This window comes from Aquarana catesbeiana, linkage group LG05, assembly GCF_042186555.1.
Source record: "Aquarana catesbeiana isolate 2022-GZ linkage group LG05, ASM4218655v1, whole genome shotgun sequence".
Classification (NCBI taxonomy): Eukaryota; Metazoa; Chordata; class Amphibia; order Anura; family Ranidae; genus Aquarana; species Aquarana catesbeiana.
In genome coordinates this window covers 548,620,733-548,909,090 of record NC_133328.1, presented here as the reverse complement: position 1 = coordinate 548,909,090, position 288,358 = coordinate 548,620,733, and the positions used below count along the sequence as shown (strand labels likewise).

The following is a 288,358-nucleotide window of genomic DNA, read 5'->3' as shown; positions in this document are numbered from 1 at the left end:
AAATATTTGGAGAGCCAGGTCCCGCCAACCAGAAAGGGTTAAATACCCCATATACAAACATTTGGAACTTTACATATTGCTATAATTTATCATTTCTGCAAAGTGCTGGCCGTAAATCTGAGGCCACATTGAACAGATGGTAAACATGAATGTTGAAATAGCCTATGAAATCTGAAGTTGATATGTGTAATTATAAAAAACATCCCATTCGTGGTTCAAATAATGCAGTAGTCCAGTATGTAAAGTAGAAATTCAATAAACTTCCCTTCAGCATATCCACCACCATGGCCAGAACAACAGAGAAAAAAAGATTTGGAGGTGTTTATTTCAGATGCATCACCAGGGGCAGCCCGTCCATTAGGGGTGCCTGGGCGCCACCCCCTCTCTCCTCACCACCCCCTATAGGCAATGGACGGATTTACAAGAACATTTCAGGGCACCGGGTGCATGAATTACAGCAGCCAGGTTTTTTTTTTGAAGCACCTGATTAGAGCGATAGGCTCTAATAGGCTCCAAAATAGGGTGGGCTCGGGACGCTGAGGATGCGCCCTGAGCCCACCCAGGTGAGTTTCAACAGCGAATAAGTATTCACTGTTGCAACACTTATCCTCCTCCCGGGAAGCGGGTCTAATACTCATCACCCGATTGGCTGAAAGGACAGGCGATCCTATTGGACACCTAGGAGGAGGGGAGGAGACGCACCGCGGAAGCGAGCTGGATAAGAGCCATCTGGTCCCTGCTGATGCCTGGATGCCCGCTCCCTGCCGCCGCTCCATGGATACCTGATCCCCGCTGCTGCTCCATGGATGCCCGTTCCCCGCCGCCTAGATAGGGTAAGTGTCGGTGGACCGACCGCCAGGGGGGGTGTTGTTGGGGTTTGAGTTGCCACAGGGGGGTTCAGTTGTTTTCTGCCCCCACAACGAAAAACCACCAGCTGCCACCGTGCATCACTAGAGGGTTCACCATCAGAAAGAGGAAATCTCTAGTTAGACCCCAATTATAATACTGTTTCCTGTTCTGAGGACCTCACAAAAACTATTGATAAGGTAGAACCAGTCTAGAGATGAGAAAAAACAAAACTAAGCAGGGCAATAACTTTGCAACAGGATATAACAACTTTACATTAGGACCTACTTAAAATAGTAGGGAGGCCTGTCATACTAGAGATTCGGTTCACCATGGAAAAATGTAAAGCAATGCGCTTGGGGGTGAAAAATATGAATGCACGTTACACGTTAGAGGGAGATAAAATTATAATTCTACCACTTTACAAAACCCTGGTTCAGCCATTCAGTATGCTATCCAGTTTTGATTACCAATCTTCAGGAAGGGTGTCCTCAAACTGGAAAGAGTCCAGAGAAGGGCAACAAAGCTATTATGGTGGCTAGAGGACTTCAGTTACCAGAAATTACTGCAAAAAAATTAAGAGGTGCCTAAAGTGATACTAAAGCTTTGTTTTTTTAAAATAACAAACATATCATACTTACCTCCACTGTGCAGCTGGTTTTACACAGAGTGGCCCCGAACATCCTCTTCTGGGGTCCATCGGCGGCTCTCGCGGCTCCTCCCCACATTAAATAAACCCCTAGGAGAAGCGCTCTCCCGAGGGGGTTACCTTGCGTTCGCTCTCCTGAGTCATTCATTTGGCATCCATAGAAGTGTATGTATGTATGACTCGGCCCCGCCCCCCGGGTCATTGGATTTGATTGGCAGCAGCGGGAGCCAATGGCTGCGCTGCTATCAATCCATCCAATCAGGACCCGAGACACCAGCTTTTGCTGGTGTGCTCATCCCGGGGACGAGATAGAGGGGGGTACAGGTAAGTGAAACAGGGGCGCGGGGGGGGGGGGCTGCAGCATTACAGGAGTTTTTTCACCTCAATGCATAGAATGCATTGAGGTGAAAAAACTCGAAGGTTTACAACCCCTTTAGGAGAGGATATTATCCCAATATACAAATCGTGAAATGGTGACTGTATCATTTGAGAAAACTATTTAATCTTAGGTCTTTAACCACTTGCTGACCACCCTATAGCACATTTACTGCTACAGGGCGGCCGCGCTACGCAGGATCACATATATATACGTGATGCTGCACTTCCGGGATTTGGGCGCGAGTGCGCACTGCCGCCGCTAGCTCGCTCCCACTATGAATCTACACAGCGGGAGCTTATCGGTGGGTCCTGCAAACCTGATGTTTGCCAGCACCTGCTGATTGTTTTGTACATGGGCAGAATGGCGATCTGCCTATGTAAACAATGCAGATTGCCGTTCTGTAAGTACAGAAGGCATGGATCGTGTTCTTGTAAAGCAGGTACACCATTCCACTAGTAAAAGCACCTCCCCCTATACTGTAGCACCAGCTAGGCACACCATTAACCCTTTGATCGCCCCTGATGTTAACCCTTTCCCAGCCAGTGTCATTTGTACAGAGACAGTGCAACATCCAAGTGAAAGATATAACACCATGTCAGAATTTGTTTAAAAAAAAAAATCAAAAATAGAATCACTGAGATGGAAAAAGAATCAGCCCCTCATAAAAATGACTTGTAAACTCAATCAGGTGTAGCTGATCACCTTCTAATTGGCACACAAAGCCATTTCACTTTCAACTGTGATCGGCTGTGATTACTTTGATTAGCTCATCATGAAAATAGCTTTCTGGAACATTTCAGTCAATGATAGTGCAACTAAAGCAAACAATCAACTATGGGTGGCAAGGAACTTTCAAAAGATCTCTGAGATAAAGTTGTGGACAGACACAAGTCAGGAGATGGATACAAAAAAATGTCAAAGGCTTTATCAATGCCTAGAAGCACAATGAAGTACAATGCAGCCTTATCAGTGCCCATCAGTGCAGCCTCATCAGTGTCCATCAATGCAGCCTCGTCAGTGTCCATCAATGCAGCCTCATCAGTGCCCATCAGTGCAGCCTCATCAGTGTCCATGTCCATCAATGCAGCCTCGTCAGTGTCCATCAATGCAGCCTCATCAGTGCCCATCAGTGCAGCCTCATCAGTGTCCATCAATGCAGCCTCATCAGTATCCATCAATGCAGCCTCGTCAGTGTCCATCAGTGCAGCCTCATCAGTGTCCATTAATGCAGCCTCATCAGTGCACATCAGTAAAGAGGAAAAAGAAAAAATGAAGGAAATGTTTTTTTTTTCAAGATTTTTTGTCTTTTTTTGTTTGTTTAGCAAAAAATAAAAACCCCAGTGGCAATTAAATACCACCAAAAGAAAGCTAAAAAATATGATAAAAAAAATGAATTTGTGTGTAGTGTGGCCATGCAAATGCCATTCAAAGTGCAACAGCTCTGAAAGCTAAAAATTGGCCTGGGCAGGAAGAGGGTGAAAGTGCCCTGTATTGAAGTGGTTAAAAAACATTTTCTATGTATAATTGGTAACTGGTAATTACAGTATAAGTGTTCATGAGGGCAGCAATATTTGGCCATTTGCATTTGCCAACACTGCTTCATGCTGTTGCTTGCAATGCATGTCTATGACTTGACTGATTCATTCAAAACAATGCACTCTCTATGTCGCTATCTTATCTCTGCAATTGTTAAGAGAGAGGAAAACATGTTAAAGTAACATAAAACAAATGTTAATAGTAAACACTTAGAGGTTAAATACATATATATATCTATATCTATATCTATATATATATATATATATATATATATATATATATATATATATATATATATAACATATAGCAAATTAAAAATATATATATATACCATTTACAAATTGCTACACAGGCCATGTTGTAATTTAGTTTTCTTGAAAACTACCTTTCCTTTTCAGTCTGCAGCGGCATACATTTTCTGTAAAAACCAATGCAATTTGGTAGCCTGGAGGCATTTTGTACACAGTCATTGTACAGAACACCTCCAGAAAGTTCATGTCATGCTTGTATGATTGGCTCACTGATTTTCCCAGAAGTCTGCACTAATATACAAGCCACATTTAGGCACCTGCTGCAATATGAAATTTAAATTTGGTGAGATGCTCCTCAAAGGTTACATACTTTGCAAGGCATGCAGACCCTACATAATTTCTTATTAAAACAATGAGAGTACACCTGTTGATTATAATGAACCATGCTCTCCTATTCAGAATCAGTATTTAAAGGACATAGTGAAGCAAGCAGCTATTTCTTCAAAGCAACAAAAGGTAGGAATCTGCTACAAAATTTGTTAAAATCCTTGTAATGTACACTGATCCCCAGAGGGGATTTTTTTTCTCAACAAATGTTACTCTTTAAATCCTTGCACTAACATATAATACTTCATTTTTCTTTAACATAAAATGAGCCCTTAAAATGGTTCTAAAGACTCCAGGTTTTTTTACCTTTGTGCATTCTATGCATAAAAGTAAAAAAAACCTTCTCTTTGTAGCAGCCCCCTAATACTTAAATGATCCCCATCTCAATCCGGTAATATGAATGAGAACCTCGGCTCTCTGAGCACTCTCTTATTGGCTTCTGCTGCTGTCAATCACAGCCAGTGAGCCAATGGGGGGAGGACTGAGCCACGGCTCCAATCACACACAGAGCCGCGGCTCGGGAACGAGAGCTTGCTTGGGTTCCCCCATTGCAAGCTGTTTGCTCTGGGGGCACTTGGCAGGATAGAGGGGCCAAGAGCACCAGCGAGGGACCAGAGAAGAAGAGAATCAAGGGCTGCTCTGTACAAAAGCAACTGCACAGAGTAGGTGTGTATGACATGTTTGTTATTTAACCGGTTCCCGACCGGTTTACATCTATATACGGGGGCAGAATGGCTCCACTGCGCAAAACCTTGTACGGGTACAAGGTTCCTTTAAGAGCCGACAGAGCATGGCGGGGGACCCGATGCACATGGCACTGGGATTTGTGTGTGTGTGAACACACAAAATCCCTGTGCTGTCAGAGGAGAGGAGACATGTCGTTTGTTCCTACTATGTAGGAACAGCAATATGTCTCCTCTCCTACTCAGTCCTATCCCCTCACAGTTAGAACACACTGAGGGAACACACATTTAACCCCTTGATCGCCCCCTGGTGTTAACCCCTTCCCTACCAGTGACATTTACACAGTAATCAGTGCATTTTTATAGCTATGATCTCTGTATAAATGTCAATGGTCCCAAAATCGTGTCAAAAGTGTTTGATCTGTCCATCGCAATACCGCTAAAAATCACAGACCATTACTAGTAAAAAAAAAATAAAATAATAAAAATCCCTTAAAAATGCCATAAATCTTTCCCATAGTTTGTAGATGCTATAACTTTTGCGCAAACCAATATACACTTATAGAAGAATATATTGGCCTAAACTGATGAAGAAATTTGTTTTTTAAAAACAATTTTGGGGATATTTATTATAGCAAAAAGTAAAAAAAATTGTATTTTTTTTTTTAATTGTAGCTTGTGTATAGCGCAAAAAATAAAAAAATGCAGAGATGATCAAAATAGCACCAAAAGAAAGCTCTATTTGTGGTAAAAAAAGGACGCAAATTTCGTTTGGGTACAGCATTGCATGACCGCGCAATTACCAATTAAAGCGACGCAGTGACAAATTGTAAAAAGTGCTCTGGTCAGGAAGGGGGTAAAACCTTCCGGGGCTGAAGTGGTTAATAAAAAGAAAGCCTTTAATATCACTTTAAAGCTAAAATTGAGGCAGACATAATAGGCACAAATAAATGCAGCTCTATAATCCTTATAGTCTAAATTTTAATGCAGTCATTTTAAACACCTTAGTTGACTTAGTATTAGCATCTTGCAGTCTTCCTTACAGTCTGTACTGCAGCATTCAAAGAGGAGGAGAGAGAAGCAGCACAAAGAGCCAGTCAGGTGTGCTGTAGTTTGAGGAGCCATGTTGATAGTAGAAGAGAGCAGAGAGGCAGAGATATGAGCTCATTAGTGTACTGTTTCTCCTTTCACTGTCCAGTCACAGGGTGGAGGGTGGTGAGGAGATATGTGAGTAAAACGGTAGTAGACACAAATTAGGCTCCCTTCCCCACTGGACAGGGCTGTACTGTGGTGCAGAGCAGTGTAAAACTCAGGGATGGATTGGCAGAAATACAAATGATCTGTCCAGTAAGGCAGCCCATATTCAGTTTGTGTATATATTAAACTTAAAACCAAAAATGCATTATAATGCAGCTTTTTAGGCATTTTCCTTCTGTTTTCACCTGGTGATCTGGCCAATAACACACTTCTTGTATTAGAGTGCCACCACTCTGGATGATTGAGCACAGCAGACAGCAAAATTGTCAGTCTGGGGGGAGGGGAGTGTTAGATGTACTAGCAGATTTACATAGATTAACAAATTGAAGCCAAATTCCAGCTAACACTTTGTAGTCAGTTACAACAGAGTTTTGTTTACCTTTTAGGATTAAGGTTTTACATAAATAAATAAAAAGTGGTCATTTTAAACAGCTCTGTCAGTGGTAAATGGTTTGTCTCATCCCTGTAACTGCAAGAGAAAAACAGCAGACTTACTAGCTGGATCATCAGATTAAAATAGAAGAAACAAAGCCTAAAAATGGAAACAAATGCAGCCATCACATCTAAGAATCGGTAAGCTACTATATAATAAAAGTTTGCATTTGAGTTTAATACTACTTTAATACTTAAGCGTCCAAAGTTTACCAAGACTTTTTTTTTTTTATATATTCTTTATTTTATTTTATAGTAATACATAAAAAGTAGCAATGTATATATTTCCCTTCAGGGGAACATTAAACACATTATAGACCAAGGAAAATACATTATCCTATCCCTCCCACCCCTAGCCCCAAAGAAAAAAAACCCTAAGACCCCCCCCCAACAAAACCCCCATCCCCCCCATCCCCCAAACTCCCTCTCCCTTTCCTCATATCTTCTCTGCCTCTATGACTCCGCCAGCAACAAGAGACACTCCTCCATTTTCCTGAAATCAAGCCATTTCTGCCATGTCTTAAGATATTTCTCTCGTGTACTTTCTATTAGGTGTATTGACTCCTCTAAGGATCTTACCCACTCCACTCGTATTATCCAATCCTTCACATTTGGGGCTTCCGGAACTTTCCAGAAGCGAGGTATTAAAGCTTTCGCAGCATTCAAAAGAAACGCTACTAATAACCTACAATATTGGGGTACTTCCTTATCTACATCGTGGAACAAGCATGTCCAGGGTTTTTTTTTAATCTGTTCTCCTGCTATCTGTGTGATTTTACCTGTGATTTTTTCCCAGAAGGGGTAGATTTTGGGGCAGTCCCACCATATATGCGCAAAAGTACCCACCTCCCCGCACCCCCTCCAACAGGTTGGGGGACTTTCTATCCTATAATCATGCGCCCTTTGGGGGGGTCACATACCACCTTGCTAATAATTTATAGCTCATTTCGTATGTCTGCGTATCTCTTGCCGGTGCGTACTCCATTTTAAGTATCTCAAGCTTATGTTCCTCATCTCTCAAGGGTCTTATTTCTCTTTCCCACTTATCCAGGTAGGCAGGCAGCCTCTTGTTTGCTTCATCTCTCAATATTTTATAGATTTTAGATATAGTGCCCATTTTACTTGGGGGGGGGGGGTGCTTAATACTTTTTCTATTGGTCTTAGTTGACCTTTTCCCCTCAGTGGTTGTGGAAGAGAATTTGTGAAGTGCTGTAGCTGTGCATATCTCCATTTATCCAAGGGTTTACTCCCCCATTCCCTCATGATTTCTGTGTATGTGTAGAGTCTGTTACCCCTCATCACATCCTGTAATTGAATTACCTCTTTTTTTGCCCACCTTGTGAAATATAGATATTCCTCCTTTCTTGGCTTAAAATAATTTGTGTTGGTGAGTGCTATGAGTGGTGAGTTATAATCCCATTTAAATCTCTTACTTACCCTATCCCAAATCCTAAATGTGTTTTCGTCAAAATATTTGTGTGTCGCCCTAACTCACGAAACTGTGGCAGAATCCATACCATTTTTTTAAAATCTACCAATCATTGTGCTCTTACTATATCCACCCAACTTTTCCCTTTTCTATCGTGGAACCAATCTACAATCCTAGCAATTGAGATGGCTTCATAATATTTTTTAAAATCCGGAGTACCCAATCCTCCCTGTCTTTTGTTCCTGGTCATAGTGTCATATGATATCCTAGGGCATTTGCTTGCCCAATTATATCTCAGTACCATAGATTGTAGTTTTCTAAAGAAGTCAGGGCGCAATTGGAATCATTGAGAAGGAGTAAATTAGCATTGGGAGGATAAACATCTTTACAGCATTTATCCTGCCAATCCATGACAAAAAACGATGCTTCATCGAGTTCAATTGATCCTTAATCTTATTGAGCAAGGGGATATAGTTGGCTTTAAACAGATCCTTTGGATCTGATGTCAGTTTTATGCCCAGATATCCCAACTCCCTCCTCCGCCAAGTAAAGGGAAACTTAGACTGGATTGCTCTCTGCTCTCCCATCTGAAGTGTTATATTCAAGAGTTCAGATTTACCCATATTTATTTTAAAATTCGTAAATTCCCCGTATCGTTTAATCTCCTCGAGAAGTATAGGAATTGTTGTTCTAGGGCTGGAGATAAAGCAGAGCAGGTCATCGCCACCTTGTATTCCCTTTCACCCGCCCAGATTCCCTTGATATCTGGATTTTTACGAATTGCTGCTAATAGGGGTTCCAAGGTTAATATAAACAGGATTGGGGAAATAGGACATCCCTGTCTTGTCCCATTAAATAATTAAAGGGGAGAAGACAGGGTTCCATTCACTCTGATTCTAGCTCTTGGGTGGTGTTAAAGAGAGGTAATCCACTTCATCATCCTCTCACCTACTCCCAGATACTGTAGCGTTTCAAACATAAACCCAGTCCACTCTGTCGAAGGCCTTTTCGGCGTCTATTGACATGAGTACTCCCGGAAGGCCTCTCCTACTTATCTCCTGAATCAAAAAAATAGATTTCAGGGAATTATCCCTCCCCTCCCTGCCCGGCACGAACCCCACCTGGTCATTTTGCACCCACCTAGGTATCCAGCCCTTTAGCCTTTCTGCTAATATTTTAGCAAATATTTTTATATCAGTATTTAATAGCGAGATAGGCCTATAGCTAACTGGGGATGCAGGGTCTTTACTTTCCTTTAAGATGAGAGTGATGTGGGCCAGGAGGGACTCCTCTCGAAGCGTCTCTCCCTCTCCCAGAGCATTTAAATAATTACAGAGTTTGGGTGCTAGGAATTTCAAAAATTTTTTATAATATAAGATGGAGTATCTGTCGGGGCCCGGGCTCTTCCCAAGGGCAATATTACTTATTGCTTTTTCTACCTCCTCCTGCGAAATTGGGGCCTCGAGGAGTTCTGCCTCTTCCTTCTCTGCCCTGGGAAGGTCTAGGCCCCGCAAGTACTCCCGAATATCCTCCTTCCTCCTCTTTCCTTCTACTTTCCTTCCCACCTTGTATAGGGCACTATAATAGGAGTGGAATACTTCTGCTATTTTAGGAGAGGAGAATACTAACCCACCTCCTTCATTTCTAATCTTAGGTATGAATATCTTGTTCTTTTTTTCCTTAACTAGTATGGGGTTCCCGTTGCTTCTTGGTCTTGTTGTTTTACCTTCTAGCCCTTTCCCCTTTTTATTCTCCTCTTCTGTCAGTTTTTGTTTATTTGCTCCTAAGCGTGTTGGGGCACCCATCTTAGGGCTACTTTATGATTCTTCCAGAATGCTAGCATCTACAGACAAATAGCGCTGTATACTCCCGGGGCTTAACACAGTTGTGGCCCCTTTATTCACTTTAGTTGACTTCCCCCTCATTACTTTATTTTGTGTCTCCACTAGGGTCCCTATGTACCTTTAGTACAGTCTTAATACAACAGAGAAGCAGTTTTATATGCGAGTTTCTTCCAGCAATCAATAAGAACACATATAATCGGGAGAGCTATCGGGGAGGAAACCAGGGAAGAGCAAGAAAAGGGGTTGGGCAGATGCCCCAAGTCCTCCTCCCATCTGTTGTTAATATAGATTCTCGTCCAGTGTGCCACACATCCCCCTAAACACAGTAAAGTCTCTCCAATATCCTAGGATAGTATGGGGATTTGAGCATTTAATAACCCTGTGCAGGGGGCATGACGGAAGGTTCTTACACCAAATACAGGGAACTGTCAAAGTGTCAGCATCCACCTCTCCTTCAGGCCTCTTTACTGTCCCAATCTATGTCAGTCTATCACAGGGGGATCACATGAATACAGGGGCAATCTCACCTCCTCCTTCGCCATCTGTCATTAGAATCATATGATGAGGCTCCCCCTTCCCGCTGCAGCGCTGCATCCATCCAGCCCGACTATGAAGAATCCTCCTCCCTTCGCCGCCGTGGTGTGGCGGGGTGCCTGGTCTCCTGGTTCAGAGGTAGAAGCAGGGGTGAAGGTGGGTGGTATTAGCTGGTGGAGGAGAGCAGACCCGGTCTCTCAATCCAGCAGTGAGAGCACGGCAGCTTGTCAGGCATGAGCCGACTCCGTCTCTCCACGCTGCTGGCGTCTCTTTATCCGACCACTGACAGAGCGGTTGTACGGGGAGGGCCGAGGGTCTGGGCTACGCTCGAGGTGTGCCTACGTGCTGGTGCTCCCAAGTTTAACAAGACTTAACGAATTTGTTAACCTAAAAAAAAAAAGAAAAAAAGATCCTGTTCCTTTAAAGCATTTTATACAGGACAGTGCTTGTGCTGTGTAATTTGGTCCACTGTAACACTTGAAATACCTGGCTGATCCTGCCTGGTTCTGCCCTCCTCTTTGTAAACTGACCATGGTTTATCATGGCTGCTGATCTGTGTTGCGTTTGTTAAAAATATGATTTTTTTATATTATTCAGACATAAGATAAACGGGACAATATTACAATAGTGAGTTGGTCAGATTACTGTCAGTTTTTTGGCTTGAGTAGATTTCTCAAACAAATGCTGTTTTATACATGGGGGTAGATATCATTGTTGTATTCAATTGACAGTTCAATTAAAAGGCTATTTTCTCTATAGCTACAGTAAACAAGTAAGACATTACTTGTTTGAGATTCTTTCAGCTTTCAAACTGAAAGAATGACGGTTAAATTACTGTCTTGGTTTGAGTAGACAATGGTACGTAGATACCATTTTTGTATTCAATTGACAGTTTTCAACAGTCCATTGTTTCTACAGCTACAGTAAACAGGTATGTTTTCTGTTGTTTGGTAACTATGGTAAACAGCCTGACACATAAAAGGGGTGAGTAGAGACACACACCATCATGCTGTAACATCTGACGCCACTCATGATAGAAGAAACTTGCCTGATGCTCCAGGAGAATCGTTGCCAATGGAGATCACGAACATACAGTAACAGAAGATAAGTAATCTTTAAATGTATTTGTACTATTATAGACCATAGGCTGTTCAGTTTGCTATGCATTTTGCTTGTTATAGATATCTGTCAATCTTGTATTGTATTTCTAATATTGTAATAGTTTTTGTAGTACAGCATCTTTTTATAGTAAAGCACATTTACACACTGCAGAAATCTCAGCTTCCTTGCTTATACCACAGAGTAACCTTGCTAGATAGATGCAAGCAAAACATTTGGGGGCTCGTCTGGGATCTGTGCTATAATTCAACTGAAGCAGACCTGTTTTTCTGTAGTGTGTTGTGTAGCTTGTGCTAGGTAAAATGCTGCATAAGCTGTTTAGGAAAAGCAAGGCTGCGGAGGGTTCTGGTGGCCAGAAGGAAGTGTGCAGCTTACCTATCTGGGCCAGAGACAATGAGTGGGAGCCTCTTGCTAAAGAATTTGTGAAATATGCTTCTCCCTTGAAGCTGACTTGGGGTGATAAAGTCTCATATCATTTTGTAGATTTTAGCCTTAAGGGGTTGGATTTAAGTAAAAAAAGAGAAGAGGACAGTGTCCACAGTGGGCTGGTATTTCCTTAATGCTATTTACACTGAATCACAGAGAAGGGAGAAGGCAGAAGCAGAAGTTAAGGTATTAAAAGACCAGCTAGCAGTTGCTTCAGAGTGTGTGCGTTCAACTGCTAGTCGGGCTGATGATTTGCAAGAGCGGTGTGCAGCCCTCATGACCAAATCAATTAATGCCTTAAGGAAAAGGAAGGGCCGTAAACCTGTTAGTAAAGCCAGGGTACGTGCCATTGTCACATCCCAAAATTGGGATTGTGAGGATGTTCTCTCCTCAAATGATCGTGAGGATGAGGAGATAGAGTTTGATACTTCGCATGATGATCTGCTAGTGCGAAAGAAAAAGTATGCAAGACCTCTCATTACTAAGCATAGGAAAAGGCAACATGATAGAGAGGATATGGCAGATGGGGAGGTGCATTATCGCAACCCCAGAGATGTTGAATTTGAAGAAGTACGGGAGTTTACGCAAACTGAACTCCATGAGCTGGCAAAACAATACAAACAAAGGTCTGGGGAGCCCCTATTGACCTGGCTCCTATGCTTATGGGAAGAAGGGGCGGACAGTGTTGTTTTGTCAGGTAAGGAAGCAGTGACTATGGGAGTGTTAACCCATGATCCACAATTGCGTCAGGCAATGCGAAAAGCCGTGAGAAATGGAAAATACCTACTCATGGAGAGCAATAGGAGAGGGTATTTCCAGGTTACGTGAGATGGGTTGTATAACCGGATTAAATAAGTTTCCAGAATGGATGGGTCCAGATATGGAACCCTTTATGTCTGCTCTGCGCTCTAAGCTGATGAAGTCTGCGCCATTTAATCTCAGGGGTCCATTATTGTCCTTGTTAGGAGGCTTGGGATTAAACAGCAAGATTCATGAAGCCACAACCCTTTTAAGCCAGTTGGGGGAGCTAGAGGAGACTAAAACAAAACCTGTCAGGGCAGTAGATAAGGTCAATGCCAGACAGGAAGAATACAAGCAGTAAAGAACAGAGAAGGAAGGGAATAGGGTAGAGAAAACAGGAGGTGAAGAGAAAACCAGGCTAGTTATTTCTAGGAAACAAATGTGGGTGGACCTATTAAAGGCAGGAGTACCTAAAGATGAGATACATGGCATTTCTACTGCAGAAATGCTGAAGAGGTGGAAACATTTAGTAGGGAAAACTGTCAGGGTTAGAAACACTACTCCTAGTGAAGATAACATCAGCCTTGACTTAGAGAAAATAGAACAGACCCCTCCTGTTAGCCCCAAACCAAGTCCCAAAACTGAACATGAACCCAAATCCCTTTATCCTGGGGAGGAGTTAGAGAGAATCAGAAAAGGGGATTGGGAGGTTCCTTATCCTTTATGAAGGGAAGGTGAGTCTCCTGTAATAGCCGTGAGGGCAGTGACAGCAGGAGACCGACGCCCATATGCACCTGTCACTGTATGATGGGGGAAGTCATCTTCTCCTACACATGTAATGGCTTTAGTTGATAGCGGAGCTGAAGTTACACTTTTGGTAATCCTTTCCATCACAAAGGAGAATTGATTTATGTAGAAGGTTTGGGAGGGCAAACCACACCAGCAGTTAGGATACGGGTGAAATTGGCTATTGGCAAGGGATCAGGATTTATGACAAATGTTTTGGTATCAAAGTTACCCGAAAATATTCTTGGGATGGATGTACTTCAAGGTCAGTCAATTCAGACTGAAAGAGGTACATTCACATTCGGGTATCCTGATAAAGCGTATCTGGTTAGGGCGGTGAAGGCTGTGGTCAGAGGTCATGCGAAATGGACCCCTGTCTACATTCCTCCACCAGAGAAGCCAGTCTGTCTCAAGCAGTACAGACCTCCTGGAGGCCACAAAGAAATTGGGGAGACTATTCAAGAACTGTTGAGAGTAGGGATCCTTAGACCTGCTGTAAGTCCTTTCTCGTCTCCGGTGTTCCCAGTAAAAAAAACCTCATGGGACATATAGAATGACTGTGGATTACAGTGGTCTAAACAAAGTGGCACCTCCATTCAAGTCAGCTGTACCAGATATGATCTCAATTGTTGAGAAAATTGCTAAAAATGCAGGAGAATATCATGCTGTGATAGACCTGGCTAATGCTTTCTTTTTGATTTTAATAGACCCAGAGTGTCAAGACCAGTTTGCTATGGTGTAGGACGGCCGCCAGTACACTTTCACTGTCATTCTCCAACGATTTGTCATGGACTGATTGCTCGAGATTTAAGTACCCTGAATTTGAAAGTCGCTGTGTTTCACTACATTGATGACATCATGATCTCTGGGACAAAAGAAGATGTAACTGAAGCACTGCACCTGCTGATAGAGCACTTGGAGAACAGAGGGTGGGCTATCAACAGAGACAAAGTCCAAGGACCTGCCACAGAAGTGAAATTCCTGGGAATGATGTAGACTGGGCCACAGAGGAAAATTCCAGAGACAGTTGTGCAAACTATCCAGGCGCTGTCGCCCCCTACTATCAAAAAGGAGGCACAGAAGTTCATTGGAGTTGTGGGGTTCTGGAGATCATTCATCCCACATCTTGGACTAATTCTGAGGCCTATATATAATGTCACCAGAAAAAGTTCTCATGGGGTTCAGAGCAGCGGACTGCATTCCTGGCTGCTAAAGACGCTATTTTGCAGCATCAGGGATTAGGACCCGTGAGACAAGAAGTACCATTTCAGCTGGATTTAGTGGAGCAGAATGGTACCATATCTTGGAGTCTGTGGCAGCCAAATGAAAAGAATGGACTGAGAGCAATACCCATTGGATTTTGGTCCAAACAACTGACAGGGGCACAGAAGAGATACACGCCCCTAGAGAAGTACCTGTTTGGGGCCTACACAGCACTTCAACATGTAGAGACCATTACAGCAAAGTACACAGTCACCATCCATACTGCATTGCCAATAGCAGGATGGGTGAGAGATAATGGACTGACCACTAGGGCAGCTGTAGCCCAGAACCAAACACTGATGAAATGGAAGTGGTACCTTCAAGAAAGAGGGGGATGTTAGAGACATTTCAAAACAGTTGGCTGGGCTTGTCACTTTTAGCAGCACCCGGCCAGAAGAAGATATTCCTGTGCTGCAGTCATCCCCCATTCAAGAGGCTCCACCCTTTGAGTCTCTGTCAGAAGACATGAAGGAGTCAGCGTGGTTCACTGATGGTTCAGCCATGGTCACCTCGTCTGTACGTAAATGGACAGCAGCAACCTACAACCCAAGTACAGACACAGTCCTGCAGGAGACTGGAATTGGAGGGTCCAGTCAGTATGCAGAGTTGAAAGCTGTGGTGATGACTCTTCAGGAGGATCCTTCTTCCCATGTCACTATCTACACTGACAGCTGGGCGGTTTTTAAAGGACTGACAACTTGGATGCCCACGTGGAAGTCCAATGAATGGATGATTCATGGAAAGGTGGTGTGGGGAGGCAAGGAAGTCTGGGACTACATCTGGAAGGAAGCTCACTCCCGCACCATAAAAGTGGGGCATGTTGATGCACATGTGCCTCTAGTCTCAGACTTTGAGAACTATAACAGGGTTGTAGATGAAATCGCCAAAGTGAAGGCAGTTGTGCCAATTGATCCTGTCTTGATGAACTCGGTCAACTGGGCCCACAAGCAATCTGGACATTTGGGGCAGAAAGCAACATATGAATGGGCGCAGCAGAGAGCATTGCCTATATCCATGGACATGATAAAGACTGTAATAGGGAACTGTACAGTGTGTGGAGAAGTGCGACAATGGCCATTGCAAAAGTACTCCACTGGGTTGATTAAGAGGGGTGAGATGCCTGCAGAGATCTGGCAGATCAATTTCATCGGTCCCCTGCCCTGGGGAAATAATGGACTGAGATATTGTTGCACTGCAGTGGACACCTATTCAGGACTTATGCTTGTTCATCCCTGCAAATGTGCAGATCAAGCCGCAACGCTTCAACTGCTCCAGAAACTTGTTGCTTATGGTTGTCCCAAACAAGTCCAAAGTGATAACGGCTCACGCTTCACTGGATCAACAGTACAGCAGTGGGCCAAAGATTCTGGAGTGTACTGGTTGTGTCACATCCCATACCATCCACAGGCAGCTGGTTTGATTGAAAGATACAACGGGCTATTGAAGGACCAGATACGCAAACTTACACCCAAACATACACTAAGGGGGTGAAATCGGGTCCTCACACAGGCAGTCATGTTGTTAAATTCTAGGCCAATAGCCAAAAGCACACCATATGAGAGGATGGTAGGGGCTAGGGCACAGATTCCACAGCTGGAGTGCAGAGTTCAGTATTTATGTAAGGTTCCTGAAAGAACAGGGCTTAACAGATACCATGTTACTGCTTCCCATGACATAGGGACCAAACGTGACGTATCTGAAGCTGAAGCCTATCTAGGAATGTGAGGGAATCTGGCAGGAAGGTTTAAAGTTACATTTGCATTGACAGATGAGCTTCAGGACAGTGGCTGTGACTGGTTAGTGGATACTTCTCAGCAAGAGTGGAAAGTGAGGCTACATAACAGCAAACTTTCCAAAATAAACAGCAGTGATCTTCTGGGAAATATCAGTATATTTCCTCTCCTCCCTATTGATGTTCTATGGGAGGGTCAGAAATGGGTACAGGCAGGTGGCAAAGTGTTAGTCAGATATCCAGGCAAGAAGCCATTTAGAGGAGAGATTGTAGCTGAAGGGCCACAGGCTGTCTCCGATTTGATCCATAGGACATGATGGAAAGAATGACAGAAGATCGCAAGAGCTGTGGAGAGCAAGGTCTTTGATGTATTAAAAGCCTGGACTTGTTTCTACTTTAGAATGGACTTTCTAATGAACTTTTAAAGACTGAAACACCTTCTCAATGACAGAAATATGGGAGGTGTTGCATTCAAGGAAAATGAATGTTTAAAATGAGTTTTAATAGTAATGAAGTCATTTTCCGTATGGAGTCTGAAAGAAAAAAAAAATCTAGGGCGGAATATGTTGCGTTTGTTAAAAATATGATTTTTTTTATATTATTCGGACATAAGATAAATGGGACAATATTACAATAGTGAGTTGGTCAGATTACTGTCAGTTTTTTGGCTTGAGTAGATTTCTCAAACAAATGCTGTTTTATACAATGGGGGTAGATATCATTGTTGTGTTCAATTGACAGTTCAATTAACATGCTATTGTCTCTATAGCTACAGTAAACAAGTAAGACATTACTTGTTTGAGATTCTTTCAGCTTTAAAACTGAAAGAATGACTGTTAAATTACTGTCTTGGTTTGAGTAGACACACACACACCATCATGCTGTAACATCTGACGCCACTCATGATAGAAGAAACTTTCCTGATGCTCCAGGAGAATCGTTGCCAGTGGAGATCACGAACATACAGTAACAGAAGATAAGTAACCTTTAAGTGTATTTGTACTATTATAGACCATAGGCTGTTCAGTTTGCTAGGCATTTTGCTTGTTATAGATATCTGTCAGTCTTGTATTGTAATAGTTTTTGTATGTACAGCATCTTTGTATAGTAAAGCACATTTACACACTGCAGAAATCTCAGCTTCCTTGCTTATACCACAGAGTAACCTTGCTAGATAGACACAAGCAAAACATGATCCCTGACACCATGGTCAGTTTCCGTGCCTCTGGCATTTGCAGCCCTGCTCTATCCTTCTCTGTGCCCTCCTCTGTCCTCTCCCCCTCCCCTCCCTGCCTGTCAGCTCAGTGTCCGTACCCACCCCCTCTCTCCTTCTGACTGACGTCAGCAGGGGATCCTCGGCCACCCCCTCAGCAGCTGTCAGATCAGGAGAGGAGAGAGCCAGCGGGTCACGTGAGCACCAATCAGTGCTCTGTAAACAGGTATATAGCTGCATTATTTTATAAAGCCCAGTCACAGGGGGACATTACATGAATCAACCGAGAGGATAATGTAAATTTAACCCTGTGGGTTAACAACCACTTTAACAATAACTGTATTGGATGCCATGAGCAGCCATGCCAAATCCTCTGGTAAAATATAACAGCTCCATGGACACATCATTAAATTCAGTGTAAAAGATCACCTTGTAAAAAAAACCAACCCATTCAGTTTAAAATAGAAATAAAAGGCAAAACATTTTTGTGTAGATAGAAAAAAATACATTATAAATACCTATTTCCCTTATTTATAAGTGATCACATTCCCTCTTTTCTCAGCTGCTTAAGAGCTGGGGGGGAGGAGAAGCAGCAGTGGGGGCATGTCAGGACAAGTTTGACCATTGGAGGAAAGTCCATTGAGTTCCCAGCATAACTAAAGAACTTACCATGGTGTGCTCTCCTGCTTAATGTGGTCAGTTTTTAATAGGAAAGCAGGAGGACTAGCAGAAACACCAGGGATTCCACACAAAAAAAGCAATACATAGAGAACAGGTGACTTTCTCATACAAGTACATGGTACAGCAGGTACGTATCAGGAATATGAAGTGTTGGGGTAACAAATGCTTTAAGCACTTATGATCCAAATATCATCACACTCATGAAGATTCAATCAGTCTGTTGATCTCTGCTGAGCCGGCGGATGACAGGTCCCTCTCTGCTCACTGAGCAGGGAGGGGCTTGTCAGGCGCCGCTGCCGCCTATGGGGGGATAGGATGAAAATGGACAGCATGTCCGTTTTCATCAGATCTCACCCGATCCGATAGTGACGGATCTGGACGTAGAGCCATCCGTCTGCTTTTTGCGGGTCAGATGTCAGCGGACATGTCTCTGCTGACATCCATCGCTCCATAGGCTAACATGGAGCGCCCATTCAGGTCCGCCGTCAAAACTGACAGGCGGACCTGAGCTGTCCAATCGTGTGAAAGGGGCCTTAGTACAGCCAAAAGTTTGTAAGTATAATGTAGAAACACTGAATCGTTTGCCTTGTAAAGTTCAAAGATAAGTCGTAATATTTCAAAAATAACTTTTCCACAATAAAATAGAAATGATCTAACCAGCCCAGTAAAGAGGAGTCATACACTTCACATCTTACTGCTTATAAATAATTCTCTTACGTGCCAGCCTATGAATACGAATTATTATGTGATAACTGGTATTTGCACATGCAAATAATGTTTTGTACTGTTTTTAGAAACATTCATACAATTAAATCTGCTATTCATTTCTCCAATAGTATTTTAAATTGCCATATGCAATAGCACTGACTATTCATCATCTGCATTATTATTATTATTCAATACAGGAGGAATCAGAGGGCCCTGCTCATTAGAGCTTAAAATCTAAGAGGGAGAGTCAAGTGATCCAAATGTAATAGCTGCGGGGGATGAGCTGATGGAGGCAATACAAGTACAGTTGTTAGGTGGAGGCAGGATAGCTTCTCTAAAGAGAAGGATTTTCAGTAGGAGTGGGAGATACTTGGACATATTGGGGTAGGGAATTCCAGAGGATGGGAGCAGCTCGGAAGAAGTTGTGGAAGCGAGCATGGGAGGAGGTGACAAGGGAGCTAAAGAGCAGATCTTGGCAAGAAAGAAGAGGACGTTTTGGATGGTATTTTGAGACAAGCGTTTATAGGGAGAGGTGGCCACCAGCATCCTTAACAACTAATTGGTTGTCAAGAAGGGGCTCTGGTATGAATTTCGAGAGGAACCCCACTCAAAATGGAAAAAAAAAATGTCATGGGGTCCCTCCCCCAAAATCCATACCAAACCTTTGGCGGCAGAGCTGTCAGATGGCAGGAGCCAGCTTAGGGTCCGCCTCTTTTTTTTTCTTTCGGGTCGGCGGCAGCGTTCATCGTGATTGACGCTGGATTTACTTTGGGGACATTGTTTTTGTTTTTTTAAAAAAAGGACTTGTCAAGAACTATCTCTGTGTTTTTATTGATTTTTGACAGTTTTTTTGATGAATGGGTAGGGGTACCTCCGCATCAAAAAGCATTGTGAAAAAAAATGAAAAAATAAATAAAAAATGTAATTGTAAAAAATAATAAAAAAATATAATTGTAAATAAAAAAATTTAAAAAAACCTACTGACACCATCCACTGCCCCCCCCCTCAAAAAAAAAAAAAAAAAAAGGATTTTGAAAAAAATGTAAAAAAAAAAAAAAAAATGCTACATATAGAAAAATTAAAAATTAATTAAAAAATGTAAAAAGTAATGTAAAAAAAAATCGGGAGTCATTCACAGGGGTTCTCTTGTGCATACTGTGCAAATGAGTGGTTTGTCTGCGTAGCTGGAGCCACCACCAGTTACTCTATGGGGATGCAGTGGCTGTACAAACACAGCCGCAGTTCCTAATTTGATAGGTGTGTGTGAGTGGTCCCAAATGCACACTGTGCATCCACACGCCTCGCAAATTAAGACTTGCGGCTGTGTTCATACAATTGTTGGGCCCTCATAGCATAACATAAGCGGCCTATGCATTTTCATTTTATTTTCATAAAAAGGTCCACCAAAATCCTCCTTCCACCAGACCCGTGATGCTCTTAATCTGGCCCTGGCTGTGAGATTACTCTATTATTTATTTCATCATTCATTTACTTTATTTAGCTCTTCTTCCAGCTGAAAATGTAAACCAGTTAAATGTGCTGCCTATTCACACTACAGCATGAGAGGGAAGTTGCGGTATGCTTAGACAGCAGTCTGCAGATGCATTCAGAAGTACATGAGTAGGAAATGCTGAATCACTTATAAACATATATAAATTAAGACAGGAACTAAGCCAGTGGACCGCCAAATGTGAGGAGGAATGTCTAATGCCTTCTCAGGTTTTAATTGTCCCTTCGTGGTCCCAAAAATGATGCAGACAATGGGCAGTGGCCACTATGGAGCATACATACCCCCATAGCGTGCGTTCCAACACCTGGATATGACATCAAATCGTGTGAAAGTACAATGTGATGAACAGGTATAAGTTCCCCTGATCAACAGATGACCACGGAGAAGGTAAAACAAAACAATGGTGGTAATGAATAGTTCATCCACTTGCCACACTGATGCCATGTGTCACACGTATGGCCCCCAAAAGCAAACCAGACAGATTTGTCTATATTAACAAGTAAATGTCAGCATCTGTTCAAATTTTTTCTCACTTGTCTATGTTGTTAAGTACAAGTAAATATGTTGTTAGTTAGGCAAATATACAAACTATTTATCAATCAGTTGAAATTTACAAAATGCCTCAGAGAATTTTTGGCATGTTGGTATGCAGTTTTAGAGCTGTATTGCTATGATCTTGCTTTTTTCTTGTCAAAAGATTTTATTGTACATACAATGCGGTATTTGACATTACAGGGAGTACAAGTTATGCAATAAAGGAAATGAAGCTCAGAAATACATATTTAAACAATGTAGATTATATATTGCATTATAAGTTCTTATGGTATTAATAATACATACAAATGGTGCTGGTTGTAAGAGGAGTTGTGTTCTATGGTTAGTATGAGCTTCCAAATAAAACAAAAAAAGAATAAGTAGAGAAGAAAGGAGAGATAGAAAGAGGAAGTACAAGAAAGAATAGAGGGAAGAGTCCGTAGGGTTGAGTCGAGGCGAGGTCCATCACAGTCACTAAAGACTATATAATGCATTGGTTCACTGGGTCAGTTATCATGGTAGTAAAACTTCTTTGTTAAAAGTTGAAGGCAAGTAGTTGCTAATCCATGGTTGCCATATTTTATCAAATTTGACAAACGAGTCATTGTCAATGGCTACCATTTTAGCTTGAGTCATGGTTATGTTCATTCAATTTACTACCTCTTCCACTATCAATGAAGGAGGTCTCCAGGCTTTTGCCAGTGTTTGTTTCGCCGCTGTAAATAGTTGGATGAGTAATTTAAATTGGTTATGTGTTAAAAATTCTGGTTTTCGGTTAATGAGAGCCATTGCAGGATCAGGGGTGATGGATATTCCTAACATTTTAGATGCAATAGTAAAGATAGCCTTCCAAAAGATTTGTGCTTTGGGGCATGACCACCAAATATGAAAGTGAGTACCTGGGTCAGAGCATCCACGATAACACTCTGTCGAGTAGTTATGCACATATTTCGCTATTCTAACTGGTACAAGGTACCATCGTATTAAAACTTTATAATTAGCATCTATTGCTAGTATGTTTGGGGAAGCCGATTTGGTTGTTAACCAAATTTGATTCCATGCTGTTGTTTCCAGTGTTCGTTCTAAATCTCCCTCCCATTTCTGTACATACGATGGTTTCTCCGTTTCGGGTTGGTTTACTAATTGAGCATAAAGGATCGAAATCATGCCTTTAGCATGAGGATTATCTTTACAAAATTTTTCAAATGCAGTGAATTGAGTCAGTGGAGATTTTGTGGTTAAGAGAGGCATAAAGAAATTTTTAATCTGAAGATATCTAAATAACTCCGATTGAGGTAATCCATATTTGTCGCAGAGGGTTGGGAAGGGAATAAAGGATGAGGAATTTACAAATTTGTGCATGTTTAGTACATCATGAGTAATCCACGCTTTGAAAGATCTAGGTGAGACCCATGCTGGGTAGAATGCCGGGTTTTTATAGAAAGATAAGAGAGGGTTATGTAAAGATTGTAATTGATTTCTGAGTTTGTATTTGTCCCACATGGAGATAAAATGTTTGGTAATTGGGTTACCTAACCCTCTACGATCTCTTGGCGAAAGCCAGAGCAGATTTGCGATTGATAAGGGATCGCAGTCAGCTGCTTCAATTGACACCCAAAGAGGGGATTCGTGTTGTGTATGGTATTTAGTTAAAGTTGCTATATGAGCCGCTCTATAGTAAGAGGCAAAATTGGGACATCCTAGACCACCATTCAACTTAGGGAGATATAATGTATGCAGTTTCGTACGAGGTTTAGAGGAGCCCCAAATAAATGAATTTGCTTTTCTTTGTATAATTCTTAAGTAATAGGCAGGAATTGGGATAGGTAAAACTCTGAATAAATATAATAATTTGGGTAAGATTGTCATTTTTATTGTGTTAATTTTTCCAAACCATGATAGAGGGAGGTGATTCCAGGATTTCAGCATATTTGTTATATTTTTAACCATTGGAGGGTAGTTAGCTGAAAAAAGATCCAAATAGGATGCAGTGAGATGTATTCCTAGATAAGGGATAGATTTATCTGCCCAAGTAAATGGGAGACCGTTTTTAGCTGAATTTAATTCCAATGTTGAGAGGGATATGTTTAATGCTATACATTTTTTAGAATTAATGAAAAGACCCGAAAAGGCAGCAAAGTCATCAAGTATTGGCATCAAATTGGGGCCTGATATTTGCGGTGATGAAAGAAACAAGAGGATGTCATCCGCAAATAGACATAGTTTGTGATGAAATCCTCCTATCTCAATTCCAGTTATGGTTGGTTCTGATCTAATTCGTTGGGCAAGAGGTTCTATGAGGAGTGCAAACAACAGGGGCGAAAGCGGGCACCCCTGTCTAGTGCCCCTCTCAATGTTAAAGGCCTCAGATTTATACCCTGCGTATTTAACGTATGCTTTGGGTTTATTATATAAAGCTTTGATCCAGTTTATAAAATTCGGGCCAAAACCCCATTTTTGTAACATATAATGCAAGTATGGCCAAGATATGGAATCAAAGGCTTTTTGAATATCAAGTGAAAGAAAACAGGAGGGAATGCGTCGGGTCTTGGCAATTTGTGCTAAAAGAACCGCTCGTCGTACATTATCGCCTGCTTGGCGAGTTGGCATAAAGCCAACCTGATCACGATTTATAAGAGTGCCAATGAAATCACCAAGACGGGACGCTAAAATTTTTGCCAGAATTTTGATGTCTATATTAAGCATCGAGATAGGACAGTAGTTAGTACAGGATGTGTCATCTGCATGAGGCTTAGGAATCATGCATATGATCGCCGTTAAGGATTCCTGTCTAAATGAATTGTTTTCAAGTAGTGCATTAAATGTTTCTGTTAATATGGGGGAAATAAAGTCTGAAAAGGTACGATAATATAATGCTGAATAACCATCAGGTCCTGGTCTTTTATTAATTTTTAATTCTTTGATGATTTTTGCTACATCTTCTACCTTGATGGGTTCCTCTAATTGCGCTTTTTGTGAATCAGATAATTCAGGTAAATTAATTCTTGAGAAAAAGGAATCTGCTTTGTTTAAATTAAATGAATTTGACTCCATGTATAGTGTTTTTAGGTGGAAACGAAATTTATGGACAATTTTAAGGGGATTACTAGTGTATATATTTTTAGATATCTTCAGCTTAACTGGTTTAAAAGATTTATTAGTTGTTTTGAGTGCACGTGCCAAGTATGTGCCTGGTTTATTCGATTTCATATAAAAGGCATGCCTGGAACAACGTAATATTTTATCAGTTGATTCTGTTAGAAAAAGATCATATTCCAGGTGTGCCTGGAATTCACTTTTAGTAATTGGGTTAGGATTGTTTTGAAAGGCTAAGAAGTGGGAATTAAATTGTGTTTCTAATTTTCGTGCAAGATTTCTACGTTCTCTTTTGAGTATACCAATCTGTTGCTGAAATATCCCTCTCAACACCGGTTTATGAGCTTCCCAAAGTGTCATTGGAGAGATTTCTGGGCTTTTGTTGAGAATGAAATACTCTTTCAATGCATGTTCAATTTTATTTCTATATATAGGTTGTTTGAGTAATATTTCTGGTAGATACCATGTTTTATCTTGAGTTTTAGGTATAGTGGATGTAATGGTGGTTAGGACTGCGTTGTGATCAGACCATGGGATGGGGATTATGTTTGATGGTAGAATTTCTGGTATCATCCCTGTGGTAAGAAAAATATGATCTATACGACTGAATGTTTGATGGGGGTGTGAAAAATATGTGTAGTTTCTTTTTGTTGGGTTACTCTCCTTCCATGAATCCACTAGATTGTGTTTCGAGAGAAGTTGAGAGAGGGATATTTTAGATTGGTTTCGAGGTGACGTATATGGAGTTTTGTCCAGAAATGGGAGGAGAACCTGGTTGGAATCACCACATACTATAATTGTTCCCATTTTATGTGCATTAACTACTTGCAAGAGATGTGTTAAAAATGGAATTGGTTGTTTGTTTGGAGCATAATAGGAGACCACAGTTACTTCTGTATCTAAAATGTTTCCCGTCAGGATTAAATAACGTCCTTCTGGGTCTTTAATTTCCGAGTGGACTGTGATTGGGGTGGAGCGGTGGAATGCCACTAAAATTCCGCGTTTTTTGGTATTGGCCGAGGCAGTAAATACTTGTGGATAGGATGAACTAAAAAATTTAGTTGTTGAGTTTATTGTAAAATGCGTCTCCTGAATACACACAATGTGTGCCTTTTGTGTTTGGAATGATCTAAACGCTTTAGTACATTTCTGTGGCACATTGAGTCCCTGCACATTGAGGGATAAGATGTTTAAAGGAGCCATGGTAACTGAGTCAGTAGGCAGCACTTACCAATTATTCTGGTTTGGAGAACGCTGGACTCAACACATACGGACTTGAAAAGGGGAAAGAGAAAAAAGAATCTTGTGTGATCTGGTTTAGGGAAGAAGAAGAAAACAGGTAAGATTTCATTACATAAGCTTAAGAATAAAATACTAAGGTGTTCAGAATTTTCCCGTGGTGAGGGGTGAAACCACTCAACAGGGGGTCGAAGGCCGCCTTCGTCAGGTCTCCCCATATTAAGCGGGGGGGGATCCGAGGAAGACTAGGTGAGGCGCACGGAACTTCCGTGAGCAGGAGAACCACTTTGTAAAAATGTAAAAAGGAAAAATAACATCACTAGGATGTAAACTTGTAGCCCTTAAGGCTTGAAACGAAACATCTCTATATTATCTAATGTTTTGAAGAAAAACTTAACACTTATGAAATAAAGATTGTTTAAATTCTCTGTTATTTAAGTAGAATAAACTATCCAGTCTGGAAAAAGAGGAGAAAAAAAAAAATAATATATATATATAAAAAAATATGTTTTGTGGTTAGTGTTTAGGTTTACTACTAAACTTTGTTTCAGTATTTTACCTAAAAGTATCACTTATAGAAGTAAATTTGTATCATTTCAGTCATGACTAGGTCTTCTTTTGATAATAATAGTGTTTAACTCAAAGTTGCAACTGATAAATAGGAAAGGTATTTTAACCAATCTGGTTAGGGAAAAAGAAAAAGCTACTTAGTTTCAAAATATGAAGTAAGTATGGAACTTATAGGAATGGTGTTCTCGTATGATAAAATTCAACAAACTCAGATGACATCTGAGTAAAGAGTTAATCTAGTCCATCTTATATTTCATTTTTAGAATAATAGTATGGGCTATAGCTTCTGGATAAAAAACCTTTTTTTTTTTTTTTTGTAAAAAAAACTATGTGTATATAATCTATATAACAATATATCTAAGAAATAAAATTATAATTCTCCTGATATGACTGAGCTTCCTTATTTATTTGATTATAGTAGTGTGGAACTCAATGCTGCATACAATAAATAAGGAGAGCTACTTTAAACCATTCCATTTATAAAAAAAGAAAAGAGAACAACAAAAAAACAAAAAAAACAAAAATCAAACCTGGTTTCATGTTTTGGGAATAAATATGGGACTAAAAAGATCTATGCTCTCAGATGATTATGTTAAGCATATATAATTGTTACTTGAATCTGGGATTTATCCTTGTCCATATTGTATTCTATTTATTAGAATACAAGTATGGGATGTAAATTTATGTAAGAATTGCATTGTGAATGCATCCAATATGCTGTGTATTCATTGAGAGCATATCTTTTTAGCTAATTTTATATTTTATGTTTAAATTCATGTTCCTGGAAAAATAGTCTTTCAGTCCATTGGATCTACTTCTTGTTCTTGTGGAGGGGATACATAGCGGCCTCTCTTGTGGACATGCTGGTTGCCGTTTTTTTCTATAGCAGGGGATGAAGTTGGTAGTGAAGAAGCGGATGCTGTTCGTCTTCGTGAGGTATTGATTGCAGATGTTCCATTGATCAAGTTAAGATCTTGTAGAGCTTGTTGTAGTTCGTTCGGAGATCTACAAATGTGCCTGTTTCCTTGGTAGGTAAAACGTATGGAGAATGGAAAACCCCATTGGTACGTGATATTGTTTCTTTGCAGTTCCAGCAGATGTATTTTCATAGCACGTCTTTTAGAGATAGTAACTTGAGAGAGATCTGCGAAAATCTGAAAATTGTGACCTTGAAAGGTTAAGTTTTTTTTTTCTCTGGCCGCAAATAAAAGTTGTTCTTTTGTTCGGTAAAAATGGAACTTTGCTATGATGTCTCGAGGGGGTCCATCTGTTTTTTTAGGCATGAGGGCTCTGTGTACCCTATCCATTTCCAACCTTTCGATCAGTATTCCTGGTTGTAATTCTTGGCATAAAGCTGTTATTGTAGAAGATAGGTCAACGATCGATTCAGGAATGCCTCTGAAATGCAAATTTGACCTTCTTGCGCGATTTTCATAATCTTCCAATTTGTTTTGTAAGATTATATTTTCTTCTTTAAGAAGATCTATTTCAGTCATAAATTCCTGTGTTGTGTTTTCTAGTTCTTCAGTTTTAATTTCCAGCGCTGCTGTACGGTTCCCCAATTCTCTGATTTCTTTAGTAAGATTATTGGTTATTTGTTCTGAGGTAATCTTTAATGCTTTGTGTAGCATTTTCTCAAATTGTTTGATAAGGTTTGGAGTTACTGCTGGTTCTTGTGAAGATTTTTGTGACAGAAATAATTCTGTGTCAGATTCATCTGAGGAGATTTGCTGTGACAGCTTTGTCTTTCTCCTGCTCTCTGAGGTGATTATGCCTGAGGCTGAGGAGACTGAGGGGACTGGCGCCAATTTCACTGCAGTCTTAGCCTGTGTGCCTCCGCTGGGGGCATTTTTATATTTATTCCGGTTTCCCCCTAGTACCATTTTGCTTTCAAAGTTTTCTCTCACCTCTCAGGAGTATAATGTCTCGTTTTTTGAATGAAAAACGACGGCGGGCTGCCTTTATACAGCGGTTCTCCCTTTTCACGGAGCGGAGCTCTAGCAGGACATGTCCACTGCGCTAGACTCCGCGCATGCGCCATGATCTTGCTTTTTTAGTGTAATTCTATGTAATTTTGCATGATGAGTCATTACTGCAACTGTGTTTAGAGCATGAATACTGTTCAAATATAATACCTTTTAAAAGGGAGTTTATCCAGAGTGGGCTTTCTATATATTGTTGTGCTCAACGAATGATCTAATTGAACACAAGTTTCAATATTTAAGAATATATTTTAGAAGTTTCTTGATTATTTAGTACATTTTCTTATGGTCCTGCATATCATTACAATTTTGATATAGTTTCTTCACATCCTTTAGGAGGAGTTCCAGCATTGGGAAAAAAAAATGAAAAGCCAACAGCCACAAGTACCATAGCTGCTGACTTTGAATAACACAGCTTTACCAGTCCAGAAATACAGCGCTATCATCACCTGGGCTGGTTCTTTGTCAGTCTTTGGGTCCTCAATGCCACCCTCCTGCTTGTGGGAGGCCAGTTGTGGCTGTATCCTCCTAGATTGTAAGCTCTAACGAGCAGGGCCCTCTGATTCCTCCTGTATTGAATTGTATTGTAGCTTTACTGTCTGCCCTCTTGTAAAGCTCTGTTCAAACTGTTGGCGCTATATAAATCATGTATAATAATAAAATTAATAATGTGGTTTCACATTCAGCTCCCCACTGCACATGTGAGAGTCGCACTGTTCTTTCTGAATGGACCACAGCCTCCTGGGACATGCAACATGTCCCAGGAGATTGCAGGAAATCAAAGTATTAGCTGAGTACTGTGTAAAGGATAAGCACAAGCACATCTGTCACATCACTTCATATGTACACACAATTGTTGATTGAACACCATGGGACTTTTAAGGCAGACAATAAAGTCATAAACAGATGACTAAAATGTACAAAACTTTATTTAAAGACAGTAAAGAAAGGACCCAACAGGGGGGTCACAATATCAAAGTCTTATATTAATAAAAAAAACACTTTTTGGACAATATACATTACAGTAACAAGATACCCTATTTTCTCATAACGCCGGAGCACAGGATTGGCCCTCCGGAAAGGTGGCCAAATCATAAAAGGTGTTCACATAGGCAATCCCAACGCGTTTCGGAATATCTAACGATTCCTTCTTCAGGGAAAAAGTAGGGTTCAGATAATCCACAAATGTAGTTGGAAAATGTATAAATATATATACCTTTACAAATTAGGTACACATGGTGTAGATTACAGGTACAAAAAGATATAGGCTAACATATATTTACAATGTATAGTCTCAACAGTAATTTGGGCAATTGCCCATTGGGTGTGCCCCGCCAATCCTCTTAGGCCATTAGTGGTAACTACAGAAGGGGGACAAAAGAATGGGGGGGAGGAAAAGGATGATACCACCCTGCCGCAGCTATGTCACCAGCAAAGACTGCTAGGTGGAAGAGGCCGGTCCAACCCCGGGTAAGAGCACAATCAAATGTAAGTAAGCAGGAGTGGAGAGAAACAAAAAAAAATAAAATAAAAAGAGGGGGAGGGGAAGGGGTGATTGGAGATTCCAATCCCATATAGGGGTTCCCCTGGGAGAGGAATCCAATCAGAGCTCCATAAGTAAGCCAGTCAGGTGCAAGGGGATTGAAGGGAGGGAGAGCTGAAATTCTGATGCCAAACTGGCCCCTACCAGAAATAGGTACCCACTCCCAGAAAAAAAAGTCCAATAGTAGTACAGGAGGAAGGAGGACGAATAGTGGAACTTCACTTTTTAGGTGAAGTTCCACTTTAATTAAACGTTACTTACCAGGCATCGGAACTAACTTCAAACCACAACCCCACATTGCCCAATCCCCCCCCCACCATCCCCCTAGTATTTCCACAATATTCCAAATATTGACTTCAGGTATGTTTGGTAAAAATTGACTAGGGTCAGGACAGCACTGGAGCACATCAATAGGAAGCAAAAAGCATTAGATAGAGCAGGGTTCCAATGAAAATGAGAGTGTATTATCTAAAAGACAATAGCCACAAATATTGTACAGTGTCTGGACAGTATATAAGCAATTTGGTTAGACAGCACTGTAGGAGGGAGAGACAAGGATGGTTTTAACTTGAAATAAACACTGGAGTGTACTTTTGAGAGACAATAGCCATACATATTGTAGCAAGACTCTGTAGCTCCATATAGCAGTGGACATTAGTTGCCTTCTGCAGCTGAAAAAAGCTACAATATAACCACCCCCAAGTCTGGGGGTCTGAGCCCCACGATGTCCAAGGTCTTTGCTCTGTAACCCCTCCCCTATATAATCTAGTAGTACATTCCTGGCTTTACTTATGTTTTTCATGTGTATTTATATTTTGTTTTTGTATTTTTTTTTTTGGTATTGGTGCAATACTTGGATTGCACATTGCAAAGATAGATATGTCTGAAATTCCTCTGGTTTTCCAGAATCTTTTATTTCCTTGCTTGGATTCCTAGATGAAGTCAATTGGGGCCAAACACGTTGAAGTGGAGCTTGGCAATGCAAACATCATGTGCAGCCTCTGTCATTCTGGAATAGCACCACAGGTACAGCACACAGGATCAACGCAGTGACAAGCTGTGGGAAGCCAGCAGGGAAAATAGTTTAACACTTACTCATTCTGACAATTCCATATAGTGTTATTATGCACTAAAATAATTTTTTTACTGATCTGTTTATTACATTTATTGGGATTTTACACTATATGCAATTTCTTTACTTCTTATCATGTGATGGCTAATATGAGTGCCAGGAGGAGATGTTTAGTGTAGCAAATATCATTTGAGTGTACTGTAATGGGGTATCTGAAACAATGAAGAGGAGAGTGTATGCAACCTGGAAGATCGCGATCTAAAGCGCTATTTCCTTTATATAGCTAGAAAAGCAAAAAAAGCATGCAAGTGCATTTTCAATTTTTGGTGGAGGAATTCATGGTTTTCTTGATGGAGTAGAGAAAAATGTATAATGCTTTGCTAGAGGACTTGTGGTTTGAGAAGAGTGAATCACATCTTGCTTCTGAAGAGACTTTACTTTTTTTTTTTTTTGGTATTTAAGGCATGGGGCTTGATTTTATTTTTTATTCAAATTCACATAGTTCACGGGGATTGTGTATATTAGAGTACTACATAACTTATACAACACATTATTTATGTGCTCTGCCTCTCTCTACTGTAATATCTTGCCTGTAAATCACCCTGTCACATGCTCTTCTAAAGGAATGTATAAGCTTCTGTGCTATTGTACATTGCACAAGCATATTCCACTGTTATCACCATTTATAGCTGACCTTCCATGAAAATAGAAGATCCGCTCTATTGAAAACACCCCACCCCCAAAAGTCATATCCCCTGCAAAGGTGATTTAAAAATAACGCTGTTGCTGTAGCCCTTATGTCACCATGCCTTACTGCTGCTAGGTGCTGAAAATCCTGTGTAGATACACAGCTGCATGGATTGGAAGGCATTACAAGGGTTTTACTAGGCTTTGCTATCGCAAGAGATAGGGGTGAGGCACTGTGATGTCATCAACACCTCTGGGAAACACTGGAAGCTGGAGCCAAGCATAAGTTTTTTTTTTTTCCTTTTTCTTTTAGCAACAGCTTTAATTTTGAATTGTCTTTGCAGACGATTTGACTTTGGGGGTGGGGGCTTTCAATGTTCATGGAAGGTCTGCTTTAAAAAAGGCCTTTGAAAAAGATTATTGCAGCTAGTAACAATTAGGAAATCATTTGCAATAAAAAACACATGCAGCCTGTTATCACTGCAGTGCATGTGGACAGAAACAGACTGTAGTGGGGCTGCAGGACATCAGCTCAGCAGCATTAAAATGTAACAAAGGATGAAAAACCATTGCAGGCCTTTACCCCCAACCCCTCCACTTCTATCAAATTCTTCAAGATACACTGAATTTTGCTACCTTCATAAAATTCAGTAAAGGTTTACATCTACTTTAACAGAACTGCCAGTGCCTACAAGCTATAACACTCCCTATGCTTTCCCTATCACAGCTAAAGCACAATATCAGTATTGCTGCAACCTCACACGCATATGGTGAGGTGGCTGGCTTATACAAAAGCCCCCTTTGAGGCCCTTCTAAGGCAGCTGACTTAAGTTGAAAGGCCAAGCAGTACTCCCACATTATGCGATTTCCATTGTCATGCGATACCGTGCGACTCAAGTTGCATCTGAAATCACACTGGTGTGAACGGAACCTTAGTGGTTAACCTGATCATAACTCCATAACTAATTTGCCTACCTAAATAATTCACAGTGAGTTTTAATGACCTGTGCAGCTTTTATTTGGCAAACCCCATTTTATAAATTTCCTGCATAGGTTTAGTGGACATGCATTTGATGTGTAAAGGCTTATGGTATTTTTTTTACTTTCCTATTAACCCATTTATGCCTCAGGGTGATTTTTTTTTTTTATTTGCGCATAAAATTCATGTCACCTAGAGCAGTTGGCTATAAATAACTCCCACATTCCCACATCACTACTGTTCCAATATTGGAACAAGAGGCATTAATGGGTTAATGTAATACTTTTTTTGTCTAACTTCTACATAAAAAGCCCCACCCAGCTGTCAATTTGCCTCACTATATGCGATACAAAATGACAGCTGAACTGGCAGGTTTGTTTTGTACAAACCCTTGTGAGCACTGTGATTGGCTGTCATAGAGATCATATGATCAGGAACGGTTCTAAAATATTTTCTGTTTAAGACATTGTGGTGTTATTTTTAGGTTCTGAAAAAATTGCATGCTGTATTAGCCAACTTGCTTGCGTTTTAGATCAGACATCTTAACGTTTTACTGTAGAATTTCCTGATATGTCTCGGAATACCTTTTATTACTGAACACACTGAGAAATATATGGAGGATGGCATTACCAAAACATCTTCTGAAAATGCCATGTGCCTGGCAATCTCTGACCTTCAAACTTCCAAAGTCACTGTCTTTGGTCCCTCAAAAATGTCACGCTGTTCATTCTATGAGGCAGGAGAGTGGCCCTACGCCATTACGTTACTCTTTTATTTATTATAATTTTTCAGTTAAATTAAGGTTATTAAATAATGTCTATCATATTACAAACAGGCTTGCAATATGTCTATTTTGAAAGTTGATGGGCAAAAGAAGGAATTATTTAGGTGACTTTTGAGCTCAACTCCAGCCATGCATTTTTAGTTTCAGATAGAGAGGGGAGCGGATTAGAACATCTATTGGGTTTTTAATGATGTCTGTTGGGGGCATTGTTCCTCACCTCCTGTTTTGCCTGCCCATTACCTGGATAAGAAAATCTGACTGAGAAAACAGCATTATTTAATGGCAAGTGAAAACTATGGATACACGGTTGTTAATGATTGTAAATCCATGCTGCTATTTTGTGCCACCCCACCTCCCCCGAGTGTAGACACCCCCATCTTAATTTTCTCTTTCCTTTTCTTTCTACCTAGCCTAATTCTATATTTGTAGAACTTACCCTAACTATACAAGAAACATGTGTTCTTCCGTATAGTTGCACTAATATGGCAAACCAGGATGAAGTTGTAACACCATTGCATCCCAATCTCTGTACAGGAACGAGAAGTGGTCACACATTTGCTGATAAGATATATATCTTGATAATTTGCTACCCTACAAATGGGAATTTGGGCTCAGCAATTTTTGTTTATTGGTTTATGAACAAACTTTATTACAAATTTTGAAAAACAAAATCAATCTAACAATTTCTAAATGTACATAAAGCCCAACTGAGCGCTCACTATTTCGTAATAGATTGCAGTCAAGCTGGATATATAGTAATACATATGCTGGACTTTTTCTTTTTTTTTTTTTTTTTTTTGTACACACCAAGTGCTACATCAAGAGTCAAAATGGCAGCATGTTGGAGAGTCAGACTACTGCAATCACAACAACCCAGGGGCCTGGCTTCTTAAATATGAGATCAGTAGTCAGTGCTTCCCTTTTGTGTTACTCAGAGCTTAGGCTTAAGCTGTGTACACACGATCGGACTTTCGGAAGGGAAATGTTCGATGACAGGCTGTTGGCGGAAAATCCTTCCATGTGTATGCTCCATCGGACAATTGTTGTCGGACTTTCTGCGGACAAATGTTGTCTAGCAGGTTTTAAAATTTTCCCGCGGACAAATGTGTGTTGTCGGATTTTCCGAGCGTGTGTACACAAGTCCGTTGGACAAAAGTCCAAAGTACAAACACGCATGCTCGGAAGCAAGGAAGAGCCGGAAGCGGTCATTCTTGTAAACTAGCGTTCGTAATGGAGAAATAACATTCGTGACGTGGCAAATTATGAAATCTAGAAATGCAGCGCACATTCTCTTCTTCTTTAATGGGATAATAATGAAGCTGCTTTGCTGGTGATACTGATGGAGTTATTGCAAACGAATTTTCAAAGGCTTTTTTTTTCTAGTGATATCAAGAATAATATTATTATGCTTTTTTTTTTTTATTTTGGCAAGTTACCACAACACCATTATTCTGTAGTTTTTAAGATCAAAGATACAACTATGTCGGTGTCCCTTGTCAATTTTACATTGTATTATTTAAATGTAATGGCCTACTCCCAAACTGTCATTTGAAGTAAAACACATAGCCAAGTATTATCTCCACAATTTTTTTTATTGTGCATTAAAAAAAGAAAACAAACAAAACTAGACATGCTATCTGCCAATAGAGCATCCAAAAAATATAGAAAATATACCAAAGCAAATCATTATTCAACCAAAAAAATAATGTCAAAGCAATAACTCCAAGGCCAATAATAAATAGCACGTCATCTCCTCCGATTCCTGCAACATGTCTGGTTGATGAACGGCCGTTCAGAAACGAACTGAAAAGCGCGAACCGAAAGTGCGAAATGAAAAGTGTGAATCAACACTCACCAAACTTCTACTAACATGAAATTAGCAGAAGGAGCCCAAAGGGTGGCGCTAAAGAGCTGTAAAACAACGTAGCACATCACTACATTCGTATTTGTTGGCCAACAATCATGTGGCCGTGTGTATGCAAGAGAAGTTTGGGCCAACGCCCTTCGGAGAAAAGTCCACGGTTTTGTTGGTCAACAATACGATCATGTGTACAAGGCTTAAGACTCCAAGATCTCTGGAGGTTGGTTAATACCATTAGGAAGCAGAGTCTGTATATATAATCAGCAAATATGGCCACCCCTATGTATGTAAGCATATGTAAACTATACATGGAGACAAGGGGTAGTATACAGTGGTTCAAATCTGTGATTCAGTGTAATAAATGCCTTGTGTGACTGAAATACTCTATGTGCAGTCTTTTGACAGATGAAACAATTGCTTTATGTATTCTTCAGCGGTGTATTTTAGGAGATCCCCTCTAAGAATTGAATTGAAAAAATAAACTGTACACCACATTAGAAAGCATGAAATACACAACTCAATTTTCTACAATAACTTGCAGGAGCTGATTCATGCAGAAACAGAGCAGTGGCATTTAATCTAAGACCTAGAGACTAAGATCAATGCAGATAAATACAGTACTTTCCTTCAGTAAAACACGTAGATGAGCCTTAACCTTTTTGCCCCAGAGAAATCTGTAAAATAATTTTCAGGTCTATGGGAATCCTTACTAAAAACCAATTTATTGGAATGAATTGGATTCAATAGGAAAAATGCCCCTATATTGGTGGTTAGTAGGAAGAATGCAGCCCTTACAGTGGTGGTCAGAACGCCATTCTAAAGGCCCATACACACAATAGGACTTTTTGACAACAAACATGCAAATTAGCTGTCTTAAGGCAACATCCTACCGTATGTACGCTCCATCGGACAAACTTTTTCGGTTTTCATCGGACAAATGTTGGCTGTGCAAACAGACAAACTTGCCGGCAACAAAAGTCCTATGGTGCTAAATCCTATCGTGTGTACACAAGTCCATAGGACTTTAGTCCAAAGTACAAACACGCATGCTCAGAACCAATGCAAAAGATCAGACAACAACGCAGAAGTTGACCAAAGGGTGGCGGTAAAGAGCTGAAAAACCATGTGATTTGGTGAAAGTTGGCTGAAAAAGTCCTGCAGTGTGTATGCTTAATTAGTTTACGGCCAACGCCCTTTGTACAAAAATCCAAGGGAAAGTTTGTACAAAGTCTGATCGTGTGTATGAGGCTTTATAGACATCTAAAAAGACCATTGGTGTCATGCTGCTGGCTTTGCCAAGTAGTAAGCTCAAAGAACTCCTTGCAAAAGCTGGAGGAACTCTGGTTGAGAATGACTTGTGTAGACCACTCAGTATAAAGATTATCCAAATTCCCATAGATATCAGTCAATGTATAAAGAAAGAATGAGCAGAGAAGAGGAGCTGAATCCTATGGGGTTGATTTACTAAAGGCAAATTGGCTGGAATTTTCACTTTGCATGTGTTTTTTTTTACCTAACTTAATCAATGTGGTAAAAATGTACTTTGCAAAAATACAAATAAAAACAGCATTTTTGCTTGCACACGACTGGATGATGGAAGTCAACTGGGCTTCACCTCATACATTAAACAAAGAGAAATTTCCCTTTTAAAGTGAGTGGCCTGTTTGTCTTTAGCAAATCAACCCAATATCCTGGTATGAGGTATGCTATTTTCTCCATCCCAAATCAACCAGGCCACACCAGTGCTTAAAACCACACTGTTGCCAGTAATTTGTTGTTCTAAGAACGCCTATTGCTTTTATACGAGTGTTCAGTATAGCCACATATTCAAAGTGAGGTGAAGTGACTTTATAGGTTCATTATTAGCCTGAGGGAGCATGTGAAACTGCACAGCACATGATCAAATTATGAGAAGTTACAATCCACCCCACAGCAGTATCAAGGGAAACTCAGCACTTAGGTGCAATGAGAACAAGCAGCCATCACTAAAGCCTTATGCCGTGTACCCACGAGAGGACTTTCGACGGACTGAACTCCAAAGGACTTTTTGACGGAGTTCCGACGCAACAGACTTGACTACACTCAATCACACCAAAGTCCGACTGATTCGAACGTGATGACGTACGACCGGACTAGAATAGGGAAGTTCATAGCCAGTAGCCAATAGCTGTCCTTGTGTCGTTGTTTGTCCGTTGGACTAGCATACCGACTAACTGATTTTTCGTCCGGACTCGAGTCCATTGGAAAGATTTGAAACATGTTCTATTTCTAAAGTCCGTCTGATTTTTCGACAGCAAAGGTCCGATGAAGCCCACACACGATCGAATTGTTCGGCGGATTTGTTCCGTCGGACCTTTGCTGTCGAAAAGTCCGGTCGTGTGTACACGGCATAATACACACTAGTGTTTTTTTTTTTTAACCAAGCAGGGCTGAACGAAAAAAAAAAAAATCTGGGATGTTAGCACAGCGATCTCCCCTGCTGTGCGGGATGCCCCCCCGCCAAAACACTCAGGGCAGCAGACCTTTTCGGTCATGTCCCATCAACAGAGGCCGGACAAACGTCCGGCTTCCGTTGGACCGGCTGCAGTACACATGGGCCGATTGTCGAATGGATTCTATTGAACTAGCCGATGCCACCTGACATTGTGCCCCTGTGTACTAGTCTTTAGATTAAGAGACCAACCCAAAACAATTGTGCAAAAATAAAAGTGTGGAGCTGAAACACATATATTATTAAAAAATGCAATAAATATATGAATATTCAAAAAATGTCCATCATTATTACACAAATCCAAGTGAAAAGTGTCCAAAGTAAAACAAAAAAAAAAAAACTTATGATAAAGCTTCCAAAAAGGGAACAGCAGAATTTTCAGCCAAAGATCTTCCACCAATGAGATAAAAGAAAGGCACCTCTACATTAACATTGGTGTGTACAGTACAGGGCACCAAGGATGGGTCCTGGGATGGGTGTTATGTGGCACCAATATTTGGGTTATGGTCTCCTTAAGGGAAATGTGTGTGTGTGTGTGTGTGTGCTCAAGGGTCTCACCCATTTTGGGGTAGTCGAGTAAAGGAGAGAGAGGACTGACTCACAGTACTCTTGGTATTAGTAGAGACGTACATGGGATTTATGCAGTATTGAAGCCTTTGGATTAGCATAACAACCATGAAACTAACATTTACAAAAGGAGAATTCACCAATAAAAACCAATATATTTTCCGTGTACAGGGTTCCTAGCAGATTGGGCAGACTTTCTAAATTCAGAACATAGGGGTTGATTTAATAAAGGCAAATACACTCTGCACTACAAGTGCACTGCAAGTGTACTTGGAAGTGCAGTCGCTGTAGATCTGAGGGGAAGCTCTGCTGATTTTTATCATCCAGTCATATGCAAGGTAAAATGCTGTTTTTTATTTTCCTTGCATGTCGCCCTCAGATCTACAGGGACCTGCACTTCCTACTTGTAGTGCAAAGTGGATTTGCCTTTAGTAAATAACCCCCATTGTCTCTTGCCTGGCAATAGTGCATCATTGGACTGATTGCACTAGTTTGGTTACTTACTGCATGTCCATATTTTAATTTTTGTAAAACAAAGTGCAGCACTTAAAAACAACCAAGGGATAATACCCCCTCTAAATGATAATATATCTCACACAAAACATTCACAACGCAAAATAATATAAAGAAACATAAAAAATGTGAATAAATAAAGTGAAAAAATTATTTTGAAATTCAATATATATATGTACATACAAAGTGTGAATGAAATAAGTGAATAAGTCCTCTGAAATTCAATATATCCGTTTGTGACTTCCACCATCAGAGTTGCAAAACACCACTTGTGACTGACACCAATACCACCACACCCATATTTTAATTTCCTTTCACATAATACATTTTTTCCCTTTATTGAAAGGGAAAGCATAAACACATTTTTTTTTTTTTTTTTTTGCTGACACATTACTGGAAGTACAAATATAGAAATTTGGGAAGTTGGTTGATCTTTTTTCCAGTAATACAAATGGTGTACGTGAAAATTAAGCTTGAATTCTTGCTTTCACAATGTTACCACGAGTTGATGTTAAAGCGGCACCACACCCACAACAGATAACTCTGTCCTGCACTAAGATTCAATACTCTGCTGAGATTTGGAAGGTTTCTATATTTCTGAATGAAGTGTCTTTCTGATATGCTGATGCATCATTGTCCATCAGAGCCTTACTGAAGTGCAATGACCCCTAGGAAGCAGGTTACATAGCACTATTATCTATATTCCTGTGTGATTGTCATAAATAGATGAATAAATAAACACCATCAGTTAACAGTAAATTAGAAGAAAATAAGAAAGTCGCTATGCTACACAGCAAATAGCGATATGTAAATCCAATACTAAAATTAACCATTCCATACAAATAAATGTAAAACAACTTATGTGCAAAAAGACAACAAGGTTATTCCACCCAAGTGCAAAGTCATAAATGTGAAATTTCAAAATTGCATGATGAGTCGCAAAAAAACGCATATCCAAAGTTCATAAGTTGCATTCCTTAGTATGTATAAAGGAATAAGGGGACGTGAAGGGACCTCCAACCACCAGTGGATCTAAAGGTTGATAACAGATGTATCCTTACCAGACGCGTTGGACCTCCTTTATAGCAAGGTCTTAGAAGCATACAGATTTAGCCCTCTGCAAGGACAGGAGATGACAGCTCACCACACGACCGGAGATGATTCAAAAACTTCCGCGTTGATGTAAACACTCCCTCTTTTAAATTTGTGGATAAAGAAGGGGAGAAAAAAACTCCAATAGTGTAGTAGGTAAAAAAAGGAATTTTATTGCCTCAGACAACTAGGCATCTTACAAAGACATCCAAAATATAAAATATAAAAGCTGGCAAAATATAAAAACAGCAGAGACGCCCCTGCTAGATTACATGGGGCTCTATGGCGATCTGGCATACACTGCGTAGCCACGCCCTACATGTTTCGTGATAGGTCACGTCTTCAAAGGGGCACGGGCGACGCAGTGAACCATCGCCATTTATAATAAACACAGAATCACTCCGTTCTCACAGCTCCCTGAGCAGGGAGCTTGTGACTATCAGTCACTGGCTCTCTGCTCTGCCCCCCTCCCCCCCTCTCTCACTGGAGTGCTGGGCTGTGGAGGGGGTGGAAGTGGCCGGCTCAGGCTTTCAATGGGTCTTTGAGAGGCCGAGCTGGGTGCCAGTCCAGGCTTCTGGGTGGATCCCGACTCTATGGTCATGATCTTTCCCGAGCCTGGACTGACTCTTTCTCGAGCCTGGACCGACCCGACAGCGGGTCACAGGAGTGCAGAACAAACTGCACTTCTATGATCCACAGGAGCTTTAGCAGTACTTCCCCCTTTAATTTGCAGAATTTTTTCACACCTGCCTAAATCTTTTGCACAGTGCTGTATGACTACAGGTTTCCATTAAAAAAAAATCTCCATCTCCCTATGGAGGGTTCAGCAATAATATCACCAATGGCTGGCAACGCAGTTGCAGTAAAACTAAACATCCGTGTAAGGGGGAGAAATGCATGGTGTTACCCTTTGAAAAGGAAAAAAAATCAGGGAATATGGAAACTACTGGCTTTATAGAAAGGATTTCACAAATAAGAGGAAAAGGCACCTTTTCCCCGTCTCTGCCGCTTAGTTAACCGTCCATTGTTATATCACTGAACATAACTGCATTGCCATCTTGTGGTTACCTTTTGTCAGAGTGATATTAACCATGACCAGGATGCAGTCCAAGTCTCAGGCTTAGTAAGCAGGGGTTGTAGGTGGATGCATGTCAACTCTGAAACACTGCTTGTGAATTTGCTAGGTAAAAGTACCTGAAAAGGTAGAAAGGCAACTAAATTGCAGAACATTTGCCTAATTCCACAAAGAGCAGCCAAATATCCACAATAAGACATTTTATATTATTCTTTAAGCTGGCCAAAGACGGTTCAAATCTCAGCAGGGACTGCCCAAGATTTGAACCATGTATGGGCAGGCTGAATGTTCCCAAGTTGGATTTGAACCATGTATGGGCAGGCTGAATGTTCCCAAGTTGATCAATCCATCAACTTGGGTACAACTAGCCTGTCAGGTTTTACTTGCAATTATTGCTGTTATAGTCACTAGCAAGAATCACCGTGTTCTCCCAGTGAGAAGGGCTCTCCTTGCCCCCTGTCAGGACAACACAATAGCTCTGCAGGAAGGATTGTGTTGATGGGGGAGATGAGTGATTTTCTTTCCTGTGGTTGCAGGAAAGAAAATCTCTTTGTTTATGGCTGGCCTTAATGCCCTTTACATACATTATCAGGGTCTTACAAGAATTTCCTCTGCTCTCCTCTATGCCATTTCATTGGACATTAATTGTCCAGGTCACACCCACAGTGGTGGCGCACTCCATTACTAGTGATGTTACACTTATAAGATACCACAGCCACATTTTACTAGGTTGTGAGCAGTATCACACCCTTAGATAAAACAATAGCATAACTTGGAGACTGAGTGCTACCTTCCAGTAGTTAATCAGATAGGGAAAAGACACAAGCCCATCCAGTTCAACCAACCAAAATAAACCCCCAAATAGAAAACCTCCATATGCACAATCCTATACCCACAGTTGATCCAGAGAAAGGCAAAGAAACAAACAATAAAACATAATCTAATTTGCTCCAGTGGGGGGGGGATCCTTCCTGATCCCCCAAGAGGCAATCGGATATTCTCTGGATCAACTACCCCTGGTGTTATTACCTATAAATATTAGTATCAAGTTATATTGTGGTCATCTATTCCACATTTCCACAGTTCTTACTGTGAACAAGCCTTTTTCCTTATGTAAAAGTTAAATTTCTTTTCCTCCAGACCTAAAGAATACCCCTTTGTCCTCTGTGATCACCTGAAACGGAATACCTCAACACCAAGTTCACTATATGGACCACTTATTGTATTTCTTTTTTACATGGTGATAATATCTTCTCTTCTTTAAGAGAGAATACATTCAGGTCAGCTAAACTTTCTTCATAGCTGAGCTCCTCCATGCCTCTTATCAGTTTGGGTGTCCTTCTCTGCACTTTCAGTCAGTGGAAACTATAGCCCCGTACACACGGTCGGACATTGATCGGACATTCCGACAACAAAATCCTAGGATTTTTTCCGACGGATGTTGGCTCAAACTTGTTTTGCGTACAAACGGTCGCACAAAGTTGTCGGAATTTCCGATCACCAAGAACGCGGTGACGTCAACCACGTACGACGAGACTAGAAAAGGCCAGTTCAGAACCAAGCGCGGCACCATTTGGGCTCCTTTTGCTAATCTCGTGTTAGTAAAAGTTTGGTGAGAGACGATTCTCGCTTTTTCAGACTCGTGGCTTTCAGATCGTTTTCTGCGGTTCAGTTTGTGCTTGTGGGTTTGTATCTGCTTTTCAGTGCTTGCAAGCAAGTTCCGCGTGACTTAGTCATTATGTTCTTGTTCGTTACTGTTTTTCAGGTCGCTCTTCACAGGCCTTGCTGTTCTTCAGTGCGTTCTGTTACTTCGTTCTGAGCAGCCGACCGTTTTCTAGCCATGTTGCGTATACGTACTCCTCGTAGAGTTCGTGCTGTGCGGGGGCTTGGTGTTGGGGTCCTGACCTTGACACAAGTCCAGTCCATGAACAGAGTGGGGAGGAGTTCATGGACCAAGAATTGGTTGCTTCAGCGTGACCAGTTCTCTCATATGCCTTTTGTTCCGTGAGATCCGTGAGAATAATCCTGATGATTTCAGGAACTTTCTCAGGATGACGGACCCCGTATTTCACCGTTTGTTGGCTTCGCTGACCCCCTATATCAGCAGGCAGGATACCTGCATGAGGCAAGCCATCACTCCGGAGCAGAGGCTCGTCGCTACCCTGCGGTACTTGGCGACAGGGAGAAGCCTGCAGGACTTGAAGTTCTCGATAGGCATCTCCCCCCAGGCTCTGTAGATCATTATCCCAGAGACCTGTTCTGCCATAATCCAGGTCCTGCAGAAGGAGTATATGAAGGTAAGATTTTTATCCTTTAATATCACATTTTATTGTATTGAATGTTTGATAATATATTGTATTTCTTTCCTCATTCCCTAATTACCATGATTGTAATATGCTGTGAATGTCCCCTTTGTCCTCATGCATGCTGGATTTTTATGTCATTATTTTTTTAGTCCTTCATACATATTTGCCTTCACTTACCTCCCCAGCATGTTCTCCTGCCCCGATATTCACCTCATGTAGTCACTTAACAATGTATTTTATCAGCTCCATAGTAGTGCTTTACCCCAAACACCCCCTAAAATGTTTAGAAATGTGATTTGTGCTTTAAATGTAGGCAAAGTGCCAGAGGCATTTTTTTGTAGTGTCCCCAAATCATTTTTATTAACCCTCCCTCCCCCCAACTGCTAAGTCAGCTGATACCAATTATCTATCTATCTTCAATCATCTATCTGCTGACTTGGCCAAACCCATACACACTATACCCATCTCTTTAGTGGTGAGATTTATGGATGAATTCCCAAAAGCATGTAGTAGGACCTGCCTGTATACTTGCAAATGGTACCGTTTAAAGTTTTTGTATCCTATTGTTATCTTGATAGGTAAGAGCAGAATGTCCAAATGTGCTCAAATGTGTACAGTGTGTATTTATTTCTTTGTATTAAAAAAAGGAAGATTAAGGTCTGGTGTGACCCCTCTGACACCTCCATCCCTAATAGTGCACAAAAAAACAAGAAAAATAGCCCTGGGACTTTAGATGAGGTGAGAGAGGTTTAGCCAATGTCCACAGTGAACACTGAGACAAAATCAATTTATTCATTTCAAAATGTTATGTAACTGAGCGGTAACAACAATGATTGTGAGTTACCAGGCTACCAATGATGAACGTAAATATACAAAGATTTAAAGATACAAAGTACACATACAAAATAAGATGATAAAATGTACATACATGTGGACAGGGAAGTATGTAAACATAATGCAGACATCAATAATACCCAGCATGTACCGGCATAAAATAAGCATCAATAAAGCCCTATGCATTTCGCGAGACCCTGCTCGCTCTTCAGGGGCGGATGCATGAATGTTGTATCTGCAATGTAAGTAATAAGATCAATAAATGTATGTGGTTGGTAAATGGGGGCAGATGGAATGATTAGCAAGAGAGGCCTGATGCAGAGACCTCATACTTACCGGAGTCTGAGATGAATCGCCAAACGCTGGATATCGAGATGGCAGCAGTGTAATGCATCCAGCTCGGGAGCTGAGGAGGCGGAACAAAACAAAGGCCACAATAGGGGAACATCCAGAGGATCAGCACGGACTGGATAGGGGTATTTCTCACTGCGGTCTCCACTTAGCCCCTTAACATTGTGTCTGGAAAATGTCTGCAAGGATGCATATATATCAGAGGGCATCATAACTGCAAAATGAACTTATTGTATAGGGTTCTAAGCTTTAATTTATATATACATAAAGATGTAAGTGAGTGAATTAAGGTTATAAGAGTATCTTGGTATGAACAAACTAACTGAGATATGGAATATAGTAAATGCATGAATGCATGGTTATAAAACTGGTATGGGCAGAGAGACTACGGGGCAATGTAGAATGATATAGTATTACATGTGTATAAAAAAACAAATGTAACAAACCCAATGGGTGTCAGGAAAGTAAAAAAGTTGTACCTCAATAGGAGTGAAAAACATCCAATGGTTGTCAGTTTGTTCTTAGAGATGTGACCGCTCTATCCAATCGCCAAGTAATGAATCAGAATCCCAACCGTGCTGAACGTCCAGATATACCCACAAGACCCCGAAGGCTACACCCCCAGCGTCATGTACAGGCAGTGACGCATGGGCGTCCAAAAGACATCCACCATCAAAGGGGGGTGCACAGATGCAACAACCACCCAACCGTCCGGGATGACCCACACAGCCCACACCTGAGTTACCTCAGGGAGACGTCAGTGTATGGGCGTGGAAAACATGGCGCCGATGTGCAGGTGGCCACCCCCGTCAACAGACAGGAGAGGACAGCAAGAGATCAAGAACAGAGCTCCCCTATGCACATCGCAGCCCCCGAGCTGGATGAAAACCACTGCCACAAAAGACCACCAGCGAAAGGGGAACAGCTCAGCCCAGCAAGGCCCCCTGGGAGCAGTATGCAAATATAACTGGCCAAAGAGTGATAATACACTAGATGTAATATGGGCAAAGGCTAATGGTAACAACAGACCAGTGTGTGGGCTGAATGGGTGTCTTCCACCCGGGTTCAATCAAAAAAAGGAAGATTAAGGTCTGGTGTGTATTAGGACACTTCTTACCTGTCCAGTGGGCTGCCAATAGTGTAACTAAGGAGGGGCTGTTCAAAGTAATACCCATTATTTAGGCATTCATCTCTCAATGAAGTGAATAGGGTTACCTGTCCAAGACCCCCCCCCCCCATATAATGTTAGAAATGGGCCATGAGAGGGGTGGGGAGGGGGAATATGATAGGTGTACCTTTTACTTTGGTGTTGTAAAATTCCCCTTAATAAATGTTTTATCTAGATGTTGGCCAAGAATGTTTGTGTCTAATCTGCTTTCCATGTTTATGTGCAAAAATACTATTTTTTTTTGGTTTACCTCAACAGTTTCCTTCCACGCCACAGGAATGGCAGACTGTGGCCTCCCACTTTGCCCAGCGGTGGGACTTTCCTAACTGCGGAGGTGCAATTGATGGGAAACGCGTCTACATCGTCCCACCACCCAACTCGGGGTCGTATTATTATAATTACAAGGGGTTCAATAGTATTGTGATGTTGGTGGTGGTGTCGGCTAATTACGACTTCTTGTATGTGGATGTGGGGAAGAATGGCCGGATGTCCGATGGTGGAGTCATCGCCCAGACGGAGTTTTACAGGCGTCTCCAGAATGGCAGCTTGGACTTGCCACCTCCAGAAGACAATGTGGAAGGACTCCCATTTGTCTTCGTTGCGGATGAAGCCTTTGCGCTGGGGGACCATCTTATGCGGCCATTCCCGATGAGGACCCTCACCCCGGACCAGAGGGTTTTTAATTACCGGCTGGCCAGAGCCAGAAGAGTGATGGAGAACACGTTTGGAATCATGGCCAGCCGGTTCTGCCTATTTCTTACACCCATCCATATGGCGAGTATAAACTTAATCATATAATCCTGGTGTGCTGTGTTCTACATAACTTTTTACGGCAACATTCTGCCAACTATGCTGGCTCAGTTGGGCCTGAGGCCAGAATTATACATGAAACAACCCTGACGGCGCTTGAAAGTGGCCGTCCTGGCTTGCCCTCCCTGAGTGCCCGTGATGTTCGGTTAAGATACCTTGAGTTCTTTGCGGGTAGGGGGGCCATCAATATGCCAGACAATTTGTGAAGCCTTTATGAAATAAAAACAAAATAAAAAAAATCTTTGGTGACATTTCCTGCTTGTGTTTGTTTTAGCTGACCCTGACAGAAATGTGGGGAATGCTGAAAATGGCGTGATTGTGTAACCTTACAAAGCACTGTTGGGTGTTATTTACTAAAGGCAAAGACGCTTTGCACTACAAGTGCACTTGAAACTGCACTGAAACTGCACTTGTATTGCAAAGAGTATTTGCCCTTATGAAATAACACCCATTGTCACCGAAAGCACCAATTACATCACCACAAAAGTGTTGTAGCGTTGAGACAATAATCCACACATTCTTGATTAAAACAATCTTTTTAATACCTGCACAATCACGTGCATTTGTAAAAGTTTTTTTAAAACAAACCAACATGTTTGTTGTATAAAAATTTTGGGGGTCACATTATAAAAAATAGAAATGTCCATTTAAGCTAAAACAGGCATGTGTAAAACCAACAAGAAAGACACAAATCTTGAACTTACAAAGTCCACATTTGGTAGAACTTGAAGGCAATATCAGACATGAGTATTTAGGAACTGTGTTTGATATTGCGTTCAGATGGGGTGAAGTCACCTCAGGAAAAGCCAAATTTGGAAGATGCACACCAATTTACGAATGTCAACATGTGCTAGCTGCCATTACGGGGGATCAAGGGATGTGTTTTGGGGGAGAAACCCCTTCCTCTCAGCTACTTTATTATTGAGGAAGGGATTGCACCCCCAAAACGCGTCCATTGAACTCCCGTGATGGCAGATAGCACATGTTGACACACTGTGTGCATCCTCCAAATTTAGCTTTTCGATAAATCGCTAAAACATTTAGAACATTGTAGCACACAAAAGAAGAAAGTGATTTGGAGGGGTTTTAAACTCTCCCCAAAACATCAATGATGTTCTTATTTTTTTAATAACATCATTGATGTTTTTCTTGAGGTTTTCCAATTCTAAATTACACCCCATGATCTCCCCGATCAGGATCTGGGCACTTTCTGATGTGAAAGGATCTGGATCCACAACATCATGATCACCTAAAAAGAGAGAAAACAAACAAAAACAGGTATAAAAAATATGCCGGCATCCATCTCTTACCTGAGCCTGTGGTTGCAGACACTCACCTGTTGTGGTGACTAGTTCCACCACATCTTCTTCCTCCTCCTGCTCTGCTTGGGTTGGGGGTATTTCCCTTTCTTCCAGAGGTGGGGGGTCTCTGGTCTCCTCGGATGAGGGGTGTCCTCGGAGTCTTTTCTCCCCTATGTAAAACAAAAATGCTATACTTAGCACACAGATATTTGATGGCAGAACTATAAATATGAAACATTGCTTGGAAGTGGGGTACAATTGTCAATTTTAGCAGAGTTCCAAAATGTAGCATTTTCAGTGTCCTTTGCCAAGCTGCAATACTTTACCTGTTTGGTACAAGCTTCACAGATGGAGACCCCCCTATAGTATACACTGGAGCACCTGTCTGGCCCCCTAATAAAAATGGTGTTCTGGTGTCCCACACTAGTGCTCCAGCGTCCAGATGTGAAAACAGCTGCTGAGTGTCCTCTCCTTACACAGAATCTTGTTTGCATTTCATTCTAGTAACAAACCCATCTACACAACCAAATTAGTTTCATACAAGTAGGGCGTAAAAAATGTGGCCAAATGCATATGGCCAAAACAATGGTGTTTTATAGGCCGAAAGTAAAATGTTTGCTATGAACGAATAATGTACCCATGAACATGAAAGTTGCCATTTTAAAATTTACACTTTTAAGAAAAGCACATGGAGCAGCACGAACGTAATAAACATAAAGAATAGGAACACAGCACAACTACTTACTTTTTTGCAGCACTCTCCGGATCTTTCTGTACTGCTCAGAAAGCTGAGCTGATCTTTCGATCGTCGTACCCCGAAATTCCGGTGCAGACTTTTGACCACTTTCACCATGATCTTGGCCTTTCTGACATTGGGGTTGGGGTAAGGTCCATACTTCCCATCATAGTCGGCCTTCTTCAGGATGTCCGCCATCTCCAACATCTCCCCACAGGACATATTTGAGGCCTTAAATCTCCTTCTGGATCGGGATGTGTCCGGATCCGGGATTTCCTCCTCCTCCTCCTCGTTCCTGTAATTAGCATGCACCTGCTGTCTATCCGCCATGTGCTCTTCCCCCACTGCGCAGAACGAAAAGGGGCGGGGAATAGACTAGAAAGAACGTCAGGGGCAGGCGGAGTTACACGCATGCGCAGTGTGTATAAAGCATAACACGCGTGCGTATTACGTACGATCTGTGAGCGGAGGAAGGAGCATTGGAGGCGCCGATCGTAATAACGAAGGTAAGAGACAAACTTGGGCCTATACAGCTTCTAGATTGAGGCCTATATTGTAACAAGATTAGGAGAGTTTTGGCTGACATTAGGGTTTGTCTTGTGTTGTGTCTTTCAGTTAAAATGGATATCTTGAATGATACAGACTTCATGGCAATATTCATTGACATGTTCAGGGAGCTGCCTTGTCTGTGGAAGATAACCCACCAACATTATAAGAACCAAACAAAGAGGAAGGCAGCGCTGGATCAATTGTTGGAAATTGTGAAGCAGGTGATCCCCACGGCAGACATCACATATTTGAAGATCCTAATTGGTGGCCTGAGGAGCACATATGTAAGGGAGCGTAAGAAAGTCCAGGATTCGCAGAGATCCGGAGCAGCAGATGACATCTATGTCCCCAGGATGTGGTACTATGACAGGCTGCATTTTCTGGCAGGCCAGACTGAACCCAGGTCATCACTCTCCAGTCTTCCTTCCACGCTTCATTCCCCCCCAGCTAAGGCTTCTAACGCCCAACCTGGGCCTTCCAGACAGCAACATGTAGAGGAGCCCAGCTTGAGCCAGGTATAGCATTCTTCTAAATATTTCTGGTTGTCCAATCAATGATGTTAACTATAAAAAACAAAAAAATATACTGCGCTACCACTAAATAAATATACCCCCCTAAAAAAAGCAGCAGTTAAACAGTGAGATGTGCACCAAAATACCAAAAAGAAAAAGAAATAACCCCGCTAAATATTAATAAAACATGTGAAATAATGTTGAAAACTTCTATTGAAAAATTCATGTGTATGTGTGAAACATTGCGATATTCCATACAAATATTTTATAAGTCCATGCATATGACTATAAATCAAAAGGTGATGTCCATATGTGATAGATGGGAATCCTTATATATAATGATTAGGGATGAGCCGAACACCCCCCGGTTCGGTTCGCACCAGAACCCGCGAACGGACCGAAAGTTCGCACGAACGTTAGAACCCCATTGACGTCTATGGGACTCGAACGTTCGAAATCAAAAGTGCTCATTTTAAAGGCTAATTTGCATGGTATTGTCCTAAAAAGGGTTTGGGGACCCGGGTCCTACCCCAGGGGACATGTATCAATGCAAAAAAATTTTTTAAAAACGGCCGTTTTTTCGGGAGCAGTGATTTTAATGATGCTTAAAGTAAAAAAAAAAAAAGTGAAATATTCCTTTAAATATCGTACCTGGGGGGTGTCTATAGTATGCCTGTAAAGTGACGCGTGTTTCCCATGTTTAGAACAGTCCCTGCACCAAATGTCATTTTTAAAGGAAAAAATCTCATTTAAAACTGCTTGCGGGTTTAATGTCATGTCGGGTCATGGCAATATGGATGAAAATCAGTGAGACAAACGGCATGGGTACCCCCCAGTCCATTACCAGGCCCTTTGGGTCTTGTATGGATATTAAGGGGAACCCCGCACCCAAATTAAAATAAGGAAAGGTGTGGGGCCACCAGGCCCTATATACTCTGAACAGCAGTATACAGGCGGTGCAAACAAGACAGGGACTGTAGGTTTGTTGTTAAGTAGAATCTGTTTGTAATTTTGAACATTTTTAACGTGTTTAGCTCCAGCCAAAAAATCTTTTCTAAGCTTTTTGGAAAACATAGGGAAGGGTTATCACCCCTGTGACATTTGTTTTGCTGTCTTTCCTCCTCTTCAGAAGATTTCACCTCACTTTTTTGTCCCAATGAAAAATGTTTTTTGAAAATTTGGGTTTTTTTGTGGAACAAGGATTGGAAAGCATCAGTGGAAAGGAGAAATTGTTTTCCCATATTAACTCTTACAGGAGAGAATTTCCCTTCCTAGGGGTAGATTTCATCTCACTTCCTGTTGTCTCCTTCCGTTTGCAAGTAGGAGTCGTTTGTAAGTTAGATGTTTGAAAGTAGGGTCCTGCCCTATATACTCAGCAGAAATTTGGGCCTTAGGTGTTGCTGTGGCCACAACACTGTAAGCCCTCACAGGGCCCTGCTGTGAAATATTAGATCAAGAATTGTAATTACATGCCCCTGTTGAACAGGAGCTGAAAAATTAGGCCTTAGGCACTGGTGCTGGTGCCACAACACTGCAACCCCTCACAGACACTCTAGTTGGAACGCAGGAACGAGCCCTGCTGCAAATTATTGCTTCAAAAATTGTAATTACACGCCCCTGTTAGACAGGGGCAGAAAAATTGGGCCTTAGGCACTGGTGCTGGTGCCACAACACTGCAACCCCTCACAGACACTCTAGTTGGAACGCAGGAACGAGCCCTGCTGCAAAGTATTGCATCAAAAATTGTAATTACACGCCCCTGTTAGACAGGGGCAGAAAAATTGGGCCTTAGGCACTGGTGCTGGTGCCACAACACTGCAACCCCTCACAGACACTCTAGTTGGAACGCAGGAACGAGCCCTGCTGCAAAGTATTGCATCAAAAATTGTAATTACACGCCCCTGTTAGACAGGGGCAGAAAAATTGGGCCTTAGGCACTGGTGCTGGTGCCACAACACTGCAACCCCTCACAGACACTCTAGTTGGAACGCAGGAACGAGCCCTGCTGCAAAGTATTGCATCAAAAATTGTAATTACACGCCCCTGTTAGACAGGGGCAGAAAAATTGGGCCTTAGGCACTGGTGCTGGTGCCACAACACTGCAACCCCTCACAGACACTCTAGTTGGAACGCAGGAACGAGCCCTGCTGCAAAGTATTGCATCAAAAATTGTAATTACACGCCCCTGTTAGACAGAGGCAGAAAAATTGGGCCCTAGGCACTGGTGCTGGTGCCACAACACTGCAACCCCTCACAGACACTCTAGTTGGAATGCAGGAACGAGCCCTGCTGCAAAGTATTACATCAAAAATTGTAATTACACGCCCCTGTTAAACAGGGGCTGAAAAATTGTGCCTTAGGCACTGGTGGTGGCGCCCAGAACCAAAAATGTTCTTACAAGCTATCAGCGTGATGATTGAGGAGGAAGAGGATAATTACTCAGGGATAGTCACTCAGCATCAGCATAGGCAGTCTTTGAAGGGATCTGAGATTTCAAAAAAAATTATTCGGTTACATCAGCATCAGGTGCTTGGTAGCTGGTGGTGATCCAAGACTCATTCATTTTTATGAAGGTCAGCCGATCGACCGAGTCGGTGGACAGACGCACCCTGTGATCGGTTACCACGCCTCCAGCAGCACTGAATGTGCGTTCCGAAAGAACGCTGGATGCAGGACAGGCCAGTAGCTCAATTGCATACTGTGCAAGCTCTGGCCAGTGATCCATCCTCAAGACCCAGTAACCCAGAGGATTTTCGGTGGGAAAGGTGTCCAAGTCTGATCTTGCCCCTAGGTATTCCTGCACCATGTAAAACAGACGCTGGCGATGGTTGCTGGAACCGATCATACCTTGGGGCTGCGGACCAAAAAATTGTCTGAACGCATCGGTCAGACGGCCACCTTCTCCACCGCTCCTTCTTTGACTGACCGAAGCCTCAGCAACACGTTGTCCAGAAACAGGAGTTTGTAACCTCCCAGTCTCTGGGAACGCGTTGCACAGACCTTTCTGCAAGGCCTCCCGAAGATGTTTCATCCTCTGCTCCCTCTGCGATGGCAAGATAAGGTCCGCAACCTTACCCTTGTAACGTGGATCAAGGAGGGTTGCCAGCCAGTATTGGTCCTTCTCCTTGATACCACGAATACGAGGATCCTTACGCAGGCTTTGCAGGATCAGGGAGGCCATGCAGCGTAGGTTTGCTGAGGCATTCGGTCCGGAGTCCTCTGGGTCACTAAGAACGACATGGTCCGCAGCCACCTCCTCCCAGCCACGTACAAGTCCATGTGTTTCTTGGGACTGATCCCTTAAAGACTGCTGCTGATGCTGAGTGCCAGGCTCCACCTCCATACTGACACAATCTTCCTCCTCCTCCTCTTCCTCCTCGTCCTCTTCCTGTGTGATCGGCGGGCACGCAGGAACACTGTCTGGATAAAGGGGGCCTTGAGAGCTAAGGAAGTCCTCCTCTTCCTGCCTCTGTTCTGCCTCAAGTGCCCTGTCCATTATTCCACGCAGCGTGTGCTCCAACAGGTGGACAAGGGGGACAGTGTCACTGATGCATGCACTGTCACTGCTCACCATCCTCGTGGCCTCCTCGAATGGTGACAGGACAGTGCATGCATCCCTGATCATGGCCCACTGGCGTGGGGAAAAAAAACCAAGCTCCCTGACCCTGTCCTGGTGCCATAGTCGCACAGGTACTAATTGATGGCCCTCTGCTGCGTGTGCAGCCGCTGCAGCATGGCCAACGTTGAGTTCCACCTGGTGGGCATGTCACAGATTAGGCGGTTCTTGGGCAGGTTAAACTCCTTTTGGAGGTCCGTCAGCCGAGCACTGGCATTATATGACTGGCGGAAATGCACACAGACTTTCCTGGCCTGCCTCAGGACATCCTGTAAGCCCGGGTACCTGCCCAAGAACCGCTGCACCACCAAGTTAAGGACGTGAGCCAAATAGGGCACATGGGTCATTTGTCCCTGTCGGAGGGCAGAGAGGAGGTTGGTGCCATTGTCGCAAACCACCATTCCTGCCTTAAGTTGGCGTGGCGTCAACCACCTCTGAACCTGCCCCTGCAGAGCTGACAGAACCTCTGCCCCAGTGTGGCTCCTGTCCCCCAAGCACACCAGCTCAAGCACAGCATGGCATCTTTTGGCCTGCGTACTTGCGTAGCCCCTTGAACGCCTACGGAGCACCGCTGGTTCCGAGGAAGAGGCCATGGAGGAAGAAGAAGAGGAGGGGGTGGAGGAGAGAGGTGTGTCACAATCAGCATTTTGGAGGCGTGGTGGCGGAACAACCTCCAACACTACTGCACCTTGTCCTGCATCCTTCCCAGCTGCCAGCAGAGTCACCCAATGCGCCGTGAAACTTAGGTAACGTCCCTGTCCATGCCTGCTGGACCATGAGTCAGCGGTAATATGCACCTTACCGCTGACCGCCCTGTCCAGCGAGGCATGGACATTGCCTTCCACATGCCGGTAGAGAGCCGGAATCGCCTTCCGTGAGAAAAAGTGGCGTTTGGGTACCTGCCACTGAGGAACCGCACATTCCACAAACTCACGGAAGGGGGCAGAGTCTACCAACTGAAAAGGCAGCAGTTGAAGTGCTAGCAATTTTGCCAAGCTAGCATTCAACCGCTGGGCATGTGGATGGCTGGGAGCAAACTTCTTTCGGCGGTGCAGCAGCTGGGGCAGGGAAATTTGCCTGGTACAATCTGACGTCGGTGTACCAAAAGCAGATTGCCCACAAGTACTTGGCTGTGACACACCTAATTCTACACCTTCATTCCTCTCACTGCAGGTCTCAGAGAGGACTGAAGGTCTAGTGGGGTTGGAAATCTCAGCTGATGAGGAGCAAGGAGAGATCCTCTTTGTTCTTTGGTGTGGGTCTTTTAGATACGCTTGCCAACGAACTGCATGGCAGGTCAACATATGTCTGGTCAAGCATGTGGTACCCAAGCGGGAGATGTTTTGGCCACGCGAGATACGCTTGAGACATATGTTGCAAATAGCAGCGGTGCGATCTGATGCACTCGTCTCAAAAAAGGCCCACACCAAAGAACTTTTTGAATAACGCGCAGAGACTGCAGCGCCCTGCACATGTGGAGCTTTGGGGTGTGATGCAGTCAATGTGCTGCCCTTAGGCTGGCCCCTGGAGGGCATCCTGCCTCGTTGGTGATGTGCTGCCGCCTCCTCCTCCTCCTCCTCCTCTCTCCTATCAGGCACCCACGTTGAGTCAGTGACCTCATCATCCCCTCCCTCCTCATCACTGGAGCAAACCTGGCAGTATGCTGCAGCAGGGGGAGCATGACTGCCAGATTGCTGTCCTTCTTGGGCACCCCCTCTGTCCGCGCTCATGTTACTGCCTTCATCGAGCTCAGTATCGTCATCAGAGCCTTCCAAACGCTGGGCATCCTCCTGGAGCATGTACCCAACACTGTGGTCAAACAGTTCGAGGGAATCCTCATGAGGACATGGTGGAGCTAGGGAAGGAGTCACTGATGACATTGAGCTGAGGGAAGAGGCCGCTGCTTTGCCAGACAAAGCACCCTGGGCATGGGTGAGAGAGGATGAGGAGGATGAGGACGGCTTGGTCATCCACTCGACCAAGTCTTCCGCATGTTGCGGCTCAACACGGCCAGCTGCCGAAAAAAAGGCCAAGCGTGTCCCATGGCCACGTGCTGATGAGGATGCACCGTCTCCACGACCAGCACTAGACACAGAGCCTGCTTGCCCTCTCTTATTGGCTTGTGACTATCTGCCTCTCCTTCTTGGCCTTCCAGACATACTAATGGCCTGTAGCTGCACTAAGCTGGGATAGAACACCTGTAATTTTCTTCAAGTAGCTTTATATACTGTAACCAGACAAGCCTGCCTGTCAGTAGGAAGATAACAGGAACGGATCTAGCTGAACACTGTGAGCAGGACGCACTGTACTAAATGTAAATAGTCTAGCTGCCTGACCGTGGTACTAATAGGATCAAATAGAACACCTGTAATTTTCTTCAGGTAGCTTTATATACTGTAACCAGACAAGCCTGCCTGTCAGTAGGAAGATAACAGGAACGGATCTAGCTGTACACTGTGAGCAGGACGCACTGTACTAAATGTAAATAGTCTAGCTGCCTGACCGTGGTACTAATAGGATCAAATAGAACACCTGTAATTTTCTTCAGGTAGCTTTATATACTGTAACCAGACAAGCCTGCCTGTCAGTAGGAAGATAACAGGAACGGATCTAGCTGAACACTGTGAGCAGGACGCACTGTACTAAATGTAAATAGTCTAGCTGCCTGACCGTGGTACTAATAGGATCAAATAGAACACCTGTAATTTTCTTCAGGTAGCTTTATATACTGTAACCAGACAAGCCTGCCTGTCAGTAGGAAGATAACAGGAACGGATCTAGCTGTACACTGTGAGCAGGACGCACTGTACCAAATGTAAATAGTCTAGCTGCCTGACCGTGGTACTAATAGGATCAAATAGAACACCTGTAATTTTCTTCAGGTAGCTTTATATACTGTAACCAGACAAGCCTGCCTGTCAGTAGGAAGATAACAGGAACGGATCTAGCTGAACACTGTGAGCAGGACGCACTGTACTAAATGTAAATAGTCTAGCTGCCTGACCGTGGTACTAATAGGATCAAATAGAACACCTGTAATTTTCTTCAGGTAGCTTTATATACTGTAACCAGACAAGCCTGCCTGTCAGTAGGAATTTAACAGGAACGGATCTAGCTGAACACTGTGAGCAGGACGCACTGCACTAAATGTAAATAGTCTAGAAGATAACAGGAACGGATCTAGCTGAACACTGTGAGCAGGACGCACTGCACTAAATGTAAATAGTCTAGAAGATAACAGGAACGGATCTAGCTGAACACTGTGAGCAGGACGCACTGCACTAAATGTAAATAGTCTAGAAGATAACAGGAACGGATCTAGCTGAACACTGTGAGCAGGACGCACTGCACTAAATGTAAATAGCAGGAACGGCTCTAGCTGAACACTGTGCGCAGGACGCACTGCACTAAATGTAAATAGCAGGAACGGATCTAGCTGAACACTGTGAGCAGGACGCACTGCACTAAATGTAAATAGCAGGAACGGATCTAGCTGAACACTGTGAGCAGGACGCACTGCACTAAATGTAAATAGCAGGAACGGATCTAGCTGAACACTGTGAGCAGGACGCACTGCACTAAATGTAAATAGTCTAGAAGATAACAGGAACGGATCTAGCTGAACACTGTGAGCAGGACGCACTGCACTAAATGTAAATAGCAGGAACGGCTCTAGCTGAACACTGTGCGCAGGACGCACTGCACTAAATGTAAATAGCAGGAACGGATCTAGCTGAACACTGTGAGCAGGACACACTGCACTAAATGTAAATAGCAGGAACGGATCTAGCTGAACACTGTGAGCAGGACGCACTGCACTAAATGTAAATAGCAGGAACGGATCTAGCTGAACACTGTGAGCAGGACGCACTGCACTAAATGTAAATAGCAGGAACGGATCTAGCTGAACACTGTGAGCAGGACGCACTGCACTAAATGTAAATAGCAGGAACGGATCTAGCTGAACACTGTGAGCAGGACGCACTGCACTAAATGTAAATAGCAGGAACGGATCTAGCTGAACACTGTGAGCAGGACGCACTGCACTAAATGTAAATTGCAGGAACGGATCTAGCTGAACACTGTGAGCAGGACGCACTGCACTAAATGTAAATAGTCTAGAAGATAACAGGAACGGATCTAGCTGAACACTGTGAGCAGGACGCACTGCACTAAATGTAAATAGCAGGAACGGATCTAGCTGAACACTGTGAGCAGGACGCACTGCATTAAATGTAAATAGTCTAGATAGAAGATAACAGGAACGGATCTAGCTAAACTGAATACAGTGTATATATATATATGCAACACCTGGGATGCATATATATACACAATACACTGTAAGTGCAGCTAACTGACTGACTGTTCTGCCTAATCTATCTAACTCAAATCAAATGACACTGTCTCTCTCTCTCTCTATCTCTCAGCACACCGGAACACACACTACACAGGGCCGCCGTGCAGGCGGCCTTATATAGTGTGGGGTGTGTACTAAATCCCCTGAGCCATAATTGGCCAAAGCCACCCTGGCTTTGGCCAATTACAGCTCTCTCTACTGACGGCGCTGTGATTGGCCAAGCATGCGGGTCATAGTGCATGCTTGGCCAATCATCAGCCAGCAATGCACTGCGATGCCGCAGTGAATTATGGGCCGTGACGCGCCACACGAATTTAGCGCGAACGGCCCATAACGTTCGCAATTCGGCGAACGATCGAACAGCCGATGTTCGAGTCGAACATGGGTTCGACTCGAACACGAAGCTCATCCCTAATAATGATTGACCAAAATCAGTCCCAGAGAGAAACCCATAGTAGACACAACCAGACTCGGTGGTAAAGATGAGAGAGACACCACACTCAGTGATCCGCCACCACAGAAATATTACGCTTACCACAAGGCAAGCAAAAAACAGCCTATATTCCGTCCTGGTATGGGAAATCCAGCTGGTGTGACTTGACTGCATACAGCGTGGCTGGGAGGATATAGCAAAGACCCCAAACTCTCGTCTCACAGGCATGTAGATGAAAAGAAACTGACCATAGTGTAATACTCCTCTGCCGCCAGATCCAGTAATGTCTCCTCTCTACATCCTTCCAAATGGAATGTCCTTTGTCCTCTCTCTATCCGACATCACTTCCTGTCTGACATTTTTTTATGTGTTTTTTCTGTACAGACCACATCAGGGATAAAAATACTTTTTCTTCTATCTTGATGGTGTGTTGACACTCGTTTTGTGCAGCATGCCTACGTCTTTTTCCTCAACATACAACAATGCACTTGTGTGGTGTGAACGGGTAGCTTTGTTGTGATATTTTGAATTCATTTAAATACAAATTTAAACAAAGATTGCTATTTTAGGATAAAGATTTTACTTAAAGAGGAGTTTCCATTAAAAAAAAAAATTAAAAGTCAGCAGCTACAAATACTGCAGCTGCTGACTTTTAATTGGACACTTACCTGTCCAAGGGTCCAGCGATGTGGGGGATCGAAGCCCCGCTCATCTCCCCCTCCGTTCGGTGGTGCCGGCATTGCAACTCAGTCATCTGGGACCTGTAATGGGTCCCAGATGATTGACAAGAGGGAGGGAGCAGAGCTGAGCCCTTCCTGTGCCGAGGGGAAGTGATGTCACCAGCCCAGGCACTGAAAGAGGCAGACTACGTGGGACCCCCTAGCAACAGGCATTTAGAGGTGAGTAAAAAGTGAAAATAAGTGAAAATTTTGTGTCTTCTAGGAAATATCCAAAAAGGGTAATTGTGGCTAATTCTGTATGTTATTCTCTCAAGATTTGGAGTGTTCTTCTTAGCATTGTGGTGGTTTCAATCATTCAGTCGACCCATGCTTTCTCCACCTCTCCTGCTACTTCTTGATCACTTCTCAAAGTCACTGGAAGTGATCTGACATGAGGAAGCAAAGCCCTGCTCCTCTACCAAGATGGCCACCCCCAGGAAGCTAGTCAGTCCTGCAGTAAAAAACAGTTTCAGGGAGCCTATAGGCAATATTGGTGATTTGTCCTGTCCAATCTGCATGACTTTTTTTCCAGGGGTGGGGGTCAGGAATAGCTTCTATAGAATCATAGATGTTCTTTGAATCCTAGTGATGTTACAGTGTTCATATAGCCACCTATTATTAACCACTTGACGACCGCCTCACGCTGATGTACGTCAGCAGAATGGCACGGCAGGCAAAATCACGTACCTGGTACGTGATTGCCTTCCCGTGGGCGGGGGGTCCGATCGGACCCCCCCGGTGCCTGAGGCGGTCGCCGTTGGTCTGGCAGCAATCAGAGATGAGGGGGAGGCCATCCGATCGTGGCCCCCCCTCGCGATCGCTCCCAGCCAATGAGAATCCTCCACTGCCTGTGAGTAGTACACACAGGCAGAGGATGTGATGTCATCTCTCCTCGGCTCGGCAGTTTCTGTTCCGGCACCGAGGAGAGAAGACTGTAATGTAAGTGCACAAACACAAACACACACAGTAGAACATGCCAGGCACACTTTACACCTCCGATCCCCCCCCCCCGATCGCCCCCCGATCACCCCCCAATCACCCCTACCCCCTCCCTGTCACACTGACACCAAGCAGTTTTTTTTTTTTTTCTGATTACTGATTACTTAGTTTGTGACAGTTACTGTGTTAGGGCAGTTAGTATTAGCCCCCTTTAGGTCTAGGGTACCCCCCTAACACCCCCTAATAAAGTTTTAACCCCTTGATCACCCCCTGTCACCAGTGTCGCTAAGCGATCGTTTTTCTGATCGCTGTATTAGTGTCGCTGGTGACGCTAGTTAGGGACGTAAATATTTAGGTTCGCCGTCAGCGTTTTATAGCGACAGGGACCCCCATATACTATCTAATAAATGTTTTAACCCCTTGATTGCCCCCTAGTTAACCCTTTCACCACTGATCACCGTATAACCGTTACGGGTGACGCTGGTTAGTTTGTTTATTTTTTATAGTGTCAGGGCACCCGTCGTTTATTACCGAATAAAGGTTTAGCCCCCTGATCGCCCGGCGGTGATATGCGTCGCCCCAGGCAGCGTCAGATTAGCGCCAGTACCGCTAACACCCACGCACGCAGCATACGCCTCCCTTAGTGGTATAGTATCTGAACGCATCAATATCTGATCCGATCAGATCTGTACTAGCGTCCCCAGCAGTTTAGGCTTCCCAAAAACGCAGTGTTAGCGGGATCAGCCCAGATACCTGCTAGCACTTGCATTTTGCCCCTCCGCCCGGCCCAGCCCAGCCCACCCAAGTGCAGTATCGATCGATCACTGTCACTTACAAAACACTAAACGCATAACTGCAGCGTTCACAGAGTCAGGCCTGATCCCTGCGATCGCTAACAGTTTTTTTGGTAGCGTTTTGGTGAACTGGCAAGCACCAGCCCCAAGCAGCGTCAGGTTAGCGCCAGTAGCGCCAACACCCACGCACGCACCGTTACACCTCCCTTAGTGGTATAGTATCTGAACGGATCAATATCTGATCCGATCAGATCTATACTAGCGTCCCCAGCAGTTTAGGGTTCCCAAAAACGCAGTGTTAGCGGGATCAGCCCAGATACCTGCTAGCACCTGCGTTTTGCCCCTCCGCCCGGCCCGTCCCAGCCCACCCAAGTGCAGTATCGATCGATCACTGTCACTTACAAAACACTAAACGCATAACTGCAGCGTTCGCAGAGTCAGGCCTGATCCCTGCGATCGCTAACAGTTTTTTTGGTAGCGTTTTGGTGAACTGGCAAGCACCAGCCCCAAGCAGCGTCAGGTTAGCGCCAGTACCGCTAACACCCACACACGCAGCATACGCCTCCCTTAGTGATATAGTATCTGAATGGATCAATATCTGATTCGATCAGACCTATACTAGTGTCCCCAGCAGTTTAGGGTTCCCAAAAACGCAGTGTTAGCGGGATCAGCCCAGATACCTGCTAGGACCTGCGTTTTGCCCCTCCTCCCGGCCCAGCCCAGCCCAGCCCACCCCACCCAAGTGCAGTATCGATCGATCACTGTCACTTACAAAACACTAAACGCATAACTGCAGCATTCGCAGAGTCAGGCCTGATCCCTGCGATCGCTAACAGTTTTTTTGGTAGCATTTTGGTGAACTGGCAAGCACCAGCGGCCTAGTACACCCCGGTCGTAGTCAAACCAGCACTGCAGTAACACTTGGTGACGTGGTGAGTCCCATAAGTGCAGTTCAAGCTGGTGAAGTGGCAAGCACAAGTAGTGTCCCGCTGCCACCAAGAAGACAAACACAGGCCCGTGGTGCCCATAGTGCCCTTCCTGCTGCATTCACCAATCCTAATTGGGAACCCACCACTTCTGCAGCACCCGTACTTCCCCCATTCACATCCCCAACCAAATGCAGTCGGCTGCATGAGAGGCATTTTCTTTATGTCCTCCCGAGTACCCCTACCCAACGAACCCCCCAAAAAAGATGTCATGTCTGCAGCAAGCGCGGATATAGGCGTGACACCCGCTATTATTGTCCCTCCTGTCCTGACAATCCTGGTCCTGGTCTTTGCATTGGTGAATGTTTTGAACGCTACCATGCACTAGTTGAGTATTAGCGTAGGGTACAGCATTGCACAGACTAGGCACACTTTCACAGGGTCTCCCAAGATGCCATCGCATTTTGAGAGACCCGAACCTGGAACCGGTTACAGTTATAAAAGTTACAGTTACAAAAAAAAGTGTAAAAAAACAAAAAAAAAAAAACAAAAAAAATATAAAATAAAAAAAAATAGTTGTTGTTTTTTTGTTCTCTCTCTCTCTCTATTCTCTCTCTATTGTTCTGCTCTTTTTTACTGTATTCTATTCTGCAATGTTTTATTGTTATTATGTTTTATCATGTTTGCTTTTCAGGTATGCAATTTTTTTATACTTTACTGTTTACTGTGCTTTATTGTTAACCATTTTTTTGTCTTCAGGTACGCCATTCACGACTTTGAGTGGTTATACCAGAATGATGCCTGCAGGTTTAGGTATCATCTTGGTATCATTCTTTTCAGCCAGCGGTCGGCTTTCATGTAAAAGCAATCCTAGCGGCTAATTAGCCTCTAGACTGCTTTTACAAGCAGTGGGAGGGAATGCCCCCCCCCACCGTCTTCCGTGTTTTTCTCTGGGTCTCCTGTCTCAACAGGGAACCTGAGAATGCAGCCGGTGATTCAGCCAGCTGACCATAGAGCTGATCAGAGACCAGAGTGGCTCCAAACATCTCTATGGCCTAAGAAACCGGAGGCTATGAGCATTTTATGACTTAGATTTCGCCAGATGTAAACAGCGCCATTGGGAAATTGGGAAAGCATTTTATCACACCGATCTTGGTGTGGTCAGATGCTTTGAGGGCAGAGGAGAGATCTAGGGTCTAATAGACCCCAATTTTTTCAAAAAAGAGTACCTGTCACTACCTATTGCTATCATAGGGGATATTTACATTCCCTGAGATAACAATAAAAATTATTTAAAAAAAAAAAATGAAAGGAACAGTTTAAAAATAAGATAAAAAAGCAAAAAAATAATTAAAAAAAAAAAAAAAAAGCACCCCTGTCCCCCCCTGCTCTCGTGCTAAGGCGAACGCAAGCGTCGGTCTGGCTTCAAATGTAAACAGCAATTGCACCATGCATGTGAGGTATCACCGCGAAGGTCAGACCGAGGGCAGTAAGTTTAGCAGTAGACCTCCTCTGTAAATCTAAAGTGGTAACCTGTAAAGGCTTTTAAAGGCTTTTAAAGGCTTTTAAAAATGTATTTATTTTGTTGCCACTGCACGTTTGTGCGCAATTTTAAAGCATGTCATGTTTGGTATCCATGTACTCGGCCTAAGATCATCTTTTTTATTTCATCAAACATTTGGGCAATATAGTGTGTTTTAGTGTATTAAAATTTAAAAAAGTGTGTTTTTTCCCCCAAAAATACGTTTGAAAAATCGCTGCACAAATACTGTGTGGAAAAAAAAAAATGAAACACCCACCATTTTAATCTGTAAGGCATTTGCTTTAAAAAAATATATAATGTTTGGTGGTTCAAAGTAATTTTCTTGCAAAAAAAAATAATTTTTTCATGTAAACAAAAAGTGTCAGAAAGGGCTTTGTCTTCAAGTGGTTAGAAGAGTGGGTGATGAAGCTTCTAAATGTTGTGCATAAAATGCCAGGACAGTTCAAAACCCCCCCAAATGACCTTATTTTGGAAAGTAGACACCCCAAGCTATTTGCTGAGAGGCATGTCGAGTCCATGGAATATTTTATATTGTGACACAAGTTGCGGGAAAGAGACAAATTTATTTATTTTTTTTTGCACAAAGTTGTCACTAAATGATATATTGCTCAAACATGCCATGGGAATATGTGAAATTACACCCCAAAATGCATTTTGTTGCTTCTCCTGAGTACGGGGATACCACATGTGTGAGACTTTTTGGGAACCTAGCCGCGTACGGGACCCCGAAAACCAATCACTGCCTTCAGGATTTCTAAGGGTGTAAATTTTTGATTTCACTCTTCACTGCCTATCACAGTTTCGGAGGCCATGGAATGCCCAGGTGGCACAAACCCCCCCCCAAATGACCTCATTTTGGAAAGTAGACACTCCAAGCTATTTGCTGAGAGGTAGAGTATTTTGCAGACCCCACTTTTTGTCACAAAGTTTTGAAAATTGAAAAAAGAAAAAAACATTTTTTTTTTCTTGTCTTTCTTCATTTTCAAAAACAAATGAGAGCTGCAAAATTCTCACCATTCCTCTCAGCAAATAGCTTGGGGTGTCTACTTTCCAAAATGGGGTCATTTGGGGGGAGGGGGGGGTTTGTGCCATCTGGGCATTCCATGGCCTCCGAAACTGTGATAGGCAGTGAAGAGTGAAATCAAAAATTTACACCCTTAGAAATCCTGAAGGCAGTGATTGGTTTTCGGGGCTCCCAAAAAGTCCCACAAATGTGGTATCCCCATACTCAGGAGAAGCAGCTAAATGTATTTTGGGGTGCAATTCCACATATGCCCATGGCCTGTGTGAGCAATATATCATTTAGTGACAACTTTGTGCAAAAAAAATAAAAAAAATTGTCACTTTCCCGCAACTTGTGTCAAAATATAAAATATTCCATGGACTCAACATGCCTCAAAGCAAATAGCTTGGGGTGTCTACTTGCCAAAATGGGGTCATTTGTGGGGGGTTTTGTGCCATCTGGGCATTTTATGGCCTTCAAAACTGTGATAGGTAGTGAGGAGTAAAATCAAAAATTTACGCCCTTAGAAATCCTGAAGGCGGTGATTGGTTTTCGGGGCCCCGTACGCGGCTAGGCTCCCAAAAAGTCCCACACATGTGGTATCCCCGTACTCAGGAGAAGCAGCTGAATATATTTTGGGGTGTAATTCCACATATGCCCATGGCCTGTGTGAGCAATATATCATTTAGTGACAATTTTTTGTAATTTTTTTTTTTTTTCTTTTTGTCATTATTCAATCACTTGGGACAAAAAAAATTAATATTCAATGGGCTCAACATGCCTCTCAGCAATTTCCTTTGGGTGTCTACTTTCCAAAATGGGGTCATTTGGGGGGGGGGGGTTGTACCGCCCTGCCATTTTAGCACCTCAAGAAATGACATAGGCAGTCATAAACTAAAAGCTGTGTAAATTCCAGAAAATGTACCCTAGTTTGTAGACGCTATAACTTTTGCGCAAACAAATAAATATACGCTTATTGACATTTTTTTTACTAAAGACATGTGGCCGAATACATTTTGGCCTAAATGTATGACTAAAATTGAGTTTATTAGATTTTTTTTATAACAAAAAGTAGAAAATATCATTTTTTTTCAAAATTTTCGGTCTTTTTCCGTTTATAGCGCAAAAAATAAAAACGGCAGAGGTGATCAAATACCATCAAAAGAAAGCTCTATTTGTGGAAAGAAAAGGACGCAAATTTCGTTTGGGTACAGCATTGCATGACCGCGCAATTAGCAGTTAAAGCGACGCAGTGCCAAATTGGAAAAAGTCCTCTGGTCCTTATGCAGCATAATGGTCCGGGGCTGAAGTGGTTAAAGCGAAACCCAAAATAACTGGGGGGTTCCCAGTGAACTTTTTAAAAAACTGTACATTTCGTCCATTAGCCTTTATTTGACCATTATAAACAGTGAGGGAAAAAAGTATTTGATCCCCTGCTGATTTTGTACATTTGCCCACTGACAAAGAAACAATCAGTCTATACTTTTAATGGTAGGTTTATTTTAACAGTGTCTGATAATTTTTTCGTCAGTGGGCAAACATACAAAATCAGCAGTTACTTTTTTTCCTCACTGTAGAATGATACAGTATTTTCAAGAATTGTAACATAGTATATTAATTCTTGGAAAAAGGATTACCGTTCCAAATGCAACTCTTCCTGAAATTGCCCACACATCTCAGATGATCAAATATGTAGACAATTTACCAGTTGCAGTTGATTCACAAGCAAACTCTTCCTTATCAAAAAGTACTTAGCTACAAGGTGCATTCAGTGCAGATCCAACTGTACTTTGTGTAGTGAACAAGACACTGCCAGTGCACATACTGTAACCAAACCAGATCCTACAGAAAGTTTACTGGTGGGAATTTGCTTGTCTACAGTTCTTTAACTTGAGTCCCCATTAACATTCATAACATACAAATGAAAATGTGTTTTGCGTTGATAAAGCAGATCTGTAGACTACACCATTTATCTCTGCAAAAAATGTGCATTAATGCATAAAGTGTCTTCCTGGGGTTGCATATTTGTGTGAGAGGTGGTGTCGGGGTGCACGTGCAGCAGCAGGACCCTGGGAACTTATGACATCTGCCTTGGGGCCCTTCTGGTTTGAGAAAAAGTGTTTATATGGCGTTTCTTCAATATTTATACAAATACAAGGCTGACATAAAAAAAAGTGCTCGTGGGCCCATTAAAGGTGGGCCTCTGCTGAAAGAAAAATGTAGCAATGATATGCCATTTTGATAAAATAATCTATATTTAATAAAGATATGAGATGATGCTTGTCCAATAAAGCTACATAGGATAATTGTGTATATGGGAACCAGCAAAGGAGACTTCCCTGCCCAGCCAGCCTCGGGGGAAATAATAACCCTTTGTGCTGGATCATTTTAGCCTTGTGTTAAGCTGCTACAAGTAATGTCACTCTCCTGCTTTGAGTAACTCAGATATGAATGCTTATGTTACACACTGTAAAGAAAAATAAGCTGTATAACTGGGGCCTCCAAACTTTTCAGTACAAGGACCACATTGTATATTTTACAAGTATTCACAGGCTGAAAAAAAAAACAGATTTGTAATTGAATGAATACAATTTAACCACTTAAGGACCAGCCTCGTTTTGAGATTTGGGTGTTTACATGTTTTTTTTTTTTTTTTAACAGAAAATACTTTATTAAGACAAAAATTAAAAAAAAAAATAATTACAGAAAGTACAGCAGTGCATATATATCAAATCTTGAGGAGTGTGAGTCTTATCCAAGAGTTTTAACCCAGTTAACCGCTAACCGGTGCCAGGATAATCAAAGAAGGAAACAACTGTGTACTATAAAACTGGTACAGACTGAGCGTTGCCAAGAGGCACAAGTAGGGGAGTTCTCTGGTTTCCACTTAAACAGTATTTACCTTCTAGCATAATATAACGAGAACGTCAGGCAGAGTTTACCATACTGGTCTCCATCCACATTCTCCAAGTGACTTAACAGCAGGATACTCGGGTCAACCTGTATATCTGTCCCCACTACGCCCCTCAGCCTAGAGGCCACATCCTCCCAGTAGGGTTGAATTTTAGGGCAGGACCAGACCATGTGCCAGAACGTGCCTATCTCTTGCTTACACCTTTGGCAGTTGGGATTTCTTTGTGGGTAGATACGTGACAGCCTCAGTAGGCCCTATGTAGAAATTTGAATTGTATGAATCTCTCTCTCGCGGCAATCATAGAGGGTATATAAGAGGAGAGGCACTCTTCCCATTCTTCCTCACCCAGGGTTGGAATATCCGCCCTCCATCTTTCCCAAGTTTTAGTACGTTTGGTGTCATATTTCACAGTGAGATAGAGGTACAAGGACGAAAGAGGTCGTCCCATCTCCCTAGAGATCAGGAAGCGTTCTATGGAGTCAGGCTCCAAAGTTAAGGATTCAGGAAATTGTGCCTCAAAAGCGTGTTTCAGCTACCAATGTCTGAACTGGAAGGAGAGTGGGAGTGAGTATACTCATTTTAGATCCTGAAAGGGCATGAGTCTGCCCTCATAGACTATGTGTCTCAAAGTGGTGATCCCTTTCTTTGCCCACAGGGATGAGTCCGGAATACTATTCAGGTGGGGTAGCATAGGGTTATCCCACAGTGGCATATGTGGTGACACGTGTCCAGGACACCTGTAGATTAATCAAGCCTCCTGCCAAACCTTCACTGTGGTCCGCATGAGGGTCGTCATACAGGGGCTAGCTCTGAGCCCTCGGAATGGCAAGTTACTTAGGGCTGCAAAGGAGCCCAAAACTGTCACTTCCAGGGTGACCGCCGGATTTTGCTTAAGCTGGGAGAACCACGGTGTTTACATGTTTAAAACTGTTTTTTTTGCTAGAAAATTACTTAGAACCCCCAGACATTATATATTGTTTTTTTCTAACATCCTAGAGAATAAAATGGCAGTCATTGCAATACTTTTTTTCACACCGTATTTGTGCAGCGGTCTTACAAGCGCACTTTTTTTTGGAAAAAAATCACTTTTTTGATTAAAAAATTAAAACAACAGTAAAGTTAGTTAATTTTTTTTTATATTGTGAAAGATAATGTTACGCCAAGTAAATGGATACCCAACATGTCACGCTTCAAAATTGCGCCTGCTCATGGAATGGCGTCAAACTTTTACCATCAAAAATCTCCATAGGCAACGTTTAAAAAATTCTACAGGTTGCATGTTTTGAGGTAGAGAGGAGGTCTAGGGCTATAATTATTGCTCTCGCTCTATCGATTGCGGCGATACCTTACATGTGGGGTTTGACCACCATTTTCATATGCGGGCGCTACTCACGTATGGGGTCGCTTCTGCGCGCGAGCTTGTCGGGATTTTTTTTTTTCTTATTTATTTTACTAGATTTTTATTATTTTTAAAAAAAAAAAAATTTGGGGTCACTTTTATTCCTATTACAAGGAATGTAAACATCCCTTGTAATAGAAAAAAAGCATGACAGGTCCTCTTAAATATGAGATCTGGGGTCAAAAAGTCCTCAGATCTCATGAGATTAAAAAAGAGAGCAAGAGGCGGGACTTTGCATCAGGCACGTGGACGCAAATGAATACATTGGATAAAAGAGCTTTAATAGATTCAAATAGTCATATATTAACATATATAATGATAATGCATATTGCTATATATCAATTATTGTATATTTCACTAGAACCTAATATTGCACAATAGTATACATTTCAACATGGAAATATTTACAAATACATAGAAAATGTGATGCATATAATACACATATAGTGCTTGGTGCCTATACAGAGTTAGTGACACGCGCACTGGGGGCCTCCCCTCCACCAGGCTCTGATGTAGGGTGGGCGGGGGCACCACCACTGCGCGTCAACATCACGCTTCCCATGCCGGCACGTGTGGCGTCCTCTGGCGCACCATTTGCTGGCAGTTTGATGTACCTTCTCCAGCGCATTGGGGGCACGGGATGGCGCTCCTTGCTTGCTTGGGTGGTCTGGCTGCTAGCTTGTTGGCGCCTCCCATGCCCCCACATTGGCTGCTGGTACGTGACGTTGGGGGATGGGCCGTGGCGGCGCTCCCTACATAGGCCTCTTCTGTTGCTAGGTCTCACACATAGATTTGTTCACATCACTCAACATCATGGAACCACATGCTCCCCGTTTTTTGCCCCCACTCACTTTGAGCCAGGTAATAATTTCCTTCACCTTCCTCCTGTCTACTCACCCTTTACTTCCCCCCTTCTGTTTTCACCCCTCTTACACTTGACTTTGTCTCTCTGCTTTTCTAAATATTCCCCTCATTCCATTACACTTACTTGTCCATGTTATTCATCATTCTCCACACACACACATTTGCAGTTCACTTACATTCTTGTTTTTTCCCACATTTTTTCACATAGGTCTTTAAATTGGAGCTATTTTTTGTCCACACGTTTGTCACCTCATATAGTCTGACCCACTCGGAGTGTTGTTTGTGTTGGCTGCGTCCGCCTCGTAGCGCCCCCCTCAGCTCTGGGGTGTGGCACCATTAGCTGGTCTGTGACTCCCATGGCTGCACCACCATTGCGCAGATGTACATGTAAGTCTGTGGGCTAAATGTGTATATGTGTGGGTTTTTTATATTTCACATTTGCCCACTTGTTTGCTTAAGCTATTTTAATATGGCTGTCCTCTCCATTCTTAGGTAATTACTACGGTTTTTCTCCTGATGAGGGGCTAGAAGGTCCTGAAACGCGTAGAGCTCATAACTACCGATATGTATATACAATTATCAACGATTAATGGATGTTCCATCTAGATCTATTTTCTTTTTCTTTTTTCTTTTATCCCCATTAAGTGACACTTTAGTGTGTCACTAACTCTGTATAGGCACCAAGCACTATATGTGTATTATATGCATCACATTTTCTATGTATTTGTAAATATTTCCATGTTGAAATGTATACTATTGTGCAATATTAGGTTCTAGTGAAATATACAATAATTGATATATAGCAATATGCATTATCATTATATATGTCTATTTGAATCTATTCAAAGGTCCCGAAACGCAGAGAGCTCACAACTACCGATATGTATATACAATTATCAACGATGTATGGACGTTCCATCTAGATCTATTTTTTTTCTTTCATCCCCATTAAGCGCAGGGGCGGATCCAGGGGGGGGCAAAAGGGAAATTGCCCCCCCCCAAATAATAGCACTGATATGTCATTGTCTCCTCTCCTGCCGGCCCGAGCCTCTCTCTCACATGAGCTGATCAGCGGCGCCGAGAGAGACTCGTGTCTATGTGGTTACGGGAAGCGGCGGTCACTCACTCTGATAAGGAAGTATACCAGGAGGAGGTGGGTGGTGCCTCTTCCCTGCACTCATTGCTAGACGCCAGGCAGCCCAGGCGTTAGCAACGAGTGACGTCTGTCACAGTGAGTGAGTCACCGTCACGTCGGAGGTCGGACTCGAGTCTCTCAGAGCCGACCGATGTGACAGTGTGACAGGACAGTCACAGGAGATGCTCATGCTGGAGCAATAGGGCAGACTCACTGTGTTAACTTCCACTTCCGTTCTTCCGCCCCTGTTACACAGTAACTAACTGAGTGCACTAACATGTCCAGCCAGGCTGCCAGCCCGTCCACAGTCAGTGGCGGTAGGGCTTTCTCCGCCCCTGACTGTTGGCCCCACCCACCGGCACCCTCCTCCCTCCATGTTGTCCACACTAAAGTACAGGCCACCACCACCCATGAGTTATTGTTGGCTCCACCCACCTCCTCCATCTTCTCCACCTTGGGCAGTGTGCAGTGCAGTGCGCAGTGATACACAAAGACGACTTTATTGAGAAGATTACTGGATCCATCCGATCCATCTCCATTGATTCTCCACTCCATTGCTCCGAAATCCTGCATGGGAACCCCTACCCTCACCAGAGCACCAAGGCAATGTGGCAAGTGACAATCCGCAACATGTGGCAGGTGACGTGGCAATTTACAATCTGCATCTGGTGACAGACGATGTGGCAAGTGACAAACCGCATTGTGTGGCAGGTGATGTGGCAATTGACAGTCTGCAACTTGTGGCAGGTGATGTTGCAAGTGACAATCTGCATCTGGTGACGGTGGCATGTGAAACACTCAGGGCTCCCACTGATTCTGCATTATGGTGAGTTGAACTATTTCATTTTATATAACAATGCAATAACAACCATGGTGCCAGGATGATTGAAGCACCAACACCAGCCATTTCTCCGATAAATTGCCCGAAAAATAATTATTTTCTGGCAGTGCCCCTCCTGAGACTAGACTCTGGATCCGCCCCTGATTAAGCAACACTTCAGTGTGTCACTAACTCTGTATAGGCACCAAGCACTATATGTGTATTATATGCAATACATTTTCTATGTATTTGAAAATATTTCCTTGTTGGAATGTATACTATTGTGCAATATTAGGTTCTAGTGAAATATACAATAATTGATATATAGCAATATGCATTATCATTATATATGTTAATATATGACTATTTATTTTATTTTATTTCAGGTACTTATATAGTGCCATCAATTTATGCAGCGCTTTACATATCCATTGTACATTCACATCAGTCCCTACCCTCAAGGAGCTTACATTCTAAGGTCCCTAAACTCACATTCATACATACTAGGGACAATTTAGACAGGATCCGATTAACCTACCACTATTTGAATCTATTAAAGCTCTTTTATCCAATTTATTAATTTGCGTCCGCGTGCGTCATGCAAAGTCCCACCTCTTGCTCTCTTTTTTAATCTCATTATTGAACCGGGATGGAGGAGGGGACTTGAACGGCCCCCTGATACCTCATTTAAAGTCCCAAAATTCTTCTTTTTCTTCAGATCTCATATTTGGACTTAAATGCAATAAAAAAAAATGTTGTCATTTGAAAAAATGACATTGAAAAAATGTGCCTTTAAGACGTATGGGCGGAAGTGATGTTTTGACGTCGCTTCCGCCCTGCAGTGTCATGGAGACGGGTGGGGGCCAGCTTACCCTCACTCGTCTCCATGCACAGCATGTTAGACGACGCGATCGCCTCGGGGGGCCCCTCTCCCGCCACCGCTAAAAGTGATCTTGCGGGGAATCTGCTGAAGAGACCACTTTTATCTTGTAGTCGACCACCGGCCGAACACGGTGATACCAGGGTTATGGCAGCTAGCTGTTGCCATAACAACGATATCCGTCCCCAAAGTAGGGACATACATCGGCGTGCGGCAGTCAGCAAGTGGTTAAATAACCACCTAACGACCGTGCCATAGCCGAACGATGGCTACAGCACGGCTCGATAACTCTGGGAGGGCGTACATTAACGTCCTCCCAGAATTGCGCTCCTGGTGCGCACCCGGGAATATCCGTGATCACGAAACATCACGGGTCATGGTAAATGGCCGCTGACATTTGGCCGTTTACCACGTGAACAAACCGGCATCATGTCCGGTTCCTCTCTCCCTTCTCTGTACCGATCGGTACAGTGTGAGTGGAGAGATCAGGTGCAGCAGCATTGTGGGCAGGATGTGTAGTGCCCACAGTGCTGATCTGTGCCCATTGCAGCCTCATCCAGCCATCCATCCCTAATCAGCAATACTCATCCATGCTCATTCATCCATACTCATCAATACTTATCCATCAACCATACTCAGCAATACTCATCTGTGACAGACTCACCCGGGACAGAGGCTTTTGGAGGGGACTGAATGCTGGCCTCTTGCCTACCGATTATGGGCCCTGGCATTATTATTATACAGGATTTATATAGCGCCAACAGTTTGCACAACGCTTTACAACATGAGGGCAAACAGTACACTTACAATACAAATCAATACAGGAGGGATCAGAGGGCCCTGCTTGTTAGAGCTGGCATTTGGGGGCACGGTGCTCTTTGTGAGCTGTATGCCTGGGGATCCTTGAGGTGGTGTTACTTTAGATTCAGGTCCATGTCCCCAAGACATAGACTCTGGGAACCCTGTATATGCCATATTCGAAATAGTTACTGATTCATACTGTTGGGACACATACTGTTAGATGCTAATGCCATCAACTCCAGCCACCTGACTGTTGTCTTCTATAATGTAAATGAGTTGTTTGTGCTAATTAACCATGCAATTGTATGAAGGAGTTCTGTGTTTATATTTATGATAATGTGTATTGTATAGTCAGTGAGCTAGGAGACGTGAAGTCTTACCCTAAAAGGTCATATCTCTGAGTCACCTAGTCTGGGTAAATGATTAGATAAATAGCTCATGTTAATTAGGTTTCTGGTTACAGATTTATTGTAAGCCTGCTGTATGTATTTGTGTGTCATCTCAAATAAAGGAGTCCATGTTCAGCAACTAAACAAGTATCGTCTTGTTTTGTGCTTGTGAGCGGTTGGAATATCTGATATCTATATTCAGACTGGGAGGAAGCGGTATATGACGAAAGCACTCGAGGAGTGTGGGACGTTTTGTTACATCATCCATCCATCCATAGCAGTACTCATCCATCCATGCTCAGCCATCCATCCCTAATCAGCAATACTCATCCACCCATACTCAGCAATACTCACCCATCCATACTCAGCCATCCATCCATCCTCAGCCATCCCATCCATACTCCTTCATGTTCAGTCATCCCATCCATACTCAGCCATCCCCATTCACGGCTCATCCATTCCCATTCATGCCACATCAGTTCTCATCCATGCCACTAGAGTGCCTCACAAAAGTGTAATAGGTAGTCAAATTAGATTTAAAATGTATGCCCCTAGAACACCTGACGGTGCTCCCTGCATGTTGGGCCTCTCTATGTGGCCTGGCTGTGGAAAGTCTCTCACATGTGGTTTCGCTGTACTCAGGAGGAGTAGGAGAATCTATTTTGGGGTGTAATTTTTGGTATGTACATGCTATGTGTTAGAAATATTGTATAAATAGACAACTTTGTTTAAAAAAAAAAAATGTATTTTCATTTTCTTTACACATTTTCCAAAAACTTGTAGAAAAAAAATGTCATGTTCAAAAGACTCATTATGCCTCATAGATTATACGTTGGGTTGTTTTCTTTCCAAAATGGGGTCATTTTTGGGGCGTTTCCATTGTCCTGGTGCTCCAGTGCCTTCATAAGTGTAAGAGGTAGTCAAGAAATTATATGTATAATTTATGCTCCAAGAACACCTGATGGTGCTCCCTGCATGTTGGGCCTCTGTATGTGGCCACACTGTGTAAAAGTCTCACACATGTAGTATTGCCATACTCAGGAGCAGTAGTAGAATGTGTTTTGGGGTGTAATTTGTGCTATGCATATACTGTGTGTGAGAAATAACCTGCTAATATAACAATTTTGTGAAAAAAGAAAAAATCTTGATTTTGCAAAGAATTGTGGGAAAAAATTACAACTTCAAAAAACTCACCTTGGCCAGATCTGTGCCTTGCCACAATTCTGTCTCTGAGCTCTTCAGGCAGTTCCTTTGACCTCAAGATTCTCATTTGCTCTGACATGCACTGTGAGCTGTAAGGTCTTATATAGACAGGTGTGTGGCTTTCCTAATCAAGTCTAATCAGTATAATTAAACACAGCTGGACTCAAATGAAGGTGTAGAACCATCTCAAGGATGATCAGAAGAAATGGACAGCACCTGAGTTAAATATATGAGTGTCACAGCAATGGGTTTGAATACTTAGGACCATGAGATATTTCAGTTTTTCTTTTTCAATAAATCTTCAAAAATGTCAACAATTCTGTGTTTTTCTGTCAATATGGGGTGATGTGTGTACATTAATGAGGAAAAAAATGAACTTAAATGATTTTAGCAAATGGCTGCAATAGAACAAAGAGTGAAAAATTTTAGGGGGTCTGAATACTTTCCGTCCCCACTGTATATCATGGCACTGTATTTTTTTTTTTTACACAAATCCTCTGAGTACCTTATTCTTGCAGTGCAATTGTGTGGTCAAATGATTGTTCCTTTACTTCTTCCCTTCTACTTCTATTACTCTGGCCAACCTTGATTGGTGCTGAGCCAGTCACATGACTTAAACAGTTTCAGAAGAGCAACTGAAATCAGATTATAAATATCAAATAGCTGTTTTACAGCTCCCAATAAATCTTTATTAAACATCAAATGTGTATTTTTTGTGCATTAATATGGTGTAGGCAGGGTCAAAGCTGATTGACACTAGCTTTTATTTTGTTCAAATGACATCTACATCCAAGGCTTCATGTTTTACTGTAACGGTATTAGCAATTACATTAGATATATTTAATACTGATTTATATCAAAACTAAGCATTTTGTGAGTTTCTTAGTAAATGGAACGAATCAGCATATTATATCCCGCCCCCATAGTGTTTAGCAATAGGAGGACATGGAGGAGACGGGAGGGAGGGTGTCATTTACCACTATGTATACGCCCACATGTGTGACTCTTTAGTCATGTGGGCTACACAGATAAGGGAAAAGAGCAAATGAAAAGCTTAGAAGGGAACCAAAATTGAGCATACTGGTCTACACAATCTCATCCTGCAATGGGGACACAGAGAAGATGGGAGGGACAGCTGAAGGCAGGATAAACCAGGTATATTTCACTCTACCTCTCCTCCTCTGCCTTCATTTACATACATTAGGATACTCCGTTCTGCAAAAGGGACAGTGCAATTTGCTACATGGACCAATTCATCTCCGCAGACCCATCCTGCATCTTATTTTTTAATGACATTTCCCTTTGATGCAGGTAATATATTTAATCCATAACTAGCAGAAATGGAAAAGGACTACAGAAAAGGTGGACGGCAGTTTAAGAACACTAAATAAGGTAGAATACAAAGCAAAGTAATTTTGGGAGATGCAAACAATACTGTTATCTAGTATCATGTGGAAATGTAATAGAGTGCACTTCACAAAGACTGAGTAATATTTTTATTATCAGGAAAAACAGCACATTCATGGCTTACAAATCCAACTCAAGATAGACATCTGAACAATGAATCACCTTTATACAGAAGACAACGGACCCATCTAGAACTGACCCAAAGTGCAGTGCTTCAAAGAACATTAACTGTAATAAATAATGACATCCTGATTAACAATACAAGTTAAGGTTTTGGCGAAGAAATGTGTCAAAGGATAAAAATAACAAATCACAACATAAACACACTAAATAAACAAGATACGTAAAATAAAATGCAGAAAGGTTGATGGGAGTACAGTACTGACATTTAGTGCTTAAATTCAAAATAAAAAAAGGAGCAAGCATTAGTTATGAAATGGCTTGTTCAAAGGGTTTTCCACTTTGATTAGTGCATGCGTCAGAAATCTTCCCTTCCCCTGCACAGGCTTGCCAATTGACTGATTTGGTTTTATTTGGCTGCACGTTGCCCAAAAACAAAGAGCAGTTTTCAAAATACCTAATCCATGGATACATGGGGAGTACAGACCACTAGGATGGACGTAAACACCAGATAAACTGGCAGATATTAAACTGATTATCCAACATAATGAACATCATAAATTGCAGCAGATGGTTATTGAGAAGCAACACTATATTACCAAAAGTATTGGGAGGTCTGCCTTTACACGCACATGAACTTTAATGGCATCCCAGTCTTAGTCCGTAGGGTCCAATATTAGGTTGGCCCAACTTTTGCAGCTATAACAGCTTCAACTCTTCTGGGAAGGCTGTCCACAAGGTTTAGGAGTGTGTTTATGGGAATGTTTGACCATTCTTCCAGAAGCGCAATTGTTTGGTCAGGCACTGATGTGGTCGAGAAGGTCTGGCTCACAGTCTCCACTCCAATTCATCCCAAAGGTGTTCTATCGGGTTGAGGTCAGGCCAGTCAAGTTCATCCACCCCAAACTCGCTCATCCATGTCTTTATGGATCTTGCTTTGTGCACTGGTCCAAATCATTTGGCGAAGGGGGATTATGGTGTCAGGCTGTTTTTCAAGGGAAGGGCTTGGCCCCTTAGTTCCAGTGAAGGGAACTCTTAAGGCGTCAGCCCCTTCCTGTTCCAACACAAGGTCCATAAAGACATGGATGAGTGAGTTTGGGGTGGAGGAACTTGACTGGCCTGCAGAGGATCCTGACCTCAACCCGATAGAACATCTTTGGGATGAATTAGAGTGGAGACTGAGAGCCAGGCCTTCGCCTCCACATCAGTGCCTGACCTCACAAATGCACTTCTGGAAGAATGGTCAAACATTCCCATAGACACACTCCTAAACCTGGAGGAGAGCCTTCCCAGAAGAGTTGAAGCTGTTGTAGCTGCAAAGGGTGGGCCAACTCAATAATGAACCCTATGGACTAAGACTGGGATGCCATTAAAGTTCATGTGCGTGTAAAGGCAGGTGCCCCAATACTTTTGGTATTATAGTGTATGTTATCAATGTGAATGATCACACTGAGTGGTGTGCTATGGAATTTCTAACACTAACTGCAATAGCAAACTTCTTCCAGGAAAGTTACATTTTTGATAGATTTTTTTTTGTTGTTTTTTTTCTGGCCTCCTATGCTTAATTCAGTCTACAGCCTGACCAATGGCACTACACCCACATTTTTGATTCATACTTGACAATCCCATCAATAAGTAAACATGATAATATGATAAGTCTGGCTAAAACAGCTAAAAAGGTAGACTAAACTAACCGGGTCACAAAGGGGTTGATTTACAAAAGACAAATAGACTGTTCACTTGCACTTTGCAAAGGCATTGCAGAGCTTAGTGAATGTGGTGAAGTTTTGCTGACTTCCATGATCAATTTAGTTTTTTCCTTGCACAGATTGGGTATTCTTTGCAACAAGAAATTTCACCACATTTACTAAGCTCTGGGAGAAATTCCCTCTTGAACAGCCTATTTGGCTTTAGTAAATGAGCTTTAACAATTTGAAAATTGAGAAGCTGCAAGAGTAAGGGAGGACATATGTAATTATTATTTTTTCATACAACCAACGAGTTGTATGAAAAAAAAAATGAGCTTATTCCCCCATCCACACATTCAATGTCAATAGGGGGAATCCTCCAGCTGTGCTATTGTATTCTGCAGGCAGGGAGGCTTCTCTGCCCACAAAATACAATGATCAGTGTTGCTGTCCATAGCCTTTGGCACTGATCATTCGGGAAACATCTGACAGGCTAGTTGTACACAAGTCGATTGATAGATTCCTTGCTGAACCAGCCAAATTTTGATCCACGTATGACCGGCTTAAATTTTCTAGTTTTAAACCCATTTGTTAAAAATTGTTCGAAAATATTATGTTGCAGACACAATAACTCAGTGTCAAATGTCATTAATTCCTTTCATTCATCCTTTAATGCTAGAAATCCCAAAATAAAACAGAAAATGGTAGAGCTGTGTGGGCTGCTATAGCTAACCTCTCCTGAAATGTCTAGTTACCTGACTATCTTGCCTAAGTATGCAGGAAATGCAAAACACAAGCCACTCCAAGCCTTGGACCCCTCAGAAGGCAAGACGGGTGATTATTTCAGCGTCACTCACGTATAGACAGGATATTAAAATGCTTTTTTGGAAAAAAAAAAAAAAATGACAGCATGACTTTAAGTAGAGCAGTTGTCTATAATCCCATGAAGATCAGGGGTTTGGACACAACTGTGACTTTACTAGCTGCATACTCATGTCAGGTCTGTGACTCAGAGTATTAAAACCACAACTACAAGTTTCAAGAGGAAGTTCTGCAATGGAAACCTACACATTGGGGGTTGTTTACGAAAGGCAAATCCACTTTGCACTACAAGTGCAAACTAAAAGTACAAAGTGCACTTGGAAGTGCAGTCGCTGTAGATCCGAGGGGGACATGCAAGGAAAATAAAAAACAGCATTTTAGCTTGTATATGATTGGATGATAAAATCAGCAGAGCTTCCCCTCATTTCAGATCCACCCCTCAGATTTACAGCGACTGCTCTTCCAAGTGCACTTTCAGTGCACTTGTAGTGCAAAGTGGATTTGCCTTTAGTAAATTACCCCCATTATCCCAGTACAGGTTTCCTGCATTTACTTAAATTCAGGTATAGGTAAAAATAGGTAAAAGATATTTTTTTTTTAAATAACACACATTCAGCACAGCTCTGCAATACCTTCACATTTTTCTGTTTTTTTCCCATTCAAATACAGAAAAATACCAATCAATCTGCCAGAAATGCACTCAACTACAAAGCCATGCTGTTGGATGCATTTTTGTAGAGTAAGTGGTGTCAACCCGTACATATACAGTACCCAGTGAAGTTACTGGCCTCAGGTAATTATGTAGGAGATGAACTAATCCTCCTGATTATCCACAGCCGTTCAAAGTGTAGAATTATACAGCTGTTTGAGCTTTCAGAAAAGAGGGCTTTGAGAGCTGAAGTTGCAGAGCTCAGTGAAGAGCTGATTTGGTGGGAAGAGACATACCTCCCTTCACACAGGAACAGAGCTGAGGCGGTCAATAACAGGCTGTGTGTTGGAGCTCCCTCCCTTATCACTTTTTATTTTGTCAAAAAAGCTGTTAGAAGTGACTCATGCTGATAGAAGAGGAAAAGGAAGCAGACAGAAATGACACTCAGTACTCTGGATTGAGAGAAGTAAACACTATACAGAGATAGGTTTTGTTCCTATTTCATGTCTGAGGTGTACAACCACTTTAACCACTTTGCATCCAGGCCATTTCTGACACTTCGCTCCTACATGTCAAAAATCATCATTTCTTTGCTATAAAATTACATAGAACCCCCAAACATTATATATGTTTTTTTAGCAGAGACCCTAGAGAATACAATGGCGGTCATTGCAACTTTTTATCTTGCACGGTATTTGCGCAGCAATTTTTCAAACGCGTTTTTTTTAAAAAAAAAACAGTTTCATGCTTTAAGAAAAAACAAAACAGCAAAGTTAGCCAAATTTTTTTGCATTGTGTGAAAGATGAAGTTCCGCTGAGTAAATAGATACCTAACATGTCACGCTTCAAAATTGCACACACTCGTGGAATGGCGCCAAACTTTGGTACTTAAAAATCCCCATAGGCGACGCTTTAAATTTTTTTACTGGTTACATGTTTTGAGTTAGAAGAGGTCTAGGGCCAAAATTATTGCTCTCGCTCTAACGTTCGCGGCGATACCTCACATGTGTGGTTTGAACACCGTTTTCATATGTGGGCGGGACTTACGTATGCGTTCGCTTCTGCGTGCGAGCTCACGGGGACAGGGCGCTTTAAAAAAATTTTTTTTTTTTTTATTGTTAATTTTACTTAAAATTTTTTATTTTGACACTTTTTAAAAAAAAAAAAAATTTTGATCACTTTTATTCCTATTACAAGGAATGTAAACATCCCTTGTAATAGGAATATGACATGACAGGTGCTCTTAATAGTGAGATATGTGGTCAATAAGACCCCACATCTCACCACTAGGCTGGGAAGCCTAAAATAAAAAAAAATAAAAAACGATCACCGCTTCCCAGCCGAAGCGGCGCCGTTTTTTTGAATGCAGAGGCCGGGCGTGACGTCATAACATTGCGCCCGGCCTCCGAACGATCATAGAGACTCCAGCGACCATCTGGTCCACCGGAAATCTCTATGATCTACATCCGGCGCCGGCGGATCCGCTATCCGACTCACCGATCGCTGAGGTGAGTCGGTAGAAGCACCGGAGGGCGGCGGGAGGGGGGGACGTCCCCTCTCGCCGCCCGTAAGAACGATCAAGCGGCGGAACAGCCGCTATGATCGTTCTTATGGTGTACGAAATCGCCGGCTGAAAATGCCGGTATCTGAATGATGTCTGTAGCCTCAGGCATCATTCAGATATAACCCCCGAAATACTTTTTTTTTTACTTTAGCCTAGAGTAGGAATGGTAAAGACCCTCGTTATTTTTTTTGGGTGTTCCATCAGTGAGATTTCACTTTATTTCCTGCCCGGGAACACAACAGAAGTAAAATGATATCTATCCCAAATGACAAGACATCTTCTCTTAGACTCTTGTCACCAGAAGAGGTTTACATACTAGAAGATTTTGTTTCAAATCCTGTTCTGACAACAAGTTTGGATTTCCCTTCACTTTCTGTGTTGAGCACAATGATCTCTAGGACAAATAGTGAGGGTAACAGACAGCAACAAAAACCTGACAGAGGTACTAACCCTACCACATTCTATTCAAAACAAATTAACCTTGCATACACTTTCTAAAACACACAACCTACAGTATGTATAGTACAAATAAACTTGCCCTCCAAAGACTGGCCTAATAACTCTGTATAAAATGAATGTCCTTTTGTGATCCAAACTCCAAAGGTGATAAAAAAAATTGCATGTGCATGCAAATACATTATATTTCATTGTGGACATTGCAAATTTAAATGAGTGCCATCATCAAAACCTGAACGATATAATAAAGCAGAAATGTGCTGAGGAAAAGGAAGAAGTTTCCATGCAATGCTTCCTTGGCAAAAATAGAATATGCTTTGTGTGTTTTAGGAGCAGCTAAGCAGTTTTCATACCCTATGCAGATGGCAAGAACAGGTTATGGGTTGTGAGGAATAAACAACTTAACTCTGCTGATGAACAGAGAGATGGTATGGGAACTGAGGAATACAAATAGTTAAAAAAAAAAAAAAATCACCATGCACATTTAGAGAAATAATATCAGCTTCATGAACAAATACTGATTGGAGGCATATTTATTAAAAAAACACCAGCAATCTAAAAGCTGACCTACAGATTTATGTAATGATACTGTAAAGGAGCTTACTCAGGGTTTCTTCGCTTCACTCCCAACAGCTGAATAGAGCAGTGGGGGGAGTGGAAGGAAATTAAGTATAAATTACTGGTGAGCTTGTTATTTTGCTTATTGACAAAGTTCACTTAAAATAAAACCTGTGGGGAATATATATATATATATATATATATATATAATCAATTTCAGGTGCTTGTAGTATGTGCTCTGATTCCCTGCAGAAAGCCTCCATACCTTCAAAATCCTTGGCCTTCTAAGCCAGCGGTTCTCAACCACCAGGTCCTGGTCCACTGCCGCCCTCCTCTTGAGTCTCAAGCTAGCTGCAGATCCCCTAACCTCCCTTAGTGACCCGCTGTACCCCTCAATCTTTTACAGTGTCCTCAGGCTCCCTACGGAGCCCTCAGTTCCCACCAATTTCTCAGAGTACCCCCAGCTTGCTGCAGAGCCACCAGTGCCCACACATTGTCCCCAGCAGTGTTCCACAGTGCCATTCAGCCCCCAAAGTGCCCACCAGTCTTTCACATTGCCCCTGCACAGCACGCAGCCTCCTTGAGATGCCTCACAGTTATCCCCAGCTCCCTTCAGACACTTCCCCTCTATAGGGCCATCAAGTCTGATTGAGAGTCCCCTAACCAGAAACTTCATTTCCCTACAGCAAAACCCAGCCCCATTCAGAGCCTTCCAGAATTTCAAAACACATTTTGTATTCCCATACTTTTACTGTGCGAGTATAAACTTTTTACTGTTGTAGCACAGAATTTACAGGTACTGGCCTTAATAAGGTTGAGAGCCACTGCTCTGTGCAAATAGCTCTGGCTCAAACCCTCATCTTTCACACAATTGACCTTACTATTGGTTAGAGAGGCCACACATCACAGCAGTAAGACATACAAAGAAGGGAGAAGGCTGGCAAGAATTTGACTATTAAAACTAGTTGTGTGTTGCATCAGGAGGTTTCAGGGTACTGGGCAGGTACTGGCCAGTTTTACATACATTTTTGCCCACAGGTAAACTTGGGCAAATATACACAGTGATACAATAATTTATTGATAAGAGGTCTCAATGTTTTCAAAAATTTAATTTCCCAAAATGGGTGAAAAATCCAATCAAATGCAACCAACTTTCTGTTAAGCACTAAGTTAAAATTTCTGTAAAATGTCACTTGAAGCAATCAAGCCTATGATCGATCAATCGTTTATTGTTAAATGCACGGCCAGCATAAGACAAATGAATCCCTTGCCTAATACAAACATGCAGATGAAAAGCTCTAACTTCACTTTACTGATGTATATACTTGTTCTCTTGCTGAAATTGTACTAAATACATAAGTACAAATTTATGACCAATCAATTGCAATTGACTTTCCATGTATGGCCAGTATTACTCTCATCTACTAATCAGATTTAAGCCCTTCTTGGAAGGCTAAATCTGATTAGTAGATGTTGGGTAGGAAGACTATTATGTGGACAATGGTTTCTCAGCTGTACTGATCCCCCAATGAGGGTGGCCAATGCACAATTCATTCTGTAAATATTCAAACAACCTTCCTACCTCATTTCTTAGATGTCAGGCGTTATCATAGTTTACATATTTACAGAATGAACTGCGCACTGGCCACCAACATAAGTGGCTAGTCTCCTTACACTGCTGACATTATTGCAGGAGGCCAGGTAAGCACATCATTTATGAATAAATAAAAAATAGTATAAGACAAAATGTGTAATAATCACGTGGGTTTTCATCCTATTCATACTGCTGTCGTACTAACAGTGGGACTTGAATTGCACTAAAAATGAAAAGAAAAATGCATAACACTGAGTATTTAGATTTGATATGTGTACCATTACTGTGCAAAAATGCATTTTATGGATTTAAAGTATATCCTTATCTCACTGAAAAAGTATTCAGAAGCCCACACAGTAATAGAACTAATCACAATGTCAGCATACCAAGGAAAAAGCCAGAACACTTTCCCATAATAAACCGTCTAACCAAGATAGCAGATCCTGTCTATACTATTTCTGGTCTACAAACTCTTCCTTACATCTGATGGAAAAAGAGTGGAACAGCTAACAAGTATAATCGCGTCTAGACTATATCTTAAAGGCAATATTACATGAAGCAAAATTCCTTTCTCAAAAATGTCTCGGGGAAGCTGCCACTCTGATTTCTCCTGACTACATACATTCCATTTTTAGGGTATGGAAGCAAACCCAGTTTAGCATCTCGGTTAGGGATGTCACTACCCCAAAGAAAGGTCCAGGAGCTAGAGAATGGTAGCTTCTATCTGAGCCTTTCAAGCCAGGAAAATGCTTTGTGTCAGATTCCCTTTAAAGAAGAACTCAAAGTTTTAAAGGTCTCTAGAAAGAGGTGAGATAAGTGTTTTGTGCACTACATCTATCTTCATAGCCTCAATAGAGAGATCTTTGGATCTAACGTTTGGGATAGAGCATGCCTCTGTGATCAAAGCACCACGCTGCATGTAGCCACAATAAGTTGGTAGCCCCAAAGAAGCCTCCTTAGTCCAACTTACCAAATCACTTCAAAACCTCCTAAGACCAGTCATATGGGTTCTCGGGACCCACACCTCCAGATGCCAAACCTCTGCCTGGTCAAAACCCATCTGCTACTCCATTTTCTCCTCTGACACCTAAACATCAGGTATTCCATATACTGCCACTTCCAGCAAAGAAGGCCTGTCACAACAAGGTCTGGGTGAACTGATATGCCACAGATATGTCACAGAGAGCTAATTAATAACAGTGTCATGATGTTTGATGATCACTCATAAAACTACAGAAGTTGGAGATGTGTTTTCAGTAGTCCATGGCCTTCACATTTCACCTATTGTTCAAGTGGCCGAGTGGGCGCAAAACGCATCATCCTCTCCTGTCCCCCACTGTTTGCATGATGTCCATGTAGTGCTTTAAACAATAAAGCCATCAAGAAGTGCAGCTATCTGGATTTGATCTGTGTTATTTAGTGCTAAAATATGTCTAGTGAAAATGTGTCCTTGGACACAACCCAAAAAAGCTGTCAGAGTGTGTTGTTTTAGGTAACTACAGCAGTCGTTTGCAACTTTAAAGTTCTTTACCTGTTTAATGTACAGCTACATTCTACCCATTTTCCCTTATGTTCCCTCAGTCAGTGTTAGTCATCAGTGACAATGTATAGCAAGTCATTGTCTTCTTATACTTCATAAGACTACAAAAACATCCTCTGTTCTGCACTTATCTGAAGTAAGATCGCATTGGATTCAACTTCTGTGTCTCACTGTAGAGTTAAGCTGCCTGTGGATGGTAGTGTTATACATAAATTAATAATTCATAATCCAAAATGTGTAAAACACAATACTTCAATTAAAAGTGCAAAATGCCTGTTCAATAGTGTCCATAAATGCATTCAAAATGCATTGTGATTAGCACTGGTTATTAAATAAAAAGTCCATATAATTGAAGAAAGGTGGAAGAACTATCTCCGGTAAAGCTGTATGCTGTTTTCCAACTTATGGGAATGTTTATAGTATCCATTACTACAAAGAAGGGCAACTAACCTAATAAAGGGTCTGGAGGATATTAGTTATGAGGAAAGGTTGCGCGCACTAAACTTATTCTCTCTGGAGAAGGGACGCTTGAGAGGGGATATGATTTCAATTTAGAAATACTGTACTGGTGATCCCACAATAGGGATAAAACTTTTTCACGGAAGGGAGTTTAACAAGACGTGGCCGCTCATTAAAATTAGAAGAAAAGGTTTAACCTTAAACTACGTAGAGGGTTCTTTACTGTAAGAGCGGCAAAGATGTGGAATTCCTTTCCACAGGCGGTGGTTTCAGTGGGGAGCATCGATAGTTTAAAAAAACTATTAGATGAGCACCTGAACAACCACAACATACAGGGATATACAATGTAATACTTACATATAATCACACACATAGGTTGGACTTGATGGACTTGTGTCTTTTTTTCAACCTCACCTACTATGTAACATTGTTGGGCATTATTGCATATTTTAATAAAACCAGGTCTTACTTCATGATGAGTCTATATTAGTTTTCATTTTTGTGGCGACATCACATGGTGGATGAGTTGATCCCAGGGGAGGAAAAGTTGGATGAAAAAGAAAAGAAAACTGCTTAACAACAGGAGGTGATGCGTTTCACACTACCAACATTGCTTCTTCTGGTTTTGAAGCACTGTTGGCAGTCTGAAACGCGTCACCTCCTGGGTCCTGTGTCATAGTCTTGGTGGCTGTCATTTTACTTTTTTTTGGAACAAATCACATTAGATCATTCCTGTTGTTGTGCAGCCTTCTTTTCTTTTTCATTGATCTTCAGTGGCGAGCCGTGGCTTGCACCCAGCGCATCTGGACTGCAGTGATTGCTCACCTAGAGCAGCGTTCCTTTTTTTGAACTCCGAGGAAAGTTGGAGATCGGGACACCAGGTGGTGTGATTTACTCAAGCACTGTTTGACCATTTTTATAATGGTCCATTGGATCTGGTAAGAGGTCCCCCTGAGTGGTGACACACGGTGGTGGAAGCACTTTTTTTCTTAACAGGAGGTAGAAGTGTGGGGACACCTTTATTCAATTATATGGACTTTTATTTAATAACGTGTTAATCATGATACATTTTAAATGAATTTATGAACACTATTGCAGAAGCACTTTAACTGTAGTATTATGATTAACACATTTTGGATTGTGAATTATTAATTTATGTATTGCGCTACCTTTAGATGTTTGGTATGACAATTGTTATGTGGCTGCTTTACCTAAATTTTTTGATCTTTTGCGCAGATTTTTTATATCTTAGTTTGCCTGTGGATGGTTCCAATTCATCAGGTGACCACACTGTCAAGACAGACTGAGATCTATGAAGGGATGTCACTGCATAAAGCGTCATTTGAAACCGAACATTCATCTTCAGGCTGAGCCGTTTTCCTGTCCCTCATGAATGATCACTTCAAGCATCATTTCTCAATATATGTTGTACAGCAAGGTAGAATGATGGGCCACTTTGAGATGGACTGGTGGCAGAAAAGAGCTTTTACACCAGCCACACAGGTTATAGATGCTAGGCCCAGGGTGCTCTAATACCATAAAAAGTATTAAAGTGTTATTGAACCCTAAAAAGCACATAGTGCTTCACAACTCAACACTCAGCATGCTCGCATGTCTGCTTTATTGCAGTCACCTTTGCTTGCACATTACCAGATGACACTACAGAAGAGTCTTCTTACAGCCACAGAAACAGACAGCAAGCAACTTTCAGGCTTCCCCTTTCAAGTCAGCGAATGTCAGCAGCTGAAGCCTGCACTATTACTGCATGTGAAGTGCTGAGGGCATGCGCTCCCCTATCCAGGAGCCTAGTGGAGTGGTATTGGAGGCCTGCAACTACCTGAACAGGTGGTGGCTCACTGATGTTTTAGGGGTATGTGAGTTGTAAAGGCACAGGGAATCTTGTGAAAACTGATGGCAAGATAAATGCAGAATGCTATCAGAAAATACTGGCAGAACTAAGGGTATGCAGACTTTTTAACAGGGGTCAATTAGTTTACTTGCTGCCATGCCATTCTGTTATGACTTATAGCTACAGAATATGAATCCCATTAGAAACAAAAGAAATGTGCTGCCCACTCATGTTTTTTTTTTCCTTTAAATGCTACATACTGTATATTACCAATTCTCCAAGGGTATGACAACTTTTGAGTACGACTGCATGTGCTTTAACCAAACTAAAATTTATTAAAATCAATTTGCATTTGAAATGTACAGTTGGTATGGAATCGAGAAATGCATCCTCAGCATTCCTATAATAGGATTTGGTTAAAAGAAAATCCAGAATACAAAGTTTCAATTTACTGAAACCAGTTAGCAAACACTTCCAGGTTTACACTTGCATTGAAAAAGGTTCTGAGTTCATTAACCTGCAGTCCCCGTAGTGCAGTAGTAAATTCCAACTTCTGCACCTAAAAGACATTATAACTTTATTAATTGTGGGAATGTAACTGCCTTAGAGCTGAACAAACACACCTTATACAAATTATTCCTGGTACGCAAAACATGACTAAGCATTATACTGCAGTAATGTTGGCTATATTTGGGGTCATTATTTGGTCAAAATGTCCATGGGCTGCTTGCAATCCAGATAGATGCCTAACATCATTTAGAAACAACTAAATATTCTTAGTTATTCTAAAATCCTGTTGTGATTTTTCAGATTTTGTGGTGGAAGACCCCATTTTATGCACACAAACTGAACCATAACCAGTCTGTCCAGTAACACCATCAGCCCAACCAAAAAATGGAGTGTTGACCAGCAATAGATTTTGATTAGTCAATCTAAGCAAATGTAATATGCAATATGCAAGAGAGGGCCCAACACAGCTATATATTGTTTAATATGCCTATGTACTAAATATTTTATGAATTCAACTGAACTGACCAACCAAACTCTTCCTATGAATTTGTTATGAATTGGTTCCTATAAATTTGTTATGAGGTGAACATGGCCAATACTTGACAATAACCTGAAGGGGTGCACAGGGGCCCTCTGCAACCAACCAGCTTTTGTTCATAAAACTTTAAACTGTTCACCACTAAATTCGTTACTATATTTCAGTGCAGATTTTTTAAATTAATTCTTATGTCCATCCATAGAAAATATAGAAAGTGAAAAAGCATTGTGAAATTTCACTTCTTGCAGTGTGATAGTCCAGTAATATTACAATTATATATATATATATACATATATATATATATATATATATATATATATATATATATATATATATATACACACACACACACACACACACACACACACATGCATATCAGTGCATTCCTAGTACCAGCAAACATGCACTTGTAATTAGTATTTAAAGTGGATGTAAACCCGATTCATGAAATTTGAGCTGGACAAATATCTGCAGTGTTTTGTTATCTCTCTTCAAAGCACTATGTCGCGTAGCTTTCGCCTGCTCTGTTCTTTTGTTATCAGCCTGATAACATTTGACAAGTTCTCTGACACGTGTGATAAAACCAGGCTGAAATTTGTGTCAGGGCGGTTGCTAGAAATAGATTAGCAGACAGCCAGTCAATTCACAGCACAGCTCTGCAAGTCTCTGCCTATATGGAGTGGTGGGCGTGTGCCTTTCCTCCAATCAGCTGTCTCACAGTATATGACAAGTTTCCCCTCCCCCTGCTGGAACAGGAAGAGAAAATTCTAACACAATGTGCACTTTCTAAACAGTATATAAAGCTGAAGACAGCAGATATACATGTAAAACTTATGTAGGGAGATTTGTTTACTCTCTGTGTATCATCTGAGGCTGTTCACTTCACTGGGTATATGTGAGGGCTTACATCCACTTTAAGTTTGCCTGTGGTAGAATATTGTACAGTGTAACCGTCCTATGCAGTATAATTTACCACAATAAAATGAAAGCTTATGATAGGGTACAAAACTATTATAGATATTCAAAAATGACACCATAAAATTAAAAGGTCTTTTTGCAGGGTCTCCAAACCTGAAACAAGGGTTCTGTTGTAGAAAGAAGTTATTAAAATCATAAGTGTAGATCTAAAGGTTCCTAGTATATTTACAATATAAATGCACATCTGAATTCAAAGCTTAGGAATTGAGGGATGCCTGGTAGGGGTGTTGAATAAGCTTACAGTTTGCTTTTTACGATTAACAAGAAAATCCCTTGCTACTCCAGTTCCAAGTCACATGACATCCAGTATAAAGCCATGATCTGCACTATGGACTCTTCACCCATGCTGACCAACGATACCGTCAGCATTGGATCACGTGACCAAAGCCAGAGGGTAACAAGATATACTTGGGGCACACAGGTAAATTTTTGGTCATTCCAATGCCCCAACCCACTTTCCTTAAAGTATGTCTAAACCCAGGAAGAAAAATTTTATATATTGCAGCTTACCACATTCATTTTTTTTTTTCTGCGACTACAGAAAATACTTGCTGATCATGCCAGAAATACATTTTCCCTGTCAATTCCTGTGCGCTGAACTAAAATCTCAATGTAATCTTCCCTCAAAGCTATCGTCTGTGAACTACAAATCACCCCACCGCCCATGTATTTGAGAGATGGGTTTGTAGTCCAAAGCAAGAAACCAGCCTAGGGTGACAAAACTGCCCCTCCATAGATTCAGTGAAGTAGTAAGCGTTGTCATCTTGGGAGAGTCTGGATCACCAGATGAAAATAAAAACTAAATAAAATCAAATAAAGCCACCACATTTTTTTGGATCGGTATTCTGCACTGTATTACATTTTTGTTTTTGGATTTAAATGTGCTTTCATTTTTGTAGACAGTAGAATATTTTACTGTGTTAACCAAAGATTAATGCAGAATGTTTGGAGAGTTTAAGTGATGATTTAATTGGATAAATTAAAGATAAATTCCAGGCATGGCAAGCGTTTAGGATTCCTTAGATCACTTTGTCAGGTTTTATACATTTCTGGTTGGATGAAGTCACTGCTGGGCTGACAATTTTCCACCCAACCTCTTCAACAAAAGTTGACTGAACTGACTTTTGTCAAGCTGGGTGGTGCCACAGGAGAATCCACAGGTCGAATTTTAGCCAATTCACCAGGAACTGGTCGAAATTTGACATGGGTATGGCAGCCATTACTGTTTCAACCATTTCAGACTCAGATAAGGCTGCAGAAAGGTGAACTGTGACCTTGATATGTTTTACTCAATTATCCTGTTGTATGCAGGAAAATACTGTCATCACAGCAACGGCTTTGTCTTATAGTTCTGAAGGATCATTTTTTATAACAAAAAACTTTTGTGTTGGTAATATTATTTATTATTATTATTATACATATGCTTACCTAACCTGTGCTTTAAAGCTCATTGATTATTTAATCTGTTTAAAGCTTAGATTTAATGTTAATATTTTAATTTCCCTTATATATCCAGTAACCTATAATGACCCTGATGACAACTTCATTAATGACTAGCAGTTTGCCCATGAGCACAGTAATGCTTCAGTTAGGTATGTATCATATATCCAGCAACAGCAAGCCCAGGATTTTATTCGTACATGTGTGCAGTCTAAATGCGTTTGGCGTCACTGAGATAATAAGGTATTTGCTCAGAGAACCATCCTCCTTACTCCACATTCGCAGCAGAACTTTGCCCACTGGACAGGATACTTTGTGCCACATTCATGGCAGAACTTGGTGAGCTGTCCTGACCCATTATTATCTTCAGCCTTTATGCGTCCACCATTCACAATCTCTGAGTGGTCCTCAAAACCGTATCCTGTCTTCCCATCAGGCCTAGAAATTTAAAGATAAGAAATATTATTGAATACTTTTGCAAATCTGAAGCAAGTGAATTGAATATCATACTTTTGCCGAAGGATCCACATAAGTAAATCCTATGACTAGGAGTACACCTCGCACAATTACCAACACTATTGTGAATTGAAAAGAAATAAGCCAGTATGTGTTCTAGAAGTATCTTACAAAAACTGCAAAAGCCCATTTTCAAGTAAAGAGATCATAAAACAGAAGTGAACACCTGCAAATTCTGCTTCTCTTAAAAAAAAAAAAAAAGTGTGATTTTTTTTAAATATTAGAAAGCATTATTGTGTCCCCTTCACCATACTCTTCACCAAAATAGGTTTATTCACAAAGCATTTTAATCAGATCTCCTGCATATTGTAACCCATTAGATTTCACCTTACATCAGTTAACAGCAGTGAGATATTTAAAATGGAAATTCTTATTAGTTGCCATGAGAAACTGCACTTGGCTCTTTTTGCATTATACCCTAAATCAATTAAGTAAATGAGACTGCTGGATTAGGAAAAACAATAAAAATAAAAAAAAATGTTATAATATATCTATATCTGCTTCCGGTAAATAACTTTAGTACTTACTGGAAGAGTTGAGAGTACTAGGAGGTCCTTCTCATCCTCCCAGCACTAATCTGTGTTTTCTCAGTCTCCCAGTACATATGTTCTATCAGTCAGTGCCATTTAGCTGGTGGAACTGCAGTCAATGAAACTGCATATAAAATGTCCAGATGTGTGGTTCCCAGAGATAATTTTTTTTTGTTGCCATGGCGACCATATATGTATAGCTTTGCAATAAAAAAAACAAAGGCTGCCACCCTTGAAACCTGCTGCCCCTAATATATCCCTTCTACAAACCCGGGCCTGCTGCATATTTTTACCACTTACACGTCCCTTTACAAACTTGGGCCTGATGCTTACCATTACTGCTATTATGTCCCTTCTACAATTTTGGTCCTGCTGCTTATTATAACTGAAAATATATGTCTCTTCTACAAACCTAGGCCCGTGGCCTATTTTTACTGCTAATATGCCCTTTCTATAAACCTGAACCTGCAGCTTAATATTAAAGCCTAAATGTCCCTTCTACAAACCTGGGCTACTTCTTATTTTTCCTGTCATGTGCCTCTTCTACAAACCTGGGCTTGCTGCTTATCTCTGAACTCTGATCTACTACATATACAAGCCAAAGGAGACAAACTAATGCTTTAAAGTGGTTGTAAACCCTGTTACACCACTTTTACCTACAGGTAAGCCTATAACAAGACTTACCTGTAGGTACCTTGAATATCTCCTAAACTTGCACAGTTTAGGAGATATTCAGTATAAGCGCTGCTGCCGCCATTATCGGCGCATGTACAGTAAAGAAACGGGCCCCTGGTGCAGTTTTTCAGTAGCTGTGCCATGACTGGCAGTGGTGACGTCATCGCGGCTCTGGCCAATCACAGCAGGAAGATGTCCGCGCTGTACTCGAAGGGCTGACGCCAATCCAGGGCATCGTTCTAGGGTAAGTATTTCATAATGAGCTAGTATGCGAGATGCATACTAGCTCATTATGCCTTTGTCTTTCAGGGTTTTTTTTTTGTTTTCCAAAGGTTTACAACCTCTTTAATACAAAATATCTATAATATTACTTAAAGAAACAGTACTTTTTATCATCATCACCCTGCTGTTAAAGGAGTGTTCCCAGCCCTGCATGTGTTCCCAGTTTTTATGAATAAAAAAAAAAGGCCAGCAGGGTGAAATTCAATTGTATCTGTTACACCTAATATTTGAGTCCTGAAACTCTTTATCCAGTAACCGTTGAGTGTTTTAGTACTCAACGTTCACCAAAAACTAAAATTTCCCTTTTCAGTAGCCTGGCCCTAATCCAAGTGTTATCAAACCCAGTGTGGTTATTTTCGTTTTCTTATGGGGTTCTGGGTGGCACTGAAGCGTCTTCTCACACAGACATGTGTGTTGGCAGGTGCAGTCTGGACTCTCCCATTGTAGGTAGCGCTCGACCAAAACGCAATGCAGGAGGGGGAAGTAGTCGTGAGAAACTTGGTTCCTCTATGACTTCCTGCGGTCAACAGGGGGAAAATCTGTCCGGTTGGACGCTGATGCCCCCATGAACTTAGTGACCATCTTGGGGCAGGGCAATGTCTATTTAAGACACTGGCCCCCAGGTTTGGCGCGCATTTTGTGAGTGGCCAGGGGTGTAGGGGCAGGTTCCCCGTCTCACAGGGAAAGTACTACGTTCTGGAGGAGGAGGGACAGTGTAGGGACTACGTCTACCTCGCTTTAGGAAGTCTCCCCAGTGGGTGTGGTTCGGCCACATTTTGTGAGTGGCCAGGGGTGTAGGGGCAGGTTCCCTGTCTCACAGGGAAAGTACTAAGTTCTGGAGGAAGAGGGACAGTGTAGGGACTACGTCTACCTCGCTTTAGGAAGTCTTCCCAGTGGGTGTGGTTCGGCCGCATTCCATTCCTTGTTGCAGATGCTGTCAGCATCTTTCAAGTGCCTATTTTGGACTCGGTGTGTTTACTGTCCTCCACACCACGCTGCACCCTGCTCACACTTGCAATCTTCTGTTAGCTGCCCCTGTTGCTGTACACATCTCCACAAGCAAACTCTAATGCCCCGTACACACGGTCGGATTTTCCGACAGAAAATGTTCTATGGGAGCTTGTTTAGGCTATGAGAGCGTGTGTAGGCTCCATCGAACATTTTCCATCGGAATTTCCGACCCACAAAATTTGAGATCTGGATCTAAAATTTTCCGACAACAAAATCTGTTGTCGTAAATTCCGATTGTGTGCACACAACTCCGACGCACAAAGTTCCATGCATGCTCGGAATCAAGCAGAAGAGCCGCACTGGCTATTGAACTTCCTTTTTCTCTGCTGGTCGTACGTGTTGTACGTCACCGCGTTCTTGACGTTCGGAATTTCTGACAAGATTTGTGTGACCGTGTGTATGCAAGACAAGTTTGAGCCAACTTCCGTTGGAAAAAATCCATGGATTTTGTTGTCGGAATGTTCGATCGTGTGTAACCTCGCTACTACTCCTCAGACCTGTGTGTCCATAGAAGTTGGGATTGGAGGCTGCTTGGTGGAGAGGCATTTTAATGGTAATAATTTATTTTATTCTTATCATGAAAAGTTTGTTTTCCTCACAGACAAGTGTTGTACGGTTAACTTTAGATACTTCATTTGGAGAAAAAAAAATCCCACAGTATAATGAACTTAAAGTATTGGCTGCTCACTCGCTCCATCCACTCTAGATATAAAAATAACACAAATACCATTGCAATTTCTATTTCACAACAGGCCTTGAACACCTTCCAGTTCTTAGACTTTTGTATGGGGAAGACAAACATTTAATTAACAATGTTAGCTATAAACTAAAAACACCACATTGGCAGCAATGTGCCTTTAGAAGTGGTCAGTCTTGTTGCACTTAAAGTGGAAGTTTTGTCAAAAAACAAAGTCCTACTAGATTACTTCAGGCTGGCCCCATCTGCAGGTATAGCTAAATAAAACATTCAAAATAAGTACCTATACTGTTTAAAATCCATTAACATACTGTCTCACCCTGCTCTGCACATGCTCAGTTGCTCTCCATTTTTAAGCTTGGACAAGTTTGTAGAGGCCGATCTGCTGACAGCCTTAAAGTAGTTGTAAAGGCACAACAGTTTTTACCTTTATGCATTCTATGCATGAAGGTAAAAAACCTTCTGTGTGCAGCTCCCCCCAAATACTTACCTGAGCCCCCTCACAATCCAGCGATGTCCACAAGAGCCTTGCCTCTCAGTTCCGCTTTATGATTTACTTCTGCTTAGGTGCTCTGGGCTTCAGCAAAATGGTAGCCTCCAGCCAAAAGAAACAGGAACGATGCTGGAGGTAATTTACAGCATGCACTCATTTTGGTTGCATAATTATTAATGTGGAATGTATGTTTCTTGCTAAAGAACATTATTTTTTATGAAATTGTTATGGGTAAAGTTCTGCTTTGAAGAAAGTTCAAAATGCAAAACCCAAATCTAGCTATCTTTTTTTTGCTTGATTAAGCATAGGCTCAAAACTTTTGCCAATGTCTTGTTGCAGTCTGTTTTCCCATTTTGGGGAGACTTTATTATCTATTTGACAGGTCACAGACAAAACAGTCAGAAAAAATCTCCCTGCCAGGAAAAAAGACAAGAAATGATTTCACTAGAAGTGTGAGCAAGGGTTAGGACTATACAAGGTTTTTATTACAGACCATGTCCCCAAAAAAGCAAGATTTCCTCTCACTTCCTGTGTAGGTGATCAGTGTCAGAGAGAACAGGAAGTAAGGGGGAAACTCCTCAATAGGGGTTACAGATGGCAGAAGTCCATTTTAAGTGGATTTCTCAAGATTTGATGGATAGTGGAAAGTAATGAGTTGGCCACCTGTTTAAAGTAACAATGTCACCTTGGCCATTTGTGACAAAGTGACAATGTCTGTAAAGCCACCCCTGACCACTCTTACTCTTTTCGCAAGTACTATCCCTCACTGCCATGATCAAAATACCCAACTTAGGCTTGTGTTGAAGCTCAGAGGGAGCTCTGTCATGTGACAGTGCCCAGGCTTAATGATTGGCTACTGGGCCTGAGCACTGCTTAATGGGAGGCCACCACATGCTCAATGCATGGTAGGCAGTGGCAGGCAGGGAGAAATGAGGGGGTGGGGGGCTAGGGGGTTCCACACATTCTGTCAGTTTTCTTTGAATAGGCAAGGTTAAAGTGATATTAAACCCCTATGCCGCGTACACACGAGCAGAATTTCCGACAGAAAGAGTTCGATGGGAGCTTTTCATCGTATATTCTGATCGTGTGTATGCCCCATCGGACTTTTTCTGTTGAAAATTCAGACAGACTTAGATAGAGAACATGTTCTATATTTTTCAGACGGAACAAGTTACTATCGGAAAACCCACTCGTCTGTAGGCTGTTCCGACGCACCAAAAACGACGCATGCTCTGAAGCAAGTACGAGACGGAAGCTATTGGCTACTGGCTATTGAACTTCCGTTTTCTAGTCCCGTCGTACGTCACCGCATTCTGGATGGTCGGAATTTGGTGTGACCGTGTGTATGCAAGACAGCTTGAGCGGAATTCTGTCGGGACTCCGTCGGAAAAACCTTTAGAGTTTATTCCGATGGCAAAACCGGTCGTGTGTACAAGGCATTAGATTTTCACGTACTTTCAGCATCTGATTTAATCACTTACTGAGTATGCAGCTTTTTATCTTTAAATCCTTGTCTATGTCCTGTTTACGCTGGTGCTATGTCTGCTGACTCAGATTACCTGTTTCAAGGTGGCTCCTCTCCCTTGCAGCATCCTATGGCCCCACCCTTGCCTATAGAGACTATAGCTGTGTATCCCTACACTGTGTGCATCAATAAAAACACGCAGCCCCATAGACTAGGATGGCAAAGTGCTCTCCTGCTCCCCCCCCCCCTTCTTCAAACAACAGACTGACTCAAGACTTGAAAATCAAAGGAAGCAGCACTGAGAGAGCAGGAATCAGCTTTAAACTTCAAGTGCTGGGGAAAGAATTTCAACATATACTTTACTGGGGAATGTTTATTTTTTTTGTGTTCAATGTGTTAGGCAGGTTCAGGTCCGCCTGTCAGTTTTGTCGGCGGACCTGAACGGCCGCTCCATGTTAGTCTATGGAGCGACGGATGTCAGCAGTGACATGTCCCCTGACATCCGACCCCATCCGATCCGCTAAAAGCAGACGGATGCCTCTACGTTCGCATCCATCCCTGGCGGATCGGGTGAGATCTGATGAAAACGAACATGCTGTCCGTTTTCATCCGATCTTTCCATAGTAACCAGCGGCGTTCGACAAGCCCCTCCCCACTCAGTGAGCAGAGAAGGACCTGTCATCGGCGGACTCAGCGGAGATCAACGGAGAGATCTCCCGTTGAGCTGGCGGACAGAGGCGGACTCCATCTCGTGGGAATGAAGCCTTAAAGAAGAGCTCCAGGCTGCTTCAGAAAAAATTAAAAATAAGAAATCGAGAACATGTGACTTACTCTATTTGACTGCACTGGATCAATCACCAAGCACTCACATGGGGAAAGTGCATAGGCTTGTGTGTAAGATTCAACTGAGCAACTATAACCCCAAATCCAAAAGAGTTGAGACCCTGTATAAAATCTTAATAAAAACAAAATGCAATGATTTGTACATTTCATAAACCCATATGTTTTTTTATTTTCTATTGTGAATAAAATATCAAATGTTTAAACTGAGAAAATGTACCATTTTAAGGATAAAAAGTTAAAGGGGTTGTAAACCTTTGTGATTTTTCACCTTAATGCATCCTATGCATTAAAGTAAAAAAAACACCTGTCAGTGACCGGCCCCCCAGCCCCCCCATTCTACTTACCTGAACACTTGAACTTGACCCACGGGGACGCGCTGTCTCTCTGCCCGGGGTTCTCGGCTCTTGATTGGATAGATTGATAGCAGCGCAGCCATTGGCTCCCACTGCTGTCAATCAAATCCAATAACACGAGCGCTGGGGGCGGGGCCGAGTCATACATTCGGCCTCTATGGACGCCGAATGCTGGACTCGAGAGGGCGCCCGCAAGGTAACCCTCATAGGGGAAGCACTTCTCCGAAGAGGTTATCAGATGTGGGGAGGAGCTGCGAGAGCCACCGGGGGACCCCAAAAGAGCAGGTTTGGGGTCACTCTGTGCAAAACGAGCTGCACAGTGGAGGTAAGTATATGTTTGTTATTTTTTTTTTTTACCTTTACAATCACTTTAATTTTAAAATAGGTGGCAGCAACACACCTCAAAAAAGTTGGGACAGGAACAGGTTTAACGCAATGTAACATCCCCTCTTGTTTTAACACTCTGTAAGCATCTGGGAACTGAGGAACAATTGCTGGAGTTTTGGGAGAGGAATGTTGACCCATTTTCTTGCCTGATATAGGATTCTAACTGCTCAACAGTCCTCGGTCGCTTTTTTTGTATGTTTTGTTTATGAGATTTGCAAATCAGTGCATTCTGATTGGGGGTTGTGGTCCTTTACTCAGGGCGTGGAGGCAATTATGTGGTGCTGTGGAGGGAGGATTACAGTAAATAGGTTCCTTTGCTCTGCATGGACAAAGCACAGGTTCATTTAACCACTTCCCGCCAGCCATATGCAAATGACGGACGCAGAGTGGCTCTATTATCCTGACTGGGCGTCCTATGATGCCCAGCAGAATGGGCCGCGAAGGCGCGCAGCGCGGCGAATAGTAGTACGGTGTGAGGCTCTGACACTCCGATCCCAGTGAAGAGCCTATGATGTAGGCTCTTTACCATGTGAACAGCTGTGTCCAATCATAGCTGGTCACATTGTAACCAGGAAGTGCTGTTTAACCAAGGCGCGAGTATAGGAGATCCGATCAGCGTCTCTCCTGATGGGGGGGGGGGGGGTGCATTGATTATCAGTGCAGATCCATCTAGGATGCCCACTAGGGATGCCAACCCATGCCCATCAGGGATGCCAATCAGTGGCCATTAGAGATGCCAATCAATGTCCATCAGTAATGCCCATAAAAGCCTCATCAGTGCTGCCTATCAGTGCCCAGCAGTGCTGCCTATCAGTGCCACCCATAAGTGCCCATCAGTGCTGCCTCATCAGTGAAGCAGAAAACGTACTTATTTACAAAATTTTATAACAAAAACAAAGAATTTTGCAGCTCTCACAGGGCTCAGTGAGGCCATGTACAGTGTTATTGATTGCTGAGCCAATTCCATCTTTTCACAGATGTCCCATCATCTACCTCTGAGACCCTGCAGAATATCTTGCATCCCCATAGAAGGCTGATAGTACCTTACAATGAACGGGGAATCTTTACCAATTTCTTCTACTGCACTTTCAGTCTCTAACAAGCAATTGTTCCATCACCTCCCTATGCTAGTACCGGTTTTTGTGAAACTGTCATTATCCAGAAGGGTTGCAATCATGCTACAAATCTGTATGATGATTAATAGTTATTGCCCAGTATGCTGGATACATGATTGATATCCCAATCTGGAAGGAGAACAGCTATCTTTTATATTAATAGAGGAGCTCATGGGCCAAGCGTGTGCTTTTTTACTTTTAGCTAATAATAGGATTTTTATAACAGCTTACCTGTAAAATCCTTTTCTTTATCGTACATCATGGGACACAGAGCCTTAAGTAATTACTTAATGGGTTATAGGCCAACTTCAGGTGTTGACACTGGTATACCCAATACAGGAAGTTCACTCCCCTATATAACCCATCCTCCTTCCAGGAGTACCTCAGTTTTTGTAGCCAAGCAATATACTTAAACCCCATAAAAAGAGGGGAGGGACCTCTGTGTCCCATGATGTACGCCAAGAAAAGGATTTTACAGGTAAGCTGTTATAAAAATCCTATTTTCTTTATCGTACATCATGGGACACAGAGCCTTAAGTAATTACTTAATGGGACGTCCCATAGCAATGCTACTTGAGGGGAGGGAGAGACAGCCCGTAGGGCACCCCCAGACCTGAGGATTATACTGCTGCCTGCAGCACACTGCACCCAAAGGCGATATCCTCATACCTCCTTACATCCACTTCATAAAATTTTGTGAATGTATGTACTGAAGACCAAGTTGTGGCCTTGCAGATCTGAGCCATGGAGGCCTGGTGACGCACTGCCCAAGAAGCACTAACCGACCTGGTAGAGTGCACCTTAACTTGAAATGGGGGAATCTTACCCTTTGCATCGTAAGCTTGAATTATCACTTGTCAAATCCACTTAGCGACAGTGCATTTCGACAATGCCTGTCCTTTCTTAGGACCCTCTGGCAGAATAAATAAGACATCAGTCTTACGAATCTGAGCAGTTGCCTTTAAATAGATTTTCACTGCTCTCACCACATCAAGACAATGTACTTACTTTTATTCCCTGGAACATGGTTTTGGAAAAAACGATGGCAGGACAATATCTTGGTTCAGGTGAAAACCTGAAATCACGTTTGGCAAAAAGCCTGGACGAGGGCGTAACACCACTCTGTCCTCATGAATAATCAAATATTGCTCTTTACAAGAAAGAGCAGCCAATTCCGAAACCCTCCTTGCTGAGGATATAGCAACCAAAAATACCAGCTTCCTTGTCAGAAGGACTAAGAGAATATGCTGTATTGGTTCAAATGGCTGTTTTTGCAACACTGACAAAACTAAATTCAAGTCCCAAGGGCTTAAAGGGGATTTAACTGGAGGAATAATCCGCATCACTCCTTGCATAAAACCCTGGACTAAAGAATGCGTAGCAAGCAGTCTTTGAAATAAGATCGATAAGGCTGAGACTTGGCCCTTAATAGTACTCAGGACCAATTTAATCTCTACGCCTAATTGTAGAAAGGCAAGAATTCTGCCTATGATATATCTCCGAGGGTGCCAACCCTTGGATTCACACCAGGAAACATAAGCCTTTCAGATTCTATAATATATAGTTCTGGAAGCTTGTATCCTTGCATTAATCAAAGTAGAGATAACTGACCCGGAAAGCCCACATTTCTTCAGAATGTGGTTTTCAATAGCCAGGCCGTTAAATTTTGCATTCGTAAGGTAGGATAGAATATCGGCCCGTGAGAGCAGGTCTGGCCTTAGTGGGAGGGACCATGAATCCTCCACTGCCATCTTTACGATTTCTGTGTACCATGGCCTTCTGGGCCATGCTGGTGCTACCAGAATTACCGGCTTTCTTTCCAGCTTGATCCTGCAAAGAAGTCGTGGCAGCAACTAAATAGGGGGGAATGCATAGATCAGTGAGAATTGATCCCACGGGGTTACCAGTGCATCTGTTCCACATGCGAGTGGATCCCTTGTCCTGGACACAAAGTTGACCAACTTCATGTTGAATCTGGACGCCAGAAGATCTATGTCTGGAGTCCCCCATCTTTTGCAAACAAAGATGCAAAGAGATCTACATCTGGGACCCCCCATCTTTGGCATATGGCCCAAAAAATGTTGGGGTGAAGAGACCATTCCCCCGGGAATAACTGCTGGCGACTTAAGTAGTCCGCCTGCCAATTCTCTACTCCCAGAATGACTCCCAATAGGCACGGAACATTCCTTTCTGCCCAAGTTAGACTATGGTTCACCTCCCTCTGTGCTGAGAGACTCTTGGTGCCCCCTTGGTGATTGATATAGGCCACAGCCGTGGCATTGTCAGATTGGATCCTGACAGGACAATTCTTTAACCTGGAAGTCCAGGTTTTCAGAGCCAGACGCACTGCCCAAATCTCTATGATGTTGATGGGCAAGGCTCTTTTGGTTTTTGACCACTGTCCCTGGACAGTCGTCTTCTCTAGTACTGCTCCCCAGCTTGAAAGGCTGGCATCTGTCATTACTACTTTCCAGATAACTGGTCTGAAGGATTTTCCTTTCAGCAGATTCTGGGTTAGTAACCACCAACTGAGGCTTTGGGACACTCTTAGGGACAGCAGCATTGGCAAGTCCAAGGCTTGGATCATTTTGTTCCAAGCAGACAGGATACTGTTTTGCAACAGTCTTGAAAGGAACTGGGCATAGGGGACTGCTTCAAATGAAGCTACCATCTTTCCTAACAACCTCATGCAAAGGCGAACTGAGGGATTTCTTTTCGATCTGACCATCCGCACCAGCTCTCGTATGGAGCTGATCTTTGCCGGAGGCAAGAACACCTTCTTCTGGGTTGTGTCTGTAATCAAGCCCAAATACTCCAGCTTTCTTAGCGGTTTTAAGGAAGACTTCTCTAGGGTTAGAATCCAACCCAGACTTTCCAGGTAACTGGTTGTAATGCATACACTTTGTTCCAAGCGAGCCACTGACTGGTCTATTAACAATAGATCGTTTAGGTAAGCCAAGACTGTTATGCTCTTAGCCTGGCTAGAGGTGGGGCAAGTACTTTTGTGAACACCTGGGGTGCTGTAGCTAGCCCGAAGGGAAAGGCTACAAACTGAAAGTGCTGTTGTTCTACTTCGAACGCCAGAAACCTTTGGTGAGCAAGAAATATAGGGACATGCATCTCTGATGTCAATGAACGCCAGAAGTTCTCTTCCTTGTAGGATGGAAACTACTGACCTGATCGACTCCATGCGAAAGGAGCGGATCTTCAGGAACCGATTTAGATTCCTTAGATCTAGAATGGGTCTGACATCCCCATTTGGTTTTGGTACCGTAAACAGGTTTGAATAAAACCCCAAACCTTGCTCTTCTGTGGGGATCTGTATGATCACCCCCCTGAACCAATAATAGGTCTAATGCTTTAAACAGAGATTGCTTTTTCCCTGGATCGTTGGGAACGTGTGATTTCAGAAAACGAGACGATGGAAATTTCCGAAATTCAAGTTTGTATCCTAGAGACACCGTGGAGATGACCCATCTGTCCTGAATTTCCCTTTGCCAGACTTCTGAGTATTTCAGAAGTCTTCCCCCCACTCTGGTGAGGGGGGGCGCCTCTTTATGATGAAGCTTTAGTATTCTACTTTGTAGATTTGCCGTCCCAGGTCTTCTTTTGTGCCTGGGTCGGACCCTGAGGTTTTCCTCTAGAGTCTGACGGCGGAGGCCGTCGCCACTGTCTAGAGGCGGATGCCCCTGGCGCAGGAGAAAAAGTCAGTTTAAATGAAGGACATTTATGCTTTCTTTTGACTGACAAAAGAGTACTCTTTCCACTGGAAATCGTTTGGGTGTATTTATCCAAATCATCACCAAATAGTCGCTCCCCATGAAAAGGGAAACTAGTCAGAAGCTTCTTGCAAGGTGCTTCGGCTGACCAATTTTTTAACCAAAGGGTTCTACGCATGTGTATTAGCACAAGCGCAAGGCGGGACGCCTGGTGAATAGAATCTTTCATAGCGTCTATAGCAAAACATAATGCCTTTGGTAGTTTGGCCAACTCACGGGCCTGTTGTGCAAGGACCTCTTTAAGATCCTCTGTGAACTGGTCCTTTATGGACTGACAGATGCCTATTGCAGCGACTGCAGGCTGAATAACGGTCCCTGCCAAGGAAAAAGAGGATTTTAACAGGAATTCCAACTTTTTATCTGTTGGATCTTTAAGCATTTGTGCATTGGCTACTGGACAAGTTAAACTTTTATTCACGCTGGAAATCGCAGCGTCAACTGCTGGTACATTCCATCTTTTGGTGAATTTCTCCTCCATGGGATAGAGAACTAAAAATCTCTTTGGAGGGAGAAAATGTTTATCCGGGTGATCCCATTCAGCATAAATAAGCTTTCCCAGTAATGAATGGACAGGAAACGCATGCAAAGGCTGTAAAGGTTTCAAAGAACTCAAGGAAGAAACCAGACTTTCAACTAACTCTGTTAGGGGTAGCAAGAAAGCTGAGCGAACCAATTCCGTAAGGATTTATACCTCAGATTGTGAAGCTGAATAATCAACTGTTGTTTCCTCCACAGAGGAATAATCGGCTTGTTTTTCCTCTCGATCGCCTGAGGGTAATACCTCATCCTGTCCCCACTGTTCCCTTGGTAAAGGGTTTGGAGTGGGGGAGGGGGGTCTAGCATGCTTCCGATCCCCTTGGATGAAGGATGTGATTAAAGCCGCTAATCTTCCTTCTAAGCCCTGCAGGGCAGAGGAAAATGCATCTTCAGTCACGTATACAGGGGCTGAAGTGTGAGAAGCAAATGCACCACCAATCGGTTCCAAAGACTCACCCTGGCTTGCCATATCTGGTATCTCCGGAGAGAATGACAGTGTGGAGGCATGACTGGAGGTCCCAGCGCCTGGGGTGGAACTTTTGGTGCCTTAGTGTAACCTTGGAAGCCATAGTGCTAAGCACAAAAGCAGAGGCACTTTAATAAAAATGTACTATTTGCTGAGCAACAGTAAGAAAAAACAATGGCAGCATAAAAGATTCTTAGCAGTTGAGGCTTACTACAAGTGTGAATCAGCCTTTAGTGCTGTCACACTGAGTCATATAACACTGCTCAAACTGATTACAGATAGGATGTAATGCACCTTATGAACTGTGCATGTACCCCCAGTCCCTCAGTTTTCCCAATTGGGGGAGAGGAATAATAAAGAACCCCCTCCTGCTACTAGGACACACCACGCTGTTGTAGCTGGACACAGAGCTGCTGAAAAGGGTATGTGTATCCGTACTCCCTCTAGAGGAGACTTTAAGGCATTACAATGTTACATATGGAAGAAAAAGGCATAGGTGGACTTTGCAGTTCCTACGCTTTTCTCTTACCTTTTCCTCGCTGCAGGAAACTGCTGAAAAAAGACAGATCTAAACTTCATCCATCATGGCGGGCAGCGTTAGTAAACCTTCAAAGACCGGATCCCTTAATAGGGGTTCCACTCCTCTGGACCTGTATAACACGCCTCAGGACAACTTTAGGTAATGTAGCAAGACCAAAAAAAATCCTGGTTCCTAGGGTCCAGCCCTCAAAGAGAAGCGTTGCAGGCAAAACCTCGTTCTTCTATGCGAGGCCTGGGTACCATCCTGTGGCCTCAGTGGCATGGAGGTTTTTTAAATCCAGCATGGATCCCTCCTGGAGCTCCTCAGAGCACATCTTCACTCGTGACCAACACCTTAGACACTGGCAAAAAAACTGAGGTACTCCTGGAAGGAGGAGGGGTTATATAGGGAGTGAACTTCCTGTATTGGGCATACCAGTGTTAACACCTGAAGTTGGCCCATAACCCATTAAGTAATTACTTAAGGCTCTATGTCCCATGATGTACGATAAAGAAAACAATGTTGTTATTTGGGGACAGGTGGAGGGTTGATACATTTTTAATGTTGGTTTCTAATCATTTTCCGAGTCCAATAAACTGTTTCAATTTTGTTACTGCATAAAAGTCACTTTATACCTCCTGTCCTGGGAAAACTCTCCCATTGTTTGATACAGTTACCATCAGTGAGGCCAGCAGTTCCATGACAAAGATATCTATGAAGATGTTTTGGCCAATACAGCATACTGGAAGTTTTCATCAATATTAGAAGCCAGCATTGACCTGCTATCCATACAGCAAATTTCTACAACACATTCTACTCTATGAATTTCTGCTTTCTGTCCACTATTGGGAAGTCACACAAAGGGCAAACAAAATCTACGGTAAAAAAAAAAAAAAGGAACTGTTGTAAATACAATTTTTTAGATAGTTAAGCCTTGACATTAGGACAGGTGAGCATGCAATGGGTCAAACTGATAAAATACAGTAATAACTAACTTGAGGGATCTCTGTTATGTAAAGGTTGATAGAAACAGGTCAAATCAACCTTTCAATGAACACTCAATGATCTTAGGAACGTGTCTAATGCAAGCGGATGCACCTGAAAGCTGTACCTAATATGTGCAGATGTAAACAGTGTCCTAATGGGGGAAAAACCCATCCAAAATTTAAAAGATGTGCTCTCATATTGGTATTAGATAGGACGGGGGAGGGGGGGCTACAATCTGGAAGGGAGCCTGGACTGGACACTTTGGGTCCCTTAGTACCAATTGGGCATTGTTTAAAGCGGAGTTCCACCCAAAAGTGGAACTTCCGCTCATCGGAACCCTCCCGCCCTCCGGTGTCACAATTGGCACCTTTCAGGGGGGAGGGGGTGCAGATACCTGTATAATACAGGTATCTGCACTCACTTCCGGGAATAGACTCCCGCGGGAGTCACGCCCCCTCCCGCACTGCCCCGCTGCCTCTTAGGAAAGACACAGGTCCCAGGAGATAGCGGGGACCATTGAGAACGCGCAGCGCGCCTCGCGCATGCGCAGTAGGGAACCGGGAAGTGAAGCCGCAACGCTTCGCTTCCGGATTCCCTCACTGAGAATGGCAGCGGCAGCACCCGAGGACCGAGGGACAGTTCGGTCTCGGGTGCCGACATCGCTGGACCCCGGGACAGGTGAGTGACCTTATTTTAAAAGTCAGCAGCTGCAGTATTTGCAGCTGCTGACATCTTAAAAAAAAATTCGCTGGACTCCCGCTTTAAACACCACATCCTACCTGAGTATTGTTGCTTTGTTGCTGACCATGTCCATCCCTTTATGACTACAGTCTACCCATATTCTGATGGCTACTTCCAGCAGGATAATGCACCATGTCACAAAGCTCAAATCATCTCACCACTGGTTTCTTGATGATGACAATGAGGTCTCTGTACTCCAATGGCCTCCACAGTCACCAGATCCCAATCCAATAGAGCACCTTTGGGATGTGGTGGAACAGGATATTTGCATCATGGATGTGCTATCATTTTAATATGGACCAAAATCTCTGAGGAATGTTTCCAACACCTTGTTGAATCTATGTCATGTCAGAATTAAAGCAGTTCTGAAGGCAAAATTGGGTCCAACCCGGTACTAGCAACGTGTACCTAATAAAGTGGCCACTGAGTGTGTGTGCGTATTATATATATATATTATAAACACACACACACATATGTGTGGGTGTATACTGTATATATAACAAATGCAGATCATGTCTGCTTAAATGGAATCAGATCCAGGACTCCAAGGTTTTTTTTTGTGAGCAGCAGATTGTTTATTGCAGAAGAGACATACAATGTCTGTTTCACAATAAAATAAATTTACCTGCCCACTTATGCCCCGTACACACGGTCGGACTTTGTTCGGACATTCCGACAACAAAATCCTAGGATTTTTTCCGACTAATGTTGGCTCAAACTTGTCTTGTATACACACAGTCACACAAAGTTGTCGGAAAATCCGATAGTTCTAAACGCGGTGACGTAAAACACGTATGACGGGACTATAAACGGGGCAGTGGCCAATAGCTTTCATCTCTTTATTTATTCTGAGCATGCGTGGCACTTTGTCCGTCGGATTTGTGTACACACGATCGGAATTTCCGACAACAGATTTTGTTGTCGGAAAATTTTATAGCCTGCTCTCAAACTTTGTGTGTCGGAAAATCCGATGGAAAATGTGTGATGGAGCCTACACACATATTCCGTCGGAAAATCCGACCATGTGTACGGGGCATTAGGCTTAATGTACGCGGGACATTTTAAAACGTGTGTAGGAGTCCCATCCCATGCTTGCCAATCAAGAGGGCTGAAGACTGGCACCTAGAAGAAGCTGAAGAGAAGACTCTGGAGCCAATGAGGGACCTCATAGGGGTCCGACAGTTGGAACTAAGGTAAGTACTGCAGACTTTAGTTCTGTTTTAAAACACAACTGAACCCATCGAATACTGTAAACAGTTTCCCAAAACTGTTCTATTCAAGGCATGCCTCTGATCACACTTGCCAGTGTCAGCTCTCAACAAATCTTTCAAGCCCTCGAATGGCTGGTGCCCTAGCTGGTCATATGTAGAGCACTCATGCAGTGGTGGCCCGCCCATAGAGGGCGCACGGGCGCCGCCTCCCCTATTCATGCGTCCGGCCCCTTAAAACTACATATCAGTGGCAACAGACCATTGATTCCAGTGTGGCGAGTTTTTTTTTTGACTTACCTGATTAGAGCCAGAGGCTCTAATAGGCTTCAAAAAAAAAGGTGAGCTCGGAGTGCAGAGCATTGCGCTCGGCGCCCACCCAGTTGTGTGACCATAGCGAATTAATTTTCGCTATTAGCACACTAAAGTTCCTCCCTGCCAATCAGGCGGCAGGTCTGCAAGACCTGTTTCCCGATTGGCCAAAGCGTTAGGCGATCCTATTGGATGCCTAGAGCTTTGGCGGAAGACACACGGCAGAGGAAGCTGAAGGAGCGGACACCGGAGCCGCCGCGGCCACACTCCAGGAGAGGACACCACAGCTCTGCCACACGAGCGGGTAAGTGCCAGGCCGGATTACCCGTGGGGAGGTGCTGTGCCACGCCGCGTGGGGGGGAGGGGTTGTTTGTTTGCCCCCCCAAAGAAGAAACCACGAGCCGTCACTGCACCCATGGCAACTTCAGATCTAAATACAGGTCAGGATGGTGATGTCCTCGTCTGTAAAGAATAGGAAGGTTACATTCTGCTTTCATGGTAGGGAAAGGCTAGACTCTCTGTCAGGCATTTTTGTGTTGTCTGTATATTCCTGACAAAGTGATCCCCAGATTGTCCTCATGTCACAGGGGTAGAAGTGATGGGCAATCTCCCTGGTGGTATCATAGACACCTAGAAAAGGTTACAGGAATTCTTACTCTCTCATGCGATCTCAAACTAAATAAAAGGGCCAAAGTCAGTCTTTAAGACCTCACGCACACTAGACGTTATAAAAAAGCCAGTAACGTTAGCTGTAGAAAGCTGTAGCTGTAGAATGAGTTTTGCAGCATTTTTGTAGTAGGGTTTTTTGGTGCTAGTGTTTTTTAGCAAAATGATAAGCTTATGGCTCAAACATACTGCTAAACACAGAATAGCCACATTTTTCTGCGATTTTTTGTGTTTCTAGGCCTTTTTACAGCTGAAAAACTCCTCTTAAAACCCACTAGTTCTGGGGGGTTTTTCCAGCTGGAAAACGCCCCTGCCAAAAACTGCTAATAACAGCCTGTGTGTATGGACACATGGGATAACATTCCGGGGAGTTTATTGACTGCAGATAAAAAAGGTCTGAAGCCAGAAACCGCAGCTGTAAAAATGTCCAAAAACATCCAGTGTGCATGAGGCCTAAAAGTTAAGAGAAAGTTAAGCCTCGTATACACGATCGGATTTTCCGCAGCAAAAGCGTTAGACTTTTTTTCCGAAGGACGTGTGCCTGGATTTTGTCTCGCAAATAAATGTTACACAATTGTCGGCCAACAAACACGAACGTGACGTAATAGACGTATTTCGAGCCAATAAAGAGGAAGTTCAATTGTCAGGTGCCACCCTTAGGGCTCCTTCTGGTAATTTCATGTTAGTAGAAGTTTGGCGAGTGTTGATTTGCGCTTTTCATTTCACGCTTTTCATTTTGTTTCTGAACGGCCGTTCATCAACCAGCCATGTTGCGAAATCGGAGGAGATAACGTGTTATTTATTATTGCTTTTACCCAAGTCCAGTCCAGGAACAGGAGGAGGAGGATTTCTTGGACCAAAAATTGGTTGCTTTATTAATCGTGACCAATTACCGTATATACTCGAGTATAAGCCGACCCGAATATAAGCCGAGGCACCTAATTTTACCACAAAAAACTGGAAAAACGTATTGACTAGAGTATAAACCTAGGGTGGGAAATGCAGCAGCTAATGGTAAATTTCAAAAATAAAAATAGATACCAATAAAATTACATTAACATAAAATATAGCAGACTAAGTACTGTAAATAAACATACCATATATCCAAGACCAGAGATATACCGGTACTATTCAGCAATGCTTGGGCAGAGCAGGGGATGTGATCAAGCACGGGTAAGAATGTAAAGGCTTCATCATTGGTCACAGCCCTGGAGAAGAGCGGGAGAAGAAGAGGGGCCGCATCCGACATTCATCTGACGAGGATGTGGTGCGCCCCAGGTACCAGCACACAGAAGCGGGCAGGTTCTTGCCCAGTACAGCACGGACAACACAGAGGCTGCCGGCATGCAGGAGAAAAGAAGAGCGGTGATATCAGCAGTCATCGAACCACCCACAGAGGCTGTAGACACCCGCAGATGAGCGGGAGAGACCGAAGAACACTTGCACTGCACCGGAGAACAGGTAAGTGGCACCCTCACTCGAGTATAAGCCGAGGGGGGCTTTTTGAGCATAAAAAATGTGTTGAAAAACTTGGCTTATACACGAGTATTTACGGTATGTCATATGCCTTTGCTGCGGGAGCTCCAGGAGAATAATCTAGATGATTTCCGGAATTATCTCCGGATGATGGACCCTTGCTTTCACCAACTCTTGGCATTGTTGACCCCCTATATTAAGAAGCAGGACACATGCATGAGGCTTTTATTTTATTTTTTGGTTGAATAATGATTGAATAATGACCTCTCCTATTTTCAATCTACACCGCCTCCCCGGGTCAACTGATAGCCTCCCATGGCTTCCAATACCACCTCTACGATGACGACACCCAAATCTATTTCTATACCCATCAGCTCACTCTCTCTATCTCTTCACATATCACTAATTTACTATCAGATATATCAGTCTGGATGTCACACCACTTCCTCAAACTCAATCTATCCAAAACCGAACTTATAGTTTTTCCTCCCCCATATGCCCCTTTCCCTGATCTCTCTGTCAAAATCGATGGCACAACTATAAGCCCATCCCCACATGCCAAGGTTCTAGGCGTAGTCCTAGACTCTGAACTCTCCTTCAAGCAACACATCCAATCACTGTCCAAATCCTGCCGCTTCAACCTCCGCAACATCTCCACTCCTCTCTGTCAATCCCTCTACTGGCTTCCGCTTGGCCAAAGAATTAAATTAAAAATTCTAACAACTACGTACAAAGCCATCCACAATTTCGCCCCCAGCTACATCACTAGCTTAGTCTCTAAATACCAACCTACTCGTTCTCTTCGTTCCTCTCAAGACCTCCTGCTCTCTAGCTCCCTCATCACCTCCTCCCATGCTCGCCTCCAGGACTTTTCCAAAGCCTCTCCAATCCTATGGAATTCCCTACCCCAATCTGTCCGCTTATCTCCTACTTTATTAGCTTTTAGACGATCCCTGAAAAACCTTCTCTTCAGTGAAGCCTACCCTACCCACACCTAACAACTGTATTTTAATTTTTTCCATCAGCTCATCCCGCATAGTTAGTAAGTGTACTGTCTGCCCTCATGTTGTAAAGTGCTGCGCAAACTGTTGGCGCTATATACATCCTGTATAATAATAATAATAATTTGATTTGTTATATTTTCTATATTTTTGGATGCATAGAATGCACTTTTTGGTTAAGTTCTATTGGCAGATAGCATGTCTAATTTTATTTGTTTTCTTTTTTAATGCACAATAAAAAAAATGTGGAGAGTAATACTTGGCTATGTGTTTTACTTCAAATGACAGTTTGGGAGTAGGCAGTTACATTTAAAAAAATACAATGTAAAATTATTAAACAAAGGATTCCGGGCTTAGGTAAAGGTATAGCTGCAGCCTGCCCAAGTAAAGACACCACGAGGTAGTGCCCAAAGAACAAATAATCACAAAAATGAAATGGCGCTGCCAAAAAATTGTGTGAAATTGCATAAGTATCACCTAATCATGACAATTTGAAAATTGATATGTGAGAGTAAGAGATCTATATGGGACAGTGAAAAATATGTGAAGGTAAGTCCCTGTGTAGTGTGATACAGCATATGCAAGAGCCAATAAAATCAGAAAAAAAAAATAAAAAAACCTTATTCACACCTAAAAAAGTGTAAGTATCCACCATAGGGTTGATGGCTAATAGCATGTCCTAATTGCTATATAAAAACATGCATATACATAGCAGAGTGACCCACTAATACCAAAAAAAAATCAAAAACGGGAGTGTGTATGAAACAAGTAAATAATGGGAGTGAAAATTCAAATCGATAAAAGAACTGGGTGACAAAAACCTCATATGCAAGCACAGCAAGTGAAGAACACAAATAAGTGTATAAAAATAAATGTGATAAATACTCAGTCCATAAGTGAAATAATATATACGAGAGAAAAGAATAAAGTCTCTTAATATTAAATATCCGTATTCCCAATAAAGTGACTTGTGCTGGTTTTCAAGTGATGCGACTTTATCTCGACTTCTGTGCAACAAACAATAATAATTTGTGTTTTTTACTTGCATATGATGTATCACACTACATAGGGACTTACCTTCCCCCCTTTTTTCACTGTTCCATATAGATCTCTTACTGTCACATATCAATTTACAAATCGTCATTTTCCATAATTTTTTTGCAGCGCCATTTCCCTTTACAATGTAAAATTAACAAGGGACACCAACATAGTTGTATCTTTGATCTTAAAAACTACAGGATAATGGTGTTGAGGTAACTTGCACCAAAAATAAATAACAAGCATAATAATATTATTCTTGATATCACTAGAAAAAAAAGCCTTTGAAAATTAGTTTGCAATAACTTCATCAGTATCACCAGCAAAGCAGCTTCATTATTATCCCATTGAAGAAGAGAATATGCGCTGCATTTCGAGATTTCATAATTTGCGGCGTCACGAATGTTAATTCTCCATTACGAAGGCTAGTTTACAAGGCCGACTGCTTCCGGCTCCTCCTTGCTTCCGAGCATGCTCGTTTGTACTTTGTACTTTTGTCTGACGGACTTGTGTACACACGCTCAGAAAAATCCGACAACAGAGCATTGTCCGGGGAAAATTTATAATCCTGCCACTGAACATTTGTCCGCGAAAAATCCGACAACAATTGTCCGACGGAGCATACAAACGATCCGATTTTAGGCCAACAGTCTGTCAACACACAATTCCAGTCGGAAAATCTGATCGTGTGTACGAGAGGCTTTAGTTACAAGCATGCCTGGCTTCGGACAGCTTGAAATCATGGTCTTTATAGGAAATAAAAGTATGTGCTGATTTGTAAACTGCAAGGTTCTTTACAAAGAGGAAATCATTAAAGCCTTGTGTTGATTTAAAATAAAAATGTAAACTAAACTTAGGCTTTAATGAAATCCAAACAAATTGCTAAATCTTAATTGAAACCAGGCCACACTATTCATATTATTATTATCCATCCTGTTCAGTTTTATCAACAGGAAAATAACTTGTAAATGTGCCAAATAAACACAGACTACAACCTGGCATAAAGAGCATAAATTGGATGCTTTAAAAAAAAAAAAAAAAAAAAAAAAATATTTGAGATTAGTTCAAGGACATAACATTTTCCCGAAATAGAGGGGATTTCTGGTCTAGTAATCCTACTCTATTTTGGGAAACAGAGAGCGTCTAGTGAGTATACTTTAGCCTAAAAATACTTTACAGCTATAAATAGGGGTTTAAGGACGGACAGGAAGATGGTATTGTCTGTGATCTGGGACCAGCACTTTTCAAGTGTTATTTGTCAAACACACTGAAGAAGTGTACGTACAGATAGGCACATCTTTCCATCTTCTCACTGATAGAAGGCAAGGATTAGTCTGATTGCAGAGAACTTTTTTCCAGCAAGTTAGGAAATCTAATATCATTTAGTCTCCTTGCTTAATAAAAGGATATGTGCATTTTGTATGAAAGCTCAATTATCCTTTAAAATTTGTGCAGACTCTTGGAAGCTAAATAAAGAGACAGGGAGGCAAGGATTCTATTTACACACTCCATGCTGCTGCCATGATTGTAAGTAATAGGAAATAGTATTTTTGTCTGTATATAATTTAAAGCAGTATGCAGAGATTTGTAGGACTAGGCAAGAATATCTATACTAAGAAAGACTGTCCACCACATACAGTAATGGTGGTATCACAATCACAAGACCCCCTGAAGGTATTCAAGGATTCTATTTCCATGCGCAGTATCCAAATACAAAGGAACACGATTTATTTAATAGGCAGTCCATCAATCCACAAAATGAAATACAATCCATGAAAACTTTTTGAGCTTTTCAACTTACTGCATATGTGAACCTGCAAACATTAGCTCTTTATTCAAACAGTGAGTACAGATAGAGATGATATACTTGAATTAGAGGTGCACCGAAATTTCAGCTGCTGAAAACTATCGGCCAAAAACTGTTTTTTCAGTCGGACGAAAGAAAAAAACAACCGATACCGAAAGGGGAGGAGGTCCGCCCCAGGTGCCGCCCAGTGCGAGAGTGTCCAGTGCTGACTTTTAATAAACAAAAAATTGACTGGAACTCCGCTTTGAATTAAAAATAACCTCACTCCCTTAAAAAGTGCACTAATCCGGTGCACTACAGGGTACAGACATTCACACACACAGTGCTGCTGGGAGGTCAGGAGTGATTACAATCCATAGATGACAAACAGCCCTGTGAAGTTCCCTGTACTGTCTCTGTGCTGACCAGTGGAAGCTGGTGCTCAAAATTTTTTGGTGGACGCAATCAAACTGAAAAAATACTGAACCTTCCCCATCAAATGCAGCCACTGTGCCCGTCAAACGCAGCCACCTGTGCCCGTCAAACGCAGCCACCTGTGCCCGTCAACCTGTCACAGCCGGATGCCCACAGTAGTATTGCCAGCACTGTGGACAGGCAGGGAAGAGAAGGGAGGGTTTGGGTGGCCACGTCGCTGGATTGTGGGACAGGTGAGTGTCTTTTTATTAAAAGTCAGAAGATACACTTTTTTTGTAGCTGCTCACTTTTAATAAACAAAAAATTGACTGGAACTCCGCTTTGAATTAAAAATAACCTCACTCCCTTAAAAAGTGCACTAATCCGGTGCACTACAGGGTACAGGCGTTTACACACAGTGCTGCTGGGAGGTCAGGAGGGATTACAATCCATAGATCCCAGAACAGAAGTTCTCTGTACTGTCTCTGTGCTGACCAGTGGCAGCTGGTGCTCAAAATTTTTGGGTGGACGCAAACAAACTGAAAAATACTGAACCTCCCCCATCAAATGCAGCCACTGTGCCCATCAAACGCAGCCACTGTGCGCGTCAAACGCAGCCACTGCGCCCGGCAAACGCAGCCACCTGTGCCCGGCAAACGCAGCCACCTGTGCCCGTCAAACGCAGCCACCTGTGCCCCTCAAACGCAGCCACCTGTGCCCCTCAAACGCAGCCGCCTGTGCCCGTCAAACACAGCCGCCTGTGCCCGTCAAACACAGCCATCTGTGCCCGTCAAATGTAGCCCCCTGTGCCCGTCAAACGCAGCCACCTGTGCCCGTCAAACGCAGCCACCTGTGCCCGTCAAACGCAGCCACCTGTGCCCGTCAGACGCAGCCACCTGTGCCCGTCAGACGCAGCCACCTGTGCCCCTCAAACGCAGCCACCTGTGCCCCTCAAACGCAGCCACCTGTGCCTGTCAAACGCAGCCACCTGTGCCCGTCAAACACAGCCATCTGTGCCCGTCAAATGTAGCCCCCTGTGCCCGTCAAACGCAGCCACCTGTGCCCGTCAAACGCAGCCACCTGTGCCCGTCAAACGCAGCCACCTGTGCCCCTCAAACGCAGCCACCTGTGCCTGTCAAACGCAGCCACCTGTGCCCGTCAAACACAGCCATCTGTGCCCGTCAAATGTAGCCCCCTGTGCCCGTCAAACGCAGCCACCTGTGCCCGTCAAACGCAGCCACCTGTGCCCGTCAAACGCAGCCACTTGTGACCATCAAATGCAGCCACCTGTGCCCATTAAATGCAGCCATCACTTCACTAACCCCCCCACAATGCACGGGACACCACTGGTGCTGCCAGTTCCTTGGCATTCCTGTTTGCACCTTCCAGCACACTAGGAGTTAACAGTGGAATGTGCACAGGATAGCCAGGGACCTGTCAGCATGGAGCGAGAGGTGTAAGTAGAGTACAAACACATTTGTACTCTACATAACTGTTGTTAAAATTACTTTCTTTTAATACATGCTGTGTTACAATAGATGATGTGCCCCGCTGTATGTGCTTTTTAAAAAACTATGTCATTTCACACCGAATTTCACAGTAGTACGATACATGTAACTCCCGACCCGTCCCTCTCCATTCTCCTCTCACGTCTCTCCTGAGTCCTGACATCAGCGGGGAATTCTCAGCCCCGCCCGCTGACTATAGCTATCATATCAGAGGAGAGGCGGGCGGGGCTGAGGATTGCCCGCTGACGTCAGGACTCAGGAGAGCGGAGAGGGGCGGGACGGGAGTCACACGTATCGTACTACTGTGAAATTCGGTATGAAGTGACATAGTTTTTTAAAAAGCACATACAGCGGGGCACATCATCCATTGTAACACAGCATTTATTAAAATAAAGTAATTTTGAAAAAACGTTCCGAGTGCTTTCCCGGGAGGCGCAGGGCTAGTCGTCCTGACGTCACCCGCAATCGATTTTCTGGTCCTTATGCATCAATGCCGCATCGGGCACACCTGAATCGCGATGCATCGGTGCAACAATTAATTTCAGCACCCCTAACAGGCAGGCTGCATATGACGGGCACTGGTGAGGCTGCATATGATGGGCACTGGTGAGGCTGCTGGGCACAGGCAGGCTGCATATGATGGCACTGGTGAGGCTGCTGGGCACTGGTAGGCTGCATATGACGGGCACTGGTGAGGCTGCTGAGCACAGGCAGGCTGCATCTGACCGGCACTGGTGAGGCTGCTGGGCACAGGCAGGCTGCATATGATGGGCACTGGTGAGGCTGCTGGGCACTATTAGGCTGCATATGATGAGCACTGGTGAGGCTGCTGGGCACAGGCAGGCTGCATCTGACCGGCACTGGTGAGGCTGCTGGGCACAGGCAGGCTGCATCTGACCGGCACTGGTTAGGCTGCATTGATCTCTTGTATCATGTCTGCATTCTCTGACCATCTCCTGTACCATGTCTGCATTCTCTGACCATCTCCTGTACCATGTCTGCAGTCTCTGATCATCTCCTGTACCATGTCTGCAGTCTCTGATCATCTCCTGTACCATGTCTGCAGTCTCTGATCATCTCCTGTACCATGTCTGCAGTCTCTGATCATCTCCTGTACCATGTCTGCAGTCTCTGATCATCTCCTGTACCATGTCTGCAGTCTCTGATCATCTCCTGTATCATATCTGCAGTCTCTGACCATCTCCTGTATCATATCTGCTAAAGGTGCACCGAATGGAAATTTTGCTAATACTATTAGCAATGTGTTTAAGTTTAAGTAAGAGATTGCAGACATGATACAAGAGATGGTTAGAGACAGAGGATATGATACAAGAGATGGTTAGAGAAGGAGGACATGATACAAGAGATGGGTAGAGACGGAGGACATGATAGAAGAGATGGTTAGAGACTGCAGACATGGTTAGAGACTGAGGACATGATACAAGAGATGGTTAGAGACGGAGGACATGATACAAGATGCAAATAATGGCCAACAATAAATTCATATTAATTTAAATTGATGATATTAATAAAAAAAGTTGAATATAATACATTTATATATAAAAATATATATATTTTTTAAAAACTGTCATTTTCGGTATCGGTTTTCAGCCTAGTGCAGCCTTCATTCTTCGGTTTCGGTTCCAAAATTTTCATTTGGTGCACCCATAACTTGAGTAAGAGCACAACACAAAATATTTCAATCATTTAACAAAAAATAGGATTTTCGCTTACCTGTAAAAATGTATTAATTTTTTTTTTCAGAGTACAGTGCAGGACCATGGTTATACATAGTTATCGTCAGATAATTGGACACTGGCAAAAAAAAAAAAAACCTGCAAGGACAGCCCCAATGTAAGCCCTCCCTCTACCAACAAGCCTTGATTCTGTAACAAGCGATAGGGATATTATAAGAGGAGGAACCTGTGTCTTGTACTGTACTCCAGGACACTGTGCTACAGGACACAGGATCCCTAATTCTAACCATGGGACTTCCAAAAAGAAGTCCAACTGAGTGGTGGGTAACACAGAAAACAAACACTAACAGGCTCGCTAAACAATGGGTCACAAAAAGGCCATGATAGAACTCAAGACAGCAGCTTGAAGCACCTTACACCCAAAACTGGTATCAAATGAGAGCCAAAGATTCATTTGGTAAATAAAACCTAACAAATGTGATAACAGTAGCCTACGAGGCAGCCTTGCAGTTCTGGGAAACAAGATCCTGTTGCTGAAAAGCTCATGAAGCACTAACATATCTAATAGAATGAGCCTTAACAGGGAAGGGAGGAAGTATGTCCTTTAAACAATAAGCTTGATTCATGACCTGGCTAATCCACCTAGCAATGGTGGAGCAAGAAGCAGGGAGTCCCCTGCAGGATACCTCAGGAAGGACAAAGAAGTAATCTGATTGCTAGAACGATGCTGTAGCAGAGAGGTATACTTAAACAGCATGTAACACATTCAGGCAGTGGTGAGAAAGTTCCTAGGAATGTGTGAGAGCAGGACATATGGGGGGGGAACAATATCCTGATCAACGAGGATGAAGATAATCACTGTACTATGGAGAGCCCGGGATCACCAGCCAGCCACTTGTAAAAAATGAAACTGTCTTTACTGCTCTTTTAAAAGTAGGTAAATAAAACAGCTTTTCTTCAGCAAATGAAACAAACAGTCCATCATTCTGGTACAATTAAAAAAACAGAATGGCTCAATACCAATATACCAGTCCCGCACACGAGTTTGGGGGTTCCCAACAGTCTCAGTCTCCAGATAGTCCACAGTTTTGAACCGCTCCACACTACCTCACAGGCAGGTGCTGACGCCCATCGCCCCCTTTTCAAGCTTCCCCTGAGGGCAGGTTAACACTTTTGAGACCAAAGTCCCTGTAATCAGGGTTTGGAAGCTCTTTCCCATCCAAGGTCTAAAGGACTCCTCCCCCGCCTGGCAAGCTGACATCCATCGTAAGAACCTGCCGACTCCTGCTCTGAATGCTAGGTAGAGTCTGGCCCTTTTGGTAGGCGCATGGAGTGATCCAGAGTCCATTTGTTCCATGCAGCCAGAATATTGTACTGTAATGGCCTGGAGTGAAAAATGGGCATACGGCACTACCTCGAATTAGGCTACCATCGAACCCAGGATCCTTATGCAAAAGCTAATGGAGTGGAGTCTTCTGCCCTTGCTGCGTGACAAGCAAGGCTCTTTCCATAGATACTGTGGAGAAGTGGCCGTAGCTACCCAGAAATAGGAGGTGTAATATCTGCAGGATTGCTGGGTAAAGATTATGGCTTAGCTTGGGTTTGGTCCAAACTCAGAAGTTGTCACTCCCACCCACTGCTGCCAGGGCATTCCCCGTCCCACAGTTGCATGTACACAAGGGGACATGGATGCTCATTACATTGTTGACTTAATATGGCTATATTAGCTCATCCCTAGAAAAAAGAAAAAAAAGCCATCCCCACTGTGAAACATGGTGATGGCAGCATCATGTTGTGGGGATGATTTTCTTCAGAAGGGACAGGGAAGCTGGTCAGAGTTGATGGGAAGATGGATGAAGCCAAATACAGGGCAATCTTAGAAGAAAACCTATTATTAGAGTCTGCAAAAGACTTGAGACTGGGGCGGAGGTTCACCTTGCAGCAGGCCAACGACCATAAACATACAGCTAGAGCTACAATGGAATGGTTTAGATCAAAGCATATTCATGTGTTAGAATGGCCCAGTCAAAGTCCAGACCTAAATCCAATTGAGAATCCGTGGCAAGACTTGAAAATTGCTGTTCACCGATGCTCTCCATCCAATCAGACAGGGCTTGAGTTATTTTAAAAAAAAAAAAAAATGTGCAAAAGACATCCCCAAAAAGACTTGCAGCTGTAATTGCAGTGAGAGGTGGTTCTACAAAAGTATTGACTATGGAGGGCTGAATACAAAGGCATGCCACACTTTTCAGATATTTATTTGTAAAAAATTTTGAAAACCATTTATCACTTTCCTTCCATTTCACAATTATGTTCCACTTTGTGTTGGTCTATCACATAAAATCCCAATAAAATAAATGTATGTTTTTGGTTGTAACATGACAAAATGTGGAACATTTCAATAGGTATCAAGGCACTGTATGTTGTAAATGTAATGCAGAGCTACTGCTGAGATAAAATGCTATTTCAGTGTACTCACCACAACCTGAACGCAGCTTAACAGCAACCACACAAGCGTACACACAAAATCTAGAAGGGCAACAATACCTAGTGTAGTTTTCAGCATTGTAGGTTTTCCTTTTGTTAGCAGATGCAGCTGATGGCAAATTTTTGGCCAAACTCGGTGGTGTCCTAGATTTTATTGAACCTCTGAAACGACACATCAAATAGGATTACAAATGCAACATATTGTAAAAGACATGATGCAAGAGTCTGAAAGGAAAACAATAGTGTTTAAACAGCCCTTCCTTGCAATGCATATTATTAATATTTTTTTAATTTTTTTTTATGAGAACAAAGTAGATCAGGTACCTATAGGTACACACAAAAGTACCAAAGCGCAGACATTTTTGCAGGTAATTGTAGTTTGGGTTGTGATATACTTAAACCTTTGTACATTCAAGGTTTTTTTTTTATTATTTACTAAAGGACAATAAAAAAAAAAAAAAAAAATATTAGGTCTGCAAATGAATGAAGGCAAGCAGGTATCAGACAATATTTCTGGTGTCAAGTCAAGCTGAATCACGTTAAAGTGCAACTCCAATCAAAACATTATTTTTAAGGTGTAGTAAACGCCACTTTTGAACTTGTTCCTACAGGTAAGCTAACAATAGGGTTTACCTGTAGGTACAGTGAATATCTCCTTAACTTTGCTTAGGAGATATTCACTCTGAATTTAGCCGGTGACGGCACCGCTGTATTCGCTCTGAAGGGACGACATACCCCATCCCTTCAGAGCTCTGTGCTGTAAAGTGTAAAGTGGTGACATTATTGCGGCTCGGCCATGTAAAGGACTGGAGCCAGCGAATCCGGAACAAAGAACAGTAGAAGATGGTAAGTATTTCATAATGTGCTAGTATGTGATGCATACTAGCACCCTATTTCCTTGCAGGGGATTTTTACAACCCCTTTAAAGGCAGCCGTTTACTACCACTTTAAGTAGAACAGAATTAGAATTTCCGAAAGGATTTCATTATTGTGTGGATTCATTTTAGACAAAATTACTAGTAATTTAGCTCCATCTCCAAATGGATACAAAGACAACAATATAAAGCAAATAGTCAATAGTTCTAGCTTCCACCCCTCTTTATCTTGCCTCTCTCATTGGCAGTTTCTTCCATGATCCTTTTTCTACTCTCCTCTTGTCTGCTCTTTCTTTCTATTCCTCCTTTTTTTTCTCACTAGTTCATACTGTATGGCTTAGTTTTTTTAAATCAATAAATTCTTTTGGTAACAAAAACACTAGAAAATGTTTTGGATGGAGTTCTACTTTATTGTCACTCATCTAGGTTTCTGCATTTTTTTTTTTTATTTCATAATTTCTTTATTCAAGAGGAAAGAATAATCCAAAATGTAGATATGTACAGTGTATTACAGACATGTAGAAAAGTACAATATAAGTAACCATTACAGAGTGAGCTATACGTGACAAGAATAAAGCTATATCTCCTCTCAAGTTACCCTTTTTGTTCATTTGAAAGGTTCAGAAAAAAAACCTTATGCCACGTACACACGGTCGGACTTTTCGCCTACAAAAGTCCGACAGCCCGTCCGACAGACTTTCGACGGACTTTTGGCAGACTTTCTAATGGACTTGCCTATATACGATCACACAAAAGTCCAACGGATTCGTACGTGATGACGTACACCGGACTAAAATAAGGAAGTTGATAGCCAGTAGCCAATAGCTGCCGTGGGTTTTTGTCTGTCGGACTAGCATACAGACGAGCGGATTTCTGGTTCCAGCGGAGTTACGACGTAAAGATTTGAAGCATGTTTCAAATCTAAAGTCCGTCAGATTTGCGGCTGGAAAAGTCCACTGAAAGTCCGGGGAAGCCCACACACGATCGGATTGTAAGCCGGATTTGATCCGTCGGACTTTTGTAGACGAAAAGGCCGACCGTGTGTACGCGGCATTAGAAGAAAGAGCAAAGCTCAAGTGGGGAGAAAACAGGATTGGGGAAGAGGGGGAAAACAGAGGGTGCTGGGAAGAGGCCCAGTAGAATTCTACAGGGAGGGAGTGGATCTGGCCTTTTGGGGAGGAGGCTTGTCCGGACATCCCCCTCCCCTCTCGGTATCCAAGCAACCGGTTCAGTCTATATGGAGAAATGCTAGGGCTAGTCTCCAGTGAAGAAGTTAATGGGGTTTGATCCATTTAAAAATACGAAGGCCTCCAGGTTTTCAGTATTGCTCATCTTGCTCCCCCAGAGCCAGGGTGAGCTGCTCCATTTGTTGTATTTCTGTGATCCTAGCTTGTCACTGTGCAATGGTGGGGAGAGACCTTTGTTTCCACATTGCTGGGATGCAGGCTTTAGCAGCATTGAGAAGGTATTTGAGCAATAAACACTTATATTTCTTAATAGAAAGAGGAGTGTCATGCAATACTTAGGCTGCCAAGGTTCTTTCCAGAGGCACATCTATAAAGGGCCTTTATTGTAGGCTCTAATGAATTCCAGAAATTCCTCAGCTTGGGGTAGTCCCAAATGATATGTAGAAGGAGACACCACAGGGCAGTGTCACTTTTCACCAGTCCAGCTTGACTCTGCACCTATCTCCCAGTGACAGAACATGGTCCTGCCGGGGTACCTGCGCGGACCCCATGCGCATGCATAATTAACGCTTTACTCTTTCGTACCATGCAGCTAGATTCCTAGGGTCTCTGCAATGCAGGTCTGGTTCCGATTGCTGGGGCACCGACTGCTTCCTTCACTATGCATGAGACCTATCACCCCTGCCAGTACCGCTCTCCTGCTGTTTGGCTAGCATATCAACCTTCTCTTGTACTTGTTGCCCCTAGCAACGGCATGTCACCACTTCACCCATGTGTATGAATTACAGGTAAAAAAAAAAAACAACGAGAGCAGTGGCGCTAGACTGATGTGAATAGGTGAAATTAACAACTGGAATAACCAAAATAGTAATGATAGTAATAGATCATATAATTATAAATAGTCCATAAATTAGTCCATGATATTGTTCGATCAGCACCTGGAGGCAGCACTCTTAGAGCGAAGCAGTGGACTCTGTGAGTAAAGCAGGGACAAAGGGGCAGCAAACTAAGTGCAGCATTAATCGTAGGTTTATTTTTAAAAGCAAATTAGCAACTCACAAGATAGATGAATCATAAAAGCATGTGTACTAGTAATCGCCAGTCCTGGGGTCACTCCAAATCTTTCTGATGGTCATGGCAGCCTTGAGCACAGATGATGTTTGTAATAGAACCAGGACACAGCCGATCACAGCCGTGACCGGTGTGAACTGCAAGATGGCACCGGCCAGATGTGACAAGATGATTGGCGTTCAGATGCGAAGGGGGCGGTAATGCATTTTGAAGCTACTGCTTCTTCTTTAGACCATAATTGACCTACGCATCTGTCAGTCTTATAAAGGAAAGGAAGACTAAAAATGAGAATATGATAGGCTAGCAGACCCATCAATCAAGACGAGAGCTGGAAAAATGAATTGCAACAATAGACATAGAAACAAACATGAATGTGCTTACTATAAAATAACATAAATGGGTTATAATAGTCAATGTATTCATATATGGGAACAGAGAGTGTTACATTAAATCATTTAAAAAAACAATTATTAAAAAAGTGGTTGTTAAAAAAATTTATGTTAATGAACGGTATACACAAACTTTGTTCCCATATCTGAATACATTGACCATCATAACCCATTTATTTTATTTAATAGTAAGCACATTCATATTTGTTTCTATGTTTATTGTTGCAATTCATTTTTCCAGCTCGCGTCTTGATTGAAGGGTCTGCTAGCCTCGTTTTTAGTCTTCATTTTCTTTATAAAACTGACATATGTGTAGGCCAATTATGGTCTGAAAAAGAAGCAGAACCGTCCCCTTCACGTCTGAACGCCAATCATCTCGATCCTTTGACGTCACGCCTGGCCCGGCGCCATCTTGCGGTTCACACTGGTCACGGTTGTGATCGGCTGTTTCCTGGTTCTATTACAAACATCATCCGTGCTCGAGGCTGCCAAAGCCATCAGGACGATTTGGAGTGACTCCAGGACTGGTGATTAATAGTACACATGCTTTTATGATTCATCTATCTTGTGAGTGGATAATTTGCTTTTACACTGAGTAAAATTATAAACGCAACACTTTTGTGTTTGCCCCTATTTATCATGAGCTGAACGCAAAGATCTATGACTTTTTCTACGTATATATCAAGATGCTGATTAGACAGCATGATTTTTGCACAGGTGTACCTTAGGCTGGCCACAATAAAAAGGCCACTCTAAAATGTGCAGTTTTACTGTATTGGGGGGTTGGGTTCGAAAACCAGTCAGTATCTGGTGTGACCACCTTTTGCCTCACGCGGTGCAGCACATCTCCTTCGCATAGAGTTGATCAGGTTGTTGATTGTGGCCTGTGGAATGTTGGCCCATTCCTCTTCAATGGCTGTGCAAAGTTGCTGGATATTGTCAGGAACTGGAACGCGCTGTAGTATACGCAGATCCAGAGCATCCCAAACACGCTCAATGGGTGACATGTCCAGTGAGTATGCTGCCCATGCAAGAACTGGGATGTTTTCAGCTTCCAGGAATTGTGTACAGATCCTTGCAACATGGGGCCATGCATTATCATGCTGCAACATGAGGTGATGGTCATGGATGAATGGCCCAACAATAGGCCTCAGGATTTCGTCACGGTATCTCTGTGCATTCAAAATGCCATGTTCGCTGTCCATACCATAACCCCACTGCCACCATGGGCCACTCGATCCACAACATTGACATCAGCAAACCGCTCACCCACACAACACCATACTCGCTGTCTGCCATCTGCCCTGTACAGTGAAAACCGGGATTCATCCATGAAGAAATCACCTCTCCAAAGTGCCAGACGTCATCGAATGTGAGCATTTGCCCACTCAAGTCAGTTATGATGACGAACTGCAGTCAGGTTGAGACCCCGATGAGGACGACGAGCATGCAGATCAGCTTCCCTGGTCCTGGGCTGGTGTGGTTACACGTGGTCTGTGGTTATGAGGCCGGTTGGATGTACTGCCAAATAACTCTGAAACGCCTTTGGAGACGGTAGAGAAATTAACATTCAATTCAAGGGAAACAGCTCTGGTGGACATTCCTGCAGTCAGCATGCCAACTGCATGCCCCCTTAAAACTTGCGACATCTGTGGCATTGTGCTGTGTGATAAAAGTGCACATTTTAGAGTGGGCTTTTATTGTGGCCAGCCTAAGGCACACCTGTGCAATAATCATGCTGTCTAATCAGCATCTTGATATGCCACACCTGTGAGGTGGATGTATTATCTCGGCAAAGGAGAAGTGCTCACTAACACAGATTTAGACAGAGTTGTGAACAATATTTGAGAGAAATAGGCCTTTTGTGTACCTAGAAAAAGTCGTAGATCTTTGCATTCAGCTCAAGATAAATAGGGGCAAATGCAAAAGTGTTGCGTTTAATTTTTCTCAGTGTATAAATAAACCTACGATTAATGCTGCACTTAGTCTGGCGCCCCTCTGTCCATGTGAATTACAGGCCCTGTGCTTCCATATGCCATTACCAGCACGCACCCCTTTTATTAACTTCAGACTAGGCATGACAAAAGTTTCAAAAGGTTTATTGGAAACTCTCAGAACTAACAGAACATAGTGCACAGTCTTTTCCCTAAACTAATCCCCAACTCAGGCTTGTGGCTACCCCAGTGTACCTGAACAGACAGGTAGGCAGGCAGGCAGGCAAGGCTCCCTCTGGTAGCTGCAGCAGCTCTGTGATGTAGCTGAAGATTACATGTTATGTTCTGTCTGTGTCTTCTCTCCCATGCAGACTGTGACTGGGCAGAGCCTTCCCCCATTTTATTATCGGCAAGGGGGAAGAGGCAGAGTGCAGGAAACAGGCTAACTGTTTCCCTCCTGGCTGGGGCAGCAGCTGTCTCACTAACCAGCATTTCAACCTGCTTTCACACAGTTCACTTATGACCTATCACTCAGGAGAGAGTAAAAGAGTAGGTTTCTTATTTGGTCATACTCGTCTTCTGATCAGGATCATGTATTCCACTTTTACCACAGGTACGCTTAACAAACCCCCTGGCCATTTATTAAGTCCACTGATTATGCCTGATCCCCACAGAGAGCAAATGTGAAGTAAGGGGGTCCAATGGAGCCCGACATAGATCCATTAATACTGCAAAGCAATTTCGATGACATTGTCATTAAAGAAAAAAAATAATTACAATTTTTCACTGAAAGCATAAGCTGAGTAGAGCAGAATATCAATGAAAAGAATCAGCTGTAATATTTTCATCTAATTTCTTATGAATGAAAGTCATGGCAATGTAATTCTAAGCAACCAAACTGATACAATAATTCAGTTCCAATTACTCAGAACTGAAGCCTCCCAGGGAAAACTACCAGGGTTCAATCATGTTCGCAGACATGCTGACACATTTAGCTCCCTAGACGTTGGGATCTACAGACTTGAGAAATGATGACTACAGTGGGAACTATACAGCTGTTAAGCCGGCCATACATAGATGGTTCGAATCTCGACCAGTTCAGCAGGAACCAGCCAGGATTTGAACCATTTATGAGCAGGCTGATTGTACCAAAGTCGATCCATCAATCGACTTAAGTACAACCAGCATGTCAGATTTGTACAAGACATTATTAACAATAATCCATGTGTTCTCCCACAATAGCTCCAGGGGAGGACGCAACAGCTCCATGGGAAGGGATTTCCCATCAACACTGAGTGTGTTTGTTGATGGGGGAACTGAGCAATTTTCTTTCCTGCAGCCCGTGGTTGCAGGAAAAAAAAAAAAAAAATCACACCATCTATGGCAGGCTTTAGTGTGACCTTTGTTTAGCTACACATTATGCTGGATTTAAGGAGACTCTCTCACCTTTGCCCCCACCCACTCAAAGCATATTCCCGTTCCATATAGCATATACCGTTCCTTCCTCCTACTCTTCAGGTGTCACCTTTCAGCATGCCAACTGAACGCTCAGGCTCAAACACTGCATCATGGGAGGAGGTCATATGCCCCATCATACCTGACAGCACCAGTCATTTACTAAGGTCTCTGTCAGAGAAATGGAGCTGCGGGGGACCTCTGTGATAGGGAGTATCGGCAGGTGAAGGTCTTTCTTACAAGATAACATACCTCTTGTCTGAATGGGCAAAGTGACATTCTATTTGTAGAGTACCTGCTGCCAGATCATTTAACAATGATCAAAATATTATATATGCTTTTAACATTTTCTGCATGTTATTTACCTGTTACAGCCTCCCTCCTGTAGGCACCCAAAAGTCCTGAGACTGCTGTAGCCACTGTCATCTTGGATAGGATGTCAGCAGCCCCAGCAGACGCTAAGCTGTCACTCAAGTGGCATTATATAGTAATCCTCTTAAGCCGGCCACAGACTGATTGAATTTGACTGGTTCAACTGGAACCAGACAAATTTCAATCCATCTATGGGCAGGCTGGTTGTACTGAAGTTGATCCATTGATCGACTTCAGTACAACCAGCATGCCTGTTTTTTCCCGTACAATTACTGCTGAGGGCTATAGTCAGCAGCAATAATCACTGTATTCTGACGGCAAGGAAACCTCCCGCTGTCAGAATACAATAGCGCAGCTCAATGTGTTGATGGGGGAATCAATTTTCTTTCCTTCAACCCATATGAAGGAAAGAAAATTGCTTAATGTATGGCTTGCTTTACTATTCAGTAAGATTTATGCAGCCCATATATTAGTAGGTTGATAGGAACAAAAAAAGAAAAAAAAAAAGCTGCTTCCTCCATTCAAAGTTGATGGAAATCTCCTGCTGTGCTCTTGTATTTTGCTGGCAAGGAGTCTTCCCCGCCAGTAGAATACAATGATCAATGTTGCCGGCTATAGCTGGAGGCACTGATCGTCTCGGATAAACCTGACAGGTTGGTTGTACACAAGTTGATTGCTAGATCAACTTTGCACAACCTGTTAGCCCATACATGGATCAAAATTTAGCTGGTCCCTGCTGAACCTGCCAAATTTTGATCCATGTATGGCCGGCTTTAGAGATAGAACTGTACTGTAAACTATCATATTAGATACTATCATAACAGAACTGTAAAAGAAAAGGCAAAATTTCCTCTGGGCAAAATTCAACAGGTTCTCAGTTTCTTCAGAACTGATAAGCCTCAACCTCAAGAATGTTGTTCCAGGCCAAACAATGCCTCCACTGTATACTAGTGACACTAGTAGGTTTGGTCATTCAGGAAATGTTCACCTCCCAAGCTAAAAACATCAGTGTGTGTGTGGCCAACACAAATCCTTCTGCCCGCAGTCTGCAGATGCTTGCTCTTGTTTTTCAGGCCTGTAAATGTCATAAATCTCTGTGGACTGACAAGCCATAACACAGCCTGACTGCAGACTCAGAACATGGGATAGATTTTATCACTACTGATATGTCTGCAAAGAATTAAACCAGAAATCACGTTTATTAGAGTCCTTGCTAACTCATGTAGACTGAGTCTGGTCTTCTATAGAAACATAAAAAACAGTGGTTGTAAACCCAAATCCTCAAAACACTATGTTGCACAATTTAGTAGATACTACTGTTATAATCTAAATAACATTGTGTGTACCTGTGAAAAATTAAATGCATAAATTCACCTGCGGAAAAAAAAAATTGTTTTATTGTTTATTGTTTTCCTGCAGGAGTTTGGAAAGCACTGCAACCCTGATCAATGGATCAAGGGTGCAATGTCAGGTTTCTGCAGACAAGCCTGCAGCTTTCAGGCCATACCTTTGACATGGACTGTTTACAAGCTGCAGGGCTTATCAATGAACTGTGAGAGCGCCAATCAGTGCCCTCACAGTCCATTAAGAACAACAAGCCATCAGCCGCAGTTGCCAACAGTAGTTGTGTAGTCTATTCATTTACAGAAAACTGAATGAATGATGCGGATGTGTGGGCAGAGCTCCACACAGCCATGCTGTTTTTGAATTGTGACAGCGTGTGTGGGGAGAAGATCCCCTGCCCACTGTCACACTGAGGTTGGGAGCAGGTTGTAGCGCTTGTAAATCAGCCGATCAGTCGGCGTGGCATAGCTTCACAGCTTGGGCGTCTGAGAAGTTTTCCATTAAAGTGGTTGTATACCTATTTTTTAAACTTTTACCTACAGGTAATCCTATAATTATATTACCTGTAGGTAACAAAAAATATCTCCTAAACCTGTACGGTTTAGGAGATATTCCTCTCGCAATGAGCCGCTGACTGCAGCGGCGCATGCGCACAGGGGATTCTCGGCTGAAAGCACGGCAGCCGCCAGACCTTGCCGGCAAAAAAGTCTCCCGCTCGCACGCGTGGGAGTGACGACATCGCGGCTCCGGCCACTCACAGCGCCGGAGCCGCGATACCCGGAAGACACGCCAAGGGGAAATGTCAGCTCCCTCGGGGTGGACCGGGTGAGATGCCGGCGCCTCGTTCTAAGGTAAGTATCTCATAATGAGCTAGTATGCGGTGCATACTAGCTCATTATACCTTTTCCCTTACAGTTGTAGGGAAAAAAAAAAAAAAAAGTCAGCGGGTATACAACCGCTTTAAAGGGTTATTAAACCTTCCTTTTTTTTATTAGAATAACAAATATGTCTATAATTTACCTGATCCGTGCAGTGGTTATACACAGAGCAGCCATGATCCTCTTCTTCTGGGGTCCCCCGCCAGTGCTCCAGGCCTCTCCTCTTCTGAGAGTGCCCCCACAGAAAGCCGCTTTCCATGGGGGCACCCGTGCGTGCTCACTCCCGAGCTGCCCTGTCTTATAACACAGAATGGGCAGCTCGACCCCACCCTCCCGTCACAGCCGCTGGTCTCATGCACATCGCTGGATCAGACGGGACTCAGGTAAGAAAAAGGGGGGGGGGTGCTGCAGCACAGGAGTTTTTTTTAGAGAAGAGCCGACATTTATAGAATGCATTAAAGGTGAAGATCCTTAAGGATTTAGAACCACTTCAAGGCTTAAAAAAAGAACTTTTGGCAAACTTTTTTTAAAATTTTGGATAGAGTAAGGGGGGTTTATAACCCTGCCAATTTTTTTTTTCTGCCATTTGTGTCCCTATTGCAGAGATTTCCCTTCACTTCCTGTCCCATAGCAAAACAGAAAGTGAGAGGAAATCCCTGCAAATAAAGGGAATTCCTTCGGGACCCCCAGGTCACTAGAACTAGTGTCCCAATTGGAAGATTTCCCCTCTATTACTTTTCTGGGGACAACTCAAACTTTGGGATTTTCTTTTACTTTCACTTTCAATTATATTGACAAACAGGACAAATAAAGAGAGAGTGAATCTCCTTAATGGGGGCAAAAATAGCAATAAAAACTGACAAGTGTTCTAATTATTCTATCCAAAACTAAAAAAATAAGTTTTGCCTTTAGTTATTCTTTAATGCAAGGTTGCAAAATATTATTTCTCAGGAAAGAAAGCTGTGTTTTTGGATATCCTTGGATTCTGTAAACCTGGACCTTGGAGGTTCCAAAGTGTACTGGTTTGGACACAACCTTCAATCCTGTGTCTGGATTTTACTAGATGCCTGCAGCCTGAGTACACAGGTGTGAAGGTTCGGTATATACTAAAGCCTGAGAATAGCTCAGGGCTCCCAGCTTGGAGATAGCTCCCATATTGGAAACAGGAGGTCTCACCCAGGGGTTGGAGGTGCCCCAGTCAGGAGTCAAGAGACAGCAGGTCTCAACCAGGGGTCGGAGGTGTCGTCCCAGGAGTCAGGCGAACCCCTATCTATCCAGAGGTCGTGAGTGAGCTGTGCAGCAGGCAATGGTGGCTAGGAGCTAAATGAGCCAAGTAAACTAGAAGATGGCAACACAGTCAGAGGGACTGGTAAGGAGAGCAGCGGTGCTGCTGACAAGGAAGCCAGGTGGCCTGGCACTTTCAGTTGACTTTTCATGCTTATGGTGGAAACCTCTGTGTGGGAAACTGATTTCTATGCAAACTGTTCTGTTCTGTTTAATAAAAGTGGGTTGCCACTGTCTAAAATGCAAAAAGACTGGCTTAACTTATTGGAAAATGCATTTGTTGCATGAACATAATCACCCCAACAATACAGGACATTAGAACCTAAACAGCAGCTACAGATACCTATAAGGGTAAAGCTTTAGGCTGACTTCCATACACCCACAACAACCTAAACTGCTTTGGAAGAAGCCTTGTCATCTGTCTGACTAAAATCAGGGAACCCCAAAAGACTTGACATCCACCTTACATAATATGAATTCTAGTTGACCCCTTTTAGAAGGTGATGGCAAATGTCTATAATCCACCAGCCCAAGTGACTTAAGGGAATAGTTGAAACGAGAATGGCTACCTTTTCATGGTTATCACGTGGTTTAGAGGCACTACTCTTTTTCCTGGGGACTTTCCTGAAAGCAGCACAACCTCTCATTGGGGGGATAAGAGGTTGTGCTGCTCCCAGGGAAGTCCTCAGGGCTCTCTCCCTGACTCGAATCTCCTGATATCAACCTCCATTATTTGGTTTCCAGCCCTACCGATCCCCTACCCACAACCTCTTGTGCCGCGTATACACGAGTGGACTTTTTAGCATCAAAGGTCCAACGGTCTTTCGACGGAGTTACAACGGACTTTCGAACGACCGGACTTGCCCACACACGAACGGACTAAAGTCCGTTCGAAAGTCTGTTGGTTTGAACATGATGACGTACGAAAGGGCTAGAATAAGGAAGTTCATAGCCAGTAGCCAATAGCTGCCCTTGTGCCCTTTTTTGTCCGTCGGACTAGCATACAGATGAACGGATTTTTCGACCAGACGAGTCTGTCGGAAAGATTTGAAACATGTTCCAAATCTAAAGTCCGTCTGATTTTCGACAGAAAAAGTCTGCTGAAGGTTCGATGAAGCCCACACACAGTCGGATTGTCTGACGGATTGGTTCCGTCGGACCAGTCAGGTCGAAAAGTCCGGTCGTGTGTACACAGCTTTACATATATTCTCAGTCCCACTTTTGTTCTGGATACACATCGCCCATACAGATGTGTTTTCCCTGGTTATGTTCTATTCTGTTCTGACTGATACTTATACAATTCGTTATGATGCATGTCGAGATCCATGCACTTTTGTCATCTGCTTAGGCCTCATGCACACTGGACGTTTGGCCATCTCTCCAAGACACCTTTCCTCCTGGCAGCAGTGTTTTGGTGGAAAAAACGCTTAAAGCTTGTAAACGCGTATAGCTTGTCTAGGCACACCAAGCGCTTGGGCATCAATTTCATTGGCCAGAATAACAATTTATTCTTTTGTTCCTAAGCACCTGCTTCCCACCGCAGAGTCCTGATCATAGGTGCAATGGAGAAACGTAATAAATGTACTTTTTTCCCCCCGCAAAAATATGTGCATTTATTTATTTTTCTTTAATAACCACTGTTCATTTTTTACTATATAAAATAAAAAAAATGTTTTGCTTACATTTTCCTTTCATTCGTTTGAAAAAAACTATCCCACAATTTTTGGTGTTCAGTAGCATTTTAACTCCTTCACCCTGACTGCAATAGGCTGACATCATGTCAAATCAAACTTCTTACATTGCTCAAATGGAAATATTCCATTTATGAATGTATTATTAATTACAGAATTGCTTTAAATTGTGTTTTATATCAGCTTGGAGTTAAGCTTTAATGTCATCTTGGAAGACATGCACAATTTTAAAACTCCAACTATATTTCCCATCAGCATTATAAGTGTGACCATGATACAGCATCATAATGCTGTTTTCTAAAGCCAAGCTGTAAATGAAATTAAAACTAGCATGCCATATAATATTACCGTAGTGGAATGAATCAGTGAATGACTACAGGCCAGCGGATTGTTTCACACACCCATTAAACCATCACACCTTCAGCTGGGGCTACCGTGGGGTTTTCAATGCTGGTTAGTCCAGATTTAACTCCTAGTTAGCAGCTGCTTCATTTGCAAAACATCAATTTTGACATTTTAGCATTTTTGTAGCCCCAGCCCTAAGAGCCCTTTCACACTGAGGCACTTTTCAAGCGCTTTGGCGCTAAAAAAAAAGCGCATGAAAAGCTCACGAAAACCTATTTTCATTAAAATCAATGAATGCGTTCACATTGGGGCGGTACGCTGGCGAGGAGGTGGAAAACTCCCGCAAACAACATCTTTGAAGCGCTAAAAAAAGAGCCTCAAAAGCACCCCTTTCCATTGAAATGAATGGGAAGCGCCTCAAAATGTTCTTGAAGCAGTTTTTGAGTCACGTGACCTTCAAAAAAGGGCATTGCTAACGCCTCAAAAGCGCCCAGCGCTTTATGGGCAGTTTTCAAGCGCCTCAGTGTGAAAGGGCTCTAATGGATAAGGATAAGTTCACCTTTTGCAAATATTTCCCATATTCAGGGTGTAACATGCTACAGATGCAGCAGCCTCAGCGCACTGAACCCATTGTGACAGCAAGCGGGGAATCTTCTCCCCCCACTCACTGTCACCATTTAAAAAAGATGTGGCCGAGAGGGCGCATGCGCGAGGCTCGACATGGCAGACGCTGCACTGTAGAGCTCCGTACTCCCCGCCGCATACACGGAACCCGTACGGACAACTGAACCACCCCACCAGCTTCCTCCTTCAGGTATCGTTTCCTCACAAGTCTGAGCACCCTCCGGTATGGTTCTTACGGGGCACAGAGGCAGAACAAAGACTAAACCCATCAAAGAAGCGTTAGCCCGCGCCTCCTCCAAGATAGCGGCGAAGGCCCGAGCCCTGGCAGAGCAGCCTACATCCTCACCCGCACATTCAGAGATGCTGGATAGTGAGGAAGATAGCGATCTACACCCCATTCCAGGTGATTCTCCTCCTATCTCACAGCCTGGCATGTCACAAGCAGCTTTTATCAGACTCATGGAATCTATGCTCCATAAAGCCCTGAAAACCACATCTGACCAGATTACCAGCAGTCTGACTCGCGAAATACGCGAGTTAGGACAGCGCACAGCAGACCTGGAAACCAGGGTGGACGATATGGAGCTCACAATCCAGGAACATGCCCAAGAACACACGGCTCTCCGTGAAGAGAACAACATGCTACTATCTCGTTTAGAGGACGCAGAAAATCGCTCGCGTAGATCCAACCTACGCCTCAGCGGTATACCAGAATCGATTGATGATATCCAATCTTTTACCACTGCCCTTTTTCAGGAACTCTCACCCTCCATTCCTATCGAACGCTTGGAATTCGATAGAATTCATAGGGCACTAACACGACGCCAAGCAGATGGCCCGCCCCGCGACATTATTGTCAAACTGCATTTCTTCCGTACAAAAGAACAACTGATGACAGCAGCCCGCAACCAGAATTCCTTACAATTCCAAAGCCACACGTACCAGCTGTTCTCTGACTTAGCACCCCTCACCATCGCAAAACGCCGTGCTATGAAACCCCAGCTCCAAATCTTGCAACAGCACCAGCTCAAGTACACATGGCGGTTCCCGTTTGCCCTCCAATTCTCCCACCAGGGACAACAACACACATGCACCACGCCTGAATCTCTCCAGAGGCTCCTGGAATCACTCCATCTGGCATTGTCACCACAACAATCAGAAATTGCCCTTCCTCGTACACCTGCAAGATCAACCATCCATCCATATGCCGCGACCCCGAAACGTAACATCCCTGATCCTGTATCAATCCGGAAAGGGACTCCGGCTCGATCTTCTGGAAGCTACCAACCAAGCCCGAAACCCCAAGCTCTACGTTGATAATCAGCGAACTGCTTTTTGTCCACTCTTTCTTTCTTACAGGCAGGTCCTCGGCGGTAATCACAGATACTGACCTCTGGATTCCCCAAGAAGACATGACAACACCCATGTCCTGTCTGACGATTACAGCTCATCAGATAATCATCGCGTCCTGAACTTTAATCTCCAGGGCACCCAGGCCCCATTGGGCCCTCTCAGGTTCAGTTACATTATTTCTAGGTTTTATTTTTTGTTCCCTTTTTTCTTATCTTTTTAGGGTCTGCGTCTTAAGTTTTGATGTTAACCAAAGTATTGACCTGCAAACCCACATCTGTAACATTAAGTTTATATCCTTAAGTAGGCGCTAGTGTAATGCAATTGTTAAATCTCATGGTCTTTGCTGCTCGTACCCCATGTACTAAACCGAGAACTATTAGCGCAGCTCAGACTATTAGTTTTTGAATTTCTATATCACATTTACTAAAATGTATTGTTCCCTTTCCCCTATCCTCTCCTCCTCCTCCTCATTCCTCTTCCCCCCCCCACCCCCTTCTTCCCCCCTCCCTAGCCCCTTCTCCCTCCTCTACCCCCTCTCCCCCCCCCCACCTTCCTCTTCCCCCCCCTCCCCTTCCTCTTCCCCCTCCCATCCCCCTCTTTCCTTCCCACATCCCCCTTTTTTCCCCCCTTTCCTTCCCCCTCCCTCCCCCTCCTCTCCCCTCCTTCCCTCTCCCCTCCCCCCCTTCCTTCCCTCCCCTCCCCCTCACCTCCCCCCTCATCCCATTCTTCCCTCCCCTTCCTCTTTTGTCCCCTCCCCCATACCCCATGTTTAGAACTCCTGTTTTCTTTTTATTCATCTATAAACATACCCCTACTTAAATATTTATGACTATTTGTACATACTTTGAAATCTGCAGAACATATAAACTGTATTGATATTGTTATCTCCGTCTGCGGCGGGGAGCAGTCATTGCGCCCCCCTTCTATAGCGCGTCCGCTCTTTGGCTAGTTTACTGGCCGTGGAATTGGTGCACTATTCAGTCGGGCAGTGCTGACCCGCAGTCCCTCTAAATGGGCTGTGTCTCGGTACATTGCCCTACGCTTACGTCCTTTCCCCCTCCTTCCCCCTCTCTTCTCTTACTCTCACCTTACTTCACTAATTCTCGTCTTTCTCTTCTTGGCCGGTCGGCTCGCGCGGGCCCCCAACCACCTTTCAGGATCCCCCCATATACCCAACAATGGCCCCACTAAATATACTAACCTTAAATGTTAAAGGGCTAAACTCTCCCCAAAAACGGGTAAAGGCTTTCCAAACATTTGCATCCCTAAGGGCTAGTGTGGTGGCCCTCCAAGAAACCCATTTTTCCAAACGCCACACCCCGAGCTTCTTTAGCTCTAAATACCCACAAACGTTCACCGCCTCAGCGGAAACGAAACATAGAGGGGTCTTACTCGCTTTCCACCACACCACCCCATTCACTCTACAATCCGAAATAAAAGACCCGGAGGGTCGGTATCTAATTTTGATAGGGTTGCTACAGGACACAGTAGCCACTTTTGTTTCCTATTATGCCCCTAATACGAACCCTAACCCCTTCTTCTCACATCTTCTACAGGTAATAAAAACACACAGCAAAGGAACCCTGTTCCTCTGTGGCGACTCCAACTCAGTTATACAGCCCCATCTAGATAAATCACCCTATACTCCTGAACACTACACCCCCTCTACACAATTCCGCAGACAGCTTTTAAAAGCTTCCCTTTTAGACACCTGGAGAGAATGCAACCCTATCAAGAAAAATTTTACTTTTTACTCTCACCCCCATAAATCCTTCTCCAGAATTGATCACATTTTCATTTCCATAGCATCTGCACCAACCCTACTTCAATCCCATATTCAGCCAATCACTTGGACAGATCACTGCGCAGTGATCACCGCAGTAACCTCCCTGATTCCACAACCCACAAATAGAACATGGTGCATGAACGATGCACTTTTAACCAATCAATCATATTGCCTGGATATTCAAATTGCCCTAAAAGACTATTTATTGCACAACACCACCTCAGACATCACCCCCACACTCCTCTGGGAAGCACACAAACCAGTGATTAGAGGCACATGCATCTCAGTCGCATCCCACCTCAAGAAAGACAGAATCCATAAACAACAACAGCTTGAGTCAGAATATCACCAGAGTTTCCTCCAGTTTCAAACTTCCCCCACTGAAGCTCACAAACGAACTCTAGACAAAATTAAATTAGAACTTGACATTCTACTAGCTGAAGCGGCTGATAAGTCTATACGTAGATCCAACCATACTATCTACACAAAAGCCAACAAACCAGATACCTTTCTGGCCTTGCGTCTACGCAGACCAGACCGTGTTCGTGTTCCCATCAGACTTAGATTATCTAAAGATAATGTTACTAGTAACCCGATCAAGGTGCTCTCAGAGTTCCGTAGACGATTATCCAAACTTTATGAGGCAGGGACTGCTTTTCCCACACGCCAAGCTGAAAAGCTTTTCCATAATCTACCAATCCCTACGCTGTCCACGGATAGTCGGGAGTCTATGGAAAGCGCGATCACGGTAGAGGAAGTCTTAGCAGCCATTAAGACTCTCAAACCACATAAACGTCCGGGCCCAGACGGCCTCCCCAGTCTCTACTATAAAAAATTTGCAGCCGAACTCGCTCCCCTCCTCACAAACGCATTCAACGCTTTACTCAAACAACACTCCTTTGGTCGTGACACATTGACAGCACTTATTTCCATGATCCCGAAACCAAACACTGATAACACAATATGGTCTAATTTTAAACCAATTTCCTTGCTAAACGTTGATATAAAGATCCTGGCCAAAATTTTAGCCCTTCGCCTTAATCCAATTATTGGCAGTCTAATACACAAAGACCAAGTTGGTTTTATACCCAAACGGCAAGCCAGCGATAACATCAGACGTGTAATCCTCCTGCAACACCTAGCCCGATCACGTAAAATACCAATGCACCTTCTCTCCCTAGATATAAGGAAAGCATTTGATACAGTTTCCTGGTCATACCTCCTCTATATTCTCCAACGTTGGGGCTTCGGCCCACATTTCCTTGATTGGATCAACACTTTATATAACCACCCACAAGCATATGTACAATACTCAGGATTCCGCTCAAACCCCTTTCCTATCTCCCGTGGAACCAGGCAGGGCTGCCCCCTATCCCCCTTATTATTTGCCCTAGCAATAGAACCCCTGGCAGCCCTGATCAGAACTAACCCAGACGTTCGTGGGCTGGAGATAGCTTCCACCACGCACAAGTTATGCCTTTTCGCAGATGATGCACTACTGTTCATCACATCACCACATACCACTCTACCTAATCTCATGCACATCCTAGATAAGTTTGCTTTGGTCTCCGGGCTAGAAGTTAACCAAACGAAGTCCAAGGCCCTCAATGTGTCATTACCACAAACTGACTTTGAATTACTTCGGCAAAACTACTCTTTCAATTGGTCCACAAGATCCATTCCCTATCTAGGGATTAAACTGACTAGTGACCCTTTAAATTTATTCCATTCCAACTACCTCCCGATGTTAACCCAACTCTCTTCATTACTTAATTCCTGGCAGCCTCTTTGTGTCTCCTGGCTAGGACGAGTGGCAGCTGTGAAAATGTCCTTATTACCGAAATTACTATATCTATATAGGGTACTCCCTATAGCGATCCCCCCTTACTATCACAGAACCATACAAAACCGAGTTTTTAAATACATTTGGGGCCCCATTAAACCTAGAGTGGCCAGACCAGTACTACTCCGTCATAAGTTAAATGGAGGTCTGGGAATACCCAGCTTCTTACACTATTATCACGCAGCCCGACTAGCCCAGGCTACTCTATATCATTCTAGGAATGAAACTCCAATATGGGTCAGTCTGGAAGCCATAGATCTCCACCCAATCACAGTTACCAATTTGCTGTGGCTCCCCCCAACTGCACGCGGCACCATAACCAATCCAATTACACAATGCACTCTCAAACATTGGGATAGGTTACGTACCCCCTACAAATTGGTCTCACCACACTCCCCACTTTTATCATTCTTGGGCCATCCACAGTTCTACCCTGCACTCTCTGAACCAACCCTGTTCCAGGCTTGGGCTCAAGCGGGTCTGACTCGCATTTGTGATTTACTTAGTGGTAACTCTATAAAATCTTTCCCGGTCATACAAGCGCAAGCACACCTCTCACCTAAAGAGTGCTTCCGTTACCTCCAAATCGCTCATTTTGTTAAAACAAACTTAAAATCCAGTGCTGAGCTGGACACTCAGACTGAGTTTGAGGATATATGCGACTCAGACCCGCACGCACCAGGCATCATCTCTCGCCTCTACACTCATCTCACGACATCGACCACAAATCTTCCCACTTATGCGAGACAATGGTCTAAAGATTTAAACATCGTACTTGAAGCAGATGACTGGTCTACCATATGGACTAATACGAAAAACTCATCTCAGAATGTTGTTGCCTCAGAAGCAAACTACAAGGTGCTCATGCGATGGTACCTGGTCCCGTCCAGAATTGCCAAATACCTACCCGAATACCCCCCAACTTGCTTCAGGGGCTGTAAGGATGAGGGAACGCACATCCACATTTGGTGGACATGTCCAATAGTGCAACGTTTCTGGGCGACAACATTCCAGATGGCTTCTACCCTCCATCAAGTCACATTAGAACCTAACCCAACTATAGCCTTACTCAACCTTATACCCCAGGACTACACCAAAGCCCAGCGATGTCTCCTTCTTCACCTATTCACGGCTGCCAAGCAAACGATTGCCAAAGCCTGGAAATCACCCGCACTCAACACAATTGAAATGCGAAACAGAATTACCCAGGCAATGATCCACAGCAAAATTGAAGCAATAATACTAGATAGAGTCCCACAACACTTCAGAGTCTGGCAGCCGTGGATAGAAAACTTTTTACCCCCAGACATTGACATGAGCCTGCTGGAACCCTGAGAAGTTTTGGTAACCAATTCCTTCTGTGAAACCACACCGGTGCCCGCGCGTCCCGACCGCCTCCCTTCCCTCTCTCATCTTTACCCCTCCTGATTCTTTCTCATCCCTATCTCTCTATTCCCCCCTCATTCTTTCCACTCCTCCCCTTAATTACCCCTGATAATGTGGGAAGTATACTCTGTTTTATTTCTCCTTTTTCTTCTGTTGGGTTGGTCCCGATTGTTTGCTGAGACCGACCCCTCCGTTATAATCTTCAGTTACATATTATGTCCAAACCAAGGACCACGATCCACCTTAATACTACTATATCCAGTCCTACTGGATCTTGAAATATTTGACAGAGTGTAAATTGTCTGCAAGCTTTAACCACTATTAGGTCAACATGCTCCTAACTTGTTAAGTTGTACATTACCTGATAACCAAATGAAACCTTGTATTGTGAAGCTTGTAACTAATGTTTGTTATTTACCAATAAAATATTTGAACAGAAAAAAGATGTGGCCATGTGGGGCTCCGCGGCTGTCGGCTTGTAGTTCTCAAGAGCAGCTGAGCGCTCTAGGAAGTTCATTGATGCTTCCTGTCATAGTGTAACTGCCTGACGTATGAGGCACAAGCAGACAGCTTGCACAGACAGTTAGCAGGAGTCCTGCATTGCACCCACAATCTGCTGGTCGCAGGTGCAATGCTTTGCAGACCCCTAAAAATATATATACAGTATCTCACAAAAATGAGTACACCCCTCACATTTTTGTAAATATTTTATTATATCTTTTCATGTGACAACACTGAAGAAAAGACACTTTGCTACAATGTAAAGTAGTGAGTGTACAGCTTGTATAACAGTGTAAATTTGCTGTCCCCTCAAAATAGCTCAAGACACAGCCAGTAATGTCTAAACCGCTGGCAACAAAAGTGAGTACAGTGAAAATGTCCAAATTGGGCCCAATTAGCCATTTTCCCTCCCCGGTGTCATGTGACTCATTAGTGTTACAAGGTCTCAGGTGTGAATGGGGAGCAGATGTGTTAAATTTGGTGTTATCGCTCTCACTCTCTCATACTGGTCACTGGAAGTTCAACGTGGCAACTCATGGCAAAGAACTCTCTGAGGATCTGAAAAAAAAGAATTGTTGCTCTACATAAAGATGGCCTAGGCTATAAGAAGATTGCCAAGACCTTGAAACTGAGCTGCAGCACGGTGCCCAAGACCATACAGCGATTTAACAGGACAGGTTCCACTCAGAACACTCCTCGCCATGGTCGACCAAAGAAGTTGAGTGCACATGTTTAGCATCATATCCCGAGGTTGTCTTTGGGAAATAGACGTATGAGTGCTGCCAGCATTGCTGCAGAGGTTGAAGGGGTGGGGGGTCAGCCTGTCAGTGCTCAGACCATACGCCGCACAATGCATCAAATTGGTCTGCATGGCTATTGTCACAGAAGGAGGCCTCTTCTAAGATGATGCACAAAAAAGGCTGCAAACAGTTTTCTGAAAACAAGCAGACTAAGGACATGCATTACTGGAACCATGTCCGGTGGTCTGATGAGTCCAAAATAAATTCATTTGGTTCAGATGGTGTCAAGTGTGTGTGGCGGCAACCAGGTGAGGAGTACAAAGACAAGTGTGTCTTGCCTACAGTCAAGCATGGTGGTGGGAGTGTCATGGTCTGGAGCTGCATGAGTGCTGCCAGCACTGCAGAGCTACAGTTCATTGAGGGAACCATGAATGCCAACATGTACTGTGACATACTGAAGCAGAGCATGATCCCCTCCCTTCGGAGGCTGGGCCGCAGGGCAGTATTTCAACATGATAACGACCCCAAACACACCTCCAAGACGACCACTGCTTTGCTAAGGAAGCTGAGGGTAAAGGTGATGGATGGGCCAAGCATGTCTCCAAACCTAAACCCTATTGAGCATCTGTGGGGCATCCTCAAATGGAAGGTGGAGGAGCGCAAGGTCTCTAACATCCACCAGCTCTGTGATGTCGTCATGGAGGAGTGGAGGAGGACTCCAGTGGCAACCTGTGAAGCTCTGGTGAACTCCTGCCCAAGAGGGTTAAGGCAGTGCTGTAAAATAATGGTGGCCACACAAAATTTTACACTTTGGACCCAATTTGGACATTTTCACTTAGGGGTGTACTCACTTTTGTTGCCAGCGGTTTAGACATTAATGAATGTGTGTTGAGTTATTTTGAGGGGACAGCAAATTTACACTGTTATACAAGCTGTACACTCACTACTTTACATTGTAGCAAAGTGTCATCTTTTCAGTGTTGTCACATGAATAGATATAATAAAATATTTACAAAAATGTGAGGGATGTACTCACTTTTATGAGATACTGTATATATCAACCTGCAAAAAGATGTGCATTTATTATTTTTGTTATTAAAAGGGTGAACTTATCCTTTAAAGTGGTTATAAAGGCAGTTCTATGCATTAAGGTTAAAAAAAACCTTCTGCATGCAGCTCCCCCCAGCCCCCTCCCTATACTCACCGCAGCCCGATCTCAATGTGCATGAACACACACAGTTGGCTTGGGAGGGAGCATGCACCAGTGCCCCCATAGCAAGTGGCTTTCTACACAGTTAACATAAACACTTACATTTTTTGTCATGTAGCCACATCCTCTGGCTTTCTGTGCATATTTCCTAAGCTTCCTGTCTGGGATCTTGCACCCTAGAATTCCATCATCAGGACTACATATCCCATCATGCATAGCACTAGTGTGTCTGCTATTTGTAATAGCAGAAAGGTGTAAACGGACTGCGCAGCATTTGGACTGTGAGCGAACTCACTTATTTACCTGGGTCAGCAATGTTCAGGTCTTGTACGATCTCACCTTACCAGATCAGAGCCAGATGAGAGGATGCTGCCTGTGTCCACATACACAGGCAGCCCACATACACAGGCAGCCCACAGAGGTCAACACAGGCCCACAGAGGTCAACTCATTGAACATATGCACTTCAAACCCACCCCAAAGATGCTGTTTGCAGGACTTTTTCTAACATCCCGCAAGCACACCGCCTGAGTGTGAAAGCACTCATGCAAATGAATGGGAGGCAGTTTTCAGGTGTTTTTTTTTGCGCTAAAAGGCCTGAAAACTGCCTCAGTGTGAGTCTTATACCCAGTGAAGTGAATAGCCTCAGAGGATACACAGAGATGAAACAAATCTCCTTACATAAGTTTTACATGTACAGTGAAAGAAAAAAGTATTTGATCCCCTGCTGATTTTGTTTGTTTGCCCACTGACAAATAAATGATCTGTGTACAATTTTAATGGTAGGTTTATTTTAACAGCGAGAGACAGAATAACAAAAAAATCCAGAAAAACACATTTCAAAATAGTTAAACTGATTTGCATTTTAATGAGTGAAATAAGTATTTGACCCCTTTGCAAAACATGACCAAGTACTTGGTGGCAAAACCCTTGTTGGCAATCACAGAGGTCAGACGTTTCTTGTAGTTAGCCACCAGGTTTGCACACATCTCAGGAGGGATTTTTTACCACTCCTCTTTGCAGAACCTCTCCAAGTCATTAGGGTTTCAAGGCTGACGTTGGTAACTCAAACCTTCAGCTCCCTCCACATATTTTTATATGGGATTAAGGTCTGGAGACTGGCTAGGTCACTCCAGGACCTTAACGTGCTTCTTCTTGAGCCACTCCTTTGTTGCCTTGGCCATGTGTTTTGGGTCACTGTCATGCTGGAATACCCATCCACGACTCATTTTCAATGCCCTGGCTGAGCGAAGGAGGTTCTCACCCAAGATTTGAAGGTACATGGCCCCATCCATCGACCCTTTCATGTGGTGAAGTTGTCCTGTCCCCTTAGCAGAAACCCCCCCAAAGCATAATGTTTCCACCTCCATGTTTAACGGTGGGGATGGTTTTCCTGGGATCATAGGCAGCATTCTTCCTCCTCCTCCAAACACTGCGAGTTGAGTTGATGCCAAAGAGCTTGATTTTGGTCTCATCTGACCACAACACTTTCACCCAGTTCTCCTCTGAATCATTCAGATGTTCATTAGCAAACTTCATATGGGCCTGTAAATGTGCTTTCTTGAGCAGGGGGACCTTGTGGGTGCTGCAGGATTTCAGTCCTTCACGGCGTAGTGTGTTACCAATTGTTTTCTTGGCGACTATGGTCCCAGGTGCCTTGAGATCATTGACAAAATTCCCCCCGTGTAGTTCTGGGCTGATTCTTCACTGTTCTCACGATCATTGAAACTCCACAAGGTGAGTTCTTCCATGTAGCCCCAAACCGCAGGAGATTGACAGTTATTTTGCCATGGCGGACTTCTGTGGAGAAGCCTGGGAGGGTCTCATGACCCGTATCCAGGCATCCCAAAATGCTTCTACCATAACCGATGCTGAGCTGGATAGGGCATTTATCAGACTACAACGTCTCTTGGAAAAAAAAGTCAGAATTTACTGGCATAAAACCTACTTCGAAAAATATGCGGAACACAAAATAATACCTTGGGGATTAAGAATACAACTTTTCCCTAATATCAAAAAAAATCAACGACATATTAAAAACCTCTTGGGAAAGCAATCTTATATCATGCTCTCTCAACATGCTCTCCATGTTGTGCCACGAATATACCACCGAGTTGGCACAACTTGATGTTGCAATCAATCGATGGTACACAGATCATGTTCTTGGTCTTTCCTCCCCCAGGTATAGCAAGCGGGATAAAACCCTGCGCGCACACCTGGAGGAATATACACTTACGATTATTAATGACAAAGAAAGCAAATTCTTAAGAGACTTAGCAGCCCATGAAAATGGATATGCCTACAATTGGGACAATGCCAAGGAAACCAAAGCTAGAAACAAACCCTTTTCCACTAATATACCTACTTCGAATAACCATGCCTCTAACAATTTATCTGCTTCTTTTTCATCCAGTACCTCCACTGTTTACCAAGATTTGACACAGGAACAATTAGCAAAAAGAAGAAAAGGCGATCTTTCGGCCATACCCTCGGAGTCACTCCACCGCACACTAGGACCCACTCCTCTACCACATCCACCTACAGGTCATTTGAAGACCGCTCACGTATCCACTCCCTTCACTAAAGCACAACCCAAGTCGTCAGCGATTCCCAAATCATCCTCTACCAAGACACCTGCAGGCATAATGGCACCATCGCACCCTCAAACGCACATCACCTCCCGAAGGGTAAGTGAACCCACTATCACCTCCATGTTTCCAGCCAGCTCTGCTACAGCAGACCCTAAACTTGCACCTATTTTTTTTAGGGCAGGGCCAGGAGTCTCTCCCAAGCCCATCCCCCGATTTACACCCACAAATGCCAATGATCCAGCAAGACCAACCACCCCTGATGTAATCAATCTATCTTCTATTCCACTCAATGCGGATCAGATCTATGTACTCCAATTAGGCCTCACATTTTGTCCCTCTAACGACTTTGACAAATTCGCCTTTATTAAAGACGTGCATCTTTTTGCACGTAAACTTCTTTTCAAAGTGATCTATGACAAATCTCAATCTAATACTGCACTTGTTCAGAATGTGCATGTAAATCCTTCCCAACAGGTTCCCACCTTAGCGGAAATACAAGCCCTCGAAGAATTAATGTCACTTTGGGAGGAGGGGTGCACTGATGGTGACGACTCTCTTGATCCTACCAATCTTGAGGCCGCCGCCCTTGGTGCTCCCCCCTTCCCCCCTCCTGTTTCTTTTAAACCCAAATCTGTGAATTTTCCAAATCTTTCTACAAATCCCAATATATGGGCCTTTGTACAACAGGTCACTAACACCATCGAAGGCTTAAATTTCAACTCCGCGTATCCCTCCAACCTAACTTTGGCTCAGATTAGGGCCATCAAATCTCTACAAAACCATCCTGAACTCACCATTAAGCCAGCCGACAAGGGTGGCAATGTGGTGGTGATGGATGTGTCCTTCTACGAACAAATGTGCCTGGATATTTTAAACAATCGCGAGTGGTATAGACCAATTTCTAAAACACTCATTGTTAACTATATATCCGAATACCAACAGCTGATATTTGCAGCTTATCAAAAAGGCATTATAGACTCCAACACATGGAAATTTCTTTATGTTAAAGAACCCACTACCCCTACCTTCTATTCCCTCCCGAAATTGCACAAATCTCTCGACCATCCACCTGGTCGCCCAATTGTGTCTGGTCGTCAATGCCTCACAGAATCTGCCAGCGCTCTGGTAGATAAATATCTGGCACCCCATGTTGTAGCTTTGCCTTCATATATAAAGGACACTATCCATCTCCTTCGTATATTAGATGGCCAATCCCTGCCCAGTGGCACATGGTTGGTAGCCCTAGATGTGGAAAGCTTATACAACGTAATCCCCCACAATAGAGGCATCTCAGTTATCAGCAAACTCATTCGTGCCAGAGGCCCCCAATATGATGAATATGGGGACTTTGTCCTCAAATTATTGAGGTTCATACTCACACGCAATTATTTCATGTTCGGCTCCTCCCACTTCCTCCAGGTGCAGGGTGTGGCTATGGGGACCAAGTGTGCCCCTGCCTATGCCAACCTGTACCTGGGGGGGTGGGAGAGGGAACTTTTTGACTCGATTCACTCCAACCCCTACCTGTCCAGGATTATATCCTGGTACAGGTATATCGATGATATACTTCTGTTTTGGGCCGGTACTAAGGAAGAACTCTCCTCATTTGTACAAAGCCTTACTGACAACACATACAATCTAAGATTTACCATGGAGTGCAGCCAGTCTCAGATCCATTTCTTGGACCTCCAGATTGGTGTACAACCCAATGGCCAAGTCTATACTACTCTATACCGCAAACCCTCTTCGGGCAATACAATCCTACATGCCCAGAGTGCCCATCCTGAGCCCCTCCTTCGAAGTATACCATATAGTCAATATGTCAGGATTAAACGCAACTGTACCCGCGATGAAGATTTCTTCAGGGCGGCACACGACCTCTATAATAGACTCTTAGATAGAGGCTACAGCCACTCTCTCTTAAAGAAAGCATTCCATAAGGCAAAAAAACTCAACCGTAAAGACCTGGTTTTCTCCGACAAACCATTGGATTCTAAACAACCCACACGACTCATCACCCAATTCTCCAATCAGCATACTCAAATCAAAGACGTCCTCAAACAATTTTGGCCTTTACTCACATCTGATCCTACTATTGCCAAATATATCAACACTTATCCTGATATTACCTATCGACGCTCTCCCTCTCTCCGTGATCGTCTGATTCATAGTCATCATTCTACTGACACTGCACATAGGCCCACTGCCACCGGTACCTATCAATGTGGCAAATGTGACATATGTACATTCGTTGCCAACTCTCAGGTTGTTAATCTACCCGATGGAAACACACACACCATCAGACACTATGTCACCTGCGCCACTGTTGGAGTTGTATACCTGGCCCAATGCCAATGCGGCGCATTCTATGTTGGCAAAACCAAGCGCCCCTTTCAGACCCGTATCCGGGACCATATCAAACCACTATATAAGAACACCACCACTACGGCCATTAATAGGCATATCGCTGCCCAACATAACTCCGATCCCCATGTTATTTTGTTTTCCGCACTTGAACATATCCCCTCACATGTAAGAGGTGGTAGTACTGATAATTCACTATTACGACTCAAAACCAAATGGATTCATATATTAAATGCTACCATCTTCCCAGGACTCAATGAATATATTAGTTTTAAGCCCTTCCTTTAAGTTTTTCTTTTCCATGCCCCTTCCCCAGACAACGTCGCTTGTGGTTTTTCCTCTCTACCCTTTCCTTCTCCATCCCTTCCCCCCCCCCCCCCCTCTATTCCCTTCTTAGTTTCTCACTCTCCTGTTTTCCCTGTCTTTCTTTCCCTTTGCTGCCATGGCTCCACCCGGTATTTCATCCATATAATTTTTTTTGACATGGACTAATACCTTGCCTTCTACATTGATTACAAATGCCTTTTTCCTTTTCTGAGATAAGCTGGCAAATCGACTCAATATATCTTATATCCCTGTATATTCTATAAGTGTATATTGCCTGTATTTATTTGCGACTTAAAACTTTTTTTTTTTTTCTGTCATTATTGAACAATATTTTTCGACACAACTGTTGCAATACATATACTGTGTGTTTCCTTTTTTTTATATATTCTTTTCTATATATTGTTTTTGCATTGTATTTCCAATTTTTGGTTGCAGGTTTCACTGTCGTACTGGGACCCAGTGGTTCTCTATGCACACTGCACACATTGTGGCTGGATGTAGTGTGCTGACACACAGTAATTCCCACCTTCCCCAGTGGCCCCTGTGGATCGTTGGGCAACCTTTGGGATATCCTCCCATCCTGTGTCTCGGCGCACTACACTTCGTGCCCCGTTGTTCCCCGCCACTGGACTGCGGTTGTCCCTGGTGCCTTGGCTAGCCCCACGACTGGGGGGATTATCTGTGGCGTGGGTGGTGGGCGGCGGCTCCGCGGGCTCTCCCGGTTTGGGGGTGACATGGCTAGCGCTGTCTTTGCCTGTACGGACGCCAAGGCGCAGACAACTGTCTGCCCCTGGGTACCCACGTCTGTTCTCAGACCCTCTGGTCCTTTATTCCATCGGCAGATTGGGTGAGATGACACCTTGGTACTTCCCATTCCAGGGGTGTTCGCCTCTCCAATCGCCACACGGTCCGTGAGATCTGAGCATGCGCGCGCGTTGCATGATGGAACTCGTAGTTCCTAGGCACCGTGCAGTGCACAGCCGTGACTACCCCTCGTTTAGCGTCCGCACACCTGATCATCATCTGATCAGGTGTGGGGGGTATATGAGTAACCGGCCAGTCCCTCAGTTCCCATGGACGAGGGACGTGCCTGCATTTGCTCTGCACACAGCTACAAGGTAAACTTCTGCCTTTCTAAACACCCTGACTTCATGTTGTTTACATGAATTATTTATTATTCCTTTACATACTTTTTAGAACTTATTTTGGACCGGCCTCTTACTCTGGTGGTTAACACTGATTTTCTCAAGCAACACGGTGTGCTTCATGATGAATTAGGTAACAGATTTCTTTTCACTAGCCTCACCTGTGCCCAAGCACATTTTAAAGCTTCCATTTCCCTACCTTTCTGATCCTCCTTTTTTCCTTTATATTTCATATAGGATCCACTGTTACTTTTATCCCTTTTTCATCCCAGCACCGGTACTATATACCTGTGAATGTACAGCTATGAGAATCTTTTCTTACAGCATATACCATCAAGTAAGTATAGGCATAAACTACCATATCTGGCTCCAGTTAACAACAGCAAGACCCCTAACACTATCCATTTTTCTAATTAGGCCTGCTTTAAGTGGTCTGCAGATATGGTTCTACCTTGATGTCCCTTCCTTGCTGTGTGCATACATATATCACAGGCACTTCCTGATCTTGCCTCTCTACAGCTTTTAGATATACATGTAAGTCCGCATCTCTTCCAGAGATATAGATACATTTATACCTATTTATATACATATATTTTTTGTTCTCTTTTTAATACAATGCACATATGCGCAACCCTCTATTCCTGGAATAACTACCACAGTGCATTATGACACATGACTATCTTTACATTCCTTTGCCAGGTCTACTGTATGCCCCCTGCAGGCATAATTTACGGCGCGGTCTGCCTGCTCCCCGGTGGAGATCTCCTTGGGTGGCTGTGTTCCCCCTCTCCCTCTCTTCCCTCCCGTCTTGGGCACTGACGCCCCAGGTATGTCCGCAGTTCCGTTTAGTGGTGTGGAGCTTAGGGTTGCATGAATGTCCAGCCACAGTTGCAATGTGTCATTGTTTTTACTATGCAGTGTTTGGTCAAATTAATATTTCTAACATGTGTTTTCATGTCCACCACACAGAATTTTTTATATATATCCACCCTATGAGCTCCTGTTCCCTGAAGAAGCCAATGTTTTGGCGAAACATGTAGGAAAACGAGCCCCCCCTCCTTCAACGGCCACTTGCCATCTGGCCCACTTGACCATTCTTAGGGTCATTTACAGTACATGTATCCACAAAATTTGTATAATTACTGTATGAATTGTTTATAATGTACATTGTATTTTTGATAGTCTATTAATAAAATTTACAATTTTAGTATTTTTTGTTTTATCTTTTCTTCTCTAATCTTCCTGACCCTAGCACCGCTATAATCCCTTGTCCACACACCCATTTAACAGTTATTTTGTGTTTCTTTCCATTTGCGAATAATCGCATCAACTGTTGTCACCCTCTCACCAAGCTGCGTGCCGATGGTCTTGTAGCCCATTTCAGCCTTGTGTAGGTCTACAATCTTGTCCCTGACATCCTTGGGCAGCTCTTTGGTCTTGGTCATGGTGGAGAGATTGAAATCTGATTGATTGATTGCTTCTGTGGACAGGCGTCTTCTATAAAGGTAGCTTAGGTAAACTGAGATTAGGAGCCCTTACTTTAAGAGAGCACTCCTAATCTCAGCCTGTTACCTGTATAGAGGACACCTGGGAGCCAGAAAGCTTACTGATTGATAGGGAATCAAATACTTATTTCACTCATTAAAATGCAAACCAATTCATAACTTTTTTGAAATGCGTTCTGGACATTTTTGTTGTTATTTTGTCCCTCACTGTTAAAATAAACCTACCATTAAAATTATAGACTGATCATTTCTTTGTCAGTGGGCAAATGTACAAAATCAGCAGGGGATCAAACCCTTTTTTCCCCTCAATCTATACAGTACCTGCTGTCTTCCCCTTTTCCACACTCTTTGAAAAGTGCAGATTGTGTTAGAAATCTTTCTTTCTGTTTCAGCAGTGGGTGGAGAGTCTGGGCTTACACTGTGTGAAAGCTGATTGGGGGAAAGGGACACCCCCCCCTCCACAGAGCTGTAGTCTGAATAGACTGACACTGACACTAATCTTCAGCTGCTGTTATCTCATGTGATGGAGAGCTTGTCAGAAGTGACTGCTCATAAAAGAGCACCAGAGAGAAATGGCACTTAGAGCTTTGGAGAGAGATAAGTAAACACTATTGATATATGTGCCTTGGTCAGATTTCATGAATGGGGTTTACAACCACTTTAAGGCTGTAACCTTGCCAACTATTTAATTAGATTGTAGAGTAAGAAAGATAACAGTCATTTGGGCAACCGCTTAATCACAGAGAGTGTAATTCAAGCACTTAACGAGATAAAGATTAAAGCTGGCTATACATAGATTGCCAGGGACCATCCGAATTTCGATCCATGTTTGGGCAGGCTGGTTGTACAGAAATCGCCCAGCAGGTTACCAGAAAAATAACATGCACCAATGGAAGAAGTGCCAGACCAAATAATAAAGGTGTCCAAATTAATTTATTCGTTTTGTACTAAAAACACAGTCAATGTGTTTTGCGGGCAAGAAGAAACACCCCCTTCATCAAGACTACAACAAAACACAATATTATAGAAATGTTATTGTGACTGGTATAATGATAAGTCTAACAACATAAAAGGGGGGAGTGTTTTCAGGCCCCCAAAATGTGCTGGCTGTTTTTTTCACTGCAAACTAAAAAACTAATTTCGACTCTTGATCCTTCAATTGGTGTGTGTTTTGTCTGGTAAGCTTTCTTTACTGTCAGCGTCCTCACTAGCGAGAAATCGCCCCTCTATTTTTCCTGGAAACTTTTTTCAAGGAGACAGCAGTAAAGCAGAATCCAAAATGTAAAGCTGTCACAACAACAGGGAAGGGAAGATCATCTAATTGGGACAAATATTCATGTGACAATTCTCTATGATGGAAATTCTGTTCCCCATCTTTGGACAGCAAAATTGCTCTGATACCAATTCCTATTCTTTTCAAAACAAAACCATTGTATTTACATACACTTTAAAGCTGAACTCCAAGCAAATGTTTTTTTCGCATGCAGTGGGGCTCTTCCCAAACTGCATGGGTTAACTACTCGTTTTTGTCTAGGGGTTCGGAGAGCCGAGAAATACTCACCTAATCCTCCGATCCTCCCAGCGCCCCCCCCCCCACAGTCCCTTCAGCTCCTGCCCCCCCTCGTGGTCCAGCGGTCTTGGTGCGGTGAACTGTTCCTGACATCATGATGCCCATAGACCTGCTCTGGGGTTGACGATGTCAGGAACAGTATGATGTGGAGGAGCGCCGTTTTCCACAGGATGGAAGGATCGGGTGAGTATAGGCTCTGTGTTCACCCCTAGATTAAAAAAACGAGCAGTTAACCCATGCAGTGTAAATACAGCTCCACTGCAAGGGGAAAATAAAATGTTGTCCAAAGTTGGGCTTTAGGGATTTCATAGATTTGAGATCAGCACAAAAGATCATGTCTTATTAGACATCGAGGCTTGAAAGCAGTTGGGAAAATAATCGATCAGATAGGCTACTAAAACTTATAAAACTGCCTTGTTTCCTTCAGTGACAATGGTGTCTGCTCCCTGAGAGATGGACAGATCATGTCTGAGGTGTCTTCTCTGATGCCAATGGGCATTCACATTTCACATGTACATCTACACCAATTCCCACATCTTTCTATACTTACTTGTTAATTGGGAGCAAGTCATTAGATCTTGGGCTGGAACTGTCTGTTTTAGGGTTACCATTATTCAGGCTTTGTAAATCTCTTCCTGTCCGCAGAGGTGGGCCTACTCCACCAATTTTACTAGTAAAAAGAAAAGGTGGACCGGTTTTATTTGTTGCCATTATCTGTAATTGTGCGATAACAAAACTAAACCATGCAAGTGAACGCAGAAACATAACTGTTCCCTTTAGAATGACTTGGTGTCATATAATAAGACAGGTGAAATGCCAGGGCTATGTGTAAAGTGCTTGTACCTGATATTACTACAGTAAACCCAAATACAATTCCTAAAGATTACTGTTGTTCATGCACAGTCATTACTAAACCACCCAACTTCCTCTCTGCTGTGTTAAGTTTTTCTCATTGATAGATGAATACGGATTAGTAGAAATGTGATTATAGAGCTTGTGTAGCAAAACTGGAAAAAAGCAGAAGTGAGAGTGTTGACCTTAGCAGCCACTGTTACTGACTCAGTGTAAGACGATTCTAATAGAATTTAATGACTGAATTATATCAAGGAAGCTCAAAGTATTACTAAACCCAGGACCCTGCATTCACTTTATCTGGTCTCCCACAGTACACAGAACATGGAAATGCAATTATTTTAGTAAATATAAACTGCTAAATACCTTTTCTCATCAGCAGTATATAGTCTTGTGACTTCTACCAGATCCTTGTTAAAGCTTGTAGGAGGAGTTTTTATACTGCACTGGCTGTCCTATCAGGATGCAGGACCCCTGGCCCTTTGTCTGGACAGTGTTGATTAGCCCTGTGCTGATCACATGCACTCTCCCAAGAAAAAAAAAAAAAAAAAAAAAAACCTCTAGCAATACACACCAAACTGAGCATGTGTAGAGTGTCTTATCAGGACATGTTCTGAAGTCAGTGGAAGAAAAGGGAGATCTGTGCATACAGGATCAAACAGCCTTTTTACACAATGCAGAGGATGAACCTTTTAGGTTCCACATTGAGTATGACAAGCATGCTTTACTGCATATACAGACTGGTTTTACTGTTGTGGGTTTAGTAACCATTTAAGGGCTCATTCAAACCAGAATGTGCATTTTGATATGCATCAAGACCCACATCACAACGCATGTTAAATCACTCTATATCTGCTCCGTGGTGCGCTGCAATGCAAAGTCCAATACCACATATACAGTGCTGCAATGCACCTGCGGTAAAGCACACTGTAACGCACGGATACATATGTGTTGAAGAATCCACTTTGTTTACAAAAATGCAGCAGCACCTATTTACCATGCATTGTTAACCTCCCATTCATTTTAAACAGGCTGCCTACTGCAATAAAGGGTCAATGGAAAAAAAAATGAATTTCAGAATACATTCTGATGTAAATTGGCCCTTATTCTTAACGTCCTGCGAGGTAAAAAATCAAGTTCTCCCTTTTCTATAGCTTTCAACCTTTCAAAATTAAAAAGACACATTATACCTCTACCTTTTTGGATCCAACTCAAGCATCCACTGTATAAACTCCTTAAAGCTGAATTGCCCATGAATTCAACCACTTTGTAAAATGTGCAGAAATACTATGTGTTAACTATAACAATGTGCATGCCACCTCCTAGACTTATCCCTATTATTTATTTATATTTGACAAGTTTATGCCACTCCCAGAGGAGACACTTAGGGCTCTGAAAGGTGAGAAGGACACACGGCAGCTCTGCTCGCCCCTTCACTCTGTTGCCCATTCACAGAAACCTTTGCATTTTGTAAATGAGTTCACATAATACAAAATGCTTATGTGATTGGGCAGGAGGTCGGAAGGGGCGGGCATAGCAGCTGCATTGACTCTGCAACTGAAGGAGCTGAGACCAGAAGGCCAGCATGGCAGGAACTATAGTGATAACTGCCTTCCAAGAGCTCCATAAACCGATCACATGTAAATAGGGATAAGCCCAGGAGGGACCTCGTTGGACTTAACTCATAGTATGCCTACACTAGTAACAAAATAGCTGAATTCCTGGAGCTTAGTCTTAAGGCATTTAAACAATGGGGAATTCAAAGTGGTTAAAAAATCTTTTTCTTTTCTGAAAATAACAACCATGTATACTTAACTACTCTGTGCAATGAAAAAAACACAATAGGTCCTTAAGCGCTAGAACTGACAAACATTGAAAACCATTGTCATGTCATAGTAATATTTCAAAAAATGGCTAGAGCCCAGTGCAGCTGCTAACTCCTGGAGGGAAGTGAACAACAAAATAGACATAAATGCAGCGCTTGATGGGGCCAGCAATAAAAGATTGTTATAAATGATGTAAACAATCAAGTTCATTTATTGTATGCACATCAGAATTAAAAAAACAACTGGCAATAAAAAGTTAAAATCAACCTGATTAAAAACAAATCACTGTCAGGATTGAAGTACTCCGAATGATAGTGTAAGCGATGCCGCCGTAACTCCAGATAATAAAGGGTTAATGTCAGCAAGTGTGCTTTGTATATCAAGCCTCAGTAGCAGACTCTGTAGCTCCAGTGTGCACAGAAATGGAATGGGAGGGACACCGCTCTCTAAAGTGCAACAGGTGGCTAAATGTGGAATGCCAGACTCACTGTGACCAGAAGGTGTCCTGTAGATCGCGTCAAATGATTCCACCGGTCCGGCTGGCTGATCAGCCGAGCTGGGACCTGGCTTCCTGAACAGCGCTCTGGATGGTACACGGTGAATCCGAAGACTGGAGGACACTATCAGAGCTGGAAGTGAGGAGAGACCAAATGCTGGGCGGATCGCAAGCTCTGTTGTGTTGTCGTGGCGACCGTGACTAACATGTTTCGCGCGCCTGCGCTTTGTCAAAGTCACGGGCGGGCGCTGACTGCAAAGGCAAGTAGATAAATAGACTTGTGAATGGGAGGGGGAGGAAAATATCAGCTCTTGTGACATTAACCCCTTGTGTGCAAAACAAGTAATTAAGGACAGATGTACAAATATTGCATAAACCCACAAATTTAAATACAAACAATATGTTGCAATCAAGAAAAAAATATATAAAAAATAAATCAAAATAAAAAAAGAGAATGAAAGTAAGAATAATTATGAAAATAGAAATAAAATAAAAATGAAATAAAAAATAAAATTGGAAATAAAAATAAAAATAAAATAAAAATGAATAAAAAAAAAAAAAAAATAGTAATAAAAACCGTTCTAAATTGTCGTGTTTATACCAGATTGTATATAACCATTATGCGGTGAAATACAAAAATTGATATTGAAATGGACAAGAATTAATATGAATATGAATATATGTATTAAAAAGTAGCTAAAAAGGTTTTTAGATTTAAGAAAGATTGATTATTAATTAAAAAATAAAAAAGGAGTGTGGGTGCAAGGAAAAGGGGCTGGGGGAACATAAATTCATCAATAAAAGACACAAAAGTAATGTAATGGCAGCCTAGACTTTGTCGTTATTGAATCACACTGAGAACATTAATTTCTTCATTGAGGCCCTCAGGCGAGAGGGAACCCAATAAATATATCCAAAAAGTCTCTCTTCGGCAAAGAAGGGAGAACCTTTCATTTTCCGTTAGGGTACCTCTGGGGACGGCTTCGATTGCAAGTATTTCTATTTGTCTAAGGTCTTTGTTATGTACCTGGCGAAAATGACATGGAACACTATGTTTAATACATCCCTTCTTAGTCTATGATGCTCACCTATTCTAGTTTGCAGGGTACGTGTCGTACGACCCACGTATAGAAGACCACATGAGCAATGCAGGACATAGATAACAAATTCCGTAGAACAGGTAATAAATTGTTTAATCTTGAAAGACTTGCCTCTATTGGTAATTATTTCTGAGCAATCATGGAGAACTGATTGATAAGTGAGGCAGCCTCTCTTCCGACACTGGAAGATCCCAGTTCAGTTATCAAAAAAAGATCTGTTATCAGAAAAGGATCCACTATTGGGTTTTGTCAGTTTGCTGGGGCCAATAATGTTCTTTACCGTGCGTGAACGTCTGGCCTGGAAGGAAGTAAGGGGGCTAGAACTTGATCAAGTTTTAAGATATCGTAATTATTTATTATTTTAGTAATGGCCCTGTGTTTACTATTGAAAGTTGATACAAATCTTACCCTATTGGCCATTGTCAATGACCTATCATTTTTATTTTTGTTTTTTGGCAATTGTGTCTTGTTTTGGAGAAAGGCGTCCATCACTAGAGCCCTAGGGTATCCTTTTTCATCAAACTTTCTTTGCATAAGCCGTCCTTGTACCATGTAATCCTCTGTTTTAGTGCACTTTCTCCGTAGGCTGTGGAATTGGCCCTTAGGAATGTTATCTTTCCACGTGGGATGATGGCAATTATTATAATGAAGATAAGAATTACTAGACGTAGGCTTTTTGTGATTGCTAGTGATGATAGTTTGTTCATCATGGGACGAAACCAGATCAATGTACACTAGTTTGTTCTGATTTATCTCACGTGTGAAAGACAATCCCAATGAATTATCATTGCAATAGGCCACAACGGTGGAAAAGAGATCTGGACCACCACTCCAAATCAATAAAACATCATCTATATAACTGCCGAAAAAAATCATGTATTGGGAAAAAGGGTTGTCAACCCATATTTTTAAATCTTCCCAATACCCCATTGTCAAATTCGCATATGCAGGGGCAAAGCTAGCTCCCATAGCTGTGCCCCTCCTTTGGAGGTAGAACTGGTCTAGGAACTTAAAAAAAGTTGTGGCGCAAACAGAAGTCTATGCTATGAAGCAAAAACTCTGCTTGCCTAGAATTCATATCACCATTTTTACCTAAAAAGTGCTGAACAGCAGCAATACCCACCTCATGGGGTATTGATGTGTACAGTGAAGCAACATCTAATGATGTACTCATCATACCAAGAGTATTCTTTCAGAATGTCAATAACATGACTGGAATCTTTGATGTATGATGCTAATTGACACACTATCGGTTGCAATAGATGATCTATATAGACTGACAGAGCACTGGTGAAACTATTTGTGCTAGCAACAATAGCTCTCCCTGGAGGATCGACCAAGCGTTTATGCACCTTTGGAAGATGATAGAAGTAGGGAGTACTGCATGTTTTTGGAAGCAGAAAACCTTTTTCTTTAGCATGAAGTACACCATCCCTGTAGGCTGCCTCTATAAAGGTAACCAGTTCACGTTGAAAATTTGGAAAAGGATCAGAAGAGAGTCATAGACAAGTATCAGTATCTGATAATAACCGATATGCTTCTCGGAGGTAGTCTGGTCTGTCCTGAACCACCAGATTGCCTCTTTTATCGGCCTGTGTAACAATAATGTTATTATTAGTGGTTAGGTCTTTAAGAGCTTGTTGTTCCGCAGAGCTCAGATTGCTAGATCTCTTACTCATTGGAGCATCACACAGCTCAATGAACTCTTTATAGACAGCTTGGTAGAATGTTTCAATGTATGGACCCTTGGAATTTGTGGGATTGAATATAGATGGAGGCTTAAAGCCGTTATGTATAATATATGGCTCTTGAAACGGGCCTTGTGTATCACTATCAATATTGCATTCTACCCATAGGTCCTCTAACATCTGTAGAACTTAATTTTGGGACTGAACAATAACATCATCATCAGTGACCACTGGTGTAGGATTTACACTCTTATTGTTGAAAGCACTAGGCCTAGCATAATGTCTTTTTAAGGTGGGTAAGCGAATTAATTTATTTAGGTCTTTGAAAAGGCCAAATTTATTTGGACCTATAGAGGGAGAAAAACTAAGGCCTTTCTTCAATAGAGTCGATTCTGCTGTTGTTAGGTTATGCGTGGATAAATGGAATATTTTGATAGTGCGGTCATCTATATGATGTCTATCCTCTCCTTTTTGTTCAGCCTTAGACTGTCGTCCCCCTCTTCTACCTCGTCTAGTTTTCACTTTTCTTCGGGTTGTATCACTCCCTTTGGAGATTGGATAAAAAAAGTATCATCCAATATTGGTGCATGATTTTCCCCACCTACTGAAATGATTGGGGCAACTACTGGGCCAATGTGCCTCGGCTGAGCGCCCTCTTTAATGTAAACGTCTAAATCTTTAGATAAAGGACTTATTGGATAGTGGTACTAGGGGATCAATGAGAATAAGGTCAGTGTCTGAAGATCTTGTGCCTAAACTAGTAGGGGATGGTATTGGGACTGACATTGGTTGTGAAGCATCATCCGTACCCGAAACACTGGGACCAGATATGGAACCATTTTCGTGTGTGATTGATGGAGCCAAATCACAGTGATAACCATGGGTCTGTTTGTTGTTGTGTTGCTTTTTCTGTTTGTATCTTTTTGTACTATTCAAAGCTGCTAACTGTCATGTATACTCATTGTTTTATATACAACTTTCATCTATTTATTGTTGTGACGTGTTGACTATACATAAATGCGAACACGACGGTATCACTTGCACATATGTACAAAATGTGTCAATACTTACTCAGTGACTTTCTTATATGTATTACATCATTGTCATGAATTTATTTACTCTGTATTCCAACAATAAAACTTGTTTTACATTTACCTACACAAGTCAACCACCTCATTTAAAGTCCCAACTTCCTTCTTTTGTTTTATTGAACCCAGGATGGAGGCACATCTTATGAAGTGCCTCATCTAAAGTACCAACTTCCCATTACATTGTATATGCATTAGGGATGGAGGTGGTTGACTTTGATTGGTAGTGTTCCCCTGCCATCTTCGTGTAGCTGCTTTTCCAGTAGAGAGACAGTGTGCATTTATGTACATGCACTTGATATTAGCCATCTACTTGCCAGCATTTCCGACAGTTATGTCAGCATGTCAGTTCTGGGTCCGTGGTTTTGTCTGTTTTCCTGGGAGCTGCGATGCGCTTAGGCGCTCTCCCCCTGCCCCCCCCTCTATTTTCTCCGAGGGGCTTGGGGGTGGTGGGCGGGTGTCCACAGCGCACCGGCGTCACGCACACCGGCTCTACGGGTGGCGCCATGTTTGGCGCCGCAGTGGAGCCATTTTTTGTTTACATCTGGTCGCCAAGTTGAGCCATGGGCGGTGCACGTCATGCACGTCCAGGCTCCCTCTTTCTCTTGGCGTGCGCGTGACGCTGGTGGCAGCCCTTCCCCCTGGGGCGCATTTAGGGCCACTCTTGGAGCGCAGTTCCCTTCTCCTCACAGACATGACAGCATGTTCACCGCTTGGAAGCGTCTTACTACTTCTATCTAAGGTAAACCCATACAATACTCAACTTCAATGCTTCTTTAACATGCTCTACTTCTCTTCTAGCTCTTCCATTGCAATGTTCATTGTGACTTTTCCCAGCACTTACTTAGTATACCCAGGTGTTTCACATCACTATTTTTGTCACACATCCCCCACATCTAATACATTTTCTATATCTTTCACATTTCTCACACATTTTTTCACATTATATATTCTTACCACATTTATTTACTATTTTTTATTTATTTATTATTCATTATTTTTTATTTTTACATTTTTATTTTTATTCATTTTTATCTATTTTTCAACTATATCCATATTTATTTTATTTTCTCACTTCACATACAATATTTTCTTTTTTTATTAAGCTCCATATCTTCATTTACCATTTTTATTAATTTACGGTCACCTCATCCATCTTTACAGATTATACCGCAATTGCCATCTTTTCTATCATTTGGGCTACACTTTGGAGAATAAGGATCTGCGTCTTTTTGGGAGGCCTGACTGTGCGCCCCTTTGGGTGTGGGGTAAGTGGCCACCTCAGCTCCCGGGACAGACTATCCCCGCAGTCCGTCCTGCTCATGGTGCTTGCTGTCGTTATTTGTTGGCACGTAAGTACATAGGGTTTATAGCTCTGATCTGTCCTGTTGTACTCACCCTAACATCAGGACTAATCTACACGTCATGTGTTTTCTTTACAGATATTTTATATTATCCTTCCCCTGAAGAAGTGTTCTCTACACAGAAACGTGTCGGGCTCTAAGGATATAGCTATGGGCCCTACTGGGCTCCAAGGACATAGCTATGTGCCCTACTAGGATACTCATCTATTTATTGACATGTCATATTTTTTATCTTTTTGTACTATTCAAAGCTGCTAACTGTCATGTATACTCATTGTTTTATATACAACTTTCATCTATTTATTGTTGTGACATGTTGACTATACATAATTGCGAACACGAAGGTATCACTTGCACACAAATGTGTCAATACTTACTCAGTGACTTTCTTATATGTATTACATCATTGTCATGAATTTATTTACTCTGTATTCCAACAATAAAACATGTTTTACATTTACCTACACGAGTCAACCACCTCATTTAAAGTCCCAACTTCCTTCTTTTGTTTTTCTGTTTGTTGATCTTCGTTTTATTACTATCTCTAGTATTATTTCTTCTAAATGTTCCTACCTCCTCCTTTACCAACGTGATTGTTGTGTACACGTTCTCTATTGGTGTTACCAGACCCGGGATTACAGGAGCGTCTGTCCTTCTCCCGTTCAGGTGGATTATTATTGTCTACAAGATCTGGCATTGGGCGTTTCCACACATTACCTGATTTATAGTGTTTTTAATATTTTATTTTTTTTTAATAAATCATTACCTGATTTATAGTCTGTTACATCTCTTTCCAATTTCTTGTTTTTTTAGAGATCATGTAATCCTCATCCTTTTTAACATTCTTTTCTTGAACCTCTAACCATTTGGAAAATAAACAAGAGGAGCTAAACATTTCTAAAGCTTACTGCTTCTCAAGGACCTGTTGTTCTGCCATCTTAAGTTTCCTTTCTCTTTGTTGTTCTAAGATTTTTATCCATTTAGTGGTACAGAATTTGGTAATCATTTGCCACTCCCTAATCAGATCCTCGTCTAAAAAGCTGCATTGCTTCTTAATACGAAGACCCCTAGGGGTGATCCCTAATTCTAGATACTTCTGCAAAAAAGCCCGATCCCACCATTGGGCATTTCATATTGCTTAGCATCTTGAAGCTTTAGAAACAACCAAGATGGCCACTCCTGCACTTCCTGCTACCCGCCCCATCCAGGAAGACTAGCCGCGTGTAGCACCCACAGCTATCACACAGGCTGCAATTACAGAGACAGCACCTCTACCTACAGAGCAGGAGAAAACAGGGAAATGGAGTCTGGCAGTAGGATAAGGCAGGGCAGAGCCGCTGTGGGGAGCAAATGATGAAGGTATGCAGAGTGCGCTGACAGCTATCCAAATATCCATTCACGGATCCAGTCCTATTTGAGTGAACTAAGTCCGTCAATATTAAACCAGTGAAAGGCACGCTGTTAACCCATCACCTTCTGGTAAGTGAATTACCAATAGGGGATTCCCATTAAAGTAATATGGTGAAGGATTTATCTGGGATTTTGATCAGCAGAGAGTTGGTGTTCAACATTCTTTATAAATGGATCAGCTACCACCCCACACCCTGCTGTACACAATTAAGACACAAGTGGAACTTTTCATCTATATTTGTATTTTATTTCACAATTTCACATATGAACTTCTTAAGCGCTGCTAATGTTTAAAATACTTTGTTTTTTTTAATATATTTTTTGATACATTTAGAAAAAATACTCTTGGCATGATGAATACATGTGGGCATCATTAGATGTTGCTTCACTGTACACATCAATACCCCATGAGGTGGGTATTGCTGCTGTTCAGCACTTTTTAGGTAAAAATGGTGATATGAATTCTAGGCAAGCAGAGTTTTTGCTTCATAGCATAGACTTCTGTTTGCGCAACAACTATTTTAAGTTCCTAGACCAGTTCTACCTCCAAAGGAGGGGCACAGCTATGGGACCCAGCTTTGCCCCTGCATATGCAAATTTGACAATGGGGTATTGGGAGGATTTAAAAATATGGGTTGACAACCCTTTTTCCCAATACATGATTTTTTTCGGCAGTTATATAGATGATGTTTTATTGATTTGGAGTGGTGGTCCAGATCTTTTTTCCACCTTTGTGGCCAATTGCAATGATAATTCATTGGGATTGTCTTTCACACATGAGATAAATCAGAAAGAACTAGTGTTCCTTGATCTGGTTTTGTCCCATGATGAACAAACTATCATCACTAGCAATCACAATAAGCCTACATCTGGTAATTCTTATCTTCATTATAATAGTTGCCATTATCCCACGTGGAAAGATAACATTCCTAAGGGCCAATTCCACAGACTACGGAGAAATTGCACTAAAACAGAGGATTACATGGTACAAGGACGGCTTATGCAAAGAAAGTTTGAGGAAAAAGGATACCCTAGGGCTCTAGTGATGGACGCCTTTCTCCAAAGCAAGACACAATTGCCAAAAAACAAAAATAAAAACGATAGGTTATTGACAATGGCCAATACGGCAAGATTTGTATCAACTTTCAATAGTAAATACAGGTCCATTATTAAAATAATAAATAAAAATTATGATATCTTAAAACTTGATCAAGACTAGCCCCCTTACTTCCTTCCAGGCCACAATTCACTTTTAGACGTTCACGCACGGTAAAGAACATTATTGCCCCCAGCAAACTGACAAAACCCAATAGTGAATCCTTTTTTGATATCAGAACTTTTTTTGATAACAGAACTGGGATCTTTCAGTGTTGGAAGAGAGGCTGCCTCACTTATCAATCAATTCTCCATTATTGCTCAGAAATAATTACCAACAGTGGCAAGTCTTTCAAGATTAAACAATTTATTACCTGTTCTACGGAATTTGTTATAAATGTCCTGCATTGCTTATGTGGTCTTCTATACGTGGGTCGTACGACACGTACCCTGCGAACTAGAATAGGTGAGCATTGTAGACTAACTAAGAAGGGATGTATTAAACAGTGTTCTGTGTCATTTTCACCAGGTACATAACAAAGACTTTGGACAAATAGAAGTACTTGCAATCAAGGCCATCCCCAGAGGTACCCTAACGAAAAATGAAAGGTTCTCCCTTCTTTGCCGAAGGGAGACTTTTTGGATATATTTATTGGGTTCCCTCTCGCCTGAGGGCCTCAATGAAGAAATTGATGTCCTCAGTGTGATTCAATAACGACAAAGTCTAGGCTACCATTACATTACTTTTGTGTCTTTTATTGATGGTTTTATGTTCCCCCAGCCCCTTTTCCTTGTACCAACACGCCTTTTTTATTTTTAATTAATAATCAATCTTTCTTAAATCTAAAAACCTTTTTAGCTACTTTTTAATACATATATTCATATTCGCATTAATTCTTGTCCATTTTAATATCAATTTTTGTATTTATTTCACAGCATAATGGTTATATGCAATCTGGTATAAACACGACAATTCATAACGGTTTTTATCATTATTTTTTTTTATTCATTTTTATTTTATTTTTATTTCCAATTTTATTTTTATTTTCATTTCATTTCTACTTCTATTTTCATAATTATTCTTATTTTCATTCTCTTTTTCTATTTTGATTTATTTTTTATATTTTTTTCTTGATTGCAACATATTCTTTGTATATAACCCTTCCCGCCCGGCCCATAGCAGATGACGGCCGGGCGGTGGTTCAGTTATCTTGACTGGGCATCATATGACGTCCAGCAGGATAACATGCGGGGGCGCGCATCGCGGCGATCGGTGTGTCAGCCTGACACACGGCTACACTGATCTTGGTAAGGAGCCTCCGGCGGAGGCTCTTTACCACGTGATCAGCCGTGTCCAATCACGGCTGATCACGATGTCAATAGGAAGAGCCGTTGATCGGCTTTTCCTCACTCGCGTCTGACAGACGCGAGTAGAGGAGAGCCGATCGGCGGCTTTCCTGACAGGGGGGGGTCTGCGCTGATTATTTATATACACTGAACCACCAGGGATTGTCACTAGGACCACCAGGGAAGGGGCAACATGTGGATGGCCAGGTATGTACCCCATGGCCATCCACATGTGCCCAATCTGTGCCAATCAGTGCCCACGAATGGGCACTGAATGGCACCAACATGTTTCAGGTCTGCCCAGCAATGCCACCAGTTTATTCAGTGCCACCAATCAGTGTCATTAGTGCCACCTGTCAGTGCCCATCAGTGCCACCCATAAGTACCCATCAGTGCCACCCATAAGTACCAATCAATGCCACCTACGAGTGCCCATCAGTGCCGCCTATGAGTGCCCATCGGTGCCGCATACCAGTGCCACCTATCAGTGCCCATCAGTCCCACCTATCAGTGCCCATCAGTGCCGCCTATCAGTGTTCATCATCAGTGCCACCTCATTGGTGCCACCTCATTGGTGCCCATTAGTGCCGCCGTATCAGTGCCCGTCCGTGCAGCCATATCAGTGCCCGTCATTGAAGAAGAAAACGTACTTATTTACAAAAAATTTTAACAGAAACAAAGAAAAACATATTTTTTTTCAAAATTTTCGGTCTTTTTTTGTTGCGCAAAAAATAAAAACCACAGAGGTGTTCAAATACCACCAAAAGAAAGATCTATTTGTGGGAACAAAATGATAAAAAATGTGTTTGGGTACAGTGTTGTTTGACCGCGCAATTGTCATTCAAATTGAAACAGTGCTGAAAGCTGAAAATTGGCCTGGACGGGAAGGTGTCTAAGTGCCTGGTATTGAAGTGGTTAAATTCGTGGGTTTATGCAATATTTGTACATCTGTATTTAATTACTTGTTTTGCACACAAGGGGTTAATATCACAAGAGCTGATATTCTCCTCCCCCTCCCATTCACAAGCCTATTTATCTACTTGCCTTTGCCGTCAGCGCCCGTGACTTTGACAAAGCGCAGGCGTGTGAAACAGGTTAGTCACGGTCACCACGGCAACACAATGGAGCTTGCGATCTGCCCAGCATTTGGTCTCTCCTCACTTCCGGCTCTGATCGTGTCCTCCGGTCTTCGGATTCACCGTGTACCATCCAGAGCGCTGTTTAGGAAGCCAGGTCCCAGCTCGGCTGGTCAGCCAGCCGGACCGGTGGAATCATTTGACATGATCTACAGGACACCTTCTGGCCACAGTGAGTCTGGAATTCCATGTTTGGCCACCTGTTGCACTTTAGAAAGCGGTGTCCCTCCCATTCCATTTTTTGTGCACACTGGAGCTACAGAGTCTGCTACTGAGGCTTGATATACAAAGCACACTTGCTGACATTAACCCTTTATTATCTGGAGTTACGGCGGCATCGCTTACACTATCATTCAGAGTACTTCAATCCTGACAGTGATTTGTTTTTAATCAGTTTGATTTTACCTTTTTATTGCCAATTGTTTTTTAATTTTGATGTGCATCCAATAAATGAACTCGATTGTTTACATCATTTATAACAATCTTTTATCGCTGGCCCCATCGAGTGCTGCATTTTTGTCTATTTTACTCTGTGCAATGGCCCGGAGCCTCCTCCACTGGGGTCCCCCGCTGACGTTCTCCACTCCTTCCTTTCTGTGTCTACCAGCATAGCAAGCTGCTTGCTATAAGGGCTACAAGGCTAGCTTCCGAGCTGGGCTGTGTGCGTCTATAGATACACAGTGTTGCTCAGCCCCACCCCCTGCTACCACCTCACTGAATTTCACCAACAGCAGGAGCCAATGGCTCCCACTGCTACCTTTTAGTTTCTGTGTGAGGAGGGAGAGTGGAAAGAAGACTGCAGTCGGGCACAGCGCTGGATGGATCCAGGAGTGAGGTAAGTGTTTAGAGGGGAAGGAGCACAGCAAGTCCTAAAACGTTCTTTTACCTTGATGGAGGGAATGCATAAAGGCAAAAAAATTTGCTTTAGAACCACTTTAAGATGTAAAGATTTAAATGCCTGTTGCAACAAGGAATACAAATAAAATGTATGTCTCAATGTATGTGAGTATGTCTTTTTTTTATTTACATATACAATAATTTATAGAATATTTTATTAGATGACATTTACATAAGTCCAATTAGATTGTAACTATTTAATTGCCCATCCACAAATTCTCTAAGGCCCCTTTCACATGAGGCGGACTCCGTTTCTACGGAGCCCACCTCGGTCCGCCGGCTCAGCGGGAGATCTGTCCGTTGATCTCCGCTGAGCCGGCGGATGACAGGTCCCTCTCTGCTCACTGAGCGGGGAGGGGCTTGTCAGGCGCCGCTGCCGCCTATGGAGGGATCGGACGAAAACGGACAGCGTGTCCGTTTTCGTCAGATCTCACCCGATCCGATAGCGACGGATCTGGACGTAGAGCCATCCGTCTGCTTTTAGCGGATCGGACTGGGTCGGATGTCAGCGTACATGTCTCCGCTGACATCCGACGCTCCATAGGCTAACATGGATCGCCCGTTCAGATCCGCCGTCAAAACTGACAGGCGGACCTGAACGGTCCGATCGTGTGAAAGGGGCCTAAAGCTCTATGTTCATGGATGTTACCATTCTAATACATGCTCCATAGGTACAGTGCTAATGTCTATTGGGACACAGTGGATGTATGGACACAGACACTGCCTGCCACTGTGTCACAATAGACATTATTAAATTTCTTGAAAAAACATAATTCTTAGATTCATGCCACTTGTAAAAGCCTGAGTGATGTCAGACACGATAATACCAATTCGGTTCTTTTTCTGTGAAAGATCTTAGAACAATGACGTGGATTTATTTAAAGCAAATAGACTGTGCACTCTGCAAATGCAGTTGCTCCATAGCTTAGTAAATGAAGGGAAGTTCTACTCACTTCCATCATCCAATCATTTGCAAGCAAAAATGCTATTTTATTTTCCTTGCATGTGATTAGGTGTTCTTTTTAAAGTGAAGCTTCCCCTCATTTACTAAGCTCTGGAGCAACTTGCAAAGTGCATCATCTATTTGCCTTTTGTAACTTGACCCCTATGTGTTTTGGGCACGGGGACTGGATGAATGTGGTGCTGATTTTTGTGCCTGGTATTTTTGGCAATGACAGGTATTGGTATTAGGAGGTTAGATTGGTGTAAAGTTAAGCCTAGGGTTCCCTTTACGTGTAAGGTTAGGCTTAAATTATAAGGTAGGAAGAAAACAATGGCTGCACACCACAGGAACATTCCAACAATTTTATTCAAAAATAAGAAATGACAGCCAACAAAGACAGTGTCCGAACCCAGGAGGTGACGTGTGCGTTTCACACAGACTTCAGTGCTTCAAGGTTTGTTGGCTGTCATTTGCTATTTTTAGAATAAAATCGTTGGAATGTTCCTGTGGTGTGCAGTCATTCTTTTCTTCCTATTGATCATCATGGCGAGCCGTGGCTTGCACCCAGTGCATCTGGACTGTAGTGACTGCTCACCTGGAGCAGTGTCTTCCTTGTTTGAATCTTAGATTATAAGGTTGCAGGGTTAAGGTTAATGCTGTGCTGCACCAAAGGCTTAAGTATTAGGTCAATGGTTAAGTCCAATTGCACCATACTTTAAAGCGGCTGTATACCCGCAGGAGAAAAAAAAATCAAAACCTGTAAGGCAAAGGCATAATGAGCAAGTATGCAGCGCATACTAGCTCATTAGGAAATACTTACCTAAGAACGAGGTGTCGGTATCTAATCCCGGTCCACGCCGAGGGAGCTGACATCTTGCCCTCAGCGTGTCTTCCGGGTTCGTGGCTCCGGCGCTGTGAGTGGACATCAGTGAGACGTCACTTCTGCGCATGCACGTGGGAGTTTTCTTCCTGCTGCCGGACCTTCAGCGCGGGCATTCACAGCGCATGCTCCGCTGACGTCAGCGGCTGCATGCAAAGTGAATATCTCCTAAACCGTACAGGTTTAGAAGATATTCATTTTACCTACAGGTAAGCCTTATTATAGGCTTACCTGTAGGTAAAAAATAATAATTAGGGTATACAACCACTTTAATAAGATCATATATTTTATATATATATATATATATATATATATATATATATATATATATATATATATATATATATATATATATATATATATATATATATATATATATATATATATATATATATATAATTTTTTTTTTTTTTTTTATTACACACACACTCACGTACATACATACATAAACATACACAGTAACTCACACAAGTAAGTATACCCCTCACATTTTTGTAAATATTTTATAAACAGCTGGCAACAAAAGTGAGTACACCCCTAAGTGAAATGTCCAAATTAGGCCCAATTAGCCATTTTCCCTCCTCGGTGTCATGTGACTCGTTAGTGTTACAAGGTCTCAGGTGTGAATAGGGAGCAGGTGTGTTAAATTTGATGTTATCGCTCTTCTCACGCTCACATACTGGTCACTGGAAGTTCAACATGGCACCTCATGGCAAAGAACTCTGAGGATCTGAAAAAAAGAATTGTTGCTCTACATAAAGATGGCCTAGGCTATTAGAAGACTCCAGTGGCAACTTCATAGGTTGCCACTGTAGTCCTCTTCCACTCCTCCATGATGACATCACGGAGCTGGTGGATGTTAGAGACCTTGCGCTCCTCCACCTTCCTTTTGAGGATTCCCCACAGATGCTCAATAGGGTTTAGGTCTGGAGACATATGCTTGGCCAGTCCATCACCTTTACCCTCAGCTTCTTTAGCAAGGCAGTGGTCGTCTTGGAGGTGTGTTTGGGGTCATTATCATGTTGGAACACTGCCCTGTGGCCCAGTCTCCGAAGGGAGGGGATCATGCTCTGCTTCAGTATGTCACAGTACATGTTGGCATTCATAGTTCCCTCATTGAACTGTAGCTCCCCAGTGCCGGCAGCACTCATGCAGCCCCAGACCATGACACTCCAACCATCATGCTTGACTGTAGGCAAGACATACTTGTCTTTTACTCTTCACCTGGTTACCGTAACCAGTGTTAATTTAGTCGACTAAAATGACTAAAACATTTTAGTCGACTAAATGAATACTATTTTAGTCTACTAAAATACGACTAAAACTAAAACAATTGAGATGACTAAAAATACAACTAAAACTAAAATGCCATTTTAGTCAAAAGTCTAGGACTAAAACTAAATTGCAATTACTGAAATATACTGGAGATTTTAGTCGACTAAAACGTTGGACATTTTAGTCGACTAAAATGTACTGGAGATTTAATCGACTAAATACGACTAAAACTAAAACAATTGCAGAAGACTAAAATGGGACTAAAACTAAAATGCCATTTTAGTCCTAAGACTAAAATTAACACTGACCGTAACACATGCATGACACCATCTGAACCAAATAAGTTTATCTTGGTCTCATCAGACCACAGGACATGGTTCCAGTAATCCATGTCCTTAGTCTGCTTGTCTTCAGCAAACTGTTTGTGGGCTTTCTTGTGCATCATCTTTAGAAGAGGCTTCCTTCTGGGACAACAGCCACGCAGACCAATTTGATGCAGTGTGTGGCGTATGGTCTGAGCACTGACAGGCTGACCCCCCTGCCCCTTCGACCTCTGCAGCAATGCTGGCAGCACTCATATGTCTATTTTCCAAAGACATCCTCTGGATATGATGCTGAGCACGTGCACTCAACTTCTTTGGTTGACCATGGCGAGGCCTGTCCTGTTAAACCGCTACATGGTCCTGACCACCATGCTGCAACTCAGTTTCAGGGTCTTGCCAATCTTCTTATAGCCTAGGCCATCTTTATGTAGAGCAATAATAATTTTTTTTAGATCCTCAGAGTTCTTTGCCATGAGGTGCCATGTTGAACTTCCAGTGACCAGTATGAGAGAGAGAAGAGCTATAACATCAAATTTAACACACCTGCTCCCCATTCACACCTGAGATCTTGTAACACTAACAAGTCACATGACACCGGGGAAGGAAAATGGCTAATTAGGCCCAATTTGGACATTTTCACTTAGGGGTGTACTCACTTTTGTTGCCAGTGGTTTAGACATTAATGGCTGTGTGTTGAGTTATTTTGAGGGGACAGCAAATTTACACTGTTATACAAGCTGTACACTCACTACTTTACATTGTAGCAAAGTGTAATTTCTTCAGTGTTGTCACATGAAAAGATATAATAAAATATTTACAAAAATGTGAGGGGTATACTCACTTTTCTGAGAGTGTGTGTGTGTGTGTGTGTGTGTGTGTGTGTGTGTGTGTGTGTGTGTGTGTGTGTGTGTGTGTGTGTGTGTGTGTGTATGTATGTATGTATGTATGTATGTATGTATGTATGTATGTATGTATATATATATATATATATATATATATATATATATATATATATATATATATATATATATATATATATATTTATATTATATATATATATATATATGATAAGATAAGTCTCCCACTAGGGTCCCTATGTGCCCTGGTTGTCAGCCAGAAAGTGATGGTATATCTAAGATTACAAAGTTGTCACCAGAACAAAGGCAAGGATATATACAGTATGTCCAAAGGGGACACCTGTTACAGTGACAACGGTCTCGGAGGGGAACCTCTAAGAGGCTTTGCAGAAATTTCCTCTGCCATTCCACGTGGGAAAAATCTAGAAAGCAAAAAATAACATAATTTTCTCTAAAACTGCAACTTGATTCATAAATTCTTCTCTCGTCTGCTCCAAAGAAACACTGCAACGATATATAACCTGCCCCTGAAAAAACTGCACAGGACTGAGGACGCAGGGGTCACAAATAACACAGATCAGTTGTAAATATTTTACTAAACGAGAGCCAGCCTGGTTTACAATGAATATCCTGCTAATTTGGTTGCCAATTTGCTTGGTAAATCCCCATCATAGGCGTGCGCACAGGGTGTGCCGGGTGTGCCTGGGAACACCCTAATCGCCTTGTGTGGTGCATATTCCCCCCTGTTTAGACCAATGATATTTCATCCAAAAAAAAAAAAAAATGTTACAAAATAAAATCATTTTAAAAGAATAAAAATACAACTACTGACGCTGTCCACAGCCCTACTGACACCATCAGTACATATACACATGCATATGTATTTGAGCTTTGGGGTGCACACCCTAATGCCATAGGCTGCGCACACCTATGATCCCCATCATTATATGACTTCCTTTAAATTTCCTTGTTTTATTCATTTTCAAAAAAATAAGACCCTATCACACTGTGGTGGCGGCCGCGTTAGTGCTAAAGCACGTTTTAGCTGCACTTTTGCACCGCTTTTCGGCTGCTAGCGGGGCACTTTCGCTTTTAAGGCAATTTGAAAGCACTGTATACAGCGCTCCAACCCGCCCTAAAGATGCTGCTTGCAGGACTTTTTTTCCCATCCCGCAAGCGCACCGCCCCAATGTGAAAAGGCACACTGGAATGAATGCGTGGCGGATTTCAGGCACTTAGCAGAGGCTAGCGCCTGAAAACCACCCCAGTGAGAAAGGGGTCTTAGAGTCTTTGTATTTTGCGTAAAAAATTAAACAAAGAAGTTCAGGGAGAAGAGAAATAAGGAAAACCGCAGTGGATTCACACTGGAGTGACCGCTGAATACTACGTGAAATGTGAGGCTTACACACGGGAGGCAGTGAATCATGCAAAAGCATTGTTTGTGTTGTCTCCAATAAAGTATTTTTAGCCAGAAAATCATAACAAAATACAAAAATAAACAGTTGATCTGGCAGCAATCTAGTGATAAACATAAAATGCTGATTAGTCACTACAACCCCTTCCCCTTTGACCATTTTATAATGAGAGTTTAAAAAAAATGAATGATCAAGTCTGGTAGCTAAGAGTGCCACCTAGTGGACTGTGAGTGAAGCAAAGCTTTTTTATGAAAGGATAAGTTCACCTTTGTACAAAAAATAAGGGGGGGGGGGGGGGAGAAAGGGAGCCGGCGTCTGCAGCACTGGGAACATGTTCCACCCTAAAATCAGGTGGAACACGTAACATGCTCCCAAAAGGTGAACTTATCCTTCAGCTCCGGAAGGTTTTACCCACTTCCTGGCCAGGCCATCTTTTGCGATGACAATTGCGTGGACGTGCAACGCTTTACCTAAATAAAATTGATGTCCTTTTCCCCCACAAATAGAGCTTTCTTTTGGTGGTATTTGATCACCTCTGTGCTTTTTATTTTTTGCGCTATAAACAAAAAATTTGATTTTTTACTTTCTGCTATAAAACATTCCCAATAAAATTTTTTTTAAAAAAAGCAAATGTCTTCATAAATTTAGGCCAATATGTATTCTGCTACATATATTTTGTATAAAAAAAATCCCAATAAACATATATTGATTGGTTTCCGCAAACGTTATCGCATCTACAAAACGGGATAGATTTAGGGAGGGACATTTTTTTTTTTTTTTTTTTTATTGTTTTTACTAGGAATGGTGGCGATCTGCGATTTTTAGCAGGACTGCGACATTGCGGCAGACAAATTGGATAAAAATGCACAGATTACTGTATAAATGACACTGGCATAGAAAGGGTTAACACCAGGGGCGATCAAAGGGTTAAATGTTCCCTAGGGAGGTGCTTACTAACTGTGTGGGCCAGTGTCACCCTGAAGGAAAGAGAGAGATCCATAGTTCAGCTTAGCTGAATTACAAGATCTCTCTTTCCTTTCCCGACAGATCCGCTGTTTGCCTTGTTTACAAAAGGCAGACGGCTGATCCGTCTCTCCTGTGAATGATCAGCGGGTCGCGGCGGCCATCGCGACCGCCGGACCAGCTGATTGAGGCATTCTGGCGGCACGCGCCCAAAACCGCATGCACGAAATCACGTATCTGTACATGATTTTGCACAGCCGTGCCGCCCTGCCTAGAGATGTGAAGGCCCGGAGAAAAAACTGAAAAATTCAGGGGGAAAAAAAAACGTTTTTTTTCTGTTTTTTTCCTGAAGGCTTTTTTGTTTTTTTCCAAAAAAATTGGAAAAATTGAAAAAAGAAAAAAAAAAATGTGGAATATTTTATTTTAACATGATGAATAAATATTTTAGACAGGGTGTTCAAATAGTCTCCAAATCATTTCTAAAAAAAAATGTATGGTATAAGATTATTCTAATTTCTGTGCATTGAGTGAGGACAAGCAAGTCCTAGGTAACAAACTGAACCCTCCAATGCAAGAACAGTATGCATTTCTTCCTTTAGGAGGTGCTGTGCTGCTATTGTAACAAGAACTGGTCCGGTCAAACCTTACGTTTTTAGAAGTTCCTAATTGTGATGACAGACAAAAAAAGAGTAGCTGCAGAAGCAGAGACGGATACTGACAATTTCAGCTCAGAAAATGATTCTGATTAAATGTCCATTGAAACTTAGTCCCACTCTCTTCTTAACACTTCCCCCATCTTCAATCCTTTTTATAAGAATGGGGTTTTTATTTTTATTGAATACTGTGGAGAGGAAATATGAAAAATTATAATATATATATATAATTATTATAAAAAAGTTAAAAAAGTTAATTCTGTTTGTGATAATTGTTTGGCTACACTATATTTTTAATATGCTAGTTGTGATAATTTTATGCCAAGCCAAATTGTCCAATTGTCATATTTTATGTTCCTAAAGTAACAGAATGACTTTCAAACTTAAAAAGACAAAAAAGTGCTAATGTAGCATTTTTAAAAATTTTTCCGAAAATTTCCGTCCCCCCCCCCCCCCCAAAAAAAACAGGTTTTTTTTCCGAGCTTCAAAATTTCCGGAAATTTTACATCTCTAGCCCTGCCACAGTATATTTGTGGTGGGCGGTCCAGAACTGGTTAAAGTGTATTTCCACTTTTGCAGCCAAATTGGGATTACACCTACTTTATATTTGTTACATGTCCCCATTCCCATAGCATAACTTTAAAAATATTAAAAGTTGCAGCTTAACTTTTTTTTTAGAAACTCTGTTCTAGACCCCCTAGCAAGGAAAAATCCCTTTGCGAGTGCCTGAGCAACTGTGTTTGCTATATTTAAAGCAGATCTTCACTGCATCTAAGCCCTACAAACAAAAACACAATTTCATTAATTTTTATATTAAAAGCAAACTCCCCCCATCCATCCATGTCTCTATGTCTTATTTTGTTGAGAAATCAATTTTAAAATCACCCCCCTAGTATTTCCGGCTGTGGCCATTTTGAGTAAGGGCAAATGAGTAATGTAGCATTTACTTCCTGGAATCCATCTGCCCTTAGCTCAGGCATGCATGCAGGAGAGTGTGCTAAGCTGAGTAAACCCCTCCTGAAGACTTCAGGGATGTATGACATCATTTGCCTAGGCAAGAAACCAGGAAGTAACTGAAGAAATGTAAAAAAACAAAAAAAAAAAAAAAAAAAAAAGAGGAGTTTAACACAAGTAAATATGAAATGCTTTCCTAGCTATAATATCTTTTAACCACTAAGCCACCGACCACCGTCATATGACGGCGGGACGAGGCTTCTGTTGTTCTGGGAGGACGTCATATGACGTCCTCTCCCTCCCGAGCCACTAGGGGGCGCGCGCGCGTGCCCGCTGCGTCGCTCGGGACCCGGTGCACGTGCCCGGCGGCCGCGATGTCCGCCGGGCACCCGCGATTGCCGGGTAACAGAGTAGGAGCGTGGATCTGTGCATGTAAACACAGATCCACGTCCTGTCAGAGAGGAGAGGAGACCGATGGCGTGTCCTTGTACATAGGGACAGCGATCGGTCACCTCCCCCAGTCAGTCCCCTCCCCCCCACAGTTAGAATCACCTCCTTAGGTCATACATTAACCCCTCGAGCGCCCCCTAGTGTTAACCCCTTCCCTGCCAGTCACATTTACACAGTAATCAATGCAATTTTATAGCATTGATCGCTGTATAAATGTGAATGGTCCCAAAAATGTGTCAAAAGTGTCCGATTTGTCCGCCGCAATATCGTAGTCACAATAAAAATTGCAGATCGCCGCCATTACTAGTAAAAAATAAATAAATAATAAAAATGCTATAAATCTATCCCCTATTTTGTAGACGCTATAACTTTTGCGCAAACCAATCAATATACGCTTATCGCAATTTTTTTTTACCAAAAATATGTAGAAGAATACGTATCGGCCTAAACTGAGGAAAAAATTTGTTAAAAAAAAAAAAAAAAAAATTGGATATTTATTATAGCAAAAAGTAAAAAATATTGTGTTTTTTCAAAATTGTCCCTCTTCTTTTGTTTATAGCGCAATAAATAAAAACCGCAGAGGTGATCAAATACCACCAAAAGAAAGCTCTATTTGTGGGGAAAAAATGATAAAAATTTAATTAGGGTGCAGTGTAACATGACCGCGCAATTGTCATTCAAAGTGCGACAGCGCTGAAAACTGAAAAATGGCTTGGCAGGAAGGGGGTGTAAGTGCCCTGTATTGAGGTGGTTAAAGAAAAGATAGAAAAGTGACGACAAAATGATACGTTTTTTGTCTTTTTTTTTTTGGCCTTGTTCTTTTGTTTGTTAACTTGAAGTACGGGTTCTATGAATGTAAAAGGGGGTGAGAAGGGCAGGCATGGTCGGCGTTCTTGATAAATGTCCGTACAGGTCCATCGAGTTGATTAACCCCCTCTGCATTGGAAGATTATGACGGTGGGGGTGATGGACAGGGGGAAGAATATTTCTACTAAATCAGGAGCCACCAGCACAAGGGACAAATCACATTGATGTTAAGTAAGGTCCCATGTGCTGATTTTTATTTTTTAAACTAAACTTAGGCTTTAATATTTCATGTAAACTTTTGATCTAAATTGTCTGGGACAGAACTGTTCTATAATTGCCAGGAATGTGAATGATTCACATGCTGGATCTGCTTAATTACATTGCCGCTGAAGATTGTTACACTCTGTATATTCCCAGCCAAAACAACAGAATAAACAGTTCATTTTGTTCCATTTCCTTTTGTATCACTGCCAGGCTTTCTGTTTCATTATATAATCTGCCAACATTTTGACAATTACTTTTTGTTAAAAGATCTTGAATTGGAGTTATAGTAGCAGTGCAATGGTGAGCGGCACTCAGAGAACTCTTTTTTATAAATATTTTGCACCTATATTCCCCCACCATTAAAGTGTTACTAAACCCACAACAGTAAAATCAGTCTGTATATGCAGTAAAGTATGCTTGTTATACTCACTGTGGAACCTAAGGGGTTAATCCTCTGCATTGTGTAAAAAGGCTGTTTGATCCTGTCTTCTCTGATCCTCACCTCCTTCCACTGTCCCGAAAATATTTCCTGGTAATACAGAGCCAAGGGGTAGACTGCATATGTTCAGTTTGGTGTCCATTGCTCAAGAGTTTTTTTTGTGTTTTTTTCTTTTGGAAGAGTGCGTGTGATCAGCACAGGGCCAATCAGCACTGTGCAAACAGAGGGGTCCTGCATCCTGATAGGACAGTCAGTGCAGAATGAAAACTCTTCCTACAAGCCATAGCCAGACACTGATAGAAGTCACAAGATTGCTATATACTGCAGATGAGAAAAGGTATTTAGCAGTTTATATTTACTAAAATGATTGAATTTCCATGTTGTGTATACTGTGGGAGACCAGATCTAGTGATTGCAGGGTCCTGGGTTCAGTAACACTTTAAAAAAAAAAATGACAGCTCTGGCATTAACCACCTCAATACAGTGCATTTTCGCCCCCTTCCTGCCCAAGCCATTTTTCAGCTTTCAGCGCTGTCGCACTTTGAATGACAATTGCGCGGTCATACAACACTGTACCCAAATGAAATTGTTTTCATTTTTTCCCCACAAATAGAGCTTTCTTTTAGTGGTAATTGGGACCATTCACATTTATACAGCGATCCGTGCTATAAAAATGCATTGATTACTGTATAAATGTGACAGGCAGGGAAGGGGTTAACACTAGGTGGTGATCGAGGGGTTAACTGTGTTGCTAGGGAGTGATTCTAACTGTAGGGGGCGGGGACTCGCAAGGGGAGGAGACCGATCGGTGTTCCTCTGTACTGGGAACACACCATCGGTCTCCTCTCCTCTGACAGGACCGTGGATCTGTGTGTTTACACACACAGATCCACGGTCCTGCTGTGTTACTGGTAATCGCGGGTGCCCGGCGGACATCGCGGCCGCCGGGCACGCGCACCGGGTGCCTAGTGACACGGCGCGCGCGATCGCCGGCTCACGCGCCCCCTGGTGGCCTAGGAAAGCGAGGACGTCATATGACGCCCGCCCGCCACGAGAGCTGCGCCGCCTGGCCGTCAATTGACGGCCGGCAAGCAGTTAAAATACTAGCTGGCTTGGGGTACACCTTATAAATACTAATTCGCTGCAAACCTAGTGATATGCCACTGAGCTGCAACAGCTGATAGTACCATAGTCTGTGAATGGGAGGCAGGTGTTGCGTGGGCAGTCCATTTGTGGCTATTGGGATGCAGAAGCTGCATGTACACATCCACTCATCCCAATTTGACATCTGTGTGGATTAGTGGCCCCAAACACAGGCTGCCTGCATTTGGGGCCACTCACACGTGTGGCTGTCCCAATGGTGGGGGCTAACTTCCCCTCACTCGGCAGCCAGCCAAGCAGGGAAAAGGACCCAACCGTCTCCGCTGCTACCGGCGGCTCCAGTAAGCAGCGGAGACTACCGAAGCGCGGTGGGAGGGGGGCCTCTCCCGCCACCGATAAAAGTAATATTGCGGCAAATCCGCTGCAGGGGCCACTTTTATCTGAAAGAGGACCGCCCACTGAAGAAGAGGATACCGGGGTTATGGCAGCTAGCTGCTGCCATAACAACAATATTCCTCTTCAAAGTGCCGCCATATAATGGCAGCGGGCGGTTTAAAGAGGAACTGCAGTCTGCTCACATAATTTGTAATAAAAACATCTTTGCCATTCTGAAGCTTCTCTCCAACCACTTTGCATATTTTATATATACTGTGATTCTGTACTTGCCAAATATGCTGCAGAAATCTCCCTCCACTGAGTCTGGCTGCAACCCTTTTAACTGTGGGCAGCTGAAGCTGCTGCCTGTTCACTTCCTGGATTTACACAGTCACACAGAGGCTCACCTCCAGCTCTGCAGCTCTGATTGGCCCTCTTATGACTCATCCCCCCCTTCCTGGCAAACTCTCACCAGAGTAAGAGAGAGAGAGAGCTGTGCATGATGTCATAAGCCTAGGCTAATGACCAGACAAGAAACAAGAAGTGGGCTGTATAAGGTATTTACTGGCAGAAAAAAAAATGCTTTATCATCCAAAGTTAAAAACAACAAGGGCAGAAGATTTAATAGATGGAAATTTGAAAAAATGAGTTCCTTTTTTTTAACATTCCATGCCTTGATGACGGTGGCACTTCACTTTATTCTGGCCTCCAAAACGCCTAGAATAAAAGTATGAACCAAATTGGATTGTTTTATTGGAATTCATTTTATATTTGGACTCCAAAAGGGGGAGTGGTGCTATTCTTGTTTTTCATATCCCAATCAGAGGAGGTCCAGAGCTGCCTGCGCAGTACCTAAAGTATCCCGATACACCTTATTCCAATAACCACTTCGCATCCAGGCCATTTCTGACACTTCGCTCCTACATGTCAAACATCATCATTTCTTTGCTATAAAATTACATAGAACCCCCAAACATTATATATGTTTTTTTAGCAGAGACCCTAGAGAATACAATGGCGGTCATTGCAACTTTTTATCTTGCACGGTATTTGCGCAGCAATTTTTCAAAAGCGTTTCATGCAGTTTCATGCTTTAAAAAAAACAAAACAGCAAAGTTAGCCAAATTTTTTTGCATTGTGTGAAAGACGAAGTTACGCTGAGTAAATAGATACCTAACATGTCACGCTTCAAAACTGCACACACTCGTGGAATGGCGCCAAACTTTGGTACTTAAAAATCCCCATAGGCGACGCTTTAAAATTTTTTACTGGTTACATGTTGTGAGTTACAGAGGAGGTCTAGGGCCAAAATTATTGCTCTCGCTCTAACGTTCGCGGCGATACCTCACATGTGTGGTTTGAACACCGTTTTCATATGTGGGCAGGACTTACGTATGCGTTCGCTTCTGCGTGCGAGCTCACGGGGACAGGGGCGCTTTAAAATTTTTTTTTTTTTTTTATTGTTAATTTTACTTAAAATTTTTTATTTTGACACTTTTTAAAAAAAAATTTTTTTTTGATCACTTTTATTCCTATTACAAGGAATGTAAACATCCCTTGTAATAGGAATATGACATGATCGGTCTTCTTATCAATAAGACCCCACATCTCACCTCTAGGCTGGGAAGCCTAAAATCAAAAAAAAAAAAAAAACGATCACCGCTTCCCAGCCGAAGCGGCGCCGTTTTTTTTAATGCAGAGGCCGGGCGTGACGTCATAACATCGCGCCCAGCCTCCCAACGATCATAGAGACTCCGGCGACCATCAGGTCCGCCGGAAATCTCTATGATCCACATCCGGCGCCGGCGTATCCGCTCTCTGACTCACCGATCACTGAGGTGAGTCGGTAGAAGCACCGGAGGGCGGCGGGAGGGGGGGGGGGGGGACGTCCCCTCACGCCGCCCGTAAGAACGATCAAGCGGCGGAACAGCCGCTATGATCATTCTTATGGTGTACGGAATCGCCGGCTGAACATGCCGGTATGTGAATGATGTCTGTAGCCTCAGACATCTTTCAGATATAACCCCCGAAAGTCGAGGCCGTCATATGACGGCCTCCGGATGTCAAGAGGTTAAAGCCCATGAGTGTAAACCCCATTTCATTGGCACAAACTCACCTTTAAAACCTTTTAAAAAGAAATCTGACAGGGTGTGAATGTTTCCACTCTCTATTTAAAGAGATTATATATATATATATATATATATATATATATATATATATATATATATATATATATATATATATATATATATATATATAAGTTGGCTTTAGATAAAATTTAATTTTAAGAAATCAATGTATAGCTCAGTCACCTGCAGAGGGGAATGACCTGGCCCACAGCTTATTGAAGTACACAAAAAGTGGGATTTTGAGTTAGAGATGAGTTTTGGAGGATGCTCAAGCTAATCTCTAAGGCTCCATATACACAGGACGTCTTTCTGGACATCGGATTGCTGGCAGGAAAACGCTGCTCTTTTTAAGAGCATTTTTTAAACACGTTTATGCACGTTTTTCAGCGTCAGCATTTTGGGGCTTTTTTTAAATTACACCCAGCTTATATTCAGCTCTGCGATGTAAAAAAATGCCGTTTATGCACGTTTTTCAGCGTTTTTTGTGGTCAGAAGAACTGCACTTGAACACGATCTTAGTGCGTTCAGACAACAGCCCATAAACTCCCCTGCTGATAAACTTCAAAAAACGTCCATGTGTGCATGAACACATAGAATAGCATAAAGGGGAGTTTGAGAGCTGTTAAAAAAAAAAAAAAAAAAAACGCCCAAACTCCCAAAAACTTCAGTTTATCAGCTTCGGTGTGCATGAGGCCTAATAGTAAGTTAGTAATAGGGAAAAGATCGGCTGCAAGAAGACCACAGGCAATACTGAATTTAAGTGTTAGGGTGGACTTCCACTTTAAAGTGTTTGTAAACAATCACCTTGTAAGGCCTCTTGCACACAATACTCCTGTTTGAGCATCTACTTTTTCAGCCGTTTTTTTTTTGTATATATTTGCACGCATTTGTGTTTGTGCAAATTCGCGTGCACGCGAAAAAACTTATTCTCACTTTTTTTGTTCTGAACAATATGTAAATGGCCATGTGCGCACGAATTTGCACACTTTTGTGCGCAATCACGCGTATTTGCATGCATTAGGCGTAAATTACTGACCAAAAATGCAGATTTTTCTATATACATTTTTTTTTTTACTGAAGAATGCACGGCTCTTGTTTACGCCCCTGTGTGCATAAGCACATTACAATTAATGGGCTGTATTTTAGCTCAGTAAAAAAAAAAAAAAAAAAAAAAGCTGTACTGAGCTTTTACAGCCCATTCAGTTTAAAACTGAAACAAAAAGGCAAAACATTTGTGTATAGATATATAATACAGATTAGAAATACCCTTTTTCCCCCTTTTTATAAGTTTGTAAGTGATCACATTCCCTCTGCCCACTCTGTTCTCAGCTGCATAAGAGCTGGGGGAGGAGAAACAGCAGAAGGCTGAGCTTACCAATAAGTGGCTAGGGGGGGCTTGTCAGGACAAGTCTGCTCATTGGAGGAGAGCATGCTGAGTTCCCAGTACAGCTAGAGAACTGACCATGATGTGTTCTTCTGCTTAGTGTGGTCAGGTTTTACTAGGAAAGCAGAGGGACTGGCAGGGACACCAGGGATTTCACACAAAGGAAGCAATACAAAGAGAACAGGATCTATCTGCTTAGGTAATGTGGTGCACGCCACTTTTCTAGTTTATTGGCACAGGAAGACTGCGTTAAGATTTAATAAATACGTGTTAGTATTAATGTTACAAAGAAGGTTAGTGTAAGGGTTACAGAGAAAAATGAGTATGGCAGAGCCTTGGGGAAAGGCCCCTTTCACACTGCCGTGACTTGAAAGTCGCGCGAGTTTGCCGCGATTTCAGGGAATGCCTGTATAAACTTGAGGTCTATGGACCTCAGCTCGCATCCAAGTCAGACCAAAGTAGTACAGGGACTACTTTGAAGTCGCAGAGATATGAATGGTACTCATTGGAAATCATGGGGTATGGCTTTTTACAGAGTAGGTGAAGTCGAAAAAAAGACACAAGTCCATCAAGTCCAACCTATGTGTGTGATTTAATGTCCGTATTACATTGTATATCCCTGTATGTTGCGGTCGTTCAGGTGCTTATCTAATAGTTTCTTGAAACTATCAATGCCCCCCACTGAGACCACCGACTGTGGAAGGGAATTCCACGTCCTTGCCGCTCTTACAGTAAAGAACCCTCTACGTAGTTTAAGGTTAAACCTCTTTTCTTCTAATTTTAATGAGTGGCTACGAGTCTTGTTAAACTCCCTTCCGCAAAAAAGTTTTATCCCTATTGTGGGGTCACCAGTACGGTATTTGTATATTGAAATCATATCCCCTCTCAAGTGTCTGTTCTCCAGAGAAAATAAGTTCAGTGCTCGCAACCTTTCCTCATAACTAAGATCCCTCCAGACCCTTTAGTAGCTTTGTTGCCCTTCTTTGTTGATCCCCTTTTTAATGCATGCCAATATTCTGTTTGCTTTGTTAGCAGCAGCTTGGCATTGCATGCCATTGCTAAGCCTATCATCTTCTAGGACCCCCAGGTCCTTTTCCATCCTAGATTCCCCCAGAGGTTCTCCCCCCAGTGTATAGATTGCATTCATATTTTTGCCACCCAAATGCATTATTTTACATTTTTCTACACTGAACCTCATTTGCCATGTAGTTGCCCACCCCATTAATTTGTTCAGATCTTTTTGCAAGGTTTCCACATCCTACGGAGAAGTTATTGCCCAGTTTAGCTTAGTATTGTCTGCAAATACAGAGATTGAACTGTTTATCCCATCCTCCAGGTCGTTTATGAACAAATTAAATAGGATTGGTCCCAGCACAGAACCCTGGGGAACCCCACTACCCACCCCTGACCATTCTGAGTACTCCCCATTTATCACCACCCTCTGAACACGCCCTTGTAGCCAGTTTTCAATCCATGTACTCACCCTATGGTCCATGCCAACTGACCTTACTTTGTACAGTAAATGTTTATGGGGAACTGTGTCAAATGCTTTTGCAAAATCCAGATACACCACGTCTACAGTCCCAAGTCGTAGGAGAAGTCGCACAAGTGTGAAAGGGGCCTGGGTTCTCTTTTTCGGCACCAGCAGCTCTGCACAGAAAACTACAGGCACAAAGCTCCCAACACCTGAAAAGTAATGTACCATCCAGATACAGAGCTGTAACAAATGTATATGAAACTGTATTACCTGCCACGATATTTGATTACCAAGAATGGCTTACTGAATTTTCAAATATCCCCACCCAACGCTGTATCCTGGCCTAAGCCGACAAGGCCCAGGCCTAGGGTAGCACTTTGCAGGGGGGCGGCACGGAAAGAGTCCCCGCCGGCTTGTGCTACACTGTTAGTGTAGCGCTAGTCTTATGGGGCGGACTGGGCTGAGAGGCAAATTAGTGTAGCGCTCCCATAAAGTGGCCTCACTTCTTCCTGTATGCGGGCGGCCAGCAATCCGCAACTGGGGGGGGCACCGCTTCTAATTTTGACTGTCCTATTATCCTGGACCACAAACCTTCCTCACTGTGCTATGTTTTCTGCTGCACCATTGGCATGGTTATATCTTCTTAGTCCTCTCCATAAAATTATCAGAAATTTGTGCTGATAGTAGAACTATAGGCAACACTTTTTTTTTTAATTCTGGATAGAGTAAGGGAGGGTTATAGACCCTGTCAGTTTATTTTTTACCATCCCTGTCCCATTGCAGAGATTTCCCTTTACTTCCTGCTCCATAGCCAAACAGGAAGTGAGAAGAAAACTATGCAAATTAAGGGAATCCATTGCCCCCCCCCCCCAGGCCCTCAGAACAAAAATGTGAGGGCTGGCCTTAAACAGCAAGGGGTGTGGCCTTGACAGGAAAAGGTGGGTCATATTTAAATTAGGGGGTGAACGAGTTTAGTCAGGACTAGGGCAGCACAAAACCTAAATACACTACTGTCCCCACCACAGTGCACAGCGGAACAGGGACAATGCTATTCACTAATGCAGCTTCCTGGGTCATCTGTCACTGATGGAGAAGGAGTACACTGCTAGCCACTGCTGGTATACACATTCCGTTCATTTTCATTCAACTAGCAGGTTGAACAAAAAAAAAGGCAGATCCCTGCATCAACACAATGATGTGTGATGCAGGAATATCTCCCAATGCGCTATCGTATTCCAACAGCGGTCTCTATAACCCCCTCTGCCAGGATACAATGATCAGTGCCGTTGGCTTCGAGCACCGATCTAATGCAGGTTTTCCAGCAAGACCATTATGTGATGAGATAATACTAATGGCCTAATAGCACTCTTAATGACAGATCAATATAATTCAGGGAGAAAAGGCAAGTAAAGCTATCATGTTATATTCATATCATAATACATCAAAACGATCAGCATCACCTCAGCCAGCTTCCACTAAAAGCTTCTGAATGGAGTGCCCACCTAATCCATTTAACCTACCCTGTTTGTGGAGTTGGTATGGCAGGATTTTTGCTTGCAGGGGAAGACGGCTGATAACGATTTATTGCTGTTCCACTGCCCGATGCTGGCTTTGCTGAAGGTATACCTAAATAAAAGTACAATGCAAGGAAATAAGTATAGAAAAAAAAATAACCAATTTTAAAATATATTGTCTCTGATGAAGCTAAAAAAATTATGAAGCTACAAAAAAAAAAAAAATGTATTCTTACTTTTCACATGATGAGGTTTTGAAATGTTTAACAACTGCTTAAAATAAACTTGCTATAAACTTAAGCAATTATAATTAAGTATATAGTAAATAAAATACAAAATAAAGGTTACTGTTAGGGTCCTTGCAGCTGTTTATCACAGATTTTGGACTTGAGTTTTTTTGCACTATATATATTTTTATGGACACTATTTTTTAAGGACATTTTTTCATTTTTGTTGCATATATGTCTAATTATGTTTTTTCACATTATTTATACATACATTAATTGCGCTACTGTGAAATTTGCAGATTTTGATTGTATTTTATTTCACCTATTTTATATAATGTATAATACTGTCCTTGCAGACGGGCAGTAAGCTTACTGCCCCGCCCTCTGAGGGGTGATCCAAGGTAGATCTTATTTCAGAGAAAGGTATAGCAGAAGCTGAGAGGCCTTCAGAAAGCGCTACTGCTGTCACCTGCACCTGTCTGTCTTTTTTTTTTTTTTTTTTTTTTTAACTGCTAAACGTCAATTTTACTGGGCAGTTGCGGTGCAGCCCCATTGATCCCAACGGGCAAGTCTGACAGGTGGTGCCACCTGTCAAATACTGAAGCCCAAGTTAAAAATCCCATGATGTGTACAGCAGTGTCAGGCTGTATTGTTAGAATTTGGATGGTCAACCTCTCGTATGAAAAAGCCCTTTATAAAAACTGCATGTCAAACATTTTAGTAGATCCAGCCAGCTGTAGATTAAGTGCCAATAAAGTCTCCATGTGTAACTAACCACCCCAACCGGCATGACATTAATACTGCATGGTCTTAAAAGTTTAAAGTTTCTTACAAATACAATTTTTTGGTCTTTAAAATGATCGGTCTGAACATACCCAACAAAGTCTTTTTCCTGTGACCTGTGTGTGCCACCCAGGCTCAATAGGGAGGGGGTATGTAGACAGTGCATTCACAGCTGCTGCTAGGCGAGTGCTGACAGGGGATGGAGCTGTCCTGGCTCCTGCAAAGGTTCAAGAAAGGAAGGGTGCCCCTGGAAGTCGCACATCTATGGTGTCCTGCTGCAATGAATGGAGTGGCAACCTCAGCCCGGTCTCCGACCAGGCCACCCCCAACGCGTTTCACTCTGCCCCTGGAGCTTAGTCATGGGGATCTTTTTCCTCTCAACTTCCAGTTTTAGTTCTAAGCAGTGCAAGTAATTCACCACTCTGCTCATACTACATTTCCCAGGATTCAATGCACCGGGAGGTGGTCTGGGCAGGAGGGGTGTTTAGGTGCCCAGTAAGCAAGTGGTTAATAAAATCTAATATAAAAAAAAGAAAAAGGGAATACATTTTTTTGTTTTGGACAGAGTGGAGAGGTATTAGAACACCTGCCAGCAACCTTACTGACATGTAGAGAGAGACATTGGGGTTTGGGGAGATGGGAACAAGCTTGACTGATTTTTAATGGCTGTGTTTAATAATTAGTCACTATACATAACTCACCCATTTTTTAGAAACAATGTTTTGTAAACGATTTGAATACAATTCATATATGAATAGGTAAGTATGTCAGGGAAACCTCAGAGCAGATATTTAAAATGAAGGAGTTACAGTAGGGTGCCATATTTAGACAGAAACAGAAATATTCCTGGCCACTAATCTAACAACTATCACTATTCGCTATTTTTCCCAAAATAACAAAATGACACATTAATAGGCTGCACAGATGAGGTATACATTTGTCAAATAAATCAACTTTTCGACAGATGTTGTTACTTCGTTTTTAGGGAACCCAACTTCTCTGTGATATGTTCCATCCACCAGTGACCCTTTTGCATGCCTGTTTCCACCATGTTTATAGAGACAGTTGAGGCATCCCTAGAAGTGTCGTCTGAGACAAGTTCTCACCTTGTCTCCTCAAACGAATGTCCTATCTGCAGCAGCCTAAACCTGGCTATAGGGGAGTCGTTTTTCTTTTTTTTTAGCCAGCATTTACACAAGTCAGGTGGATGGGAGAATCCCTCCCTCCTCCCCCGGGACATTGTATACTGACCATGGGGCACTCCACTCACTGTCGGAATACACTGATCAGTGGCTGCAGCAGCTGATCAAAAAAAGTTTTACAACAAGCCAGTTTCACAAAAGTTTTAGTAATGGTCAATTTCTGTCAAACAGAGATGCCCACATATTGATCAAAAAAATCCATCATCTATAATCAGCTTAATTCTAGGACAAATATTAATAGTATAAATCTTCAAAATTAGTCATTCTTTTTAAATCTTAAACACTAATCCTTAGATGTCTATATTTGCAAGATATTATGAATGTACGGCAGTGCAGTATTGGAAAGGCATGGTTTGCCCAAGTTGAGGACATTATGTTGCTGTACAGTCCAGACTAAATCATTTAAAGCACTGCTCTGACATTGAAAGGTAGGTGGAGGCGTGTTCTCCCCCTGCCATGGCCCTCAGTCTTGCCTGGCTGTCATACTGGCTTCAACCTGGAGCAACTTACACAGCAGGCAAAGCCAGACTTCTAGATATGCTTTACTGTTGCAGGTCAATAGCTCACAAATTGATGAAGTCATTGGATGAGCATGACAGAGATATAAATAAGTCATTAAAGGTGGTCTCCACTTTTTAGCACAGGTGTCCTGTGCACTTGTAATGTCTTACTTCATAATGCAAACAGAAACGTGTAAAGTGCAGTACCCACATCATCCATTCGGATTTCAAGTTTAGTTAAATTGGTGTTCCAGCCGCAAATACATTTTTTTTTTAACAGTCAGCAGCTACAAACACTGTATAGCTGTTGACTTTTAATAAGGACACTTACCTGTCCAGAGAGCCCGCGATATCGATACACACACACACACACACACACACACACACACACACACACACACACACACACACCCCCCCCCCCCAGGCCGATCCGTCCATCGGATCGGGTGCAGGCGCCGCCATTCCAACTAAGGGAAACCTACTGCGCATGCGCATGCGTGGGGGAAAAAAATAATAATTATCCAAAATCAAGTGGTGGAGGGGTTGTCTTTCCTTTAAGACAAAGTTGTAAAAGTGCTGAAAGCACAGGTGTTTTTTTACCTTTATGCATACAATGCATAAAGGTAAAAAACCTTGTGGCTTTACAACCACTTTAAGCCTTGACAAAAAAAAAAAAAAAAAATGGAGACGGATTTGTTTCTATGCACAGCTTCACCAGATTTTGCACTATCCAGTTTTGGTAAATCAACCCCATAGTGACACCACAACCATACAATGCAATGGCCTAGGTACTTTAGCCTATGAGAGTGGAGGTCCACCCTCTGGTGGTTCTAGATCTATAGTTCAGAGCATTGAATCAAATAAGTTGTCCCAAATTATTCATAGCAACCTAATGACCACATGTTGTAGCAAGACCTGGCACTCCCAACGTCCTGAAATGTTCCGATTTACTGAATGTGAACCAGTAAAGAACGGCACTAATAGTTCTCCATGTAGAACTGTCATGGTGGTAATTTGTATGCATAGTACTCATACCTGAACCAAGTTTACCAATATTAGGTGGTTGTGGCAAACGAGAATTTGTTGAGGACACAGACGCAGGGGAATTAGTCTTCATAAGAGCAGGGGGCTTGACCTAAAAGAAATAGTTACACACAATTGGTAAGTACGTACCAACAGCACTCAAGAGAACAATGGGTAGATGAAGTCACTTAAAGCCCAGCACTCCTTTCTAACAAACCTGGTAGGGGAAAAACACCAATGGCACAAAAAAGATTTAGTACCTAGCTTAAAGTGTAAGTAAACCCTCCTATCATTTTCAGCCAAGGAAGCTGCCATCTTTGCCTCTGTTTAATCTAAAACTGCCATGATGCTGCACATGTGATCAGTCATGACGCCAGCCATTGGATGGTTTGACAGTTTGGTTCAGAGCACAACCAATAGGAGTGTTACATTTCCGGCAATGTGCCAGAAATGAAACAGTTTTATGGATGGATTTACTTCCGTTTTAATTAAAGGCAAACCTGTTTTTTCGAGAAGGTTTAGAGAGGAATTTGCCTTTTTTTGTCTACTTTAACGCTTATCTTTTCGCAGACTGTTGACGTTCACTCTGTATGTTAGATATAGATACAGGTGTGTATATGGTAATCCAGCCGCTTCCAAAGTCTGATGCATCGATATTTATTTGCTGAAAAACATATTGCACTGAAACATTCCATAAAGAAGAGCATTTGCACACTATACTGATGTACGAATATCAGACATTCCTGGCAGAAAAAAAAACCTTGAAGATGGGCTGTATAGTACTTGTGCGTATCTGAACATGCTTATTTGCATGTATGCACACATTTGTGTAAACATTTTTCTAGTCTTATTTAAATCCAAGGGTTGTGGTGTATGCATCTATTTGCGTGTAAAGATACTGACGGGGGCAACATTTTTTTTTTTTTTTTACAATTTATAAAAAATTTTAAAAAACCCATGTATGCTTAATGCTGCATTTTTAGGAAGCAGTGTCCAAGATGTGTTAATGGTGTAAACTTTAAAGGATAAATTCACCTTTTAGAAAAAAAAATAATACATGCTAATTTTTTTGCAGGTAACAAAAATGTGCATTTATTTTTTTTGGAGCCTGTAAAGCATTGCACCAGCAATCTGTAGATCGCTGGTGCCATGCAGGTCTCCAGCAGATCTGCCAGTGTATCTGCTTCACTTTACATGTCGTACAAGCAAGTGGATCTATTCTTACAGTGGCTAAGTGGTTAGCACTTTCACCTAGCAGCACTAGGGTCATCGGTTTGAATCCCAACCACATTACCTGCCTGGAGTTTGTATGTTCTCCCTGTGCCTGCGTGAGTTTCCCCTGGGTACTCCAGTTTTCTCCCACACTCCAAAGGCATGCTGGTAGCTTAACTGACTCCTGTCTAAATTGACCCTAGTATGTGCATGTAGTAATGAGGGTTAGGGACCTTAGATTGTAAGCTCCTTGAGGGCAGGGACTGATGTGAACGTACAATATATATGTAAAGTGCTCAGTAAATTCACAGTTTTACCTGTAATAATAATAATAGTTCATAAACAATGCTTACAATTATGACCCCTCAGCTATGACATGAAATCACAGATAAAAGGAAAAAAAAAAAACAATGGACTTAGTGACAGGGGTTGGGGTTACTAGTCTCTAATCCGTTTTCCCCCCATGACAGGTCTTCTTTACCCCTCCCACAGATTGGTGTAAGGCTCAGGGGCAGGAGGGCGGGTAGGATTACCAGTCTTTAATTACATCCCCCCATGACAGGTCCTATTTACCCCTCCCACTGACTGGTTTAGGGGAAGGAGGCCTCAGTGACAGGGGTTTGCGGGAGCTCCTGAGGCGCGGGCATGACAGACTGGACAGCGCACACACACACCTGGCAGCAGGGCCTGGATAGGAAAGGTGGCATATAGAGGAACTGATGCCCTTCATTTCCTCCTGCAGTTGCTGAATGCCTCTCCTATGCAGGTGTATATGGGAGCTGAACGGGCCCCCTGGATCAAGGCGCCAGGTTGAAATTGGGACCTTTACAACCCCTGTAGGTACGCCCCTGATTATTAAGACTCGATGTAACACATTGTGGCTATTTAATCAACTGCAACACACAGACAATCAGTGGACTCTGACAGAGGTGGGTCCCGCTGTCAGAACATAATGTCCTGATAGGGAGATTTCTCCATTCACCTTATTTGTGTGTCCTGTATATGCATGTGCTACACACTGACGTGTCTACCCGAGAACAGCCATTCACTTAAAATAGTAGCTGTATGCAGCACTCCGGGCTGCTAAAAGTGCCACGGATCTCACACCTCAGCACACATGAGGTCTGAAAGAAAAGTGGTTCTTCGGTCTATAGCAATGTTGTGAGGTTTCCTTGAAAGCAGATAAATGGAGACTTTATGTTTTGCTCATGTCTTTCCTATCATTGATCCAGTTTGCGCTTACGTGCTAAAAACATTTAGGGTCAATGCACACTGGAGTTTAGCGTTTTGCCTGTAGAAGCAGCTCAATGTTATTCTATGTGTCCATGCACATTAGAATGTTTAGAGGCAGAAAAAAAAAAAAAAAAAACCTTCTGTCTTGCATTTTTTTAAAGCAGTTTTCAGGCAGAAAAAAAAAATCATAAATGCTCCTAAACACTTCTAAATGCCTGTACAAAAACGCCCTATATGAGTGTTTTTTTCTGCCAAAAGAACTAGCGTTTTTTTGAAGCCCAGTGTACATGGACCCTGAGCTTGGGTTCACACTAGATGCAGTGCGAATTCACAGCAAATTCGGCACCGCATCTAAATCACAACCAGTCAATGCAAACCGTTTGCAGAGTGTATGTTAAGTTAACGACACACCACAATCGGTTTGCAAAACTGCGCAATTTGCAGAATCGGATTGCATAGGTGTGAACATCCATGCGATCCGATTCTGGTGCGAAGGAAAAAAAAAGGGTCCTACACCAGTTTAGTGCAAATGCAGTGCGATTTGAACCATACAAATCCATGGCTCCAATCGCACCCCAGAGACACCGCATGTAATTTGCTCAGGAATGTGCTGCGATTCCTGTGCGAATTACATGTGATGTCCTGCACTGCTGCAGTGTGAACCCGGGCTGAAGCCGATTTGCTAAAGACATTGAGAATGTTCACACATTACATTGTATGAATATTCACTTCAACTATCCAACCATGGGAGGGGGGCGTGACCGGATGCAAGAGTGAGTGGTGGAGCGTGTGCTCTCTCCCGGTCTCAGCCCTGATGCTGCGCCAAGTGTTGCTATCCTGGATTAGGCTTATCCTGTGCCGTTATACCTCTGTGTCCCCTCTGCTCCTACCTGCCTTCCTGCTGGCCGTTGACACGAGGAAGAGTGTGCCCTGTTTGGCGGTGGTGTTGAGACGCTCGGGAGTATCCGCCGCACTGCCGAGCTGTGGAGAGGAGCCTGGACGAATTGCCATCTCAGCGTCCGAGTGCCTGGCGACGTCTTGCAGGTATCGTGAGAGGTTGAGCGGACTGTGCCTGTGACGGCGGAAGGGGAGACCGGCAGCGGTCGGGCACGCTTCCCCGCAGTATCAATCATGACTAGGAAAAAGGGGGAGGATCAGCATCAGCAGCCCCAGGAGAATCCATCTGTACAGCCCACCCGTTCAGTTAAGGACAAAGGGAATCAAAATACCTCTGCATTGGCAGCTGCAGCAAAATTAGAAAAATTTGCACATACGCCCTCCCAGTCCCCCACTAAGAGTAACCAGGGGCCCCCAGGGAAGGGGCTGGCGGGAGGCCCTGGAGACAGAAAAAGCCTGGGGAAGGGGACTGATAATCTACCGGTCAATTCAAGAGTAGCGAATAAAAAAAGCCCTGAGAGGGAGCACCCGGGAAAGTCCACGGATATTACCCCTAATTTAAATGCAGCTAGAGATCAGGAGCCTACTTTAAAGGAGGTACTATGTGCAATAAATGCTTGCAGGAGTTCGCTGAGCGAGATGTGCGTGGAGCTAAGGGACCTTAAGGAGGAATCCCACAGCATTAGACAAGAGCTCCAAAAAATAATGGAGAGAATTAATGGCCTGGAGGAAAGGGTTAATCAAGTAGAAGATTGTATTTCCAATGCGGCAGGACTTTAAAAAAATGCAAGCTCAGTTAGATGCCAACAAACTCAAAATGGATGAATGGGAGAACAGGTCGCAAAGACAAAACGTGAGAGTAATGGGCCTCCCTGAGAAAAGTGAGGGCTCTTGCCCCGAAGAGTTTATGGAAAAGTAGCTTAAAGAGGTTTTTGGGGCTGAGTCTTTCTCGCATCTTTTCTCCATTGAGAGAGCACATAGAGTGCCTGCCAGGTTCGAACACTCAGGAGGCCGTCCTAGACCGATGATAATGAGGTTTTTTAGTTATAAGGATAAGATGAAGTTGCTGCGGAGATCGAGAGAAAAGGGGGACATTTTTTATAATGGAGTTAGAATATCGTTTTACCCAGATTATTCCCCGGACTTGCAAAGGAGAAGAGCAGGTTTTCTAGAAATTTAGCGAACCTTACGGAACTTTAACATACCATACGCGCTACTATATCCAGCGCGGCTGCGTATTGTGGCTCTAGGGACAACCCATTTTTTCGAATCAGTTGGAGGGGTCACGGAATGGCTTGAAGAGAACAAAGGGAACTTATAAGAGATGAAAGCTATTTATTTTTTTTTCCTCATATACAGGAGATGCCTTTTTTTTTTTTTTTCGCAGCAGGGGCTGGGAGGGGGAGGGGGGAGTTGGTGTAGTTGTTGATGAAAAGCATTTTAGGGTTGGGGATGGGAGTCTTCTTGGCTCTCGTGGTAATAGGGTTGCAGGGGATGAGGGGGGGAGGGGGGTGAAGGGATCGACAGTTAGTATAATTGTTTTACACTTTGATTGGGGGGTAGGGGAGTGGAAGGATTTAGTTGAGGGGGTTAGTAAGGTCACAAGGAAGGCCCCTAGGGCAGGCCAAGATAGGCAACGGGGTGGGAAGAAGGGCTCATTCATAATAAGGGTAAAAAACTATAGAGCACTGTTGATGAAGTTTGAGAAGTTGAAAGAAATGAAGTATAAGCACTTAAATTACACAAAAATAATAAAGAGTTGGAAAGAAACTTTAGATAGCGGTGGGGGGTATTCTCCGGGCCAAACTCTCCCTGCTCCCCCCTTAAAATATTAGCACTGATAGAAGTACTTGGGGTTATTGTTGTGTTGATGCTAAATTTTAAGTGGTTGTTGGGAAGAAGGGCACATGTGTTGGATTAGTTTTGTTATAATACAGGATGGAAATTTTTCTCTCCTTTTTTTTTCTTCTTTATATAATAATGCTGGATCAGAACAGCCTTCCCCTTCGGCCCTGATTTTTCTTTTTAGGGAGTTAATCTCTCCCCGGGTTCTTTTATTTTTGATATTTTTTTTCTCTGCTATTGATTTAATGCAGTCCAGAACATTTGGTATAAGCTCCTGGAACATTAGGGGGATGAGTGATCCTATTAAAAAACCGTATTTTTGGAAATGGAATCTTGTGGTACTGAATTGATATGCTTGCAGGAGACGCACTTGACCAATGAGACCAAATTACAAATTAGAAATAAAAAATTTCAGACACAATATCACTCAGTGTATTCCTCTTATTCAAGAGGAGTGAGTATTTTTGTCAAGAGAGGGTTGATGTTCTCCTGCAGGGATGTCAGTATTGACAGGCTGGGTTGTTTTATTTTTATGTATTGCTTAATTGAGGGTAGGCCATTTGTTATAGCAAATCTGTATATCCCTCCTCCATTTAGGATGGAGATCCTGTTCCAACTGCTGGGGTACCTAGAGGATAAAAAGGATGTTCCAGTTATTGCTGTGGGGGACGTTAACACCATGCCGAATAATAGGCTAGACAGGTTTCCTCCTGGGCCTAGTGGGGGTAGAGTGTTAGAGGGCCAGTTGGCTCAGTTTCTGGAGGAGATTGGGTGGTGCTACTTATGGAGAGCTCGTTACCCTAATGTCCAACAATACTCATGCTTTTCAGGGTCCCACCACACTCTCTCCCGTATTGACCTGGCCATTGGTAATCATGAAGTCCAACCTTTAATAAGGAAAATTGAATACCGGCCAAGAGGGGTGTCAGATCACTCGCCTTTGATAGTAACAATAACTATGCGGGATAGCAACAGCCAGAGGATGTGGTCACTGAACCCAATATGGATGGAGATAATAGGGAATAGAGCCGAAATAAACACAAGACTAAGAGAGTTTATTGAACACAACTCAGGTTCAGCGTCGGAGGGGGTGGTGTGGGACTCAATAAAAGCATATCTCAGAGGGCTTCTAATTCAACAAATATCCAAAGTAAAGAAACAAACAAGGGTAAAGGGTGAGCTTATTAGAGAGGAGGTCAAGGTGTCAGAGAAAAAATATGCGACAGATCCAACTCCGGAAAACCGAGAATGCTGGGTAGAGAAGCAACAGGAATACAAAAGTAAAAAAAGTAGAGTAGCGGAAAATAAGAAACTTTTCCAGAGACAGAGGAGTTTTGAGGAGGGGGAGAGAGTGGGCTGGATGCTGGCCATGCTGGTCAGCACTAATTCTCCTTCCTCAGCAATCCCTATGATTAAGACAACAGAAGGGGAAATCTCGTCAGATCCAGGGGTAATTAGGGAAACGTTTTTCAAATTCTATAGTGAGTTATATAGGTCACGACACTGTCTAGAACAGGGAGAGATGGAGAAGTTTTTGGAAGGATTTAAGCTACCGACCCTATCGGTCATAGAAAGGAATAGCCTGGATGCTCCAATAACGCTGGCGGAAATAAGGCAAGCTATAGCAGATATGCCTAACCGGAAGTCTCCGGGCCCAGATGGATTGCCCTCTGAGGTTTTTAAACAATATGGGGAGGTGCTGGTCCCAGAGCTTCTGAAGACACTGAACTGGTCGGCTGCAGTTGGTAGATTGCCAGACTCAATGTCTGAAGCTACCATTGTACTAATCCAGAAGGAGGGGAAGGACCAATTAGATACATCCTCATATAGACCAATCTCACTGTTGAGTTCCGATGTCAAGATATCGGCAAAAGTCCTGGCAACTAGGCTAAACAAGTGTATTTCTACTCTAATCCACCCAGATCAATCTGGGTTTATACAGAATAGATCTACTAGTAAAAATATTAGAAGGACATACCTGAACCTTCAGACCCCAGTTGAGAATAAAGGTTCCAGAATTGTCTTGTCCTTGGATATTGCCAAGGCATTTGACACTCTGGAATGGGGATATTTATGGTGGGTAATGGAGAAATATGGTTTTGGCCCTCTATTTATTAATTGGCTTAAAATATTATATCAACATCCTAATGCCAGAATAAAAACCAATAACGCATATTCGGAAAGGATACCCCTTGAGGGGGGAACAAGGCAGGGGTGCCCGTTATAACCCCTGCTGTTCGCCCTAGCAATGGAGCCTTTCGCAGAGGTGGTAAGAAGCTCTCCTGGCCTACGGGGATTTAAAAGGAAAGAGGGGGAGGAAAAAATAGCGTTATATGCTGATGACGTTGTCTTATTTTTGGGGGATGCGGGGCCTTCATTAGTAAAAGCGATGCAGCTGGTAGAAGGATTTCGGGACTGACAGTCAATTGGGAGAAGTTGATACTCCTCCCGATTGACTCGACCAGGGGCTCTCCCCCCCATGGGATACCCTGTTTCAAGATAGTGGAAAAGTTTAAGTATTTGGGTATAGTGTTATCTAGCAACCCCAATCAATATATTAGAGATAACTTGGCCCCACTTGTAGAAAAATTCAAAAAGAAGAAGGACATCTGGTGCCGGCTCCCCTTATCTGTGGCAGGTCGAGTAAATCTAGTTAAGATGATTTGGATGCCACAGCTAATGTATGTACTCCACAACGCACCGGTTTGGATCAGTAGAGACTGGTTTGTTAAAATAGATGATCTCTTTCGAGAGTTAATTTGGAGGAAGGGCCAGGATTAGCCTTCAGACACTGCAGCGCCCCACTAGGGAGGGGGGACTGGCGGTTCCCCATCCATATAGGTACTTCCTGGCTGCCCAGTTGCAGCACTTGGGAGGGTGTGAACAGACAGAAGAGGTGAATACCAGTAGGGAAATTATGCTATCAGGCAACCCACATAAATCCTTAGCAGGGGCATTGGAGGCCGGATCTCTCTGCTGCACGCTCCCAACATATAAGATGGTTGGGAAAATCTGGCAGATAGTGAAGTCTGAGATGGGAAACAAAGGCTTCATGGAGTTCTCACCTATTTGGAATAACGGGCAGTTGCAGGAGTTTTATTGTATAGGGAAGAATAGGCTGTGGGAAGGGCACGGCTTAACTCGACTGGCTCAATTGTTTATTGACAATGTCTTAAAGTCTTTCACGGCACTGAGACAAGAGTTTGGAATCCCAAAAGAAACATTTTATTACTACCTTCAGATTAGGCATGCCCTGGATAAAACAATTTAAGACTAAGGCGTTGGAATGGTGTAAAGCCCCACTTCTTAATGGAGTAGTACGAACAACTAGTCTTAAGGGTATGATATCAGGGATTTATGGACAATTGATGGCCAGAATGACAAGACTGCAAATGCTTTTTCGCGCCAGGGAGGGGTGGGAGGCCGATGTGGGGGGATGGCGGACGACCAGTGGGATAGGATATTGGCGCTTGGCCCATTGGTGTCTGTCTCTCCATTGCAGCGTGCTTCGCACCTCTTGCTGGTGCACAGAGCCTACTACACCCCCAAGAAGCTGTATAGATTTTTCCGCAGAATAGATGACAAGTGCCCCAGATGCCTAGAGACGGGCGATCTTATTCATATGATGTGGAGATGCCCAAAACTAGTCATGTACTGGACCGAGATCCTAGATATTATTGAAACCAGGTTTGGGATTAGACTGGAACTGGAGGCTAAGACTTGCTTGTTGGGGCTAATCAGACAGAATATTGGGAATGGTCATAGAGTTACAGCAGTGATAAGAGGTCTATATCAAGCGAGGAAATTGATAGCGCAATCCTGGCTGTCAGCGGCCCCTCCTACGTCGGGAGATTGGGTTAGAACAATGAACACATTGGTAAGAATAGAAAGGACAACTTACACCAGAAGAGGAAGCTATAGGAAGTTCACAAAGATATGGGAACTATGGATTCAGGGAATGAGCAATGAACTGGGAAATCCCTAATATGGGCTTGAATGAAGGATGCGGCCCCGAGTGTAGGAAAGTAGGAATGGCTGAAAGGTGATGAAGGAACCTTTTTCTTTCAACTCTAAATTAGGTTAATATGGCCGGTTAGGCCTAAGCATAGGCTAATTTGATAGAGCCAAAGGGGGGGTGGAACTTGGGGTTGCAGGGGAGGGGGGGTGGTATGGGCTGGGGGTAGGGTAAGTAAGTAAAAAAGGCACGATTATGATAATGGGCTCTACTGGAGCATTGGTCGGCATGTGAGATGAAATTGTATAAAGTGTTTTTTTTTATGTTGTAATTGTATATCTTGGAAAATTAATAAAAAGTATTTAAATGAAAAAAAAATCTATCCAACCATGTGCAGAAAGATGTAGAAAGATGTATGGTTTATCATCTTGGACACTGTGCTGTACATTTTATGGAGCCATGTCCAATGTGAACTGGGAAGCACTGTAGCAGTACAATTGATTAAAGCCTGTCTTTACTATGTAAATAATCATGTTGTAAGTTTTCCCCTTTGGAAACCACCAGTTGACACTGCAGCTGGTGGTTCCTAATACCAGAGATCAATGAGAGCTTTGGTCCTGCATTGACAATTGAGAACCAATGAAAGTGGTTCTTGATCAAGTGACCACTATGTCAGTCATGAAATAGTGATCACGTGCAGATTCACTGAGAAAGTAAAAGCTTTCAGTGTGCAAATGAACTTTCAGGCTGCAATGGGATATACAGTGCAATATGTTTAACGCTTGTAATTGTCAGATAGAATTACAGTATTGAAAAGGTATTAAACATTTCAAAAAAGAAAAAAAAAATAAGAGCATGGTTTTAAATAAAACAATGTACCACCTGTCCTTGAAGCAGAACTTTATTCATTAGCCTAGGTTTCCACTACTGCGACCTGAAAGTCGTGCGATTTTGCTGCAATTTTTTTCCCCGCGATGTTGATGCGATTTGAAACAAAGCCTGTGTATTCTTGAGGTCTATGGACCTCAAGTCGCATCAAAGTGGGACCAAGGCCAAGGCAGTCACTTTATTTGAAAAACTCTCCCCCTCTTCCTTGGTCTCAAAAACTATATGTCCCTTTCTATACATAAAATGTATGCATTTCCAGCCTTCACTGTATTCCTTGGCTTAGCTAGAGAGGAAGGCTGACAGAAGCTTTAGGGCTCATGTACACAGGGCAGTTGAAAACCTCTTTTGAACACTGGAAACCGACAGTCAAAAAGTTTAGCAGAGGTTATGAGCGTTTGAGGTTAGAAGTGTTTTTTAAACATAACCTCAGGAGACCTTCCCAACTGCTCACAATGCATGAACAACAAGTAAATTATTAACTATTTCATAAATCACAGTGCAGTGCTAAAAAAATAATAAAAAGAAAGAGAAAGTATGACATCTCCATTAAAACAGTCCAATAGGTGTAGGCCCACACAAAGAAAAGTGCTGGAAAGGATCCATCACAAAGACGGAAAGGTTCACACTGACTCTTCTTACCCCAATAAGTGGACTGGTTAAACAAAAGCAGTCAAACATTGTATTTCACCATACACATTTGGAGATAGATTGCATGAACACCAATAGGATCCTACTTAGACAGACTCTCATTACATCAGGACATCCTTGATACTTATGCCGCGTACACACGAGCGGACTTTACAGCAGACTTTGCCCGGCGGATGGGATTTCGTCGGACAATTCGATCGTGTGTGGGCTCCAGCGGACTTTGTTTTCTCAAAAGTTGGACGGACTTAGATTTGAAACATATTTTAAACCAATCCGTCGAAATCGAGTCCGGTCGAAAAGTCCGCTCGTCTGTATGCTAGTTCGACGGACACAAAGCCACGCTAGGGCAGCTATTGGCTACTGGCTATGAACTTCCTTGTTTTAGTCAGGTCGTACGTCATCACGTACGAATTCGACGGACTTTGGTGGATTGTGTGTAGGCAAGTCCGTTCATTCAGAAAGTCCGTCGTAAAGTCCGTCGTAAAGTCCGCCGGGCAAAGTCTGCCATAAAGTCCGCTCGTGTGTACGCGGCATAAGGATGAGCTCAGGCGTGTTCGCACAGCCCACATGCAGAGCCCGCCAGGAAGTCGGCACTGCTCTGCGTTAATCACAGGCGGTGAGACATTTCCCGATCTCTGCAGCCACGCATCAGGACAATGTCTCACTGCCTGTGATTAGCGCAGCGCAGTGCCGACTTCCTGGTGGCCTGTGCATGTGGGCTGTGCGAACACGCCGGAGCTCATCCTTACTTGATACATGTTACAGAACCACTATACCAGTCCGGAACACCTAATACAAATCTGTCAAATCTTCATTGCAGTCTTTGTGCCTGTCTTTCAACTCAGATGTCGTCCACATTCAAACGTGCTATTGAGCTCCTCCCTCCTCTTCGCTCACCTATCATCATTACACAGGTGTGAGGAAATTCTCCCGATATTGCTGAGGCTCCGAAGATGTAGAAATCGCAGGAGAGGACCAGAGCGCATCGCTACTGGACTCATCCATTGATGTAGGCAACAGCATGTGGTGAAATTTTGTTTTTTTTCCCTACATTTTTATATGTTCAAAAATATCACACATTTTTTTCCCCTTATAAAGGCAAATGCGCATAAACGCAGTTTACCACAGTTACAAGCATTTGGCGTTTAAAATGCCAGTAAACTACAGTCCTGAATGTGATTTTTCTGCTTTCAAAAAAATGCCTGTAACCTCATCTGCATCTAAACTACTACCGTGTTTCCCCGAAAATAAGACCTACCCCGAAAATAAGACCTAGTGTTATTTTCCAGGAGGGCTGCAATATAAGCCCTACCCCTAAAATAAGCCCTAGTTTAAAATTCTTGTAAAATCCTATAATCCACTTCATTACAGTAGTATATAATGTACAATGTGTGCGTTTCTGTAATATAATTGTGGGGAAGAGAGCTCCGGCAGGTCACAGAAGCGCAGAGTGGCGCTATAACGAAGGTATTTGGCACAATTATATTACAGAAACGCACACATTGTATACTACTGTAAGGAAGTGGATTATAGGATTTTACAAGCATTTTAACTCAGTTCACACTGGAGATTCCTGACAGGCAGGAAGATAGGGGGGGAGAAGACAGCACATTACATGGTAAGACCTACCCTGAGTTCAGGGACTGCTGAAAAAAACAGCCAACTGCTCCTAAACTTCAACTTAGCAGCTGTAGTGTACATGAGGCCTTACTGTACTGAAGTTCACAGACTCCCATGAGGGAAAAAGGAGAGAGAATAGAGGAGATAAGATAAGGCCGGCCATACATTGGTCGGATTTCGAATTAATTTTCTTTCGAAAATCTTATCTAAGAATTTTTGTTCATATTTCGCACCATTAGTGGGCTGCAGCAACAGCCGATTTTGGTGCGGCAATCAAATTTGAGTAATCGGACATGTTGGAAATTTTTTGAAAAACAAACGATTTTCTAATCAATGATGGGAGAATCGTGCGAGAAATGTAATCGAAAAAGCAATGTGCATGTGCAAGAAAAGAAAATTCCTGGAAAGAAAAGAAGATTCCCAGCCACGAAAATTATTTTCTGTAGCAACATGAGGTGAAATTGAAGGCTTGGTAGGCCGAATTTCAAAATCAATGGTGGCATCATCGGATCACAAAACAAATTTTCTGATTTTCAAAAGAAAAGTCTTTCGAAATTGGACCATGTATGGCCGGCATAAGACAGGGCTCTTGTAAATTTGATGTCTCCCTGGTAGCAGAGTTTGTCCTGTCACCTCTCCTGCTTTTCTTTTCTCCCTCTCTAATCTGCGTTCCCTCACCACAGTCATTTCTGTTGCTTTCTTCTCCTCTCAGCAACAAGCTGCCAGCTAAACCTCCTCTAGTGGCTCTGATTTGAGGCACAGTGCCGATAATGGAGAGCAAATGAGCATGTGCAGAGTAGAGAGAGTGCATTACTGGATTTTAAGCAGAATAGACCCTTATTTTTAATGTTTTACATAGCTTAGGACTGGGAGATTTTCTCAAAAAAAAAAAAAAAAAAAAAAATCTGCGATTTAAAAAAAAAAAAAAAAAAAACTCGATTCACGATTCTAATCGAGTTTTTTTTTTTGGACACCGCACCGGCCCTGAGGAGCTGCGGGCAGGAGTTTTTAGGTGAGGCTGCAGCTTCGGCCTAGTCCGTGGTGTCCGCCCCAGCCCTGCGGCTTCGGCCTAGTCGCGGCCGGCGCGGTGAAAAAAAAAAAATTTAAAATCGATTTGCTTAAATTTTGAATCGATTTGACACCTCAACACGATTCAAGATTTATATTTAAATAAACATAGCTATACCTGCAAAAGGGGCCAGCCTGAAGTGATCTAGCAGGACACGTTTCTGACTAAAGTTCCACTTTAAATATATATTAAAATGATTACAATTATAGCTATATAAATGAGTCAGTCATACGGTCACTGTCAAGTTAAGGCTACAAAATTTGGCTTGGGCATCTAGGCTTCAATATCCTCTGGTCATGAAGAAGTTACCATGTAAAAGTGACCATAGAGATGCATGTGGTAACAAGACAGGACAATGACACTGCAGCCTGTTTTTTCAAATTCAAAAACAAAATTTAATTACCTGAGTCCGTGGAATCGCTTTTCCTTTCGTATCTCCACCTAATTTGCCTTTATTGGTTATGCGAGCAGCTTGTTCTTTGCAGAAGCCGATGTGCCTGTCAGCCGCGTTCTCATTAAACCTCCTCTGACAGTATGGGCACTGGACATAATCTAGATTAAAAAAAATAAATAAAACATGCAATGTCAGTTTCTATTAAAAGATTGTCTCCAGGCTCCTTCAGAAAAAAAATAAAAGTCAGCAGCTACAAATACTGTAGCTGCTGGCTTTTAATACTTGGACACTTGCCTGTCCAGGGATCTAACAGTGTCGTCACTGCAGCCGATTGTTCAAATCGTCTCTCGGGTGCTGCCGCCTCCATTTCGGGTAAGGGAAACCCGGCAGTGAAGCCTTGTGGCTTCACAGCCGGTTCCCTACTGCGCATGCGCAAAGCGGGCTGCACTTTGTGAACGGCCCGATGGCAGGGGAAGGAGGGGGGGCCAAACTTCCGGATGACTTTGCCGGAGCAAAGTCAGCCAGAAGTGGGAGTGGGTACCTGTCAAAACCAGGTACCCGCTCCCCCCCTCCCCCCCAAGAAGGAGACAAATAGGCCGAGCTTCCCCATTTTGGGTGGAGCTCCGCTTTAAGAGTAAACAAGAAACTCACACATATTATTCCAATAAAATATGCATGATAACACTTTACGCATGATATAGCAAGTTTGTACCATTAAGGTGGATAAGACCAATTTAAGGGAACAAGTTGCAAATATTTCTTTAAGCTACACAGAAGGTTGTTCAATAAAACAGAGCAAATCATATTGACATGTGCAATCCCATAGGGACAAGATTTAAGGGACAACTTTTACTGCTGTATCACTACATGCAGTCCCCCAGTTACATATATCTGACTTACATACGACTTATAATTACAAACGGAGGGAGACAACAGGAAGTGAGAGGAAATCATCCCCTAGGAAGGGAAATTCACTCTTCTAAGAGTTATCATGGGAAAAAAGGTGTCTCCACTAAAGTTTTATCACCAATCCTTGATTCCACAACAACCCAAAATTTTCATAATCCAATTGTCATTGGGACAGAAAGTGAGGTGAAATCTTCTGGACAGGGGCACAGACAGCAAAACAAATGTTAACCCATAGCATAGGGAAGGGTGTTAACCCTCCCCTATGCTATCCAAAAAAACGTAAAAATTATTTTTTTTTGGCTGGTGTTACACCTAAAAATGTACCTGTTCCAACTTATATACAAATTCAACTTAATCACTTCAGTACTGGGCACTTTCACCCCCTTCCTGCCCAGGGTACTGATGAGGAGGCACTAATCTGCAGCACTGATGGGTACTTATAGGCGGTACTGATGTGCAATGATAGGTGGCACTCATGGGCACTGACAGATGGCACTGATCGGCATCACTGGTGGGCATCGCCGATGGGGACTGCACGGATTATCAGCGCAGACCCCCCGTCAGGAGAGCCGCTTTTTGGCTCTCCTCTACTCATGTCCTGTCACCATGAATAGAGGAATACCGATAACCGGCACTTCCTAGTAACGCTGCGACTGGACACAGCTGATCACATGGTAAAGAGCCTACGTCATAGGCCTACTGATCGCCGCAGTGCATGCCCCCTGGGGGCACACATTAGCAGCTTGTTCTGCTGGACGTCATATGATGTCCAGTCAGAGCGGGAGAGCCACCGCCCAGTCGTCATTGTGCAAAAGGATGGGCGGGAAGGTGTTAAGAACAAAACCATAGACCCCATCTTGTTTGTAACCTGAGGACTGCCTGTAAACTATTCTAAGAAGGAAGTCTGCGGGTTTCTTACCTGGATCATATGAAGGTGGGGGTGGAGGTGGAAGTTCTCCACCTTCCTTTATGATTTTGTCGAGTCCTTTAGCAGCTCGAATAGTAGCAATGAAGTCTTCATGCTTCCTCCTCCAGTTGGATGCCTTCTTTGGAGGTTCTGGCTGAAATACAATTTGATAGCGCTGCTACATCCAACATGATACACAGTCTGAATGGTACAGCTGAATGGCAACATAACAATTCCATCAAAATAATAAATAATAAATAAAATCCAAAGCCAATGTGTTAATAAAAGTATGTTATTTACTTATTTTTTATGTAGTCAATAATTTGTGTATTCAATTGATTCTTTTGAGTGTTTTTGATAAGCGCTGAATTTTGTATGAAATATTTGGATAAGGTTGGTATCTGTTGACCTGTGCTAGCATCGCTCTTTACATTTTTATTTACTTTTTATCTAGCATGGATTTACATAGGTTATAATAAAAGTATTTTACCATTAAATTTGTAAAAGTGAAAATTCTAAGTTCACTAGCTACTAATAGTAGTGGTTGGTATTCAGACAAACCCTTGTTAAAAATACGTGGCAATCCAACATAAGATGCAACTAAACAACTATGAATGCAATAAAAACCTGAGCACATGAACTACATCTGGTAAAATGCATCCGAGCAACAATACACCCCGATCAGCCATAACATTATGACTACCCCCATAACATTATCAGTAGGTCCCCTTTTGCCACCAAAACAGCCCTGACCCATCAAGAAATCCACTATGGAGACTCCCTGAGACCCATTGGGACTCCACTAGAAAAGCATCACACTGTCTCCGCCTGCTTGCCTTCTTCCTATGGTACATCCTGGTGCCATCTCTTCCTCAGGTAAGAGGCACACACGCCCCCAGCTATCAACATCGATGTTAAAGAAAATGTGATTCAGACCAGGCCCCTTTTTTTGTTGCTCCATTATCCAGTTCTGATGATCACATGCACATTGTAGGTGCTTCTGGTTGTGGACATGGGTCAGCATGGGCACCCTGACCGGTCTGCAGCTATGAAACCCCATACACAACACACAGCCATGCACCTTGTGTTCTGACACCTTTCTATCTGAACCAGCATTAGCTTTTTTTAGCAATTTGAGCTACAGTAGCTCTTCTATTGGAAAGACTATACAGGCCAGCCTTCCCTCCCTGCGTGCATCAATGAGCCTTGGCTGCCCATAACCTTGTGGCTTGCTTACCAGTTTTCCTTCCTTGGACTAATTCTGGCAGGTCCTGACCACTGCAGACCAGGAACATCTCACAAGAGCTGCAGGTTTGGAGTTGCTCAGACCCAGTCATCTAGCCATTACAATTTGGTTCTTGTCAAAGTCCCTCAAATCCTCACACTTACCCATTTTATCTGCTTTTAGCAGATAAACTTCAGGGAAAACATGTTTACTGGCTGCCTAATATATTCCTCCCACTTTCAGATGTCATTGTAACAAGACAATCAATATTATTCACTTAACCTGTCAGTAGTCATGATAATTATGGCTTATGGCTGATTGGTGTATAATTATAATTATATATATATATATATATATATATATATATATATATATATATATATATACCGTATTTATCGGCGTATAACACGCGCCGGCGTATAACACGCACCCCAAGTTTAGGAGGGAATTTTAAGGAAAAAAACTTTTAGGAGGGAAGTTTAAGGAAAAAAAACTTACATTTAAATGCCCATCAATGCAGCCTCATCAGTGTTCATCTGCAGCCTTTCCCCAGTGTCCAGTGCAGCCTTGTCAGTGCAGCTTTGCCCCAGTGCAGCCTTGTCAGTGCAGCTTTGCCCCAGTGCAGCCTTGTCCCCAGTGCAGCTTTGCCCCAGTGCAGCCTTGTCCCCAGTGCAGCCTTGTCCCCAGTGCAGCTTTGCCCCAGTGCAGCCTTGTCCCCAGTGCAGCCTTGTCCCCAGTGCAGCCTTGTCCCCAGTGCAGCCTTGTCCCCAGTGCAGCCTTGTCCCCAGTGCAGCCTTGCCCCCAGTGCAGCCTTGCCCCAGTTCAGCTTTGCCCCAGTGCAGCCTTGTCCCCAGTGGTCCGTGCAGCCTTGTCGCCGCCGACATACAAACGTTTAGTTTGTATTTTTAAACATGGCGCCGCGGAGTTCGGAGGGACTCAGGGGCGCTCGTTCAGCTGAACGAGCGCCGCCGAGGACATAGTGACTGGGCAGAGCCGAGATACACATATCTGAGGGTTCTCGGCTATTCTCGGCGCCGTTCACAGTCACGCCCAGTCCCTATGATTGACATAACACAGGTCCAATGGCGGGACTGGGCGTGACTGTGAACGGCGCCGAGAAAAGCCGAGAACCCTCGGCTATGTGTATCTCGGCTCCGCCCAGTCACTGTGTCCTCGGCGGCGCTCGTTCAGCTGAACGAGCGCCCCCGAGTCCCTCCGAACTCCGCGGCGCCATCTTTAAAAATACAAGCTATGTGAATGTCGGCGGCGATCGCGGCGATCGCTCCGACACATCACAAAATAGCGGGGATCGGCGTATAACACGCACCCACGATTTTCCCCTTATTTTAAGGGGAAAAAAGTGCGTGTTATACGCCGATAAATACGGTATATATATATATATATATATATATATATATATATATATATATATATATATATATATATATATATATATATATATATATATATATATATATATACACACACACACACACACATACATACAAACACACATACATACAAACACACATACACACACACACACACACACACAAAGTAAAAAAAAAAAAATCAGCATAAGGGGTAATACATAGTTACATAGTAGGTGAGGTCGAAGAAAGACACAAGTCTATCAAGTCCAACCTATGTGTGTGATTATATGTCAGTATTACATTGTATATCCCTGTATGTTGTGGTCGTTCAGGTGCTTATCTAAAGCCCCATACACACGATAGGACTTTGTACAAACTTTCCCTTGGATTTTTGTACAAAGGGCGTTGGCCAGAAGCTTGTCTTGCATACAGACGACAGGACTTTTCCAGCCAACTTTCACCAAATCACATGGTTTTTCAGCTCTTTACCACCACCCTTTGGTCAACTTCTGTATTGTTGTCTGATATTGTGTCAATCTCACCACTTTTATTGGCGAGATTGACACCTTGCGAGCCGGGTTCACACTGATCCGATTTGGATTCCCGCCAATGCCAGTCCCTGTTTGGTATGAATCTTGAGGGGGAACTCCACGTCAAATTTTAAATAAAAAACCGGCATGGGTTCCCCTCCAGGGGCATATCAGGCCCTTAGATCTGGTATGGATCTTAAGGGGAACCCCCTACGCCAAAAAAACAGCGTGGGGGTCCCCCCAAAATCCATACCAGACCCTTATCCAAGCACGCAGCCCGGCTGGTCAGGAAAGGGGGTGGGTACGAGAGAGCGCCCCCCCCCCCCCGAGCCGTACCAGGCCGCATGCCCTCAACATGGGGGGGTGGGTGCTTTGGGGGAGAGGGCGCCCTGCGGCCCCCCCACCCCAAAGCACCTTGTCCCCCTGTTGATGAGGACAAGGGCCTCTTCCTGACAACCCTGGCCGTTGGTTGTCGGGGTCTGCGGGCGTGGGGGCTTATCGGAATCCGGGAGCCCCCTTTAATAAGGGGGCCCTCAGATCCCGGCCCCCCACCCAATGTGAATGAGTATGGGGTACATGGTACCCCTACCCATTCACCTAGGGAAAAAAAGTGTCAATGAAAAAAAAACACACTACACAGGTTTTAAAAGTAATTTATTAGGCAGCTCCAGGGGTCTTCTTCCGACTTCGGGGTTCTCTCAGACCTCTTCTCCCTCTCTCCGGTGTAGTCTCCGTGCTCTCTGGTTCTTCTCCGTTGCCTTCTTCCTTCTGCCGGGCTCCTCCGCTATTTTCTGCTCTTTTGCCGCTCTTTTGCTAGCGGAGGAGCTCTGACATCTGGATCGTCTTCTTTCCTCTTCTCTTCCAGAGATGTTGACAGGACACTCTCTCCGGCTGTAATGCTGGCTGTGCGCTCTACTATGACTTATATAGGCGGTGACCCCGCCCCCCTATGACATCACAGTCCCGGGGCATGCTGGGACTGTGAGGTCATAAGGGGGCGTGGTCATATGATCACCGCCTATATAAGTCATAGCAGAGCGCACAGCCAGCATTACAGCCGGAGAGAGTGTCCTGTCAACAAAAGTAATAAATTACTTTTAAAACCTGTGTAGTGTGTTTTTTCTTATTGACACTTTTTTTCCCTAGGTGAACGGGTAGGGGTACCATATACCCCATACTCATTCACATTGGGTGGGGGCCGGGATCTGGGGGCCCCCTTATTAAAGGGGGCTCCCGGATTCCAATAAGCCCCCCGTCCGCAGAACCCGACAACCACTGGCCAGGGTTGTTGGGAAGAGGCCCGTGTCCTCATCGACATGAGGACAAGGTGCTTTGGGGTGGGGGGGCTGCAGGGCGCCCCCTCCCCCAAAGCACCCACCCCCCATGTTGAGGGAATGCGGCCTGGTACGGCTCAGGAAGGGGGGGGGGGCGCTCGCTCGTCCCCACCCCCTTTCCTGACCAGCCGGGCTGCGTGTTTGGATAAGGGTCTGGTATGGATTTTGGGGGGGGGCCCACGCTGTTTTTTCAGCGTAAGGGGTTCTCCTTAAAATCCATACCAGACCTAAGGGCCTGGTATGCCCCCAGAGGGGAATTCCCTCTTGCGCTCGCCGCAATAGGAAAAATAGGATTTTTTAAAACAGCTTACCTGTAAAATCCTTTTCTTTCGAAGGACATCACGGGACACAGAGCCACAGTAATTACTGATGGGTTATATAGGGTATCACTGGTGATTGGACACTGGCACACCCTATCAGGAAGTTCAACCCCCTATATAATCCCTCCCCTTGCAGGGATACCTCAGTTTTGTAGCCAAGCAATATAGTGTATTAGAAGAGGGGCGGGACCTCTGTGTCCCGTGATGTCCTTCGAAAGAAAAGGATTTTACAGGTAAGCTGTTTTAAAAAATCCTATTTTCTTTCTCGAACATCACGGGACACAGAGCCACAGTAATTACTGATGGGATGTCCCAGAGCAATGCTACCTGAGGGGGGGGGAACCACGACCAAGTAGGGTGCAATCAGACCTGAGGACCCTGTACCGCTGCCTGCAGCACACTACGCCCAAAGGCGATATCCTCATGCCTTCTCACATCCACCTGATAGAATCTGGTGAATGTATGAACTGAAGACCAGGTTGCGGCCTTGCAGATTTGAGCCATAGAGGCCCGGTGATGCACTGCCCAAGAAGCACCAATAGCCCTTGTGGAATGTGCCCTGATCTGAAACGGAGGAATCTTCTGTTACAAACCGTGAGATTGAATGATCAATTGTCGAATCCATTTAGAAATGGTAGCTTTTGACGCTGCCTGTCCTCTATTGGGACCTTCTGGCAGCACAAACAAAAAATCAGTCTTGCGGATCTGAGCAGTTGCCCTGAGATAGGCCTTAACTGCTCTTACTACATCCAATGAATGTAGAGATCTCTCTTCCGGAGAACAGGGATCTGGAAAAAAGGAAGGCAGAACAATGTCTTGGTTTAAATGAAAATCAGAAACCACCTTCGGTAAAAAACTAGGATGAGGGCGCAGTACCACTCTATCCTTGTGTATAATCAAATAAGGCTCCTTACAGGAAAGGGCTGCTAATTCTGAAACTCTTCTAGCAGAAGAGATGGCCACCAGAAAAATTAACTTCCTTGTCAACAAGACCAAAGGAATCTGACTTATTGGTTCAAAAGACTGTTTCTGTAACACAGCCAGGACCAAGTTCAAGTCTCAGGGGTTTAGGGGCGCTTTAACCGGAGGATTAAGACGCATCAACCCCTGTATAAAGTTTCGGACCAAAGAATGCGAAGCAAGTGGCCGTTTAAATAATACCGATAAAGCCGAGACCTGGCCCTTGATGGTACTCAAGGCCAGCTTCATCTCTAATCCTAACTGTAGAAAATCAAGAATTCTACCTATGACATATTTCCTGGGATGCCAACCTCTGGATTCACGCCAGGATACATAAGCTTTCCAGACTCTATGATAAATCATTCTGGAAGCTGGCTTCCTTGCATTAATCAAGGTAGATATGACAGGATCTGAAAGCCCGCGACTCTTCAGAACGTGGGTCTCAATAGCCAAACCATCAAATTTAGCGTTTGTAAGGCAGGATGGAACACTGGACCTTGAGATAACAGGTCTGGGCGTACCGGTAGGGTCCACGGGGAACCCACCGTCATCCTTACTATTTCTGCATACCAAGTCCTTCTGGGCCAAGCGGGGGCCACTAGAAGTACCGACTTCCTTTCCTGCCTGATCCTGCGAAGGAGTCGTGGCAGTAGCAGAATAGGCGGGAATGCGTAAATCAGTGAGAACTGATGCCACGGAATCACCAACGCATCCGTCCCACATGCAAGAGGATCCCTCGTCCTTGCCACAAATCTGTCTATCTTTTTGTTGAATCGGGATGCAAAGAGATCTACATCTGGGACCCCCCATCTTTGGCATATGGCCCAAAAGACGTCGGGGTGTAGAGACCATTCCCCTGGGAGTAACTGCTGGCGACTTAGATAGTCCGCCTGCCAGTTCTCTATCCCTGGAATAAAAACTGCCGATATACATGGCACATGCCTCTCTGCCCAGACTAAGATCTGGTTCACCTCCTTTTGAGCAGCTCAGCTCCGGGTGCCTCCCTGATGATTGACATAAGCCACTGCTGTGGCATTGTCGGACTGGATCCTGACCGGGCAGCCCTGTAACCTGATAGTCCAGGCTTTTAGGGCTAGATATACCACCCGGATCTCCAGAATGTTGATGGGTAAGGTCCGCTCTGTCTCGGACCATATCCCCTGAACCGCAGACTGTTCCAGAACTGCTCCCCAACCGGACAGACTGGCATCTGTTGTTACCACCGTTCAGGTAACCGGTAGAAAGGATTTCCCCTTCTGCAGGTTTTCGGGTATGAGCCACCAATTGAGGCTCTGAAGCACCTCATGCGACAGGTACATCGGAGAGTCTAATGCCTGAACCTTCTTGTTCCAGGTTGATAGAATACTGTGTTGCAGCATTCTTGAATGAAACTGAGCATAGGGAACTGCTTCAAATGAAGACACCATCTTCCCTAGCAGCCTCATAAAAAGGCGGACAGAAGGACCCTTCTTGGTCCTGACTGCCAGAATCAGCTCCCTTAAAGCAGCGATCTTTGCCTGAGGTAGAAATACTTTCTCCTGGCTTGTATCTATGATCAGACCTAAATACTCCAGTCTTTTTACTGGTTTTAGGAAAGATTTTTCTAGGTTGAGGATCCAACCTAGGTGTTCCAGATACTTGACTGTGGATCTCAAGTTCCCCTTCAAGGAGGCTACCGACCGGTCTATCAATAGCAGGTCGTCTAGGTATGCTATGACAGCTATACCCTGAGCCCTTAGTCTGGCCAGAGGAGGGGCCAAGACCTTTGTGAACACCCGAGGTGCAGTGGCTATCCCAAAAGGCAGAGCCACAAACTGGAAATAGTGCCCTCCTACCTCGAAGCGCAGAAACTTCTGATGAGCAGGAAAAATGGGCACATGCAGATATGCATCTCTGATGTCTATCGATGCCAGAAATTCTCCTCCCTGCAGGGTAGAGACTACTGTCCGGACTGATTCCATGCGGAAGGACTGAATCCTTAGGAATCGGTTCAGATCCCTTAAATCCAGAATGGGTCTGACATCCCCATTTGGTTTTTGGACCGTAAAAAGGTTGGAATAGAAGCCCAATCCTTGGTCCTTTGCGGGAACCATCATAATGACCTCCTGCGACAAAAGTCGCTCCAACGCTAGAAGGAGCGACTGCTTCTTCTCTGGGTCTCTGGGGACACTTGATCTGAGGAACCGAGGAGAGGGAAATTCCTGAAACTCCAGCTTGTACCCTAAGGTTACCGTGGAGATTACCCAACTGTCCTGGAAATCCTCCTGCCAGAGCCCTGAGAACTGTCGCAGTCTTCCCCCCACTCGAGTGAGCGGGGGCGACCCCTCATGCCGAGGTCTTAGTGTTTTGCCTAGTAGGCTTCTTCCCCCAGGACTTCTTCTGTCCCTAAGGTTGACTTTTGTCTCTGGACCCAGATGGAGGCGGCCGTCGAGACTGCCTGGAGGCTGAAGCCCCCGGCGCTGGGGAAAGAGTCCGTTTGAAAGAGGGACGCTTACTCTTCTTCTTAACAGGTAAGAGAGTGCTTTTCCCACAAGAGATTCTCTTGATATAGTTATCCAAGTCCTCTCCAAACAACCTTTCACCACGAAATGGAAACCCCGCCAGGAGCTTCTTTCATGGTGCTTCGGCTGACCAATTTTTCAACCATAGGATTCTACGTATATGCACCAACCCCAGTGAAAGACGGGAGGTTTGCACAATAGAATCTCTAATGGCGTCAACCACAAAGCATAAGGCCGCTGGAAGGTTAGCCAACCCCTGGGCCTGCTGTTCAGGTAATACTTTGATGACCTGCTTAACATGGTCTTTTAAGTATTGACAGACTCCAATCGCTGCTACTGCAGGTTGAGCCACTGAACCTGCTAAGGAAAAAACATCCTTCAATAGGGTTTCCTTCTCTTTATCTACAGGATCCCTGAGCATCTGAGCATTGTCTACAGGGACAGGTCAGACTATTATTTACGGAGGAAATGGCGGCATCAATGGCCGGTATTCCCCACATTTTAATAAACTTTTCTTCCATCGGATAAAGTGTTGAAAACTTTCTCGACTGGAAAAAAACGTTTGTCTGGGTGATCCCACTCAGAATAAATCAGCTTTCAAGTAAAATATGCACAGGAAAAGCCTGTGCTGCTTGGAAAGGTTTCAGTGACCCCAAAGCAGAAGAGGATTCTTTAGCAGTTTCAGGTAGGGGCAACTTAAATGTGGAGCGGACCAATCCAGTAAGGATCTGCACTAAGACTTTCTCCTCTTGGAAGTCGCAGAGGGTCCCTCTCCACCTGATTCCTCTGAAGAGGAATCATCTGTCCCATCCCGATCCTCTGAAAGGGATTCGTCTCCTTTATCCCAGAGCTCCTCTTCCTGAGGGTCTTGGGGAACAGAGGAAGGCCTAGTACGTTTTCTTCCACTGAGTGAAGCTGTAATCACGGCCATTAATCTTTCCTCTAAACCATTAATGGTTGAGGAACAAACCTCTTGAGTAATGTATACAGGGGCTGAAGTGCCAGAAGCAGGTGTAGCCCCTGACTCCGACGGCTCTCCCTGGCTAGCTGTCCCTGGCCCTTCAGGGGGGGAGGATGCTGCTGACAGGGGGCCCTCAGAACCTGAACGAGATCCCCTAGTGTCTCTGGTTCTTGGGGTGCTTGAACCTCTTCTACCCATAGTGCACAGCAACAAGGTGTGAGGTATCACAAATGAACACTGACTGCTGAGCAATGTAGTCTGGCTAAAAGACTTGCTACCCAATGCTCAGTCTGGTGTTAATTCAGTAAATGCTGCCTAGGAGAATGCCTGTGTCCCACCTTACATGCAACCGTCAGCTCTGTGTCTCTCCAAAGGCTGTGTGCACCTGTACAGAGTGCCTTAATAGCCTGCAGCTGGCCTGAGTGGGAGTCTAATCACCTGTGCTGACGTCCCGCCCACCCCCCTCTATCGCGCCCCCCCCCCCTCCAATTTTGAAAAAAAACGAGCGCTGGCCGACTCTCCTGAAATACTATGGAGGAAGGCTGGGGAGGGGGAGGAGGGAGAGAGGCTGGAAGTGAAGGGCCTGCCTGACAACAGCAATGGCGAAGATGGCGGCGGGGGCTGCAGTGCCTGAGCGGTATAACCACTGTCTAGACCCCTGTGGCCTCCCCCTAGCTTGGGGGGGGGGGGGGACATTCATACATGAGAAATCCCCCCATCCGGCCGGAGACGCTGTGAAACTTGTGCAGCATGAACACTGAGACAGACAATCCAGCATGACAAGGTTTGTGCTCTTGGCAGCCCCGGTGGTCACAATAGGCATAGCATGCATTTACTTAAAGGAGAAACCTACTAGAATTAGAAAATTCTGTGGAATCTCCTCTTACCTTATCCAGCCGCAGGGTTCAGTTTACACAGACCCAATCTTCACCTCTCACAGTGGGCTCCGTTTGAAAAAACCGTCAGAGACTGGGGCCCCCTATGAATAGGGGGATCCTGCAGTTCTGGGCCTGTAAAGCACCCGGCTAGAAATTAGGCTAGAAAACATTTCTAATATGCGGGGTCCAGCTCTCTAAAAAAGAGAAGCATTACAGGTAAAACCTTGTTTCTTCGGACATGAGGCCCGGGTACCATCCAATTCGGCCTAGAAAGGACACTTTGAATGGATCCGGTCTCCCTGGCTTGCCCCAGTATAGGATATAGGATATTCCCTTTGGAGCTCAGCACAGGACATCTTTACATGTCCATCACCTAAGACACTGGGGTAAAAACTGAGGTATCCCTGCAAGGGGAGGGATTATATAGGGGGTTGAATTTCCTGATAGGGTGTGCCAGTGTCCAATCACCTAGTGATACCCTATATAACCCATTAGTAATTACTGTGGTTCTGTGTCCCGTGATGTTCGAGAAAGAAATGTGTTTTTCCTATTGCAGCCAGCGCAAGATGTACAGTACCCTGTCGCCGAGAACCAGCGCGATGGGTTTGTGCTGGAAACATTCTCGCGGCCGCGTACTGTAGTTTGTACAAAAGTCTGATGCTTTTGTGTACACACGATCGGACTTTGCTCCATCTGACTTTTGTTGCTGGAAAGTTTGTCTGTTCGCACAGCCAACAAAAGTCTGATGGAAACAGAAAAAGTTTGTCCGGTGGAGCGTACACACGGTCGGATGTTGCTCCAAAACAGCTAATTTGCATGTTTGTTGTCAAAAAGTCCGATCGTGTGTACGGGCCTTAATAGTTTCTTGAAACTATCCATGCTCCTCGCTGAGACTACCGCCTGTGGAAGGGAATTCCACATCCTTGCCCCTCTTACAGTAAAGAACCCTCTACATAGTTTAAGGTTAAACCTCTTTTCTTCTCATTTTAATGAGTGGCCACGTGTCTTATTAAACTCCCTTTCGCGAAAAAGTTTTATCCCTATTGTGGGGTCACCAGTATGGTATTTGTATATTACCTCAAATACCCCAAATGTAGGAGGAGATGGACCTTTCAATCATCTATCCATTCTCCATTCATAGAAGCTGTGAATGAATGGAGGAAATGGGTGAAATAGGCAGGCATAGTCAGGCACTCTTGAAGAGTACTTTTTAGAGCTCCCTCAAAAGATTGCTGCTGTGGGAGTGGAGGCATCAGAGAAGGACAATTTCTGCTAAACCAGGACACAGAAGCACAAGGAACACACATTGTAATATCCCTTTCTGCTAAACCAGGACACAGAAAGTGTATTACGGACATAATCACCAGGTGAAAATAAAGGAAAGAAAACGTAAAAAAAAAAAAAAAAAAAAGAAAAAGAAAAAACTAACACAGACGCCACATCTAAAAAGGTAGGTAAGCTGCAATATATTCCTTTTTGGTTGTGGGTTTGGATACATTAATTATTCCAATGTGAAGTTACTTACCCGTGGTTTTACTGGTTTGACAACTGAAATTTCTGTTCCCTCGGCTCGCTGTCTGCTGGAGTCAAATGTTTTTCTTTTTTTAACAGCTGCTTTTTGGCAAATTGGAACATGTTTTTTCTGCAAAACCAAAAAAAAAAACCATTTTTAAAATGTACATGATTTATATACACACACACACTAGTAGAAAAGACTAAACCACGGCATAAGACCTACACACTGTCAGTTTGTGAGCTGCAGTACATTCACATAAAATTAAAGTGTTTGTAAACTATTTTTATTTAAAAAAAAAAAAAAAAAAAAATATTATATATATATATATATATATATATATATATATATATATATATATATATATATATATATATATATATATATATATATATATATATGATAGATATAGATCTATCAATCAAAGAACATGCCTATACTTACCTGTTCTGTGCAATTGTTTTGCACGGAACAGCCCCAATCCTCTCCTTCTGGGGTGCCCCACCGGCACTCTAGGCACCTCTTCATGGACAGACAGCATTACTCGGCCCCGCCCCCCACTCCCGCTGTTATCAGTCTGTCCAATAAGGAGAGAGACATTGGCTGGACCCGCTGCACTCGTGCACGTCACTGGATCTGATCGGGCTCAGGCAAGAAAAAGGGGGGTCTGAGGGGAGCTGCAGCACAGAAGGTCTTTCACCTTAACGCATAGAATGCATTAAGATGAAAAACCTTGAGGCTTTACAACTACTTTACCACTTCAGTCCCGGAAGAATTTACTCCCTTCCTGACCAGAGCACTTTTTGTGATTTGGCACTGTGTCGCTTTAACTGACAATTGCGCGGTCGTGCAACGTTGTACCCAAACAAAATTGATTTCCTTTTTTCTTCACAAATAGAGATTTCTTTTGGTGGTATTTGATCACCTCTGCGGGTTTTATTTTTTGCGCTATAAACAAAAAAAGAGCGTCAGTTTTGGAAAAAAAAGCAATTTTTTTTACTTTTTGCTATAATAAATATCCCCAAAAAATATATAAAAATACTATTTTTTTCCTCAGTTTAGGCCGATATATATTCTTTTACATATTTTTGTAAAAAAAAAAAAAAAAATCGTAATAAGCATATATGGATTGGTTTGTGCAAAAGTTATAGCGTCTACAAAATAGAGGATAGATTTTATGGCATTTTTATTATTAATATTTTTTATTAGTAATGTCGGTGATCTGTTTTTTTTTATCGTGACTGCGACATTATGACGGACACATCGGACACTTTTGACACTATTTTGGGACCATTGTCATTTATACTGATTACTGTGTAAATGACACTGGCAGGGAAGGGGTTAAACACTAGGGGGCGATCAAGGGGTTAAGTATGTCCTAGGGAGTGATGGGCTACCACTGACATGACAGCGATCACTGCTCCCGATGACAGGGAGCAGTAGATCTTTATCTTGTCACTAGGCAGAATGGGGAATACATAGGCATCTCCCCGTTCTGCCGCTCCATGACACGATCGCGGGACACTGGTGGACATAGGGTCCGGTCACGGAGCACGTGGCGGGCACGTGCGGGCCCACAATGCCGCTTCTTAAAAGGGATGTACCTGTACGCCCATTTGGGCAGCTGTGCCATTGTGCCAACGTATATCGTCATGCACTGGTCGGCAAGCGATTGAAGTATAACTAACTAAAAGACAAAACTTTTTTAGTTTTGGATGAGGAGAGAGGGATTAGACCACTTAAAATCTTTATTGCTGCATGTGTCCCTGTTAGAGAGATTCACCCTCTCTATATTTGTCCTATTTACCACTATTACAAAAAAGTGAAAGTAAAAGAAAATCACAATTTTTGGGTTGACATCAGAACACAGAGGGGAAATTTTCCAAAGGGGACACTAGTTCTGATGATTCTGGTGTCACAAAGGGATTTCCTCACTTTGGAGGGTTTCCTCTCACTTTCTGTTTTGGCTACACAATAGGAAGCAGTGGCGGTGCGTCCATAAAGGGCGCAGGAGTTCCGCCCCCTCTCTTCTGCACTGCTCTAATCACCATAGATAGATTCATGCAATGCACATGAATCTATCTATGGTTGCTGCTGACACCTCCTATTCAGGTGCCCGGCCCAAAAATGTGAACAGCGGGCGCAATAAGTGCCAGGCAGCATAAGGGCCAGGCAGCATCTGATGGGGCACATTGGCAGCATCTGATGGGGCACACTGGCGGCATCTGATGGGGCACACTGGAGGCATCTGATGGGGCACACTGGAGGCATCTGATGGGGCACACTGGAGGCAATTGATGGGGCACACTGGAGGCAATTGATGGGGCACTCTGGCAGCATCTGATGGGGCACAGTAGGGGCAATTGATGGGCACACTGGCAGCATCTGATGGGGCACAGTAGCGGCAATTGATGGGCACACTGGCAGAAACTGATGGGCACAGCGGCTGCGTTTGATGGGCACAGCGGCTGCGTTTGATGGGCACAGCGGCAGCGCTGGATGGGCACAGTGGCAGCGCTGGATGGGCACAGTGGCAGCGCTGGATGGGCACAGTGGCAGCGCTGGATGGGCACAGTGGCTCGTTTGATGGGCACAGTGGCTGCGTTTGATGGGCACAGTAGCTGCAATTGATTTTTTTTTTCTTAGTTTGTTTGCACCCCCCCCAAAAAAATTTTGAGCACCAGCCGCCACTGATAGGAAGTGAAGGGAAATCTCCCCTATGGGACACAGATGGTAAAGAAATCTGACAGCGTTTATAGCCCCTCCCTTACTCTACCAAAAAGTGCAGAAAAAAATGATGTTGCCTTTAGTAACACTTTGAGTTTTAATGAACTAGACTATTTCAGAAAAAAAAAAAAACTTTGTTCAAATGATATTTGATATTAAACCTATGTATAAAAAACCATAAAGAAGCCTGCAGATGTTGCATGTTAACGAGGCTGCTGAGAGCTGGAGGTACCCATCATGATGCAGGAAATGTCCAACCACTTTATGTCATTAATAATACAGGACTGTCAGAAAAAGTAACTTGCACTCACACAATGACCAACTTGAATGGGGTCACTGGTTTTCACATACCATTGAATAAATGGCTTGGACTGAAATCTGTGCAACTACATTGAAGTATAGTTTAGTACGGTTATCAATTAAATAACCCCCTACCAGCAACCTTAGAAGGTCCTGTCCCTGCTCCTTTGAGGGGATACAAATAGGGAGAGGGAGTCATTTAAAAGTACAGTTATCCTTTAACTTACCAAATGCAGACTTAAATTCCATTTCTGGGCATGTCTTTTTCACCCCAAACTCTCTTCATATCCCTCCATCCTTTCTAAACAAAAGTTTACTGTTCTTCAGACTTTAAAGAGGCCACACTGTGGCCAGTGTGAGTAGAAAAAGCCCTGGCATTAATGGGAGTAAACAATGCCCTGTCATTGGTTTTACTAAGAAGAATAGTGCCCCCATTGTTGGTATCAGGGAAGGAATAGTGCCCCATTGTGGGTGTCAGTGGGAGAAGCAATGTCCCAATGTTGGTGTCATGAAGTATGCCTCACTGTTCATTTTTGTGAGAGGAATAGTGCCCAAAGGGGTGAATAAAGGCAAGCTAAGAGCCGCATCCAGCCCCGAGCCGCAGTTTTGAGACCACTGCTCTACAGCAACCTTTCTCAACCTATGTACCTTTGAGCAGTGGTTCCCAACCATTGAGCCATGGCCTCCCCTCTCCCAGGACTTCAAGCAGCAACAGAGCCCTTAACATCCTACAATACCTCCCAGCTCCCATAGTGACCCACAGTGCCCTCACGCTCCCCTGAGAGCCCTAAGCTTCCACAGTGCCCTCCAACCCACCACAATGCTCCCCAGCCCCCTTCAGAAACCTCATCCCCTACAGGGCCACCAAGCCTACTGAAGAGTCCCCTAACCCACTTGTCTTTAAAAAAAAAGGTTGAGAACCACTGCTCTAGCAAAACCCTTGAAATAATATTTAGGCTCCAGGAAATCATGTATTACATCTACAGCACATGATACACAAACATGATCAGTAATTTGTAGACAGTTTTAAATAAAAGAAAGAAAAGGGGGGATCATGTTACAACCTTCTCTTGTTATACAAGACAATAATCTTATATATATTATATATAATATAAAAGAGAATAATAGTAATATTAGGTAGCCATTAAGGAAACACATAATGAAAACTGTAGTGTCCTCTTACACTGGTGGTCAGAAGAGAACTGTCCCCCTACACTGGCGGTCAGTAAAGAAGTGATCCCTAAATTTGCAGTCAGTGAACTAGTAACTGCCTACATTGTTACATAGTACATAGTAGGTGAGGCTGAAAAAAGACAAGTCCATCAAGTCCAACCTATGTGTGTGATTATGTGTCAGTATTACCCTATATATATCCCTGTATGTTGTGGTCGTTCAGGCGCTTATCTAATAGTTTTTTGAAACTATCGATGCTCCCCGCTGAGACCAATGCCTGTGGCTCTTGCAGTAAAAAACCCTCTACATAGTCTATGGTTAAAGCTCCTTTCATCTTATTTTAATGAGTGCCCACGAGTCTTGTTAAACTTCCTTCCGCGAAAAAGTTTTATCCCTATTGTGGGGTCACCAGTACGGTATCTATAAATTGAAATCATATCCCCTCTCAAGCGTCTCTTCTCCAGAGAGAATAAGTTCAGTGCTCATAACCTTTCTTCATAACTAAGATCCTCCAGACCCTTTATTAGTTTTGTTGCCCTTCTTTGTACTCGTTCCATTTCCAGTACATCCTTCCTGAGGACTGGTGCCCAGATTATTATTACTACTATACAGGAATTATATAGCGCCAACAGCTTGCACAGCACTTTACAGCATGAGGACACACCGTACATTTACAATACAATTCAATACAGGAGGAATCAGAGGGCCCTGCCTGTTAGATATATGCCCTTTTAGATTGTAAGGTCTATCTGTCACTAAGAGTTAAAGAGTCACTAAACCCACGTCATAAAAACTATCAACAAATGCTGTATTACATGTTGGTCATCCTCACTCAGTCACTATGAGATTTGTTTTCCATCTCCACCTTCTGTTTGAGTCTCTAATTCAGCTAGGGATTTTGCAGCTGTAGTGACAACTCTACACATGCTCAGTTTTCAGTGAGTTTCTATGCTCTTCCTCCTCCTCCTCCCCTATCACATCTGAGCAACCCATGTGACTATGGAGTCACACATGTGGGTGTATACACAGTGGTAAATGAACAGACCCCCCTCCTTCTCAATGCCCACTAACCAGCTAAACACAATTCCACACCATGTTATTTCCACAAAATAATAAAGCTTTTATTTCAAATATATAATTGCATGACAATTTAAAACAGTTTATTGATATTATTTATTTTTACTCTGGGTTCCAAAGGCCATCAGCAGATACCAGCAGCAGAGGACTAGAAGCTCCTCCTGCTTGTGTTTCCCTGCAGACAGGGATTTTTTTTTTATTATTATTAAAATAATTACATTGTCCCTTTTATTTCTGTATATGGATGATGGCAATGTAAATTAAACAGTGTGCGTTTAGTATCACTTTAATTTTAAAGAGGATTCCCAGGTTGTTGAAATCCCTCCTCTTGCTGCAGAAATCTTTAGTAACAGGGACTGGTCCCTTTCCTACAATATCCTTGTAAAAAAGAGCACAACATACTGTATATCCAATGGTGCAAATGTAATGTAAATGCAAAGGCACTACTTTGCTGAAGTGACCATACAGTTATAGCAGATTTCACCAGCAGGTGGCGATGCAAGAGTATCATAAACCTGCAGCTCTAATATTACTATTATTTTTTTTTTTAAGGAGAATAATCAAAACTCCTACCCTTACACACAGGTGGACTCCATTTACTAATTAGGTATTTCTGAAGGTAATTGGTTCTACTAGATTTTAGTTAGGGGTATCAGAGTAAAGGGGGCTGAATATAAATGAACACCACACTTTTCAGATATTTATTTGTAAAAAATATTGAAAAACATTTATCATTTGTCTTCCACTACACAATTATGTGCCACTGTGTGTTGGGCTATCACATAAAAATTCCAATAAAATACATTTACATGTTTGATTGTAACATGACAAAATGTGGAAAATTTCAAGGGGTATGAAAACTTTTTCAAGGCACTGTATGTGTCTATCGGATTAATAGTTATTTAGAATAAATGTCCAAAATACATTAATGTAAAATATCTTTAAAATGTATATGGATTCTAATAATCATATATTTTTAGCAAACGAAAAATAGGATGGATGATTTTATCATCTAGTTATTATAGAGAAATATCACACTGGGTCCAACAGAGACCTTAGGTAACCAAAATAGATACCGTATAAAAGGTTAGAATAGAGAGAAAAAGATAAGGAAGAAGGTTAAAGATATCAACGCAATATGTACCGACTGTGTTAATTTTTAAGCAATACTCAAGTGGGAATATCTCTAGAACTATCAATCTAATATTTAATCCACGGATTCCAGGATTTCTCAAATAATGGAATCTTGTCATTCAATATACAGTAGCTGAGAGATGTTCATTGACCATAATCCAGGATAATTTAGCCTTTAGGATGTCAAAAGGTATAGTTGTTGTTTTCCAGGATTTGGCTATAGTATATTTAGCTGCTACAAATATAAAAGTTATCAATCTTCTTGAGTGTTTTGGGACCTTCTCCATTTGACTGCATAATAATGCTTATTTTGGGACTTGTTTAAATCACTACCAACGAGGGAATAGATTAGAGCATTAACACCATTTCAAAAGTGTTTCACTGTAGGGCATAGGAACCAATGACTTGTATATGCCATTTTTATTTATGTGCTATTTTTTCCCATGAAAGTGGAGTTACCATTTTAGACCCCTTTCACAATGGGGCGGGGGTGTGTTATCGGTAAAGCGCCACTAGTTTTAGCAGCGCTTTTTTTTTTTTTTTTTTTTTATTGCCACGTCAGTCAACTTTAACCAGAGACTGCTTACAGATTGGTATTCATATACGTCTCTTATCTAGTCACATCATTGTGGCCTTCCGTAATTATCCCACTTTTTTTTTTTTTTTTTCCCCCCTTCCCCCACCCCCATCCCCCCTTAAATAAGATGACATACTACAGTTTGCATTTGATATCTATAGTCCCGAACTACGGGACTTGTAACCTGCAACTTATACCGCAGGGCCTGTTGGCCGCATTACCTAACATTGACATTATACGTGTTTATATATTCTACTTTTTTTACTCTTAACTAATCCTCCCCCCCCCTATAACCCTCCCTTGTTAACCCCCCATAGTACCCGAGCACACCTGATGGACAACAACAGATCTGAGCACCGTGCTCTCCTATCACTAAATTGCACCCAGCATAGCTATGTCTCACCCCTAAAGACACAAACTCTCTCAGCGCGCAAATAGCACTGCTTGCGGACACGGCATTGCTTGGACCCACGGATTCCACAACCTTACAAACTTGTTATAATTGCCGGCCCTGGTATAAAACGTCCTTTCACTCCAGACTGTGGAATTGACAGTTCTAATCCAATCTTCCGAAGTCGGGGGAGTTCTAGATTGCCATAGCTGGGCTATTAATTTCCTAGCCTGGAACAGACATCTGGCTACCGCCACCGCTGTGTACCTGTCTCTCAGCCCTATATCGACTTGACCGAGCACACAGGTCTTAGAATCAAGCACTAAGTTGATTTTGAACGTTATATTTATTTTCCTTAAAATCTCGGACCAGTATCTGACTAGTTTTGGGCACCGCCATATCATGTGGATTAGATCGCCTGTTCTTCTGCATCTGGGGCACTCATCATTAATTCTGCGACCAAACATAAAAAGCTTCCTTGGGGTATAATAAGACCTGTGTAGCAGCATCAGATGGGAAGCCATTTGTGAGGGAGAGACCGACACCTCTGTTCCAAATTCCAGAATCTTTTTCCACTCGGCGTCCGTTATCTCCCCCACATCGGCTGCCCACCTGTCCCTACCCCCAGGAAAGCCTACCTGCATATTTGTTCGCTTTATCAATTGAGTGTATAACTCTGAGATTAGCCCCTTGGAAGTCTCTGATTTAATTATTGAGTGTAGCAGCGAAATCCTACACCATGTGGGGGGTTGCCTATCAAACTGCTTGCTCAAGGCGTGACTAATCTGTAGGTAGGTATAGAATGTACGATTTGGTATCCCGTACTCATACTTCAATTCCTCGAAAGATTTCAAGATATCCCCCTCGTATAACTGTATCAGCCGACTTATCCCGCACCTACCCCACAACCTGTTGCTATCTACAGATAGTAATTCCTGCAAGTTCTTGTTATTCCAGATTGGTGAATATTCTGAAGTTCCTTTATATCCCATTATTCGCTTAGTTGTCTGCCATACTCTAGTGATCATTTTAAGAGTCGGGATCTCTCATTGTAGTGACTCTGCCTCCAGTGCTTCCACCAATGAGCTATGTGGGCAACCCTGCAAAGCAATAAGGGCGCTCTTACTTCCCCTCCATCCGTAGCACATCCGCCCAATTGTTGTAGCTGGGCTGCCAGAAAATAAGTAAAAGGGTGGGGAACTCCCAGTCCCCCCTCGGTGGTAGGACACTGCAGTTTTTGTAGGCCTATCCTAGCCTGCCCTTTTTTCCATATTAATTTCCCAAAAAGAAATTGAATTTTTTGGAACCACTTCTCTCCAATCCAAACTGGGGAGTTGTGGAGCAAATATAGCAGCTGAGGTAGCCAAACCATTTTAATCAGATTAGCCCGACCCGCCACAGACAGGGGGAGTCTGCTCCAAATATCACATTTCTTTTTAAATTTTTGCAGGAGGGGGGCCAGGTTATCCTCAATATACGCGCTGGGATTTCTGGATAGTACAACGCCGAGATACTTCATTTTCTCCGTGACTTTCAATTGGGGCATGCTAGTCGGGATCTGGTTGGCCAATGGATCAACCGGCAGGAGCGACGATTTCTCCCAGTTAATGGTTAACCCTGAGAACTTTCCAAAGTCCTCTACTAGGTGCATGATCTTCTCCAATGAGGAAACCGTGTCCCCAAGGAAAAATAGGACATCATCCGCAAAGAGCGCTATTCGCTCTTCCTCCCCCCTCCTAAGGAATCCCTGCAGTTCAGGTGATGATCTCACCGCTCCCGCTAGTGGCTCCATAGCTAAGACATACAGCAAGGGTGACAGGGGGCACCCCTGTCTCGTTCCTCTTTCGAGGGGAAAGCTTTCCGAATAATCATTGTTTAACTTAAGTCTTGCCCTAGGATTTCTGTAGAGAGTCTTTATCCAGCCAATAAATACGGGGCCAAATCCAAACCTCTCAAGTACCCACCAGAGATATTCCCACTCTAGGCTATCAAAAGCCTTAGCAGTGTCCAAGGACAGTATGGCTCTAGACCCTGCATTCTCGGTCGGCACCTGGACATTCAGGTAGGCCCTTCTGATATTAATACTAGTAGACCGACCAGGGATAAACCCAGATTGATCTGGGTGTACCAGGTTTGCAATGCATTTATTCAATCTAGATGCTAACACCCTTGCGACAATTTTGGCATCTGAACACAACAATGATATCGGTCTGTATGAGGTGACTTCCAGTTGATCTTTCCCCTCTTTTGGAATCATTATTATATCAGCTTCTGACATTGATAAAGGCAGCCGCCCATCCTTGTGCGACTGCTCCAGTACCCTTAAGAGCTCCGGGAGCAGCACTTCCCCATACTTTCTGTAAATCTCCAATGGCAAGCAATCCGGGCCGGGAGATTTCTGAGCTGACATCTCCATGACAGCCGCTTGCAGCTCCCCCAGAGTCAGGGGGGACTCCATCGCACTCCTTTCCCCCTCCGATAAAACAGGCAGATCCACCCCCTCTATAAACCTGTCCATACTACCCCGGTCCGACCCTCGACGTGACCTATACAGGTCTCTATAGAACGCAGAGAAGGTCTCTAGGACCTTGGCGGGATCAGAAGTTATCTCTCCAGCCAGTGTCCTAATCGAGGAAATGGCCGATGGAGATAAATTGGACTTCGTTATAAGTGCAAGCGTCCGGCCTACTTTCTCCCCTTCGCCAAAATAGTTTTGTTTCTGGAAGAGTCTTTTATTCTCTGCTCTTCTGTTAATTACCTCTCTATACTCCTGTTGTCGATTAAGCCAAATCGCCTGTCTTTCAGGAGTTGGATCCGCCACATATTGCGCCTCTGCTTCCATAGCTTCCCTGCTGGCCCTCGCTTCCCATTCCCTTGACTTTTTCTTTATTTTGACAACCTGTTGGTGTAGTAAACCCCTAAGAAATGCTTTTAGGGCATCCCACACTACCCCCTCAGGTGCTGTACCTGAGTTGAATGTTATGAATTCTTTTAATTTGGAGGTTACTTCTTCTGTACAGCTTATCAAGTCCAGCCAGAGTGGTTTTATTGTCCATCTTTTCAGGCCATTTCTAGTATTTAAATTCAAGGTCAAAGTCAAGGGAGAGTGATCTGAAATTCCCCTCGGCTTATACTCTATGTTCCTTACTAATTGCAGGGCCTCGTAGTTACCTAGTGCCATGTCTAAGCGTGAAAGAGTAGAGTGTGTCCCTGAATAACAGGAATACTGCCGGACATTTGGGTTGTGAGATCTCCATAGATCACACCACCCAATCTCTCTTAGGAGTTGACACAAACGTCCCTCTGATAATCTCTCTGGGCGATTTGCTGGTGGAAATCGGTCCAATTTATTATCCAAGACAGTATTAAGGTCTCCCACCAAAATTATAGGTACATCATCCTTATTATCCACAAACTCCAACAGATCCAAAATGGTCTCTGTTTTAAACGGAGGCGGAACATAAATATTTGCTAAGACTAGTGGTCTGTTTTCCACAACACAGCTCAAGAATACGTAGCGACCCAGCGCATCTATCCTGGCTTCTCTGCAGGAAAATGAAATACCTCTACCTACCAATATGCTCACCCCTCTTGAATATGAGGTATAGACAGAATGATATTGCTCTTGGAATTTGTAGTTCCGAGCATATGGTTTGGTATCATTGGTGAGGTGAGTTTCCTGCAGACAAGCCAGTTCCACGCCATACGCCTCCATCGCCGAGAACACCGCTGCCCTTTTAGCCGGGTCGTTCATACCCCTAACATTCCAGGAGCCTATTTTTAACGTTTTTAAGGACATCTAGCTAGGATAAAAAATAAAAGAGGAGAAAAAAAAAAAAAAAAAAGAAAAAAAAAAAAAGGAAAAAAAAAAAATACCAAAAAAAAAAAGAAAAACCAAAGCCTTTGAGAATTCGTGACTGCAAAACCTACCAATTCTATAATTGTGCTAGCCAAGCTAAAAGAGGAAAAAAGGAAAGAGAGTGGAGAGGTACAAAGAACTCCCGTATCCAGGGATCCCTCTCTCTCCGCTCTACATCCCCTAATTGCAAATTCAAAAACACGTGTACCAGTATTCGTTGCCTTTGTAAGCCCCCCCCTTTTAACTATGTGTGATTTACAAGCACCCCTTTGCCCAACCCTATATCTCAATACAAACTCCCCTCCCACCCCCCCTCCCACCCCCCCTCCCACGATATTAATCCCCCCTCCCGCGTCCCCGATTCGTGACCCCCCCATTTGCCTAATTAGGCTAGCCCTGGGGGCTGCACTTGTGACCTGGTTTTTCCCCCCACCCAACCATTCAGAAAACAACTCCCCTCTCGTGAAAAAATAAGATACATTGTGTCTTACTACCACACTCTTACCCCCCTCCCCCCTTCCCACTACCCTCTTCCAAACTTTCAGAACAGTATTTAAAACATTCAAAAACCGTGTAAACACATCATTTGTTCGTGCTTCCATCTATCACACCCCCCCTTCCCCCCCCCCGTGTCCACTACTGTTTGCTCTAGAAAAACGAAAAAAATTTACAAAAGAAAAAGGAAGGGAGAAAAAAAAAAAAAAAAAAATTTTTATATAATTTTACCATTTTCTCCCTTCCTTTCCTAATTTAACTAACCTTTATTCCACCCCTAGCTCAGTAAGTCCTTTTTGTTATCTTCCAGCCATTTTGTTGCCCCTGTTGTTGTGTCAAAGAAATGGGTAGTCCCTAGGGCAATGATACGCAGGCGAGCGGGATACAACAGGGCATACTCCAATTTATAATTCCGCAAGTTACGTTTAATGTCCCTGAATTCAGCCCTTCGTTTTTGGAGGTCTGGGGAATAGTCGGGAAAAAATAGGATCTTAGTTCCGTTGTACAGAATATCCCCCAATTCTCTGGCCCTGCGCATCAGGGTCACCTTATCCCTGTAGTTAATAAGCTTCATAATTATTGGTCTGGGGTATCCCCCTGATGGTGGGGCCCTACTTGGCACTCTATGAGCTCTTTCAATGGCAAATAGATGGGAGAAAGTTTCCGCCCCAAATATTCCCCTGAGCCAATTCTCAAAAAACTCCTCGGGGTGGGGGCCCTCACATCGCTCCGGTAGTCCCACCACCCTTATATTATTTCTGCAGGACCTGTTTTCCATTTCCTCGATTTTAGCGCTGTGCAGACCCATCTGCGTTTTTAATGCCTTAAGCTCTCGTTTTAATGGGATTAGATCGTCCTCGGCCTGGCTTACTCTCTCCTCCAGTGTTGTTGTTCTAGCGATAGTCTTTTGTAGCTCTTGGCTTACTATTATTAGCTCTTCCTTTAACCCGGTTAACTGGGCACACAAATCTGTTAGGGAGGCCTTACAGGAGTTGACTGCGCATAAAACGTCTTTCAGTGTGGGTTCCGCATCAACTGGAGCGTTGTGAACAATAGCATTGTTGGTCACTAGTCCTGCGGACACCCCCTCTGAACTTTTACTGCTTGCAGTTTTTGTTGCGTGCGTTATCGCTGGTCCTTTTCCTAGGCTCTTCCTGTCCCCTGCCTGCTGTCTGTCTTGCTGGTGCTGGATATTTTTAGATGGAGATGTGGCAGAGGTGGAGGGGTGCGCAAATTTTTCAAGTTTAGCCGCTGCTGCCGCTGCTGCCTGATTTCCCTTCTCTTTTGAGGTGCGGGTCGTTTGGGAGCTAGAGTTCTCCTGTGGCTGCATCTCTTCACCTTTTTTCCTAGTCATCTCTAATTATATTGGTCCAAGGGATATATTGACAGATTTAACCGTGCGCAGAATTTGTGCAATGCAGCCTTTACTTTTCCTTTTTGTTTTTATTACTTTTTTTCCCCTCTTCCTTTCTCCCTCTCCTACTCTCTTCCCCTTTTTCCCTTCCACTCCCCCTCACCTCTCCTCACCCGCTCTCACGCAACCTTCTCAACTTTCCCCTCCCTCTCCTCCCGCCACCTACCTCCTCACACCACCCACGGTAATGTCACAGACCCAGCAATATCCTCCAGACGGGCACTTAGATAGTCGATCAACCAAGGAACAACCGATAGGACTGCCCCGTCAATACTCCGGGCTACAACCCCCTCCCCCGACACAGCCCTCCACCAACCAACCAGGGTATATTATCGCCAAAGTAGAAAAAAGACGCAGGGAGTCCGTGTAATAAAACTGCCAATGTCTTCGCCCCCCCCCCTATCCGCGGTGGTATCCCGCCCCACGGAAGGTAGGTGGAGATGATCCGTTTTTCAATAAGCATAATAGATGGCAATGCAGCAGCAGTAGCAATAGTTGACAGTCAACACTTTGGTGTACTCACATATTAAAGCTCCTGGCGGTGGCTCTAACTCCTCTTTACTTGTGCACACACTGTACACACGCTGACTCAGCCGCCTTCTCCCGCTGACGGCGGGATCGTTGCCCGGGCAACCGCTCGAGCAGAGAGCAGAGAGCCCGACTCCTCTCTCCCCGCCCCGAGGGCTCGGGTCTCGTCCTCTCCCGGGCGGCGGTATCACACTCCCCGCGCCACACTCCGACTCAGACAAGCGGGCGGGGGTGCCAAGCAGCCGGGTAAGTGTACCACAGGGGGAGAGAGCTCACTCGAACAGGCTTCAGGCGCAAGTTACAGCAGAAAGACACGGAGGCATCGGGCTGGGGGAAGCTCGCGCTCACCTCCACTCACTCCAGCATCCGGCCTCACTTCCGGTCACGCCCCCCTTAGCAGCGCTTTACCGCTGTTATAGTGGTGCTTTTCGACCGCTAGCAGCCAAAGAAAGGGCCAAAAGCGCCCGTGTTGCAGTGCTGCCGAAGCACTTTGAAGGAGCTTTGGCAGTGTTGCTTATTCATTTCAATGGGCAGGGCGTTTTGGGAGCAGTGTATACACCGCTCCTGCACCGCCCCAAAGATGCTGCTTGCAGGACTTTTCCCGTCCTGCAAACGCACCGCCCCAGTGTGAAAGCACTCGGGCTTTCACACTGGGGTGGCTTGAGATGCGCTTTTCGGGCGCTATTTTTAGCGCTAAAGCGCCTGAAAAGTGCCCCAGTGTGAAAGGGGTCTAAGTGAGGGGAGATCCCCTCTAAGACAGGTTTTATGGGAATTGTGTTCCCACTGGAGGATTTCTCGTCACTTTCTGTCTTGAGGAGAGTGATCACCAGGACAGTTTTTCCTTTACGTATATATTACATTCCACCCCCAGTTCGGTAAGCATTGAAGTACATTGTGTGGTAGCCCCCCCCCCCAAGCTCCTGCATGCATCAGTTTGGAGGTGCTTCCCGTAGACTGCAATGACAGGCGCCCCCTTTAGGACACCATAGCACATTGGAAACATAGGGTTCAGCACACAAATCTAAATAAGTTCTAAAGGCTGAGAGCTGCAGCAGGTTACCTCAATTATACCATTGTGAGGAAAGAAAGAGAAAAGAACTCCCAAGGACTTTTGCACAGCTTACAAAAAATGTACAATAATATATGCTTTATCAATCCAATTTGATAAAAAAAATCAACAAAAACAGCAACAGCAGCATGAGCTTTGGTATACATCAAAAATGTACATGATAAATGTCCAAGGGACACTAGCATTGAACAATACACAAGAAATATATGTCTCTGTAAATGTTATTGTTAGGAAATACATCATCATCAATCATATTTTGTTCGCGATCTTCTTCAGGCGAACGTGGACACCTATAATATGTCATTATATATATCATAATACAAAATATTAACATTATTATTTAGAGAAGGGCAGGCCTGCATATACAGGTATCCAATGTATCAGGGAGTCCTACCTTCAATGAGGAGAATCATTTATAGAGCAAGATAAAAACATTAACCCAGGATATTCTCAGGGTGGTCAGCCATCAAGGGCTTGTCAGGAACCATGAATCAGACTGAGACAGAAGTACAGTTAAATCATACTTGTTTAATAATAATAATAAAAAAAAAAAAAGGTAAACAGAGTAAACGGTGTCAAAACATAGCCAGAGTTCAGGAACCGGAACGGATAGTTAGACAAGCCAGGATCTGGAGCCAGAAGGAATGTCAGCCAAGCAAATCTTTAACAGGAACACAGGAGAGCGTCTCTAGAGATGTGACCAAGGCGAAGGCAGAGATCATCTGGACTGGACAGCTTAAGTAGGCAGGACTGATGAGCAGGATATCAACAGGTGAGTCACCGTGAAGAGATGGGAGCTGCCAATTAGCCGACAGCTGAGCGGCCAGCTCAGAGAAGGAAGGGCTGAGCCCAGCCCTGACAGGGCTGCATTACATTTATTTCTTAGTATTACACACATTGCAGACGCACCTCTGCCTCCTCTTGTCCTTGTATGTCTAACACAGTGTGACCTCCTGCAGGCTCAATTGGATTCCTCACTCACCCCCTTGATGGCTGACCACCCTGAGAATATCCTGGGTTAATGTTTTGATCTTGCTCTGGTTATACATGATTCTCCTCATTGAAGGTAGGACTCCCTGATACATTGGATACCTGTATATACAGGCCTGCCCTTCTCTAAATGATAATGTTAATATTATGTATTGATATATTATAGGTGTCCACATTCCCTTCGAAGAAGATCGCAAACAAAATATGATTGAAACGATATTTTTGATATTATTGATATTTCCTAACAATAACATTCGGAGACATATTTCATGTGTATTGTTCAATGCTAGTGTCCATTGGACATTTATCATGTACATTTTTGATGTATACCAGAGCTCATGCTGTTGTTGCTGTTTTATTGACTTTTAGATCAAATTGGATTAATAAAGCTTATATTTTTATAGTACAGTTTTTTGTAAGCTGCGCAAAAGCCCTTGGGAGTTTTTTCCTCTTTCTTTCCTCACAATTGTAATTGGGCTAGCAGAACCCTGTCCACAACCAGGGTAGGTGGGTTCCATTCTTTGTTTACCTCAATTATACCATAGATCACAAACAAGTTCAGCATTTCCATTTAAACTGGAAACCTCTTTAAGAGATGGGTTTTGCAGTGGCTTCACACCTAGGTTGCCTCGAGAGATCCAAAGAATAATGTCTAAAATAATACCATTAAAAAAACATGGTGTGTGTAATCAGGGGGAATGGTAAAGTGCACGCTAGCAGTTCTCATGCAGTTATTCCAAGATGATGCATTCATGTATATTTTAATAAGGCTTTAGGATTCCAATAATAGAAGCATTTTTGATTTTGGAGTAGGCACATCACGCACAAGAACACATTTGCTATGCCACCACCCCCGACACTGGGTCAGACTTTAGCCCTATCCTAATTTAAATTTCCTAGCGATTCTTCCTTCACAGTAATTCACACAGACACCTTTAGCCCCCTTTCTGTTAGTGGATCTGAATTATTATACAGGTAAATTACATCGGGCAAGAATGAGATATGTGGGCTGCTGTTCTTGCTCCTCCTCTGAAAAAGCCGCTCGTCTGACTGCAATACATTTGGGTGCTTTCTAAGTCACTGACTTGGTATGAATAAATAGAAAAGGAAGTCTAATTTTTTTTTTTCAGCTCTCGTACCTTTATACCCCTAATAAACCAATGCAATTTTTACAATTACACTTTGGGCCTGTTTATTTAGTAAACACATACATTTTTTTTTTTTTAGGAACAAACTAGTCTGAAAGAAATATAGAAATAATAATAATAAAAAATAAATAAATGAATAAATAAAATTAGTAGATTTTTTTTATAAACAAACAATTAAGTTAAAGTGCAAATGAAAACTGATCTTAGCACATATATCTGTAGTGTTTACTCGTCTCTCTCCAAAGCTCTAAGTCATATTTCTCTCTGATGCTCTGTTCCCGTTATCAGTACGAGTCACTTCTGAGAAGTTCACACGTGAGATAACATGAGCCAAAAATGTGTGTCGGGGAGGGAGCTTAGAGGAAGATAAGCAGAGAGCTTGTCTATTCAGAATACCGTTTTGCATGTTCCTTCATTCATGTGGAGGGTGGGGGGTTTGGGGGGGTCCCTTTCTTCCATTCAGCTCTCACACAGTGTAATTACAGTCTCTCCACCCACCCCATGTACTGCTGAATAATAAAGAAAGATTTTTAACATGATCTGCACTTTTGAAAGGGGAAGACTGCAGATATACAAGTAAAACTTATGTAGGACGATTTCTTTCATCTCTGTGTATCATCTGAGGCTGTTCACATTACTGGTTATACGTGAGGGTTTACATCCACTTTAAAGAAAAAAATTAGCTAAGGGTAGTAGGAAAGGAAGGTGTTAAAAGAATAATTCCAGGCATAGGTATGTTACACATAGTTACATTAGTCTGGCTTGGACCAATATAACTACTGTATGTACAGTATATACACTATACCTGACCGATGCCCCTGGAAACTAGAAATCACAGAAGTAGACACCACTACTTTAGTGATCACCACTTGTTTCCAGGTCCCATGCTGGGTGACTGTTCTGCATTGTGAACACAGGAGGTCAGCCGCCTGGCATGGGCACCATTCAGAGAATGACTTGCATTTTCTGAATGAATGCAAAGCATTCTCTGATTGGACAAGGTGGAGAGGTAGAGCTGTGGACTAGGTGGAAAACATGATGTCAGAGAAGACTTTCCATTTATTCAGAAAATGCAAAGCATTCTCTGAATGGTACCCATGCTAATTGGCCAACCATGCTGAATGGCCAATCTGTGACCGCAATGGAAGAGAGTGGCTCCTTGGCGGTACCCAGAGCAAGTGGGGAACAATGAAGTAGCGTTGAATACTTCAGTGATTTCCAGCTTCCAGGGGCATGGCTGAGAGCACTGATCGGGAGCCGATAGGCTGCTGGTTTTTGCAGCATGCTCGGCCGGCTTCTGTCAGGCCGACTGACATACACACGGGCTGGTTTTTATTGAACCAGCCGATGTCTCCCAACATTTGGCCCGTTTGTACGTGGCTTAAAGAGGAGTTCCGCCTGCCGTTTTAAAAATGAAAAAAGTCAGCAGCTACGCATACTGTAGCTGCTGACTTTTAACATTAGGACACTTACCTGTCCTGGAGTCCAGCGATGTTGGCACCGCAGCCGATATTTACATCGGCTGGTCAGATGCTGCCGCTGCCATTGCTGGTGAAGGCAACCTGGCAGTGTAGCCTTTCTGCTTCATGGCCAAGTCCCTAATGCGCATGTGCGCTGCGCTCTCCCACTGACCGGCATTAGGGGAGGGAGGAGAAGGGGATTGGGCCGAGCTGCTGACGTACTTCACCGCAGCTTGGGCTCCTGGAAGTAGGAAAGGGGACCTGTCAAAAATTGGTCCCCGTTCCCCCCTGAAAGATGCCAAATGTGGCAACGGAGGGGGAGAGACAAATAATCGGAAGTTCCACTGTTGAGTGGAACGCCGCTTTAAAGCTCAAAGAAGAAAGTTGTCCCTTAACTATAGATTGCAGCCTACAGCAGGAACAATCTACCACTTCAGTTCTAGCAAACTGTAAAATAAAAATAGTTCAAAAGACATGACTTCACCTGTTTTAACAGATGACAGCAAGAAATCAATAAAATCTGCAGCTTTGTAAAATAATACTTCAGTAGAGAGAATAATAGCAATTGTCTATACACCCTCTTAAAAAAAATGAGTTGAGACCCCAAACACATAAAAATGATACACCACCACTTGGTGCCCTAGCTTTCTCTAGGATGAGAAGCACCACCATACACTACAGATGACGAGTGTTTGTATAGAAATACTGGGGTGACATGGCATGCTGGGACATATAGATCCAGCACTAGGTGAAGATAGAGATTTCTTACCTTGACGTTATTTCATACTCACCAAAGTAGCAGGAAGAAATGTTCTTCCACATATTTTACAGGGCCTGAGATCATCAGGGGATATGCTTTCTGTTAAAATATAACATTTTAAGAATCAGAAACAAATTCAAAAATGCCATTGCTGAAACTCCTGTTAAAAAAATTGTTCACCCAATTAAAATATACTGTATCTTTTTGCAGTTCTTTAAAAACACAGTTTTGGATAAAGAAAAGTGAAGGTTAGTTACAGTTGGGTATACTGCAGTCAAAACAGAAAATAAACCTTATACATATCCCTTACACACTCCGTTCTTCATCCAGGCATGTGTTGTAGTACACCAGTCAACCCCACTGCCTTTTGTCTGGTGATCCTGGAACGCATCTGCTTGAGATGCTGGAACACCCTCCTTGCTGCCTCTCACATAAATTATTTGGATTCATACACATGCGAGTGATATGTTTCTCAGATAGATGGGTCTAAGAAAACGTGAATGTGAATGGTGATTCAAAAAGCTGAGAGAAAGCAAACTACACACCACAGGCTTCATGAAGTACACTCCCTATGGGTGTGCATGGATGACGTAAAACTCAAATGACCTGCTTGGTGTCTGCAATCGCTATGCTCTCAGGTACAGTTCTACGTGGCATGAGAACATTAGGGCTCATTCACCAGCGATTAGGGCCTGTCTGCCAATTCTGGCAGCAAAAATCAGCAGGTTAAAGTGATTTTTGGGGTTTTTTTTTTACCTTAATGCATTAACTGCATTAGGGCTAAAAAACCTTCCACTAATTGTTTCCCCCCAGCTCCCCTTGAAATCACTGGAGTCCTGGATTGATTCAGTGCGGTGCCCATCTGCAGCAGCGCCGGTTTTCTTTCTCCCCTCTCACAGGCTCAGAGACAGCAGCGGGAGCCATTGGCTCCCGTTGTTGTCAATCAAATGCTGAGGAGGGAGCCAGGGGCAGGGCCGACCAGAGCTGTGTGTGGCAACAGACGCACACAGCTCACCTCCGGAGCAAACCCGCAGGTGTTCCCTTATAGCAGGGGTCTCAAACTGGCGGCCCACCAGCTTTTGCGAAACTACAAGTCCCATCATGCCTCTGCCTGTGGGAGTTGTGCTTGTAACTGTCAGCCTTGCAATGCCTCATGGGACTTGTAGTTTTGCAACAGCTGGAGGGCCGCCAGTTTGAGACCCCTGCCTTATAGGAAACAACTGGCTGCAGCCTTAACCACTTGCCGACCGCCACACGCCGATATACGTTGGCACAATGGCAGCGGTGGGCAAATGGCCGTACCTGCACGTCCCCTTTAATTTGCGGGGCTAGTGGGCACGTGCCCCGCCACATACTGTGTGACCACACGCACGTGGGTCCAGCGGACTTGATGTCCGCCAGTGTCCCGCAATTGTGTCACGGAGCGGCAGAACGGGGGGATGCCTATGTAAACAAGGCATTTCCCTGTTCTGCCTAGTGACATGACAGGGATCTACTGCTCCCTGTCATCAAGAGCAGTGATCTCTGTCATGTTGTAGTGAGCCCATCCCCCCCACAGTTAGAATCACTCCCTAGGACACACTTAACCCCTTGATCGCCCTCTAGTGTTTAACCCCTTCCCTGCCAGTGTAATTTACACAGTAATCAGTGTATTTTTATAGCACTGATCGCTGTATTAATGACAATGGTCCCAAAATAGTGTCAAAAGTGTCCAATGTGTCCGCCGCAAAGTCGCAGTCACGATAAAAAAAAAAAAAAAAAAAAAAAAATCGCAGATCGCTGACATTACTAATAAAAAAAAAAAAAAAAATAATAAAAATGCCATAAATCTATCCCCTATTTTGTAGACGCTATAACTTTGTTGCAAACCAAATAAATATACGCTGATTGCGATTTTTTTATACCAAAAATATGTAGAAGAATACATATCGGCCGAAACCGAGAAAGAAATTTTTTTTTTTTAATATATTTTTTGAGGATATTTATTATAGCAAAAAGTAAAAATATATTGCTTTTTTTTCCAAAATTGTCGCTCTTTTTTTGTTTATAGTGCAAAAAATACAAACCACAGAGGTGATCAAATACCACCAAAAGAAAGCTCTATTTGTGGGAAAAAAAGGATGTCAATTTTGTTTTGGTGTAACGTCGCACAGCAGTGCAATTGTCAGTTAAACCGACGCAGTGCCGAATCGCAAAAAGTGCTCTGGTCAGGAAGGGGGTAAAAATCCTCAGAGGCTGAAGTGGTTAAGAGAGTGGAGAGCGGAGTGATATCAGCTGCACTCTGCCTCTCTCTGTAGCAGAGTGGATGTTCCTGAGTGTGAGGAAGACCTGTCCTGAAACTGCTCACTGCCTGAGGAAGACTGTGCATTGATTTTGGTAATTATTTAAAACTGTCAGTGTTGCTGCTGTCAGGATATGGGGATGTCTAATAATGATGCCTGGATAGTGGACTGTCTGCTGCTGGATATTAGGGGCCGTCTCCTGCTGGATATTAGGGGCCGTCTCCTGCTGGATATTAGGGGCCGTCCCCTGCTGGATATTAGGGGCCGTCCCCTGCTGGATATTAGGGGCCGTCCCCTGCTGGATATTAGGGGCCGTCCCCTGCTGGATATTAGGGACCGTCCCCTGCTGGATATTAGGGACCGTCCCCTGCTGGATATTAGGGACCGTCCCCTGCTGGATATTAGGGGCCGTCCCCTGCTGGATATTAGGGGCCGTCCCCTGCTGGATATTAGGGGCCGTCCCCTGCTGGATATTAGGGGCCGTCCCCTGCTGGATATTAGGGACCGTCCCCTGCTGGATATTAGGGACCGTCCCCTGCTGGATATTAGGGGCCGTCCCCTGCTGGATATTAGGGCCGTCCCCTGCTGGATATTAGGGGCCGTCCCCTGCTGGATATTAGGGGCCGTCCCCTGCTGGATATTAGGGGCCGTCCCCTGCTGGATATTAGGGGCCGTCCCCTGCTGGATATTAGGGGCCGTCCCCTGCTGGATATTAGGGGCCGTCCCCTGCTGGATATTAGGGGCCGTCCCCTGCTGGATATTAGGGGCCGTCCCCTGCTGGATATTAGGGGCCGTCCCCTGCTGGATATTAGGGGCCGTCTCCTGCTGGATATTAGGGACCGTCTCCTGCTGGATATATTTCCACCCCCCTGGATTGGACTTGTTTTTCCAGCACAGCCCACAGATGCTCCATGGACTGAGATCTGGAGAATTTAGAGGCCAAGTCAACACCCCAAACTCATGGCTTTGTTCCTCAAACCATTCTTGAATTCATAGACCAGTCCACCTTCTTCTATTGCCCCTTGGTCCAGTTCTGATGCTCACATGCCCATTGTAGGCACTCTTTTCTATGAACACGGGTCAGCATGGACACCCTGACCGGACTGTAGCCCCGTACACAGTGTGAGAAAATCGGGCGAACGATCGGCTAGCTTTCCCTCCATGTTTCACAGCAAGTCAGAACCGAGGATATAAATAACGTATCAAAATTCTTGTACGACAAAGGCTTTTTTCGTTATTTGTTGTTTCTGATCATGCACAGTTTTTCATATCTGATATTTCTCGTATGAAAACAGTACACATTAAATCATTTGTTCTGTTCCCGTACAATAAAAATTGTGGAGTTTGCCCCTTCAGAAATTTTCATTCGGAAGGTCGGAATCGGCTGTAGAAAGAGGTGTACACACTATCAGAAAATTGTACAATCGTTCCTCGGATGAAAATGTTCGCATGATTTTTATAGAGTCTGTGGGATATGAGGCTACACAGCCCCATACACAACAAAACTGCAATGCCCACTTTTTATGCTTTCACATTCATTTTAGAGACAACATGTTTACTTGCTGCCTAAAGCCTGGTACACACAGGCAGAATATCGGTCAGGTCAGCTGACATTCAGCCCATGTCTCTTAGATTAAAAACTCTAAGGAGCAGAGCCCTCTGATTCCTACTGTATTAAAGTGTATTGTATTTGTACTGTCTACCCTCAAGTTGTAAAGTGCTGCGTAAACCGTTGGTGCTATAGAAATCCTGAAGAAGAAAAAAGAAGAAAGAAAAAAGAAAAAAGAAAAAAAGAAAGAAGAAAAAAGAAAGAAGAAAGAAGAAAAAAGAAAGAAGAAAAAAGAAAGAAGAAAAAAGAAAAAAGAAAAAAGAAAAAAGAAAAAAGAAAAAAGAGGAAGAAGGAAGAAGGAAGAAAAAGAATGTGTATACAGTGTGTGGCAACAAATGGCTGAGAGCACTGACCAGGGTGTTCTTGCAGGGTGGGGGGGGCAGTCCCCCTTTCAGAACACAATAGATCAGCAGGGAAATTGATGTACTAACATCAGATAGTTAGTACAGTGGCTGCCTAGTTTTCTTTTTCTTTTTTCGTTCAGCCCGCTAGATTGAACGAAAAAAAAAAAAAATCTGATAATGTGTACCAGACATAATATATTCCACCCAATTTTAGATGACATTGTAGCGAGATTTATCATAATTATGTCTGATCAGTGTATAATGCTAGTACCCGCCTGCTTTAAATCACTGCACCCTCTGGCAATGGACTCAATGTAGTTAAACCAGTTTTCACACTGGCATGAAGGAAAGATCTCAGACTGCAGCGATTATGTCGGCACACGAGTTGTGTTAGCTTGTGATAAACGTTATGGCAGCCAGGCTTCATATGAGTAAGGTCATTGTTCAGCATGGAAACTCAACTGAAAAAAAGAAAACATAGCGAGCAAACAAGACATTTCAGGACCAAGTGAGCAAACCCTTGTCTGCAGACAGATAAAAGAAGAAAGGGAATGTGGAAGGTAGGGACGATGAAGTGACGGCGGGAGGACAGTTGCTATGTAAAGAGGAAGGAAGGTCACACTGTCTCTATGTGGTCTCCCAGTAACTCTGTATATTTCAAGTTTCCAATGCAGACACACTCTGATAAGCTGTGTGTGTAACGTCCAGATATCGAGGAAGAGATCGCCGCCGATTGCGGCAACTTCACCCTCCAACGACATGCAGCACTGAATACAGATTAGAGTTACAATAACTCACACAGCCTAGTGAGCCGACCTCAAAAAGTAGGTCTAAAGCCGGCCATAGAAGGATCAAAATTCATCCGCTTCAGCAGGGACCGGCCCAATTTCAATCCACGTATGGGAGGGAGTGTTGTGCTAAAATTGTTCTACCAGTCGGGTTTTTATTAGTGGTGCACCAAAATGAAAATTCTGGTGCCGGAACCGAAAATTCAGGATGCACTTGGCTGAAACCAAAATTGACGGTTTTTAAAAAAATTATATATTTTTTATAAATAATTGTATTTTTTTTTTTACAATAAAAGTTTTTATTGAGCAAAATTAGGCAACACCAGCAACATCAGTTGGTTACATTTGAACTCAAAGTGATTGTAAGCCTTCGTTTTTTTTTTTTTTTTAATTTAAAATAACAAACACATCATACTTACCTCCACTGTGCAGCTTGTTCTGCATAGAGTGGCCCCAATCATCCTCTTCTGGGGTCCCTCGGCGGCTCCTTCCCGAATCAGATAACCCCCTAGGAGAAGCACTCTCCCAGGGGGTTACCTTGCGGGCGCGCTCCCGAGTCCAGCATTTGGCGTCCATAGACACGAATGCCAGACTCGGCCCCGCCCCCCAATGCCTGCGTCAACAGCAGCGGGAGCCGATGGCTGCGCTGCTATCAATCTATGCAATCAAGAGACAGGACCCCATGCAGAGAGGGACAGCGCGTCTCCACCAAGGGAATTACGGGGCTCAGGTAAGTAAAACAGAGGGGGGCTGGGGGACCGGTCACTGCCAGAAGTTTTTTCACCTTAATGCACAGGATGCATTAAGGTGAAAAAACACGAGAGTTTACAACCCCTTTAATCTATAGGGCCTCATGTACACTGCTGCTGGTAAACGGATGTTCAGAGGCAGTTGGATGCTTTTTTTCAGCTGCCCCTGAACTCATCCAATGGTATCCTATGTGTACATGTACTCAGGGTCGTTTAATGTCGTTTTTAAAGTGGTGTTCTGGCCAAAATTATAGTTTTTGATTAAACATACCCCTATAATACACGAGCTTAATGTATTCTAGTAAAGTTAGTCTGTAAACTAAGGTCTGTTTTGTTAGTTTATAGCAGTAGTTTGTTATTTTATAAACTTACAGCAGGCCGTGGCCATCTTAAGTGTGGGCATCTGAAGCCAGACTGTACTTCTTCCTGGATCTCATCCTTGCAGATCTTGCACATGCTTAGTGCAGCACAAGCAGTGTAATAGGTTTCAGGTCAGGTTTCCATAGCAACGGCAGTGTCAGAGGAAGTTGCCGCCCCTTTCCAGAAGGCATTGCAAACAGGAAATGATGCGATGGGCCACAGCCAGGGAAGAGGAAGTGAAAAATGAATACAGCAGATATACAGTAGGTGCTGAGAAAAAAAATATCCAATTTGTTTACAGTGCACAGTTTAGTGAGGGATGCTGAAGAGTTGTAAAAGTGGGTGGAACTCCACTTTAAGCAGTTGAGTTTAGAGGCTTTTTTGAAGAGCAAAAAAAATGAGTTCAGACAGACGGACGATGAGTTTAGAGGCATTTCAAGCACCAAACACTTCTAAGCGCGGTAACTCACGTTTAGCCGCGTTTCGTTTACAGGCGTTTTTCATTTTTGGCTATTTTGAAAAAAAAAATTTTTTTTTCAAACACTTTTAAACGCAGCATGTAAAACGCGGCAAAACGGACGTTTTAAACGTGGGTCACTATATTTCAAGTTAAGTCGTTCAGGAGAGGTTGTAAAAACGTCCCGTGTACATTAAGCCTAAAGGGTGTAGCATAATATTAACATTATTCAACAAACATTTTTCATATGTTTAGGAATTACAAATCTTTGTTCAATAGAATGAAGTCCGCCGCCTCCGGAAAGATACGCAGAGAACAGGGGACTTCATTTGAAACAAGAAAAAATAAATAAAAAATTTAAAGATAGACACTATGCGATCTAAATAGGAAGTAAATAAACAAATAAAGGGTCAAAGTTACCCTGGTGGGGTGTCACAGGTATTAATAAGTTCTATTAATGGTAAGTCATAACAAACAGATGTGTTGGTTGAGCTCCTAAGTGGTACAATAATGGCTCAGGAATACATTCACCCTGTTGTCAGACTATCATAAGCTTCAGAGTATTTAACCACTTCCTGCCCACCATATAGCAGAATGACGGCCAGAAAGTGGTTTCATTATCCTGACTGGACATCATATGACGTCCAGCACGACAAGCCGCGGGGGCGTGCAGCGCGGCGATTGGTTACGTGGTGTTTCAGTCTGACACACCGCATCTCCGATCAAGGTAAAGAGACTCTGACGAAGGCTCTTTACCACATGATTAGCTGTGTCCAATCACAGTGTAAACAGGAAAAGCCGTGTATCGATTTTTCCTCCACTCACGCTGACAGACGCGAGTAGAGAGCCGATTGGCTGCTCTCCTGACAGGGGGGGTCTGCACTGATTATCAGTGCAGCCCTGCCAAGGATGCCCACCCATGGCCACCAGGGATGCTCAGCCATGGCCACCAGGGATGCCCACCAGGTAAGCCCACTAGAGCCCACCAGGGGTGGCAATCTGTGCCCATCAGTGATGCCTGCCAGCGCCTCTGATCAGTGCTACCTATTAGTGCCATCTATCAGTGCCACCTATGAGTGCCCAATAGTGCCACCTATCAGTACCCAGTGCCCATAAGTGCCACCTATCAGTGCCCATCTGTACTGCATATAAGTGCCACCTCATCAGTGTCAATCAGTACTGCCTCATCACTGTAGGAGAAAACTTACATACTTATTTACCACGTTTTGTAACAGACAGGAAGATTTAAAAAAAAAAAAAGAAGTTAATTTTCTCTGTCTTTTTTTATTTGTAGCACAAAAAATAAAAACCCCAGGAGGTGATCAAATACCACCAAAACGGGGACAGTCCTTCGGCTATATCGCACAATAGTCACCATGCCTAGGGTGTGTTTTTCATAAGTCATGTGACTCAAAAACCTCAGTTTAGGCAAATATGTATTCCTCTACATATTTTTGGTAAAAAAAAAAAAAAAAAAAAAAAAAAAAAAAAAAAATCGCAATAAGCATATATAGATATTGCGGCGAACAAATCAGACACTTTTGACACATTTTTGGGACCAGTGAGTGACATTTATACAGAGATCAGTGCTATAAAAATGCACTGATTACTGTATAAATGTCACTCACTAGGGGCGATCAAGGGGATATCTGTGTTCCCTGGGTGTGTTCTAACTATGGGGGGAATGGAGACCGATCTGTGTTCCTACTTAGTAGGAACACACGATCGGTCTCCTCACCCCTGACAGAACCAGGATTTGTGTGTTTACAAACACAGATCCCGATTCTCACTCTGTCACGAGCAATCGCAGGTGCCCGGCAGTGATCGAGCCCGCAGGCACTCGCATCGGCTCCGGGGACACGCGTGCCTCCTACAGCGTCTTAAAGAGCCGACGTACAGCTACGACGGCTCGCCCAGGGGAGCCATCCTGCCGCAGTATAACTGCGGCGGCTGGTTCGGGAACTGGTTTAAAAAAAAAAAATAATAAGTTTTCATAGTTTTTTATAAAATTTTGCAAACAGGTCATTTTTCTCCTTCACTGATGTACGCTGATGAGGAGGCATTGGTGGGCACTAATGAGGCTGCACCGATGGCACTGATGGAGACATTGGTGGGCACTGATGAGGCATTGGTGGGCGCTGATGAGGCTGCACCGATGGCACTGATGAGGAGGCATTGGTGGGCGCTAATGAGGCTGCACCGATGGCACTGATGAGGAGACATTGGTGGGCACTGATGAGGCATTGGTGGGCGTTGATGAGGAGGCACTGGTGGGCGCTGATGAGGAGGCATTGGTGGGCGCTGATGAGGAGGCATTGGTGGGCGCTGATGAGGAGGCATTGGTGGGCGCTGATGAGGAGGCATTGGTGGGCACTGATGAGGAGACATTGGTGGGCACTGATGAGGAGACATTGGTGGGCACTGATGAGGAGACATTGGTGGGCACTGATGAGGAGACATTGGTGGGCGCTGATGAGGAGACATTGGTGGGCACTGATGAGGAGACATTGGTAGGCACTGATGAGGCTACACTGATGAGGAGGCATTGGTGGGCACTGATGAGGCTACACAGATGAGGTGGCACTGATAATTACTGCCCTGATTATCAGTGTACATGTCCCTTTTAGAGAAGCCGGTTATCGGCTCTCTTCTCTCCTCATGCTGTCAGCATGAGGAAAGAAATGGCGATAACTGGCTTCTGTTTACATCCGTGATCAGCTGTGATTGGACACCGCTGATCACGTGGTAAAGAGCCGCTGATTGGCTCTTTACCTCAATCTGTGATCAGTGTCCTCCGGACACTGCTATCACAGAGCACACCGCCAATGATCACGGGACGCCGTCATTCAGCTATATCGCAGTCGGCAAGTGGTTAAAGGGATACATTTTTCTTGAAATTTTCTTGCACTAAAGATGCCAATAATGGCCGACAATAAAATTTGTAGTCATTTAAATTCACGATATTAATTAAAAAATGAATAAGGTTAACATTAAAATATAAGACATTAAAATATATATATATATTTTTTTTTTAAAACCGTCATTTTCAGTTTCGGTTTTGGCCAAGTGCATCCTGAATTTTCGGTTTTGGTACCAAAATTTTCATTTTAGCTCACCTTGAAAAAAAAAAAAAGAAAAAAAAAGGGGAAGGTGAAGCGTGTGTTGCCACCATTATGTGCATTTTCAGGAATCTATGCGATAATACATTTTATATTTAGGGCTCCTTCATGCCAAGCTCCACACAAAAACACATGCATGATGATGTACATGTGTCTATAGAGGCAGTAAGGAGCGATGTGATGCGTTGTTGCAGCCCATCCCACAATTTATTTTTTATTTTTATAACTTTATTGAAGTGTTACAAAATGACATTGCTTTTACAAGCAGCAGGAGGGGACGTCTCTGCTCCACCCCTGCCTTTCGCAGCTTCTTCGGGCTGTACCGTCCCACCGACCAGCATGCGCTTCCGCCAGGGCTGAAGGAAGACCGTAACGACTTTGATCGCCCTATGATATTAGGAACCCGAAAGCAATGAGCTTACCGTACATCACTACCGGTTTCCCCAGAAGCAAAAGGTGCCATTTTTAAAAATGAAAAGCATTTGATCACAAGCAATCTTGTAGAATCAAATGCTTTCAAGGGCAGAGGACAGATTTGGGGTTGAAATTTAAAGCAACAGAAAAAAAAAAAAAAAAAGGAAGAAGATTAAAGTGCCCCCTGCTCCCCCCCAAGCTCACGCGCAAAGGCATTCATGTTGCCGTTGCAGGGGCCTGCACAATTTTAAAGCGTGTCATGTTTGGTATCTACTTACTCATCTTTTGAAAATTGTACCGAACAATTGGGTATTATATTGTGTTTTTGTGCATTAAAATGCAAAAAAAGTGTATTTTTCCAAAAAAAATTGCATTTGAAAAACTGCTGCGCAAATACAGTGTGACATAAAAATTGCAACACTCAATTTATTCTCCAGGACCTCAGCTTTAAAAAAAAAAAAAAAAAAAGAGGATATAATGTTTTGAGGATCTAAGAAATGTTCTAGTAAAAAATACTGATTAAAACCTTTATCCCAAACAGAAAAAAATAAAATAAAATATGTTACTGTAATTGCTTATAAAGTGTGAGCTGAAGTTTGGCTTCAATTTGTTGGTGTATTTAAATCTGCTAGTACATTTAACGCTCCCCTTCCAGACCAACAATGCTGCCGTCCAAAGGTGCCCCTGTGCTCCTTCATCCAGAGTGGGGGCACAGGAGGTGTGCTACTGACCAGATCACCAGGTGAAGAAGACAGAGGGAAAAAAAAAAAACGAATTATGGGTAAGCCGCAATCTATTACTATTTTGGTTTTGGGTTTAATACCATTTTGACGCAGTGTTGGGCTGTGAAAAGGGCACATAGAAAACAAACACCCTTGCGTTGAGCCTGCATTGATCAATGGATATCGTGTGAACGCGTACTTAGTTAAACAGAAAGTGTAAAGAAATGAAATTCTTGTTATCTCCCTGAATAGTAACACACTCCACATCCATAGACCAGGCCACATTAAAGCTGAGCTGACTACGTATTCCCAAGTAAAGGTGACCTACAGAGCAGATTCTCAGCTGTTTCTTTAGCTGCTGTTGGCCAGTAATGTGACAGAGCCATTTCAGGCCATACAAATGACATCCATGTGTTCTCATAGCAGACCACCTCCGAGCCTGCACCTCTCATACATTATATTACCAAAAGTATTGGGACGCCTGCCTTTACATGCACAACAACTTTAATATCATCCCAGTCTTAGTCCGTAGGGCTCAGTATTAAGTTGGTCCACCCTTTGCAGCTGTAACAGCTTCAACTCTTCTGGGAAGGCTGTCCACAAGGTTTAGGAGTGTGTCTATGGGAATGTTTGACCATTTGTGAGGTCAGGCACTGATTTAGATGAGAAGGCCTGGCTCGCAGTCTCCACTCTAATTCATCCCAAAGGTGTTCTATGGGGTTGAGATCAGGATTCTGTGCAGGCCAGTTAAGTTCCTCCACTCCAAACTCGCTCATCCATGTCTTTATGGACCTTGCTTTGTGCACTGGTCAAAATCATTTGGTGGAGGGGGGATTATGGTGTGGGGTTGTTTTTCAGAGGTTTGGCTTGGCCCCTTAATTCATGTGAACGGAACTCTTAAGCTGTCAGCATACCAAGACATTTTAGACAATTTCATGCTCCCAACTTTGTGGGAACAGTTTGGGGATGGCCCCTTCCTGTTCCAATATGATTGCGCACCAGTGCACAAACAAGGTCTATAAAAGACATGGATGAGTGAGTTTGGGGCTGAGGAACTTGACTGGCCTGCACAGAGTCCTGACCTCAACTTGATAGAACATCTTTGGGATGAATTAGAGCGGAGACTGCGCAAATGCACTTCTGGGAGAATGGTCAAACATTCCCATATACACCCTCCTAAACCTTGTGGACAGCCTTCCCAGAAGAGTTGAAGCTGTTATAGCTGCAAAGGGTGGTCCAACTCAATATTGAACCCTACTGACTAAGGCTGGATTCACATCTATGCAGTTTTAGTGCTTTTTGCATTTTGCAGATTTGCACTGCAGTCTATTTAACATGGTTTCCTATGGAACACGTTCTGTAGTGCAAATCTGCAAAATGCAAAAGGCACTAAAAATGTATAGGTGTGAATCCAGCCTAAGACGGGGATGCCATTAAAGTTCATGTGCATGTAAAAGCAGGTGTCCCAATACTTTTGGTAATATAGTTTATACATGTACTGCATTCATATACAATCCGAGCCTGCACCTCTCATATACAGGTACTGAATTCACATACACAAAGTGTATTGTATGGTTAAAATGCAAATTCTATTCAGGTATGCATTCTTAACCCGGAAAATTCCCTTCTATTGCTCTCAACTTTCTTCAATATCCTTTTTTTTTTCCCCTAGTGTAATCCGACTTCCTGTTAGAGAGTGACTACGTTCATTCTCCATGGTCCTACTGTATGTAGGACGGTAGCCGCCCCTCTCTTGTTTGCCCCCAAGATGGACTATGGAATTTGTACTGTAAAAAGAGCAATGCACATGACTGCCTTGCATGCAGAGAGGTCCCACTGTGTGCAGGATGGCAGCACTTAGTGCAGGGTTGTAGAACACAGAGCGCTCCGCACCTGGCAATGTAGCAGGTACCTTCAGGTAGAGAGATCTCCTTCCCCAAGGTGCCTGAATAGCCCTAGCTGTGACCTTATTGAGAAGCATAAGGAAGGGCACCTGCAAGGTAAATCTCAGTGAACAATAATGCTGGTGCAGAATGGAAGGCATTTACCATGGACACATAAGCACCATTACATCCTAATGACCACTGACACCTGGGCACCATTCTTCCCAGTGACCACTGACACCTGGGCACCATTCCTCCCAGTGACCACTGACACCTGGGCACCATTCCTCCCAGTGACCACTGACACCTGGGCACCATTCCTCCCAGTGACCACTGACACCTGGGCACCATTCCTCCCAGTGACCACTGACACCTGGGCGCCATTCCTCCAGTAACCACTGACACCTGGGCGCCATTCCTCCCAGTGACCACTGACACCTGGGCGCCATTCCTCCCAGTGACCACTGACACCTGGGCGCCATTCCTCCCAGTGACCACTGACACCTGGGCGCCATTCTTCCCAGTGACCACTGACACCTGGGCGCCATTCTTCCCAGTGACCACTGACACCTGGGCGCCATTCTTCCCAGTGACCACTGACACCTGGGCGCCATTCTTCCCAGTGACCACTGACACCTGGGCGCCATTCTTCCCAGTGACCACTGACACCTGGGCGCCATTCTTCCCAGTGACCACTGACACCTGGGCGCCATTCTTCCCAGTGACCACTGACACCTGGGCACCATTCTTCCCAGTGACCACTGACACCTGGGCACCATTCTTCCCAGTGACCACTGACACCTGGGCACCATTCTTTCCAGTGACCACTGACACCTGGGCACCATTACTCTCAGTGACCACTGGGCGCCATTCCTCCAGTAACCACTGACACCTGGGCACCATTCTTCCCAGTGACCACTGACACCTGGACACCATTCCTCTCAGTGACCACTGACACCTGGGCGCCATTCCTCCCAGTGACCACTGACACCTGGGCGCCATTCCTCCCAGTGACCACTGACACCTGGGCGCCATTCCTCCCAGTGACCACTGACACCTGGGCGCCATTCCTCCCAGTGACCACTGACACCTGGGCGCCATTCCTCCCAGTGACCACTGACACCTGGGCGCCATTCCTCCCAGTGACCACTGACACCTGGGCGCCATTCCTCCCAGTGACCACTGACACCTGGGCGCCATTCCTCCCAGTGACCACTGACACCTGGGCGCCATTCCTCCCAGTGACCACTGACACCTGGGCGCCATTCCTCCCAGTGACCACTGACACCTGGGCGCCATTCCTCCCAGTGACCACTGACACCTGGGCGCCATTCTTCCCAGTGACCACTGACACCTGGGCGCCATTCTTCCCAGTGACCACTGACACCTGGGCGCCATTCTTCCCAGTGACCACTGACACCTGGGCGCCATTCTTCCCAGTGACCACTGACACCTGGGCGCCATTCTTCCCAGTGACCACTGACACCTGGGCGCCATTCTTCCCAGTGACCACTGACACCTGGGCGCCATTCTTCCCAGTGACCACTGACACCTGGGCACCATTCTTCCCAGTGACCACTGACACCTGGGCACCATTCTTCCCAGTGACCACTGACACCTGGGCACCATTCTTCCCAGTGACCACTGACACCTGGGCACCATTCTTCCCAGTGACCACTGACACCTGGGCACCATTCTTTCCAGTGACCACTGACACCTGGGCACCATTCCTCCCTATGACCACTGCCAGATGGGCACCAATCCTCCCATGGACCACTGACACATTATTATTATTATACAGGATTTATATAGTGCCGACAGTTTACGCAGCACTTTACAACTTGAGGGTAGACAATACAAATACAATACACTGGGAATGAAAGGGCCCTGCTCATTAGAGCTTACAATCTAAGAACGAGGGTAAGGAAATATAAGAGGTAATAACTGTGGGGGATGAGCTGATGGAGAAAATAAATGTACAGTTGTTAGGCGGGGCAAGATAGGCTTCTCTGAAGAGATGAGTTTTCAGGGATCGTCTGAAAGTAAACAAAGTACGAGATAGACAGATTGGGGTAGAGCATTCCAGAGGATGGGAGAGGCTCAGAAGAAGTCCTGGGAGGAGAGCATGGGAGGCGACAAGGGAGCTAGAGAGCAGAAGGTCTTGGGAGGAGAGAAGAGGACGATTTGGTTGGTATTTTAAGACCAGGTTAGAGATGTAGCTGGGGGCCAGGTTGTGGATGGCTTTGCAAGTTACTGTTAGTATCTTGAATTTGATTAGTTGGCTGAGTGGCAGCCAATGGAGGGATTGGCAGAGAGAGGTAGCAGACGCTGAGCGGTTTGGAAGGTGGATGAGCCTGGCAGCAGCGTGAATGATGGACTGAAGGGGGGATAGTCTATTTAGAGGTAAGCCACTGAGGAGGGAGTTGCAATAGTTGAGGCGAGAGATAACCAGGGAGTGGATTAGAAGCTTTGTGGCGACATTGGTTAGGAAGGAGCGTATCTTGGAGATGTTGAAGGTTGAGGCAGCAAGCGGTAATACACATAGGCACCATTCCTGCCAGTGACCACCAACAGTCATATAGACAATATTACTCTTCCATTGACATAAAGGAATTTATTACTCCCATTGACACAGGTTATTTCACCTCCCACTGATGCAGGAGTATTTTTCCTCCCATGGACCACAGTTTAGCATCCACACCGCGTGAACACAGTCTAAAGCACCATGCAGAGGCTGTGTATAAGACAGTCCATGGTATATACAGTATCCCACAAAAGTGAGTACGCCCTCACATTTTTGTAAATATTTTATTATATCTTTTCATGTGACAACACTGAAGAAATGACACTTTGCTACAATGTAAAGTAGTGAGTGTACAGCTTGTATAACAGTGTAAATTTGCTGTCCCCTCAAAATAACTCAACACACAGCCATTAATGTCTAAACCGCCGGCAACAAAAGTGAGTACACCCCTAAGTGAAAATGTCCAAATTGGGCCCAAAGTGTCAATATATTGTGTGGCCACCATTATTTTCCAGCACTGCCTTAACCCTCTTGGGCATGGAGTTCACCAGAGCTTCACAGGTTGCCACTGGAATCCTCTTCCACTCCTCCATGACGACATCACGGAGCTGGTGGATGTTAGAGACCTTGCGCTCCTCCACCTTCCATTTGAGGATTCCCCACAGATGCTCAATAGGGTTTAGGTCTGGAGACATGCTTGACCAGTCCATCACCTTTACCCTCAGCTTCTCTAGCAAGGCAGTAGTCACCTTGGAACTGTGTTTTAGGTCGATATCATGTTTCAATACTGCTCTGCGGCCCAGTCTCCGAAGGGAGGGGATCATGCTCTGCTTCAGTATGTCATAGTACATGTTGGCATTCATGGTTCCCTCAATGAACTGTAGCTCCCCAGTGCTGGCAGCACTCATGCACCCCCGAGACCATGACAATCCCACCACCATGCTTGACTTTAGGCAAGACACACTTGTCTGTGTACTCCTCACTTGGTTGCCACAACACACGCTTGATACAATCTGAACCAAATAAGTTTATCTTGGTCTCATCAGACCACAGGACATGGTTCCAGTAATCCATGCCCTTAGTCTGCTTGTCTTCAGCAAACTGTTTGTGGGCTTTCTTGTGCATCATCTTTAGAAGAGGCTTCCTTCTGGGATGACAGCCATGCAGACCAATTTGATGCAGTGTGCAGCGTATGGTCTGAGCACCGACAGGCTGACCCCCCTGCCCTTCAACCTCTGCAGCAATGCTGGCAGCACTCATATGTCTATTTCCCAAAGACAACCTCTGGATATGATGCTGAACACGTGCACTCAACTTCTTTGGTCAACCATGGTGAGGCCTGTTCTGAGTGGAACCTGTCCTGTTAAACCGCTGTATGCTCTTGGCCACCATGCTGCAGCTCAGTTTCAGGGTCTTGGCAATCTTTTTATAGAGCAACAATTCTTTTTTTTCAGATCCTCAGAGAGTTCTTTGCCATGAGGTGCCACGTTGAACTTCCAGTGACCAGTATGATAGAGTGAGAGCGATAACACCAAATTTAACACACCTGCTCCCCATTCACACCTGAGACCTTGTAACACTAACGAATTACAACACCGGGGAGGGAAAATGGCTAATTGGGCCTAATTTGGACATTTTCACTTAGGGGTGTACTCACTTTTGTTGCCAGCGGTTTAGACATTAATGGCTGTGTGTTGAGTTATTTTGAGGGGACAGCAAATTTACACTGTTATACAAGCTGTACACTCACTACTTTACATTGTAGCAAAGTGTCATTTCTTCAGTGTTGTCACATGAAAAGATATAATAAAATATTTACAAAAATGTGAGGGGTGTACTCATTTAGCAGACACACTAGGGAATAAAATGGTGGTCATTGCAACTTTTTATGTCACACAGTATTTGTGCGGTCATTTTTCAAACGTGATTTTTTTTTTTTTATACAAAAAAAATTTCATGAATAAAAAAAAAAAAAAAACAAAAAAAAACAAACACACACACACAACAACACAGTAGTTCGACTATTTTTTTTTTTTTATAATGTGACAGATGACAGAGGCACTGATGAGGCAACATCGATGGGCACTGATAGCTGACACTGATAATCAGCGTACATGTCCTTTTACACAAGCTGGTTATTGGCTCTCCTCTCGCTGTCAGCATGAGGAAAGTACTGCCAATAACCGCCTTCTGTTTACATCATAATCAGCTGTGATTGGGCACGGCTGATCACGTGGTAAAGGGCAGCTAATTGGACATGGCTGATCACGTGGTAAAGGGCAGCTGATTGGCTTTGTACCTCAATCTGTGATCAGCAGTAAAATGACGCCCTCCCAGAACTAACCGGCCGCGCTGTAGCTGTCTTTTGGCTAAAGCACGGTCGGCAAGTGGTAGTAAAGGTGTTTTGTGGATTTCTACCTACAGGTAAGACTATAATAAGACTTACCTGGAGGTACCGTAAACATCTCCTAAACTTGCACCGTTTAGGAGAGATTTACTTAAGCATCGATGATGTCACTTGTGCATGCGCACTGCACTCTTAATGGTTGACATGCCATCCATTGAGAGAGTTGTACCACAGGAGTGATGACATCATGGCTCAGCCAATCAGATGACTGCAGTGTGTGAATCCGGAAGGAAGAATGGGTGAAAATGGAAGCCCTGTCAGCGGTGACCACGTGCAGTGGGAGGGCTTTGTTCTCAGGTGAATCGTTCATACTAGCACATTATGCCATTACCTTGCAGGGATTTTTTTTTTTTTTTTTTGCAGTTTACTATTGCTTTCAGGATGATGGAGCAGCACTGGGGTCCCCAGTTTGCATGTTCTCTCTGTGCTTTCATGTGGTCCTCCCTGGTAGGGCGATTGGCTCCGCTCTAAAATCAGAACTAAACCCTCCTCTCCTTTTCAGCCAAGGAAGCCGCCATCTTGGCCTCTGTTTGATCTGCGGTTGCCATGGTGCTGCACATGTGATCAGTTATGACAGTACAAGCAAAAGTGACAGTTAGTAATCTTGGCATGCCAGGAATATATAACTGTTTTCTGAAACCATGACATTGATGGGTTTATCTCCACTTCTATTATATAGGGAGGTTAGATTTTTTATGTCACACAGTATTTGCGCGGTCATTTTTCAAACGTGATTTTTTTTTTTTATACAAAAAAAATTTCATGAAAAAAAAAAAAAAAAAAAAAAAAACACACACACAACAACACAGTAGTTCGACTATTTTTTTTTTTTATAATGTGACAGATGATGTTACGGCCAGTAAATAGATACCTCACATGTTACGCTTTAAAATTTCGCACACTTGTGGTATGGCCCCAAACTTTGGTACTAAAAAATCTCCATGGGCAACTGTTTAAAATTGTTTTACGTTTAGAGTTGCAGAGGAGGTCTGAGGCTAAAATCATTGCTCTCGCTTTAAAGTTTGCGGTGATACATCACATGCGTGGTTTGGACGTCATTTACATATGCGGGAGCGACTTACGTATGCGTTCGCTTCTGCGTGCGAGCTCGTGAGGACGGGGGCACTTTAATTTTTTATTGTTTATTTTATTTTTACACTTTCCCTTTAACATTTTTTTTTTGATCACCTTTTTTCCTTTTACAAGGAATGTAAACACCCCTTGTAATAAGAATGGTGTGTGACAGGTCCTCTTTATGGAGAGATGTGGGGTCAAGGTCATAAGACCCCACATCTCTCATACAGGCTGGAAAGCTTTAGATTAAAAAAAATTGACGAGCTGATCCTTTTCTAGCCGAGATCTCGGCTTTGTTTACCTGTGCAGCCCAGACGTGATGTCATAACGTCGAGCCCGGGCCTCAGAGGATCATAGAGATTGCCGGGGACCACCTGTCCCTCGGAAATCTCTATGCCTCTCTTCCGGTGCCGGACGATTTGTTCTCCGGGTTCCCCATCGCACAGGAGAGCCCGGAGAAGCACCGGAGGGCGGTGAGAAAGCCACTGAAAGCTAATGACGTCATATTACGGCCTGCGGTATGGAAGTGATTAAAGTGGTACACTATATAATAAGGCTTACCTGTAGTTACCGTGAATATCTCCTAAACTTTGCACCGTTTAGGAGATATTCACTGTATCAGCATGTGCTGATGTCATCGGTACACGCGCACCGGAGAAACGGCTCGCTCGTACCGTTTCTTCAGCTGCCGTGCCATTACCGACGACTCCAGTGCGAATGCGCGGTAGTGACGTCATCACGGCTCCAGCCAATCACAGCACCAGAGCCCGCGATACCTGGAAATAACTCCGGGAGACATGTCGCTGGCCACAGCAGTGTGCCAGGACCGCTGCGGGTGCTTCGATCTAAGCTATGCATTTCATAATGAGCTAGTATGCAATGCATACTAGCTCATTATGCCTTTGCAGGTTTTTTTTTTTTTTTGTGGGTTTACAACCACTTAGGTGCCGATTCACACAGGGGCTTAGCCGCCTGACAAGTCGCACTCCGTTCTGTACAATGGAACCGTTCTAATAGGAACAACTCAAGTTGCTCAGACTTAGAAAAAGGTTCCTGTACTACTTTGGGACGACTTCAGGGCGACCTGCATTGACTTCTACACAGAAGTCATTTTGCAAGTCACCGTTGAAGTTGTGTGCAGATCGCCTTGCAAAGTCACGCTGCAAGTCTGGCTGCCCCTGTGTGAACTGGCACTTAAAGGCTGCAGAGAGTCTATATTTGTAAATGTCTTTTCAATATTTTCAAAATACATTCAATGTAAAGCTGGAAGTAGATCTTAATGAATGATAAACTTTTATAAAATCTTTGTTTCTATAAAATGTGTGATGTAACTAGGGGCAACCATATCTGCTCATTCCATACACAGACATCCTGCTTTTCTAGTGCTGCACGGTGATTGTACTTTACTGTTCCGTCTCACAATGCTAGTCTGTGTTTTGGTAACTCCTGGATACAACGCCTGTGTGTTTCCGACGTCTTCATCACAGTTGCTATTTTAAGTAATTAGCAGTCATTGTAGAAGCTAATCCCCCCTCCAATGGCTAATTATAGGGCGCATCTGTACTGTAGTAAATTGTATTAGAATACACAATCACAATGAATGGCAACACATTTTCTCTAGATGTAGCACCACCCATTGAAAATGGCATTCCAGTGTCTTGTACAGCAGAGCATGACACCCTGCAGCGCATCATAATGCATATACAGTGCGTTGCACTGCGTTCTGACAAAAAGGGTCACTCACATTTTTTCATCCGTAGTGGTGCTCTGGTAGACCATTTCATGATGAATGGGCTGCCGTAACACAACGCACATTTACGCATGCATAAAGCCTGCGCATTACCACACTGCAACACATGGCAGGCTGAAAGCAACGCGCAAAGCAAGCGAGTCCTGATTGGCTCAGCCTCTTGGCTCACTTTCTCCCAACCTTAGCACTGCTGTACTTGAGCTACTTTGACTATTTTAAATGACTACATCAATAGAACAGCTCTACCCATAGCTCAGTTTTAGCACCATGGTAGAAAGGAGTGTGATCACCAATCCAACGGCATCATATGGTCACCACAGATCGGTGACTGTGCTTGGCAGAAGCTACAATACTGTATATCCAATGTTCATCTCATCGGGAGATTACAGAACCTGGATGGGGACATTCCAGCTGGACTACCCAAGGAGCAAAGCAGCTTCACTTAGTAAATGAGGAGGTGAAGCTGTGTTTATCATCCAATCACGTGAAAGCAAAAATCCTGTTTTTTTTTTCCTTGCATGTGATTCTATATTTTTGGGTAAATTTTCACTATAATTAGGCCCGGTTCACACTGATGCAACAATCACTCCGACTTTGGAGCACTTGTCGCATCAGAAGTCTCACCCCATTCTGTGCAATTGGTGCGACTTACATTGACTTCTGTTAAAGAAATCGCATGCAAGACGTGCCAAAGTGGCAGGCAGTGTGAACCCGGGCTCACAGAGCTAAGGGAATATTCCCTTGCAAAGAGAACATAGTCAACTCCTGTAGTAAATCAGCCTACTGACTGTGAGATGAAAGATCCCCCCCCCATATACAATTCTACATGGTGCTGGAATCACCAGCTCAGATAACATGGAGGGACATCTGAATGGCATTACTGACAGATATATACACAGATTAACCCTTTCATACTGAGGCGGTTTTCTGGCGTTTTAGCACTAAATAGCGCCTGTAAACCGCCTCCCATGCATTTCAGTGTGTCTTTTCACACTGGGGCGGTGCGCTTGCGGGACGTGCAAAAAAAGTCCTGCAAGCAGCATCTTGCGGTTACTGTATTTAGCGTTCCCAAAACACCCCTGCCCATTGGAATGAATGGGCAGAGCTACAAAAGCACCTGAAAAGCGCTTCAGAAGCGCCACAACACGGGCGATTTTAACCCCTTCTTTGGGGTTAAAAGCGCCCTGCTAGCAGCCGAAAAGCGACACTTAAAGTGGTTGTAAAGCCTTTACAACCACTTTTGACTACAGGTAAGTCTATAATAAGGCATACCTGTAGCTACCCCGGATATCTCCTAAACCTGTTTTAGAGATAGCCCCTGTATCTGCATGTGCCGATGTAATACGTGCCGTTGCTTCAGTTAGTGTGCCGTTACCTGACGCTTCCGCACACATGCGTAGGAGTGACGTCATCGCGGCTCCAGCCAATCACAGCGCCGGAGCCCGTGATGCCCAGAAGTAACTCTGGGAGCAATGTCGCCGAGGACCAGGCTAAGTCATTCTTCATAATGAGCTATTATGCTATGGACCCATGTCCATAGCTCCCAACTGTCCCTGATTTGGAACAAAGTCCCTCTGTCCCTCATTTTGGTCCGATTTATATAGTTGTATATAAAATTCTATATTTATCTTTCACAAACTGTTCCCAGTGCTAAAGCTTTGATCCAATTTCTAAATTGCTGCGTTTGTAACATTTAGAAGCCAGTATAAAGGAATAGTAGTGGTAAAAATCATTATTTTGTATAATTCTCCATTAAGAGGGCGTGGCGGGGGTGTGTCACAAAAAATTGGGAGGTATGTCGGGTTCACAGCCAAAAGCGCCCACAATGGGCACGTGAGCATCAGAACTGGACCATGGAACAATGGAAGAAGGTGGCCTGGTCTCATTAAAGTGGAGAGACGAAAAAGTACTCTTGCGCACTGGTGTGTTGGCTAAAAAAGTTCAAGAAGGACTATGGATTTCGGCTTTGCTGCTCTCAAAGGATGGGATTGTCCTAGTGTTGAAAGAAAAAAAGAGAAAAGAGAGCGCACCAGCCTAGTGCATTATCCTTGACAGGTTTATTGAATTAAAAACAAGATAAAAACTACTCACAAAAGTCGAAGGTAAAATCGCATAGTAAACACACAGAGGCAATTGTTCCAGTGGTAGCAGTTGTCCAGGTCCCAGGAAGGAGGCATACGGACTGCTGCTGGCTTACGCGTTTCGAAGGTTTAACCTTCTTCATCAGAGCCTTCTTCGACTTTTGTGAGTAGTTTTTATCTTGTTTTTAATTCAATAAACCTGTCAAGGATAATGCACTAGGCTGGTGCGCTCTCTTTTCTCTTTTTTTCTCATTAAAGTGGAAGTCCATGCAAAAACTAAAATTTCTGCATATGTAGACACCATGGATCTAACACTATCCTCTCTATCCCTGTAAAGAATAAATGAGTATATATACCATTTGGAAGCCGATCTGACCTGATCTCCAGCCCAGGAAGCTCTGCAGAGGACATGGCCAACAAAGGCTGTGAAATGAATGGGAAGTGAGGTCACCCATAGAGATACTATGGGGCTTCCGTTGTCCTCCATCTCTTCTGCACCCGCCTACACAGAGAAGCCGCGGCTGACAGCTCAGCATGGAATCGGGTCACAGCGGGTCAGATCGGCTTCCAAAAAGGTATGTATATATGTTTTTTCTTTACAGGGATAGAGAGGTTAGTGTTAGATCCCTGGTGTCTATAGATGCAGAGATTTTTGTTTTTGCATGGACTTCCACGTTAGTTCAAGAATGGTTTGAGGAATACAATCAGTTCAAGGTGGTGACTTGGCCTCCAAATTCTCCAGATCTCAATCCAATCGAGCATCTGTGGGATGTGCTGGAAAAACACATGTGACCCAGGAAGACCCCAATTCACACGACTTAAACTGGAACGGAGGTCTAGGTCAGTGTTTCTCAACTCCATTCCTCAAGGTGCCCCAACGAGTCATGTTTTCAGGCTTTCCATTATTTTGCACAGGTGATTTGATCACTTTCGGTGCCTTAGTAATTACCACAGCTGTTTCATCAGAGGGAAATCCTGAAAACATGACCTGTTGGGGTGCCTTGAGGACTGGAGTTGAGAAACACTGGTCTAGGTTATGACAGACCGTGAGCAGGCAGGCCATTATAGCACAAGACATATTCAAAGTCCTGCCCCCTTCCTGCCCAGGCCAACTTTCAGCGCTGGCACACTTTGAATGACAGTTGCGCAGTTATACAACACTGTACCCAAACTACATTTTTGTCATTTATATTTAATCACCACTGGGTTTATAATTTTTTGCAAAATAAATGAAAAAAGACTGAAAACTTTGAAAAAAAAATTCACAGTTTGTTATAAAACTTTGCAAACAGGTATTTTTTCTCCTTCACTGATGTGCGCTGATAAGGCGGCACTGACGAAGAGGCACTGATGAGGCAACATCGATGGGCACTGATAGCTGACACTGATAATCAGGGTACATGTCCTTTTACACAAGCTGGTTATTGGCTCTCCTCTCGCTGTCAGCATGAGGAAAGTACTGCCAATAACCGCCTTCTGTTTACATCATAATCAGCTGTGATTGGACACGGCTGATCACGTGGTAAAGGGCAGCTGATTGGACATGGCTGATCACGTGGTAAAGGGCAGCTGATTGGCTTTGTACCTCAATCTGTGATCAGCAGTAAAATGACGCCCTCCCAGAACTAACCGGCCGCCCTGTAGCTGTCTTTTGGCTAAAGCACGGTCGGCAAGTGGTAGTAAAGGTGTTTTGTGGATTTCTACCTACAGGTAAGACTATAATAAGACTTACCTGGAGGTACCGTAAACATCTCCTAAACTTGCACCGTTTAGGAGAGATTTACTTAAGCATCGCCGATGATGTCACTTGTGCATGCGCACTGCACTCTTAATGGTTGACATGCCATCCATTGAGAGAGTTGTACCACAGGAGTGATGACATCATGGCTCAGCCAATCAGATGACTGCAGTGTGTGAATCCGGAAGGAAGAATGGGTGAAAATGGAAGCCCTGTCAGCGGTGACCACGTGCAGTGGGAGGGCTTTGTTCTCAGGTGAATCGTTCATACTAGCACATTATGCCATTACCTTGCAGGGATTTTTTTTTTTTTTTGCAGTTTACTATTGCTTTCAGGATGATAGAGCAGCACTGGGGTCCCCAGTTTGCATGTTCTCGCTGTGCTTTCATGTGGTCCTCCCTGGTAGGGCGATTGGCTCCACTCTAAAATCAGAACTAAACCCTCCTCTCCTTTTCAGCCAAGGAAGCCGCCATCTTGGCCTCTGTTTGATCTGCGGTTGCCATGGTGCTGCACATGTGATCAGTTATGACAGTACAAGCAAAAGTGACAGTTAGTAATCTTGGCATGCCAGGAATATATAACTGTTTTCTGAAACCATGACATTGATGGGTTTATCTCCACTTCTATTATATAGGGAGGTTAGATTGTCAGCTCCTGGGGTGAATGTTTATGTAGAGTGCTGTGTACACTGTCAGTGTAATAGAGATGACATGATTGTCATCCAGTGTAGAGGATGGATGTGATTGGATGGATCGGATGTGTCCGTTATATGGGGGCTTGTACTGCTCTCCTGCTGCTGTGGTCGCCATAGGACTGTGGGGCACGTGATGCATTGCAGGCCTGATGGTCCCCCCGGAGATCGGAGCGGCCTTTGTGTCCCCGGAATCAGCTGACTACATCACAGAACAATGACCCGCAGCCCCTCCTTACCTTCCAGCTCCTCCATGTTTCCCCCTCTATGTGACGCTCCGCCGCACACTCCCGCTACCACGGCAACCGAGACACGCCCGGCCGGGAACCAACACGCCGATAATTGGCTGAGCCACAAGCCTCGCCAGTTACCGAGCTCTCCACTAGGGGGCGGGGATGGAGGACCGGAGGCGTGTCCTAAATATCACTATGGTCGATCTGTCCAATCACAGTCGTACAATGCGGCCTATAGGCTGTCACTGTGTGCCAGCCAATTGTAGGGGGCGTGTCCTGTCGCTATGGCAGAATATACTTGTCAATGAAAGAAGGGGCGTGGCCTGTCTGCGAGTTCGGCCTGTGGGGGAGTGGCCTGTTCTAAGACCCGCCTATTGTGTACGGTCTGACACTGGTATATCTGCACTTCGTCTCCTTGTCCTTTCATGGGGCTTGGCGGAGAAATAAGGTCATGACCGTATAACTGCAGTAATGCAGGGCGCTCCTTTAAATGACGTTTCCTAGTCTTAGCAGTGAGTTGGTTTTTCCACTGCATGACTAGCGTGTTCTCTCAGCTTATTGTCATATGCATGAGGGGTGTGCTTCATTATAGCGAGGGGCGTGTCCTGCCAATAAAATAGCCTTCTGGTGCACGAGGGGCGTGGTCCGCGTGGATTCTAACCAACAGCTGCTCCTTCTAATGCACGAGGGGCGTGCTCTTCTAGCTTCTAACGAATAGCCGTCATTCCAATACACGAGGGGCGTGTTCTGTCTGATTTCTAATAGACAACTGTCATATTAATCCACGAGGGGCGTGTTCTGTCTGATTTCTAATAGACAACTGTCATATTAATCCACGAGGGGCGTGTTCTGTCTGGATTATAACGAACCAGCGGTTTATGCTAATACACAAGGAAACAGCTGCTCAGTCTAATACAGGAGGGGTGTGTCCTTTTGAATTCTAATGGAAACTGCTCCTGAGGGGCGTGTCCTGTCTAGATTTTAAAGTGATTGTAAATGATCACCTTGTAAAACAACCCATTGAGTTTAACCACCTCCCGTCCCAAAAGACGGCTACAGCGTGGACCAGGTTGAGATATACTTTGAGATGCTGCCCCAGGCGTTTCCCAAGGACAGAAGTAAAGTAGGTTTTGTGATATCTTTGCTTTCTGAGAGAGCCTTGGCCTGGGCAAACCCTCTATGGGAGACACAAAAACCTGTTGTCTTGAGTTATCCTGAGTTTGTGGCCTCCTTTAAAAGGTTATTTGACGTTCCCATACGCTCCGCTTCCGCTGCCAAGTGCCTCATGTCCATCAGAGTACGAGAACTGTCGCCAATTACACCATTGAATTCCATACTCTGGCAGCAGAGGTCGCTTGGAACAATGAGACCCTCGTGGCTGCTTTTTCTCATGATCTCTTGGATTCCATTAAGGATGAGATAGCAGCCTGAGATATACCCACTGAGCTGGAGAAGTTGGTCACGTTTGCCATCCTTATGACTCCAGACTCAGAGAAAGACTCTCTTTTAAGGAGCGCTTGTGGAAGCCTCCTGTATATTTGTCTCCAAGCTTTGCAGTCCAACCCGTGCCTCCCTCACCACCCATGCCTCCTGGTACCGAGTCGGTCAGTTAAGATGAACCCATGAACTTGGGCTTCACGTGTCTCTCTGCGGATGAGAGAACCCTTAGGAAGAGCGAGAGATTGTGCCTTTATTGTGGCCAGGCAGGTCACTTTTTGAAGTCTTGTCCTACCCCTCTAGGGAACGCCCGAACCTTGAGGTCTTGTCATGGAAAGACCTTAGGTGGCGTTGTTTCATCCCCAGTTATCCAGAAGGATAAGCCCCTGGTTTCGGTCACCCCTTCTTGGGCTGAGTCATCCGTCAAGATACAGGCTCTAATCGACTCTGGGGCTGCAGGCCTGTTCATTGATGCTGCCTTTGTATCGAAGCACTCGATTCCGCTGCAGTTGCATGACACTTCACTTGTCATTGACTTTTGACGGGAGACCTCTACAGCCTGCCCATGTGACTCTTGAGACTTTTCCATGGCTGTAGGGACTCTTCACCATGAGATAATCCAATTCCAAGTTATTTCCTCACCCAAGTTTCCGCAGGTTATTGGTTATCCTTGGTTACAGAGGCACAACCCCTCTTTTGATTGGTTCTGTGCTGAGGTTCTCTCCTGGTCACCACAATGCAGTAAGACATGCTTCCAGAAGGTAGCCAATGTCCTGTGCACTTCTTTTCTCTCCTCCCTGTCGGAGGAGTACCACGGTTTTAGCGATGTCTTTGAAAGAGGTCAAGTCGATAGTTTGCCTCCACATCTGACCTTCAACCAGGTGCCATACCCCCTCCTGGCCAGGTTTACCCTTTGTCGGTCTTGGAGGATAAGGCCATGGAGGCGTATGTTGCAGACGCACTTTCTCGAGGTTTCATCCGCAAATCCTCATCTCCTGCTGGTGCTGGTTTCTTCTTTGTGAAGAAGAGGAGTGGTGAACTGAGACCTTGTATTGACTCCATGCTGACTGCAGACGCCTGCCTGAGTCCTCCTATCAGGTTAGGGACAGGGTCTGGCTGTCATCTCGCAACCTTCGACTTCGTGTTCCCTCTCTGAAGTTTGCACCTCGCTTTATTGGGTCTTTCCATATTCTTTGCAGAATTAACCCAGTGGCCTACGCATTAGACCTTCCTTCTAATATGCGTATCTCAAATGTATTTCATGTCTCCTTATTAAAACCTTTGGTCTGCAATGGCTTTACCACCTCTGTGCCTTGTCCTCACCGTGTACAGGTTGAGAACCATGAGGAGTATGAAGTACAATCCATTGTTGACCCCCGCAGGTTCCGTGAGCGCATAGAGTACCTGGTGCATTGGAAAGGGTATGGTCTGGAGGAACGCTCTTGGATCTCATCCTTGGAGGTACATTCCCCTGTCCTCCTCTGTGATTTCCATAGACGTTTTCCCCTCAAGCCTGGTGGTCCTCCGAGGGGGAGGGGTCATTGAGGAGGGGGTACTGTTAGGGCTGGGCAGCTGGGCCCTTCCTTCTCTGAGCTGGCTGCTCAGCTGTCGGCTAATTGCCAGCTCCTATCTATCCACAGTGACTCACCTGTTGATGATATCCTGCTCGTCAGTCCTGCCTACTTAAGCCGTCCAGCCTAGGTAATCTCTGCTTTCGCCTTGACCACATCTCTAGAGACGCTCTTCTGTTAAAGATTTGCTTGGCTGACTTTCCTTCTGGCTCCATATCCTACTTGCTGTTCTACTATGCTCATCTCTGGCTCCATGACATTTTGGCTTGTCTGGCTATCCGTTCCGGTTCCTGAACTCTGGCTATGTTTTGACTACGTTTCTCTGTTTACCTTTTTTTTATAATTATTAAACAAGTGAGATTTAACTGTACTTCTGTAATAAGGGGTTCGATCCTGTGTTACATTTATTCATAGGTTCATTCATATATTTACCCTTTCAGATATGTGGTCAGTAAATGCAAGGATTAAAACACACAAAGCAAAGAATGTAATAAAAGAGATTTACTTAGCTTTGATTAAACATGTATTACAGATAATACAATACAGGATAAATTCAGCATTCAATCCAGGGAACCCCTCAACTTCTGAAATTGTCAGATAGTTCTGGAAGCCGACAGCCTGTTCAAGGTCCAGGCACATTCATGTCCTGGAAGAAGTCCACTGCTGTTCTCTATTGTCTAACCTTTTAAAGGCTTGATGGAAGGCGCGAAGAAGCTGGTTTTATCTGGTACTAACAAAAGACTAGCCATAATGGTCCAGAGACAATGTGACCATCTGTGAGTGACCATCTGTGAGCTCAGAAACATACGTTTTTACATATATAGAAGTAATCACCTTAAACCTTTCATAGTTAATAACTCATAATGCCAAGTTCTTTGTAAATCAATTATGAATATAGACCCGTACTACAACTTCTGTCTCAGTCTGATTCATGGTTTCTGACAATATGTATCTATATATCCGGATATATAACTAAAGGCCTTTAACACCTATACCTCCATTTAGGCACTGTGGCGCAGTTCAGTTTAAGGGGCCCCTGATGAGCTGGCTTGCAAGGCGTAACACAATCCGGCTTGAGAGGATGAACGCTGATGCATCTGTGGAGTGGTGGCTTCCTGGGGCGCCTTATACAGATGAACACACCGATGGAAAAGAAGTTTGGAACACGTCACCTGCAAATAAGGCCTATCTAGCCTATCTCTTGGTCCCTAACCTGACTATAGGCTATCAATGCTACCAGACCGCTACCTATCTAAATGGAAGCCTATCCTTTCACTACCCTGAGCTGTTTACTGTTCCCTAGGCTAATACTAGCTAGGAATCCCCCCCCCCCGTCCAAAAAAAGGACACTGTTGCTTTAAATAATGAAGTGGCAGATATACACTTCAACACAGACCAGTCACTTATTATCTTATAATAAAATGAGCTTTGCTCCTATACACTTGAGAATAGCCCAAGTATATTACAGTATGCAAATAGAAAGTTTCAGTGAAACAGAGAAGCCTCTGACAGCTCTCTCTGATTCCCACACAGGAGTGACAGTAATATAAAAGACAGTAAGCTACACAGTGCAGTAATGCCCATCGGATTTATTCCGACGGATATTGGCTCAAACTTGTCTTGCATACACACGGTCACACAAAGTTGTCCGGAAAGTCCGAACGTCAAGAATGCAGTAACGTACAACACATACGACGAGCCGAGAAAAATGAAGTTCTATAGCCAGTGTGGCTCTTCTGCTTGATTCTGAGCATGTGTGACACTTTCACTTTGTGCGTCGGAATTGTCTACACACAATCCGAATTTACGCAAACGGATTTTGTTGTTGGGAAATTTTAGATCCAGCTCTCAAACTTTGTGTGTCGGAAATTCCGATGGAAAAAGTCCGATGGAGCCTACACAGGGTCGGAATTTCTGACAACAAGCTCCTGTTGCACATTTTCCATCGGAAAGTCAGACCGTGTGCAGTGCATAACACTTGCCTATTGTTCCTTTTCAGCCATGAATTTATGGATGGATGGATGGATACAGCAAAAAATTGACAGTTACTTACCGATAACTGTTTTTCTAGGATATCTTCCAGGACGGCATAACCTGAGAGATGACTGGTCCACCTGACAGGAAACACAATCAACATACAAGGTTAAAAGGCCCCTCCCTTCCCCCTGCACCTCAGTTCTCCCAAAGTAATAGGTTATCCGGGTGACAGAGAGAAACTCTTCCCGTAGTACTTATAATAAAACATGGGTGGGAAGTAGGCCTGCCGTCCTGGAAGATATCCTAGAAAAACAGTTATCGGTAAGTAACTGTCAATTTTCTCTAGTCATCTTCCAGGACGGCATAACCTGAGAGGATAGACAAGGAGTTCAAGGCCTACCTCAGGGCGGGACCACCGCTTGTAGCACCTTCCTTCCAAATGTCAGATCCTGGGGCGACAGCAGTTCCACTCTATAGTGTTTCAAAAAGGTATCCTGCTTCGCCCAAGTGGCTGTGCGACAGACCTGTTCTATCGAGGCCCCAGCTCTCTCTGCCCAAGAGGCCGCCAAGGATCTTGTTGAATGGGCCTTAAGGTTTCCTGGTACTGGGGAACCGGTCTGCTCATAGGCCAATGTTATTGTCTGCCTAATCCACCTAGCCACAGTAGATTTAGACGCCTGCCCTCCCTTTCTAGGGCCGCTAAATAAAACTAAAAGATGATTCGACTTTCTGTAGTCCTTTACTCTATCTAGATATGTCAATAAACATTTCCTGACATCTAATAAATTAAATTTCCTCTCCTTCTCATTTTTAGGATTATCACAGAAGGAGGGTAAAGTGATCTCCTGAGATCTATTAAACTTAGATGCGACCTTGGGAAGATATAGTGGGTCCTGTCTAAGAACCACTCTATCCTCCAGAATCAACAGAAAAGGCTCCTTAACTGACAGGGCCTGTAGGTCGCTCACCCTTCTGGCCGTGGTTATGGCCAACAGAAACGCTAACTTAAGAGTCAAAAACTTAACTGAAATCTCTTGCGCTGGTTCGAAGGGCGCTTTCGTCAGCGCCTCCAAAACCAGAGATAAATTCCATGGAGGAAATACATTCATTCTGACAGGGGTTACCCTCTCCCTTGCCAGAAGAAATCTCTTAATAAGAGGTTCTAGTGCGAGCCTCTGATCCAAAAATACAGATAACGCTGCTATCTGTATTCTCAAGGTGTTCGGGGAAATCCCCTGATCCACCCCTGCTTGCAAAAATTCCAGTACCACTGGTACTGAAGGGTAAGACACCTCCTTATCACGGCACCACTGTGAGAAGCAATTCCACACCTTGGAGTAGATCCTCCTGGTGACCAGCTTCCTGCTGCCCAAGAGGGTCTCAATTACCCTATCAGAGCACCCCTTACCCCTAAGGATCTCCTCCTCAAGAACCATGCCGTCAGTTTGAGGAATCCCGGGTCGGGGTGGAGGACTGGCCCCTGTAGGAGAAGCTCTCGTCTGATTGGAAGACAGAGCGGAGGAGAAATTGACCACTTTTTCAGAGTGGCAAACCAGGTCCTTTTTGGCCACCATGGGGCTATAAGGATCAGTCCGCAATCTGAGCGGGCCAATTTTTGTAAGACCCGTGGTATTAAGACTAGTGGGGGAAAAGCGTATGCTAGATGGAAGTCCCAGTCCTGAGACAGAGCGTCCACTCCCTGGGATCCCCCTTCTCTGTTGAGAGAGAAAAAACGATCCACTTTTTTGTTCCCTCTGTGGGCAAAAAGATCTATATCCGGAGTCCCGAACATCTGACTTATCTGGAGAAAGACCTCCTGATTTAACTCCCATTCCCCTTGAAGGATTTGTTGCCGGCTTAAGAAGTCTGCTACCACATTGGCGGTTCCTCTTATGTGAACCGCCGATATGGACTGAAGATTCTCTTCGGCCCAGTTTAGGATGTTCAGGACTAGACTCAGTAGTTTCCTGGATCTGGTGCCCCCCTGACGATTCAGGTAAGAGACCGTTGTCACATTGTCTGACAGGACTTGGATCTCCAAGCCCTGAATCCTGTCTCCAAAGGATACTAACGCCTGGCCCACCGCCAAGAGTTCTCTGTGGTTGGAGGATGCCCCTGCCTGAGAAGGCGTCCAGGCCCCCTGTGCCTGGATGTCCCCCAGGTGAGCGCCCCAACCCCAAGCGCTTGCATCGGTAGTGATTCTTGTGGGATTCCACTGGTCCCAGGGTAAGCCCACCCTGAGCTTGTCCTGATCCAGCCACCAATCTAGGGAGGTCCTTACTCTTGTTGGAATAGACACCCTTGCATCCAATGACTCTCTCCTTTTGTCCCAGGAGGACAAAAGGAAGAACTGCAGCTCCCTGGAGTGGAGCTGAGCCCAAGGAACCGCTGGAATACACGAGGTCATTAGACCTAGGACCCTCATGATATGCCTGCGAGAGCACTCCCTGGTTTCTTTTAAAGAGGATACTGCTGTAACCACCTTTAATCGTTTTTCCTCTGGAAGAAACAGTTTCTGAACCTCTGTATCCACCAGATATCCCAGGAACACTTTTATTTGGGACGGTGCCAGAGAAGATTTCTCTCTGTTTACTATCCAGCCCAAGGACTCCAGAGTGAAAATCACTCTGCCTACGTCTATCTCCACCTGCTCTAGGGATTGCCCGTATACCAAAAGGTCGTCTAGGTAGGGTATAAGGGACACCCCCTGTAGGTGTAGGTAAGCTACAACCTCTGCCAGGACCTTTGTGAAGATCCTTGGGCTTGCAGCTAATCCAAAGGGAAGAGCTCGGAATTGCCAATGCTGAATCTCTTCGCTCGTAAGGACTGCGAATCTCAGCAGGGACTGGTGTTCCCTGGTGATCGGGATATGAAGGTAAGCATCCCTTAGATCTATCGTGGCTAAGAACGCACATCTTAATAGGTGCCTGCGCACCGTGTATATACTCTCCATCCGGAAGCTCTTTTGTCGCAAAAACCTGTTCAACTTCCTGAGATTTAATATCAGGCGAAATTTCCCTGACGGTTTTTGAACGACAAATACATGGGAATAAAACCCTTGGTAAAGCTCTTCCGGTGGAACGGGGATGATCACCTCCTGGAACACCAATCCCTGCAAGCTGTCCAACAGCCCTGCAGCTTGTGAAGTTTCCTTGGGGAGACGGGTCAGAAAAAAGTTTTGAGGGGGAGGGGACAGAAACTCCAAACGATATCCCTCTGTTACAATCTGCAAGATATAGGGGCTTTCGGAGATTCTCTTCCACTGAGGGACAAAGTGGGACAATCTCCCCCCTACCCTGATGCTGGCGTCACTTAGACTGCTTGGTGGCGTCTTTAGGTCCAGAAAAGAGCAGACTACCTTTTTGTGCGCTCTTTCCCTTTCCCCACCTCCTATTCGCATCCTTTTTTCCTTTGAATTGACCCTGGTTAACGGAGGGACGGAAAAACTTCCTGCCCCTTGCTCCTTTAGCTTTGACCGGGAACTTTTTTCCCTTTTCTGCTGACCTTGACAGCACCTGATCCAGGCCAGGTCCAAAGAGTTGTGAACCTTCAAAGGGCAAACCACATAGCCTTGATCTAGACATATGGTCCCCTTCCCATGATTTGACCCAGACTGCCCTTCTTGCGGAGTTAAGGAGGGCCGCAGATTTGGCTGTGTTCCTGACAGACTCCACAGCCGCATCTGCCAAATATGCCACAGCCTTACCTATTATTTCTAAGGAGTCTGTGATTTCTTTGGAATCACTGCCTTTAGAAACATGGTTAGAAAGTCTGCCTAACCATGCGTCCACGTTTCTTGCCACGCATGCTGATGCCAAAGCAGGAGCCATGGCAGCCGCATTGGAATCCCATGCTCTGCGCAAAAGCGCCTCCGCCCTTCTGTCCATTTGGTCTTTTAGGTTCCCCGAATCCTCCAAAGACAAGTCAGATTTTTTAGAAACCTGCGACAGGGCTGCGTCCAACTTAGGGGTTTTAAAGAATTTCTGCTCTTCTTCCTCCCCAAAAGGAAACCTTCTCTTCCAAGTTTTGAGTCTAAGAACCTTTCTTTCCGGGTCTTTCCACTCTCTCAAAATCACCTCCTTTAGAGCCTGATGAACTGGGAACACCCTGGACTGAGGCTTTCCCAAACCCCTGTACATCTTGTCCCGGGCCGACGCCTGAACCAGAGGTTCTGGGATATCCTCAGAGGCATAGATCGCCCTAAGTAACTGCCCCATGTCTTCCACGGGAAAGAGGTGGCTACTAGCCCTAGGACTGTCACTATCCTGGCTGTCAGCGTCTGTGTCTACACCTTCCTCTAATGAGTCCTCCTCTGACTCCTCTGGGTCCTCAAACTCCTCAACTCCTGAAGTGACAGAGGAAGGGGGTCCTTGCAAGGTTTTCTGACCCCTGTCTGAAAAACCTCCCTGAGAGGAAGTGCCTTCTCTAGAGGACAGGATTTCTCTATCCTCCGCTTTAGGTGCTATAGCAGTCTTAATAGACTGGAGGGTAGAAAGCATCTCCGACTGTACCGCAAGGAAGTCCCTCATAACCTGTGAGGTTTCTTTACTAGACAGTTTTTGTATGCACCTATAGCAAAAAGGTTTCCCATGGTCCTGTGGGAGCTTATCATTACAATTCCCACATCTTTTTGACCTGGGAGGGGGGGGATTTTTGCCCTTCATCTTGTGAGCCCCTTGAGCAGAGCTGCCAGGATCTAGGGAGACAAGAAAGACAAAGTCCAAACTTTAACCAGTTTCCTAAGACTTTCTGTCTGTGTCTCTCTCTCTCCCCCCCCCTATGGTGTAGGTAAGACCCCTCTTACTTCACCACAAAAAAACGGAAGAGGACTCACCACCACTGGCCTCTTCCTGGGCTAAGGTTGCAGCTGTTACCTCCTCTCCATCCATATCTGCTGCTTTGTGAGGTTTTCCGACCTCAAGAGAGGAGTATCGTGAGGCCTCCTGCTTTTCCCTGGAGCGCTGAGTGTCTTCTCCTATACACCGATGATCGGCGCCATTTTGTTGGAGAGCCACTGTCTGAGGGAGGATTTTGGCCTCTAGTGTCTGAATCCGCCATTTTGGCATAGACCGGAAGTCGGAAGTTACAGCACCCGGAACCGGAAATGCCGCCATCTTACTCCACCCTGGGAAGCCTGCTCCAAACACAGGAGCTTCAGCATTCCCTATGAAGTCCAGGACCTCCACCAGCCCTACAAGCCACCAAGGTACCGACCTGGCTGGCGTCCTCTACCCCCTCTGTGGCCTAGACACCAGCCTGAGCTCCAGTTCCTTCATCACCTCCGTACCTGACTGGGTGGAAGGAAAAAGCATGAGGTATGTGCTCACAGGAGTTCCGGGCTACCCCTCTGTACCCGGGAGACTCCTTGCCGGGGAAGACTCTCTCCCCCGGCCATTGGGGGGACCCCCTGAGAAGGACAGGGCCATGGCTGGACCCGCCACCCTCCCCGGCTTTGGCGTCCAGCCCTCAGGGGGGGACCATCCGCTCCTAGCTTCAGGTCTGAGAAAAAACAACAAACGTTTCGCTGCCGGGAAACACAATCAAGAACTGAGGTGCAGGGGGAAGGGAGGGGCCTTTTAACCTTGTATGTTGATTGTGTTTCCTGTCAGGTGGACCAGTCATCTCTCAGGTTATGCCGTCCTGGAAGATGACTAGAGAAAATCAGCCTGCAGCCCCTCCCGGCTTGGAGAGCATGTGGCTGGCCACTCTCTCTTCTCACTTCCTCTAAGACATTCATATATGTATAGCCTTGAGGGGTTTCCTGACCCTTAAAGCAGGGTTCCACCCAAAAGTGGAACTTCCGCTAATCTGATTCCTCCTCCCCCCTACGGTGCCACAAATGACACCTTTCGTCTTTGACGGGTATCCTTTCCCACTTCCGGGAGCCTCAGCCGCGGCTACTGACATCATGGCTGGGGCTCCCTCCTCCTCCCTCCTCCTTCACCTGTCGCCAGTAGGAGAGAGGAGCGGGCCTTGTGCATGCGCAGTAGGGTTCCCGGCGTGAAGCCGAAAGGCTACACTGCCGGGCACCCTTACCCGCAATGGCGACGGCAGCACTCGACAGCTGATGGAAACATCAGCTGCGGTGCCAACATTGCTGGACTCCAGGACAGGTAAGTGTCCTATTATTAAGTCAGCAGCTGCAGTACGTGTAGCTGCTGGTTTTTAATTGTTTTTTTTTTTGGGCGGACCTCTGCTTTAAGCAAGGACAGGAAACAGCCTATTAACAGGAAGAATCTGTTTGTTCAAGAACTCTATGGTAAGTACCAGGCATGAATGTAAACAACCTCACAGACAGTGTACAAAAGAACACTTCCCTACACACTTTAATGAACAGTTGTCTAGATTTTAATGAACAGTTTTCTTTCTAGTGTACCAGGGATGTGGCTGCTCCTGAGGAGGGTTGTGTATGGATTCTACCTATTACATAGTTGCCAACTGTCCCGGATTTCCCGGGACATTCCCGGGACTTAAACTCCATTCCCGAATTTTTGGTGTCCCAGGAAATGTCCCAAGAAATCCAGTTCTCGATTTTCGCCGCCGCCGCCGCTAGAGGTCCTTCTTAAAGAAGCTCAGGAAGACGGCTGGGGGGGCCTACCCCCGCCCCGCTGCCAGTCTGTTATGGAAAGGGGCGGGGGTTCTAGCCATGCGGCCGGCGGACACACTAGGGCACCTCTAAGGTGGGGGGGGCGCACTGCACCGCACCGCTGTGGGAATTTGTAAGGGGGGCTCCACTGGGGACACACCTGATGTAAGGGGGGCTCCACTGGGGACACACCTGATGTAAGGGGGGCTCCACTGGGGACACACCTGATGTAAGGGGGGCTCCACTGGGGACACCTGATGTAAGGGGGGCTCCACTGGGGACACCTGATGTGAGGGGGGGCTCCGCCAGGGACACCTGATGTGAGGGGGGGCTCCGCCGGGGACACCTGATGTGAGGGGGGGCTCCGCCGGGGACTCCTGATGTGAGGGGGGCTCTGCCGGGGACACCTGATGTGAGGGGGGGCTCCGCCGGGGACACCTGATGTGAGGAGGGGCTCCGCCGGGGACACCTGATGTGAGGGGGGGCTCCGCCGGGGACACCTGATGTGAGGGGGGGCTCCACTGGGGACACCTGATGTGAGGGGGGGCTCCGTCGGGGACCCTGATGTGAGGGGGGGCTCCGCCGGGGACTCCTGATGTGAGGGGGGGCTCCGCCGGGGACACCTGATGTGAGGGGGGGCTCCGCCGGGGACACCTGATGTGAGGGGGGCTCTCCCGGGGACACCTGATGTGAGGGGGAGCTCCGCCTGGGACTCCTGGTGTGAGGGGGGGCTCCGCCGGGGACTCCTGGTGTGAGGGGGGGCTCCGCTGGGGACATCTGATGTAAGGGGGGGCTCCGCTGGGGGCACCTGATGTGAGGGGGGCTCCGCTGGGGACTCCTGGTGTGAGGGGGGGCTCCGCTGGGGACTCCTGGTGTGAGGGGGGGCTCCGCTGGGGACATCTGATGTAAGGGGGGCTCCGCTGGGGGCACCTGATGCAAGGCTGGACTCTGCTGGGACACCTGATGCAAGGACGGACGGCTGGTGGCAGGCGACGTGGCTAGTGACACGCTCAGGGATCCCACTGATTCTGCATTATGGTGAGTTGAATGATTTCATTTTATATTACAATGTAATAATAGAAATAATGCACTTCAATCATCCTGACACCATAACAACCATGGTGCCGGGATGATTGAAGTGCTAACACCAGATGTTTGGAGTATCTTTATCTGCTGATTGTTAAACTTTCTAGAATACACATATTTTTATTGTGTAGGATCTGGGGCTGCTGTCCTGTCATTCCCCTCTCCCCCTCTCCCCCTTTCCCTCTCCATCCCTCATTCATCTCAGACTCTAACCACACCCTCTTGAGCCACGCCCATTTAAGCCATGCCCACTATGTCGCGTAAACCATGCCCATTTTTCGCCGCTTCCCACGCCGCACTTGTATATTTGCCCTAAGCCACGCCTACAAACGAATGCCCCGCCCCCTAATTATTGTACGGCTCCGCCTACAGCCACAAAAGTGTCCCACTTTTTTTTTACAATGTTGCCAACTATGCTATCAGTTGCTAGTTTTAATTATTGAGGGGCGTATCTTGTCTCCATGTGTGCAGTGCCTCTGGGGACCTGTTGATGTGATGTCAGTGGGTGCAGAGAGAGATGTGTTCCCTCACCTTTCAGTATTTATAATGGTGAGACTTGGGATACCCATATTCCTATCTGAGCCCCGCAGGCTTGTTCTTGAGTGCTGGTCCACACTGATGCGGTGCAGGAAATCGCATGTGATTCGCACAGGAATGGCACCACATTCCTGTCGCAATCACATGCGATTCTTTGCAGTGCGATTTGAGCCTATTAATTTTGTATGGCTCAAATCACACTGAACCTGCATGAGAAAGGTTCATGCACCTGTTTTTGCCACACTAGAATCAATCCAATTTTGCAAATCGCACTGCGTTTTGCAACCTGTTTTTGGGGAGTTGTTAACTTACCATTGACACCAGCAGCAGTTCGCGTGAACGGAGTGTGATTGTGATACGGTGCGAACTGAGACTCAGAGTCCCATAATTGGGGAATGGCATGCACAGGGTGTGAGTCTTGCTCTCCATGAACCTCAGTCACCCCTGAAGATCAGTTTATGTAATGTGAAAGTTGGTGTAGCACTACCCCTGTAGGGGGTTGCAGATGATCGGGTTCCACACTTCTACACAGCTAGGCAAATAGCATTTTCTAGCTTTCATCCAGACACAAGGAACAGTCTGAGCTTTTGTGTTTTATTAGGGGGAAATAACTTGGTTGGGGAATTCGAATTGGGAATGCCCAATTTGATAGCAACAAAAACCAGGGACAATGTCTTTCCTATATACAACTTCAAATTGGTTTCTTCTCTCCCGGACACTGACTGTCTCTATGTGAAATGATGCAACAGCCCCTTAATGACTAGGAACTCTCAGTCCCTTTAGACAGAAACACAAAGTATTATACGCTGCATTCTGGATTACCCCCAACTCCCTTGTAGACAGTAGACCCAGCTCTACCCACTGCAGGAAACATCAGCCCACCTGGCTGCTTCTTCACCAGTCTAACCGTCTGATTCTTCAGCAGTCTACCGGACTGCTCCAAAGATCTCCCAGGGCATGGTTAAGAAAGATTTAAGCACACCACTATCTTTTTGATGATGGGTTTTACTTCCTCGTTTGCTCCCGCAAGGCCTGCAGATTAAAAGCATAATGGGCTAGTATGCATAGCATACTAGCCCATTATGTGACACTTACCTGCAAACGAAGCCCGTGCTGTCCCCTGTGCATGCCGCGTTCATCTTCGCCCCTCTTCCTTCCGGGGCTGTGGACTCCGGCTCTGTGACTAGCTGCGTGTGGGAGCCGTCATTTACGGCATGCGCTAGGGAAGAAACGGCACAGAGGCACTGTGAGCTCATCCTCTCAGTCTGCTGCAGAGTGTGCCAGCTTGTATTTAAACTGGCTGCTCTGTATGTAGCTTCTGACAGGCTGTGCAAGGAACCATAGGTCATATAAGGGGTGAGGTAGGACTCAGGCTACATTCCCCCCACATTTTGGGTCTCTGTGACCTCAGGTCACCAAGTTATGGTCCCCGAAGCTCGAATTATTTATTTTTTTTATATGTTCATGGCAGTAGAGGTTCTGCCTCACCTGCCTCCCCTGACTGAACGTCCCTCCTCTACGGGCAGTAGCCTGGGAGGCAAGGTTTTTTCCAGAAGGTCACTCCAAATATTTATGCACATCATCACAGGAATAAACCCCCTGTGATTGGCTAAGACAGAATAAAAATGTATATACATTTTAAATTATCACTCTAACTACTGGGGAACAGCAGCAGGCTAAAACAATGTCCTGGGCTTAGAAGAAACCCAGCAAACACAGATAACATAAACAGAGCTCAGACTGGCCACAGTCTAGTTGCAAACACACTATCTTAAAGTGGTTGAAAACCACAGACATGAAATATGAACAAAGCACATCCCTCTATATAGTGTGTACTTGTCACAATAAAGAGCAGTGTAATTTCTGTCTGCTGCTTCATTCCTCTGCTATCAGCAGACAAGTTTTCCTGACACCAAGAGAAACATGGTGACAGGGGAGGGATCTCCAGCTGATCGACAGCCTCAGCTCAATTCCTGTGTGCTGTGTGAAAGGGGATGTGTCCCTTCCCTTCCAATCAGCTCTCAGAGCTCTCCTCGCTGAGCTCTGCAGAGTGTAACTTCAGCTCACCGCCCCTTTTTTCTGAACTCTCAGACAAGCTTTAAAATTTAGCGCTTTGAATGGTTATGGAGAAGAGAGGACTGCAGATAAACAGGTACAACTGATGCAGGAGGATTTGTTTAATCCCTGTATATCACCTGAGGCCAGTCACTTCGCTGAGTATATGTGAGGGTTTACAACCTCTTTAAGGCAGTCCCTACAAACAAAATCGTAAATGTACTCCGTTCAGCAAAAGGTGATGTCCCTCTGGTATTTGTGGCTGAGACAGTCAAAGTGACTTTAGAAAATACTTGAGAATAGTATTATTCTAAAGCTGGAATTTCTTAGGTCATTTTGAGATTTGTTAAAAAGTTTGTTGTAACTCATTTCACAAATTACTTTTGGCAGTTCTGCTGTCCTACACAAATACTGTATATCTTGAATTTTTGTACATTAGCCCTTTTAACTAGAAATTTGGTTTTCTTCTCCCTGAAAACTTTTACCTACACAAATCTTTAAGCCATCTGTGAGAACCTACTAGTATAAGGGACTGTATAGTGGTTTTATATACTGTAGAATTTCCTTCCAAAGTGACTGCCGCAAAAGTAAATGCGAACATGAAAGTCCTTTAGTGATGAATTGTTCTTTGGGGCAACCACTGAGCACAGATGGTTTCTGCTCACTGGAGCCGTATTTAGTGGTGTGGGCAACAGGAGTGGTAAGTGTTTAGTAACAGGAGTAATTGGGGAAATGTCAACAAATATATGTTTAGCAGAAATCTTCTGGTCTTGGATATGTCCTACCAGACTGTGATTTCACATGTAAGATACCTGCAAGAAAAGAATGCAAGATCTGCAATGCACAGAATTTAACCCAGTACAGCAAACACTTTCAATGCTTTTGTGAATTGAGCCATTCAGTCCAGTGTACACAGTTCTTACTTTGTTCCTCTTAGTTCCCACTAAGCTGTACCTTTGTGATTGTTATTGAGCTGCTGTATAAATGGCTATAAAAAAATTAAAGAAATTACGGCATAAGCAAGCACACTAGGGAATTATCTAACCCTTGGGCATATCTAGACATGCAAATACTTTTCCTAAGCAATATCTTTTGCAAAACAAATTACACATTTCTGGGTGCATTGCCAAAATGAAATTGTACCAATTTAACTATGCAATTTATAAACGTCAACATTTTTCATACTGTACGATTTAGAAAACATCCCGCAGCAGCAGTCTCATAAATGATACAGCACAACATACAGTATATGGTCTTATAATAATCTAAGTCTATGGCTATCTATAGACTTAGTGGCAAATACTGTTGGAAGGCTGCTTGTTAGGGAGTTCTGTGTATATAGTCAAATCTTGTTCAGTTTGGCCCCTAAAATGGTACCAGTTTGTAGGAAGGTTGCCTATTGTACTGTGTGTGTTTAGTTACTTTGCTGCCCAGGTCAGGGGAAGGGGGGGGGGGTTAATGTTTTTACAACCTTCCCTGATCATGTTCCTGTGTTTTTTCTGGGGTCTGGCCTTCCCTCCTTCCCCTCCCGTGTTATATACTGTAAAAGATAAACCGTTTGGGTCCCAGGGGGGCTAGAGAGTAGGCACAAGAATGGTAACCTTTAGAGCGCTGACTCATCAGGACATCCATGATCATGGACATCTCTACTCAAGTTTTTCCAATATTGGATTTTTCCCAAAAGGACTTCACCTTTTGCAGGTATGCAGGTATACCTTCATTCCTGTTATACATGTTCTGCTAAGTTCTCAGTAAAAGTTGTTGAAACTGTTTTGGGCCTGGTCTGAATTTATTCAAGAGGTGCATGGTGGGTCTTGGTGAATTCCTAAAGAATCTGTGTCTGTAAACGCACTATAGGGTATGAGTAACATCTCTATGAAAGGTTAACTCAGCAAGGTGAAGAAGAGGAGGTAGTTGTCATGGGTAACTGTGAGGAAGAACAGCTACAGCAACCAGTCTTTTGGCGTGGCACCTGGTTAAGGGACAGAGCCTCCGGCAGCAAGGGGATTGGTGCTCTGACTCACTCCCTAGCTGTCTATCTCCTCTGGTCTCTGGGAACAAACTAGCATTAAGGAGATACATGGCCTGACCATGAGGTATGGGAAAGAAAGCATTAACTTATAGAGAAACTGTGTACATTGTTGCTGTAGACAAGTGGCTCATCTCTGAGTCGGGAACTGCCTTAAAGTTGTTCTAAAGGCAGAAGGTTTTTTTATCCTAATGCATCCTATGCATAAAGATAGAAAAACCTTCTGTGTGCAGCAGCCCCCCTTATTGTTACCTTAGCCCCATCTTGATCCAGAAATGTTGCATGAGAGACTCTGCTGTCCAGGACTCTCTCTCCTGATTGGCTGAGACGCACAACTCAGACACACAGGTGCCATTGGCTGTTAATCAAAGTCAGTGAGACAGTGAGGAGAGGGGGGGGCAGGGCAAAGCCCCAGCTCCGTGGCTCAGCTTGGATGCCCCCATAGCAAGCTGCTTGCTGTGGGGGCACTTGGCAAGGGCCGGCGAGGCTGGCGAGGGACCCAAGAAGTCTGAGCTGTTCTGTGCAAAACAGAGCAGGTACAGTAAGTATAACATGTTTGTTATTTTTAAACAAAAAAACAAAACTTTAATATCCCTTTGATGTTTGATTCTTCACATGACCGCAGCTTCCGCCTGGTACCAGGCATTGGTGAGCATACCTTCAGGTGATGCGTTACCCCATGTACGTACACGAGTGTAATTAGACCCCACCCACAAGTTGAACACTGTCTTTAACTGAAATTTGAAGATTTGGCCTATTTTTTGGAAGCTAGAGAACAATTGAAGCACAAACGTAAGCATATTTCCAGTGCAATACATTGTTTAAAGACATGCTATAATATTTTGCTTTTTACAGTAGTTTCATAAGGTAGGTCCAAATTAAATTAATTATTTAGTTTTAGTGGACATGGCAAATTTGGTCAATCACAGCTGAATCTTTTTTTTTGTTTGCTTTCTGAGTATTGCTGCCACCAATATAAGTTACCACCTTGATTCAAATTCTACCTAAATATATAGAATATCCAGGACAAGACCAGGTTCCGAACACCTTCCCCAAATATTGAGAGATAATATTGACTATCCTTATACAATGCAGGACTATTGTTTGATACATTTTTATTAGTGGCAGGAGACTAACTGGAGGAAAGTTGCCCGTAGGCCTGCCACAGTGGCCAATTTCCAATATGGCTGTGCCCGCACGAATGCACGCACGCGTATTGCGAATGCACGTTCGCCATGGCAAAGATGTGTGCATGCTGGCGCATGCAATTCATGTCAGATCCTGGGGTCCTCTGGCCTTTAAAAGAGTGACTGCAGCACATGGACATTGCTGACTGGTCTACAGCTTCCTGCATCCTGTTCCTGTGTTTGCTGTTGTTTATGATCACCTGTTACCGACCCAGCCTGTCCTTAGATACTTCATGTCTCACTCCCATCTCTGACCTCAGATTGCGCATGGATCTTCTCTTGTCTCCTGTCCTGTGTATGACCCCGGCTTGCCTTACCATGATTCTGAGATCTGATCTGCTGACCACTGGCTTCCAGACCTCTGCTACCATTCCAGACTATGCCTTCTGCTGTGCCCCATCTGCTATAATCCACCTTGGTGCCTACCTGCTGTACTCAGTCTGCAGTACCTATCTACAGTACTCACCTCCTGCTCCAGCCTTCAGTACTTGCCTACTGTATCCAGTCTGCCGCACGTACCATTGCAACCTGTTTCCTGCTGTGTTCAGCCTACATCACCTTCAGCTCACCTGGGTCCTACTGCACACGTCATCTGGTATCCACCTGCAGAGAGATCTTCACACCACCAGCCCTCATCTATGGCACAGCTGGCATTCCCTGCTTCTTTGAGCTTCGTGTTCCCTGTTATCCCCTTCAGGGGCACTGAGCACTCAGCTGCAAGCAGATCCCTCTCAGCATTTCGGCATCAGGACCAGGTACGTGACAGTACCAGTCAGCCAAAAGATGTCTGAAGCTGACAGAGGTGCATCTCCACTAGAGGCTTTGTACCAACAAGCTGCAGCCCTCAGACAAACCATAAAGAACCTACAAGAAGGTTCTTTCCAACTGGGAGGTCGCCTGCAGAACATACCCTCTACGTCCTCTCCTGCCGACCAGAACCCAGCACATGCGGCCCCTGCTGCCTCTGAACGCATAGCTGTCACACCCACGGTAGTGGTGCCTCAAGCTGAACGACGGGTCCCAATACCCAAATGTTTCTTTGGGGACCGAAGAAAATTCAGGCCTTTCAAAAACACCTTCCATTTTTACCTAGATCTGCAACCACAGACTTTCTCTCTTGAAACTGTTAAAGTAGGTTTTCCTGTTATCCGAGATAGAATTGGAAGCTCTACATCTCTATATCGACGAAAACCTGGAGAAAGTAGTTATCCGTCAATCCTCCTCCCGGGCAGGTGCAGGGATCTTCTTCGTCGAGAAGAAAGACCACACACTCAGGCCCTGTGTGGATTACAGGGAACTAAATAAAAACACTATTAAAAATTGATACCCACTTCCTCTTGTACCACAACTCTTTTAGAGGAGAAGTATAGCCAAAGCTTGTTTGGCTATACTTCTTCTATGGATCACAGGAGTGCAATTCGTTTTGCACTCCTGTAACCCGATTTCAGCAGAGAGCGGACTGAATCATCACCAATGTCAGTCAAGGCACCATGTCATCCCGACCATGGAGACTGGATTCGTCAGGTGCCTGGACTGACACCCCGCTCAGCCTCTCAGCGAGCCGCTGAGAGCCTGAGACAGCAGCTGCGCCTCCTCCAAAGCTCAGCGCTCCAGTGAGTGAGGAGGGAGAAGAGCAGAGAGCTGTGACTGACAGTCTACAGCTCTCTGCTCACGGAGCTGTGAAAACCGAGCGATTGGTGGTGTTTGATCACTCGGTTCTCAGTGCAGAGAAGTCGGGGGATAGATGCAGCATCGGGCCGATGCTGCATCCACCTAGGTAAGTATGAATATGCAAAAAAAACAAGTTTTCTTACTTCTCTTTTAAAGCCTCCGGACTGCCCAAGTTATCACAAAAGTAGACTATCCGGGGGGGCCTACAAAAGAGGGAGACTAGTGGAAAACGGCTTTCCGAACCGAGCCGCTGAGAGCCTGAGACAGCAGCTGCGCCTCCTCCAAAGCTCAGCGCTCCAGTGAGTGAGGAGGGAGAAGAGCAGAGAGCTGTGACTGACAGTCTACAGCTCTCTGCTCACGGAGCTGTGAAAACCGAGCGATTGGTGGTGTTTGATCACTCGGTTCTCAGTGCAGAGAAGTCGGGGGATAGATGCAGCATCGGGCCGATGCTGCATCCACCTAGGTAAGTATGAATATGCAAAAAAAACAAGTTTTCTTACTTCTCTTTTAAAGCCTCCGGACTGCCCAAGTTATCACAAAAGTAGACTATCCGGGGGGGCCTACAAAAGAGGGAGACTAGTGGAAAACGGCTTTCCGAACCGGTTTCGGACATTATGAATATCTCGTCATGCCTTTCGGATTATGTAATGCTCCAGCAACCTTCCAGCATTTAGTAAATTACATTTTTAGAGAATTTCTGGACCATTTCCTGATTGTATACCTTGTTGATATATGTATTTTGTTCTGCATCCCTTGAACTTCACCGTGTACATGTAAAAAAAGTCTTAATGACTTTTAGGAAACATGGACTCTATGCAAAAGCAGAGAAATGTGAGTTTGAGAAACAAACCATCCAATTCCTGGGGTTAATAATATCCACCAACAGAATTGCCATGGATCCTCAGAAGGCGTCCTCTATTCTCAAGTGGCCTGCTCCGATAGACAAAAAAGGAATCCAAAGATTTGTAGGATTCACTAATTTCTACAGGAGGTTCATTCAAGGGTTCTCAACCATAATCACCCCATCACTGAACTGACTCTGCAACATTCTCAATTTCGGTGGTCCCAGGAGGCCCAGGGAGCTTTCGATAAACTTAAAGCCCTATTCACTTCTGCTCCAGTATTGTGGCATCTAGACCCCACTCTACCTTACGTTCTGGAGGTAGACGCCTCTAATCACAGCGCCAGGAGCCTAAAACCTTGCTCCACCTGGTGGCCTTCTTTTCAAGGAAATTAAGTCAAGCAGAAAAGAATTATGACGTCTGTGACTGGGAGCTGTTGGCCATCAAGACGGCTTTAGAAGGATGGCGGTACCTGTTGGAGGGGGCAGACCATCCTGTAATGATCTTTACCGACCACATATATTTAGAATATCTTAGGACTGCTAAATGTCTTAGACCCCGGCAAGCCCTGTTCTTCTGTCATTTTAGCTTCCACAACACTTACCGACCAGGGTCCAAGAACAGCAAAGCTGATGCGCTTTCACAAATGTTACCTGAAACTCCCCAAGTAACATCACTTACCGACCAGGGTCCAAGAACAGCAAAGCTGATGCGCTTTCACAAATGTTACCTGAAACTCCCCAAGTAACATCTTCCAGCACCATCCTGTCCTCACAACATTTTTTACTACTACTACCTGATCTAAAGTCAGCCATACAGCAAGCTTCTGCCCAATGCCCAGAATCTGAAGTTTCATCCTTAAGGGAACAAGATGGGTTCTTCTGGCACAACAACATTTTTGTACCACAGGAGACCAAAACTTTAGTTCTTAAACCATGCTATGATCCTCAGTTACGTGATGTCAGAAGGGGCGGTGCCACCGGGTGAAGTAGCTCTGTCCCTTACTTATATAAGAACTGTCAAAGCAGAGAGGAGGCAGAAGCCATGAGGCAGGGCGTTTTTTTTTTCTTCAATTTTTCTATTTCTTTTTTTAATAAAGGACTTGTCAAAAACTGTTTCCTGTGCTTATTACTTTTTGACACTTTTTTTGGTGAATGGGTAGGGGTGTGATGTACCCAATACCCATTCATATAGGCCCCTACCTGCAGACCCCGACTTCCACAGCCAAGGGTTTTCGGGAAGACATGGGGACAAGGTGCTTTGGGGTGGGGGGGCAGAGCATCCACCCCCCTATGTTGAGGGCATGTGGCCTGGTATGCTTCAGGAGGGGGGGTCGTTTGCTTTTCTCCTCCCTTTCCTGACCTGCCAAGCTGCATGCCCAGATATGGGTCTGGTATGGGTTTTGGGGGGACCCTACGCCATTTAAGATGATTATTTGCTGGGGGGGGGGGTGACTCCATGCCATTTTTTTAATTTTAATTTTTTTTTTTCTGTATTGCTGGGAGCTGGCAATACATTACAGCCACAAGCAAGTTTAAATACTATTTTTTCCTTTAGAAATATCAGTTTTGCTGCAACAGGTTCTATACATCGTACAGGTCCACTTTATAGGCAGACTAAGGGGACTCCCAGACATGATATTTAAAGGATTTTTTACTTTTTTTTGTTTCACTTTAAGCATCAATAAAATCAAACCTCCTTTAAAAACAATTGTTTTAAAAAAATTGCATTGATTCATGTCCCCAAGGGCAGTACCCAGCTCCCCATACACTTTTTTATGGCAATAACTTGCATATAGGCCTTTAAAATTAGGACTTTTGATTTTTCATGTTCCTGTCCCATATACTTTAATGGAGTTTGTTCAGTAGAACTTTTTCCCTGTTCGAGATGTTCTGGTGCGAACCAAACGGGTGTGTCCGGTCCATCTCTAATATTCACCTTGTTCACCTAGCAATCCTAAACACATTTAATTTACTTATTTGAAACTTGTCCGTTCCTATATCTGCTTTATAACTCCTGAAGAAACCTTTAGTTTAATATAATCTAAAATAAGGCAATACTGGCCTAAGGGGGATACAGAGGCTCTTCACATGCAGCTAGTAGGGGGCGAGCAGGTTCTGCCTCCACTTGCTAAAGTGGTAGGCAGGCCACACATTTGAGAGGCAGGGTACATCAGCCTTGCCTTTCTGGTAGTGGGTGTGTTATATAGCCAGAGCATACAGATGAGGTGGTGGAGTGGATAACCAAGCCTTTCTCCTCTTCTTTTTCCAAGGCACAGAGCAGTGCAGTTTCATCAGCAGTTGTAAATGTGCCTTCTTCTTCCTCCTCCTCTAAAGCTAATCTTGCCACTGCCACAAAAACTGTCATGAAGGAGGCTGCATTATGATAATCAGTAACTGTAACTTGCTGCAGAAGGATGTGTAGGAATAATTGTATCAGATGTTGATGCAGAGAGTTCCGGGGGGGGGTAGGGGACAATAGGCAGGGAAAAGCAATTGCCAGTGATATTCTCCCCCCATGCGCTTATTTTTGGCTCACTGACCACCCGGTGAGTGTCAGCTTGCTATCTCTTTAGTTCTTTTATTAGTTTACAATCCACAGCACTTTTATGCCCTGGGGGTTCCCCCCCTCCCCTCCCCCCCCTCCCACCATCCCCTCACGTCCCATCCCCTCCCTTTCCTCCCCCCATTCACTGGCCCCTTCTCTTCCCCCCCCTCTATTCCCCTCCCTTCTCCCCAACCCCCTTCCTCCTCCTCCCCCCCTGTCCCTCCCTCTCCCTCCCTTTCCCTCCCCCCCTTCCACCCCTTTCCCCCCCCTCCTCTCCTCTACTGCTCCCAATCCCCTCACCCCCCCATTCTTCCTTCTCACCCGGGTGTGCACTCCCCCCACATTTTAGTCTCCTTATAATTATATATACATTTTTTACCAACTATTAACCCAGAGTCTGCTCATAATCCCCCGTGTCCGCCATGGGGGGATTTGTGTTGGGTCCTGCTATCCCATTGAACGTGCCTGAGTGGGTGAGCCAGTCCTCAGTTTTATTATCTCTGTATTATGTTCTTTTGTGATTACCTATGTTTGCTGCATACCTTTTAAATTGTTTATGAATTAAAGATTTTCAATTGCTTTGTAGACCTGTTCCTCCTGAAGAAGCGTTTTTGACCGTGAAACCGGTCGAGACAAAAATCCTGTATACACCCCTCTACAGAAACTTTGCGGGTTCTACCCGTTATTTACTGTATTCAGTGCGGTATATATTTCTGATTTTATTATTGTATGTATATACTATTTATGTAATTTTGTATTGCAATCATTAAAATCTATATAATTTTTATATTCCTTTCAACTGTATGTTATTATCAAGTGCCGTGATAGCCCCAATCCTCAACTTTGGGGGTGCATGCGTGAATAGGCAGTAGCAGCAACTGCCTCTACGCCTCTACCCCTATATCCCACACATTTAAAAAATGACACACTGCTTGCAGTTTTACAGCCCAAAAATCTGCATTTTTGTACTGTATATAGTTTTTAAGTAAAAAAGAAGAAATATTTGAGCAACTCCATAGAAAGGTTTTAAGCACTTTTGATAGGTTGCAATTTGAAGAGGATGGACAACACACAGTCAGATTTTAATGTACAAAATCAACTTTACAGGAGTCCTGAAAGATCACAGGCTCCAAATGATCTAAAACATTGTTTATGGGACAACTCCAAAGTATAGATGATAGGAGCCAGATATATCAGTCACATTAAACAGCACACCCTTACACGTTGATCTTATTTTACTAAAATTTAAGAGTCACCAGAGACTAACTCTAGTCCACTATTTAAATGTATTTTCAAATGCTTAAAGGAATAAAAGCAAAAAAAAAAAAAAGAGAGAATTGTTGATTAACTCATCCCACAAAACTGGTAAAATAGCATGGTCATTAGGAATCTCATATATTGGAAAAATAGATGCAGAACTAGGTAAAGAATCTTACACTTAGTGACCTTTCAAAAAATTTAAGATCATTCATCTTCATCACCTTCATCTCTATGGCAAAAGGAGAAACAAAAAGAGTTGTCATTTTCAAGCTACCTTGTACCACACTGGGGACCTCAAAGGAACTGAGGAAGCTAGAATGCAGCATGCGTCATAGCAAGGCTGACACTTTCAGAATTTATGCATTGTTTGGTCTTTGCACATAGCTGAGCCCATAAGTTCCTGTTGGTACATCATAAAAACAATAATTTGTATATCATCAATATGTATCATCCCATTGTGTATCACCTTGTTTTTGTTCTTGTGTTCACATGGATTGATTTGCTCTTCTCCACTGCCTTATTTGCATATTATCTTCCATTTTTTTCTTAGTATACTACCACAAAACAGCCTTTCAGTGCAAAATACAACATTTTTTTTGTTTATTCTATAGTTCTCCACAATACTAAAATGCTTTTTCCCCATCGTTCGTATTTCTGACAAAGTATGTAATAAAATTATTCATCATTGGCACTAAGGCCCCTTTCGCACTTATGCGACTTCAAAGTCGCGCGATTTTACTGCGATTTTGCGGCCACGATTTGCCGTGATTTTACTGCGATTTGGGAGCAGTACTACTTTGTACGACTTTGCCACATTTTTGGCATTAACAAATGAAATAATACAGTAGTTGGTATGAATCATAAGGGGGAACTCCACGCCAAGTTTTAAATAAAAAATCTGGCGTGGGTTCCCCCCCAGGGGCATACCAGGCCCTTAGGTCTGGTATGGATTGTAAGGGGAACCCCCTACGCTGAAAAATCGGCGTGGGGGTCCCCCCAAAATCCATACCAGACCCTTATCCGAGCACGCAGCCCGGCCGGTCAGGAATGGGGGTGGGGACGAGCGAGCGCCCCCCCCCCCCTCCTGGACCGTACCAGGCCGCATGCCCTCAACATGGGGGGGTGGGTGCTTTGGGACATGGGGGGCGCGCCCCCTTATGACGGCACAGTCCCAGTATGCCCCGGGACAGTGACCTCATAAGGGGGCGGGGTCACCGCCTATATAAGTCCATTGCGGAGCGTTCAGAGACCATTCCAGCTGGAGAGAGCGTTGTGTCAACATCTCTGGAAGAAAAGAAGAAGGCAGAAGTCCGGGCCACCGCTAGCAATTGAGCTGCAGAAGATAGCGGAGGAGCCGGCAGAAGATCAGGACACCGGGAGGAAACGCCGTAGAGACCCCCGAAGTCGGAAGAGGACCCCCGAAGTCGGAAGAAGACCCCCGAAGTCGGAAGAAGCCCCCGGAGCTGCCTAATAAATTACTTTAAAAACCTGTGTACTGTGTTTTTTATTGACACTTTTTTCCCTAGGTGAATGGGTAGGGGTATCATGTACCCCATACTCATTCACATAGGGTGGGGGGCCGGGATCCGGGGGCCCCCTTATTAAAGGGGGCTCCGGGATTTCGATAAGCCCCCCGCCTGCAGATCCTGACAACCAACGGCCAGGGTTGTCGGGAAGAGGCCCTTGTCCTCATCAACATGGGGACAAGGTGCTTTGGGGTGGGGGGGCCCCGCAGGGTGCCCCCCATGCCCCAAAGCACCCACCCCCCATGTTGAGGGCATGCGGCCTGGTACGGTACAGGAGGGGGGGCGCGCTCGCTCGTCCCCACCCCCATTCCTGACCGGCCGGGCTGCGTGCTCGGATAAGGGTCTGGTATAGATTTTGGGGGGGACCCCACGCCGATTTTTTGGCGTAGGGGGTTCCCCTTTGATCCATACCAGACCTAAGGGCCTGGTATGCCCCTGGGGGGGAACCCACGCCGGTTTTTTCATTTAAAACTTGGCGCGGCGTTCCCCCTCAGGATTCATACCAGACAGCTGTCAGCACTGCCTGTCGCTCATCGCGAAAGGAAAAAAAGTTTTCCTTTCTCGATCAGCGAGCCAGGCTTGTGCTTACAAAGTCGTACTGAAATCGTGTCTATATTATTCAGGCACGATTTGCATGCTACTTGAGGGTTTAACATTGAGGTCTATGGAGTACAACTCGCATAGAAGTTGGACCAAAGTAGTGCAGGGACTACTTTGAAGTCGGGACTACTTTTAAAGTCGTGCCAATATGAATGGTAGTCATTGAAAATCATGGAGAATGACTTGTCATACGATTTTGCAGTACAAAATCATGGGACAAGTCGTATAAGTGTGAAAGGGGCCTTAATCCGCACAGTTGTCTCTTTTAACATTCTGGTAATACATTTATAATCTTATGTAACTTTGCTGTCCCTGAAAAAAAATGACAATAACCAAACTCTTTCTCTTAGCTATGTTTTTTTTTTCTGCTGATTATATGTATATACAGTATATATATATCTACCATAATTATTTACATAGAAAATAAATGTTTTTTTTAAATTTGTTATTTTTTTTTATATAGAAAATAAAACAATTTTTGCAAAACAATATTGCCAAAATAAAGCCTAGTCTGTCTCCAAACAATATACAGTATGTAATGCTTTGATATTTTAAAGTGGTTGTAAACCTCAGACATTAAAAATGAACAAAGCATATCCCACAATGGTGAATGCTAACCTGAATCCAAAGCACGGAGTCTGGTTCTTCTCTTATCTCTCTTCTTTCTGCTATCTGCGTGACTCACTTCTAATAGATTAAATTGGTATTTAACCACTTAAGAACCAGCCTCGTTTTGGATTTTAGGTGTTTACATGTTTAAAACATTTTTTTTTGCTAGAAAATTACTTAGAACCCCCAAACATTATATATGGGTTTTTTCTAACACCATAGAGAACAAAATGGCAGTCGTTGCAATTCTTTTTTTTGCACCGTATTTGCGCAGCGGTCTTATAAGCGCACTTTTTTTTGGAAAAAATTCACTTTTTTGAATAAAAAAATAAGACATAAATAAATAAGACACAAATAATAACAGTAAAGTTGGCCCAATTTTTTTATATTGTGAAATATAATGTTACGCCAAGTAAATTGATACCCAACATGTCACGGTTCAAAATTGCTCGTGGAATGGCGTCAAACTTTTACCCTCAAAAATCTCCATAGGTGACGTTTAAAAAATTCTACAGGATGCATGTTTTGCGTTACAGAGGAGGTCTAGAGCTAGAATTATTGCTCTCACTCTCCCGGTTGCGGCGATACCTCACATGTGTGGTTTGACCACCGTTTTCATATGTGGGCGCTACTCGCGTATGCGTTCACTTCTGCGTGCGAGCTCGTCGGAACGGGGGTTTTTTAAAAAGTATATTTTTTATTTTTATTATTTATTTTACATTATTTTATTTATTTTTACACTTTAAAAAAAAAAATTGTGTCACTTTTATTCCTATTACAAGGAATGTAAACATCCCTTGTAATAGAAAAAAGCATGACAAGACCTCTTAAATGTGAGATCTGGGGTCAAAAAGACCTCAGATCTCATATTTACACTAAAGTGCAATTAAAAAAAAAAAAAAAAAAAGAGAAAAAAAAGTCATTTAAAAAAATGACATTGAAAAAAATATGCCTTTAAGAGGCGTGGGCGGAAGTGACATTTTGACATCGCTTCCGCCCAGCAGTGTCGTGGAGACGAGTGGGCGCCGTCTTAGCCTCACTCGTCTCCAGGCACAGCACGGAGTAGGATGCGATCACCTCCGCCGCTACCGACGGCTCCGGTAAGCGGCGGAGGGCACCAGATCGCGGCGGGAGGGGGGGGCCCTCACCCGCCATCGATAAAAGTGATCCCGCGGCTAATCTGCCGCAGGGACCACTTTTATCAGAAAGCCGGCCACTGCACGAAAACGGGGATACCGGGGTTATGGCAGCTAGCTGCTGCCAAAACAACGATATCCACCGTTAAAGTTTGGACGTACATCGGTGTGCGGGGGTCCGGAAGTGGTTAACACAAAACCAAAAATGTAATATATTGCAGCTTATCAATCATTAGATGTGGTGGCGGCATTAGTTTTCATATTTAGGTCGTCCCCCCCCCCCCCCTATTTACCTGGTGATTTAGCCACTAACACACCTCCTGTATTAGTGAGACACAATTCTAGAGGAATGAGCACAGGAGACACAGTAGACAGCAGCATTGTCATTCTGGGGGGAGGGGAGTATTAGTTGGAATACCTTTAGAATCAATTACAGCAAACTATTTTTCCTTTGGGATAAAGGTTTTACAACATTTAATAAAAGCTGATTATTTTAAGCACCCCTGAAATGTCAAATGGTTTGTCTTTTCCCTGTAACTACAGGGGAGCTTATTCTGTTGAAAAACGACAGACACTGGCTGGATCGCCAGATGAAAATAGAAGAAAGCAAGCCTAAAAAAGGAAACTAATGCCGCCTACACACGGCCGGACTTCCTGACAGAAAAAGTCCGATGGGAGCTTTCGGTCGGACATTCTGACCGCGTGTAAGCCCCATCGGACTTTTTCTGTCGGCATTTCTGACAGACTTAGATATAGAACATGTTCTAAATCTTTCCAGTCAGAAATGCCGACGGAGTTTAGCCCGTTGGCAAGTCAGGCGGTGTGTACATGGCATAATACAGCCATCACATCTAATAATTGGTAAGCTGTAATATAATAAATGTTTGCTTTTGGGATTAATACTGCTTTAAGCCGACACCATTGACTCCTTCTCAGTGCACAGCAGGTGACTTATAGGTGACCGAGGGCAGCTCTGTGTTTCTCAGAGCCTGTAAAGGGGGGGTGTTTCCCTTTCCTTCAGTCAGCTCTCAGATTACACTCAGCTCTGTGCTCTAGCTCTGCAGTGTGTGTGACTTCAGATCGCCACTCCCTGCTTTCTGCTGCTAAGAAAAATCCTTTCATCTGTGTGCTGTGGAAGGCTGTAAAGGACATAATGGCAGCAGATAAACAGGCACAACTTATGTAGGAGGATTTGTTTAATCTCTGCGTATCAAATCGCTGTGTATCATCTGAAGTTAGTTT

The 288,358-nt window shown here is 43.7% G+C and overlaps 1 protein-coding gene and 1 long non-coding RNA gene across 3 annotated transcripts; both read right to left on the bottom strand.

The window, feature by feature from the left end:
- Positions 1 to 43,740: 43,740 nt before the first annotated feature.
- LOC141146081 (uncharacterized) lies at positions 43,741 to 44,667 on the bottom strand. Its single transcript, XR_012244721.1, has 3 exons — positions 44,462 to 44,667; positions 43,968 to 44,161; positions 43,741 to 43,866 (listed from the first exon to the last, which is right to left on the bottom strand). It is a non-coding gene; the product is annotated as an uncharacterized lncRNA (long non-coding RNA).
- Positions 44,668 to 81,243: 36,576 nt separating this feature from the next.
- On the bottom strand, positions 81,244 to 258,650 carry ZC2HC1A (zinc finger C2HC-type containing 1A). Of its 2 annotated transcripts, XM_073631848.1 has the most exons (10): positions 258,467 to 258,648; positions 233,267 to 233,334; positions 214,146 to 214,262; positions 202,551 to 202,692; positions 200,732 to 200,880; positions 186,974 to 187,073; positions 183,233 to 183,338; positions 151,275 to 151,394; positions 119,016 to 119,117; positions 81,244 to 90,403 (listed from the first exon to the last, which is right to left on the bottom strand). In XM_073631848.1, the coding sequence occupies exons 1-10, from the start codon at positions 258,480 to 258,482 to the stop codon at positions 90,217 to 90,219; spliced, it is 1,107 nt and encodes a 368-aa protein (XP_073487949.1). In that variant the 5' UTR covers positions 258,483 to 258,648; the 3' UTR covers positions 81,244 to 90,216. The 2 variants fall into 2 exon arrangements, with proteins under 2 accessions (XP_073487949.1, XP_073487950.1); XM_073631849.1 differs by lacking the exon at positions 151,275 to 151,394 and having other exon boundaries at positions 258,467 to 258,650.
- Between the last annotated feature and the right edge of the window lie 29,708 nt (positions 258,651 to 288,358).

Bases quoted from the DNA above. Each gene is read 5' to 3' on its own strand.
- ZC2HC1A (XM_073631848.1), bottom strand. The intron at 187,074-200,731 runs GTAATTAAATTT...TATTTCTTTTAG, and splicing joins AAGCGATTCCACGGACTCAG to GTCAAGCCCCCTGCTCTTAT. The intron at 90,404-119,015 runs GTATTGTTGCCC...TTAAATTTCTAG, and splicing joins AATGCTGAAAACTACACTAG to GCCTGATGGGAAGACAGGAT.